This window comes from Vitis vinifera, chromosome 10 (genome assembly GCF_030704535.1).
Source record: "Vitis vinifera cultivar Pinot Noir 40024 chromosome 10, ASM3070453v1".
Taxonomy (NCBI): domain Eukaryota; kingdom Viridiplantae; phylum Streptophyta; class Magnoliopsida; order Vitales; family Vitaceae; genus Vitis; species Vitis vinifera.
The window spans coordinates 8199028-8422509 of record NC_081814.1 but is presented as its reverse complement, the minus strand read 5'-3'; the positions used below and the strand labels follow the sequence as shown (position 1 = coordinate 8422509).

General features: G+C 34.1%; 19 protein-coding genes and 1 long non-coding RNA gene across 26 annotated transcripts; 10 read left to right on the top strand and 10 right to left on the bottom strand.

The window, feature by feature from the left end:
- Positions 1 to 14732: 14732 nt before the first annotated feature.
- On the top strand, positions 14733 to 15404 carry LOC100251549 (agamous-like MADS-box protein AGL62). Its single transcript, XM_002264794.5, has one exon. It carries the CDS (start codon positions 14733 to 14735, stop codon positions 15402 to 15404), a length of 672 nt encoding a protein of 223 aa, XP_002264830.2.
- A 745-nt stretch (positions 15405 to 16149) lies between these two features.
- On the bottom strand, positions 16150 to 32932 carry LOC100246406 (probable LRR receptor-like serine/threonine-protein kinase RFK1). Of its 2 annotated transcripts, XM_010657254.3 has the most exons (24): positions 32651 to 32932; positions 32355 to 32541; positions 32010 to 32081; positions 31673 to 31741; positions 31512 to 31583; positions 30610 to 30681; positions 30421 to 30489; positions 30265 to 30336; positions 30075 to 30146; positions 29896 to 29967; positions 29732 to 29803; positions 27849 to 27917; positions 27680 to 27745; positions 25240 to 25302; positions 25084 to 25131; positions 24844 to 24887; positions 23817 to 24208; positions 23296 to 23491; positions 19242 to 19382; positions 18227 to 18345; positions 17918 to 18128; positions 17550 to 17787; positions 17297 to 17447; positions 16150 to 16926 (listed from the first exon to the last, which is right to left on the bottom strand). In XM_010657254.3, the coding sequence occupies exons 1-24, from the start codon at positions 32751 to 32753 to the stop codon at positions 16393 to 16395; spliced, it is 3204 nt and encodes a 1067-aa protein (XP_010655556.1). In that variant the 5' UTR covers positions 32754 to 32932; the 3' UTR covers positions 16150 to 16392. The 2 variants fall into 2 exon arrangements, with proteins under 2 accessions (XP_010655556.1, XP_019078073.1); XM_019222528.2 differs by lacking the exon at positions 30610 to 30681.
- Positions 32933 to 39749: 6817 nt separating this feature from the next.
- Positions 39750 to 42194, bottom strand: LOC132254506 (uncharacterized). Its single transcript, XR_009466807.1, has 3 exons — positions 41954 to 42194; positions 41057 to 41121; positions 39750 to 40370 (listed from the first exon to the last, which is right to left on the bottom strand). It is a non-coding gene; the product is annotated as an uncharacterized LOC132254506 (long non-coding RNA).
- Positions 42195 to 51387: 9193 nt separating this feature from the next.
- LOC100241279 (seipin-2) lies at positions 51388 to 54637 on the top strand. The gene is made up of 2 exons (XM_002264885.4): positions 51388 to 52533; positions 53815 to 54637. The coding sequence occupies exons 1-2, from the start codon at positions 51493 to 51495 to the stop codon at positions 54298 to 54300; spliced, it is 1527 nt and encodes a 508-aa protein (XP_002264921.1). The 5' UTR covers positions 51388 to 51492; the 3' UTR covers positions 54301 to 54637.
- Positions 54638 to 59445: 4808 nt separating this feature from the next.
- On the bottom strand, positions 59446 to 61619 carry LOC100263543 (aquaporin NIP1-1). The gene is made up of 5 exons (XM_002264921.5): positions 61247 to 61619; positions 60861 to 61085; positions 60322 to 60519; positions 59977 to 60038; positions 59446 to 59888 (listed from the first exon to the last, which is right to left on the bottom strand). Exons 1-5 carry the CDS (start codon positions 61388 to 61390, stop codon positions 59669 to 59671), a joined length of 849 nt encoding a protein of 282 aa, XP_002264957.2. The 5' UTR covers positions 61391 to 61619; the 3' UTR covers positions 59446 to 59668.
- Positions 61620 to 70531: 8912 nt separating this feature from the next.
- Positions 70532 to 71864, top strand: LOC100258404 (uncharacterized). Its single transcript, XM_002264960.5, has one exon. The coding sequence runs from the start codon at positions 70770 to 70772 to the stop codon at positions 71625 to 71627; it is 858 nt and encodes a 285-aa protein (XP_002264996.1). The 5' UTR covers positions 70532 to 70769; the 3' UTR covers positions 71628 to 71864.
- Positions 71865 to 72477: 613 nt separating this feature from the next.
- On the top strand, positions 72478 to 79266 carry LOC100241291 (uncharacterized). The gene is made up of 6 exons (XM_002266822.5): positions 72478 to 73578; positions 73700 to 73968; positions 75112 to 76026; positions 76382 to 76582; positions 76755 to 76950; positions 78886 to 79266. Exons 2-6 carry the CDS (start codon positions 73888 to 73890, stop codon positions 79068 to 79070), a joined length of 1578 nt encoding a protein of 525 aa, XP_002266858.1. The 5' UTR covers positions 72478 to 73578; positions 73700 to 73887; the 3' UTR covers positions 79071 to 79266.
- Positions 79267 to 80942: 1676 nt separating this feature from the next.
- LOC100263555 (BES1/BZR1 homolog protein 4) lies at positions 80943 to 85239 on the bottom strand. 2 transcript variants are annotated; one of them, XR_009466711.1, is made up of 4 exons: positions 84700 to 85215; positions 81556 to 82364; positions 81315 to 81460; positions 80943 to 81133 (listed from the first exon to the last, which is right to left on the bottom strand). XR_009466711.1 is itself a non-coding variant. In XM_002267046.5 (3 exons), exons 1-3 carry the CDS (start codon positions 84910 to 84912, stop codon positions 81457 to 81459), a joined length of 1026 nt encoding a protein of 341 aa, XP_002267082.1. In that variant the 5' UTR covers positions 84913 to 85239; the 3' UTR covers positions 81069 to 81456. The 2 variants fall into 2 exon arrangements, 1 of the variants encoding a protein (XP_002267082.1); XM_002267046.5 differs by having other exon boundaries at positions 81069 to 81460; positions 84700 to 85239.
- Positions 85240 to 98953: 13714 nt separating this feature from the next.
- Positions 98954 to 102186, top strand: LOC100258413 (heat stress transcription factor A-4a). Of its 4 annotated transcripts, none has more exons than XM_059740056.1 (4): positions 98986 to 99203; positions 99431 to 99546; positions 99989 to 100445; positions 100840 to 102186. In XM_059740056.1, exons 3-4 carry the CDS (start codon positions 100230 to 100232, stop codon positions 101968 to 101970), a joined length of 1347 nt encoding a protein of 448 aa, XP_059596039.1. In that variant the 5' UTR covers positions 98986 to 99203; positions 99431 to 99546; positions 99989 to 100229; the 3' UTR covers positions 101971 to 102186. The 4 variants fall into 4 exon arrangements, with proteins under 4 accessions (XP_010655551.1, XP_059596039.1, XP_059596038.1 ...); XM_059740055.1 differs by having other exon boundaries at positions 99789 to 100445; XM_010657249.3 differs by having other exon boundaries at positions 98954 to 99203; positions 99431 to 100445.
- Positions 102187 to 110419: 8233 nt separating this feature from the next.
- Positions 110420 to 112577, top strand: LOC100248143 (pentatricopeptide repeat-containing protein At4g18840). Its single transcript, XM_002265043.4, has one exon. It carries the CDS (start codon positions 110641 to 110643, stop codon positions 112249 to 112251), a length of 1611 nt encoding a protein of 536 aa, XP_002265079.1. The 5' UTR covers positions 110420 to 110640; the 3' UTR covers positions 112252 to 112577.
- Positions 112578 to 112909: 332 nt separating this feature from the next.
- On the bottom strand, positions 112910 to 115113 carry LOC100243022 (transcription repressor OFP5). Its single transcript, XM_002265080.4, has one exon. The coding sequence runs from the start codon at positions 114454 to 114456 to the stop codon at positions 113122 to 113124; it is 1335 nt and encodes a 444-aa protein (XP_002265116.1). The 5' UTR covers positions 114457 to 115113; the 3' UTR covers positions 112910 to 113121.
- A 4679-nt stretch (positions 115114 to 119792) lies between these two features.
- On the top strand, positions 119793 to 122134 carry LOC100265127 (uncharacterized). Its single transcript, XM_010657246.3, has 4 exons — positions 119793 to 120141; positions 120450 to 121066; positions 121223 to 121738; positions 121863 to 122134. Exons 1-4 carry the CDS (start codon positions 119883 to 119885, stop codon positions 121995 to 121997), a joined length of 1527 nt encoding a protein of 508 aa, XP_010655548.1. The 5' UTR covers positions 119793 to 119882; the 3' UTR covers positions 121998 to 122134.
- A 5702-nt stretch (positions 122135 to 127836) lies between these two features.
- On the bottom strand, positions 127837 to 128634 carry LOC104880544 (uncharacterized). The gene has a single exon (XM_010657491.1). The coding sequence runs from the start codon at positions 128632 to 128634 to the stop codon at positions 127837 to 127839; it is 798 nt and encodes a 265-aa protein (XP_010655793.1).
- A 4601-nt stretch (positions 128635 to 133235) lies between these two features.
- On the bottom strand, positions 133236 to 135996 carry LOC100253280 (U-box domain-containing protein 17). The gene has a single exon (XM_019222704.2). The coding sequence runs from the start codon at positions 135522 to 135524 to the stop codon at positions 133380 to 133382; it is 2145 nt and encodes a 714-aa protein (XP_019078249.1). The 5' UTR covers positions 135525 to 135996; the 3' UTR covers positions 133236 to 133379.
- A 6668-nt stretch (positions 135997 to 142664) lies between these two features.
- On the bottom strand, positions 142665 to 164098 carry LOC100249702 (protein STICHEL-like 3). 2 transcript variants are annotated; one of them, XM_010657244.3, is made up of 8 exons: positions 163781 to 164098; positions 160962 to 163336; positions 159075 to 159294; positions 158320 to 158886; positions 155358 to 155672; positions 155006 to 155234; positions 144270 to 144333; positions 142665 to 143184 (listed from the first exon to the last, which is right to left on the bottom strand). In XM_010657244.3, the coding sequence occupies exons 2-8, from the start codon at positions 163032 to 163034 to the stop codon at positions 143092 to 143094; spliced, it is 3561 nt and encodes a 1186-aa protein (XP_010655546.1). In that variant the 5' UTR covers positions 163035 to 163336; positions 163781 to 164098; the 3' UTR covers positions 142665 to 143091. The 2 variants fall into 2 exon arrangements, with proteins under 2 accessions (XP_010655546.1, XP_010655545.1); XM_010657243.3 differs by having other exon boundaries at positions 155006 to 155672; positions 163781 to 164097.
- Positions 164099 to 168105: 4007 nt separating this feature from the next.
- LOC132254553 (uncharacterized) lies at positions 168106 to 168966 on the top strand. Its single transcript, XM_059740430.1, has 2 exons — positions 168106 to 168627; positions 168724 to 168966. The coding sequence occupies exons 1-2, from the start codon at positions 168106 to 168108 to the stop codon at positions 168964 to 168966; spliced, it is 765 nt and encodes a 254-aa protein (XP_059596413.1).
- A 9994-nt stretch (positions 168967 to 178960) lies between these two features.
- Positions 178961 to 189747, bottom strand: LOC100247989 (uncharacterized). Its single transcript, XM_002267822.5, has 4 exons — positions 189315 to 189747; positions 187379 to 187501; positions 179415 to 179534; positions 178961 to 179330 (listed from the first exon to the last, which is right to left on the bottom strand). Exons 1-4 carry the CDS (start codon positions 189349 to 189351, stop codon positions 179266 to 179268), a joined length of 345 nt encoding a protein of 114 aa, XP_002267858.1. The 5' UTR covers positions 189352 to 189747; the 3' UTR covers positions 178961 to 179265.
- A 5193-nt stretch (positions 189748 to 194940) lies between these two features.
- On the top strand, positions 194941 to 200779 carry LOC100242851 (ER lumen protein-retaining receptor A). Its single transcript, XM_002267954.4, has 6 exons — positions 194941 to 195232; positions 195523 to 195788; positions 198501 to 198616; positions 200168 to 200241; positions 200333 to 200396; positions 200479 to 200779. Exons 1-6 carry the CDS (start codon positions 195142 to 195144, stop codon positions 200513 to 200515), a joined length of 648 nt encoding a protein of 215 aa, XP_002267990.1. The 5' UTR covers positions 194941 to 195141; the 3' UTR covers positions 200516 to 200779.
- A 9949-nt stretch (positions 200780 to 210728) lies between these two features.
- On the top strand, positions 210729 to 212641 carry LOC100259946 (protein GRAVITROPIC IN THE LIGHT 1). The gene has a single exon (XM_002268045.4). The coding sequence runs from the start codon at positions 210940 to 210942 to the stop codon at positions 212386 to 212388; it is 1449 nt and encodes a 482-aa protein (XP_002268081.1). The 5' UTR covers positions 210729 to 210939; the 3' UTR covers positions 212389 to 212641.
- A 2436-nt stretch (positions 212642 to 215077) lies between these two features.
- On the bottom strand, positions 215078 to 223254 carry LOC100265140 (probable alpha,alpha-trehalose-phosphate synthase [UDP-forming] 7). Its single transcript, XM_002268138.4, has 4 exons — positions 223058 to 223254; positions 220692 to 222773; positions 220339 to 220612; positions 215078 to 216123 (listed from the first exon to the last, which is right to left on the bottom strand). Exons 2-4 carry the CDS (start codon positions 222668 to 222670, stop codon positions 215815 to 215817), a joined length of 2562 nt encoding a protein of 853 aa, XP_002268174.1. The 5' UTR covers positions 222671 to 222773; positions 223058 to 223254; the 3' UTR covers positions 215078 to 215814.
- Between the last annotated feature and the right edge of the window lie 228 nt (positions 223255 to 223482).

Here is a 223482-nt window from a genome sequence, read left to right as displayed (position 1 = left end):
CCATGCAGTCGTGGAGCTACAGGTGTGATTAGTTTTTCAAGGAAGCCGGATAAAACCTTGGTTGTAACTTAGAGGCAATCATTCTTGATACCACGTGCTCAAATTAATATGACCCATTCAACTTTTGTACATGCAGTGAATTTGCCTATGGTCTTGAAAGATGGCCGTCAAACACTCCTAGTCCAGTCAGGTCTCCAACATTGAGTCACAAAGAAGATAAGATTAGTCTAGTAGTATCGGAGAATCTTTGGCAATCCATGATTTGTGATTGGGTTCTTCCATTCCAGGTTCGATCCGAAAGCGGGAAAAAGCCTATCACTTAGGTTCTCAAGCTGTAATGATGTTGAAAATTCAATGTTCATAAACACATGTTTTGTGAGGACTCCCACCACGTGTCCCTCTTTTCCAGCCCGGGCATGGCGACCATCTAGATCATTCAATCCGGACCACTGCCAATTCCACTCGGTATCTGGCATAAAGAAGCTCTTGTCTTACAAGGTTGGGTAAAATAAGGAGATCAGACTCCCCAAACTAACAGCATCATCTGATCAAGATTTCAAGATTCATTGGCATATGTAATCATTAATGTCTGACATGAGAATGATTGATGGGATTTATTTTAGCCTTCGAGTTCATGTCAATTAATTACTATATACAATCTCATACCATCAGTAGGTTGAAGGGACAGATGATTGCACAGTCAAACACCATGACACATCATCTAACGGCACATGTTAGTCACCCAAAACTGATTGCCCTCTACAAGACAATCATCATTATAGGAAAGGTCAAAGTAGTCAACACTACAGTGACATTCTCTCCATAAAAACCCTCTTGAAGTACAAATAAGGTACGGGGACGCATAAACTAATATATTCGCTCTCCCGATTGAGGAGTTGGAACTTTTTTTGTCTAACTTAAGTTTTAAAGGGCATGTTTGGACCACTTGTCTGAACATCTTTTTATGTAGATAAAAAACTCACCCAATCTTATCACTGTTGGACATATTTGGACAGAAGCTCTTAAAGGGACAACATAAGGAGGAAGACTACCTAACCTCTATTAACTTAGACGTATCTCACTCCAATTGGCTCCTGCACCAACAAGTTTGACCGTTGACATCGACATTTTCTTGAGCCAAAAGAGGAGGCAAAAGAACGACATGTGGGGACTTAGATGATTGATAATTGATAGTGACATGGCAGGGGTTAAGGTAGAGAAACGAGGGTTAAGTGAAAATTTTGGTAAAAACAACCTGGGTAGGACGGGGATGGAGCGTTTAAAATTAAACGAGGCGGGCAGTGTCGGTGGCATGGAAAATACCCACCCCGTCTGGACTCCGGCCCCATTTATTATTATTATTTTAATTATATTAAAAATAATATAATTTATGAATCTTATAATTTATTTAATAACAAATAATTTTATTTATCATACGTGTTAAAAAGGAAAAAAAATTAATATATATGCATACACACATGTATATTTGTTTTCTAGGTTCAGTTTATTTTGGGTATTTATGGAGATCTTGTGTTTTGGATCCATGGTGCTTGTACAGTTGTACTTTGGTTTCGCTTTCTGGGTTTCTGTGGAGTTCTTGTGCTTCGAATGTGTAAGTCATGGTTTACTGCTTATAGATTTCATATTCACCAATATAAATATAGCCATCATGATTACAAATAAGGTTCTGAATTACTTTGAAGGTTTGGTCCAAATTACCAACAGTCAAATCCAATTTCTCCATATTCCCTTCTCTCTCCATGGCACTTCTTTGACCTACTAGAGCAATAATGGAAGATAAAGGCCTCTTATGGTTGGTATTTTTAAAAACTATTTTCAATTCTTTAGAATAAAAAATACTAAAAAATACGTTGAACAATGAAGTATTTTTTATTCTCTGTGTTTTTAAAGGCTTTGTTTTAAGAGGACAAAAAAAAGATGTTCTTTTTGTTTTTGCCACTATTTCGAGAACAAAAAAATGGGATGTTCTCGGTATTTTCAACATAGAGTGTTCTTTGCATTCTCACCTCTTCTTTGCGGTTTTCACTATGAGTATCTCCGCTAGCTCCATGGTTAGCTGTCTCTTCATTAACACATTTCCAAAAGAACTTTGTTGACAGACCTTGGTATGTATTTTCGTTATTTCTAAATGTTTTGAAGTTTTTTTTAATTAGATATGGTAAAATGAGGATGTTTTGCCATATCAAGTGGATTTTTTTATGAAAAAAAGATCCAGGCAAAGTGTGTGGAAAGAATCATGTTGGCTACATGTCAGTTTTGTGATTTTTTTTTTTTAATAATTTGAAGTAACAAATTTGCTAGTGGTATGTGTTTTATGTAGATCTAGGCTCATTAATTATATATTAGAATTTATATATATTTGTTAACCGGTTGTCATGAGTATTATTTGATGTATGTTGTAATTGATAATGATTAAATATTACTTATAAATTGGATTTATAATTGTAAAAGTAGGATGAACAAAAGACTCATATACTATGGGTTTGGACATATGCGTCTTTTCATATCGAAAAACATAGAAGAACAATGATTGCTAGTTTTATCATTGCCTATTATATTATATAAGCATATCTAATAAATTGATACTAATAATATACACACAATATGTTTCATTATTTTTAACAATTTTTGTATTATAGAAAGATTCGTACTACTTTCCATAGGTTGATGAGTATGATCCTCAACAACTAGTTACCAAATTACAACGTCCAATGCTTATAACAAATCCTTAAAGTCGTTTTTTACTTATTGGTTATTATGGATGTAGTATCATTATTTGTTTTTTTTATTATTTATCATATTTTTTTCTTCTTATTTTAATTATTGCTAAATGAATGTATATATTATCTAAAAAATTATCAACTATAAACTCTGGAACTTGTATATATTATATTAAAATATGATATTGATGTCATAATGTTTATAGTATTTATTTGTATTAATATTAATTGTGTTATATATTTTCTAATGAAAATAAGTATTAGTATATGATGCATTCATGATTAAAAAAAAAGTTTTCAAAAATGATTGAAGAGTTTGCTATATGTTCAAATAAGAATATTAAAATCAAATATAGTTAGACATGTTTACAAAATAATCATTTGTTTAAAAAAATTAAAACTTATGCAAATAATTTTCAAAATAGATACAATTTTTTTAATTTTTTTTTATTGAAGTATAAATCTAAAAATTATTTATATATTTAAAATATCAAGTTAATCGAAGAAAATACTCAATTTTAAAACACCAACAACCAACTTCCAAACAAGTTTTTTTATTTTACTTGTTTTAAAAACTATTTTTATTAACTTAACCAAAAAAAAATTCTAAAAATAAAAACTGTTTTTTAAAATTCAATTCCTAAATGAAATTTTGTTTCTAAAAACACTAAAAATTATTTTCCAGAATTATTTTCAAAAACACTTCCAAGATATGACTAAAGTTTTTTATGTCTTAATTATTTAGTTTTTGTTTTCTAAAATACATCAACATTGGTTGCCAATAAAAATGAGTTATAATTAACAAGGTTTGAAAAGTTTGTGTAAACCCTCCATTTTGTCATCCTAGTACATGTCCTATTAAGTATTTGTCCGGTACTGTACAACAATTCCTTAGTGGCCCATTACTACTCGTGTAGCATATTTGTTTTTTTAAGTTACCTTGGGAACTTTGGTTGAGAAATTTATTTAACCCCGTTGTGACTCTTGGCAGCCCTAATTTAGACTTAGGCTCACTTAGGCACCCTAGACCCACTTAGGCACCCTAAGCCCACTTAGACACTCTAGGCCCATTTAGGCATCCTACACCCATTTAGGCACCCTAAGTCCATTTAGGCACCTTAGGCTCACTTAAGCACCTTAGCCCATTAGGCACCTTGGCTCACTTAGGCACTTTAAGCCCACTTATGCACCTTTGGGCCTACTTAGGCACCATAGACCCATTTATGCACCTTAGGCCTACTTAGGCACCTTAAACTCACTTAGACACCTTAGGCTCACTTAGGCACCATAGGCCCACTTAGGCACCATAGAGCCACTTAGACACTTTAGGCCCACTTAGACACCTTAAGTCCATTTAGATACACTTGGCCCATTAGGTACCACCTTAGGCCCACTTAGGTCACTTTTCAAGTAATTTTTGCATGTTTGCATGGTTGATATGGATTGCATTTTTTTGTATGGTTTACATGATTTGCATGGCTCGTTTATTAAAAAGTTGTATGACTTGACTTTTCATTATTATATTTTTATTTTATTTATTATCTTGTCTATTTCCTCATTTATTTTATTATTTCTATTACCTTGCCACTTTTCCGTAATACATGACTTATCTATTTTAATTTAATAATTTTGTTTAAATGTTTTATTTTTATTTTTATTTTATTACTATTATTATTTATTTCTTTATTATTATTATTATTATTATTATTATTATTATTATTATTATTATTACTACTTTTACTCATATTTATCATTATTATTATTATTTTATTTTATTTAATCTATTAATTTTGAAATTTTGTAGGGAAAGTATGGAAGGTGTGCACGGTCACATTGAGCTTGATGTTGGGAAGATGGGATTTCTCGGGAGGTAGAGATTGCATGGGAGGAAGTCTTCCAAGATGACTGGAGCAAAGACATATTTGAGATAGAGTTAGAAGACATAGAGGAGCCTATAGATGATGTTGAAAATGATGGTGCGAGTGGTCGTTTGATTGAGTACTTTTCCACAGCTTAACAGAATGAGTGTTGTTGCTTACCTTGCAAGTTATTTATCCCGTGGGAAGTTTCTGACATCCTCCTTTGTTGCTAATAGATTGGAAAGACTGGTGGTTTGGTGTTTGTAAGATTGCAAAATCCATGATGGTGACATAAATCCAAAAGCTCATCGAGTTTTTTTTATTCTGGATGTCAGGCCATCATGTAAGTGTTTTGCTTCCGAATGAGGTCAATGATGAATGTTCCTCATCTCAGATCACAACTTCTCATTTTGCCTCTAGAGACAATCTTGAAGCATCCATTAAGTCCATTGAAGGTATGCCTACCATCCATAGTGGATGCATTCCTTCTCCAGGCAAAAGCAGCTCAGTTATTCAGTGTCAGAGACCTTTATTTTTAGTGACTTGTTGGAGTCCGAACTTTTCCAAGGTTTGTTCCTACCATGTTGGGATTGTATAAGAAAGACTTAGATACTTCTTTTCTGGCAACAGAGGTTTGCATTAATAGTGATAGCAAAGAGTAGTTAGATTTCCTGTGGGATTGAAGGAAGCTTACCAAAGCAATTTGGCATAGAAAAAGGGAAAGTATAGCATGTATGAGGACGAGAAGGAGGGTTGTATTCAGAATGAAAAAGAAAATTTTGAGCGTAATGGAGAGGACGATTATGGGAAGGTGGGCAGTAAAAGAAATGAGCGTGTAGGAAAATGAGAGAAGGAGGGGTGGTGTTCATGGGCATTAAAGATGGTGTAAGAAGAGGGAGGAAACTCGAGTTTGCTGCATTACGCCGCAAAGTGAGGGACATAGAAAAGAATGGGGGGTCCTTGTCGTTGGTGCTTTTTCTTCTGACTAACGCCTACGCTGTGGGGGCTTGAGATTCACATCTCCATAATGATAACATATTTATCCTGGCCAGACACAACAACACGGCGGGAACGCGGTAGCGTTATTAACGAAACCTGGGATGGAATTGTCCCTTCAGAATGCCAACCCAACCCATCCATCCTCTGACTCACTACCGGACTCACATGAATGGAAGCTTGAGTTCTTCTATTCTAGACTCTGGTTACCATTTCTTTCGTGTAGGTTAATTCAGCCACGTTCGCTTTCAAAAAAATCAGTGCCCGTACACAATCTGGCCAGGAATTTTAACCGGTGTTGGCATGTCGCAGTTATCATCGATGGGATTCGAGTTAGCACCGGGAGCTTCATCTTCTCTTGACGTTCCTGCTCCATGGTCTGGTCAATTCTGGGCTAGAACCCTTTTGCTCCACGGACCCTACCAGAAAATTTGTTTGCGCCACCGCAGATTGTGCCTCTAACAACGTGACATGCATGGACGGCAAGGGACTACCCCTAGAACCTGATGGACTACACCTCACTGTAGGGACCCCTCCCCCTGATGACACGTGGTGGGCATCGCTGTCCGGAGAAGCTCCATCCGGATCCCCTTAGAGGACATGTGGCACGCTCCCTTATCCGGACTCCCCAGGGAAGGCACACGACACTCGCAAGCATAATGCCCGGACGATAACATATCCTATCCGGATATAGGCACACGGCACCAACAAGCATAATGCCCGGATGATAACATATCCTTATCCGGATATAGGCACATGACACCCACAAGCATAATGTCTGGACGATAATATATCCTATCCGGATATATTGTCTGGATCATTGATCGAAGTAAGCAAGCCTTGTTGAGTCATCCCCGACAGCCTGACATAGCCCACGTTCCGCCACCTGCAGAGCGAAAGGATAGGAGCGATGACAAGTCGCCACCACGATCTCTGACAGTCGTTTGTAGGGTGATAATGACCCTGTCACCACCTAGAGCCATCATGATGAGCCAAAAGGTCTTCCCACCATTAAAGAGGGAGGCCGAGCTTCTGATACTATATAAAAGGACTTTCGCACAAGGAGGAAGGTAAGCTTGCTATCCCTGAAAAAAGCAGACGGATTAATCTCTGGAGCCATGGCTAACAAAACCATCGGAGGGTGTGTCCGGACATCCTGTCCGAACATCTTTTGCAAGGTCGACTGAGCCAGAACTCGATCTTGGTTGAAGGCGCGCGTCCACTTGGCAACTACGTGGATCCCTGGGACGCGAGGCATCAACACTCACCACTTCGCCCCAGGTTCAACTTGGAGAAAGGTTGGCCAGTGCTTTCCTTCAGACCGTGCCCACGCCCATTAGCAATAATACTCCAAAAGAAAGCATGGGGCTGCCAGAGCAGATGTTCGTACAGTTGCTACATCGATCTTCGAGACTTGATGCAATTAGGAAGAGAATTTTTGTTAGTTGTTCTGCTGGGAATAGCGGGCCAACCCATTTTACACTCTCGAATAAGGCACCATGGAGTCTCACCGTAGCTGCAAGCACCTTGGATAGAAGCATAACTGCTACAACAAAGCTTGGAAACACGGAGGAATTTGATGGGGAATCGCTTTACCACCAAGAAGAATCTCCATTTGCTACCATAGAAAGTCATCCATTGGTGTCAAAGTGAGGAATACATGCACCAAGGTGACTCCTTTATGGCTTGTACGTATAGTCTGGAGGAGGTAAGCTAATTTTGACCCATTGAATGGCTTTGATTTTTATATCTAGTTTTAGTTTTGTTTTGTTATATCATATTGTGTGGAAGTATGAATTTCATTTAGATTTAACTTTGACCCATTGTATAAAGGTTCAAATTTTGCTCAATTTTAGTTTTGACTCATCATATTAAATTAAGAAAATTCGATTTTGTTTAGTTTTAGCTTTGATTTATTATATTAGATAAAAAAAAATGGTTTGATTTATGTTTAATTTTAGTTTTGGTTCATTGCATCATATTGAGAACATCTGAGTTTTATTTTGTTTAATCATTGATTGGTTGTTTATTTAATTACTTGTTATCTATTTATTTATTCATTTATTAACAAGATTAATTCTATAGGTTAGAGATTTAGTTTCAAAATCTGCTTTGGTTAGTTTTGATCAGACTTTAGGTTTAACTAAAATTTTAGTTTGTTAAAATAATTAATCTTATGTGTTAAATATTTGATTTTAGATTTGCCTTGATTAGTGTTAAAAACATTTTTTGAGCTTAGATTTCAATTTAATAATGTAAAATTATTTAGGAAGTTGATTCCATGAACTCATATTTTATTTTAGTTTGCTTTCATTTCATTCGATTCATTTTAATTGTTTTAGATGTTTTTTTTATAATTCTAAGTTATTAATAAAATCCACATTTAGAAGGTGTCTGTGTTTAGTTTACTCTGATTTAATTTCACTCATCTATTCAGTTTAGGTATTTTTTGTAATATTAGCTCACTAATAAAATTAATTTTATGATTGACAATTCATATTTGCCCTGATTTAATTTGGTCCATTTTAATCAGTCTAGATGCATTTATGTGTTTAATCGATCACGTGCTAATTCGTTATTATTACTCTTAATTGATATGTTTCTTGAATATTAGTCATTACTTCAATTGATTTAAGTTTGAAAAGTTTATTGCTTAGGTAGTTTCCGGTAAAATTTACTTTTCAGAGGTCATCAGAAAATAGTGAAGATTGACCTCCATTCTTACCACTTTGGTTTACTTGGATTGTCAAAAATTTCACTTTATAAATTCATTTTCTTCTGTTTTTCTCGATATTTCATTTATTATGTTTTGTTGTTTTCATACTAATTCCCTTTATTTTAAAGTCAAATTCTTTTCTCAAAGGATACCTTTGAAATTTTGGTGCTAAAAATAATTCATTTAGAGTCTTTAGAATCAAAATCTCATTTTCTTTAAAAATATGCAACCATGTTTTGATCAATTTGCATCTTTTTCAGTTTTCAAATAAAATCTTGGTTTTGAATGGAATACGAATTCAAGTTTGTGGTCCCAAACAAATGGGATGATTCTACGCTGGATTTGTGTATATCAATTAGGGAATTGATGAAACCCCTACATAAGAAAAAATTTCAAAACTCTTCTTTGCTACCAATTTTCACTCAGCCACTGACCCTTTAGATTTAAAATTCGTTTTAGCAACTTTAGAATATTTTTAAAAGTTTTCCAAAACTTGTATGACTTTCCTCACTTCTTGAACTTGAATTTAAAGTTTCGTTTGCATTAGAAAGCCATTCTGGAATAGAAGATATGAACAAGTCTTTAGGGGGGCTCCGTTTTCACCTAGTTTTGGATACCCAAGAACTTTTTGAAAAAAATAAAATACCAGGCGACTTTTTAAATTTGATTCAATATTTTTTCTCAATTCTAGGCTTTTTGAAATTGATTTTAGACACATAAAATATTAAAAAATATGCCTCATTGAGGGAGATATGATTTTTCAAAGTTGTACCTACTGTGCATGATGGAATCTGGATATTTGATTAGCTTGAGTGTTTTACAAATATTTTTTGAGTACTACCCGACCTTGAATTTATTTTCTTTGTGATATAGACACCTTGAATGATGTATGTGATTTTCTGTACAAATTTATGTGATGTCTTATAATTCTTTAAAAAATTCGTTTATGCATGTCACTATTTTCTTTTTACCTAATCTCAACCTTCTAGAACTTTTCAGTGTCTTTGCTGCAATTTGTTATTTGAATGAGTGTTTGAATTTTGGTATCTTGTTCTAAATATGTAGGAGTTGCTTCATGAAATTTTTTGTGATTAAATTCCACTCCAAAACATTTTTTTAGCAATTGTTTTGTGATGTTCCTTTTACTATATGCATGTTGACAACTTAGTACTTGCTTGAATTTGTTATCTGCTTTTGGAGTCATTTGACTTACTTTGGTTCACTTTTGGATTTGGAACTGTATATTAGATATAATAGAGATGTTATATAATTTATACTTGTCCTAACCATTCTAACATTTTTTGAGGAATCTTATAAATTATGCATGCTATCCATGTATGCTTTCTATCTTTACTTTTCGGGATTTTATGAACATGCATGTTGTTGTGAGCCTTATTTATGCTTGATATGATCCTTAGGTGCTTAGATGTATGCTTAATTTGCTATGATTAAATACATGTCGTGTGTTATATTTCTATACTAACTATGATGTTTTATGATAACGCTTGAGAAGTGGTTCGGGTACGCATCCTAACTCTTCCTTATTGTGATTTGATCTTGTTTGGCATGCTATTTTTTTGAAATCACATTAGTCTACCTAGGTATCCTCAATTAATCCATTAATTGTTGCATTTCCTTTAACTTAGTCAGTAGAGACCTTTGTAGGGTTTAGAGGGGTGCTACCTTTTGAAGGTACCTTCCCAATATGTAACTTGATCCCCGGACCTAGACTCGGGTTTTTTGAGACATGTTTTTCCAAAAATGTGGAGTCATTTTTTTTAGGGTTTCATTTATTGTTTTATTTTCCCTTTAAAATAAAATAAAATAAGTGGGGACTCCAACTTTTCCAGACTAAATTTTTCACAAATAAAAGCAAGTCTCGCCGATCGAGTGGGGTTGCATGTGAAAAATGTGGGTCCACAATTTGATTTTTTTTTTTTTTCCCGTGCAGATATTGTTAATAAAATGATGGAACCTTGACTATTTTTCCTCTTTTGGTCTTGAGCAATGGTGGGAAAACTTTCAAGAAGTTCAAAATCTTGGGTCTTGAGACAACACAAAAAGGAAAGAAATAATGGATGTTTCATTGACCGATTTTACTCTCCTTAATTGCTTAGAAAATGTGAGAAAAGGGAATACATTGATATTTGGACTCAAAATAAACAATTTTACTTTAAATTTCAATTAGGCCTAAGACCAAATTGAGCTTTGTTTTTGGGCTAATACCAAACCAAACCAAACGAACCTTAAATGGTACAATTTGACTCACTTTTCTATTGAATTTATGGTTGATTTAGTTTTTGCTATATATAAATCAGCTTTATCAATATAATTGATTTTTTTTCAAAAAAAAACCAGTCAAATGGACTTGACTTTATTTATACCCTAAAACAAACATGTGGACATTACATTAACCCAATACAATTATATTTTTATTAATAGTCATGACACTCTTCTATCTTGTCAATAGTGGTTTAATAGTAAATTAATTATAGTCATATTAATAGAGGAGTAATTCAATGGATGTTCTTATTTCCTAAATTTGAATTGAAAGAAGGAAAAACATCCCCTATTGAACAAACAATAAAAAAAGAATCTTATAAATGTTCAAGCATCAATTTAACATCATTAAAAAACTGTGTAAAGAGGCTTCCTCTAGCATGGACCATGCCTCGTAGTTTTATTAGAATAGTAGGTTATTTTAATTTTGTAATAATATTAAGAGTTTGTTATAGAATGTGTTATTCTCCTTTTTTGTTGTTTTGCTATTTTGGTAAGCTAGAAGGTTCTTACAACATATTGTTTCTAGTCACTATAAGACGTTTTTGTCATTTCCATTTGCAAATTAATAAATATAATATTTTCTACAAAGCTTTGTTTTTCCTCTACTCCTCTTTTTATAATAGGTTGTGGTATTTGACACAGACATCAATGGAGTGTGCACCTAAGGATTGATCACATGATGTCTAGTTTTCAATTTCAAATTGTACCTATATGATCAATCATGATGTGTCTTATTTCATCTTAAACCATATCTATACGATCGATCACATCATGTCTAGTCTTGAGTTTAGACCATACTAGATCGGTCATGTCTTATTTCAGTTTTAAACCACACCTATATGATTGATTACATCATGCCTTATTTCAATTTCAAATCATACCTATACAATTGGTCACATCATATCTTGTTTCATCTCAGACCACACCTATATGATGAGTCACATCATGTTTAGTCTTGAGTTTAAATCACACTTATATGACTAATCATGTTGTGTCTTATCTTCAGTTTAAATCGCACCCATATGATTTGTCACTCCATGTCTAGTCCTTAATTTCAAATCGCACTTATACAATGAGTCACATCATGTCTATTCTTCAATATTAAACCACACCTATATGATCAGTCACATTACATCTAGTTTTTAGTTTAGACCACACCTATATCATCAATCACATCATGTCTCATTTTTAGTCCATACCACACCTATACAATCATGTCATGTCTTATTTTTTCTTCAAATCACACTTATACGATCGATCATATCTTGTCCTTAGTTTAGACCGCACCTATACAATCTGTTATTTTATGTCTTATTTTGTCTTGTTTCATTTTAGACCGTACTTATATGATCAATCATGTCATATCTTGTCTTATTATTTTTTTCTTTGAATTACACCTATATTATTGATCATGTTGTATCTTATTTTTAGTTTTGAGTTTGTTCGACTTCAAGCCATGTCTTTATCTTTTTAAGTATGTTCAGCTTCGAGTCACATTTTTATGTTCCTAAGTTTGTTCGACCTTTTTTTATGTTTCTATTAGTGCCACACCCTAACTGACTAGCCTTTTTACAATTTTTCATGTTGCGCCTAATTGTTCAACCATTTTTATGTTTCCTTTAGTGCCATGCCCTGACTATGTTACTTCTTTTATGTTTCTTTAGAGCCATGTCCTAGCTATTCGACCTTCCTTCTATGTTTCTTTTAGAGTAACATCCTAAATGTTTGACCTTTTTATGCTTTTATTTTAATGGCCTTTAGTTGTTTTCTCAACCACTAGTTTCCTTTCTTTCCTTATTCATTTTCTTATGTACCCATTCACCCCTTTAGATAACATGATAGTGTTTCACATAGACATTGTCATTATTCTCTTTATTAGCACCTAGTGGAGTATGCAAATATTTCATCTTTCTTTTTGGTGACCCTTGAGCATATTTCATAATCCAAAAGAGTTTGTGCTATACTAGGGCAATTTTGGTGGTTTTTTTTTCCTTAATGAGTCTATTTCACCTCACTCATTACTCACACTTCTATCTTATTTTAGCATTTACATTCTTTTTATTCATGGACTATATCGAAGAAAAACATATTTATAGACTCTAAAATTAATCTTAAGGCCAATTTTTTGTTAAAATTTCAAGTCCACTTTTATTTATTCTTATTTTTCAAGCTCATTCCATTTAAACCTTGACTCAATTTTTTTAAGCCCCATCTTCATACTCATTAAGAAGACTACATCCTAAATCTTCAAACAAAAGTCTTAAAGACCTTATTTTTCCCTTCCTTTATCTCTCTCTCTCTCTCTCTCTCTCTCTCTCTCTCACACACACACACACACACACACACACACACACACACTTAATGACCTCTCTCTTACCCTTCGTTTTTTTTTTCTCCATTTTCTTTTCTCGACTACTAGGCACTTTTTTCCCCCTCTCATTATTCTTTTATTTTTTTTCTTTCTTTCTTCTTTTCTATTTTCTTCTTCTTTATCGCCAATCTGCTTACCTACATTATTGTCCCCGTTGTGACACCGATTGCCACCACTCTTACTGGTTGTCATTCACAACTACCCATACACCATGCTATCATTATTCCTCTTTCCTTCATTCTCTATCTTTTCTCTCTCTTTCCATCTCTCTCACTCTCTCTCTCTCTCTCTTTCTCTTTCTCTTCTTTTCAACCATTTCCATGACATGACTATTGTTGCCAACCCAATTTCCTTGCTACACTCCATCACCACCATCAAATCACCATGTTGTTGTTCTTCCCCATCCTTAGATATTCAAAGCCTAGGTAATAATTTACTTAATCTATATAGTGCATGTTTATGAGTTTGTCTTTTTTTTAACTTAGTTTGATTTATAAATGGACTTAAATATTGAAGTTTATTTGTTATTTATTTATTTATTGGGCCTGTAGTTTAGCTTCGGGCTTTTATTTGTTTTTTTTTTTCGTGTTTACGTTTTGGGTTGTTGATTTGTGTGATTTCAGCCTTATAGACTATTGATTTGGGCTTCTTTGGATGTTGCTTTGGGCTTAGTCATTTTATTAACTACATGGCTTGTAGAACTTTATTTTGTATGAGTATGATTGCTGAGAGGAGCACACGTGGAGGGCTAGATTTGTTTGCTTGAAGGCCCTCTACCTATAAGAGCAGAAGCTTTTCGTGGGAGAAATGAGAACCCGAAACCCTTTTTTCTCTAAAATAAAGTTGAAACCTTTTTTTTTTCTTTAAAATAAATTTGAAACCTTTTTTTGGAAAAAAATTAATAAAACCATGAAACCCTTTTAAAAATAAAACTGGAAAACATTTTTTTAATAAATTTGAAAAATCCTTTTTAATAATAAAAAAAATATTTTTAAATAAGATTGAATTTTTTTTAATAAATATGAGGAATCATATCTTTTATAAATTTGAAAACCTTCTTTAAACTAAACAAAGATTTTTTTTTTTCTAATAGTTTTAAATAAGTTTGAAATCATTTTTTATAAAATTAAAATAACTTGAAAAGTACTTTTTAATAATAATAATAAAAAAAAACCTTTTGTTGAATAATAAGATAAAAATATTTTTAAAAAATTTTATTTTTTTCATAAAATTAAATAAAAATAATTTTTTTGGTAAACAAACAAAAGAAAATTTGAAATAACTTTATGCAAATGAATTATTTATTTTTAATTCATCTGTAAATGCAAAGCTATTTTTTTTAATAAAATTTAAATTAAATTTGTTTGATTATTAATATAAATTAAATGCACACTTTTTTTTTTTTTAAAAAAAAAGAAAAATAAAAATCATTTTTAAAAACAATTGAAATTATTTATCTAAATATGTTTTTTCTTTTTAAACTTTTGCTAAAATTAACTTATTAGTGTTGGTTTAGATACATATTTTATTTTTTATTTTTAAAAATAAAAAATAATTTTGACTTCTATATTGGATAAAAAAATATAGTAACTTTTATTTAAAAATTATGAACCTAATTATTTTAAAATTCTAAAATTTTAAAATTAGATTTTGACAGCTTTCTAAATTTAGAAATAGTAACTAGTTTTTACAAAATCTTTTTTGGAAGATATGGTAACAAATGCCAGCTATAAATTCATCATCAAGGACGGAAGTAGAGTTCAATAATGGAAGTTGCAAACGTAAACTCTCGGAAGAACATGGGGAGACAGAAGATCGAAATAAGAAAAATTGAGAAGAAAAACTCCTTGTTGGTCACCTTCTCCAAGCGTCGAACTGGTCTCTTCAAGAAGGCCGGCGAGCTCTGCGTTCTGTGCGGTGTTGAGGCCGCCGTCATCGTCTTCTCTCCGGCCGGGAGGGCCTTCGTCTTCGGTCACCCCACCGCGGACGCTGTCATCGATCGCTTCCTCGGGCGCGACACCGGCACCATCTCACGTGCGGTTGTTCCAGCGGAACAAGTGGTGCATGGCCAGGTTCAGAGGCAATACTTGGAGCCTGTGGGGAGGGCGGAAGCGAAGAAGGAGGAGGGTGGGTTTTGGTGGGACGCGCCCATTGAGAACATGGGGTTGAATGAACTGGAGCAGTTCAAGGGTTCCCTTGAGAAGCTGCGGAAGAAGGTGGCGGATCGAGTGGAGGAGATGACCTCGATGATGGTGATGGAAAGCGAGAGTGGTGCTGGTCCTTCGTCCACTACCATGGTTGAATATGCAGTGCCACCCCAGGCGTATAATTCTTCTGCTGTTCTCCATGCCCGTGATTTGGCTGCTCATAGTCATAGCCAAGCTGTTCCTCAGGGTTTCGATTTTGGGTTCGGTTTCGATGAACCCCGTTTCTGGTGATCACACGTCACTACGATACTACTACATTCCTTTGATTTTTTTCTTCCCAAGATTTAGGGCATATAGAAGTATAGAAGCTGGTCCTTACTACATTTTTAATGACACTTTTCTCTGTAATTAGATGATATGTACGTTGCCATTTGTGGTTGCTGGGTCTTTGGCTAAACAAGCTATGGACAAATTATCAATAAAACATTACCTCCCCTTCAATCTCTATCCGTGTTTTGTGTTTTTTTATCTTTAAAAATAAAAAATAATATTTTTCCAAATTTTTTTCCTAGGCAAATTGATTACAAATTAAGTGAGAAAATAGAATATCAACCAAGATCCATGTCAGTTGAACTAAAAATGTAAACTCTTCTTTGCCATTGATATATGTCATATGATGGCCTTGCTTTGGGAGGGATAGGGTAGAATCTTATGATTTTTCCAAAACATATACCAAAAATGTAAATAGAGAAAAATGGCCCAGTATTCACTAGAATGGAATGTATGTTGAACACTGATGTTAATATTATCCTTTTCTCTGTCAACTCTGAAGCCATCATGGGGGTGATTTGATGACAATAGATTCCCAACCGCTACTCATTTGGAGCAGCCTTTGAGATCTGCACCTTAAAGATGGAAAACTACAAAGAGTATTTTATGTGGTGGGACTAAGTATGAACTATTCAAGTGTATATAAATACAATGTGAGACATAGATGGTAAAGAATAGAAGAACTATAAGAGCGCCTTTGCCATGATGGAGCATAAAGAATAAGAAATTCATTCAATCTTTCATCCATTATTGTGTTTGGATTACTTATAAGAAATATGGATATGAATAAGAAACCATTATTATGGAAATCGAAACTCAATCTTCTGGGAATTTTGAAGTATCCCTGTGTACTATATGCATCCTTAAAGGTATAAAAGCAAAAGAAAGAAGTAATGGTTTTGAAAGGTTTTTCGAGGGACTGGAGAGAATTCTCATATACCTGTGAACACTAGTGGGATTCCAGGTTAAAACTGTAAAGATCCTGGCCAGATGTAGAGGAAGAGCTAATCCATGGATGTTTTGATGTTATCTCAGTCTGGGTTCCTTCTGAAAGATGGCTTTCTATCTCTGTATTATGTTGCCTTGTGGATCTAGACCTCAAATACGACTCCATGTTAATATCATAGAGATCATGGGCAGACGCAGAGGTAGATTGAATCCAAGCCTGTCTGCCTGATGTTGAGTCAGCTTGGACCTCACTTATTTCCAAAACCTTAGATCTTGTATGCTTGTGATATTCTCTTATAGCCTTAAACCTCAAATCTTCACTGTAGCTACCTGCTTCTGGTATTGCATCTGGGATGGTAGTTATTCCTTCCAGCATGCTAACCGCTTCAGACATGTTTGGCCTTAGTGATGGGGAAGCATTAGTGCATAAGAGAGCTACTTTGATCATCCTTTCTGCCTCTTTCTTGTTGAATTCAGATCCCAGCTTTTGATCCACTAGCTCCATTATGTCTCCACTTTGCTGCAAAGAACAGGCCTGGATAAAAAGAAAGAAGAGATTTTAATTTGATCATACAATAGTTCTAGCCAGTGCCAGAACTGGTTATCAATTATCACCTTAAAATTAAACAAGTATGTGAGCAATTTGCTTCTGTACTTTCAATCAACTTAAATTGGTATGATTCTCATCACCTGCACCTTCACCCAGGTACTTCGTTATTGCTCTTATCTAACTATCCTAGTGCTAAGAAAATTAAAGACCAAGAACCCTAATAAAAATGTACTTATGGAAAAGATTGATCTTGGGCAGGGGCACAGTTGAAGAGAATCAGATTAATAAGTGTTGCCTGGAATCAGTAAAAGAACCTTGGGTAGCATGAAACAAAAGATATAAATGAGTGAACTACCCAGTCTAGAAGACAAGCACAATCATTCTTGGGCTGATAACTCATATTGTGCTTCCCACTAACAATTTCCAAAGCCACAACTCCGAAACTGTAAACATCTGCTTTATAGGTTAGGTAACCCCAAAGTGCATATTCTGGAGCCATGTACCCTCTGCACATCAAAATCATGATATATTTTAGATTAAAGCATGAAAAAATAGAATATCAACCAAGATCCATGTCAGTTGAACTAAAAAAAAACATAGTGACTCACATTGTTCCAGCAACTCGGGTGCTGATGTGGGTTTTCTCCTCTTCATGAAGTTTAGCCAGCCCAAAGTCGGAAATTTTGGGATTTAGGTCCCCATCAAGCAGTACATTTGTACCTTTGATATCTCTGTGAACAATCTTGAGTCTTGATTCTTCATGGAGAAAAGCTAAACCTCTGGCTATCCCAACACAAATCTTCTGCCTTGTTGGCCAATCCAGTTTCAGTTGACAGTTTTCTGGGCCTGCAAATTGTCATTGGAGGAAAAACTGCTAAGGCACAATAGCTTACAAACTACTTGTATGCAAATTCTAGGCTTCATTTCCAATTTTTGTAGTCAATACACCATGATCAAGTAATGACCAAGTACTTGCCTAACAAGGCACGGGCAAGGCTATTATTTTCCATGTATTCATATACGAGCAAGAGTTGGTTCCCTTCGATACAACATCCATGAAGTTTCACAAGATTTGGGTGCTGCAAACAAGAAATCATGCCTATCTCATTCAAAAATTCACGATTCCCCTGAGTTGATTTAGATGAAAGCTGCTTCACGGCAATCGCAGTACCATCAGGTAATAGCCCCTGCATCACAGTAGTGAAAATTTTTAAGATGAATTCTGGAAAGGAAAATCCATCTTCCGATGGGAAGAACTAAAGTAACAAAGATTTATCTTAAATACCTTGTACACAGGACCAAATCCACCTTCCCCAATCTGGTTTAGAGAATCAAAATTGTTGGTGGCAGCTTTTATTTGTTTTAAGGTAAAGGATCCTATGTGGACATCTAATCCTCCAAAATCTGTTCAAGAAGAAAGGGAAGTACCTTGAGATTTTGGAACTTTGCTACATAACGAGTAATTTTCATTATGGGAAACCTGAGATCTTAGACTCATGAAAAGTCCTCAACCTTGAATCTGCAATGATCTATATCCCCCACTTATCACAATTCTTCAAATATGCTTTAGAAAACCAGAAAAATCACATTTTACATATAAACATGTGAATGAGAATAAATTAAACATGCACTCTCAGGGTTGTGGTGCAAAATGCCAAAACATCTGAACTAATCATGTATTTTCAATGCATTATCTTTCATACTTGGAAGTCGTAACAATTTCTCAGGCATACTCTAGAAAAACTGAGAAAATAAATTTTTATTTCATAATTGGCTGAAACAAAACTACCAATAAAAGCCTGAAACCAATTTTTAAAAGGGTTTTACCTATTTATTTTTTGGTGAGTGAGCAAGAAATTTTATGGATAAAACAACAAAAAAACTATACACTAAGGTACACAGGATATATACTATGGATATCAAAAAGGCTATTCCATAGAGAGAGAACACAAAAGAACCGCTCCCTCCCTTAACCCCTACCCAATCTACAAAACCAATTAAGGGTGTTGGACCTTTTTCTATATACAAGCTGACCCAAAACTCTACTTTGAATCATTGTAATTTGAATAGTTAAAGAATAACTACAATGATTTAAACAATCTCCGATGTGGATATATATCCTTTCTCACTATAAGTCTGTCTTAAATTGAATATCTGTATTCTGTTGGCAAAAGGTTGAGTATAAATGCAAGTTGCAACAGGTGGTGTCAATAAATAATGAGTGCATTATATCAATATTAACCAATAGACGACAACTTTTTTGGGAAGTAACGATAGTAGATGACTGAGATATCCCAAACCTTTTTCTCTCCCATTTTTGGTTCTCAAGTTGACTCTCCACCAAAAAATTCCCAGTGCCAAGCAAATAAGACATGCCGCTACAACTCCAATAATGATAGGTGCAGTCTTTGTCTTTCCACCTTCAGATGGGGGTGTGAAATCTGTCCGGGAATTCAACCAAGAAGTAACAAAAAACAGAAGTTCTTTTGGTGAATGAAGCTAGACATTTTAACCACATATGGATTCATTAAACAGTCTAGCCTTAAAACCAAAAACTCAGTGCTGAAATAATAGAAGTTGATAAATTAATGAGAGAAACAAAGAGGCATCAAATTACAGTGCTGAAAAAATTTTCCCCACTCAATGTAGATTAGTAAAGACATGTTATACAACTGAAACAGAAAGATAATATCAGTTGAGCAAGGAAATAAAGAAGTTGCTAAAAGCATAGAGACTTGCAGACTCAAAATTTCACCATTACCATCACCCAGTTTATATTCAGATTTTATACCCTAGACTAGCACTTTCCTTTACAGCATATGCACCATCTAAATAAAATCTACCAAATAAAATTCAGTACTCTGACACCATGTAACATAAAAATAGAAAATGTACCAACAGCTCTTTGCACTTTGCACCAGTAAGGTTTCTCATCCCTAAGCTTTTATATCTGGAGAGGACATGCCTGTAGATACTATCATACACTTAGTGGTCATAGTATCAAGTACAAATTATTCTGATCAAGTTTTATCAGGAATGAACCAGTACCAGTATTTAAATGATGAAGGGTGCTATACCACTACAAAATTTGGTCCTCTAGCAACTTAGCGATGGGCAAAACCTGGTAGAAGTACAATTCGATATCCAAGTTCAAAAATTAACATTTTTGTTGTTTGCAGGAAGGATGTCACGTCATCAATATGGTTAAACTAACATTTTAGGTAAGCTCATATGTTTACTGTCAAAAGAAAGCTAGTAGATATTGCAGAGTAAGCTGAAGGTGTGTATGATGTTTTAGCAAGCTTAATATACTACATGAGGCCAGTAAAGATACCTTCATAAATATTCAAAAGGGCCTATCTAGTTTACCCTTTACCCTAATTTTATGTGACCAAAAAATTACCCTTATTTGATTTTATCCTAATTTTTTGGGTTGGGGGTGAGCTAGTTTGTCTAAACCAAGCGTATGATCCCAAAAATTTTGAGAACTTGTTTTGTTTGTCCATTTGTGTATGCATTTACTAGATGATCTTAAGGGGAAAAAATAAGGTAAAGAAATTAAAAAAAGAAAAAAAAAAGAAAAAAGAAACAACACATTGTGTCTCTTGTACAAATATCTAATATGGGCTGCTGCTTCTCAATCAGGTTCGTAGTGGGTTGGTGCGAGATGACGGCCCTGGCGATTGGAGGGCAAGGGCAAAAGAGGGAAACATAGAGGATTTGCATCCATTGGCATGATATCAGCAATTCTTTCATAACTGAACCTCAAGTGGATCGCTAGATTTTGCAGTTTCCTAAGTAGCATCCTAGAAAAACTAAATGGCTCAGATGATTTTAACTTGATTAGGCAGAGTTCCTAGGTAATTAGAGGATAACAAATAAAATTATAAGCTAATTTTAAATTTACGATAGTTTACTAACTCATTGTCAAGACAAATTTTGAAAAAAGTTGGCCTACAATAAAGTACATAAAGGGTCCCATCAATGTGAATAAATGGCCTCAAAACGGGTTCTCTTTTGAAGCCAGATTTTATTTTCCTTGATGTCTACCATAATACAGGAAAAGATCCTTTAGTTTTCTAATTTAAAATGGTGAATCTATTATTCTATTCTATCCACCAAAAAGAAAAAAATAAAAATAAAAGAAGCTTTAGTAGGTATGTTATATTGATTGCAATGATTTATAAAAATTGTCATGCTATTGGTAGAAGTGGAGGAAAGTTAGTGCAGGTTGAAGGGTGTACAAGGGGTTCGTCAGGGCCAAATGGGAAAGGGAGAGAATTTCCCACAAAATGTTAAAAAGGCACATGGTTCATAGAGATAGAAAGGGAGAGCTTTTGAGATAAGCACATGAGTTTTGAAAGCAGGAGCAATTAAAGAGTTTTAAGCTTGTAAACTCAGAATTCGGACTAAGCACAACATATGTATATATGTATGCATATGGACATTGTTACTGCTCTCAGGAAATTAATACTTCACCATATTAGCAATACTATCTATCAAGGATTTGGCAGGGCAACACAAATCCTGTTCTACCCTTTAAACATAAACTGACTGTATCCATGTCCTCTTTGTCCTCCTTGCACTATAAGACTTTAAGTGGCCAAAATTTCTCCATCTTGAAGCCTTTACTCTCAAGTTACCTGTTTAATTCATTCAACTAGACAATTAACTGAATCCTTTGTTATGATCACTCTTGACATTCTAAATTGCAATCATTCTCATTGTTTATTACGATAATTATTGTAGCTTACAGGTTCTTACCACCTATTTGGGTCTCCCCCTTGGAGCCCCTACAAATCCACCAGGGTATGGGACACAATGGAAGAAAGATTAAGGAAAAGGTTGTCTCTCTGGAAAAGGCAATACCTCTCCAAAGGCGGCTGTCTCACTTTGTTAAAAAGCACCCTCTCTAGCCTCCCAACCTACTTCCTTTCCATTTTTGTGATCCCTAAGAAGGTGTGTACAAGGCTTGAAAAGATCCTAAGGGATTTCTTATGGGGCAGTGGTGCCTTAGAGAACAAGCCTCACTTAGTAAGTTGGAAGGTTATCTGTACTGCTAAAAAGGATGGAGGCTTGGGCATTCGCAATCTAGCTATTTTTAACAAGGCCCTTCTTGGGAAGTGGTTGTGGAGATTTGCTAATGAGAATGAGTCCCTATGGAAGCAAATTATCTCTAGTAAGTATGACCTTCAAGATGGGGGATGGTGCTCCAAAGGCGTAAGAGATCATTATGGGGTGGGGGTTTAGAAGGCCATCAGAAATGGTTGGGAGAGCTTCCGTTCTCACTCCCGCTTCCTTGTAGGGGATGACACTAGAGTGAAGTTCTGGAAAGACTTGTGGTGTGATAACCAATCCTTGGAAGAAGCTTTCCCCACCTTATTTAATCTCTCTGTCAACAAAGACAGCTGGGTTGCTAAGGCTTGGGAGGAAAACGAAGTTGGGGGAAGCTGGGCGCCTCGTTTTAATAGACACCTTAATGATTGGCAGGTGGGAGAAGTTGAAAGCTTGTTAGGCAAGCTCCTCCCTATGACCATTAGAAGAGGTGTGAACTATTCGCTCCGGTGGAAAGAAAACAAGAATGGAACCTTTTCAGTTAAATCATTTTATAGCTCTCTCTCAAGGGGTATCAAAACCCCCTTCCCAGCTAGAACTATTTGGACGCCTTGGGTCCCAATTAGAGCTAGCTTCTTTGGTTGGGAGGCGGCTTGGAGTAGGCTGCTCACCACTGACCGTCTGAAGAGATTCGGTTGGAGCATCCCCAACAGGTGCTTTTTGTGTAAAAATGAGGAGGAAACCATAGATCACCTTCTTTTGTTTTGTGAAGAGACCAGAATGTTATGGCTTTTGATTCTCTCACTCTTTGGGGTGCAATGGGTGATGCACTCCTCTGTGAAAAAGAACCTCCTGGGTTAGCATGGTTCTTTTGTGGGCAAGAAAAGAGAGAAAGCTTGGAGAGCGGCCCCCCTCTGCCTGATGTGGACCATTTGGAAATAAAGGAATAGGAGGGCCTTCGACGATATTGAGAGGAACGACCAAGATATTAAGTCCATTTTTTTGTACACTTTTGTGAATTGGGCTAGGGTATATATAAAGGAACACACTTTCTCTTTGATAGATTTTGTAGATCGGCTAGCCACCACTTAAGGGTGAGGTTTGTTTGCCCTTTGGTGTTTTGCTTCTTTGTATCTTGGTATACTCCGTGTATACTCTTTCCTTTGCCTTTTGGCCTTTAATGAAAATACTTTACTTATCAAAAAATTATTGTAGCTTACAGGTAGTCATAATAATAGCCACTGCATTAGTAACAGTAATAGAGCAGTGAGAAGAGGAAGGTTCAAAAAAATAACTCACTGGGATCCACAGAGATAGCTGATATGAGGGGGCCATAGACTCCTCTTTGAGGAATTCTAGTTGTTCCTCTGCCAGCAAAATAGAAGCGGATCTCTAGCACATTATTTGTCACAGTTGCATTAAATGGTAAAGTATATGGCTTAAGAGCCCCTTTGGCATGATCTTCAATATTGAAATCCTTCTTTACCAATTCATCCTGCAGCATAGTAATTGAATGTTAATGTAAGCTGATAGAAAGATTACCTGGATATGAGCCTCAGACCCAAAATATGGCCTCTCAGGCACCCAAACTGGACAGGTAGCAAATGTTTAGCCATACATGCTACATTCTAGGAATTCCCCAACTAGGCGACTGTTAATACCAAGAGCTATACTATGAAATATGAATGATTACTGTTTTTTTCATTGTTTTCTTTTATTTTTTTGAAGATGTTAACCAACTCAATCCAAGTGCATTGTGAATAGGTAGATATCTGATTACTGAGGAAAATTTTTTCATAATAGAACCATGATCAATTTACCTGGGCATAAATATCAAACATGCGTTTCCCAAGGCTTCCGTATGTACTATCATTTGTGAATTCTATCTCGGCAAAGTGGAGACGCACACTATAACTCCCATTTTGTAGACAATATCTGAAATAAGTGAGAGAGAGAGGAGAAATTCGTGCTGTGTTGTATAATGTCTCAGAGATTTGTGATTTTGAAGTTATAATATAATCTTTATTTAGTTCATTATTGTCATCCATGAAGTCTCCAGAGCTACTAAATCCCCAGTTGTTGTTATCAGCACTTAAATAGTATTTTGCATCACTGTTGTCCCTTGCTGTATCTCCTTCATAGGTGATGCTTCTTTTGTCTTCATTAACTTTCACCTTTTCTCCACCACAATTAACATATAAAGAATGCCCATCTGCCAAAAAATAAATTTGTTATCAGGAAATTTAAGACTAAGTTGATAAGACCTCTCTCCAAGGCTTCTGACCCATCACTGACCTCCCCTCAACTTCACTAACAAGCACCACAACGACAAACAAAGCGGCCATGCAAGGCAGGTCAGTGATAAGTCAGAAATAAAGGTTTGCTGATGTCAGAAACCATAACAGAGATTTTCAATTTACCCATGATACAAAGACAATATAGAAATTAAAAATGCTAGCTATTTGTAAAGTAAAATTATTAAAAAAGAAGATGCATTTTTCATATTAGAGAGTAGATATGCAATTGGCATGAATAGCTCACTTTAAATCATTTAAGATAGAGGAAACAAATTCTTGAGCCAATTTCTGTAGTATTCACTACAACAAAAGGAGTCTTGGTAAAAGTCATTTCTCTATAATCAGCAAGATTTTACTATTTCAATGACATGTCCACCAGTCAATTAGACTCCAAAAATTGCCTTTTGATTGAATTAATAGGATAATTAATAATATGATCACAAATGTTTTATGATTCCAAGAGTTTCCATATGCTAAAGAAGAAAAATTAAAAGCCAAAGTATGAATGTCAATGTAATGGATCATATTCACAGGAAAATAACATACTTACAATTTTTACATTTGAGATCTGTTCTGCATGGAAGAACTCCTTTTCTAATTGAGGTCAAGGACATGGACAAGTTAGTTTCACATATACATGATTGATAAAAGAGTTAAGTTCTCAGCCATCACTGGTCTTTTATTTTTCATTTCAATGATTAAGGTCAATATTAATCAAAGCAAAAAAGATTATCTCTAGGGTAAAGATTGCCCAATAACTACACTAAAGAAAGCAATAAAAACAACTTACAAGCTGTTATCCTTTGAGAAGGCTTGAAACAAATTTAACTTTGCACCACTAGTGAAATAGCAAAAACGTTAAATTATCATTACAAAAAAATCACAATCTGAAGCTATAAAACAGGAAAGTAAACAGAAGTTATATCCAAGAAAGAAATACACATACTTGTAATTGTCACAAGCAGGTTGCTCAGGGCTTTGCCATGTAAAGTTATTGTAAGAAAGATCACTGCATGCAGAAATTGAAAGTGGTAACTTCTCAATAATGATGGTGGTTTCATTTATATTGATGAACTACATGTTAATGAATGAGACCACATGATAGACACCATCCCATCAACCACACTGTCATACTACTGCTACTACATTGAAGAACTTATCCTAAGGAGTATGATGACAAGTTTGCATCTGAAAAATACACACCATCTTTCTTGATTCTTCCTCCTTACTTATGTCCCAAAATAGTCCATTAGAATGATAGAATGTGACACTTAAATTCCTTATGAAGTAATTCAATTGATAACAAGAGAAACAGTAAGAAACGGTATGTGACATACATTGATGGGAACAGGGACAAATAAAAAGAATGCATGGCAGCATTTCCTGACATGGAGGTCAAAGAATGATTGCACATGTCTTTCCTAAACACATGAAAGGAACATAAAGGAAAGAGGACATATTCACCTTATTATGAACTCTTGAATCTTGATTCAAGGGGAGAAGCAAACTTGCACTATAAACCGTGACAACAGTAATAGACTTTCTAGTCATTTTATAAAAACCAAAGATAATTACCTAATGTTCTTAGAAAAGGTCAGTTTGTGTGTATATGAGAAACATAATTTACTGAACCATTACAAGGAAAAATAAGAGGCCCTTCAAAATGAAAGGAAAACTAAAAAAGAAACAGAAAAATATGAACTAAAGCCACAATTTAAACCAAAACCCAGCATTCTGGTGGCTAAAATTCTCCTATAGAACTCTGTAAGGATTTCAGCCCCCTCTTAGCTTTGATTTCTTGATTGGACAACCTGTTGATGCATCTATAGCACACCCCTGAAGCCTAAACCAGTAAAGACAGATCAATTTCGCATATAAGGTAAGCATAGCACCATGATCCCACAGAACCAGAATAAACACATAACTTCGCCATCAAATTTCATCCTGATCAATAAAATTTGATAATACCACATATCAAGGCTTCTTCCAAAACCCTCAAGCAACTGCTGGTTCACAGACTCAATAACTCAACCATTTTCACTTAGTTATGACTCTTATGACATAGTACTGCCTCAGTATGATTCCTAAGAATGCATCCAATCTCCGATTTACCCATATGCCCAAAGTGCATCATTCAAAGTTCAGCTGAAAACTGGGAAAGGAATCAATCCAAGAATATGGTCTCTCTCCTGCTACTACCCTACAAGCTGTAGCCTAGTTACCCATAACAGCACCTAAAGGAAACCCCAGGAAAACCACTCCACCTCAAAATTGGCTTATAACAAAAGTTATACCTCTGTTTAAAGACCCTAACAATTCTTTCCACCTAAATCAGCCACAAAAGAGCCCATGAGAGAATTTCTCAAAACTTCCTTTTCCTCCTACCAAAATCCCCCCCCCCCCCCCTGCCACACCCTATTTCCTTGGGACCACCTACCAAATTTAAGCCAAAGAGAAGAAACTCTTCTGCAAATATACACAACAGGGCAATGCATGGAGAGGTAACCATAGCCCTGCACATTGCACACATATTTACAGAGAAAATACTTCTTAGAGCCTCCCAAACTGATATCATTAGTGTTTAATCTTCTTTTGCAGAACTAGCCAAGCTGAAGCTTTGATCTTGGAAGAAGTTCTAGGTTTCCAAATGGTCTTAGCCAGAGGCAAGTGATACAGCTGTCTCCTCTGGAGAGTATTTTGAAAAATAAAAAATAAAAAAAATAAAAAGAAAAAAGAAAAAAAGAAAGACTTAGTAGAAAAGGTACTACTCATGACCAGGGAACACCACTGTTCTTCTTCGGAAGAAAGAGACACAAAAACCAAATTCAAAAAGGGAATAATTTCCATATCTACTAATTAGGAGCAGCTTGTATTTGCTCTAGCTTATTAAGAAACTATTACAATGTAATGTTCATTCCATATGGATGAGATGATTTACAAGGGAGGAGAGCAAGCACCAAGGCTTCCCCCAAAACTAGCATTTTTATTCATCCAACATGAACCAAGTGAAACTCCTACAATTGTCCATCTTATCTATCCTTTATTTCACTCTGTATTCTTTGATAATCTTGTGTATGACTTTGCTGTCCTGATAGTATGGCAAATTTTCTTTTGAAATTTTAGAAACCTGACAGAATTTACATCTTTGCCAATTCAAGCAATGGTTCAACTAAAACCTTAACCCTATTTTTACAACATCACTATTTATACCAAAAGTAGTGAGAATTTGTACACTTTAAAATCTAATTAAATAAACCATTAAAGTCAATTGACACATTCAGGTATTCTTAGAGATCATGATAACCAAGGACTGAATAATACAAGGGAAAGTACTCTATTTCCAAATAACTGGAAGAAAAACTAAGTATCCAAGATGAGAAACATACATGGTAACTCCATCCTTCAAGAATGACCCCGATATATTTCCACTGAGCAAGTTGCCAGTTAAAAAGCTAATGAAAGCCATATCAGCAACAAGCTTGTCCATTAGTTCCAGGATAATGTAACATTATGAAAGTTGCATTGTACATCTAGAACATTAATTTAATTGCTTACATGAATTTCAAACTGTCTGAGCTTATGGCAGTGGGAAGTTCTCCAGTTAACTTGTTGAAACTGAGATCCCTGTCCAAAATCACAAGGTAAACAGGCATGCCCATATTTCAAGCCTTAGATCTGTCTACTATTTGAGTTTAAGAGACTGAATCTTTGTTCAGCTATAGAGGAGTTAATCTTGCCATCTATTGCTTATAAAATAGTTGTGAACCAAACAGTACTCAAAAAATGAAGTGAAGAAAAGAATATTATCAATAAATCAGGGACATCAATTAGACGAGCCAATAAAACTTAACCAAATATGTTGGAAAACAATTGTTCAACTTCTCTACCAATGAATTTTAACATAATCTGTAAATGGAAAAATCATATCCTGGCAATTTCATGACAACAATCAGTAATGTTCATTTCTGGTGTAAGATTTTAGCATAGGACTTCACCATGATGAGTCGTCAAGATCAACCATGTTCATATCATCACATGGAGACCAAGCTCAGTGAAGATCAGTTGAAGTCAAGCTCATTAATTGATACCTAAGGTAAATGCGAGATGATTTTGTCTCAAGACTTAGTATCGCGTTGCTATAGTTTGACCTTTAGAGACCTTAGAGAGTGTGTTTAAAGTGTCCCAAGGTAGCTCAAGCACTGTCATTCATGTTTGTGTCCATGTTATAGGTCAAATGTGTTGGAAAATTCTCAAAAGATAGGTTCTTTATGTCATGTTTCCTACTAGCCACGGCATGGTTTGCTATCAGCAAACTTAAAGCTGGTATATTGTAGGTTCTGGAGCAAAGCACATAACAAGCAAACTTAAGGGCAGAAAGGGTGTTGTCCAATGCATATTTACCAATGTCAACTCCAGTTTCCTACTAGCAAACTTATGTTTAGTATGGTGTTTCTGAGTTGTCTTTCTCATTCTCAGTTTGCTACTATTGAATTTGGCAGTTCACTAACAGCAAATCTAAAAGAGCAGTTTAAGCTCTATTTTGGTGTCCTAATTTTAAAAAGATTGAAGGTGGTGTTTTTTTCCCACTATTGAATCCCTTTGAGTCAGTTTTGACTAGGTAACCTATCTCATTTATGAATAAAGAGGCAAATTTAGAGAAAGGATTAGAGAGAGCGCTTGCTTTGAGGGATGTCTAGAGTTCTGTTATCTGTGTTGAGGTTCATCAATTTCAAATCTTGTGAATTTGTGAGAATTCAATCTGAAAGTGGTCCTAGAGTTTTGCTGAAGCAATTCATGGTTATTGTTGATTGAGAGGACTTCCCCCCTGAAGATACTTGAACTCCATCAAAACTTAGTATAAGGACTGCAAGCATATGAAGGCTTTAGACATATAAGGTGTATGCAGTAGTCATGAATATATAAGTTCTTATAAACTTTGTGTTGAAGGTAAAGGTTACTTTGAAACATAAATTTTAAAAGACAATGCTAAGCTATGTCAAGAAGAAGATTGGTTAGCAATGTTCCTAAATTCCAGGAGGAGGTTAAAACTGTTAGCTCAGGTTTGGAACACTAGATTCCATTCCCATTCATTAATGTGTTTGGATTGTTTTTTAGAATGGGAATGGGAATAAAAAATTCGTTATTATGGAAGCCAAATCCCACTCTAACTAGGATTTTGATTCCTCTCTTCTACAAGTACAGCATATATTTGGCTACATGTTTGTACGTATAGCAGTTCAACTCTGTGACTTTACCAGCATTTTAACTGTTTGCATCAGGGCTACAAGCTTGCAGTAAACTAAGTTTTAACATTAACAGATGGGACAGTTAAAAATTTTAGTTGTTTCTTTCTCAAGTATGCAATATTCCAAAGGGAAAAAGGAAATTGAGAAGCAAATGTAGTATTCATTTACCACAATCTCATGCCATTTACTTACAGAACTCGCAAATTAGTCATTCTCCAGATGATTGAAGGGATTTCTCCAGAAATATTACAGTTCCTCAGAACTCTGATAATCCAAAAATGATCAAGTCAAATGCCAATCAAAAAGGTAAATGTTTTTATGCCTTCATAAACAGAACAGATAAGCATCCCACATACAATCGTCTAAGGCTTTTTATATTATCCAGCACTGGAAAAGGCTGATTTGTCCCATTTATGTCACTAATCCTCCTGCATATAAAGTTTCCATTATGAACATCTCCCTTTGAGACCAATTAATATAATGTATAAACAAGATAAAAAATTCCCTAGATTATTCAGAAAAGCTTTTTACTTACAACTGATTTAAATTTTTCAAAACAGAAATGTTAGACGGAATGGGACCCTGCAATCCACTTGCATGCATTTCTCTGCATAGTTCAATGGAAAGAAAAGTATCATGAAAAATCAAGAAACCTGTAGCTAGAGTGTCATCTGGGTCTCAAAATCAAGAAGACATTTAAAATTTCAGAAAGATGAAGTTCTTACAGTCTGGTGAGTTGTATCCAATTCTGAATAAAATCCGGTATTGTTCCGTTGAAGTTGTTGTCATTGATCCTACTGCATTTTGCCATAAAAAAATGTCACCTTTCTGTATGATTGAAATGTGAGTATCAAGCATAAATAATATTGTGAAAAGCTTACAAATCTCTCAAGTCAAGCCCACCAAGTTCTTTAGGCAAAGTTTCACTCAACTGATTCGAGGACAGAATCCTGCAACCAAGAATAAGTTAGCAAGAAAAAAACTACTTCATCTTTTACAAAATTCCAAATTAAAAGGAAAAATGAAGAAGTCGAAAAACCCAAATAGAGAAAAGCTACACTAGATCATACAATGTGTGCAGGTTAACTAACTTCCCAATCTCTGAAGGGACTGGTCCTGAAAATTGATTTGCTTCAAGACTCCTAATAAAAATTGCCCATTGAAATTGTTGTTAGGCAGATCATAATCACTATAATACAATCTCCCACAAATTCATGTAAAGAATTCTTATTTAGGTGCATGCATGTATGCATCATATATAGTCATGTTGTTTTAATGAACAATGTAAGCATAAGAATTTTAATCTTCTCGAGTCCAATAAGGCATTGCAATGGGAAAAATTGACAACTTGTGAGTTCAATTTCAGATAGCTACAAACAATTAGATTGAAAAAAAATTAAGTGTGCCTCTATTCTGTTGTGAGAAAACATTTTACTGTTTCCAGGAAGTGGAAAAATTTAGTTGACAACACATTTGGAAAAGCACTTTTAGGTCTTGTTTGGGATAGCTTCCTGCTTTTTGCTTAAGTTGGAAGTTGAAGCTGAATCCAAAGTCACAATTTTTAAAGGGCAATGTTGGTATCATAAAAGTTTTGTTAAACATGAAAGGATTTTTTACATAATCGAAAACAGAGCTTCTACAGGAAGTAACATTTTCTTGACTTCCATATTAAGTTCTTTTTTAGCCATAAGCTCTTTGAACAAAATTAGCCAAATAGGTATGGAACCTTTTGAAAGAAAAACAGAAAGGAACAAAACCACCATGCTTGCAAAAATCCATGCCATTTTTAAGGATGCTTTTTCAAACCCCAAATATTGAATTGAAAATGCCTAAAGGTGTCGCGGGGCCGGTTGTTCATTCCTCATGTTACATGCATCATACAATCTGATATACTAACCTCAATTTCTTGGAATATTAATCAACATACTAGTGATCAAAAGCAAAATTAGGCAAACCAAAGGTCAAAACCTACAAGTATGAAAGATTGGCAAAGTTTCCTATTTCCTTAGGAATTTCCCCTGATAGGCGGTTTGCAAGAAGAGAGCTGCATCAAATATTTTGTTTAGTTAATTCAATAAGAAATTTAACTTTCTATTTGCCAAACTTGATCATAAAGCGAGTAACAAAGCTTACATATTTATCAATGGCATTGAAGCCCATTGGGTTGGTATTGAACCATTCAAGTAGTTGTAGGCAAAATCACTGCAAATTAGAGCAACATGGGTAAAAGATTATTATGTTCTGCTTTACAAACCTGGACCTTCTATTTGGCTACTGATAAAAACCGGGGACAAAGAAAAACATAGATTTCTAATGCTTATGCTTCCAATTGTTCTTTTATCTTGTTTCCTTGGTTACCAAATGATTTCCCTTCTTACATTTTCTCACAAACTAAAAGAATGTTAGAGCAGTGAGTCTGAAAATGCCAATACCTAACAACAAATTATGATAAGTATGAAGGAAGACTCACATGTTTTGGAGATAAGTAAGGTTGGCCAGTTCAGGAGGAAGTGTTCCTGGAAGATTCAATCGTTTCAAGATTCTGCAATATAATACAACCCCATAAGTAGTTGCTTTTCCAAAACTTTACAAGACAGAAATTAAGGCCCACTTTGATGGTACCAAACAAGGAACTCAAAATCTAAAAGTAATTTTTTTCCATTCTCTCCCAAATCCCAAAATCCCCAAACAATGTTTCGAAATATAAATTGTTTTCAAGACATAAAGGCACCTATTTTCCTTTCCTTTTTTGCTTACTCATTTCATATAGATAAGATATCATTCCGAAAAATAGAGGGAAAAGTGAAATACATACATGCTCACAATATGGCAGGTAGCATCGCTAAAACTGCAATCACAAGTAACCGTGCTTTCAGCTTCCTGATCAGGCTGAGCTGGTGGTGCTATTTCAACAGTTCCCACAACACAATCACTAGCATTAAACAATTTAAACTCCCAGGCAGTAATCCCCATGGTTTTAGCTATTTGCTTGAGGGCATCCACTGCGTCACGGTCATCAACATAAGCCAAAAACAAGGATATTGCAGAGAGGCATTTGACCAAACCGTAGAAGAAAATTCAACATAAACCCACAACTGACCCTCTTCTTACCTTCTTCTTGAGGCACCCCAGAGCTTTCCACAACACATGTCCATATCCCAGAGCAAACCAACACTAAGGCTGATAGGAGGAGTACATGTTTGAGGACAATCATCTTCAAGACCTGAAGCCTCTACTTGAGGAACCAAACAGAGTTTCAACACCCAACCCTTCTCTCTAAAACTGTTCCAATAATCAGAACTCAGAATCTCTGCTCTTTGGTCTTGGTTTTTATATTTCAAACCCGGATAAATATTTAACAGGAAGTGCAAACATTCAGCCAACGTACTTGAAAATGACGGACTTTTCTCAATAGTACAGCAATTTAAAAAAGTTATGCTTAAATTACTGTACTGGCAGAAGTTATTACAAATATAGGGTAGTTTTTGCCACATAGGAGAGAGGAAAGAGGAGAGAGGAGAGAGGAGAGAGGGTGAGAGAGAGGAGATAGGAGAGAGGAGAGAGGAGAGAGGGTGACTGTAAAAAAAAAGCAAACTCGTCTCTTGAAGAGACGAGTTCCATGAAAGAAGAGAGGAGAGAGGAGAGAGGAGAGAGGGTGAGAGAGAGGAGACAGGAGAGAGGAGAGAGGGTGTCACGCCCCAAGACCCACTCCAAGGGCGTGACGGTCATTTCACACCTCAAACCCGAAGGCTTAAAGTATAATCTGACCCAAACAGTCATGTTGTAACTGGATGTTACCAATTACCAAATACCTGCTCAGAGTAGCGGAAACAAAATCTAAAATCCTCAAAGTTCAATTTCCAAATAACTTCCAAATACCAAATGATCCAAAATAACATAACTAATAGTTAAACAAAATCCAACATAAAATCCTAAGTCAAATCCTAATGATGACCATTCCTCAGCCTAGCCATCACTCCTCACCCGAACTAAGAGTACCTGAAAAAATTTTCAACAATTGGGAATGAGCTCACAGCCCAATAAGGAATATTAATGCAATTCATGGATCAAATATTTTCATTTCAAATAGGAGATATCAAATTTTTTTTTTCTCATCAAATATCAGAGTTTCAAAAAAATACCAATATATTCAAAATTCAACCAACCAATTTCATATCAATTTCAAACACTTTCACATCAGACTCAATCAAATCCAATCAATTTTTTCATTACTCTGGTTATCAAATATCAAATGCCCAGTTAGGTGGGACTTTTCAAATGGGTGGCTAGCCTCAAATTGTTCCTGGTGGACGGAACCAAACACTACTAGTACTAGTAACCTCTAACCAAACCCCTAGAGGCTGGGGTCCAAATCAATTACATTCCCACCATGAAATGTAAAGGTCAACTATTATATCCCGTTGACAGGGCCGAATAGTCAACTATTATATCCCGTTGACAAGGGCCAAATAAACCAGAGTGATGTTTTTTGTTCAAGTATTCAAATTTACACAACATAATATCTCCATATTTTATGTCATAAATAAAACAAAATATTCCAACATAACATTTAGTGCAAAACAATTTGATCCATGCATGGTAACAAAATATCATTTTATTTTCCACAATTCAAAATAACATATGAAATAATTTAATTTTATAAATATTACATTAACTTCCCTTACCTCAAAAGAAGTCCTTGAAAGCTTGGAAGAAGAATAATTCTGAAAAAATATAATCTACTCTTCACCTAATATAACATAAGAGAAACAATTATTACTATTTATCTATAATTTAACTAATCTATTCCTTATTTAAATAAAACTAATAAATTCCTAATTTATTTCTAATAACACACTACTAATTTAATTAAATTACAATTTTATTTCATTATAAAACTCTATATATATATATATATTTTGCTAAATCTATTATTACTATTATCTTAATTATAAATCTAAAATTAAATATTATTATTTTAATTAATCAATTCAAAAGCCACCTAACCATCCCTCGGGTACACACCAAAAAGTAAGGTTTTTCCACCCAACCATTCCTCGGGTACACACCAAAAAGCAAAGTTTGTTTTTTTTTTTTTTTTTTTTTTTTTTTTTTTTTTGTCTAATGATGATTCATTATATATATATATACATATACATGCAGGCTGGCACACGCACACACTTTTTCTTTTTTCTTTTTTGTTTTTTGTTTTTTTTTTTTTTTTTTTTTTAATGCTTCCAATAGCACAGTACGCATGCCCCCCATTCTTATTATTATTATTATTTTTCCTTCCTTCCTTCAGTGCTCACGCGTTCTTCTTCTTTTTTTTTTTTTTTTTTTTTTTTTTTTTTATAACCCTAACCTAAAATCAAAATATTCCAAGCAATTTTTTTTTTCTAATAAAACTTAAGATCTCCCAAATTCCAATACTAAAATCAAAATATTAAATTTTCACTATTTGATATTAAAACGAATTAAAAAAAATAATCTAACCCTAATCTAGATTTGGGGTTTTCCAAAAATATATCTAATGTATTTGAAATAGATCAATGAATCTAAAATATTAAACTAGAGGTTAGAATCTTACCTATAGAGATCTGTTCTTCAACCCTGAAATCTGACACCAACCTTACGTTCTCTGGAATTCTGCGAACAGGAACTCTATTCAGAAAAGAAGGGAAAGAATAAAATTTCTAATTTATACCTAGGGTATTTATTCGTAAAATTACACTTTTACCCCTCTTCCACTTTATTAAATTAATTAATTAATTAATTTAATTAGTAATAACAATTTCCTAAATTACCCTTAAAAGAAAAGCCCGGGTGTTACATCCTCCCCTCCTTAACAAAAGTTTAGTCCTCTAAACTTGACATACCTGAGTCTTGAAATAATTGAGGATGTTTTCCTCTCATCTCTTCTTCTAACTCCCAAGTAGCTTCACGAACACTATGGTTGCTCCATTGAACCTTTACCAATTTGACAACAGCATGTCGCAGTACCTTATCCATCACATCCACAATTTGAACGGGTACCTCTTCATAGGTCAAGTCCTCAAAAATTTGAATAGGCTCCAACTCCACAACATGAGAAGGATCATAAATATACTTCCTTAGAGTCGAAACATGAAACACATTATGAACCTTAGACAGGCTTGGGGGCAAGGCTACTTTATATGCCAAAGTGCCTACTCTTTCTAATATTTCAAACGGACCCACAAAACGAGGACTAAGTTTTCCTTTTCTCCCAAATCTCATCACAGACTTCATAGGTGAAACTTTCAAGAACACATGATCACCCACCTCAAACTCCAAATCTCGCCTACGCTGATCAGCATAACTCTTATGTCTACTTTGAGCTGCTTTTAATCTTTCTTTAATCAAAGCAACTTTTTCAACAGTCAACTGCACAAGTTCAGGTCCCAAAAGTTTCCTTTCTCCAACATCATTCCAACAGATAGGAGATCGACATTTCCTACCATACAATGCCTCAAAAGGTGCCATCCCAATGCTAGCTTGAAAACTATTGTTATAGGCAAACTCTACTAAAGGTAAATGATCATCCCAATTACCTTGCAGGTCCAAAATACAAGCTCTCAACAAGTCTTCCAAAACCTGAATTACCCTTTCTGATTGGCCATCAGTTTGAGGATGGAAAGCAGTACTAAAACTCAACTTAGTGCCCAAAGCTTTTTGTAGACTATGCCAGAATCTAGAAGTGAAACGAGGATCTCTGTCAGACACTATAGAAACTGGTACTCCATGCATTCTCACAATCTCCTTCACATAAAGAGAAGCTAAACGATCTAAAGAAAAGTTGACTTTCATAGGCAAAAAGTGAGCAGACTTTGTCAACCGATCAACAATTACCCAAATAGCATTATTACCCCCTAAGGTTCTTGGCAATCCTATCACAAAATCCATGGTAATATGCTCCCACTTCCACTCAGGAATAGCAAGTGGCTGTAAAGACCCTGCTGGTCGCTGATGTTCAGCCTTCACCTGTTGACACACTAAACACTGAGCCACAAATTGTGCAATATCACGCTTCATACCTGACCACCAATAGTTTTGCCTCAAATCCTTGTACATCTTTGTCCCTCCTGGGTGGATTGCAAACTTGGAACAATGAGCTTCCTCTAAAAGCTCCCTCCTTAAGTCTTCATCATTTGGGACACAAAGTCTAGTCCCAAATCTCAAGATCTCATCATCTGACAAAACAAAATCAAGTTTACTGCCCCTCTTAACTTCCTCCATAACTTGCACTAATTGGGAATCATTCTTTTGTAGGGTCTTAATTCTCCCAACTAAGTCTGGTTGTACTCTGAAATTTGCTACAAGTGCTCCTAAGCCCATAACTCGAAAATGGACTTGTAAACTCCTCAACTCTTCAAGTAACTGCCTTTGACAACCTCTGATAGCTGCTAGAGAACCAATTGACTTCCTACTCAAGGCATCAGCTACAACATTCGCCTTCCCAGGATGATACTGAATAATACAATCATAGTCCTTAAGTAGTTCAATCCACCTCCTCTGTCTCATGTTCAATTCCTTTTGGGAAAATAGATACTTCAAACTCTTGTGATCTGTGAATATCTCACAAGTTTCACCAAAAAGAAAATGTCTCCAAATCTTAAGTGCAAAAACCACAGCAGCTAACTCCAAATCATGAGTAGGGTAATTCCTTTCATAAGGCTTCAACTGTCTAGAAGCATAAGCTACAACTCTTCCATGCTGCATAAGAACACAACCCAAACCCTGATGAGAGGCATCACTATACACCACAAATCCTCCCGAACCTGAAGGGATAGTCAAAATAGGAGCTGACACTAATCTATTCTTCAACTCTCGGAAGCTACATTCACAATCATCAGACCACTCAAACTTAACTCCCTTCTGTGTCAACTTAGTTAAAGGTAGGGCAATCTTAGAGAACCCTTCTATAAACCGCCTATAGTAACCAGCAAGTCCCAAGAAACTTCGAATCTCAGTCACAGTACTAGGTCTTCTCCAATTAGCTACAGCATCTACCTTGCCAGGGTCAACTGAGATGCCATCATTGCTTACCACATGCCCAAGGAAAGAAATTCGGTCTAACCAAAACTCACACTTTTTCAGTTTAGCATACAACTGCTTATCTCTGAGGGTCTGTAATACAATACTCAAATGGCCCTCATGCTCCTCTCTACTTCTTGAGTATACCAAGATGTCATCTATAAAAACCACCACAAACTGATCTAAATAGGGTTTGAATACCCTATTCATCAAGTCCATAAAAGCAGCAGGTGCATTAGTCAAACCAAAAGGCATAACAAGAAACTCATAGTGCCCATACCTAGTTCGAAAAGCAGTCTTGGGTACATCTTCCCCTCTAACCCTCAACTGGTGATAACCCGATCGAAGATCTATCTTAGAGAACACACAAGCACCTTGTAGCTGATCAAACAAATCATCAATCCGAGGAAGGGGATACTTATTCCTCACTGTCACCTTATTTAACTCCCTATAGTCAATGCAAAGTCTCATTGAGCCATCCTTCTTTTTCACAAATAGAACAGGAGCTCCCCAAGGTGAAACACTAGGCCTGATAAAACCCTTGTCTAATAACTCCTGAAGCTGAACTTTCAACTCCTTAAGCTCCACAGGTGCCATCCTGTATGGGGCCTTAGACATAGGACCTGTTCCTGGTACCAGATCGATGGTGAACTCCACCTCTCTCTCTGGTGGCAAGCCAGGCAAATCCTCTGGAAAGACATCAGGATACTCCTTTACTATGGGTATGTCTTCCAACTTCAAATCACTTTCATTACTCACCACACTAGCCAAAAATCCTTGGCAACCCTTCTTGAGCAAGCTACTAGCACGCAAGGCTGAGATCATACGCAGTGGTTTGTCCACATGCTTCCCTTCAAAGCTAAACTTAGGCTGACCAGGAATACTAAATGTCACTCTTTTCTCAAAACAGTCAACAGAGGCATGGTAGGAAGCTAACCAATCCATCCCCAAAATCACATCAAAATCCTGAAGGTCAAGGAGTACTAAATCAACTGGCATTTCCCTATAACCAATCATCACAATACAATTTCTAAGCATTCTACTAGCCACAACAGAATCTCCCACAGGAGTAGCAACAATCAAATCAAAGTCCATGCTAGCAACAGGCAAACCCAACAAACCAGCAAAAGATACTGAAACAAAAGAATGTGTTGATCCAGGATCAATCAAGACTCTAGCAAATAAGGTGTGGATTCGGAGAGTACCTGTCACCACATCAGAAGTGGCCTGAGCATCTCGATGAGTCATAGCAAACACCCGTCCTTGGGCTTTGGGTTTCTGTTTATCCTCCTTATTTTCCTCCTTAGGCTTCCCAATGATGAACTTCCTATTCTCTGGACAATCTCTGATCAAATGTCCTTGCTTCCCACAACCAAAGCAAGCTCCAGTCTCTCTATAGCATGGCCTACCCCCATGCTTCTTACCACAAGTAGGACAAGCCCCATCTAGATTCTGCGCTGCCTTCCCTTTATTCTGATTTCTTCCTGATGTAGACCTTCGCTGTGCTTGATTACCATGAGCACCATCACTCCTATTTCGCTTCCTTTGCTGTTCCCTATACTGATGAAGCTCTTCATTATCTTTCTCTGCTATAAGGGCTCTGTCAACAACCTCTGAATAGACACCAAGCTTCAGAATAGATATCTTGTTCTTCAAATAAGGCTTCAATCCATCCTGAAACTTTAATGCCTTTTCCTCCTCTGTAGCAATCAACTGTGGGGAAAAACGTGATAACTCTGTAAATTTGGCCTCATACTGAGCCACAGTCATATCCCCCTGTTCCAAACGAATAAACTCTCCCACCTTCTGCCGCCTAACACTGTCAGGGAAATACTTCTTGTAGAAAGCCTCCCTAAATTGTCTCCATGTTATGGGTCCCTGATCCTCCAAAAGTCTCCTAGTCATACGCCACCAATGATCTGCCTCTTTATCTAACATAAAAGCTGCATAAGAGGCTTTTTGCTCCTCAGAGCAATCTATGACACCAAAGAATTTCTCCATCTTAAGGATCCAAGCCTCTGCCTCTGTGGGATCTGTAGCACCAGAAAAGTAAGGAGGACCCAATTTCTTGAAGTCATCAAAAGAGCTGCCCCTAGAAGATGAAGACTGTCCCTGAACATTAGTCCCAACAGCTCGAGCTTGGCGTTCAATTAAACCAGCTAGTGTCCCAAGATACCTATAGATCCCTTCTGCACTCACGGGAGGCAAACCCTCAACTGGAGGTACATCATCATTAGCCTGACTGTTTTGGGAAGATGCAGGTCTCCTTGGTGGCATGGTGTCCTATAAAGCAATAGGTGTAACTAAATTAGTCACTAAGAAGTCAAATAAGCAAATCAGAATTGTAAGGAATAAAAGGAATCAGACTAGATGAAGTTGAAACTTAAACTAATACGTCACTCATCTATTCCCAAAGGTACACCAAACAAGTTCCCATCAAGATCACAACCTAGTGCTCTGATACCACTCTGTCACGCCCCAAGACCCACTCCAAGGGCGTGACGGTCATTTCACACCTCAAACCCGAAGGCTTAAAGTATAATCTGACCCAAACAGTCATGTTGTAACTGGATGTTACCAATTACCAAATACCTGCTCAGAGTAGCGGAAACAAAATCTAAAATCCTCAAAGTTCAATTTCCAAATAACTTCCAAATACCAAATGATCCAAAATAACATAACTAATAGTTAAACAAAATCCAACATAAAATCCTAAGTCAAATCCTAATGATGACCATTCCTCAGCCTAGCCATCACTCCTCACCCGAACTAAGAGTACCTGAAAAAATTTTCAACAATTGGGAATGAGCTCACAGCCCAATAAGGAATATTAATGCAATTCATGGATCAAATATTTTCATTTCAAATAGGAGATATCAAATTTTTTTTTTCTCATCAAATATCAGAGTTTCAAAAAAATACCAATATATTCAAAATTCAACCAACCAATTTCATATCAATTTCAAACACTTTCACATCAGACTCAATCAAATCCAATCAATTTTTTCATTACTCTGGTTATCAAATATCAAATGCCCAGTTAGGTGGGACTTTTCAAATGGGTGGCTAGCCTCAAATTGTTCCTGGTGGACGGAACCAAACACTACTAGTACTAGTAACCTCTAACCAAACCCCTAGAGGCTGGGGTCCAAATCAATTACATTCCCACCATGAAATGTAAAGGTCAACTATTATATCCCGTTGACAGGGCCGAATAGTCAACTATTATATCCCGTTGACAAGGGCCAAATAAACCAGAGTGATGTTTTTTGTTCAAGTATTCAAATTTACACAACATAATATCTCCATATTTTATGTCATAAATAAAACAAAATATTCCAACATAACATTTAGTGCAAAACAATTTGATCCATGCATGGTAACAAAATATCATTTTATTTTCCACAATTCAAAATAACATATGAAATAATTTAATTTTATAAATATTACATTAACTTCCCTTACCTCAAAAGAAGTCCTTGAAAGCTTGGAAGAAGAATAATTCTGAAAAAATATAATCTACTCTTCACCTAATATAACATAAGAGAAACAATTATTACTATTTATCTATAATTTAACTAATCTATTCCTTATTTAAATAAAACTAATAAATTCCTAATTTATTTCTAATAACACACTACTAATTTAATTAAATTACAATTTTATTTCATTATAAAACTCTATATATATATATATATTTTGCTAAATCTATTATTACTATTATCTTAATTATAAATCTAAAATTAAATATTATTATTTTAATTAATCAATTCAAAAGCCACCTAACCATCCCTCGGGTACACACCAAAAAGTAAGGTTTTTCCACCCAACCATTCCTCGGGTACACACCAAAAAGCAAAGTTTGTTTTTTTTTTTTTTTTTTTTTTTTTTTTTTTTTTTTGTCTAATGATGATTCATTATATATATATATACATATACATGCAGGCTGGCACACGCACACACTTTTTCTTTTTTCTTTTTTGTTTTTTTTTTTTTTTTTTTTTTTAATGCTTCCAATAGCACAGTACGCATGCCCCCCATTCTTATTATTATTATTATTTTTCCTTCCTTCCTTCAGTGCTCACGCGTTCTTCTTCTTTTTTTTTTTTTTTTTTTTTTTTTTTTTATAACCCTAACCTAAAATCAAAATATTCCAAGCAATTTTTTTTTTCTAATAAAACTTAAGATCTCCCAAATTCCAATACTAAAATCAAAATATTAAATTTTCACTATTTGATATTAAAACGAATTAAAAAAAATAATCTAACCCTAATCTAGATTTGGGGTTTTCCAAAAATATATCTAATGTATTTGAAATAGATCAATGAATCTAAAATATTAAACTAGAGGTTAGAATCTTACCTATAGAGATCTGTTCTTCAACCCTGAAATCTGACACCAACCTTACGTTCTCTGGAATTCTGCGAACAGGAACTCTATTCAGAAAAGAAGGGAAAGAATAAAATTTCTAATTTATACCTAGGGTATTTATTCGTAAAATTACACTTTTACCCCTCTTCCACTTTATTAAATTAATTAATTAATTAATTTAATTAGTAATAACAATTTCCTAAATTACCCTTAAAAGAAAAGCCCGGGTGTTACAGAGGGTGTGTAAAAAAAAGCAAACTCGTCTCTTGAAGAGACGAGTTCCATGAAAAAAAAATATATATATAATTTTAAAAAAATTCTAAACAATTATTCAAGGGAACTCGTCTCTTCAAGAGACGAGTTCCATGAAAAAAAAATATATATATAATTTTAAAAAAATTCTAAACAATTATTCAAGGGAACTCGTCTCTTCAAGAGACGAGTTCCATGTAAAAAAAAAATTTTTTTTTTAAAAATATATTTTTTATTTTAAAAAATCCCAAATTAAAAAAAAAAAAAAAATCCAAAGGGAACTCGTCTCTTCAAGAGACGAGTTCCATGTAAAAAAAAATATATTTTTTATTTTAAAAAATATATTTTTTATTTTAAAAAATCCCAAATTTAAAAAAAACAAAAATAAATTCCAAAGGGAACTCGTCTCTTGAAGAGACGAGTTTCATGAAAAAAAAAATATATTTTTTTAAAAATATATATATTAAAAAAAAATCCCAAATTAAAAAAAAAAAAAAAATTCCAAAGGGAACTCGTCTCTTGAAGAGACGAGTTCCATGTAAAAAAAAATATATTTTTTAAAAAATATATTTTTTATTTTAAAAAATATATTTTTTATTTTAAAAAATCCCGAATTAAAAAAAAAAAAAATTCCAAAGGGAACTCGTCTCTTCAAGAGACGAGTTCCATGTTAAAAAAAAATTATTTTTTTAAAAATATATATATATTAAAAAAAAATCCCAAATTAAAAAAAAAAAAATTAATTAATTCCAAAGGGAACTCGTCTCTTCAAGAGACGAGTTCCCATGTAAAAAAAAAATATTTTTTTAAATATATATATATTTAAAAAAAAAAAAAAACAATTCCTCAAAATTCCTAACAGACGAGTTCTCATCTAAAAAAAAATATATTTTTTTTAAATATAAAATTTCAAGAGACGAGTTCCTTTAGGAAAAAAAAAATATTTTTTAAAAAATATATTTTTTATTTTAAAAAATCCCAAATTTAAAAAAAAAATATAAATTCCAAAGGGAACTCGTCTCTTGAAGAGACGAGTTCCATGTAAAAAAAATATATTTTTTATTTTAAAAAATCCCAAATTTAAAAAAAATAAAAAAATAAAATTCCAAAGGGAACTCGTCTCTTTAAAAAATATTTTTTTTTTTTTTACAAAATCCCAAATTAAAAAAAAAAAAAATTCCAAAGGGAACTCGTCTCTTCAAGAGACGAGTTGCATGTAAAAAAAAAAAATATTTTTTTAAAAATATATATATATTAAAAAAAAAATCCCAAATTAAAAAAAAAAAAAAAAAAAAAAAACACAATTCCAAAGGGAACTCGTCTCTTGAAGAGACGAGTTCCATGTAAAAAAAAAAATATTTTTTTAAAAATATATTTTTTATTTTAAAAAATCCCAAATTTAAAAAAAAAAAAAAAATTGCAAAGGGAACTCGTCTCTTGAAGAGACGAGTTCCATGTAAAAAAAAATATATTTTTTTAAAAATATTTTTTTTATTTTAAAAAATCCAAATTAAAAAAAAAAAATAATTCCAAAGGGAACTCGTCTCTTCAAGAGACGAGTTCCATGTAAAAAAAAATATTTTTTTTAAAAAATATATTTTTTATTTTAAAAAATCCCAAATTTAAAAAAAAAAAAAATTGCAAAGGGAACTCGTCTCTTGAAGAGACGAGTTCCATGTAAAAAAAAATATATTTTTTTAAAAATATTTTTTTTATTTTAAAAAATCCAAATTAAAAAAAAAAAATAATTCCAAAGGGAACTCGTCTCTTGAAGAGACGAGTTCCATGTAAAAAAAAATATTTTTTTAAAAAAATATATTTTTTATTTTAAAAAATCCCAAATTAAAAAAAAAAAAAAAATCCAAAGGGAACTCGTCTCTTGAAGAGACGAGTTCCATGTAAAAAAAAAATATTTTTTTAAAAATATATATATTAAAAAAAATCCCAAATTAAAAAAAAAAAAAAAAAAAACACACAATTCCAAAGGGAACTCGTCTCTTGAAGAGACGAGTTCCATGTAAAAAAAAAATATTTTTTAAAAAATATTTTTTAAAAAATATATTTTTTATTTTAAAAAATCCCAAATTTAAAAAAAAAAAAAAAATCCCAAAGGAAACTCGTCTCTTGAAGAGACGAGTTCCATGTAAAAAAAAATATATTTTTTTAAAAATATATATATTAAAAAAAAAATTCCCAAATTAAATAAATAAAAAAAAACACACAATTCCAAAGTGAAGAGACGAGTTCCATGTAAAAAAAATATATTTTTTAAAAAATATATTTTTTATTTAAAAAAATCCCAAATTAAAAAAAAAAAAATTCCAAAGGGAACTCGTCTCTTGAAGAGACGAGTTCCATGTAAAAAAAAATATATTTTTTAAAATATATATATTAAAAAAAAAAAAAAATCCCAAATTAAAAAAAAAAAACCACAAGGAACTCGTCTCTTGAAGAGACGAGTTCCATGTAAAAAAAATATATATTTTTTAAAATATATATATTAAAAAAAAAAAAAAAAAGAACTCGTCTCTTCAAGATTAAAAAATCCCAAATATTAAAAAAAAAATTTCAAAAGGAAAATAGTCTCTTTAAAAAAATTAATATTTTTAAATTTGTTTTTTAAAATCCCAAATTATAAAAAAAAAAAAAATTCAAAAGGGAAATCGTCTCTTCATTAAAAAAAATCCCAAATTAAAAAAAAAAAAAAATCCAAAAAGGAAATCGTCTCTTCATAGGTAACGTTTGCTATCAACAATACCGTTTGCTATTTTGAACAACACTGTTTGTTATAATAGGTAAGTCGTTTGCAATCATAGCTAACCCGTTTGCTATCATAGCTAGCCCGTTTGCTATCATAGCTAGCCCGTTTGCTATTTCGGGCTAGCTATTTCGAAGAAGAACGTTGGTATCATACCGTTATACTCTACCAATTCCATTTTAAACTCAAAATTTAACCACTCATGGTACCTTTTTACAACTTCTCAAACACTATAAATTACCTTCTTCATTCTCATTTTCTTTTTTTTTTATTTGGGAATTTTTAAAAAAAATATATATATGAAGAGAAAAGTTGACTTGAGGAATTGTTTTTTTTTTTTTTTTAATTTGTGATTTTTTTTAAATAAAAAATATATTTAAAAAAAAATATTTTTTTTAAATAAAAAATATATTTAAAAAAAAATATTTTTTTTCCATAGGAACTCGTCTCTTGAATAGAGTTCGCTTGATGAATTGTTTTTTTAAATATTTTTTTTTAAAAAAAATTTGTTTTTACATGGGAACTCATCTTAAAGAGACGAGTTCCCTTTAGGAATTATGAGGAATTGTTTTTTTTTTTTTTTTTTTTAATATATATATTTAAAATTTTTTTTTTTACATGGGAACTCGTCTCTTCAAGAGACGAGTTCCCTTTGCAATTTTTTTTTTTTTTTAAATTTGGGATTTTTAAAAATAAAAAATATATTTTTTAAAAAATATTTTTTTTTTTACATGGAACTCGTCTCTTCAAGAGACGAGTTCCCTTTGGAATTGTGTGTTTTTTTTTTTTTTTTTTTTTTTAATTTGGGATTTTTTTTTTAATATATATATATATTTTTTTAAAAATATATTTTTTTTACATGGAACTCGTCTCTTGAAGAGACGAGTTCCCTTTGGAATTTTTTTTTTTTTTTTTAATTTGAGATTTTTTAAAATAAAAAATATATTTTTAAAAAAATATATTTTTTTTTTACATGGAACTCGTCTCTTCAAGAGACGAGTTCCCTTTGGAATTGTGTGTTTTTTTTTTTTTTTTTTTAATTTGGGATTTTTTTTTTAATATATATATATATTTTTTTAAAAATATATTTTTTTTACATGGAACTCGTCTCTTGAAGAGACGAGTTCCCTTTGGAATTTTTTTTTTTTTTTTTAATTTGAGATTTTTTAAAATAAAAAATATATTTTTAAAAAAATATATTTTTTTTTTACATGGAACTCGTCTCTTCAAGAGACGAGTTCCCTTTGGAATTGTGTGTTTTTTTTTTTTTTTTTTTTTTAATTTGGGATTTTTTTTTTAATATATATATATATTTTTTTTAAAAAATATATTTTTTTTTACATGGAACTCGTCTCTTGAAGAGACGAGTTCCCTTTGGAATTTTTTTTTTTTTTTTTTTAATTTGAGATTTTTTAAAATAAAAAATATATTTTTAAAAAAATATATTTTTTTTTACATGGAACTCGTCTCTTCAAGAGACGAGTTCCCTTTGGATTTTTTTTTTTTTTTTTTAATTTGGGATTTTTTAAAATAAAAAATATATTTTTTAAAAAATATATTTTTTTTTACATGGAACTCGTCTCTTCAAGAGACGAGTTCCCTTTGGAATTGTGTTTTTTTTTTTTTTTTTTTTTTTTAATTTGGGATTTTTTTTTAATATATATATTTTTAAAAAAATATATTTTTTTTTACATGGAACTCGTCTCTTGAATTTTTTTTTTTACATGAAGAGACGAGTTCCCTTTTTGGAAATTTTTTTTTTTTTTTAAATTTGGGATTTTTTAAATTAAAAAATATATTTTTTAAAAAATATATATTTTTTTACATGGAACTCGTCTCTTCAAAAGACGAGTTCCCTTGAATAATTGTTTAGAATTTTTTTAAAATTATATATATATTTTTTTTCATGGAACTCATCTCTTCAAGAGACGAGTTTGCTTTTTTTTTACACACCCTCTCTCCTCTCTCCTCTTTCCTGTCTCCTCTCTCTCACCCTCTCTCCTCTCTCCTCTCTCCTCTTTCCTCTCTTCTTTCATGGAACTCATCTCTTCAAGAGACGAGTTTGCTTTTTTTTTTTTACAGTCACCCTCTCTCCTCTCTCCTCTCTCCTATCTCCTCTCTCTCACCCTCTCTCCTCTCTCCTCTCTCCTCTTTCCTCTCTTCTCTCACCCTCTCTCCTCTCTCCTCTCTCCTCTTTCCTCTCTCCTCTCTCCTATGTGGCAAAAACTACCCTATATTTGTAATAACTTCTGCCAGTACAGTAATTTAAGCATAACTTTTTTAAATTGCTGTACTATTGAGAAAAGTCCTGTACGCTAATGGAAATCTTACCAACAAATGAAACAACACATGGAAATGAGATCTCAACACCGAGAAATGGCAGGTGGGTACAAAGAAAAAATATTGCCTAAGGTAGAAAGAAATCCAAGTTGCAACTTTATTATTATTATTATCATTATTTTGTCTTTTTGTTGATGAAAAATCTTTCAAGCCAAAGAAGAATTTTCAAGACCAGAGCCCTCAGTGATTTGTAAGTTATAATATTAATGAGAGATATTTTATTTGACTTGAAATAGTATTTTTGATAGTAACCTTTTGTTTGAAATGTCGTATACAACAGTTATAATATTAATGAGAAAGAATTTTTATTTGATTTGAAATAGTATTTTCGATAGGATGTTCTCAGCTCGTCTTGACGAGATATTATTTTCAAATGTTTTTAAAACATATTGAGGAATGAGGAATGAGGAATAAGAGAGATATATTATTTTTAATTTTTTTTTAAATTTAAAAAATGTTTTCATATATATATATATAATATAGGTTTCATTTGTAAGTTAAAACTTAGTAGTTGAGGTTACAAGCACTATGAGCATCTTCCCTTGACAGGGATTTTCAAGAGTGGGTCCCACCCAATGTATATGTAATAATAAATATAAGGTTAAACACTGCAAAGGGGACCCTTGTAAGTAATTTGATTCAAGTATGCAACACCAAAGCTTTATGGGATGACATCTTAACTTCATGAGTGGCCTATGGCTAAGGCAAGTTGAACAATTGATGCAAAAAAAAAGGCTTTGTGTAAATCTTTTGGTGGCTTGAAGATGATCACATACTACTAACGCACATGAGCAACACAAACTCACATTGCTAGCATACATCAGTAGTATGTGGCATGAGCCATGCCCAACTAAGGGCACATGCGAGAGCTTCAAACATGGGCAAGAGGTGGTGACGACCCTTGCCAAGTACACGCCCATGGGCATTTGGGCCAGATATGTGGTGCAACCCGTGGATACAACGACATGGATATGGATATAAAATAGACATGAGGTTGTTGTTGTAGCTTGGACTTGATCTAGATGTGAGAATGCAAATAAGCATGGTTGGCACGCCTGAATGCCAACATGGAGCAACATAGGCCATGAGCCAAAAAAAGGTTAGGCACCAAGGCATGTTGCTAGGTGTATAGGCTAAGAAGGGGTTGATATTAAAAATTGGATACAATGGAGAAAAGAAACACTTTCAAACACTCTCTTGATACAATAAAACTTTCAAAGTTACAAAATAAGAACAAGAAGAAGAAGAACACAAGAAAGACTCAAACAAGTTCTTGGAACTTTGTCCAAAGACTCTATTTCCTCCCACCACTAGAAATCTTTAGGGAACTAATGGAAATAGTCTTGGGATTGATCAAGCCTTTTCACTTTTTTGCATAAGATTTCAAAAAGAAGAAAAGTCATATATAGCACTCTTAGGGTTGAAAAATGGTTACAAGGATGAGAAAAAACTCATTGTCTTCTTCAATCTCTTCATCTTTGTAACATTCAAAAATTAAATCATATGTTTAATTCACACATTAAACATGATTTAATCTCAAATGTGTAACTCTCTTACACTTAACCTCTTAAGTTTTATAAAGTTACAAAGATGAGAAGACTCATTGTCTTCCTTAACCTTTCAAGTTTTGTAACATTTCAAAACTTAATCATGTGTTTAATTCACACATTAAAAGTGTAACCCTTCTTACACTTTATTTTCAAAAGTTATTTTTCAAAAGTGTAACTCTTCTTACACTTTATTTTTAACCAACAATATATATATATATATATATATATATATATATTTATATAAATATAACAGGGGCGAGGTACACACACAGTCTGCCTAGAGACGTATGCGACAAGCTGATCAAATGCATGACTTGAATGGATCAAATGCATAGGCTAACTTGAAGCACATGAGTAGGCTGATTCAGGATAAATTAGTAAGGTAATTCAAGAATATGAGTAGTCTAACTCGAGGCATATGAGAGAACTGACTTGAGGTAGAACATAAGAGGAACATCTTAGCATTAAGGCAAGCCCAAGCAAGGCATGTTGCACCATAAGCCTAGTGCTTATTGGGCTGAAATGTGAACTGAGGCATATGGTAAGACACTTAGCTTGAGCTTAGCATTCTTCTCAACCAGATGGGTGTGTGGAGCAACTAAGTACCTAAATGCATGGTGGTACTATTAAACTTGGACATGTGGCAACAACATGAGTAAGGAGGCAATTTCAAATGGATGAGGTAATTGGTTGAAGACATTTCCTCCATCCTAAGTTTTTTATACATCTCATAGTTAATGTGTTTTACTGATAGCTTCCTAGATTATTTTCCTTGGTATGAAATCCATTTGTTAAAGTGAAGTCTTTATATCAAGTGAAACACAAACCACACCTCTCGTATGTCAAAATAAGCTACACATGTGATTATTAGCATTTTCACATGAAAAGAATCTCATGATGAAAACATTTTTAATCAATGATGCCCTAGGGATGAGATAATCCATCATTTGATTAATTTTGAAGTCATATCCAACAAAATCTCAATAGACATCACCTCTTGAAAAATTTAAAAGGTCTTGCCATAAGAAACTCTTGCATTAGACCATGAACTGAGGACATTTTTTGTAAGCATCACCTTTTTTAGGTGCCAAATCATGTTATAAAATTAGTAGTGCAACTTGGATGAGTTTAATTGAACCCACCTCAACTCAATTTGATTTGTGACAAACTTGGTAGCCCTTTTTACAATTGGGGTTTAATTAGATTTGTGTTGGACTTGGGTAACCCTTTTTGCAATTTGGGTTAGGTTTAAGTCTAAATGTTAGACAATTTGAGTCCAACTTGAATTTGAAATGGGTATTAAATCATTTGAATTAGATAATTATATTATATTTTATGTATCATAAATGATTAAATTTTAATTAACTTTAAGAATTTAATTAATACTCAAATCATTATCTTACATGAAAATAGATATATTCACTTCCTATCTATTAATAATAAAGGCTTCATCTTGTACTAAGTTGTTGCATTAGATTAATGGATTTGATATTGATGAGGCTAACAAATATGATTTATTATTAGACATAATGAAATATAAACTTTCATGAACAGGTTTTCTTTTGACTTGCTAAGATATCATACAATTTTTTTTATTTGTTTTTTCCCTCAGTGCATGCAACCTAACCCGAGTTTTAACTTGACTAACCCAGATAACCTGTCAAATCAAAATTTAAATCATATATTTTTCTGTAATTCAAGCCTAACCCAATTTCAACTCAAGGTTGAGAAAAAAGAAGGTTTGGATTAAGCATTCTCAAGTTACAAATCAGGTTGGATTAGGTATTAGGTAGATATGACTTATTTTTAGGTTGACATTTGTGACCGACTTAATCCGTCCCAATTGCACCTTTACATGAAACATTCCTTGTGTCACTTGTTACAATAGAAGAATATTGAATTTTAAATTCAAGATTTATCCAATTATCCATAATTTTCTACTAATGGAGAAATTCTTCTTTAAAAAAAATAAAAAGAAAATAAAAGAAAAGATTTGTCAGATTCTACAAATGTCTTTTAGTAATCTTTAAATTTTTTTCACCTTCATGTATTTTCAAAAATCCAAAAAGACTTTGAATCAAGATGAACTTGCGAGATTACATATTCCACTTATGTATAATGGCCATGTTATTTGTTTTTTCCCTTTCAAATTCATCAAATTGCAAAAGTAATGTATCAAAGAAGATTGTTTAGTCCCCTATGGTGAAATACTAGAACACTTTATCATACTCACATAGACTTCTTCATAAATTTTGGTTTTTCAAAGTAAAGATTGATAAACTAATTTCTGAAATGGAAATGTTAAATCATGACTGCAACTTGAATGACTTAATCCATTCAAAGGGGTAAAAAAAAAGTTTAAATTTAGGGTTATTTGATTAAAAGAAATGTTGACATTTAAATCTTCCAACCCAAAATTGGGTTGAGACCCCAGTAGATTTGGGCTGGATCATCCTGGCCTTTGGAAACTGGACTGGCCCGTTGAGGGAATAGGCCCACGTTGTCCATTTTCAAAGAAAACTAACGAACTGTGTGGAGACAACTGTCCGCAGACACTCTTCCTTCCTCCTTCCCCACGGTTTCAGCTTCCTTGCCCTAACCCTAGATTGAATTCTCTGTCACAGTCGTCAATGGAAGACCCAGGCCCAAACGAAGATGACCACGACCATTTCTTTGACGCTTTCGATGAATTCCTCTTCTACGATTCCTCAGACGCCTTCGAACCTGAACCATCCGTTTCACAGTCAACGATCTCTCAGCTGGAATCCAACATTTCTCAAACTACCCCCTATCTCCGGCGCATATCTTCGGCTCACCACCGCCGCAGAATGTCCGGGATCGATTCCAAGGCTACCTTGTCGACTTCCGAAATCACCCAGATTCAGGATGGGAAGACGACGATTTCTCGGGAGAGAAAGTACAAGCTTCACCGTAATTTTGAGGAAAATGAAAAAGATTGCGAGAAGACCGAGTCAAGTCGGGTTCGAGCAAGCCCAGTGCAGAATACTGAGGATAGCCATGCCGCGAGTAGTACTGGGAAGAATGTACAAGTCGATGACTCGAGTTCGTCGAATCCGCTTGTGTTTTTGGCTGAATTGGTGATTAAGGCGATTGGGTTTCAGATAAATTTGTTTATCAGCGTGTTCACATTTCCTGCATGGTTACTGTATAAGTTTTGTGTGTTCGCTATCGATCCTTTTCAAGGAATGAGGCATGGTAGAGATTATTTGATGGGGAAGGTGTTAAGATTATGGAATATTGCTTACGGGAGTGTGAATCCATTCATTTCTGAATGGTTGAAGGAACATAAATCAATGTGGAAGTTGTTGAGCAGATTCGGATGGAGTTTGTTGTTGTCAGTTTATGTTGCTTCCATTTTGTGTGGGCTTTTGGTTGCAGCATTTGTAGTTAGTGGTTTTGTGATGAGATATTTGGTTGAGGAGCCAATTCGGATGGAAGAGGCCTTGAATTTTGATTACACCAAAAATAGTCCGGTTGCATTTGTGCCAATTAAGTCCTGTCCTAGCTCTGCCTGTGTGAATTGTTATGAAAAGATTGAAGTTGGGAAAAAAAGGGGTTTGCATGTTATTCCGCCTAATCACAAATTGCAGGTTACCGTTATGTTGACATTGCCTGAGTCAGAGTACAATAGAAATCTTGGAGTTTTCCAGGTATGTCTTTGATTTATTAAAGATTAATATCAGAATTGTATTGTGAAATCGGTTACACGTAAGCTGGTGTTTTCAGTTTGGTTCCAATGTCTTGTCTTTGTATGGAAAATATAGAACTTGTTCTTGAAATTACCTTGGTTTTGTGCTATATTTTTATCGGTTTTAATGCATGCAATGTTCTTATCATTAAAATTCAAGCATAGACAAATTAAGAACTAATAGAAAGATATTTCTGTATGCTAATTAAGACTGATTTTGTGATTGAAATCTTTCCATGTTTGAAATCCAATTGCTTGCTTTGTTCATGAAGAATAATTGGCTTCTGGTTCTTAAACTTCCTTCAGACACACATAAGGTATCTGCTGCACTGTGTGCCAAAGTACGACATGAAACAACTTTACATCCTTCTTGGAATATTCTGTCTTTCCTAGTAAGAATGGCACATTGTGTCCATTAAGAGAAACAATTTGCCTAAAACAAGGATGTTCACATGAATAGGGAGTTAGTTCCAAGTCCTTAAATATGAGATGCAGTCATGTGTTATTATGAAAAGTTTTGCAACAATATCAGGTTGCACATAATTATGTTGTAACCAGCCTAAAAAGAGTTAAGTGGTCGCAATTGATAATTATTATTACTAGAGCTAGCACCCCAGCATAGATAGAATCATTCTTAATTCAGCAGAAACAGTTCTGCAATTAATCAGATCACCTGGAACTTGTGAAGAGAAGAGAGTTAGCGTCCTGCAAATATCTAAAGAAGCTTGAAGAAGATCATACTAGAAAGTCTATCAGGCCCGTATTGTGGCATTTGCAGTTGAAAGATTTGAACTTAAAACTTTGTGTCATTGTTATAAAAAATGGTAAAAATGGACCAAACTAATAACAATGACAACATGATTTAGGGCTAGGACTGTCAGTCTCAGAACCACTGGACTGAAGACCTTGAAATAACAAGGTTCCACAAATTTGATATGAAGAGGGAACGATACAATTTCTACACACGCCATTCTTCCCTATTGCATAGGTTTCTTTTTGAGCCATTCTTCCCCATTGCATAGGATCAATTTCTTTCTGGGCCAAGCCTTCCCAATTGTGTGGGTATATATATATATATTTCTTGATTCTACTTTGGTTACTAAAGACCTGCAGAGCAACTAGAATGAAATGATTTGAATTTCCTTTTTTCTTTTATATGTATAGTTTTTATTTTCAATTTGTTTATTTTCATGTACTGAAAACTTGTATGACTCATCAGTCTCTTTCTTTTACATGTTGGAAGGTCAGGGTGGACTTCTTGAGTGCTGAATACAGACGCCTTGCCAGTGCAAGTCGGACATGCATGTTGCAGTTCAAAAGCATGCCTATCCGCCTTCTGTTGACTTTCTTTAAGATGGCTCCTCTTGTTGCTGGCTATTTATCAGAATCCCAAACTTTGAATGTACATTTTAGCGGTTTTACTGAAGGAGATGAGCCTACTGCCTGCTTAAAGGTGACAATTGAGCAAAGAGCAGAATACCGACCTGGTGCTGGCATCCCTGAAATTTATGCTTCATCTCTAATCCTTGAGTCAGAACTTCCTCTGGTTAAAAGGATTTTATGGTATTGGAAGAAAACAGTGTTTATATGGATCAGCATGACAGTGTTCCTGATGGAATTGGTGTTTACATTGATCTGCTGTAGACCTATTATTTTGCCAAGAGTGAGGCCAAGGGACGGCTCTGCTAGTGGTTCTGCTACTCAAGACAATGTGCTAATTCAAAGCTAGCTGAGATCCTATCTTCTACAGATTTCGTGATGATGGAATTAAGGATGAATCTCAGAGCTTTACTCAACAATTTCTAACACTTTCAGTCATATTCTGTGTGGCACCCCATCTGCCAACAAAGAGGTATGGCTTACTAACTTCAATTTTTTGTGAATTTTTTTAGTTCTTTGGCTGCTATGTAAATTTAGTCAATGTTATATTATTGGGAAAAGAACATATCATTTGTATACATGTTCATATAACCGTTCGATTTTCAATTTACATGCAATTGAATCAATTTTAGTTTGTAATGCCACATAATGAATGAAATTAAGTACAAAATGTTGTACTTTGTTCATATATTACTTCATTATCCTTATATTTTTTAATATCTTATTGAATTATAAAAAATATAAAAAAAAAAATCAAATATAATTAGAATTAGTTAAAAACATTTTAAAAATAGTATATAAAAATAATTTAATAATTTTATATTTTATATTTTAAACTACATAAGTGTTGAAAACATTTTTGGTTGCTTCAAAACTGTTGTGTGGGATTTCGAAGTTAACTTATGAATATCTTTTATAGCAGTGATATTTTCATGGTTCGACTTCATTGAATTGGTTTTGTTGTACTGCTGCAAGTGTGAGATGTTGCATGGGTTAGAATCGGCAGGTAACAAATTGGTAAAATGTACAAATCATCCCAAAAATGGAAAAGAAAAGAAAATATAATTAAAATTTATATATATTTAAATTATTTAATTTTATATAAAAAATAATTAAATTAAATTTTAAAATAACAAATAAATATAATTTATTATTTTCTTTTCTCTCTTCAACTTTTTCCTTTTTATCAGTCCTCCACCCATTTCATAAGTAATGATTATCTCATCTGACATTACACTACATTCTCTTTAATGGGCTTTCTTTCTACCTTTCTGGCATTGAACTCTACTCCTACTGATCATATCTGCTGCCATCATAACTTGATATTTAAAATGGAATACCTAAAATACTTTCGAGCTTCATCTCCACTTACCTTCATTTGTTTAATTTGATTAAAAAATTTAATTGCAAAATTTAATTAATCCTAATTAATTTTTTATTAAATATATTATCATCAAGTAATATTAAATAATAACAAATAATATATGAAAAAAAAATACTTTTTAATTAATCTTAATATACTTTATTAAATAGACTAAACATAATTAATCTCAAAATTTACCAATAAAAAATAAATATCAATTTTGGGATTTTGGAAAATACTAAAATTATGTTTATTAAATCAATTTAATTATTTAATAATTTAATTTAAGTTATTAAATAGATTAATCATATTTAGTAAAATAACTTAATATGTTAAAAGTAAAAAAAAACTTTAAATATTAGGTTAAAATAATTTATTTGGTAGAACTTAATACTTATTATTTAATCATTTAAATTGATTTTAAATTAAATTATTTTTAAATTATTAATTTAAAACTTACTAATTTTAACTTTAAGTATTAAGGGTGTTTTATACAATTAACTTAAAATTTATTTTAAATAATCAAATTAGCAGATTTATCCATGTTAATTTTAATTAATATTTATCTTCATTATTTATTTTTATTAATTTTAAGTAATAAATTAATTTATAAAACATCTATATTTAAAGTATTATAGATATATAAAATAACCATAAAATATTTATTATAAAAAATGTATCATGGAACTGCAATCATAATTCTAAAATATATTCTTACTATGTGGGCAAATAATGTAAAAAAAGATTTTATGAAACATATATATTTAAAATATTGTAAATATATAAGATAATCGTAAAATATTTATTATAAAAAATGCGTTATGGAGGTGAAATCATAATTTTAAAATATATTTTCATTAGTGTAGACAAATAAGTTAAAAATAATTTTAAATTAAAAATAAGTTAACTATTTTGAATTAATACTTATATATACTAAATCATTAAATTAAGTTATTAAGTCATTATATTGACTTATGAAAGATTCTCTTATTTTCAATCTCAAATCTTTTTTACCTCATTTGTATATTAATAATGGTAAATATATTAATTTGATTATTTGGAATGAATTTTAGATTAACTTTATCAAATAATCTTAATAATTGAAATAAAAATTAAGAAATAAATTTTAAGTTAACAACATGGTTTAATTTCAAACTAACTTAAATAATATATATACTTAATACATTTTACTTAGTAAGTTAAGTTCACTCCGAGTTAAAATTATTTTTAAGTTGTTGACTTAAAAACTTATTATTTATTTTTTATTTTAAGTATTAAGATTGTTTGATAAAATAAACTTAAATTTTATTCTAAATCATGAAATTGATATATTTACCTTCATTAATTTAAAGTAATAAATTTATGTGTTAAGAATTTATATTTGAAGTATTATGGAAACAAGAGATAACTACAATAATATTTATTATGAAAAAAAAAAAAAGATTTGAGTTTAAGTTAGGACTTAATACTTAAAGTTATTTTTTACTTAAGTTATAATATTAAGTTATTTTATCAAATATACTTAATTTACTTAATGACTGAAATTAAGTCATAAAATTAATTTACTAAACACTCACTAAATTTTCGTTTGATTGGTAATATAAAATATGATAAGATATTAATATCTTAAGATATCATTTCCCAATTGCATAAAATATACACACATATCATTTTAAGTGAAATATAACATTTTTGGATATTATATATAATGAACATAATATTTTGAGGTATTATATCCAATGGGAAATAGTATACCATGATTATATTAAGTTATTTACATTCAAGTTTTAAAATTAATAAAAAAATGAAATAAAATAAAACATATATTATTTTTTAATATTTAATAATTGTTTAAAATAAAAATATTTTAACTTAAAGATTGACATATATCAAATACGAGAGAGAAAAAATAAAAGGGTAGTATCTTACAATTTATCATATTTCATATTTGATTCAACATTAAAATATGATAAATGATAAGATCACTTATTTTATTTCATTACCCATCAAACATAAAAATATATATATATATATATATATATATATATATATATATATATATATATATATTTTCTTATTTTTTATCTTATTGTATCCCTTATTATATCTACCTAATCAAACATGTGTCTATGCACATATTTAATTGGTTAGATATGATAAAGGGTATGATGGGATAAAAATTAATATAACATATTTTATACTATATATGGTTGATAGTAAGATAAGTTATCTTATCACTTATTATATTCTATGTTAAATCAAATATGAAATAGGATGAATAATATATATATATGTTTTTTCTTGGATATTATATCATGTTTATATATATATAAACATGATATTCTAAGACACTATATGTTATGAAATACGCTATGTTATGTTTATAATTAGTTTGCAAAATGAATAAAAAAATAAATGAAATATATATTATTTTTCTTAGTATTTAAAAAAAAATCTTTTTCATTTAGTATTATTGAGTTAATTTCGTTTATATTTCATAAAGTTTTGACTAAATATAATTAACCCTCATTAATTTTATTTTATCTCACTACCACTCAAATATGATATCCTGAGATACTATATTTAAGGAGATATGTTATATATTGTTTATATTTAATATCTAAAATGAATAAAAAATGAAATAAAATATATATTATTTTTTAATGTTCAATATTTTCTAAAAATGAAAAGTATATTGTATTAAATATTTGCTATTTAAAAAAATTTATCTTCTATTTAATAGTATCGGGTTAATTTGGTTTACATTTTCTAATGTTATGACTAAATACACATAACCCTCGTTGATTTGAAATATCTCTCTTACCATTTTACCATTTTTATTTATTATTTATCAGTTACCCTTCTAATTCAAAATATGAGAGTTATTTTGGGAAATTTCAAATTAATGGAATTAGGTGTATTTAATCAAAACCATAGGAAAGGTAAATGAAATTAATCGTAGTTAAAAATATTTTTTTTTAGTTTTTTATTAAAAATAAATTTGATGCTTAATTAAAATATTTTATTTTACAAAATAAGTGATATAAAATAAGAATTGATGAAAAAAAACATTATAATGGATAAAATAATAGATATTCTAGAAGAAATATATAAATAAATAAATAATATATTCTACCCATTATTCTACTCATGTTTAGTTGAATATACAATTCATAAGTAACAAAATAATTTAACCCATCAACCGGACATAGATATATCCTACCAATAAACATGGCCTTAGAATTTTAAGACCAATCCATTTTAGTCTAGTGATCATCACCATGATTTGAATTTGGGAGGTTGATCGGGGCTTAAAAAATGTTCATGGGATTCCCCAAAAATAATTTATGCACATCCTTTAAAATAAATACTAATTTGATGGATTTTTGTGTTTGGTCTGATGTTTGACCTTTTGCATTCAAATAAACTGCCTAAAAATAATACTTCAAAACAAACACGGCTAAAAGCATACGTACTAAACCAAGTTTTCGGATGGAAAAAACAAATACCCATGCTTACATTTTAAGGTAATATTCTGTTTAAAAAATTGAAGGAATTCATGGAATCGTGGAGCATACTTAGGTTGAAGAGTAAAACTGCCTAGGGAAGTTCAATTTCCCTTTCATTTCTACACGAATATCTTGATAACTCCGGCGTAGTCAGATTCTTAGTTTCGTCCCTAACTTCTTCTCCTTTTCATAATGGGTCGTGTTTCATGCCCATTGGATCATTGTCCACCCTTGTTCTTATCCAATTTCTTCACTTTATACGCTAATCTTTTATGACATAAGGCATCCTCTTGTGAATGATGGCAGCAGACCATCTACAAACAGCATGTGATCTCTTATCTTCCTCAAATACTGATGATCCACCATCAATTCCACAACCCCTTTTCCTGAGATGAGCCTATATCAGTGACGTATGGTATTCAAGAGACTCAATCTCATTTTGGCTATGGTTTTTACTCATTGCAAATACCGATTTGTATTTGAAGAGAATGCATTCCGGTTCAAACTTCTATTGCTAAAAGTAATTTTTTATTTTTTTTTCGGAACAAACAGGACACAAGGAAGATGTTGTATAGTATAGCCATTTATGATAGAACAAGATTCATGTGAAATTACAACCAAATTCAGCAAATTTGAAATCTTTATATTGCTATCTTTCATGCAAAGGCATACATTCTTATCCATACAACAGAAAATCTGGTGTTGGGCAAACATGTGACTTCCTCTCTCTACCTTTCACTTGGTACATGACTACACATTCCAATTGCGAAAAAAGGGTGTGGAAGCTAAGAAATCCTCTGTAATTCTACTACAACTCTAGTCCCCTTGGATTAGTAGATTATCAATTAAGACCCATTACGGGACGATTTGCTTTTCAGGAAGGAGCCACTCTTGGTGATCTCACGAAGGGGCTTGTCGGTGAACCTGATGATGTTGTAGACCCAAGCTCCTGATATGGCGCCACAAGTCGGTGCCAGTAAATATATCCATATCCCCCTGTAAGTGTTCGATACAATTGCAGGCCCCAAACTCCTTGCTGGATTCATCGAAGCACCCGAAATTGGCCTGTCAGACAAGATCCAAAACCTTCAGTATACACATCTCAAAACCATACTATAATCCGTAAAGAAATATCCAAAAGGTAGATCAATACCCTGCAAACATCACATTAAGTAACACAGTAGCTCCGACGGCAAGCCCAGCAAGTTCCCCAATCTGCATTACAAACAAAACAAAACCATGGCATCAAGTCCATATCATAGTCAATTGCAGACAAAGACTAAAAGGCTTAGAGTTTGGAGATATTAGGCATACTATAGGATATAATAACAATAATTCTAATGGCACTAAAGGCCAACAAGAACGGGAGGTGGCTAAGCAAGTAATGAATGAAGAGGTTAAGTAGGATAAAACTTTTGGAATTAATGAATGAAAGAGGAGAAGTAGGATAAAAACTTTTGGAATTCATGAATGAAGAGGTTAAGTACTACAATCATACAGCTCTATTGTCGGTGGCAACGCCGGAGATGACAAACATGAGGTAGAATGTGATTATGAACTCGATGACAAAGGACTGCAAGTCCGAGCCTGCCGGAAGAGTTCCAGGAAAGTGGTCTTGCTTCCCGTTGAAAATCAGTCGAAGGGTTCCACTTGCTAGCGTTGATCCAATCACTTGAGCCACTACATAGGCCGGAACCTGCAAGGGAAAGAGAGAATTTATTTAAACAAAAGAGGGGATTGAAAGAAATTTCTTATAATTTTATGAATGTATGACTTTTGCAGTAGCCCGGAACATCCATGGTTGAGACCCATTACCCAAAACCTCATCTCTGAAGCCGGGTATTAATTAATACTTGCAGGGACCACAGGGAGGGAGGTATAAAGGGTTTTCATTGTTCTTTTTCTGAGGATTTTTATATTGCGTATTGACCAACAAAACCCTTTTCATTAGAAGGTTAAGGACCAAACCTTACGGGACTGGGTTGGTTGGTGTAGTTTACCAGTTTTGATGGTTGGTTAAACTGCAGTGGGACTTACCTGTTTCCATGGGAATCTCTTGCAAGTAGCGAAAGCAATGGTGACAGCTGGGTTGAAGTGGGCACCGGAGATGTGGCCGACGGAGTAGACCATTACCATCACAACCAGTCCCCACACTATGGATATTCCGGGCAAAGTCACTACGCTATCCTTGTCAGAATTCACCACCACCGCAGCACAGCCAGCGAATATCAAGAAGTACGTGCCCAACACCTCTGCGATTAACTATATCAAACAACACACGATTTAATATCACATTAGACTCAAAATTTGAGTTCTCTTTCATATACAGTTCCTTGATTCAGAACCCTATGAATATTCCTGGTGGCAGGACAAATGAAATAACTGATCAAGAAGAAACGAATAGGATAGGGAAAATCAATCACCTTTTGTACGAAAGGAAAAGAGAAAGAGGAGGTGGATCCTTGTTTTGTTGCGGTGGAGGGGGGTGGAGGATTATGATTGGCATCACTGTCTTTTATGTTCAGGGAAACCTCATGGTTTCCATTGGCTCCTGATATCTCGCCCATCAGTTCTAGCTATACAACAAAGAAGATGAGAACCACCCAGAAGAGCGAAGGACAGAGAGCTTTGGGTTATGGGGATGGAGTGAGCAAATACCCGGGGCACGTCCCTATTTATGGAACCCAGAAGCACAAAAAGTGAAAACGGTGGAGAGATATAGAAAGAGAAGAGGAGAGGAGGGTTTGGACTTATTCAGAAAGATGGAAGGGTTGACCCATACATGATAACATCCTCAATTTTTTCCAAGCATCAAACGTTTTTTAGTTTCTTATATTAGAATTTATTTTCTTTGGAGATATCGTCGAGAGGCGTGACTTTGCCAATGCGAGCAGAAAGCATTGAAGACTGCTTCAACTACCCACCGGAAATACAGAAAGACATGAATGCCTTTTCAATATTTCTCAATTCTCATTGACATCACACTTCATTAATCCCATCTATGTGGGTACCTCCCTTGGAAAATTAACCCTCTTATTATCACTCATCCCCTTAAGCCCAAAAGATATTTTAATTGAAATTGTTAGCAAAATATTATAAAAATAGTGACTTCAAGTATGGCAATAAACCAAGTGTGAAAATTTTAAGTTCGCTTTTAGAGAAATTTTGCTTTGAATGGCTTTGGAATTCCCTAGAAAAAAGTAGTGTTCAGTGGATTCCATGTTTAGCTCATGGAACCCCTTAATTACTTAATCATTTAAAGCCAATTTTGTAAAGGCATTTTGAACACCCGCAGCCAACCTCGTGTGTCTTTTGTAAAGACACTGTCCTACTTTTCTTAATTCATGAATCATGACATGAACTCGGTGGGTGTGAAAGGAAAGCGAAGGAGCTGCTCCTTTGCATGAGGGACTTGAAAGTTCAAACCCACCACAATGCCCACACGGGGTTCGAAATTTTGTTGATACTCTTCCTACACCCTTTTCCTTGGAAAATTCCTCGGCAAAGGATGTTGAATAGGAATCATAATGGGACTAGTTTTTTTAAATATTTGGCACAACCCTATTTTTAGTATAATGTGTTTCAAATAGCAAGCCTGTAAATTTTGAAGATTTTATTCTTTTTTTTTTCTTTTAAAAATGGATTTTAGAAGATTATTTAAATATTTTCTTGTTGGAATAACTAAGAGGTCACATGTCTGACATCCATCCCATTGTCATCCTCGTCACCGTCGATGACGATGATGGATTGGCTACTGTTGATTTTAGCCCCATTTTAAGTTATTAATAAAAAAAAAAAATCCGGTGGGTCAACTTGAATGAAGGACAATGTGAAAACAATTGATGAAAGGAATGAAGATCCGGGATTTGTTTTCCAGAAAGGAACCCTTCTCTTTTAAAAAGCTGTATACCTTTCAAATTTGGACTGCTACCAGAAGGGAAGATGTGAAATTCATTAATAGTGGACTGAAAACGTAACCTTGATTCAGTTTGACCGTCCAATCTGATGGGAGCCATCAACGCCATTCCCTTTGGGAGGTTGGATAAAATTTGAAATAATTTATGATTATCAAGGATTAATGACTCACCCCTTTACCTGCTCTAATCATTACTTTCCTTATTTTATACAAATTTGCATAATTTTTTATTCACTCCTCACCAACTTTAAAAAAAATATATATATGCAAAAAGTAAATTTGTGTTTCATATATGATTTTTAAAATAGTTTTAAAAAATTATTATTTAATTTTTGTAAAATAAAAGTCTATTTAAAAACCTAATTTTTTTAAATACTTTTAAAAATAAAATTTATATCTAATATTTTATTTTTAATTATTTTATATATTTATATAATTATTTTTTTAAACAATTTTAATAAAACAAATAAAAATAATAAGAAAACATATAAAAAAATATTATCTAAAAACACATTATTTTCTATTTTTAATGACAAAAAAAATAAAAAAATATTTTTAAATTGTCAAACGTGTTTCCTATTTTGTTCCGAAGAACATAATATTATACCAAACAAACCTTAAATTTTCTAAATTATTATTGAGATAAAATTATCTTAGAAATGAATATTATATTAAAATCTAAAAATAATTAGAAAATGTTGTAAAATAAAGTGAGCAAAGAAAAAAACAAGAAAAGGAGAATAGAATACACGAAAAAAGAGAGTTACATAAGGGACGATCATCCAGAATACCATAATGGTATAGAATCTCATATTTTATAACCGAAAAATATTTTTATTCTCAAATGCAATTACTTGTTAAATGATTGGGTAATAAATAGTGACCTCATTCCTTTTGCGTACAAACATCCAATTTGGTCTCCTAATTTCTTTATCATATAATTTATATTTACCATATACATTATCAAAACATCACTTCCATATAGGACGTCACAATATACCATTAATCATAGGCATCACATATAGAATATTTCTATGTGTAATTAAAATAATTTAATAATTGCGAATTGACTACTTGTTTTGGCCTCGACGGTATACGTTCCGGTCATAATCCAAAGACGGTGGTTATAAAATTTAGTGCAGGATTAAAATGGCAAAATAAATTAAAATTTTGGAAAGTTGAAAACAAGAAAAAATAATATTTTAAAGGAAGTTTGGATGACTTCAATTATAAATAAGAAAAAAAATAAGGAAACTTATAAAAATTTTAATTTAATTTAATTACATACTATCCTATCTAGTCAAGTCATTCCTTCCTATGATATATGATATCAGACTAAATATTCAATTTCGATCTATTTAAGGAAAAATAACTATGTCTTATTAAAATGTCCATAAATGTTTTTTTTTATATTATTTAATCAATTTTTTAAATTCTATGTTATTACCATTTTATACTTTTTAACATTTCCTTACCTTTCAAGGAAATTAATGTCTTTTTTTTTTTCCTATTTTTCCTATTTTTTTTTTCTTTTAACAATTTTTGAATGAAACATAAGAAAAAAAAAATACTATTTTTGGGCTTTTTTTTTCCTTTCCTCGGATCCTCTAGAAACCAAACACGATCAAAAGATTTTTCTTGAATGGTTTTATTATGTAACACAATGTCAAAGTCAAACAAACGTTTAAGAGATTTTATTATTATTTTTATTAATAATTATTCACTATTTATTAACCCTGACCATCTCTTTACGGTAGGCCATCAACCGTCGTTACTTGGAAAATGAGATAAAATCAGGTGTTTCGCTTCTCCCACTATCCAAATTACCTAGTCAACGCCCAAAACCTGATTCAATTCCTCATCAGATTAATGGTAATATCAAGATTAAATCAGTGTATGGTATTAAAGTTTTTAAAAAGTCCATAATCTAGTAATTAATTTCATAAATATGACTTTTTTTAAAGTTGTCCAATCAGAATGTGACAAGTGTATTAAGACTGGGTCAAATTTGAAAAACCGTTGTGGGCAGTTGAGTCATATTTCCACACAAGTACACCAACGGTCAAAGGCCAGTTTTCCCTGAGGCCCAACGGACATTAGGTGGCCCACGGTTGAAGAAAGGGTTCAGTGGGCCAAGCTTATGGGTTAGAATATAATGAATGATGTGTAGACTTTGAATCCGAGGCTTTTTCTTGTCTGAATTTTCTCATTCTCTAATGGGGTCCATGGCAAATTAGAAATTTCAAAATGTCTCAGTAGAGTGGAAGAGGGTGAGATCCAACTCTCCACTATAGTTCTGGACAGGCCCACCAAGGGCCCACAAAGGTGATCTCATGTTTGGTCATTGATTGCATAGGATATGGCATTCATCCATGGAGCTCAATCATTGGTCTACTAGAAGTGGTGATCCCAAAATGATTCTATAGTTGTCTTTATTTGTTGATTTTTATTAGTAAAATTTTTTGTTAACATTTTCCTTTTGCTAAATTAATACATTTGTTAGGGGAAGCTAATCCAGACATAAGATTATTATCTTTGAATGCACATGACTTATTGTTCCTTTTATTATGATCGTAGAGAAAGTATTTTTAATCATTTTAGCACTTGAAAAAGATTAAAAACTCTTTGAAGTTATTGTCAAATGCATTCTTAAAATTTTTTAATCTTATTAAATATGAAATCCCTTCACATTAAGGATGACAATGAGATAAGTTTTTTCGAATACCCGTCCTATTTCACACCTAATGTAATGAGTTTGAAAATTAAATAATTAGGTTTGGAACAAGTTTGAATTTTTTTTTAAAACTCAGGACGGGTTCAAGATAAGTTTGAGACAAGTTTTGAGTATTGTCTTATTCTGCCCCATCCAATTCAAATCTTTTTTAATGGGCCGAAGATGAAAATTATTTTAAATAAACAGAACGAGTAGGGATGAGGATGACTCGTCCCGAACCAACTCCATTCCCATCCCTAATTCAAATGCAACAAAACCTTATGAACTTGATATTCCTTTATTTCATGCCAAAATATTTATCAAATTAATGTGTACTTTTTCATATCCGTATTCATATGTTATTATTTAATTTTTTCCTATTAAAACCCATGAGTGCAGTTCTAATTTAAAAGTTAATTATAATTTTAATATGATTTTTTATATAAAAAATATTAATAAAGTGGATGTTGATGGGACTGAAAACTCCTTTAAAAAATATTTTTGAAAGTAATCTTGAATTATAATTTTTTATTTTTAAAAAAAGGTATGAGTTTTGTAACAGACATGAAAAATTAAACCAAAAGGTATGTTAAAAGCAACTAATGTACTGTCAAGTAATTTTTAGGAAATTTCACTTTTCCCATCAGTCAAATCTTTTTGAGATTGCAGTAGACCCTTCAGAACTCAGAACCTGCCATAGCTTTAATTGCAACTTGTTCTTATAAAAAAAAACAAAGGAAGAAAACTTTAACAAAAGCATCGATTACCCCACAATCGACAAAAAAAGAAGTGTGAAAGAGAGTTCAAATCCAGACCAAATCAACTACAAAGTCCAAGCAAGCAAAGTGGGCAAAGCCAATTTCAACCAACCTCCCACTATTCACCATTTCAATAGCAGAAACTGGAGTCAAACTCTCTACCATTTTTTTCTTCTGTCTTTGCTCATTTACCGCCCCAATATCGCATGCCATGCTTCCACCATGTTAATATATATATAGATGCCTATCGTTTTTCATGCAATCCTACGTTATTCAGACGTCTTTTGTGCGCCAAGGAATGGGGATTAATATAGTTAAGCAACGACTTTCTTGCACCTGTTCCATGGATGATTCTTAGATACTCAAAAGCAAAGCTTTATCTGTTTTTCCTTTTTTTCCTCCTTTTTTGGGAAGTGGCAAGCAAAAAGACCCACAACGGTGGCCGCCTTTTTCTTTTGTGAAGAAAATGTGTGTTTTTGTCCGTGGTCAAAGTCTTCAGCTACTTGAGTATCGCTGCACTTCTCTCTCTTTTGGTACTTGGATTAATGCCTCCGTGTTAGCTAGTTTGATTGGTTTAAATTATTGGGAAGTTGCTTTGATGTTGCTCTTGCGTTTGGATGTTTGTGGAGGAGGAGAAAAGAAAAGGTAAAAAGATTTGTCTTGGATTTGCTTAGTTCTGAATGGAATCATTCTTTTATAGATATTATTTGTTTCGGCTGAATGAGTTCTCACGACAACAACGACCGCGCCTAACTGTGTAGATAATATCCGTTTTAGATCAAAGAGACTCTCATTACTTTAAAACATATTTACATAATTAAGAGGAGTTCATATATAACGTTAACAACTTTTTTGCTCATTCAATGTGGGACATTACAATTATCTCCTCTCAAAACACATCTTTATTGTGTATTAATTTATTACAAGATCACTAATTCAAAGTCCACGTTAGCATCAATGATCAACTCTAATACCATTTTGTAACAATCAAAACTTATTTTTTTAACATTTGGATAGTTTCATTCTATATTGAAAAGAGGGGTTATTCTAAACTTCTATCATTTTAAATTTGAATTTCTTTTTTATTTTTCCCTTTACTTTATTTTCTTTCATTTTCCCATCAACCAAACATGCTTTTTATGTGGAGAGATCTTCTAAGAAGTGTGGTTAATTTTTTGTTTTTTCTAGAGAAATGAGCGAGAAGAAGATGTCACTAGAGGTGGCTTAGATTGATGGTATTACTTACCTTTGATTTCAAGTTTTATTTTGTTTGATTAGGTTTATCTTGAGTAGTTCTCTCTTAATTAAGGGATAATCAATGTTTACTTAATTTCTCCGATGGTTGATATTCTCTTGATCGATGGATAACTCATTTAATTGATTGCACACAAGATTAATAAAGAATCTTAAAAGATGAAGCAATACATAAATGATTGAATTAAGAAATGGAGCACTAGAATAATTTGATAAGACTTGTAGATTTGAATTTGAATGTTAAATCTTATAGCCAAATTGAAACTTGATCAAATTAGTCACAAATAGACTATGATCTAATAAAAGTTGAAATGTGAAATCTAGCCCTTTTTTGGGATTCTTTTTTATCTAACTTGTGATCTTCTCTATAGTTTTATATTACTGGTTTAGTTTTTGTAAATAATTTCAATCAATTAATTTATTATTTTTGCATCGTAACCTTTTATTGCTATATTAAAATTTATTTTCAATCAACAAGAAGTAATCACATAAACAATGAAACCATCAAAACTACGTTCACACCATTTCCCTATGATAATAACCTAGGTGGTGTTTGTCTTTTAACTTAATTCTAAATAGAACCTTAATGCTTAATAATGTTAAATATTAGGTTGTTTGTTTTTGTAGTATTTTATTTCTATTAAGTATTAAAAAGTAAAAAAAATCAATATGTTAGTTTTTCTATTTAGAAAAAGCTACATATTTTGACTTTTTCTATTTAGTAAAAAGTTTATAATAAGTCATGAAAAAGTAGAAAAACAAACAACCTAAATTCTAAAACTAAATTATTTTAAGCAAAAAGCAAAAAAAAAAACAAACACCACCTTAGCTTACTATTGACTTTTTGCTTGTTTTGACAAATGTTGAGAGAGATATAGACGACTTAATGAAAAATCACCTCTAATATGAAAATTTAGGAGATTACTGCATATTTTTACAATAGGAAAATCGGAAGTCCTCCTAGATTGAAACACATTCATTTGATGACATTAAATTGGTTCCTAAGAATCAACATAAAAATAAAGGATGTTTTTAAGGAATTTATGTTCCAACAAAAAGACATCCAAGCTAATCTAATTGAAAACAATGACCAAATTTCTCAAGTTTTAAATGAAATGAGAGTTTCAATAAATAATTTTGCAAAAGCTAATTTCTTTATGTTGGACCCGTTAGTCAATTAAACTGTTACAGGTAAAGTTTGAAAATGGTTGAGTGAATGAAAGTTAGTTTTTTTTAATCAGGTAAGGTTGGATTAAAAGTTTTAATTGAGTTAAAATATTTTAGTTAGTTTAAAAAGAATTTTACATTGAAAATTTTAAAAGTTTTTTTTTAAATAATAAAAATAATTTGAAATTGAATTTTAAATTGAGGATTTAAAATTAAGAAATTTAAAAAGAGTTTTTTTTTTTTGAAATCTTTTTTAATTTAAAATATGAAATCTTTCCATTTTTTTTAAAAACAAGTTTCTAATTTTTTTTAATAAATATAATTTCTAAATTGATTACTATTCCACTAGTTTTTCCCTACTCTACCTAAATATGTTTTTTTTGGGCATATTTTGAGATAATCAACCAATTTGCCCAACATTTTTAATCTCTCTTAAGAAATAATTTTTTTGAGGACATAGAAAATCTATTGGAATATTGAAGGTGTTGTAGCCATGTAAATTTGTGTGCTTTGATGTGTATTTTGATATCAGGTAATGGATTATAGATTAGAGGTCTTAAATTATGTAATTTTTTATCTCTACAGTTTTCCACATAATTTTATTTTATTTTTTTATGTCATTTGCTTATTTATTTGAATTTGATTATTTTGCTTATCTCTAATATCTCTTGAAATTAAATTGAATTAAAATAACTTAACTTTTTATCATAATCTTTTTAAACATATTCATTTACTCTCTCTGGGTGTTATCATACTTTGTCTAAATAAACTATTTGTTTAAATGACTCTGAGAGAGAGAGAGAGAGAGAGAGAGAGAGAGAGAGAGATAAGAACTTGCAGGATCTGTGGGTAATCTCTTGGGCAATGGGCTGGAACTTGGGTTTTGATGCGTATGTTGGAAAGCCCATGTAGGCCCAATCCAGTATAGCCCGCCATTGCTGGTTGTGAGATAATCCTATTCTAATTGGGGTTATAAGTCTTTTCCTTTTTCATTTTTATTATAAATACAGGAATTTTATTAGCAGCCCAAAAAATAAAATATCTTTATGCTTGAAACATGTTAGATAAAATGTGAATGGACAAGCCTAATTTCATATTTATATTTAATTTAAAACATAAAATTAAATTAAATTTATTTAATAGTTGTTATATTTTATATAAAAATATATTATTATTTTTTATTATAGAAATAGAAAATAGAAAATAGAAAATGTATCTAATTGAACTCTAACTAAAAAGAAAAAAATTTGCAATCATAATGAAGTCCTATTATGGGGGACACAATTAATTTAAGAGTTTTTCATTATATTCTTATCATATTTGGGAAGGCAATGTATAGGACTTTCTTACTAATTTTAATAAAAGACGAAAAATTAACTATGTTTGATTTTGAAAATTTTGGGAAAACACGAGAGAGAAAAAAAAAAGAAAAGAATAAAATAGAAAATAAGTTAAAATCAATAAATTATTTTTATATACTACCAAACTTATTTCATTTATTTAACTTTACTATTAAAAATTAAATAATTTAAAAATATATAAATATTTTAGATTTTTTTTCTATTTTTCACGATAAAATCAAATATTAAAAAAATTATTTTCTTTAATATTTTTATTTTCGAGGGATCTAACCTAGCCTTAATATTTTTAGTTGAGCTAGAATTAGCCCAATCAAATTATATTTCATTTTTTTTTATCCACAATTTAGTTTTTGTAATCTAATGGCCAATCCCAACCATATTTACAGTATAGTCTATAATTTTATTTATTTATTTATTTTTGGTTTTTGTAGAATAGAAAATTGAAATCAATTGTAACCAAACACAGCCTTAGTTTATCCAAAGGGTGCCAGTCTGTTGCCTTTCACTATCCATTTCCACTCTATTTTAAGCCAAAATCCAACCGTACAATAACAAAACTAACCACTACCCACCTTTCCCTTTTAAATAAGTACTCCCTCTAGCTTCGTCTCCGAACCTCACTTCTTACCGTTGCTCCGAACCATATTTCAAATTCCCAAACCTCTTCTTACCGTTCAAACCCCCTTCCCACCCATCTCCGCCCTCCATTCTAACCCATTCTCTTTAGACATTCCTCTCCCCCCTCTGTCGTCTGAAGGGAGAAGAAGAAACACAAAAATGGTGTCCAGAATCATCAAGAAAACCCCAACAAAATCTATCAAAGACTGCCGGAGCCGTCGCCGGAAGAGGTCGCCCCTCAAGAACAATGTCGCCGCCGCCTCTTCTCTTGTCATTGCGTCCATAAACAAATCGATCTTCACCTGCCATCGACGCCTTATCAAAATCTTCTCCAAACTAACCCGAATCAGCAACACCCCCAACCGGAGAAAGGGATACCAAATCTTGAAGAACAAGGCAGAAGAAGACGCCAGCGACGGCCCCCGGAAGACCCTCGTCTTCGGCAACCACCTCCCGCCGCTGGAGTTGCCAGAGAAGCGGACGATCTTTCTCGATCTGGATGAGACCCTGGTGCACTCCCAGTCGGGTTTGCCCCCCAAGAAGTACGACTTCATTGTACGGCCGACCATCGACGGGGAAGTAATGAACTTTTACGTTTTGAAGCGGCCGGGGGTCGACGAGTTGTTGGAAAAACTGGGAGAGAAGTTCGAGATCGTGGTGTTCACCGCAGGATTGAGAGAGTATGCTTCGCTTGTGCTGGATAGGCTTGATAAGAAGGGGATGATTTCTCACCGATTGTACCGTGATTCATGCAAGGAAATTGATGGGAAGTTTGTGAAGGACTTGTCTGATTTGGGTAGGGATTTGAAGCGGGTGGTGATTGTGGATGATAACCCCAATGCCTACTTTCTTCAACCCGAAAACGCCATTCCTATGCCTCCCTTTATCGATGATCTTGCTGATGGAGAGCTGGAAAATTTGATCGAGTTTTTTGAAGGATGTGATTCCTTTAAAGATATGAGGGATGCAGTCAAGCACTATCAAGCAAAGGGATCATACAAGCAGTCGGATATTTGATGAGATGAAGAAGTTGTTTTCCTTTTTTTAAAATTTATTTCCTTGTCCTGGCAATTAATTGAATTGAACATCAGTGTTCAATTCTAAAGGGGAAAGAACAGGTTAGGAAATAATGTACGATTTGCTTATTTCCAATCTGATTCAAGTGTACCAATGATTAAACAATTACATGGAATCTAAGATTGGAATTTATAAATTCATGGTATCCTGAATCTAGCAAAAGAAAATAATGATTGTGTTTTGCAAGTTTACTGTTATTTGGAAGAAATGGGCCTAAGCTCTTGGTAGGGCACCTAGAATGAGACTTTGTTAGGATAAATTTCTGGGTCCTTTACTTTTTAAAGTGGAGTTTGGTGTATTTGGGTTGGGTGTAAACTGTAAAAGCAGCAGGGGAAATCTTTGCTGACAAAGCTTTTAGCTAGAGCAGATCATTACAGCATACAGTTTGTGAAAAGGGATCAGTTGCAGAGAAGTGTTTAGTCAGCCCAAAAATAGAAAAGCATCCTAAAGATGGTACAGTTATTCTTAACCTCTCTGGTGGCCATTGCCAAACTTGCCTGGCTTTGCCATTAGATGAATGGGGAGGGAATGGAGTTCTGTTATTATACTGCATTAACCATCTCTGATCACAGTCTCTGCCACTAATGTGATTTTTCATTTTGGGCTTCATTAAAGTGAACGGAGCCTTCCTCTTTTGGATTGGAAACGCAAGTAGAAAAGATGGCACTGCTTATTCCTGAGGTTTCCTGTGCAAGGGATACTATCTGTCTCCAAAGATGCCATTGACCAAGCAAAAGAATGGAAATCAAAACATTCCATTTCTGAAAGACTGGGAAAGTGAATAGTGTGTGGTGGATTATGGCTTCTCTGTTGTGGTTAAAAGAGAAAAGACAGACCAGAAAAATGTATAAAGCAGATCAATGCTAAATGACGAACAAAGTGAATGGATACACCCAATAAGATTTTACACAACATCTGATGCAAATAGATTTGTTCCTGAAATTAATCTTTCTTCATCATCACACATCAACCCAAAACATTAACTTCAAAGATCTGTTAGGTGGGGAGAATTGGATTTGATTTGAAACTCTTAATTCTGTGGAATTCAAAATCATTGCAATTCATCACAACCCATACATTTGGAACTTTCCAATTTGCAACACATAAATTCAAATCATGAATATGGTTCAGAAACACCAAAATAAAAAAATCCTCATCTTGTTCATTATGAATCGCAAGAGAAGACCTGTTGGGGAAGCCGCCACGCTTCGGCCTTGCTAAAACACATATCGTCAAGGGCATCGCTTCTGCACCACCGGCACTTGGAGTTCTGCGAGCACTGCGAATTCGAAGCCATTTCGTTGCAATCTGGGATCTGGCTGTTTTTCCGCGCGCCTGACAGACTGCGAATCGCACCAACGCTGTGGGAGATTACTTGATCGTCCCCATGGGACGATTCGTAGAGAGCTGCGAGGAGGAGGACGATAAAAACTGGGACGAAGATCGAAACCCTAACCCTAGTCGCCATAGATGAAGGTTTCTGTTCGTTATCCCCTGAACGGCGCCGTTTTTGGTCCAGTTCTCATGGTGTCGCTTTACAGGCTCAAAACGTGGTCCTACAGGTGGAACCATTATTACAGGTTTGAATATTTTTGGCTGCAGCATAAAACGACACCGTTTGAGTTCCTCCCTATCTTCCCCTCTTCCTTTCTCCGTTGGAGTTGGACGACGCCTACATCCTCCGTTTCTCCTAACCGCCGCACAACACCTCTCATCCCTCTCCGTTTCATCTTCTCTGCTCCCAAAACGACACCGTTTATTCGTCCTCGACATCCACTATTGCATTTTCTCCCCCCTTCCATCACTTCATGGAAAATTTCTCTTGAGAAAGTAACCGAATGTCAAAGGGAATTCTTTACCACGAAGACTGAAGTCTTGAGTCAGATGAGAGGTGATATCATTAAAATCCAAATATTTGTTTTTGTTTTTTTTTTTTTTTTTTTTTTCTGTAATTATGTTTACTTTATTCCAAAATTAATAAATCTCTGTTTGGTTGCTGAGAAAACTAATAGAACGACAGCCGTGAGGAGGACGTAATCTTCCGTTCGTTTCTCTTAATTCTCCTCAATGTCCGCATATATACTCCAACATTGCCTTTCCTCATACCCAGCCTTTGCTCTCTTCTCTATCATTTCCTCGACGATTGACCCACCTATTTCTCTGCAAATATTTGAAGATCAAAGCACAAACTTGGTCCTTAATGGAGGGGGAAAGGGTCTTTTCTGAAATCCAAGATCCAGAAGTTGAGCCTTTGAAGTCTAGGGTTTCTAGTTCGCATTTGGTAATTTTCGCACTTTCTCTTTCTTTTTTTCTTTTTGGTTTAATTCTTTTTGTAAGTAATTGCCGTGAATTTTTGAAATAGAGTTGCGTTAACAGCATGAATTGTCATAAAACTCAGAAGACCTGCCTTTTAGAGAACCTTCAATTTCTTGGATTCTGCTCCAAGAACAGCACCCCAAATTCTTAGAGAAACTAATTTTTTTTTCTAATATTCTGGATAAAAGCAAATATATCCCACTTTAATCCTTCGGCTCTTATACCAATTTTCGTGGAATTTCATAATTTGGAGGCATTGTTCTGGGTTTTGGTACATGCAAATCAAGTAATGCAAAATAATGCAGTCTGAGACAGGAATTTTAGATGGTTCAGTCAGCAACTGGAAGCGAAAACAATCAAGACCGTAATTTCACTGAATCAATGTAAATACGAAAAAATGGACGAAGTAAAACCCAATAGGAGCCACTCCTGATTTCTCAGGTTCCCACTAAAACAAGACTTGCATCAAGATTCACTCCCGTATTCTCAAGATCACACTCACTGGAGATACTTCCAACTCTCTCTAAAACTTGCTGCCTAGAAGGGAGAGAAACTCCAGCCCTCACTTTGAGCATAGCTTAAAAAGGAGGAAACAAACTCATGCATACCTTCTTATGGAGTTTTAAACCAAAGAGTAGTTGAAAAGGGTATGGAAAGTAATATCAGGAGTGACTTAAAACTCATGCTTACCTTCTTATGGAGTTTTAAACCAAAGAGTAGTATAAAAATGAATAGAAAGTAATATCAGGTGTTGCTTTCTTTCTTTTCTTTTTGTTTTTGGTGCTTCTTTGTTCTTCATGTTTCACTTGTAATCCCCTGTAATTCTTTTATGAAGCATTATAGGTTCTTTGTTTTCTTCACTCTTTCTTTTTAATAAATTCCCATGTTCTATCATAGAAACAAAAGAAGCTAAGTGAAGTTTTGCTCTAAAAGAGTAACTCCAAAAAAATGAATGTTGGCAGGAGTAGGAATATGAAGCAAATTCTGAGCAATAACAACTATTAGTCATGTTTTTCTTGTTCTTTTAGTTGTCCATTGTTCTCTAGTATCATGTATTTAATTTATTATTTGGAGAATGTCAAAATTTGTTGTTGGATACTCATGACAGGATTGTGAAGAACTCAATAAACAAAGAGAACAGAGTAATTCTCCACTCATTGTTGATTCAGTTTTTCAGAACATGTCTAAACCTGGAGATTATGATACAGAATTTCCCCGAGGATCCAGGCTGGTGAATGCTGAGCAGCTTGAATCCAATGCTGACCATAGCATGCAAGGTAAATACTTCTATTATGGATCACCGCACTATGAAGAATCTGGGGTTTGGATACCCGTTTCAGTCCCACCAATGTCAGAGAGCGAGCATGAAGAGTGGACCAAAGGTTTTTGTTCAAATGGGGGCCACTTAACTGAAGGAGACATGGGGTGGAGTCAGTTCATCAGGGAGGATAAGGAGTTGACCATGTGGGATGTAGTAGTTGAAATGCTAGTTTTGGCTCAAGGAAAAGTGAGTGCTTTTGCTTCTGGGGGTACTAATGGTTGTATAATTCCGTGGGTATCAAGCCATTTACTTGAGCAAGCTTGGAACGAGATGGCTCAAACTCTCACAGCAGCCAATTTTGGTAAAACAAGGGAAATTCTAGAAGCAGAGCCACCAAGATGGTTGGCGGACAGCTCTGCTGCTGCTTGCATGCTCTGCAGCGTGCGGTTTCACCCAATAATGTGCTCAAGGCATCATTGCAGGTTTTGTGGAGGAATATTCTGCAATGAGTGTTCTAAAGGAAGGAGCTTGTTGCCTGCAAAGTTCCGCACTGGGGATCCTCAAAGAGTCTGTGATGTATGTTTCGTGCGGCTTGATTCTGTTCAATCATACTTGATGGACCAAGTAAGTCATGCTGCTCAGTTGCCAACCCACGATCTGACAGACCTCAGTACTTTGAGATCCTGGGTAAATTTTCCATGGGGACAATCCATGGAGTATGAGATTTATAAGGCAACAAACACTATTCAGGGTTATAATAAGGTAATAATATGGTTATATTATTGATGATTATGTTGATGCTTAACCCTTTCCATGAAAGTGAGAAATCCAAATAGGCAAAGGAATTGAGGTTTAGAATTGGAATTCAGTCATGGATAACTGCTTTCCTGGTAACTATGTTAGTGGACTTGAAAATTCTTCTCTCCCCATTTGAAAAAGGGTGCATGGAATGTGTCCTGCTCAGATTTTAACCAATACAAGGGAGGAAAATTTGTAGATTCTTTTATCATAAAACCAATTCAGTCTTTTATATCAAGAAATATTCTAGTAAAAATGTTTTGCTAAAGTTTCCTGAAATTTCATCTTATGCATTACTGAACAGAATGTCATTGGCCAGGTAGGTTCTCTGAAACCAGAGAAGTTAATTCCAGATGCCATTCTACGGCAAGCGAAAGGCCTTGCAATACTTACCATAGTAAAAGTAGGCATGATGGTTACCTACAGAATTGGAACAGGACTAGTAGTTGCTCGCAAAGAAGATGGTTCATGGTCCCCTCCTTCTGCCATTTCCTCTTTTGGCGTTGGTTGGGGAGCTCAGGTGAAGTAATTTCTTCTATTTGTTTGTTCTGTCTGAAGTTTGTCTCCGATGGCATTAAGATAATTATTCATAGAATTTTTGGTCTAATGTATTTGTAAAAGGTTTCTAAAAGCTAATCATGCATTTCCAAATCGAGCTGTTGTTTCCCTTATCTGGGTTTACTTGTTTATAGGTTGGAGGAGAATTGACAGACTTCATAATTGTCTTGAGAACAAATGATGCTGTCAAGACATTTAGTGGTAATGCACATCTGTCAGTTGGAGGAGGCTTGAGTGCAGCTGTTGGCATTGTGGGACGAGCAGTCGAAGCGGATGTACGAGCTGGTGATGGCGGGTTTGCTGCTTGTTATACATATAGCTGTAGTAAAGGTACTTCTTCCTCAGTTAATTCTGTATCATGTTATTCAAACTCTGCATGTTCTAGAAACCTATCAAATTTGGGGGAGGGGGAAGTGTATCTGTGTGGCCTTGAAAGGGCTGCATTTGACTCCCAAGTTCATCTTATGAAAGATTCTTCGATCTACACCAGTCAAAAGAGGTAATGTGTAACTGAAGTGATAATTTGATATGTCAAGTTAGGTGGTGCAGTTCCTAGATCATTGTTGATCTTTCACCAATCACTTCAAGGGAAGTGTATCTGTGTGGCCTTGAAAGGGCTGCATTTGACTCCCAAGTTCATCTTATGTCAGATTCTTCGATTTACACCAGTCAAAAGAGGTAATGTGTAACAAAAGTGATAATTTGATATGTCAAGTTAGGTGGTGCAGTTCCTAGATCATTGTTGACCTTTCACCAATCACATCAAGCCACATCATGATATTGAAGGATCCTACCGTCATTTCAGGAGAAAGTGAGCCACCTCAGGAATTCATTTGTTTAATCATTCTTTAATTAAATGATAACAGTTCCTCCTTTTTTCTTTTTCTTTTTTAAATATATCACCTTGGTTGTGAGAAGGCTGAAAATCCCAATGACTGTATAAATAAATCATATAGAGTCTAGCCTTCAAATCCAGCAACTAGGGAAAGATTCAATTTGGGGCAGGTCTCCTCCACCTCTCCCTTTTATAGTTTGCTGTACAAATTTTCTCTTTCATATGTTTGGTGTGAACTGCATGCCTTTTTAGTGAAATAACCATTAACAGGTACACCCCTTTAGGAATGGTGCAAAGAAACAACTGCATTAGGAAGAAGATGGAGATTATTTCAGTTAGTATATAGCACTATATCAATTACCGAGCATCAACTAAGCAAAAAATTTTGCTAACAAGGAATACCCGATAGGCCAAAAAATTTGTATTCCATACTATAAACTAAAAGCTTCTGTTTAGTGGTAATCCCACAAACAACGAGTGTAGGTAACAATTGATGGTGGAAAACATAGCTAATCATCTTTTGACATGAATAACCTATTGCCATCTACATCAGAAGCTATTCCATTTTATTTCTGGTTGGTGTCTATAATGCTGGTTGAAATTTTTAAGGATATTGAAAAACATGGAGGAATCCATGGACCTTCAGTGGGAGGTGGAGTATTGGGTAGGGCTGGTGGTGGGTAGGTTGGTGTTTGGTGTGACCCACCAGCATAACTAGAAGTTTATCAACCTGTCTTCCCTTGTTAATTCTAAAATCCTTGTATTGGGTCTGATACCAAGCCCTAAGCTAATATCCAATTCGAGGATGTTCAGTGGAATGGCTTGACCTTTGAAGATCCCCTTCCATTTTCATTTGCATTTCATGAGTGTGAATGCCACTTTTGCAAGTGTGTACAACCCAAACCATGATCTTCTCCCCCCCATCCCACCCTACTAAAGGTTTATATGATGGTTCTATTATAATTGTCTCTAAAGTCATTGAAGCCACTCAGATTGGGCTTTTGGTGCCCCAAATTGAACTGATGGTATTGGTATGTGCAGATGGAAAGTTTTGCCTAAATATTTATTGCCCAAGATGGAAATTTTTTGCCTAAATATTGATTACCCAAATTGAACTTTTGGTAGTATCATAATTATTTGCATTTGAATTTTGAAAAAAAAGAAAATCATTTTTTTTCCATGCATCCTTATCCATTGAATTTTACTCGTTCTTGTAAGTGATTTTGTTGTTTTTGCCAATAGCTTTGTTGAAATGTTTTTGCAGAAATCCCTTGAAGCTAATCAGGGGCCTCTGATCTGCCTTCAAAAACCGCGTCGAAACCTCTAAATCCATTAGTTCCATGTTTATTTATTTTGCATGCATTCCCAAATTCCAAAACTGTACATTTCTGCCTTCATACCATGTAATGTGATGACTGTTGACCATGCAGGCGCATTCTTGGGATGTTCGATTGTGGGAAGCATCTTCACCACCCGCAAACAAGAGAATTCTCGATTTTATGGTAGCCAGTCAATCAGTGCATCTGACATTCTTCTGGGCTCATTGCCTCAGCCACCAGCGGCCGCCATTCTCTATCGTGCGTTGACTGATCTATATCAAAAGCTTGATGGATGATCCATATGATTCGGGCGGGCATTCACATGCAGCATCTCTTTGGTAAGGATGCTCAAATGATGTACAGCATGTCACCACTTAGACCATCTGCCCAAGCCTGGTGGTTTGTGTATAAATTCAATGAACACACGGGTTAAACTCATATTCCTCTCATTTGTATTCATTGCCAAGGAATAAAAGAAATAAGTTGTTTTAATGTTTTTGTCAATTAAGAACACTAAGTTTTTTTCCCCTCAAATCTTTGGAGTTCTCTCTTATCGTTGAGTTAGATTTTTTGTAGACCTAATGATGATTTTTAGGATAAACTGAATGGGGTTATTATTGCAATTTCTAATGATGATTTTTAGAATAAAAAGAATGGGCCTATTATTGTAATTTCATTTTCTGGAAGTGGGCTATTTTATAGAAGAGTGGTGGCGTGAAGACTTTACTTTTGAGACTCTTTCCTCATCTTACTTGTCATATCCAGTTCGAAAGATAATTGGGGAGTGGATGTTTGGAGCAGTTTGGTGAAAGGGGATACTAGAGTCCATGCTTTTGTATACCGTTTCATAATTGGGAGTTGGGGACAGTGGAGGTCTCGTTGTGCAAAATTCTGAAGCAAGTAGTCAGGTGGACGTAGTGTAGGGAATTAAACCGAATTCCCAACCCGTGAGAAACAAAAATAGAGAAAACACACGCCCAAAGAAAAGATAATCACACGTACAAGACAGTATTTACGTGGTTCGGCAATTTGCCTACGTCCACGGAGTTGCAGGGATATCACTATTATCAGGGAAGAATACAGAGTACAACCTAGCAGCTATAATATTCTCTATATATATATAGCACGACAACCCTATTATACTAAAAAACCCTAATTACAAAAGGTGGTTCCACAATGGGCTAAACGGGCCCAACAGGCCTCAATAAATATCCCATTAAAAAAAGCCATGCAATATTATTCGGGTCGGGTCGTCAAACCGGATCAAACAAAACTAGGCTCCACAAAGCCCAACACGTAGAGAATGGGATGGTATGATGGAAAGTTCCCTGTTCAAGCTTTCTGTTCCTTTTTGGTGTTAGGAGGAATAAAACCCATTTCCAATTGTTGCCATTTGGAGACTATGGATTCTGATGGAACTCGTTTTTATTTTTATTTTATTGTATGGGAAGCTACATGAGGAAAGATTTTGATTTTGGACTAGTTGTGAAAGGTGGTTGTCTTTAGGGAATGGATTTTACAGGTATAAAAGAGAAGAAAGTCTCTTGATCACATTTTCTTATATTGTAGCTTTGCAAGATTGTTGTGGCAATTGATCTTATTCGTGCTTGTTATGGAGTGAGTTGTTTGAGGTATCATCCACTCGATCTTGAACTCTAAAGTAGCTGAGGAACGCCTTACTGCAGCAGCAACATCACTTAGAACTTGTTTGATTGGATTTTAGGAAGTAATTTTAATCTTGCTAACACTTCAAAACAATTCTTTCAATAAAAATTTTCAAATGCTAAAAGGATCAAAAACATTTATTGAAATCACGGATTCTTAATTTTGCCAAGCCCCTACATGGAAGGTTCTCGCAACCCATTTCATGTTATGCAACTCTTCCATGGATAATGCTATTACGATCGCTTGCGGCCTCATCCAACAGTATGATGCTAGTTCTTCATCATCCTTTTAATAAGACAAAACACAACTGTGTGTCGCTGGTCTACGCAGAATCCACTGCAGCAAGTTTGTCCCATATTCCCTGAATTCTTAAGATGCCCTAAAATATGATGAAATGAAAACCTCCATCACAACTTTTTGACCACTCCAATATCCATTCCATAATTCATAGTAATGATTGGATCCCACTCTAATGCTGAACATACTTGAACTTTTTCCTCATTGCCCTTCTTTAACTTCAATTAATAATATGCATTAATGGTGATTGTAATGAGACAAATGAAGATGTCCATCCCAAGCAAATAATTCAGTTGGAGAAAATGCAACACATCACCAGATCTAGAGAACAATAATAGAGATGTGCCAGTATGGTCAGAACTCCATAATCAATCGGTTGATCTTCACATCCAAAATCCTTTTCAATCACAAACCCCAAGTCACACAAACAATCAATATTGGTGTAGGATGCTGTAAAGAAAACTACTAGGTTGGAAAAAGTAATGACCTTAAGAGAAGGGGCAAAATCACCACCATTGACTATTTATAATTTAATTTCAGTAAAAAATTTTCTTTAAAGAACAGCTGATCCTACTCACTGTATTTCAAACTCGATCTGCCTTCCCAACTGAAACATTGCAAATTTGAAATCATCAACATGGTAAGAACTAGTTGCATTTTGCACAACGAGAAGCTTAAAGCCAAACCATGAGACCCAAGGTCAATTTTCCTTCTGTCCTCTTATCTGCATATTATCAAGAACATGTAATTAATGAACAAAAACATAAAGGGAATTCATTACAGATGCATCCCTGCAGCCAATAGTTCCTCTTAATTTACCTGGTTCTAGAGCTCCCAAGGGTGAGCTCAAGTTCATCGGATCCACATTCCTCATGGATCCTCTCTCCTTCCCATGGCTTCACCAACCCTGTTGTATTGCTGCCAAATGCAAACTCAGCTGCAATCCCATCTGCCATTGGAACATCAGCTGTATGATCAGATCCCGCAGCAACTGCAGGAGAGCATGTCCCACTTTGCCCAGGAGTCCACATTCGAGATCCTCCACCTGCTAAAACCTCCTCTTTAAAACCAAATGGGTTTGCTGAGACAAGGCTGAATGTGGGAGATGCTGGCCCACCTTGGGGAATTTGCATACCGGCAAACCATCCTGAATCAGGATGAACCTGACGGCCAGGGCTTGGAGGGGTGGAAGAAGGCAGAAAGTAGCGCTGCCCGGCCCAGCCTGGCCCACCAGTTGTATCATCCCAGTCATTCTTGAGTCGTGGAGTTCGGGCAGTTGGAGAGCTCAATGGAGGGGTAACTGGAGCACTTATAGAACCTCCATGGATGTAGAGATGGTGGGGGAACTTGGATGAGGTTGATGATGAGCCAGATGAGAGGTTTTTGAGCCATGGAATGAGGGCATTGGCATCAGCACTAGCATTCGCATTTGCAGCGTAACGGGATGAGACAGGGCTTGGGAAAGATGAAGAGGCAGGGCTTGGATTGTAGGAGGCACATGGGCTTGGATTATAGGAGGCACATGGGCTTGGATTGTAGGAGGCACATGGGCTTGGCTGGTATGATGAGCATGGACTTGCTGATGCTGAGCCACCCATAATATCCATGCGTTCCACAGGTTTGCATCCCTAAAAAAAGTCAAAATGCTAAACAGTAAATGAAACAGAAGATTTGATCAGCTGCACACACATTTGATTGGGGTGCAAGCCTAAACTAAACAATAACTAATCCCCATGTCCTATAGAGCTAAGTCCGAAGTGAGAAGTAAATATACTGTGAGTGGGTTAAATTTCATGCAACTGCTTGCCAATTAGCTAAATGGCATATAAGGATATTTGTACCTTGCTTATATCAAAAGAGTGAGGTAAAATATGTATAAAATCTAATGAGATAATTTTGAGTCGACAACAAAGTTATTGTCATATAATCAAAATAAATAACAATGAAACAGACATAGATAACAAATTTTGTAGTATGTTTCAGGAAACCCGGTTTGCCAAATAGACAGAGGTGGTCCATTTTCTACAAACAGCAAGAAGATACTTTAATTGTTTCCATTTCCATTACCATGTCAAAGCATGAAAAAACAAAGAGCAAGATATCCCTAAGAGTAACTCACTGTTTATACTTTTTTTGAAACAAAAGACATTTTTCAAGAACATTGATTTGGAACCCAGTCAAACAAGAAAGGCAAAATTCAGCAATAATCAATAATGACCTCTTTTGTTTTTCTCCCCCATTGGCACAGAATGGTCAGCAATGTGGCAACAGGAAGCCTGTGAGTGAAATCATGAGTGACCAACCTACTGGCAACTTTTGAGGTGTCCCCACCAATATCCAAGTAGTGGAAAAACTCATTAGACCAAACATATGTTTCCTACTTTCCCCATCAAAATGTCCAACTATAGCCAGTCCACATAAAAGCCGCCAAAGGCCCCCAACCAAATGAGTCAAAAGCCATTCTTAGTCCGCCTCAAGCTCATGCTTGCCCTATTCCCAGTTCTACATCCCCTTAAATCACTTTCTGTCAAAACAAAAGAGCATGATGCTGTTCTTGAACTAGTTACTCCAAACCCAAACTATTCATGCTGCCAAGAAAAGTTTATCTACGGAAATTTCCCCCGTCAAATAAACCAATCAAAGTCATGGTGGCAAAATTGGAACTGTACCCAGACCAGAACTTTTAAAAGGGATAGTAATTAATGTCAACTATGCTTATGCTTTATATCATGGCCCCACGACACGCTATCTCCCAACATGTTCCTGAATCAAAATCGCCTCATGCTCCACTGCCTTAAAAATATTCAATTAACCAAGGAATCCAAGGATATGAAACCCCTTTTTCCTCCCTATTCTAATGATTTAATCTAATCTTTCTCTCTCCAATTATAGTAATAACAAACACCCCCAGCTCACTCCTTTAAAGCAATCCTCGGTGATCCTTTAATTTCAGTCATGTTATCATTAAAGAAAACCAAATTTATCAACTAAGCAAATCTATTTCTACAACGCTAAATCAGCTAAATTAAATAAACTTACAATTGCTTCGGTCATCTTCACAATATGAAGATTAATTAAAATTCCTAGAAACACCCAATCACAATGAGAGTACCTATTAGCTATAAATTTCAAAAAGTATGAGCGGTCATGCTTCAAAGATGATTAACAGGGGAAAATGCAGCGATGCAGAACCCAAAAGTGTTATTATCATCCCGAGATTCTCGGAAAAAGAAATCCCATCTCATTGGTCCGCGAGACAATTTGCACAGTAAATTTACCAAAATGACCTCATGCGCGAAGCATTGTGATTTATCAGCAGCAGTTTGGGGAAAGGAATTCAACGAAGGAAAAGGTTTTCACAATAAATTCAAGTGCTCGAAAATGGGAATCTCCATAAGAGGAACAAAACACAGTTTTTTCTGTACTAAAAGGAAGACATAAAGAGAACATCAGTTGCGATAAAGCGCAAAGTGAAGCTTCGATCAAGGAGATGGATAGTTACTGAAATGACAAAAATACCCCCGATTTTATGACTCTACAGAAGGGCATTTCAGTCTTTTTATCAACCTTATGTGCTCTGTGAAAGCAGAGAATCTTTGAAACCTTGTGTTTCGTGCGTCGGAGAGAAAGAAGAAGAAAATAAAAAAAATAAAAAAACAGTCGAGGTGTGATCTATGGTGCCGCGGTACAAAAAGCAAGCAATCAAAACAATCTGAGCCGTCCATCAGCGAAAGGAGAACAATCAGTGAATGGCCTTTTGATAGAATGCATCCGGCGCAAGTTAGCAAGAACAAGAACCAAAAATTCTTTTAATCAATAAAAAAATATATCGAAAATTGAAAAATGAAGCAGAGTTTTGGATCTGAAAATCGGTGTTAAAATTACGGGCGCATTGGATATCCAATGGCGGGGCACATTGCTAACACAGACAGGGGAACGGAACAGAGAAAAAACGACCGTTACCTTTCTGTAAGTGGTGCCGTCTTCTTCAACCGTCCAACCGGCCTCGTTGCAGAGAGCTTTCAAGACCTCGTTGTTGTCGCAGTGCTTAGGCAGTTTATAGTTACCGTACATACGCAAACCGGAGTAGATCTTCGCGGCGATCGCTCGCCGTCTCCTCTCTCTCCGCTTGTTGTTCTCCCTCTCCTTCCATGTTGGGAGCCTCGTTCCTGTCATGCTTCGCAGCCAATCCACCGCCCAAAAAAATTGAACCAGTACGACGTCGTTCGATTCGAAAAACGCTTTTCACAAGCCCTGGAATAAAAAATTCTCTCGGATGATAAGATCTGACAGCGATTCCGGGAGCAGAAAACTGAGCTTGGCTAGGGAGTCGAGATTTTGTGGTATGAACCGGTCGGAGAAAGAATCAAGGCCGAAGAAGACCGGCCAGTGAACCGGATTGGCCGGGTTTTAAAAAAAATAAACCAGCGATCAAATAAATGGAGCGAGGGTCTGTGGGGAGGGAAGCTAAATACAGTGAAGAGTGATAATTGCCCGTGTTGGAGGACAAAAATTACGACAAGGCCACTTCATCTTTATTCCCGAATTTTTGGGCTTTACACGTGTTCAGTTATTTATTAAGAAAAAGGCGGGAGAAGGGAAAGGTGGGCGTTGCAGACTCAGTCAACAAAAACGACGTCGTATGGTTTTCCATTCCGGGTAGCACGGTGTTTGGGGGTAGAATGGGAAACTAACTCAACAACCAACAGGTATGCAGCTATGATGAGCTCCAAAATGTGGAAATACAAAAGCGAAAATTCTTTATTGTAAAATTATAAAAATAACCATTCATTGCCTTGTCAAATTCTGGAATCAATTATCATGCCTTTGCTAAAGCTAAATCGTGCTTTTCACTACCCTAATTTTTACACTTTTCTTTCCTTTAACCTTTTATCATTATTGCAGATACGTTGGATCCTCCAGAAAAAAAAAAAAAAAATTCCAGTAACAGCTTGGATTAAAGCTGTAAGTCCAGTTTTGGACCTAGACTCACCCACACCTGGCCTCAGAATTGCATGGGTTGCCTGAATCCAGGAGTCATAAGTTTCAGGTGAAGTGCATCCAATCATATATTCTTAATTTCTGCAATCCGAGAAAATACTTGGAAATAAATTTAAACAAGCGAGAATCGAATCACTTGAATCATAAAGCAAACACGAGCCTCCATTTCATGGGCGCAAAGGATATATATCTTTTGATCTTTAGGAAAGAAGAAGAGGATGAGGGGGCAGGGGGGTGGGGGGTGGGGCACGGATGCGGCGGGGGCCTGTGGGTGTGGGGTGGTTGGTGCGCAAGCACCCTTTGTCGCAGGGGCTCTTCACGTGACGGCACTCTCTGCCCCACGCTTTGCGTGACTCTTACGAGACTGCATCGTACTAACACCTCCCAGGTATGTTTTCTCTGGTGGGCCCATCGCCCACCACCTTCTCTGCCTCATCCCTCTTCTCGCTTTTGTTTTGTCTTTTTAGTTTTTGTTGTACACATGGATTCGGAAGGAGGGAGGACCAAGCTTGATTGCTTGTCATGGACCTGGCTTGTCGATTAGTCAATGTTTTTTTATTTAATTTTTAATAATATTATGTAGGCTTTTTAGGTCCCTCTCGTAGCATATATAGATGATAACGAACCAAAAGTGAAGGTAGATCGATGATAGGGGCTAAATACAATGAATAGGCTTGAACTACGAATTTGGCCCCTAAATTTGTTTTTATCCCACTTGACCCCCTCCTCCTCCCCCCTCCCCCCTGTAATGATAATGTCGTTAGCCAGTCATTCATGGCAAAATCATTTCAACTCATGTGGTATCAATAGTTAGAGAGTAAAATAGACATTTTAATTACTCTACTCATGTGTAAGCCGATGTTCCTCCATGTTAGGTGACATTTGCCGACTTTGGAGGTTTTGGTTTCTTCTCTTCTCTTCTCCTTTGCATCGATATCCACACGCCCCATCTTCTATTTTCCGAGAAAATATTAAGGTTGTTTTGTTTTTGTTTCCTTTGTTGTGGGTGGGGTATTCAATATTTTCCATGATTTGTACTTTGAACTTTTTCATTGTTGGACTTATAATGAAGACTTTCTCGGAAAAAAAAAATCATTTTGTGTGTATTTTTACAGTTATTTTGGGCAATTTTCTTGTCAAATTTTGAGAAAAATGTAAGAGCATGTTTGTTTAATGTTTTCAAGAACTATTTTCTGTTCTTGAAAACAAAAAACACCAAAAACTCGTTTGGTTGAGAGAGTCATTTTTGTTTTTGTTGTTCCCCGTGTTCTCAAAATGACACTGTTTAGAGAACAACAAAATGTTGTTTTCCCCGTTTTTTTACTGTTCAAAGAACAAAATTAAACAAAAAAAAACAATCTGTTTCCCGTGTTTTTTTTTCTTCCCGTTTTCATCTCCAGCACAGTCGCTCGCCTCTTTTTGATTTTTCCCATTTCTCAGTTTTGATTCAAGGTTCGTGAAATTTAAATCCAATGGCACAATAGCAAAGAGACCCTAAAACGGATCCAGAAAACGCAGGGAGCAAAAGAAAATCCATTTTTTTTGTTTTCCTTGGGGTTTTTGCTTGGATTTTCTCGGAAATCAAACGAGGATGAATTTTCCCGGAAATCAAATGGGGGATGGATTTTCTTGGGAATCAAACGGGTTGCAGGGTTTTTGCTTGGATTTTCTCGAAAATCAAACGAGGATGAATTTTCCCGGAAATCAAATGGGGGATGGATTTTCTTGGGAATCAAACGGGGGTTGCAAAAAAAAAAATAATAATAATAACATGATTAGATTAGTACCTGCGAGGATTGAGAGTGGCAGAGGAAAATAGGGCCTTTTAGGGATTCTCTCGGCTGGAGGGCAACTTCAGAAAAGGGCTTCTTGATGCCCGATGAGAGAAGTGGGTGGAGAAAGAAAGGGTTGGCATTTTGAATTTTAGAATTAGAAGAGATAAAAAAAAAAAAATTAACAAATCATGAGAATAATTTTATCTCAACTTAATAAAATATGCTATAATTTTTAATAAAGTTAAAAATTAAATAAAAATATATTTTTATTTTTAAATTAATAAAATAAATAATTTTTTTAATTTAAATGAACTATATATCTAAAAATTATTTATAAATTTATAATATAAAATTACTTGAAGAAAATATTTTATTAATTAGAAAAGAAAAAAAAAATCTTTCAAACGTATTTTTTGTTATATTTGTTTTAAATTATTTTTTTATTAATTCAACCAAACATGTTTTTTTGTTTTTGAGAACAAAAACTGTTTTTCAAAATTCAGTTCCCAAACACAATTTTTTTTTAAAAACCACCAAAAACTGTTCTTAAAAATTGTTCTCAAAAACTGTTTTCCAGAACAGTTTTCAAAAACAGCAACCAAACAGGCCCTAAGTTTCTATTCTCTGATCTTGTTTTATTTATACGATTTTTTTTTTTTTTTTTGAAGTGTCTGAAATAGCTCTTATTTAATTCATTTGACTTAGACTAATTCTTCATTTGGTTCCAGAGAAATTGAGGAAAAAAATTTGAATCTTTAATGTGGTGTTAACATGTGCTTCATATCCAATAAATAAAGGCCTTTTCGTATTATAGTTTGATTGCCTCAAAAATTTGAGGAAAAATATAAAGATTATAAAATAAAAAGGAAAGTAAAAATAAATTTAAATTCAATAGATTTTTTATTATATTTTCCTTCCATTTTTTCTTTTCTTTTCTATTTCTTTTTCCTACATTTTTCCTCAAACTTTTCGTAATCAAACATAGCCTAAGTGAATATGTAAGTTTCAAAATATTTTGGTAAAATATCATCTAGCATTTTGCATAGTGGATGGTGTCAATACGAAATTTGATATGGAAATTAGGCACACCGATTTTCCATAGTTTTTGGACAATTTTTGGGGTATTTTGCAAAAATTCAGCTTTGCATGGATTTTTGGACATTTTCTAAAAGAAAATGACAATATACTTTGTAAAGACTACTTTACATAAAAGAAAAAGAAAAACATACTTAATTGTTTTTTTAGCATTAAATGCAACTTAATGTGTTTAAAAATATTAAAATTCAATGATACAATATTTTGTCTCTATATAATATTCAATATTCACTTTATTTATTATCAACTCATATTCTATTACTGATTAATATTATTGATTTTATAATACATGTATTATTTTTCTTAAAAGATTATAACAAAGATGTTTGTACTTACAATCAATATTATGTGAATTTCATTTCATGGTATCAATATTATATAAACTATTAACATTTAGTAAAATAAAATATGTGCTTTATATTAATATTGAATGTGTACTTTCAAAATTAACATTTTTTTATCAACACATGTTTTACTATTATCTAATGTCATAAATTTTATCATATATATTGTTTTCTTCAAAAAAAATGATTTTAATATGTATATTATTATTTATTTTATGATTTTTTTGAGATTTTTTTCAACATTTAAAAAAAAAAATTGATCAATTTTTATCTTATTGATATATTTTTTTAAATTTTTGTATGATATTTTCAATGTTCCATGATACTTTCGTAAAATCCAACTACCAATATTTTCACACTTTACGATATTTTGATCCTTGATAAACAAAAGAAATGTGAAGGGGTCGCTCTCTAAACACTAACAATTGGGCTAAAAGAAGCCACTAACATAGTAAGTCACATTGCATCTAAAATGTTAAGATTGGCTAAATTTTTTAATGTGTAGATCCTAAGCATCTTTGGCACGATGGTCTCAAAATTCGGTGGATTAGGATCCACTATGCCCCAATCCAACAAGGATAAAATCTGAATTTGAAAGGAAAAATCTTTTTGCAAAGATGTAGAGGAATTGATAATATGGCTAAAGAGAAGTACTCTAAGTTGAATGAGAAACTGAAATAGGAGTTAGCGGATTTATCCATTGAGTATGAAAAATAAAAAGAAGAAGAAATCCTAAAGATAATGGATTAGTCATCCAACAACTTCAAAAATAAGTTTCTAAATCTAACGAATTAGATTATGATATAGTCTATGAAGAATGTAGATTGAGATGTTTCACCATCCACAGACTTTGAGTAAAAAAGAAGTGAGGAACCAATTGTTGGTGTCGAGGAGAGCACTAAAACTAGCTGTGGGATATAGGGTTATCCATGAAATTAAGAACCTATTGATAGGCAAAGATATGAAAACTTGTCTTCCCTAAGTGGAATTAACCTTTTTCTATTAATGTAACTATAGTAGTCAAAACATCTTTCTCATAAGCATGCTGCTTGTGTGCTTTAATTTTGTCATTATGTAGTCCCAAGTTTTTTTGAAAAGTTATATGATACAATTAAAGTTGCACATGTTATCAATAATTTGATTACTATTTTGAAAAACTTTTCAATGCCATGAGCTGCTATGCTAGGCAACTTTATTTGTTGATTATAAACTTGTCCATTAACTATGCTACAAAGTTCAAAATTTTTTACTTGTAGCTTATTGGTAGCATGCCCATCAAACCTATACTTTCAGACCATTAGGAGGTTGATGGCCTTTACTATCATACCATACCCCTTTTTTATTCTTTTTAGCCTATGTTTGATTCCATCAAGTGGGCATACCTAAATGGTGTAAGCAAACTTGTCATCACATCCATAAAGTGTCTTTCTTAGCCACACTGAGAATAAAAAATCAAGATACTCTCTCAAATAAAATAGTTTGAACATGTTTTAATAAAGGATAAAGTTAATAAAAATAAACCATCAAAAATTATATTTCTTTAAATTCATGATATTCTATTGCCTCTTTAAGCCAACCAAAGTTTGCAAGTTATATAAACTTGATATGGTTCTTCCCAATTTGGGTCTAATTTACCATCATTGAGCTTTGGGTTCAAAACTAGATCCCCAACTGGTAAACCCTCTATTCAATTTTTTTGTCATATTTCCTTATTATCATCTATCAGTAAGCTATCATTGTAAGATAAGCATTCTTCCTCCTTTCTTCTATCTCATTCAAATTTGGATCCCATGAGGGTATTGAATAGATTTAATTTGCCAACTATGTTCTCAAAGTAAGGAAGTAGGCATTTATTGGTATGGTAGCTTCCATCCCATAAGACAAAGTCAATGATGTTTTTGCTATTGATTTCCTAACTAGAGTATGATATGCCTATAAAATTCTTAGGGGTGACAATTTTGACACAACCCAACAACACAATTTGAGGACATGAGCATTGGCAAATGTGGGTTAGACATAATCATGCTCATGTCATAAACATGTCTATCCATATAACTCTTTTAATAAATGAGTTACATTCAAATTTAATTGCTCAACTCTTCAAACCCATTTAAATGACCTACTTATGACCAAAGTTTAACTTATACAAATATATTAATTCTATATATTTATAATTTTAAAAATAAAAATATTTTTAAATTATAAATATGATATAGTTAAAAAATAAATTATCAAATAAAATAAAATTCTATAATTTCAAAAACTTTAAAAATTAACTAATATTTTAAACAACGGTAAAATTAAAAGTTTAATTTATCTTATCTCTTATAAATATATTAGAATTAAATAAATTAAAAAATAATATTTAGAAAAAAATCAAATTAAACTTTAAAACAAATAAAAAAAGTACTTGTAAGTTTACAACCATAAAGGGGTTAATAATGTTATAATCAAATTAACGCGTTTAATGGGTTAAAATCATGTTAACAAGTTGTCCATATCAATTGGTACATAATTCGATTAATGTATTTATTAAATGGGTTAAACTTATACATGTAATAAACATGTGGTATTTGTGTTAAGTTATGCTAACAGGATTATTAAATGGATCATATTTTGATTGAATAAATATGAAGACCCTATTTGGTAATTATTTTTTAAAATAATTTTTGAAATATGTTATCTAATATTTCGTAGAATAAAAATTTACTTGGGAACCTGCAATATTTTTAACTTGTTTTTTTTTTTTTTAATATGTTATAAAAATAATTTTTATAGTTAGTGTTTTATTTTTAATTATTCTACATGTTTGTATAATTATTTTTTTTAAAAATTCTCAAAAAATGAGTAAAAACAACTAAAAGATATTTTCCGAAAATACTATGTTTTCTATTTTTAAGAACAAAAAACATAAAACGGTTGTTTAGTAAATGTGTTTCCTTTTTTTTTTTTTTTTTTTTGTTTTGAAGAACATAAAGTTGTTCTTGAAAATAGTTGTCAACTATGCCCTAAATATTTCTTACCTTGACATAACATGACATGACTCATTGTCACTCTTGCATCTACTTATCTTCCTTACACAACATGGATATCACGTAATCAATTTTAGTATGTTCTAAAGTGATTCCTTCTAGGTTCATCAAAACCATGTTTACTCCAACTTCCCTCTTTATAGATGATACATCAACTAATAATTACCAAAATTTGTCATCTTTGTTCACATTGTTCGCCTTACCAATCTCGAGTGCAAAATCTACAAAGCGCACTTATGTTTTAAACCTCAATATCAAAATTTATCAATTCAACAAATCATCATACGGTCTTCTTAGATAGATCCAAGTTCTAAAGCACCAAACAAATTGGTTATTCCATTAACATTACAATAACATTGACCAAAAAGTGAGTCCTCAACTTCCTAACTACCATAATCAATGTTGCAATTAGTTGCTTCGATGGCAACTTACTAGATTCAAACTTTGTGAACACCCTACTTACATAATGAAACTAAACTATGAATCGAGCCTTGCTCACAAGTTGAAATCATGGAAAATCATGATACTAACATAGACAAATGTAGTTTTGAGACAATTATGTTTATGAGGTAGTTCAATCTCATAAGGACTTGAAGGTATATATTTTGCATATATGATTGTGTTAAAAGAGTAAGGTTTTAAAATTACTATCAAGGATATGTGGACAATTTGTCAACAAAAAATGTGCAACATACCCTTAATATGGTTTTTTTAAAAATAAAATGTAGAGACTTTAGTGTCATGTGTGAATGGTTGAGATGACAATATTAAAAATGAGAAGACGTCCAAAACATGTCAAATTCTCAAATATGATCTATAATTTTAAAACTCAAAATCCCTAAAATCTCCAAATGTCTAAAATTACCTACAAATTTAAAATATTTTTTTTACTGCTATATATTTGAAATTTTTTTAATCTATGGTTTCTTTTAAATACATTTTCTTGTTAATTATTTTAAAAAATAGAAAATAATAAATTTTATAACTTAAAAAATAAAAATTCTTATATAAAAAAATATAGACATGTTGCATATGCTTAAAATTTACTTTCAAAATTTTTAAAATTTGAGATAACAAAATTTTTTTTACACCTCAATGCTTTTAAATAGTTTTTTTAAGACCATTACCTTTTTAATGTAAGTCTTTAAAAGTTTTTGTACTATATATGAAAGTTATTATTTTCAGTTTTCAAGTTTGATCTTAAAATTCAATAAAAATATTAAAATTTTTCTATTTAATTTTTTTATATTTAATAATCACATTAAAGGTAAAAAAAATCAAATTTATTTCAAAGGATCATTTTTTTTTTCATTTTTAACTTTATGTTAAAAACAAAACCAATCTACTATTTTTATATTTATTTAATTTTAAAAAAAATTGAAAACAAAATTAACAATTTCATTTTTTATTGTCATTTATTAAAATGTTTCAAGTTCTCTGGTGAGGAAAATAAGTAAGTTGTAGAAAAACATTCAATTCCTTCACAATGAGTTGTCTGTGTACACCTCTTATATAGTTAGTTCATTGGCTTTGTACCATTAATGTAATTGCCTTGAACAATTGTTTAAAATTCACATTTGTGTTCTTGGAAATCAAGATAAGTATTTAATCATGTTTCTAGTGGTTTAGTAGAAGGAATCCATAAAATGGTTGCTTCTGAAAAGGAAACCTTGTACATTTAATGGGGGTAGGGATTCAATACTCTAATGTGCAGGTAGACAAACATGCATGAGAATCTAAGAGGAGTGTGTGAGGTGTTTGTGTTTCTTAGAAGTGAGCAACCATTGGGCGAGGGAAAGTAGGGAAGTTGATAGAAATTACTAAAATACTTTCAAAATAGGTTGTCTCATGGACCTCTTATAGTATTAGCTCAATGGCCTTGTACAATTAGTGCAATTGTCTTATACACAATTGCTCAAAATTCAAGTTCCTATTGGGTTGATGACAAAGATGAGATTGCAACGGTGACTAGTATCATCAGGATGATAAATCATACAATTGGGAGAAAAATCTAATGCTATGGATTGTTGTGATTTTAAAATTCCTTTCCTTTGTTTATCAACAACCAAACAAAACAAAAAACAATGAACGGAACAAATAAGAAAATTCCTTCTTTTGCTATTGCGGTAATGTAGTCCAAATTTAAAGACTAGTCAAAATCAAAAACCATTAGGTGGGTTGAGATAATTTGCAGTAATTCTAATCAAGCTTGAGGGGACAGAGATGGTGGAGGCTTGAATTTTGTAAGGATTGAAGTAGAAGATAGTGGAAGTCATTGAGAAAGATGAGAGAAAGGGTTTAAAAAAGGAAAGTATAGAGAGTATGGGTTGAATAAGTAAGAGATAGTGTCATCCACGTGGTATCAAATAAGGATATTTTTGTTCCTCATATTTCATATTCTTACCAACAATTATTAGATTCATATGCCACTCTAACATAATTTCCTCTATAATTTTTTCCCTTACTTTTGAAAATAATAGTATAGATGGAGAGGATAAGTAACTTTTTAGTTGTTAGAAGGAATCGCATTTTTTCGTCCACTCCACTTGTCTCCCCCACCAAAAACTCGCAAATAAGCATACAACAATTTGAACTCTTAAAGATGAACCTTCCCAAAGCTACAATTTGTCTAGTAAGCCTTTGGACCTTTTTCAAACTCACCTGAATTTGGTTTACTACTACTATCTCTCATTGGCTCACAATAAGCTCAAGGAGCTTTCCATTTTCAACTCCAAACGCGCTTATCGGGATTCAACTTCATCCCATACCTCAACGTTACATCAAAACTTTCCCCAAAGTCCACACAGCGAGAGCCTTCTTTAGTTCTTTTAACGTGTCATCTATATATGTTTCCATGATCTTTTCAAGTAGTTTTGAGCGATGCAAGATATAAGACACTAGCACCATACTTCCATGGTTTTTTAATCCAAAAGGTATGAACAAATAATAGTGACTCACTTTCTCGGTGATGAAAGTCGTCTTTCTATACGTCATCAAGGACCACCTTGATTCCTCATTTCCTATTTGCCACCTGTAATTTTTATAAGCCCTTAGAACTAATATAGAATTACTTAAAAGCCCCTCTTAAAGCTGCCCAATAACATTTCCTCCTGCTCGCCTAGTTGCCCAGCATATCTCTACAATCCCTTGTCCAATAGGAAAGAAATTTTTTTATGACAAGTGGATGAAAATGTCTTCATATATGGCTATGTTTGGTTCCCGGAAAGTACAAAGGAAAGAAAAAAAATGCTAAGGAAAATGATTTTCTCATGTTTGGTTGTCCTATGAAAAATATCAAAGAAAATCAATTATAATTAAAACTAATTAAAAACTTATGTATTTATAAATTATTTAATCTTTATATTGATGAGTTAAAATAAATAAAATGAGTTTGAAGTAATAAAAAAAATAATTTATCAACTTTTAATCTATTTTTTTATTTTCCTTCACTTTTTCTTTCCTTCTACTTTTCCTTTGTATTTTCTTTCCCTCGCATTTTCTCTCAAATTTTCCGGGAACCAAACATAGCCATAGTGTTCTAACATTTTCCAAAGACTGCTCAAAATACAGTAGGTTATGGGTATCCCTGTTTTATATATATATATATATATATATATATATATATATATATATATATATATATATAATTTTTTTATTATATTTGAAATATAAATTTTTATATGGTTTTTTTGGATATTCATCCACCCATATTTAATGAATGAGTTTAAAATTTAAATAAACTGGTCAAGGATGAATTTGACAAATTTAAAAATGGTTTAAGTATCACCTTGTTTCGTTCCTCCTTTATTATATAAAAAATTAATATTATTTATTTTTTTATTTTAAATATGTATATATAATAAAGTAATTTTTAATAAAATTAAATGAATAAAAATAAGAATTATTTTGATCAAATAGAACGAGGAAGAGAGTTCGATCCTGATCCACCTGTTGCCATCCGAGGAGATAAGAGTGGGGCAGGTTCCCGTGATCGTCCACGCCCGAAGAAGTGGAAGCGAAACGAATGGACCGTGCGACGCGGACGCCAGGCTGGAAATGAATGAAATTAGAAAACGCAAGATTGGCGTCCGATTTTGGGTTGCATGAAAATATAAAGTAATTAATTTATTCTTGCAAGACAATGTGGATTCTGGAGTTTGATGGGGTGGCTTCCATCTTGGAGTTGGGCACTAATTGCGGTGACTTTTGACTTCTACTCGGTTGTGGACCCCATCCTCCTCAAACCTCCCCATGGAAATCCAATATCCGTTCAAACCTTGGTGGGGTCACGTGATGCCCGATATGCCGGCCACCCACGCTTCGCTTAAATTGATTTTTAGGAACTTATCATTCCTCTTTTTTTTTTTTTTTTTTAATTCTTAACAGCGCTAATATTTCCAAAACCATGAAAATGGGCCTTTGTCTGGGCTTATTGTCCCGAAGGCCCAAATTCCTTTGTTCCGTACATTTTGGCTTAGACTACTTTACTAATCCTAAATTTAATTTAATCCTTGAATCCATCTTTAATAATTTTATTAATTAACAATTATTTGTTATCTACTTTCTTGGAAAAATAAAATATCAACATTTACTATAAATGTGTTGTGGAGGAGGTGGCAGAGGAGGATGAGAACACGTGTAGGGCGTAGGTTGTGCGGATGCGATGCAACGTATTTAAGGCGGGGAGCCGTCCCCTCCGTGAATAAAGACATGCAATGTAAAGTCAAGCATGCGTAGAGACCAAATTTTAGACACACCAGATACCACCGAAGCACAAACCAGATGCCACCGAAGCGCACACGTCACCCACCACCACTTCTACATTTCTTCCTCTAATTTTATTTGTCTCTTTTATTTTATTTTTATTATTATTTTTATTTTTATTCGCACACAATGAACAAGTAAAGTGATAGTTATTATTATTTAATATGGCGGATTAGGATTCTTGATGTTTTCCCTCTTCTTTTATTAATATTATATTATCATATCAATTCCCCCTTTTTAATCAATTAAAAATTCATCGTCTTGTGACAACTAATCGTACTATTATTTACTACATTTAGTTATAAAAAATTCGAAAATTAAATATAAGAAAATTATTTTATTCAAACGTTGTTTCTATTTTTAATGTTTTTCTGAAATGAAATATAATTTAAAGATATTATGATAATCTATTGTTTATTATGTTTGGTGAAATTTTAGAATTAGATATTATAGTTTTTCAAATCGTTCCAACTTTTTCTTAATAAAACATAAGTTTTACACTCGTTTTTAATATTATATTTATTTTCTAGTAAGACCAAATATGATTAAAAAAAAATTAGTAGTTTTTTTCTTTCCATAAAGATGATGATATGAAAAAAAAATAGTGAATTTTCTAGGGTTTAAAACTTATGGTTTATTTAAATATTATTTTTGAAAATATTTATCTATTATTTAAAATGAAAAATAATTTTCTAGCTTTAAAAACATTTTGATAATTTTTTCTCAAAATTGTTTTATAAAATTTTGTTTAAAAATAAGTTTAAGGTATGTTTGTAACTTGGGTAGATTGAATCCACAAAACGGGTGTTTGTGTTGGTATGATCAATGTTTGAAAGTAGGATCAACTTGAGTTAAAAGAATATTAGGGTTTGTCAAAAATGGCTAACTAGATTAGGTAAATCAAGGGTGTTGAATCTTAAAACCTTTTTAAAAACAATAAACGGAAAAAAAAAACAGAAAATAATAAGTCAAATAACAATTAAGGAAAGAATAAAGAGAGGAAATATGCAAACTCTTTTATTGTGGTTGGGCAATTCACCTTGGGATGATATTAGAGGGGATATTTTTGAGAACTTACCATCTCTTATCCCTAATAGAATGAGTTTAGGAAAAATATAACAAGATTGATAATTTCTTTTTAAACCTGGAATTAATTTGGGTTTGAATTTATCCCATCCCATTTTTTATTATATATGATATTAAATATAAAAAAAAGTTTAGTTGATTTTTTTTTTCATTTTCAACTTTTTTTAACATATATAAAATATTACCTTTTATAAAAAGAAATTATAAATATTTATAATATTTATTAATTTATATTATATTCATTTTAAATATAATTTAAAAGTGGGGCGAGTATGAGAATTTTCTATACTCAACCCTATTTAATTTGTTGTTTGAGTTGGGTATCAAACCTATTTTGTTGTCATCTTTAAATCTGTTTATGTTCACTTTCTTTAAGTTTCCATATAGAGTTTTACTATCACCAAGACTTTAAAGATCAAAGTCTTCAACCATTTTACACTTGAATCATCAAGTTCTAGTAGACATTTACAATCTTTTAGGTATATAATTGACTTTAAGTTTATTCCTTCATAATGAGTAGATGATAAATGAATTTAGTACTTTCGATTTTAGGATGAATTTTAGTGTGTACACTTTAAGTTTATTCATTCATAATGAGTAGGTGATAAATGAATTTAGTACTTTCGATTTTAAAATGGATTTTAGTGTGTACTAAAAAACATGTAAGTGCGGAATCAACGTACTTAAAAAGAAAAGTTGTGAATGCAAGAAAAAAGAAGAATTGTGAAATCAAGAAAAAAGAAGAGTTGTGAATGCCAGAAAAAATGAGTTTTTCAATTGGATGTTATTATTATCGCATCAATAAATGCAAAGATTCGATGTCAAATCAATAAATTGTGTCTTAATATGACAATTTTTTATAGTATGTTAAATTATTATTTTGTTTCATAACTCATAACAATTTATTATAATTTATAAGAATCAAATTATTTACAAGTTTGATGCATAGTTAAGAATCTCCAACTCAGGTTTATGTTAGATTTAACCTAGAAGGAACACAATGATGCGTAGAAATTAAAAATAATTTATTTTTAAAATTTCTAATTAAATGACGGTTATTATTATATTTAAAAAAATTTGGAGAAATTTGAATAATTAAATTCATGAAATTAGTGGACAAGGGGAGTTGCTTGGCCAAAAATTCAGACAGAGTCAGCAAAACGGTGCCGTTGCGGTCAAGGGAGGGAGCTAAATCATTGAGTCGATGATAAACATATGGGATGACGATGCAGGGTCATAGAATATTATACTGATTTCTCTCAGCATAAAACCCAAGAAAACCCTTCACACGATCCAAGAATTAACTGCCGAAAATTGAAAAACCAGACAAACCAATACGCGCTTGTCTGAAACTTCACTGTCTCTCTGAGGTAAAAGCTCAACTTCTCTTACCACATCGTTCCTTGTGCTGCAAGTATTACACCATTTCACCGTATCTTTTATGCCGACTTTTCCGAGATGTTGTCTTTAAAAAAATGATTGGAAATTTCAACTGATCGAATAGAAAAATTGAAGTGTTTGTGTTAGAAATTAGAATAAATGCAAGAATTGTTGCGGAGCAGAGCTGACTCATTGGGTTTGGGACTGCCTTTTTCAGGTGGGTTCTGTTTGTTTAGAGTGAAATTTGGAGGGGTTCCTGAGGTTCTGGAGTTTGAATGCAAGAATTGTTGAGGGGCAGAGCTGACTGATTGGGTCTGGGACTGCCTTTTTCAGGTGGGTTCTGTTTGTTTAGAGTGAAATTGGAGGTGCCTGAGGTTCTGGATTTTGATTTGGAATGGTTTCTGAGAAATTTGGTTATGTTAACAAGTTAATAGAATAAGGTAAGGTGATTGGTTATGATCCGATGGTAAAAGTGTTTGCTTTTATTTGGATTTGGAAGAATTGAGGGTGAGAATTTGCGGGTATCTAATAGGATTTTTTTTTTTGTTTTTTTGTGGTTTATTTTGAACTTGTAGGGAGTTTGGAATTTGGGTTTTCTGGGATCGTATGAGGGGTTGAGTTCTATCGGGTTTAGACATTTTTTATTATCGGATCCCTGTATATATTTTGATTTTTGATGCTAGACGGAGTTCGAGGAGTTGAAATTTTGATTCCTGGTGGGTTATAGTCTTGCACTTTGAAATATAAGGAACTAGAGTGTTCAATTATGTTTCAGGCCTGGAATTTGGAACTTCACGAGAAATCTTGTGGTGCAATCTGATAGTCAATGTGTTAATTGGATTTGAAGGACGGATGCGCAGATTGAAGGGTTTGCTAATTAATCAGTGTACTCTAAATATATAGGGAGCTTGGAGATTTTGGTGCTCTGGGAAGGCTTCAGATTTCATTGTTGTGGTTGATGGTTAAGTTCTGGGTTTTGAATTTTGGGGGCTTTGTTTTACGGGTTTAAATTAAAGATGGATGAATCTCCAGGCAGTTCAAATTCACCACCTCCATTTCTTACTAAAACATATGAAATGGTGGATGATCCTACTACAGACTCAATTGTCTCTTGGAGTCAGACTAATAAAAGCTTCATCGTGTGGAATCCAGAAGATTTTTCAAGGGATTTGCTGCCGAGGTTCTTCAAGCACAATAACTTCTCCAGCTTTATCAGGCAGCTCAATACATATGTAAGGCCACCGATTATTTTTTATTGGGAATTTTACGTTATTGTTTATTTTGTGGCTCTGTATTGCATTTCGGAAGAGTAGATTCTGAAATTATATTGGGAAATCCCCATTTCCTGTTCTTGGTGGTGATAGAAAATTGCTTCCTTTTCAATTTTGGGATGTGATTTTCCAGGAAATGGGGGTAAAACATCCAGCTTGATTGAGCTCATGTAGTGAAAATTGTTCAATAATATAGCTTACTAATCTTACTATCTCAATGATGAGCCATCATCTATAGTGCATAGAGACATTTCTTTCCCAATTTTGTCTTCCACTGATTCAAATGAACCCCACTGTATGTCTTTGCTGCTTAATTCTAACATTTGTATATATTTGTTTCTGCTTCCTTAACCAGGGCTTTAGAAAAATTGATTCAGAGCAGTGGGCATTTGCAAATGAGGATTTTATCAGAGGTCAGCCACACCTTCTGAGGAACATCCATAGACGCAAGCCAGTTCATAGCCATTCCATACAGAATCAAAAAGGACAAGGGACTTCTTGTCCATTATCTGAATCTGACAGAGAGGGTTATCGGGCTGACATTGAAAGGCTGAAACATGATAAGGGGGCACTTCTTTTGGAGTTACAGAGGCATAAAGAAGACAGGCAAGGACTTGAGTTGCAAATGCAGCATCTAAAGGATCGCTTACAACATATGGAACAACGTCAGCAAACTGTGATATCTTACTTGGCTCGAATGTTGCAGAAACCAGGGCTTGCCTTATCTTTCCTACCGTCAATGGAAACCCATAACAGAAAGAGAAGGTTGCTGACAAGTAATTGTTTCTATGATGAGTCTGATGTTGAAGAGAATCGCATAGCAACTTCCCATACAGTGAACACAGAAAAGCTTGATGCTACTTCTGTTTTGGAGCTGGTGGAGTTTTTGGAGTCATCCCTAAGTTCTTGGGAGGATATTCTTGATGAATTTCGTCCAACTTCTGGTGAAGAGGTAATATATGGTGTTGGGGTGCCTGCACAGCCTTTTGCAGTTGTTCTTACTGAAATTGATGCATCATCAGGGGATGCAGACATAAATTTGCAACAGCAATCACCTAGGTTAAATCTATCTTCTAATTGTTCAAGGGACGTTAATTCATCCGTGGAGTTGGATGAATCTATGAGTTGTGCAGAAAGTCCAGGTATATCTTACATTCAACTTAATATTGATACTAGGTCTAAATCTACTGGGATTGACATGAATTGCAAGCCCGCTGCTACTGCTCCTGAGGTTACTACCTTAAAAGAACAAGTAGTTGGAGCTGCATCTCCTGTTCCAACTGGGGTCAACGACGTATTCTGGGAACAGTTCTTCACTGAGAATCCTGATTCATCAGCAGAGGAAGTTCAGTTAGAAAGAAAGGATGATGAAAGCAGGAAGAATGAAGGGAAGCATGGTGATCATGGCAGGTTTTGGTGGAATGCAAGGAGTGCAAATAAGCTTGCAGATCAAATGGGACAGCTTACTCCAGCAGAGAGAACTTGATGTTAGTCAATTCTTTTTCAAGTTTTGATGCATCAATAGTTTGGTGTAATAAATTTAGGCACATTTGATTTTTGATCTGGCAGTGAATAGACATGTTATTTGAGTTATCTTTTCTGTACACATGATCTTATGTAGGATGGTGTCTCCATCATTTATCAACTTTTTGGCTCTTTCATGATTTCAACTATCTTATATGGCTTTTTCAGGCTCCTTCAATTGAATTCTTGATCAGATATCATAACAGTAGCATTTTACTGTAACATTGATATATGCTCAAATTCTTTTCATGACTTCTTTCCTATTTCCATAGCATGTTCACACTATAATATAGCACATGCAGGCCTACACAAAACATTGGCATTGTGAAACTAGAAGCATCAACTAATTCTCACACTATACAGAGTTCTAACCTTAATTTCACCCACCTGTTCCCTTCCTGTAATGTGTTCAATCCAAAATTCCACTCTTATATTTTACAGTTACTCCCTTATCTGGCATTGCTCTTGCAAAAATGTCACCTCATCACCCCACTCAATCCCTAAATAAATCTATGTATGTCCCCTTCCTCAACATAATTAAAAAAAAAAAAAAAAGGAAAAAAAGAAAAGAAAAAAAGACTGATACGGTTGAACTGAAACTGTAGAAGTTACTAAATGAACTTACCCAGACATCCCTTCATTACTGACAGGTTCCTTGCAATTACTAATGCATCAAGCTAGCTGTCTTAAGTTTCTTGATTACATTTTCCTATTTTATGCACCATATGTAGTTTGGGCTTTAATTATGGCATCAGTTGTACATTGACATCAGCTTTTGCTCAGGAGTGTGAGGCTTTTTAGATACTGGGAGGGAAATGTTAGTTTTAAGGTATCTTGAGACTGGTAAAGGTATTCATTGAGTTTTAAGTTTTTAACCCTGTGATAAATTAATTATGGTACTTTAAAGTGTCTATTTTTCTCTTCATTTGTTGAGTTAAATGATTACTGGAATTTTATTCTATTTTATTTTTGTATTTTTTACTGAAAAGATTTTGGGTATTGTTGGCTTATGTCTTGTCTCTGAATTGTGCTCAAACCTGGATGCAATAATGAAAACTGGTTTCCAAGAGGCAATTGTGGAAAACTTTCATGCTGTTTGCTTTTGGTATGTTAGGATATTGTGCAGGCAGTGCCTTACTGAAACCAATGCTTTTGGGGCTCAGCTGCTCTTTGCTATTAGAGTCTGGAGGGTCCTGCTCCCGTTTTTTGAGAGAAGAAATGGTGGCAATATCATGAGGTTTGTTTTTTATTTTGAGAAGTTTGGACTATTTTTCTTTTTTTCTTTGAAAATTGATAATTAGTAGATACAAATAGAATTGATGGAGAAATTGGATTAACTTTCAGCGAAGAGGGTTCTGAGGTTTAAACATATCTATTATAAGAGTTGCATTGTGTAAGTACGCTATTTTTGGGGAAGTTCTCATCGATTAGTTTCTTTTGAAAAGATATTCATAATTGTTTTTCTCCTTGAAGCCCCATGATGAATTATGCAATATATTTTAACATGGTTTGGATGCTTACAAATTAAACCTATGACATCCCACTGGGGAATAACTGAGCATTAGAAGAGTTCAGCTGCTTGATTATTCTATTTTTCTCTTCCCATATTGCCCTTTTTTTTTCTTTTTTGTTACTCTACATTTTTATGTGTAGCAAGTGTTTGAACTTCTTTTCCCTATGTCTATATTGAGCCCTCTCTTTTTTCATTAAAGTTGAAATCAGTCCTAATCCTAGTGTATGCTCTGGATGGATGATTTATTTATTTATTATTATTATTATTATTTTGTGTGTCTATTTTTATTGATAAGTTAATCTTTGAGCTTTGTTTCCTTTGTTCCTTCTTTGTTTCTTGTTGGACAACCTATTTTATTAAAAGCTTAAGTTGTTAGGATTTGAGCTCACAATGCATGTTGTGTTCTAACATCCTCATGTGTGGCAAATAAATCACTTTTTTTTTTTTTTTTGTAAGGAACCTAGATTACTCTGTTCCCTTGCCCTCAATCTTGTAAGGTGCATGCTATCTATTCCTAGACTCTTTAGATCTAACATAGCAAAAAACAATGACTATAAAACCATATTAGAACTTAGATCTAGAGATATATTTGAGATCTAGATGTTCTCATATCGATTCCTTATGGTGAAGAGCATAATCGAATGTTGTGATAGTCGCTAGAGATCTTGCAAACCACTAATCTTCCTTTTGATGACTCCTCCACGGGTTTAGGAATTGAGATGTTGGAAATTTCTAAAGTGGAGGTTAGGGTTCCGCCTCTTTGGACTTAAAGGGGAGAGTAACAAAAGTATGAAGTCCTAACCCCTAAAGGGTTATTTATAGGCTTCCCATTGAACTTAAATGACTTGAGTCCACCTTAGGCATCAGTCACTTAATCTAGCCCAATAAAGGTCATAATTGATTAATTAATGCTACAAGGCTCCAATTAATCAATTAGCCTAGTTCGGAGATATCATTCACTAACTCTTGGGCAATCTTATGTGTTTACCAAAATGGCCTTATGCACATAAGTGAGCCAAGAACCAATTCAATTCTCATAAACCATGTCATCAAGGTATATGAGCTCAAGTGAGGACCATTGGGACTCATAGTACAATATTGGCTCCTTCATAATCCAATTCTAAAATCGATTTAACATCCCACTATAGAGAATCAACTACATTCCAATATCCTATGTATGTTGTAATGAGATACTAAGCGTCCAGATTTGTGACATGTTATCCACTATATATAGTCTTCTCATAAATTGGTGTCCAAAAGCTATCAACCTCTCAAAATTACCTCTACTATTATTGAGTTACAGATCCCTCTATTATGTGATCAAATGGTATATTTTAACTCACTAAGAGCATATGTTGAATTCCACTAAATGAGTTACTACAACGCCACAAATTTCATGATTATATATTCTTAGGATCATCTAAAGGAACACATTGTCTCAAAGTCCATGAGATATCATAATGCTTCTATTAAGAATACTCGTTGCTACCAACTTCCATCAATAGTGACCTAATCCATAGAAAATATAAGATCATTTTAGGATCTAATTCGTAAGTTAAAGCCACTACAAACTTAGGTATAAGTTCAATATTTTCTCAAGGTTAAGAAACAATACAGTATTAGAACTTGGTGAAGTCATGACTACCTGATAGTCTCACATCATGACTCATCGTAGGTTTGTTCGATGTGTAATTGTACGTACTAGTGCACTCAATATTGGAACCTCATTTTAATAGCCTAGTTCAGTCATTCCTCAAATTAGGAGGTGGTACATTACGACCTCAAATGGATTGCTTAAGTTCACGAACCAACTATGAGCAAATCATCTAATTGTAAGAAGTCTATAACTTGGATCTTTCGTGTAACTCTTAATCCATTCAAGTCATATACAATGTAAGAGATGTTAGGTAAGAATGTCCATAAAGTATAATGCATGGAATAATGATAGATAAAAGTGAAACTAGAATATCATTAAATTAATAACAAATTTCAAATCCATTACAACGTATCATGTTTTTAAAAGTTTAATCCTAACATTTTTTTGTGATCATAGATAGTTAGAAAAATAATGGGAGGAGGACTTGAACTTAGGGTCCTCCAGTTAACCAAAGCTCTTATATTATGTTAAACAACAAATTTTCTATGATTGATGTCCAACATTAGAACCTCGTTGAGAAGGAGGTCATGAGTTCAAACCTCAGCACATATACAAGCCTAAAGGAGGATATCATGATTTACTTCTCCAAGTGAGGGAGGGTGTTAGAAAGCATGATATACCTTGTGGGCCTAAATCCTAATAGCTTAAGCTTTTATACAAATTTGTTGCTCAGCATTTCTTGTTACTTTTTTCATTGTAGGCTTTGTGAATGCTTGTCCCTAACAGTTATTCTCTCAAGGAGTTCTATTTACTTATCCTATTTCCGTTAATTGCTTTGCTTCCACTAGTGAACCTCAGTTGCCAACGTTGGCTTGTTGACTCCAAGCTATTAATTATTGCTATTTATTCTTCAGATGCCCAATCAGAACAAATTTAAAGTATTGTGTTTCGCATGGAACTTCTACTCATTTTTGAAGTATAATATGGAGCTAGTACAATAATCATGATAAATAAGAACATGAGCTTGTCTTTGAAATCTTAGGAGATGAGCATTGGAAAGCTCATTTAATTGCCTAATGTGTAGGGATCCATCCAATTTTCGTGGTTCATTTTGGCACCCCAAAAAGGTACTAGGACATGCAAAGACAATCCAAATAGCTCAAATGAAAACCGTAATTTAAATAATCTGGATAAGATTACGTGCTTTTCTTTGTCTCTTAAAAGAGGACAAAATATAGAGATGACATTCTGATCTTGTTATGACTGGTGCATCTAAATCCTGGTCACATGACTCACATCTACCATTCCAGACCAGCACCTATATGATCATGGCCCTTTCAAAGCTGCCTCCTTCCGAGGTGCATGTAATACTATCTTCTCTTTCATTCCATGCAATAATATCCGTTTCTTCTTTGCTAATGTTTCTTTTCAAGCCTAAGAAAATGCTCTACCTAATACAACAAATGGATGAAGGTTCTCAGGTGTAGTATCTGTTTGTTCAATGTGTTGTTAGTTCATGGTGATCTCTTCAAGCCATAAAAATTTTTCACTTTTCTAGAACTGTTGCTTAAGCTTCCCTGATGTATGAAACTAGCTAAGCAAATGCAATTTCAGACTAGTAGAAGCAGCACAAAGAAGAGAGAATTGTTTTGGTTTGGGTTTCTTGTTGTTCTTCGTCTTCTTCTTTCCAATAGAGCCTTGGCTACAGCTCAGAGAGTCTTTCATCTTCAATCCTTTTGATTGATGAAAAATTGCATGCATATGTTTTGTCAGATGTAGATCTTAAATGAGCTTGAGTTATCAGGGGACCCTACTGGTTATTTTATATATACATATGCCTTCACTGTGACTGCAAAGTCTTGTGTTCAGATTGGGAAATAAGCATACTTTACCTTACACCATCCTGATAAAGAATCTAGTCAATTTCCTTTCATCAGAAGCATATGCATAATCATGTTGTTTGCCATTGTGTTATGGTTACGGATTATACAAGTATTCATCAAAATGTGAAATGCAAAAGCAGGGCTTGAGCCTAGTTCAACATCTAACAAAGAAACCGCTTGGAAGAAATGGGAGGCTTTAAATTTTTTGATATCTCAGAAAATTGAGTGGAATTATATAGAGAAGTGTTCATTTCACTGCTTGTGTTCTCCTTGTTCTGGCATAGGGCATCATTTGTACCCCTATAACACCTTTATTCTATATCACTGCGGCCTGCAGGAAGGAGGTTGAAGAAGGCTGGATTCCATTTATAATGTTAGCAATGTTGAGACCACTTTTTTGGCTGTGCTTTGCTTCCAAACTCTGAAAGTATTTTTTATTGTCAAATGTTTTAAATGTCCCTCTCTATAATTTTTAAAAATTAGTTTGGGTTATTCATTATGTTTATTTTGTTAATTGTTTCATTCTAAATGTTAAGCCTTTCTCCTCACAACTATATGAGAACCATTTGAAGAAATAAATTTGTAAATGACTCACCAATGGTTTTCTATAAATATCCCTTTATTATATTTCTTTCCCACGCAATTCTACATCACTGGCAGAACCGGTATATCCCCAGAGGGGGCAAGTTCCTTCCCTGAAAAATTAAATTCCCACCAAACTAAAGAGTAAAAAAAGGCTTTACAAGTAAACCAACTTTACTTCTTTATGTGATATTGCCCCTCCTCAAAACCGGCTTTTTCTATTTTGCCCCCGTCTCACATTTTTGGCTATGCCAATGTTCTATATTATATCCTTTTATACAATTCTTTGTTATTTTAATTCCAATTCTCTACAACTTCTCATTTTTAAACTATTTATACATGTGTTCATTATTTACAAGTTCTTTATGTTCAAGATATTTATTCTCTCTCTCTCTTGATGAGTGTTCATTATTCATTATTCATTATCAGAAGGTTGAAATATTTATGTTTAGCTCTTTTATTTGCTTTTAAAATTTTAAATTTTTATTTAATTATGTTTTTTCTTTTCATGAAGACTCTAAAATGGATCATGTCACCTTAAATGTTGAGAACCTTGAGTATAGTTTTAATGAATTAAGGGATAAGTAGAACCCTACTCCCACTATTATCTTTGCCCCCAACCACTCCTCTAACCTTCCTCCATTCTTAGAGGAAAAAGACATAGGGTAGCAAGCACACATCCAAAATATGGGATCATTTAACTATAATAAATACGCTTAACGGGAGAATGAATACGCATAATAGGAGAGGAGAAATAGAAATTTTAGCAAAATGTAAATACAATAATAATAATTAAAAAAAAAAGAACATTGTAGTTGCAAAGCTAGTGGTAGCATAGGTCACAAAGACATGCCAAAAAAACATGATGTATTAGATTTAGGCAATCCTAAATAAGTCAAACTAGAGTCTAATATATCAATGTCTGACTTTCTATTCAAATGAGGAAGAATAGGAGAAGGGCTAGCTACTACAAACCAATCATTCACATAGAAGATCCTAGATTTATAAACTTGAAGCAAGAGCATGTTTAACTAACGTTTTAAAAAGCACCTACGAATGCTAGTCATAATGATATAGTTAAAACCTAAGGATTATAAAAAAAAATTAATAATAAAATAATTTAATGGTCATAATAATGTAATTTTTGTTACCTCATATATATATGGACTTCTAAAAATAGTAAAGCTTTCATACTTTAAATAAAAAAATAATAGGGTCATTTTTTTGGAGTTTCCTCGAAGCTGCCATATATGGTGTTCTTATATTCATTTTCAATGAGTTTGACAAACAAAACAAAATTTTTATTAATACATTTGATAATGTTTTAAACTAAAGTTATGTCATAAACATATTTTGTAAGAATAGTCCGAGAAGGTGAACTAGGTAAGATTTTCCATATGACATGTGTTTATCATATAGTAAATTTAATAGTACAAAATGGTTTAAAATTAATATTGGATGATTAGAGACCATATGATTTATTGTACATTATATTGCTTGCCCATTCAAATTATAAGAAATCCATGTGTTTATGTGATATAATTGTTTTGAAGAAGAGAAAAATTAATCTTAATGTAGATTTTCGTTAAAATTCTGCTTAGCTACTAATTCTAGCATCTTGTGTAGGATATGATTAAGTTGCAATAAGTCTAAACAATTAGGAGAAAGCTTTTAGGATTTTAGACTTTTTGAAGTTTTTTTACAAGACTACTATTATATGTGGTGTTATATATACACATTATTTAACACCTATGTGTATTTACAATATTAGTGTTGTGTCTGAGCAAGAGAGGGAGTGTCCTCTTGAATTTGTTCTATAAAGGTTGGTAACTCAGTTATGATTTTAGTAAAAGATAGTCTAGCAATCAATTTGCTTAATAAGCAAACAATGTGGTGGAAATCAATGTCATAAGAGTAAAAGAATCTTTTGATTCTTGAATGGATGGCCATGTGAGTAGTTTATTATTTGACACATTTTGAAGACTTGGGTGACGTAGTTGGTCATGCTAAAACATAAAAATCTTTGAATTGGTGAACTTATGGTTTATGACAACATATGATTCAATGAGCTTTATGGTTGCAAGGTACGACCTAAAGGAGAAAGCTATGAGCTTTTTCAATATATGTTTTCTTATAATTAACAATAAAAATAATGTAAAGATATTTTATATTACCTTCATGTATAAGTTCAATGTCATACATATTTCTATGATATTTTTAAAACTTTGATAACTTTCTTTTAAAATTACTAAAAATATAAAACATTATTTATATGGAATATGGTTTCATTTGTGACATAATATTTGCTCTTTCAGAGTCTTCAATCAAGTTTTTAATACCTAATATGATATATTAAAATTATATGTATCATATGGTTTATTTCAAAGAATTGTGTGTACAATTACATAATCTATGGAGCATGCATCTTCTTTGTTTATTTTAAAACCTAATAACACATATTTTATATATAAATAATATTTGAGTGAAGGAACATAAAAGATAAAGTAAATAATAATATAGTAAATGTCATAACAATATATAAAGTAACATTAATCAATGCAAGTACTTTCTTTATTTCCATCATTTATTAGGACAATTTTCTTGTTCTTTTTTTTTTCGACCATCCAAAGAATTCAATGTTATCTATTTAAAAAAATATTAAAAGCAAGTTAAAAATATTTCAGGTTTTAAACAAACTTTTGTTTTCAATTTTGTTTTCGATAACACAAAACTTTTTTTAGTTACTATTTCTCCCTTTAACCAAGAGTTATATAATTTTTTAGGAAGGACATTAATGACATTTGGTTGGCCAAAGGCAAAAAACACAAAGGGATGGCATGGCAGACCATCCCCCAGGCCCAACACGACCCAAACGACCAGGCCATGCAGGCACGTCCAGCAACGATAACTAGGGTGAGTCAGCACGTCCCGTCATTGATGTGCCGGGCCACGGGCCAGACCTTGCCGCGCAGCCCGTTTGACACCCTGAGCCGATGGAAATAAGTTAAATAACTAATAATAGCAGATGCTGTATTGAGACCGTTCACTTTAGTTGTAATGTCTAGTAGCTTCCCTCCCCCTCCGATACTGTCATTCGCAGAGATGGCCACTTCCATCTCTGAACTCCACCAAGCCCATGCCCACATTCTCAAGTCCGGCCTCATCCACAGCACCTTCGCCGCAAGTCGACTCATTGCCTCCGTCTCCACCAACTCCCACGCTCAAGCCATTCCTTACGCTCATTCCATTTTCTCTCGCATTCCCAATCCCAACTCCTACATGTGGAATACCATTATCCGAGCTTATGCCAATAGCCCCACTCCAGAAGCTGCTCTCACGATCTTTCATCAAATGCTCCATGCTTCTGTTCTTCCTGATAAGTACACCTTTACGTTTGCGTTGAAGTCGTGTGGAAGTTTTTCTGGGGTTGAGGAAGGGCGACAGATTCACGGTCATGTTCTCAAGACTGGGCTTGGGGATGATTTATTTATTCAAAATACTTTAATTCATTTGTATGCAAGTTGTGGGTGTATTGAAGATGCGCGCCATTTGCTTGATAGAATGCTGGAAAGGGATGTTGTTTCTTGGAACGCTTTGTTGAGTGCTTATGCAGAAAGGGGTTTGATGGAGTTGGCGTGTCATTTATTTGATGAAATGACTGAAAGAAATGTGGAGTCTTGGAATTTTATGATTTCTGGGTATGTGGGTGTTGGATTGCTTGAAGAAGCGCGGAGGGTTTTTGGTGAGACGCCGGTGAAGAATGTGGTTTCTTGGAATGCCATGATTACTGGTTATTCTCATGCCGGTCGTTTCAGTGAAGTTTTGGTGCTTTTTGAAGACATGCAACACGCAGGGGTGAAGCCTGATAATTGTACGCTTGTAAGTGTGTTATCTGCTTGTGCCCATGTTGGTGCTTTGAGCCAAGGGGAATGGGTTCATGCATATATTGACAAGAATGGGATCAGTATTGATGGTTTTGTTGCTACTGCTCTTGTGGATATGTATTCCAAATGTGGGAGCATTGAGAAGGCTTTGGAAGTTTTTAATAGTTGTTTGAGGAAGGATATTAGTACATGGAATTCAATAATTTCAGGATTAAGCACCCATGGATCTGGACAACATGCTTTACAGATTTTCTCTGAGATGCTTGTGGAGGGTTTTAAACCCAATGAGGTTACCTTTGTATGTGTTCTATCTGCTTGCAGTCGTGCAGGCCTGCTGGATGAGGGACGTGAGATGTTTAACCTCATGGTTCATGTTCATGGAATTCAACCAACCATTGAGCACTATGGCTGTATGGTGGATTTACTTGGCCGGGTTGGACTGTTAGAAGAGGCTGAAGAACTTGTACAAAAAATGCCACAAAAAGAAGCTTCTGTAGTATGGGAATCTCTTCTGGGAGCTTGCAGAAACCATGGTAATGTGGAATTGGCAGAGCGAGTTGCACAGAAGCTCTTAGAGTTGAGTCCTCAAGAAAGTTCTAGTTTTGTTCAGTTGTCAAATATGTATGCGTCTATGGGAAGATGGAAAGATGTTATGGAGGTGAGGCAGAAGATGAGGGCACAAGGAGTAAGAAAGGATCCAGGTTGTAGCATGATTGAAGTGGATGGAACTGTCTATGAGTTCTTAGCTGGTGAAGGATTGGTTTCTGGAAAGGACTTTACGTGAAGGATTCATTGTGGTAAAATCAAGGAGATGATCAAGACTTTAGAGGGTCACGCGTACTAACTGTTTTGCTTAGGAGAAGCAAGAAAAAAGTTACTTCTGCTGCATGATATCAGTTACACTAAGAGCTACACTTTCCAAGTAGAAAATGATCGTCATAACCAGAGACTGTAGGTGGTAGCCCTTTACTGTTGTTTATGTTCCTTGGAGAGTTGCAGTTTGGAAGAAGGCTTGTTAAAAAAGCGTGGTATTTAAAACACCAGTTGTTTGGAAAGTAAAACAATGGGAATCCGGTGCTTCAATTAACCATAAATATAATTTCTGCAGAAGTTAGGAGTCTTTAAAACATAAAACAGGAAAAGAATAAACAATTTTGTGACTTTTCCTTTTGCATTTTTTACTAACCTTTAAAGGCATTGTGAAAAGGAATCCTTCTACAGGTGAGAGGAAAATTAAAGGGAGAAGAGAGTTTGTGGGCCTCATCCCAAACTACCTTGAAAATTCTCCCTCCACAAAGGTAAACCAAATAAAATCCTCCTCATTGCCTCTCTCAAATACAATACATAAGCCCTCAACTTGACCTGGATTACTCATATTTCAATTTCCAAAATGATCAATTTAACTGCCCTTGTGAAATAGGTTTTATGACTTCATTGTTTTAGGAATCGCTTAATCGGTACATTGGTAGAACATCATCATCTAAGCATACACTCTATTTTGCATGAAATTAGAACAACAGAAATTCTTCTCTTAAGTTGCATAAGAGAACCTATTTTGATTCTTCTTTGGCAATAAATCCTTCAGATTAATGAAAATTAGTGGCATAATATAAGAAAATTGAGAGTTAGGATTTGCAATATGTTTACAAGTTGGTCATTCATAGCAATGTTCATTCTGTAATTCAGGATCAAAATAAGCTCGGTTCAAGCCAAACCATACCTGCCGGAAGACCTTGATTATGAGGTCATGGTATTCATCTGAGTTCAATGTCAGATAACAAGCCAAGAGTTCCTCGAGTTCTTCTGGCTGGCTAATCCCTTTCTCCATGATCATTTCAATCATCGAATCTCTGAAGTCCTTCTGTGGGTCAAGGGAGCTTTTTACAACAGCAAAGCTTTCTATTTGTGTTCTTCCTTCAAGAATTCTCTCCTCAATCTTCTTCTTCATCTTCATTTTGGCCTTCATGTCTTCCAGGGCTTTTATTTTGCAAATTTCCACCTTGGAAGGTGTTCTTGGTGAGTGAACTCTGATTTTGCTCCTCTGTTTTGTTCTGCTCTGCAATTCCCTGCTTAGATGAATGGATTTTCTCTGGTTCTCACTCTTTGACATTAGTTCCTTGATGTCCATTTCTTTCAATTTTCTTTTTTCTTCTTTACTAGGTGCATCAGGTTCTTCCAAATTAAGAGAAGCAAATGTACAATCTTCTTCAATTGTTCCTAGAATCGAACTTCTTAAATTCATGGAAGCGGCATGGCGATGTTTCCTTGGATGAGAGGTTGTTAACTTGCTATGCTCTCCTTTAGTTTGAATTCTACTTACTGGTTCTGGTTTCAAGCTATGCTTTTCTACTGATTTTGTTGATTTCTTTGCTGCATCTAATTCATTCTCAAATTCTGACCACTTCTCTTTCAAAACCCTTCCGTTAGCTTTTCGTGATCTCCGCTCTTTCACAGTTTCCTGCCTGGGTATCTTGAATTTTGTTTCCTGCCTTCCTTTTTCTCCTTTATGTGCACCATTCCCCAGGGAAATCTCTACGTCTCCATGCAATTTTCTCATCTTTCTTTCATCGGACACCATGTCACTGAACTTCTGGGACTCCCCTCTTTCCCCCACTTTTGTAGAACTGGATCTGCAGCTTCTGCAACTTGACAATGGAAGTTCAACCTCATCATCCGAATCATACAGAACAGACCTCAAAATACATCTATCTCTCCTTTTCATGACATCATCCTCCTCTCCAAACGATAATCTCCAAAAGCCATCATCTCCTCCGCCATAGAATCTACCGTCTCCACAACTAGCATGCTGCCATGAACTCCTAGAAGGCGAATTCTTCCTCCCTTTTGGCTTCACTCTTTCGGGTTGAGGCCTAGAACTGCCCCCCATTTGCTTAAACTTAGAAAACCAGGAAACAGGAAAGACACGAGACATGGAAGAAGCCCGGGACGAGGAGGAAGGAGAAGAAGGTTTCTTTCTTCCCCACTTCATCGTTTGATAATTCTCTGGGTAAGAATTATCTGGTTTAAGGTTTGAAGAAAGCAGAGATAGGAGATAAAAAGGGAAGAGGTGATAAGAAGAGAATTGAATAGTAGAGGGGAAGTAGCAGTTAGAGGGACGGTTAGGCTGTTAATAGGAACGTGGGTTTCATATTGGGCTTGTGGCATTGTTTTCAAAAGAAAGGCCCGCCCTTAGATCCTGTGACCACTTTACCCACTTTTCGTTTTTCCTTGCTTTGCAGTGTGTTGAAGAGGTGCTGCAAGTGGGGCACCTACAGCCCCTTTAGGCACAGTAACAACCTAGTTTATGAGACTCCCAAGCAAAGTGGTCCCCTTTGCCGCTGTCCCACTTCACTTTTCTTTCTTTCTTTTTTCTTTTTTGTGGAAATTTGACTCATTCAGTCATTTCACATAGCTTCGAGGCTTGAAATTGGAATGGGGTAATGGGTCTGTAGGCCTCTAGGGAGGACCTTTGGCCTTGTACTCCCTTTTCGGGTCTTTTTTTCCTTTTGTAAATAAAATGAGATAAGTCCCTTCTTTTGCTTTTGCTTTATTTATTTGGGTGTTAGAATGTGACCCTCTCTTTTAGTCCAAGTCTAGTTAGTGTCGAACACGGCTGCTAATTTGGTTGAATTTGAGGGCCTTGTTCCAACTCGCATGCCCTCTAACAATTGGGTAGGCTTAGAATCAAGGTGTGGTCCTTGGACTCATAATAAATGTATCTCAACGACAAATAGTTAAGAGTTTTGCTTGGAGATTGTTTGTGAAAATACCCAAGAAAGCTTCTAAGTTGGGTCAAGTGTTTCTTCGTACAAGTGATAGGGAAAAAGGCCTTGATGGTCCTCAAAAGGAGTAAGTTTTTAAATATCTTTGTATATTTTTTCTTTTTCTCATTTTTTTAGGAATGGGGGCTTCTGATACATTAATTCCTCTATTAATGTTATTCCCTCCCCTCACCAACTTTCACAATTGATCATCTGATAAGATAGAAAGCTCTCTTGAGATGAATACAATAATTTTGATTGCGTGATCACCTATTTTGAAATTGTATATAGTGGAAGCAAATTTATGAGCTCCAATGGTGAAGGCAGAATTTTTAATATTAAAAACTGAAGGAGGGTTATAAGTAAGAAAACAACAAGAAAGTGCTGAAAACAAATTCCAGAAAGGGAAGTGGCTAAGAAGAGGCCCTCCTAGCCCAGTGATGGTGACTTTGTGGGCGTTATGGCAAAGACTGCGACGAGTCTCCTTCAACTCAGCATGACCCAAAGATAGATATGGCAGCAAACAAATGCTGGTGGGAAGTATTCAAGATTGGTTTACCTAGAGCTATGGTGTGGGTGGGATGCTCACAATTCGGCTGCCAAGAAGAGAAGAGACAAGGAGGAGGTTATTATTTGGGATTTCATGCCAACAGTGATATTCTGAGCATGTTCGCATTCCCATTAACCTTGGCCATAAGTTGACTAATTTTGTTGCATATAATTCTATTTGCTTCTATAAATGACCTATTTCTATTTTTGCATATGTAAATAGGTGGGGGAGAGGGGGATTTTAAGGCGTCTAGTTAATGCCCATCACCTATGACCTAATCTCACATTCGAGAGAGAGACCTAATCTCAAATGAAAGAGAGAGAGAGTGAGAGAAAGAGAGGGAGGGGGGCGGCAATTTTAAGGCGTCTAGTTAGTGCCCATCACCTATGACCTAATCTCAAATTCGAGAGAGAGAGGGAGGGAGGGAGGGGAGTTTTAAGGCATCTCGTTAATGCCCATCGCCTATGACTTAATCTCAAAGAGGGGAATTTTAAGGCGTCTAGTTAATGCCCATCACCTGTGACCTTATCTCAAATTCTCAACCCATGTTGTGCCATTGCTACGGTGCTACCTACCTCACACGCTCTCAGCCTTTCTCTCCTTCACCTAAAGACACCCTTTCCCTTGGAAGAAGCCTGAAGGCGTTGGCCATTAGGCTCATCGCCTTTTTCAGCCGCCACAACATTTTATGGTGCAGTGTAGGGATCATACCTCCACTTTTTTATTACTACACTCTAACAATTTACTACTGTAAATTATTGATTGGGATCCATCTTCATTCAGATGTGTCACACACATTAATTACCTCCTTCAGTCACCCTTACATTTAATGGTGCAGTGGCCATCTTTTCTTCCGTAAGAAAGAAAAGAAAAGAAAATGTTGAATAAGAAAGAAAATAATAAAATATTGAAATTACTTTCTTATATTTTGGACCAAATATATGTTATACATCCTCACCTATTCCAAATTTTAACAAATTAACCGGTTGCTTATAGAAAATGAAGGAGATAGAGAAAAATATGACATAACTTTCAGTAATGAGACTGGATATTTATATGCATTTATATTTGAATTTTACTATAATTCAAACTCTATCTCTTACTTTAATTCAAATTAATAATAAATTTTTCCATTTTCAAATTTTTATTCTATTTTAATTTAAACTAATATATAATAAATCCATAGATGCTAATATTTAAATTAAGGATAACATTAACGTTCTTTGATATTGCTCTTATTCATTCAACATATGATTAAAGAAAATTGAATAAAAATATCAAAAAATTTAATTTTCAAAAATAAATTCAATTCATCCATTTCTCTCATCCACATTTTGCTTTCTATTTTCTACTCCCTACTAAAAGCAAACAAGAATAATAAATAGACGATGAAATTTGTAAACTAGTATTGTATTTATGTTTACAATTTATTAAATTTGGTCATTAAGTTGGTAGTTATATTTCATTTATCCCGGTTTAGGACTATTTTACCGTGTTTTATATATATATTTTTTAAAAGATTACAAATTCAATCAAGGATTAAACATGTAAGAATGATTGAGTTCATTAAGAATAATGATGTAGAAGGCATAGAATGGGCTTATATAAAAATCAATAATAAAAGAAATTTAAAAACAGATTTAAATTTTAAAAAAATTTTAAAAAAATCTTATCAATTTTTTTCAAAGTTCTTAAAGTTTTCAAAATTATTATTTTGGTAAAAATATGATGTTTAAACTTAGTCTAAGTCAACTAAGGTTTTTCTAATATAAATATGCATTTTGAGAAAATTCTCTTTAAAAGTCATGCCTCTAACCTTTAAATCATTATTTTCTATACTTAATTTGAAACTCTTAAATTATTTCAACTTTGGTTATTGAGTTTGTGGTAGAGAATCATGTCTCCTCGATGTATAGAGGGGTCTATTAAGGAGCATATTAATGTTGTGCCGTAAATATAAGATTAAGTGTAAGTATTGATATGTAAGTATCATGGAGTAGGAATCATTTAAGTAAACCATAAACCTGTGTACCTAATTCTTAGATTTATTAGTGAATTATATTTCTATAGTTTTTATCCTTTGATTTTTGCATTAATAAATTTTCTCCGTGACTTTGAGGATAATTTTCTCCATAAATAATATGTCTGTTTATGTGATTAAAATTCTCAATATATTTTTAATTAATAAAAATGTTCGAAAGATAAAAAATTAAAAACTTTTGAATTGACAAGAGAAAAGATTATCTATTTACCCCTTTAGATAATTTTGTAAAACAATATCATAAACTTTCAATCAAAAAGAATATTTACAAGTCATTTCTATTATATCTTTATACCTTATTCTAAATACCATAAAAAAAAATTTATCCATCTTATAACAATTGAAGAAATTAAACAAAAATCATGTCACTCTCAATTTGATATAACAAAATTTTCACGAAGATAATGTTATTTCAAAATTGGTTTCATATTCTCCCAAAAAGCATGGGGCTCCTTAGGGGCCTTGCTCTTTTATGATATAGCTTGAAAAGAACAACCAACATAAGGGTAGGTAGCATCGGATAGATTCAACCTTTGTTTTTCATCATAGTTTTGGTCAGGTAATAGAAAATTTGATAATATCTCCAATAAGACAAAATAATAATAATAATAATAATAATAGTAGTAGTGAGGGCTTCTAGATAAAGGCCTGTGTGGCAGTCGTGCATCACACCTTATTCAATCTTGTTGAATGCTATGATCGCATTGACCAGAAGAGATTAAGATTACTGGAATCTGGATGAGCTGAGTCATGTATCTAAGAAAATTTAATGGACTCTTGCTTATAATTTTCTTTGCCTTTTTCTTTCAAAACCCACTCTCTTTGTTATTTTCGTTGTTTTTTCTGTGACGTAATTTTATGGGAAGGGATGATTGACTCTAGAAGAAAAAGAGGACTTTTTATCTTAAATTATTATAGTGAAAAAATAATTTCAAATTTATCGTAATTTTTGTCACTTAAAAAAAAGAAAAAGTAAAATTATCCCTTCAAAAAATGATTTTTTTTTAAAAGAAAATTATTAAAAAGACAATTTCTATTTTTAAAAAATTATAAACTACATGAAAAAAAGGTAAAATTATCACTTGAAGACAAGATTTATGAGATATAATTATTATAAATAATATGTATTATAAAATTAATTAATTTTATTTACTAAATTTAATTTATAAAAATACAAATTAGATATTGATTTTAAAAAATATTTTGGTATTTATCTCTATTTTTATCTTTAATAATTTTTTTTTATAAACTCAATTTTCATATAAAATTGATAATAACTTTTTTTAATCCGAAAGTAAAAGAAATAAAAAATAAAAAATAATATAAAACTAAATTAATTTATATTTATAGTTATAATTAATTGAATTAATTTAAAGATAAAATTAGAGATAAACATCGAAATATTTTTTAAATCAATATAATTTATATTTTTATAAATATTATTATTATGAATTATAATTATTTTTATATATTGAATTCAGTAAATAAAATTAATTAATTAATTTTATAATACATGTATTTATAATAATTATGTCTAATAATAATATTATTAAAAAATAAGAAAATGAAAAATGAAAACCGCCTCATCCTTCTTTTTATTTATAAATTTTTACTTTTCTCTTTCCTCTTTGATAAAAACTTTAGTAAATTTGGAATTATTTTTTTCATTACCATACTTTTAAGAATTATTTTTTTAAATTACTGTAATCTTATCAATACTTTTTTCTATTAGCGACTTGTTACATAGGATAATTCTTTCGTCAATAAGAAAACTTCTATGGCATCCTTCTAGTTAATTATTAGGATATGCTTTGCTTTCTTGAGTACTAAAGTCGTTGTTTTTAACTTTTCGGTCACAAAGGGAAGTATCAAAAAATATCATAGAAGGGGTAAATACTGCCAGAAAGGAGGAATAGTCCATTACAAAACAATTTTCATACACTAGAAAATGATGGTTACCATAAAGCATTCTATGTTTTGATTTTACCTATATCCTCTTTTCCATGCGTGTATATAGGTAGATTCGTAAGTGGTTTGTCTCAAGCTTTCTTTGGCTTTCATCAATGGAGAAAAGAAAGAATCCTTGTTGCATAGCTGCTGTTCTCCTTCTGGTAGTGGGTTATGTTTCTGGGGTGTTGGATTCATGGGAAGAAGCAGGTTATGTGTCTGGGGTAGGAGATCCGGGGATGAAAAGAGATGGGCTGAGGTTGGCGATAGAGTCCTGGAATCAGTGTAATGAAGTTGGTGATGAGACTCCTAACATGGGCAGCCCTAGAGCTGCTGATTGCTTCGATGTATATAAATCTGCGCAACTGCTAAATAGTGAGCCTCATCATCCATGCATTCTTCTTGATTTCTCTTTCTATGCTCATTCCTTGTGTTTTTCTTTTCTTGAAGTATTTTGGTTTATTTTGTGGTATTTTTTTGTGAAATTTTCTTCAGAGTGAGTTCATATAAAGTCCTTAGTTTTAATAGAATATCAGGTTATATTATAGACTGTAGTTAATGCATTGATAATATTCCATGCACAAATGCTCTGGATTTAAAGCACTCTAGATGTTATATATATGAGACTGTTGTAGTCCCATGAACACATATTCATATATTCATCCTCTTTTTAACACCTACAGCACAGAAGAAGTGCTCAGTCTGCAATGCCATACCATACTTGTTAGTCCACAGAGTCACAGAGGAAGACAACAAGCTAGGAGTGGGACAACCTTTTCTTGGAGTGCAACCACAGGCTGGTACCAATGCAGACCTTTACGCAGCAAAAAAAGAAATTTATTTGGGTTCTAAATGCCAAGTTGAAGACACCCCAAAACCATGGCAGTTCTGGATGATCATGCTTAAGAGTGGGAACATGGACACTTATGCTGCCAAGTGCCCTAAAAATGGCCATAAAGTAGGACCCTATGGCCCAGATGATCAGTTCCCTTGTTTTGGCGAAGGATGCATGAACCATCCACTGATTTACCACAATTACACCACCCTGAGAGGGTCTACCATGAAGGGAAGATTTTACGGGTCATGGGACTTGGATGCTGATTTGAGTAAAGGAATGGTGGGCAACATCTCTTACCACTCTGTGACTTGGGAGAAGCAACTTGGGGAGGGAAGTTGGGTTTTCCACCATGTCTTGAGAACTTCAACAAAGTATCCATGGCTAATGCTTTACTTGAGATCCGATGCCACCACTGGATTCTCTGGTGGTTACCATTACCCTACGAGAGGCATGTCAAAAATTGTAAGTAAATATTTCCTTCTTTTTTTTTTTTGGAGTTGGTATGTGGGCTTTTACAGAAGTTTTCTGTATCATGCCTTTCTCTTAAAATTTCTTTAAAAGATTGACGCATTTATTGGTGAATATTAATTAAGGGCAATCACCATATCCATTGTGCAGATTCCAGAATCACCATATTTTAAAGTGACGTTCACCTTGAATGTGATTCAAGGTGGTGGCCCAAGCAGCCAATTCTACTTAATGGACATAGGAAGCTGCTGGAAGAACAATGGCCAGCCTTGCGATGGCAATGTAACATCAGATGTAACTCGATACAGTGAAATGATAATAAATCCTAACACAAGTGCATTGTGCCGTCCAGACAACCTAAATGTATGCCCACCCTACCACACATTCCCTAATGGGACGCGGGTCCATCGCAATGACACTGCTCGCTACCCTTACGCAGCCTATTATTTCTATTGCTCTCCTGGGAACGGACAGCACCTTGAAGAGCCTTATCATCTGTGTGACCCATTCAGCAACCCTCAGCCTCAAGAGTTATTGCAAATTCTGCCACACCCCGTTTGGGGTGACTATGGCTACCCTACCAAACAAGGGGAGGGCTGGATTGGAGATTCCAGGACATGGGAACTTGATGTGGGAAGGTTGTCCCAGTCACTTTACTTTTACCAGGTATAGCAATTTTAGTTCGTGAAATTTGATTTTCTTACCTGTGGATAGTAAGACCAGTTATATATATATATATATATATATATATATATATATATATATATATTTATATATATATTTCTTGCAGGATCCAGGGACCCCACCAGCTCGAAGGCTATGGATGTCTGTTGATCTGGGGACTGAAATTTACAAAGATGCTGATCAGATTGCTGAATGGACAGTCAGCGACTTTGACATCTTGGTGCCAGCCAACCCGAAGTGAATGAATGTTTGGATTAAGTCTGAAATTAGCATTTAAGTCAGTAGATTTCTTTTAGCTTGCTATATGTAAGATTATAATTTGGATTCTGTTTTCACGACTGATAGTAACATTTTTTGTGACATGAAAATTATAGTACAAGTTGGTGCCTTCAAGATTTTAAGTCCACAGAAACACCACTAATTTCTAGAATTCAGCAATCCACTTATGAAGTTTCATCAAAACAACAACAAAAACATAACAAAACAAAACAAAATGTGGTGGACAAAGGTAGAGGTGTAGAGTATCGAATTGGTTTCTCCGACATCAAAACGACAATGGCGTCGCCATCAGTCATGCGCCAATCTCCAGCAGCCGTCGCTGGGGGTCATGGTTGGTGGTCGGATGTCCTATGACTCCAATCAGAGCGTTGGGCTGGTAGCTATAGTGGAGATGTTGGAGATTTGGGGATCGAACTGAGCAGAAGGGGATGTAATGTGTATATATATATATATGTTTGGGGGTGATGATGGAACAAACCTGCAGTAAGTCAAAAGAGGAAACAAGAAAAATTCGAATGGAAGTAAAAAGAGATTCATTTGTTTAGAGGCTTGCCAATTGCAATGTCCTAAAAACATCCTAAAAACAGAATTTTGACACCATGTTCTTAATTGCAACAGTAAAAGGTGTTTGTCTTTCAGGATACAATTCTTAACCGATATAAAGAGGGCAATCTCCTATTTATATCCTTGCAAACCAAGTGTTGTGTCCCCTCCAAAGGTTGTGTCTCCTTCATTAGACATGTTCTTTTCATTCACCAATTTTCCAACAATCCCCCACATGAATGAAAGGACTTAGAACATTATTGGAGAGACAGATGAGAATGGATCAGGTAAGGTGGCTTTTGGACTTGAACCTACCTTAGTGAATATCCATCAGATTTGCTCGACGACAAAGTGAACTTAAGTCTTGAACTTGTCCGCCTTAGTAGCAGTCAAGACAATGGATATCACACATAACTCATCTAAACACATTTTGGTTTATACGGTTGTGTTCATTTTGGTCCCGAACAAATCCTAACTTTATGAGAGCTTCAGAGAATGAAGCCTTCACATTCTCATAGAAGCGACCCCACTTCTACCCTCATATAGGTGACATTAGTTAAAAGTATTCTGCTATACTTTTCTTAGTATAAGATACCGATGTCATTAAATGTATAACATACCCTAACCTTCCGTAGACAACACACTTATTTACATATATAGGAATGAGAATAGTGTGTTTTTCTAGCATGATCAACTCTTGCTGGTTGGCCTATTGAACCTAGATCTTGGGATCTCCAGTCAACTAGGTTAGGTTTCCGCCCGAGTCAATCATTTTATAGCCTTTAAACCCATTGCTCTTGTAGTAACTACAACTTGCTCTCTAGACAGTCCCTTGGTAAGTGGATCTGTTATATTATCTTTTAACTTTACAAAGTCTGTAGTGATCACTCCATTCGAGAGCATTCGAGAGCAACTGTTTGATTGTATTATACCTGCATCTTATATGCCTTGATTTACCATTATAAACGGCATTTTTAGCTCTTGCTAATGCTGCTTGGCTATCACAATGAATACATATGGCCATTACAGGCTTTGGCCACATTGGAATGTCTTCCATAAAATTTTGAAGCCATTCAGCTTCCTCTCCTGCCTTATCTAAGGCTAGCTATGAACTTTGATTCCATGGTCGATCATGCTATGCACGTTTGTTTGAAAGACTTCCATGATATTGTTGTTCCACCTAAAGTGAATATATATCCACTTGTTGATTTAGATTCCAAACTATCATAAATCCAATTGACATCACTAAATCCTTCAATAACAAATGGATACCTTATGTAATGCAATCCATACTCAATAGTATGCTTAAGGTATCTTAGTACCCTAACAAGAGCAAACCAATGCTCTTTGGCTGGGTTATTAGTGTATCTTGCTAGTCTATTTACAGAATAGGCAATATTAAGTCTAGTACAATTTGTAATGTACATCAGACTTCCAATCACCCTAGAATACTCTAGTTGTGATACACTATCACCCATATTCTTTTTCAATTTACAGTTTGGATCAAAAGGTGTAGCACATGGTTTGCTATCATAATGACCAAACCTTTTGAGCACACTTTCTACATAATGGGATTGGGTAAGAACATATCCTTCATGATTTTTCTTATCTTTAATACCAAGAATCACATCAATAAGATCTAAGTCTTTCATGTCAATTTTTTATCTTAACATTTTCTTAGTAGAATTTATAATGTTCTTGTTTGTTCCCATTATGAGCATGTCATCTACATATAGACATACTATGACATGTGAGTCATTAGTGCTCTTGACATACACACATTTGTCACACTCATTTATCTTGAAACCATTTGATAACATGGTGTGATCAAATTTTTCATGCCAATGTTTGGGTGCTTGCTTTAACCCATAAAGGGACTTGATAAGTCTACAAACTTTCTTTTCTTGTCCCTTTACCATAAACCCTTCAAGTTGTTTCATATAAATTTCTTCATCTAAATCTCCATTTAGAAAGGTTGTCTTGACATCCATTTGATGAATTTCAAAATTATGGATGGCAGCTATAGCAATTAACATCCTAATGGATGTAATTCTTGTTACAGGAGAGTAAGTGTCAAATAAATCTAAACTCTCATTTTGTTGATATCCTTTAGCTACTAAACGTGTTTTGTACTTGTCAATAGTACCATCAATTCGTAGCTTTCTTTTAAATATCCATTTTCAACCAATTGGTTTATTTCCTAGAGGAAGATTAACCAATTCCCAAGTACGATTTTGCATAATGGAATTTATTACATCATTTACTGCTTCTTGCTAATAAGGAGTTGTGAAACCAAGGTTTGGTTAATCTCAGTTTTGATAATAACAAAATAAGGTTTAAAACTAATGATTATATTTCAAGTGTGATTAGGCAAAATGATTTCCAAAGTGGCAAACACAAAGACAAATCAAGCCAAAAAGAAATCATGAAGAAGAAGATCACCTCAAAGAGAAGTGTTTTTCAAGACCCAAGCTTCAAAAAATCTCTTTGTAAGGTTGTTGGTGCACTAGGATTTTCATGCATTACATTCTTTACTTATGCACCAAAATCATTCAAGAGTTATTTTGTTTTAAAAATTTTAAAAATTGGATGATTTCATGTTTTCAACTAAAACCTTGTGTTAAATGTCTTTCCAACTTGTTTAAAAGGTTTTAAGTTGAAAAAACTAGTTTTTTTTAACCAAAAACGGCTCAACCGGTTGAACCGGATGAGGTTTGGGTCGACCCCCAACTCAACCGGTCAAGGGTATAAACAATAACCGGTCAACCCCCAACTCAATCGGTCAAGGGTATGAACAATAACTGGTTAACCCCCCAGCTCAACCGGTCGAGGGTGCAAAAAAAACTTTCTCTTTCTTCCAAAACGGTTGTTCAACAGTTGAGGTCCAATCGAGGTCCAACGGTCACTTGTCAAGCATTAAATGCTAACGGCTAGTCAATCGGTCGAACCCCCAACAGCTAGTTTGGTTTTTTTTCTTCTATAAAAATGCTTCAATCTTCATTGTTTCATAAGCTTAACCTTCCCAAACCTTTCTTGAATATATTTGAGCCTTGAAAGAGTGTTTTTTAGTGCACCATTGTTTTAAAACTTGTATATCCTTAGTGCACATTTCAATCCTAGTTTTCTTGTATCATTTGAGTTTAAAGTTTTTATACTAGGATTTTATGAGATCATTTATTTGTAAATCTTTGAAAGGAAGTTTCTCAAGTGTGGGGTATCACTTGAGGGGTTGTTCAAGAATGAGATATCTCTTGAGAAGTGTAAAGGGTGCTTGGAGCCAAAAGTCCGAGATGATGAATTGGAACCATAATCCAATTGTATTGCTTGAAGGCTTAGTTTGGAAGCCTTGAATTAGTGGAACCTCAAGCTTGGGATTGAAGCTAGATGAGAGTGGATGTAGGTCGGGTTGCGTCGAACCACTATAAAATCTTGTGTTTGCATTCTCTCTTCCCTACTCTTTTAATTTATATGCAATTGTCTTTATATTGTTTATTATATACTTGCATATAATTATTTCTTACATTCACATAGTTTAAATTTGCAAAAAAAATACCATCACCCTATTCACACCCTCTCTATGGTGATTACCATAAGTTGGATTATCCTAATTTTTCTAACAAGGGCTTCTAGTGTTGACATATTTGAGGTTCTGCTTCTGTCAAGAAGGTGATAAAATTAGGTCCAAAAGACATGCTAGTTCTAGTTCTTTTTCTTCTCCTAGGATCAACATCATCCATTTGTTCATGTTGAGTTCTAGGCAAGCTATCATCAATTTTCCTTTTGATGATTTCATTGTGTCTTTCTTCGAAAGGAAATTTCTTTTCAAAGAATTCAACATCTATAGATTCCATAATGATATTATTATTAATATTAGGAACTTTAGATTTTATCACTAGAAATCGATATGTTGAACTATTTGAAGCATATCCAATGAAGACACAATCAATTGTCTTTGGCCCAAGTTTTGTCCGTTTAGGTAACAGAACTTGCACCTTTGCAAAACACCCCACACTTTCAGCTTTTTATAGGAAGGTAGTTTTCCTTTCCACAAATCATAAGGAGACTTTGATGTTTTCTTATGAGGTATTCTATTTAAAATGGTATTAGCTGTAGCAATGCTTCTCCCCACATGTAGTGCGGTAACCCCGAACTATTTAACATAGAATTAACCATGTCCTTAAGTGTTCGGTTCTTTCTTTAGCAATACCGTTTTGTTTTGGTGTATATGGTGTTATAGTTTGATGCACTATACCATGCAATGCACAAAATTCAGAGAGAGTTGGAGACTCATACTCTCGTCCTCTATAGGACCGTAGCATTTTCAAAGTCTTATTCTTCTTATTTTCAACCTCATTCTTATATGTCTTAAAGACATCAATGGTTTCATATTTGCTATGTAACAAATAAACATAGCAAAATCTACTATAGTTATCAATAAAAGTTATAAAATATTTTCTGCCACTTCTAGTTGGAGTCATTTTCAAATCACAAATATCACTATGAACTAATTCAAGTAGTTCACTAGATCTTTCAATTGATTTAAATGACTTTCTTGCAAACTTTGATTCAACACATATTTCACACTTATGTGTTTTATTAATATCAAATTTAGGTAATAAACCTAAGTTTGCCATCTTATACATGGAACGATAATTAGCATGTCCCAACCGAGAATGCCATAATTCACAAGACTCAACAATGTAAGCAGAAGACATAAAGCTTTTATTGATAGTTGAAGCAATTACATTGTCATTGAATATATTGAGTTTGAACAAGCCCTCACTCATGTATCCCTTTTCCACAAAGGTTCCACCCTTAGTCAACACAAGTTTGTCACTCTCAAATACAAGTTTAAATCCCTTCTTATTAAGAAGAGAAGCAGATACAAGGTTCTTCCTAATTTCAGGTACAAAAAGGACATCCATCAAGGTGGGTTTCTTCCCTAAAGTGAGATTCAGAACCACATCACCCTTGCCTTCCACCATAGATGAAGAAACATTTCCCATGTAGAGTTTTTCTCCACTTTCAATCTTCTGGAAATTCAAAAAGGAATTTCTATCACCGCAAATGTGTCTAGTGGCTCTAGAATCAATCCACCAATCTTTAGAGTCCATCACAACATTTGACTCTAGGATTACAGCAACAAAATTTTCAGATTCTGCCATGTTTGCTTGACTGGCTTTTCCTTTTATTTTAGGTTTTTTCTCATCATTTTTGTGTCAGCAATCCTTGGCATAATGGTCGGATTTTCCACAAACCTAACAAGCCCCTTTGATCTTCTTATTATCAGGCTTGTTGTTGGGAAGTTTCTTCCTCTTTCCATTGTTGAAGGGAAGTTTCCTCTTCTTGGAGCACTCTCCTTCCATAATATGGGCCTTGGCTTCCATGAATGACTTGCCAACAGATTTGTCATTCTTTCTGTTGTCTTCTTCAATCCTAAGCCTTACTATCAAATCCTCCATCGACAATTCTTTGCGTTTATGGTTCAGATAATTCTTAAAGTCCTTCCATGAAGGAGACAACTTTTCAATGAAGGAAGCAACTTGAAATGCTTCATTGATCATCATTCCCTCAACATGGATTTTATTGATGAGGATTTGAAGTTCTTCAACTTGATTAATAATAGTAATAGAATCAATCATTTTGAAATCTAAAAATTTACCAACAATGAATTTCTTTGTTCCAGCATCTTTAGTCTTGTACTTCTTCTCAAGTGCCTCCCACAAACCTCTTGTTGTAGTGAATGAAGAGTAGACATTGTAGAGTGAGTCAATCAGGCCATTGAGAATGTAGTTTCTGCATAAGAAGTTCGAATGCTTCCAAGCCTCTATAGCATTGAATGTCTTCTTTGTTGGTTGTTCTGGTGCTTTAGGGCATTCCTCCTTCAGAACATGAACAAGGTTGAGGGTGGCGAGATAAAAGAGTATCTTTTGTTGCCACCTTTTAAAGTCATCTCTATTGAATTTCTTTGGTTTTTCATGGTGTGTTCCTGCCTTAATAGGAACATGAACTTCAATGTTTGGTAAGGTAGAGTTTGACTTGAATGTTTGTTCCATGATCACTAAACAAAATTCTGTCTTTAGATTGTTGGGGTGATGATGGAACAAACCTGCAGTAATTCAAAAGAGGAAACAAGAAAAATTCGAATGGAAGTAAAAATATATTCGTTTGTTTAGAGGCTTGCAAATTGCAATGTCCTAAAGACAGAATTTTGGCACCCTATTCTTGATTGCAACAGTAAAAGGTGTCTATCTTTCAGGATACAACTCTTAACCAATATAAAGAGGGCAATCTCCTATTTATCCTTGCAAACTAAGTGTTGTGTCCCCTCCAAAGGTTGTGTCTCCTTCATTAGACATGTTCTTTTCATTCACCAATTTTCCAACAATATATATATATGTAAGAGTGTTGTGCCTGAGACACCACAACCATCTTCTTGTAGGAGAATTAATGTTATTGATGAAGAAATCAGTTCTAAAACTGAAATGGATGAACTAATTAAGATGTTTAAGGAATCTCAAAACCAAAAATTTCAAGAATTTTTCATACCCAAGAAACCCTTAAAGCTAACCATTTTTACCCTAGGTCAACCTTTCTTAATATGCAATATGAAGAAAGAAATCAATATACTCAAACCTCTAATACCAACGGTATCATTTATAAATGGAATATAGATGGTATGACTATATATATATATACATAAATCCATTGAACTGTCCATCATCGATTTGAGTGATTCAAGATTGATCCAACCTTTAACCAACTCAATTGAGCAAACTATATCGATTAGGCCATCCGTTGATGGTTGAACTAGTCAGTCCACTCTGATTTTTAAGTCTGAGATTTTTATTGACACCTATTTTAATGTTGGTACCTATCAAAATCCTAAATTTTGACCAAATTTTAAGTAATTTTCATGCTTTTTCAAACCTTGCTTCCTACATAATTATTTCCATAAAGTGAAGTTCTCCGATAAAATATCACTAGGTGAAATTGAACATTTTTGTTATGTTAGTATTCCAATTAGTCTTAGTTCATTACTGTAATTTTGGGTCAAAATGTTTAAAAAAAATATCAAATTCAGGTTATCTTTGAAATTATTGTTTATTTTTAACCCTTCATCGTCACATAAGCCTCATGTTTGTTATTCTTTTTTCATATTATTTCGACCAAATTTTCACTCTCCTCTTAATTCAATCCTAACCTTAAAGTTTCACACCATAACAAAACTTTCAAATTAAGCCTTTAAGATTTATACTTGGATTCACAAACTCCAATAAGCCTTGCAATTTTCCTCAAAAAATGTTCCACTCTTAACACAAAAACTTTGAGTGATAACTCAAATGTGATTTTCCCGACTAATGCCTCACATTTAATAATCTCTCAAAATATACAAAAAGGAAAAAAAAATCCTAATTACAATTTGGCTCTCATAATCATGAAGGAAACCAAGATTGATAAGATGCACTACATGATATGCAAGTTGAAGAATAAAAACATTTTTAAATATTTTGACATCTCACAATAAATGATATCTAATACTAAGTAATTGAAAACTCATAGTGTGAATTAAGAGACCTTCATATAAAGAATAGAAGCAAACCAGTCATTAGAGACAACTACACGTTATTTCAATCGACAGATTAACCAGCGATTAGAGATTTAATACAATTACAATTGATCTTTACAAGCTTAGAAGCTCTATCCATCGACTATACAATTGAGATAGGAAAGTCATCACAGCCGACTGCCATTGAAATCAACTTTATTGATTAGGCGTTCAATTTTTTTTATCTCCTAATCAATAAAAACCGAATCAAACAGACGTTCTAAAAATTTTTAACACTTAGAAATTAACAAGAAATATCTCTGGTAACAAATATCAACTACCAAGCCGATTTGATAGCCTAAAACATGTCTAATTTTCTTTTGATAAATAGTAAGTGGGTTTCGTTATTAGAAAGTCTAAAAATAGAAAAAGAAATGGAGACCTTTGGAAAGCCGTCTAGGATTTTCAAGAACCACCCCTGTCAATTTCATTCAAAACTACTCTCTAGTCCCAACGCGTAGACCATGTAGTGAATGTCGGCTAATCGGATTTATACGAGTAATCCAACTCGTTTTCTTCTTTTCTTACACCCATCAAAAGAAGTTGATTAAAATCAAATGGCCGCCCGATGAATTATTATGTTGACTAATGGTGGCAGCACCTTTGTCTGGTAGTCATGCCTACTGGGGGTGGATCAAGTCTTTTGTTGTACATGGAAAGTAGTTTCTGTTGTTCATGGATTCGTTTGGATAGCTCCGTAAATGAAAATGACCCTAGTGATGCCATTTCTGATTTCTCCGTGTCTAACTTTCGCAATTCTACAGTACATGCGTGTAAAGATATTCACTTTGATGGCTATTCAACACGCAGTGAGAAAACAAATTCCAGGAAAATCCGTGACGGAAGCTACTTCCAGGAAAATTCCTTGCAAGGTATGTTATTTTATTAAGGTTGGGAAGAGAATAAGGAGACATTGAGGAGATGTATCAAGACCATTTCCGGAAATGGTGTCTTTAGGCCGAGTGAAAGTGAGGCTCATCAAGAGGTGGCCATATGGTACGGCCAGGTGAGTTGGGGTTGGGGATTGGGGGTTGCTTTAGCATCGGATCCTTTCTTGGTTTCTTCCCTCAACCAAGCTGGTCTCCTTTGTTAATTAATATTATCCCAGGTCTAAATGATTAAGAGAACGCAATAGGGCAATAGAAAGAAAGTACCTCATGGAAATGATGCTGTCTTCAGTCTTTTAATGGAGCTCTGGGTCAACATGGGAACCAGCATGAACAGGGTTGGACACAACTGGCTCTGCATATTCAGGTGGGGGTTAGCATATCTTCTGACCTCTGCGTGTTCAATATTGAAAGCATGATGAAAAAGCTCAGGGGCGGTTCATTGGCATCGTGAAAATGAAGTGATTGCTAAAAAAATTTCAGCCCTACACATAAATATGGCATCTTAGAGAAATATTTTTGTCCTGACAGGCTAAAGTTGGAGCCATCATTGAGTTTGAAACTTGAGAGCAACCTTGTGTTGGATATAGTGGAATGTCTACAACTAAAGTCTTCAATTCCATCAGTTACTTGTGTACAATGTAATGCCCTCAATGACCAGACGCCAGAACAAACAAACTGACACATACCCTTTTTTTTTTTTTTCTTCCAGTTTTATTCCTTTTTTTAACTTTTCTGCAAAAAATCAACGAACAGAACTACTACTCCAATGGAAGAAAAGAAAAGAGAGGACAAAGAGATGAGATAAGATAAGGTATTAAATATCAGAATGGGCAATGTCTTCACCTCTTACTATTTTCATTATTAGACATTATAGTTCCAGCTGAAAGATTTCCACTACAAACAAGGACTACGACCAGCAGAACTCTAATCCCAAGTTTCCAACAGACATACCCCTAATTATTTCCCCCAGTAAATGGCCTGTTTGGCAATCCACTTTGGGAGTCTTACATTGGATGCAATCCACTATAATATCTGGCAAATGGTGCAAGCCATGACCCACTAGGCCACCACCACTTGACAGCTACCAAACTCTCAATTTCAAGAAGATTCTGCTTTTAGTGGATTTTTACCCAGAACATAAGATTCCAAGGCTACCCTAACATCACAAATGCACTATATGTGATTTAACAGAAAGGACTGCATCAACTTTATCGATACAAAATGGCTGACATGTGTTGAGGTCCAGACTCCCAGCATCATATATTAATATGATCACTTGTTTGATCTCCCTAAATCTCTCCTTAATGGAATATCTTTTGTGCCTACCCTTTTTCCAAGCATACCTTTCCGTGTAACCTTAGGCACCAGAGACTAGTCAAAACTTAAGAAAACAGTTTGCTCTGGAAATCCCAAAAGCTGTATTGCATACCCAAGTGGGTTTGACCATTTGCCCCACAAGCGTGGCAACCAGCCATTTAGCCGGATAAGACATTTTTCAGACCCTAGTAAAATAGGACTGCTCCATGCTCCCTGTATCACATGTTGACTTTCATAATTCTAAGGCACACTATCACATATTCAAGAGATGACATACATTCTAAAGGAACAAGAAGAAAATTGCAAGAAAAGGGATTAAATGGTTACAAGAAAAGAAAAAGGAACACTGCTAAAATTTGAACAACACTTTGTTGGGTAAGCGGACTCGCAATTCCAGCAACGTGTATCAATCACAAACACAAACAGGGATTAAATGTAAAGCGTTGTGTAGTACAAGTAGAGTACAACATACAAATTACTGAACAGATTTGTGGTTCTTCATAAGGAACACCTACTAACCAGTATGATGGCATCCGAGGTGTAATATGATGATGTTCAAGGTGTTCACGGCACCTTCAACATTATCATATTGCACTTTGAAACATCAATTGATAGAGTAGGACAAGTTACAAGATTTGTATTACAATACTAATAGACCTAATAGACCTATTCAAACTCTGCATATTCCTTAATTAAAACAACACCTAAAAGCAGCTTTTCCACATTATACTATTACCAACTTGACCATTTTTAGAGAATTCCTCATTCTGATTTGTCAAGTAATTGGGCATTACAAAATATAGCAGAAAATGAAACTAAATGATAAACACATTCATCAATCTTTCTAAAACATCAAATATGGTATTCCTATAACTTTCTTTTCCCACCTCCTCTTAACATTTCAATGAAAGAATTTGTGAACATTACCAACAAAAATGGTGCATAAATAACCAGGGAACACAGTAACACAAGGCAGATGTTAACACTACAAAACAGGCACTGAAATGGGCATTTGCATGGAAACCTCACTAGAAAAGCTTGCATCGGTATTTGCAGATGAGTTTCTGGCAAATGCATACCCTACACCAAGTCCACCAAAATGCAAGGCTGCATTCTCACACCTCTGGAAAACTCTGGCAAGGGATGCAGCCTTTCTCCTAGCGCGCTTTGTACCTGTAAACAACAGAGTCTGAAGCAAACCAGCCAGCGCTGGAGCCTTAAGGACCCTTTCTGTTGCAGCTGTCCCGCCACTTCTGCACAGTTCAAGCAATGCTGCAACTGCATTCTCTTTCCCCCTTGGAGTCCCACACCGCATCATTCCTAATAACCCAGCCACTGCCATTTCCTCCCTCCCTACTGCTTCAGCCCCAATTGGCCGCCTAACAATCAAGGCCAATGCTCCCGCTGCTTCCTCTGCAACCCCCTCAGTTCCCAAGGCCGCTACTAATGCAGTTACAGCCCCTGACGCTACCATTCTGGCACAATTATCTGTGTGGGTTGATAGATTAAATAGAGCCGTTACAGCATCTTTCCTTCCTCTTGGGGTTCCCTCTCTCAACAGCCCTGCCAGGGCTTCAACTGCCCCACCCTCGTCCGCTATTCTCTTCTTATAATCATGAACAGCAGAAAGGCTGAACAATGTCGCAGCTGCATTTTCCCTTGCTTCCGTTGTGTGCCCAAATATCAGAACTTCAACAATCAAACCTAAACACCCATCCTCATCCATAATTCGGCTTTTGTTCTTGTCATATATTGATAGGTTAAGCATTGCCGTTACAGAATTCTCTTGTGCGACAGAATTTGGAGATGAGAGTAGCTTGAGAAGATGGGGGATTGCCCCAGCTTCTGCTATATACGCACGGTTTTCCTTCCCTGTTTTTGCTAATAAACGTATCTCACGGGCAGCTACAGTCTTTGCACCCTGTGAACCACTTGCAAGCTGTTGGACGAGAAGCGCTGCTGTGGCTTTGTTGGCTTCAATAGCAGCTTTGGTTGGCAAAGCTGCTGCAAAAGTTTCTACAACACTATCTGGGCTGTCTGGTGGATCCAAGGTGATTCCATAAGCAGTGCACCATTGTGTGATCAAATTCCTGAGAGCTCGATTGGGAACAAGGCGAGGGTGAGCAAGCATCTGCCCTGTCTTTGGGCAACTACAATGCCCTTCTTCCATCCACCTTGATATTGAAGTTCGATCATATGTCTGTCCTGTTGAAATTATTACTGGGTCTCGCATCACATCCAAAGATATGGGGCAACAAAAGTCCTTGGGGACTGTTATGAAGGTATCCCCAATTTCTTGAGTAATCAACCCTTTCCTCGGCTTCTTAATCCCAAAACTCATTTCTACCTCGCTCTCCTCAAATCCAAATAGCAAGAATCTGCAATATCGAGTAAGCGCAACGAACCCATTAAGCACAGCAACATTCGGCTCAACATCTCCCTCGTGACTATAAATCTGCTCCTCCAAAAACTCAATTTCAGCCCTACAACTCTTCGCATCCCGAATCCCTAATCTATCCACAAAAAACAACCGCAGCTCCACTGGATCAGGAATCCGCCCACTCCCAAAGTCATCAAGAAAAGAATACAACCTCAGCCTCAACCCCTCATCATTCTTATCAAGAAACAACTTCGCCCTCCTCACCTGTTTCTGCAAAAGCTCAAGCTGCTCCCTTATATCTTCAGTCAATTCAAGTTCCTCCATCGGAAATACATCCAACAGCGTCGAAATTTCCTGATTAAGATCATGAAAATGCCCCGAAATCGACTGGTTCTGCAACAGAAGCCACAATTTACTTGATTGCAAGCAATAATCGAGAAGTATCTTCGACCGATACAGAAGCAGGTAAAGCTCCTTGAAGCAAAGCACCGCCGCCGAAGGCAGACTCAAATTGCAATCCCTCAGGAACTCTAACAGCACCAGAAAGACCTCAATTTTCCGAATCAAGGACCTCGAATTCTTGCGCTGAAACGGCCAAGGCCTATCGGAAAACGCAAATATAAGCTCCATGGAGATGGTGGCCAGTGTCCGTACAAGAGCCACCTCGTTTAGATCCACCGGCGCCAAGAAAGCCTCCAAAGACGGCGATCTCCGCCGCCGCAGAGACGATACTATCGCAGCGGAGGCCATGGAATTCGAACGTTATCTAGGGTTACTAAAAAAAACACTGCGAAATATTTCCCCTCAATTTACCTGCAAACAAATTTTGAAGATGCACAAATCTCTTGGAAAATCAAGACCTCTGCAGCACCAAAATCTCTCTCTCTCTCTAATAAACAAACCCAGAAACAAAAAACAAAACAATAAAAACAAAAACAAGGAAAACAGTGCAACTCTCTTACACTTATTGTTTATTTTTGTGTGTGATTCTACTACTTGTCTGAATCTCGTTTCTCAGACTCTGAAGATTTGGTCATCAAATTGTGAGGGTTTATAAAACCATGGAAATTGGATTCAAAGCATTGCCGAATCCGCGTTTTTAGAAAAAGAGAAGAGCATAGAAAATACACTTTGGTGTGTGGATTGGGGCTTCTCTCGGAGTTTTCAACGACTTTGACGAAACATTTGATTATTAATATTTTATTTTCTTTCTTTTTTTTCCCTCTCTCTCAGTGTTTCTTCGTCTGTCAGAGTTTCAGGTCAGGGTCCGCCACCAAAACGAACAGACTTTTGGGGGTTTATTACGAAATATGCCATGGGATGATGTCAGTGCTTGGGATCTTTGCTGTAAATTTTCACCCTCTTTGCATTAGATTTGTTTCCCTTTTCCCTTCGAATAAAGTAAAGGCGATTGGATTTATTTCAATGGAGTTGACCAAAACGGCCCGATGCTCCCACGCGACTCTGCCTCGCGTGTCCCACACTTGGACGTTTTGGTGCCTTGGACCTTGGACCTTGGGTTAGCCTGGCGCTGGGGACAATCCTCGTACAAGGACTCCAAGTGCCACCACCAAAGCATGATTTGAAATTGGAAGATTTGGATGGAGGATGATTGCACCCTTTTGATCAGGGTGTCGATCCGCTATAGCCTATACCTAGGTGGGATAGGAGAATTGATGCCCATCAATTTTATAATTAGTCCTTAATATTTTAGGTTATTCATCTCGATTATTGCACTCACGTCCTCAATCTTTTGTCTTTTTACGTTATACATCGATTTCATGTACGCCTACGATATCCTTTTCACACCAAATGCATAACTGTGCCACAAATGATGCACATTTTTTCATAAGTCAATTGAAACAAACTTGTTGAAAGGTTTGAATAATTCTAAAATTAAAATCAAAATAGAAAATTTTAATTTTAAAAACACTTATTTTTACAAAAATACTAAAAATTATTTTTTAAAACTTATAAATGATTTTTAAAAACAAGTATCTTGCAATATTCTCAAATGAACCCTAAATATTCCGAGGCATTCCACACCAATTTTGAGGGTTTAAACACACCCATAACTTACAAATGACTTGCTTTTTTGAGTCATCATTTCTTGAACTAGCGATATTACTAGGAAGTTAAGTAAGGATTTTGATAAGCGAAAATATGGTTAAGCAAGCAGGGTGGGCAGGTCAAATCACCTTCCATTAATGTCTACATCAATGCGTTGGATTTGACCATTCTTCGTTTACCTAATGAAGTGGACACATATAGCCTTGAAAGTGTCAACCACTTAAGAGGGAGATATGTGTGATCGTGATCATGCCCTCAAAAAACTCATGTGGACATGGCAAAATACATAACCCCCCTCTACCAATCACATTATTGATTTTTGCATGTCATCATCGACACATGGAAATTTGCTTTAGGTTCACATCTTAGCATCAAACTAGACACTACTTTACGTCCATTTTATTCAAATTTACAATTTCAAAAAACAAAAAACAAAACCTTCATGATTTAATTATTTTATCTAAAAACCAATTTATTATTTATCAAATCTAATTAATTTATAATATCTCACATCAAATAAATAAAAAAGTTTCTAACAAATATAAATTTGTCTTAACCTTATAAACACGTTTTAAAGTCGTAAAAAACCCTTTAAACCTAAAACATACAATATTTATACAGTTAAGTGTGAATCGTTATAAATGATATCAAAATCAATTCTCGACCTCAACATGAGAGTTTGTTTAGCACCAAGATCATAATTATGTTAAACATAATGAAAATATGAAAAGTATTTATGATGTCTCATATGGTGGAGAAAATTTATAACTTTATAAGTATGAAGTTCTTATAACCTTGTAAATGTATTTTAAAATCGTAAAAATCTCGTTAAATCAAAAAATCATTAAGAGTTATAGTAAGATCTAACTATCTTTGATTTTACATGCCCATGATACGAGTTATAGTAGGATGGTAACAATCTTTGATTTCACACACGCATTGACCCAATATCAACCTTAATTTGGAACCGCAAATAGTGCCATATATAGAGGCATGTGCGTAAGTATGAACATGGCCATAGTCCGGGGAGTTTCAGTTGTAACTCTATATTTGTTATTTTTTTAATTTATTGCCCCTTTAATTGGGTTTTTATTCCCTAATCTTGAATTCCAAAGTTGGCTGCGGACCACACGTAGAAGCTCACAGATTGACAAAGTATAGACCATGGTATGGATGTAACCAAAGAAAAAATGATGTTTCATACCTCAAGTCCAACCACCCAACCAATTAGACCAGTGCCCACCTTACATAGTTGGACTTTCATACATCTCAAACTCTGTAACCGACTAACTCACCTTTCCCTCTTTTATATATATATATATATATATATATATATATATATATATATATATATATAAATTCGGAGCTGGACTTGGGTAGGAGCTCTCATTTTTTGTCACTATTGATTTCAAAATTATTATTTAAAAATAAATAAATACAAAATATTTTCAAATTTTTTTAAAAAAATGATGTGTTTTTTAACAACATTTTTTAATTATTTTTAAGATTAATTTAAAAAATAATTATGCAAATGAGATTAGAAATGAAAATTATTTCTAAATAATATTTAGGATCAGAGAAAAAAAAATTGTGACCGTTCCAAAAGATAATTTTAAATCATTTCAATCTTTTTAAAATTTTATTAATAAATATGTCCTATTTAAAAAAATATAAAAAGGATTAACAGTTTCGCCTTTTGTGGACCCCGCATCACTGCTGTACTACGTGTCGATCCAGGCTAGGTCCAGTACAGCCTCATCCGTCATTTCCTGGCCGTTGCCTGTAGTAGCACGTTGCGGGCACACGGCGTATCCGGCCCGATACGGTTACGCCACGTAGAAAACGATCAACTGTATGACGTGTACATGAAGAAAAGTCAAATAAAAAGCCGGACAACGTTTAGAAGGAAAGTGGTAGGAAAGAGAAGCAAGGAAGAAGGGTTTGGTATTATTATTAATTGGCAAAGGTAATAATGATACCGTGGACTACTCGTGAATCCTCGATTTTTTTCGCTGACGTGGCTTTCTCCACTTTCAGGCTTTGTCTGAGGATCATGCTACCACGTAAGCAATAGTGTACGGGTAGTGCCGACGATTATTCCAGACTACTCTATAAGGACACGTGTCCCATGACTTAGGTTATTAAACAAATGTTGTATGACAATTTTAATCTTTAAAATTATTAATAGAAGTTTAATTTTGACATGTTATTGGCATATAAATAACTTGTTTGAGATTGATTTTGAGAAAATTGGAAAAAAATTTAATATTTGATTTTTTTTCTTTTGTAAAATTAAATGTATTGTAAGTTTTAGAAAGTAATTTTTTAATAAGCTTCGTGTTTCTTCCAAAATTACTTTTTTGGTATATAACATATTATAAAAATATTTTTAAATTTACATTTAAATACTAATTGATCATTAAGTATATATATTAATAATTAATTCATTGATATATATACATATAATCAACTATTAATTTATATTTCTTTGGACACATAATAATTTTTAAAATATTATTTTTTTATGCATTTAGAGTTGGAACTACAAGATTTTAGTATTTAAGTGAGGTTATTAATTATTAATATTATTTTCAATTCATTTACTTGTTTTTTTAAAGAGATTTTAGATTTTTTTTTAAAAAAGATTTTTAGATAGATGTGTTTAATCATTCTCTAAAGAAATTATTTTAAAAAAAATAAATTTAAGTCCTTAAAAATAATTTTTATATGTTAAATTCATTTATGGATGTAATTGATGTATTTACACTTAAAACAGTTAAAATATTTTTTAAAGGCACCCTAATTTTTATTTTTAAGAACAAAAAATTATTTTATATATTCTAAGGACTTGTGTGGTAACTATTTTGAAAATAGTTCTAAAAAATAGTTTTTAAAAATTATTATTTGATGTTTTATAAAACAAAAATTTGTTTGAGAATCTAAAATATTTTTAATATGTTTTTAAATATTTTTAAATATATTTTAAAATTAATTTTTATATCAATTTTATTTTTAATTATTCTATGTGTTTATATAATTATTTTCAAAAAAAAACTCTCAAAAAACAAGCAAAAACAATATAAAACAACTAAAACATATTACCTGAAAATATTATGTTTTCTATTCTTAAAAACAAAAAACAAAAAACTGATTACCAATTTTTTTTTTCCTTATTTTAAAGAACAAAAAACTGTTTGTGAAAACAGTTGTTAAACAAACCTTTTCTTAATTTTTCTAGTAAACTGATTTTGAAAACAATTTGCAAACATGGTCTAACTTTTCTCTTGATTTATCTCCTATTTTCTATTAATCAACCACTCATTTTAGATGTTAAAATCTCGTGATTTATATTAAAAATTAGATATCCTTTCCTGAATTAAAATTTTGATATGTTAATATTTAATGATTCATACTAAAAATTCGGTACAATATCAAAGAGGCACCACACAATTTTCCAACATTATGACATAACTCCTAAAATAGTTTAAGTTAGTCTACCCACAACAACGACTTGCAATGAGCATAATATTCTTTTAGTATAAGTTTTTTTTTTAAAAATGCACATTATTGGATTCAAGTCAAAAGGACATATAATAACGGAATGACACAGATCTATCCATGAAAAAATATTTTTAATTTTAAAAAAAAAAAATGTAATTAGAAAAACATGAGCATGAGAAGAAGAGGGCGATAAAAACTAATGCATGGTTTGAATCTTTAAACCGACCCTAATCTCTGTGTGTGCTTAAGATATGGTCCAAATCTCAACATGAAGCCATGTGTCGACAAATCTAATGGTCCAAGTCAAGATGTGCGACCCCATCACCCAATTGGCTATGGCCGTCTCTCCCTAAAACATTTTGACACATTATTCTAAAATTTCTTCAACCGTGAAATGTAAGTCTCAATCATTTATTTAACGCAGAACCTGACAATTCCACCATATTATAATACTAGACATTTCCATGGTCCGAAATAGAAGCCATCTAGAGAATTTTTTCCATTTGAATTTTCCGGTCTCTGCAGGTTACGGTTCACCTACTTGGTTGACTCTGAATCAACAAAAATTATTAATGGTAATTTAATTGTGACACCGATTCACGAGCAATGCATGTGCCAAGTACTAACCATACGAGAAAAGAAAAAAGATGATGGTGATGGTTGAGGAGAAACTAGCCAACAGGAGACTGAAATGGGTATTTAGAAAAATCTGGAGCCAGTGCTTTGCAGACTCTGGAGAGGCCACAGATTGGTTTTGACCGCTCAAAGGCCTCACATGTTGAAGAAAGAGGAAAGGTCAATTGTCATTTTCTCTCCATATAGGCCTCAAATTTTCTTCCTTCTTGAGTTTGGGGTGATCAATCACCAGATTGGTCTCAGTTGGGGGATGGGTTCGTCTAGTTTTAAGAGCAAGTGGCAACGGAAGATTTTAGAATTAGTAAACTGTCACCAGAGATTGATGAAAATTAGAACAAAAAAAAAACACATTTTGATACCCCAGAAGTGAAGAAAAGATAAGAAGACTAAAAATGTCAATTTCTACCATTTCTTTTTCTTTCATGATCCTTCCTCTTACAGATTATAAAGACCACATGTGATCACAAAATGGGCGGAGCGGAATGAGGGACAAAGCTTAAAAAGAGGCCTCACATAACAGCTTGGATGAAAGAGATAAAAGGGGAAAAGAAATGAAAGAGTAAGGTCCACTTGTTCTCACATTATATTCTCAAACAGCTGTGGAAGAGGATTATTGCACAATCACGAAATGTGGCATGTGGTGGGGCGAAGACTCGAAAGCAGTCTCTCCCCACCACACCTTCCTTTGTCTTTCAATAATCCCTCACATTTCTAAAAAAGCATTTAAGATTTGGCCTTCTCATGGAAGGACTCCATGAACCAAGAAAAAGGCTTCTAGTCTTTTGTGCAAGGTAGAAAAAGCTTCACCTCCCACCCATCGCTTTACAGATTCTAAACGGCCGACCACGGAGCATCTTAACCGTATTCTCGACTAATTAGAGTTGGTCAGTCTTACTTTTTGACGACCAAAAAACCAAGTCAGCATATTTTGTATGAATAGGACTGCAATTTCTAGGAGTTCATACAAGGAACTTTGACGGTGGTTATTGGAATTCGGCTGAAGTAAAGGAGGGGCTAACAAGGAACCCTATGATTGATTTTGGAACCAAGTCACTACAACAAACCTCCCAAGTTCATATTGTTAAAAACCCAGCAGACGCGATAACTAAAAACCAATAAGAATGGAACCAAAATTCACATTGACGCCTAATTCTTGATCCTTTTATCTAATTACGAGTTTTGAGTCCAGTAGATTAGAGACTGGGAGTTTGTTTGGAAGGGGAAGAAGAAGGGTTTCTACTGATTACAAGTGTGTTTGATATCATGCAATCAGTCCGTAGACAATTTGTTTGGACATCACTGCTTAAGATATTGCCTTGAAAAGCAGTCATCACCACTTAAACTTTCATGTTAGAAAGGTCCATCTGAGGGGCACCTGCAAGGGAATTGTTTCCTAGATATTGCATGGGACAATCTGTTCTCCAAGAGTTCCCAACGGAAAAGGATTATCATCCTTAGCAAATAACATTTTTTTTTTTTAACTTCTATCATACCTGGACTTTTGTTGTTCCAGAAGGTCTGATGAAGGTATATTTGTATCAAAGGAAATGTATAAACTAAGAACAGTAGGAGTGAATAAGAAAACAACTTTTAAGGGAATACAATTTTGAATTCCTTAGTGTGAACGACAAAGTGTGCATCAAGGATCAATATAAAATGGTTCCAACAAGTGGATACCACTGGTTTTCTGGAATCGTTAAGAGAGGTTATCCCTCATGCAACCAGACTTTATAACAAAGTAACCTTCACCAGTAGCTATATCATTGTAATATACAGCTCTATTCGACGACATTAAATTAATGGTAACTCTAATTGCCATGCATATACACCGAGGCAAAATGGCCTTACCAAAAGACTGCAATTATTTGAAATGAAGGAGGCCAAACAACATGAATGGCTGCAGAAATAAATGAAAATTCATTGAAAGAGGCTGTACTATATATCATTTCTTTCCTACCTATTTTGGTCTGTGATAATCTATACCTTATTAAAAGAAAAGGATTTGACTAATGGAATGGACCTTGTAACAACAGAAACATGGATAAATACAAGGAATACAAATGAACTAGTGCACCAAACCCTTAGGAGCCTTCCAAATTTATTTCTTGTATTACCTTGGGGATTTAGAAGAAAGGCATTTCCCACAGGAGACAAGCTTGAGCAATGAATGTGGTCTCCGTGTCCTGATTTTAAAACGTGAAAGCTGCAAAAACACAACTTCTTAGTGAACAACATAAAATGGATTGATGATACGAATTCCAGGTCGAACTAATTTTAGAAACAAGTTCCAGATACAACAGGACCTAGTCTTGATAGATCTAAGTTTTATTCCTCAATACATTACATAAGTGGGCATAAAGAGTGAAGCAGAACAGCAGACCAGGGCTTGCCTGGAGAAGTTCAAGAATTCAGAAAAGCAGATGGAAGTTATGGCAAATCATTAAAGAAATAACTGTCCTCAAAAAGGAAATTAGTGGTTAAAGTTGCTGCTATTTTCCAGATGTTGAAGTTAAAACAGAAACAAGTAAAGAGAAGCTAAAGCAGAAACAAGTAAACTATAGTCCCTACCCAAAATTAAAAAAAACAAATGGACAAACACATCTTGGCAGTGCCAAAGGGATCAAACAGGATACTTACCCTGCTCAGGCCCATTGGGGGATTCTAAATAGATATTTACCAGCCCAGCCCAGCCCAACCAACCAAATTAAAAATTTGTCAATATAGCTTGATATGCACATCCATGCAATCAAGAAGATTCCTAGAGGCTGAGCATAAATACATTTTCAATGATTAATTGACTTCGGTGCCTGGCTTTGTCATTTTATCATGTATATTTTAAGTTTACTGCTTTATGTCAAGACATTTAATGCTATGTATAATCCACACAAGAATCAAGTATGGCAAGTTCCAGATGAGGCATTGACGATGCACAGCAGGTTACACAGGCAACAAGCTTATTAGGTAATTACCTCATCCCTGCCCCACACTAATTCACCAACCTAACATAAAACAAATCTGAAGTGATGAGATGTCTTTCCATGGGATGATAACAGAGTGACCTCACCCATTGCCATTGCTATGGCAGAAATTAGAGTTAATACTCTTCTTTATATATATATATATATAGTGTTCCTATTGTAATGCAAAGTGGATTATAGTCATCACAGAAAAACTCATCAATACATAGTCACATGGGAACAAGCAATCAGTCTTTAAATTCTACAGTGAGAAAGAAGTAGAGTCAGGAAGGTCATCATAAGAGCACCATTGAAATCTATCATGCATTACCTTGCGACGAGTCACTTTAGATGCCTTCCAACACAGCAAACTTCTTGATCTAGGTTCCAATCTCCTGTAAAATAGATAAAGATCAGAGCTTATTCAAAGTTCATGAACCTATTTCACAGGAATCCTTTAAAATTGCAATGTATACAAGAAACATTTTTGGAAGGATGCTTCAATAAACACTAATCAATCAAGATTATAGGAGACACATTCGAAGGTTCATGCCAAGACCAAAAGAAGAGGATTTTATCATGAACATTCCCAGAACCAACTTATACTCCACTGTAACTCCTTAGTGAATTAGGAGAAACTAACACCCTTATTGATTTCACAGGCTTAGCCACTTCACAGCATAAATAAATTGATACTTGGTTGATGATAAAATTTATAATCATGCAAAATAAAGGAAAACATTCTCCTTTTCTTAGTTTTGTGAGGAAGCCTTTCATGAATGAAACTGGTTGCTCAATTTTATTGATTCTTACTACTAGTATTTTTGGCTCAATTTTATTGATTCTCCCCCATAGATGCTGACTGAAACCACTCGACTGCAATACCAAAAACAGGGCACAAACCCCTGTCCTCTTGCTAAGGTACCTAGCCCCTAAACCAAACATAGTCTGAGGTTGTCAGTTCCAATTGTTCATTCCTTATTCACCTATGTTGTATGAAAACTTCAAAGAAAAAGAATAAACAACTTGTACTGGTGCAACAGGCTTGTTAATCCAGATTAGTCAACAGGTTAAAAAGTAACAGAAAAGAATCAAAAACAGTTCCAAGCATTTTGGGTAACTCACCAACAAAGAGGCTTTCTCCATATGTGAAGACAATCACCAAGTTTTACTAGTAATGAAGCTTGCTAAAAACATCGACTTATCCAAAAGGCAAAGTCTAACAAGAGCAGATCTCAAGTTTGTAAGACCTCACTCAGACGAGCCACATAAAGATCTTAACAGCTCACTCTCAAAAGTGCAGCACAAATCCTATAACCATTTCCTTCAATATAGGGTTCCATAAGCAACTTCTGTACTCATAAGAAAATCCCAATAGAACTTTTTCTAAAAAAAAGAATAGTAACAAAATTAAGAATTTGACCAAATTCACAACAATGTCCACGTTGGTTCAAATTCTACCAAGCCTTGAGCCATCTTCTCCACCACAGCCAATTAATGTCAAAATCTGACAAAATTGACTCCATCATTCTTGTAACACCTTAGAGCACCAGCTTAAATAGGGGCGGAAAAACCATAACCTGCTATGAGTTGATTATCTTTCTATTGAATTATGCTATCTCAACACTTAACAACAGAGTTTTCACCACTATTGCAGTTAACCTCCACATCAAGCTCTAACACCATAATTGTAATAGATTTTTGAGTTCCTCTAACACCAGATCATTGACATCTAGGAGGGATTAATCGGGATTAAATTGGCAGGTGGAAAATCAGTTAAGAATCTAACATGAGTTTACTTGGTTCACCGAAAAACATGACTACATCCATGGGAATTAGATGAGCAACAAGTTTCACTAGTACAGAAGATTAAATTATGTATATTTCCAAAACTGGGAAAAAAAAAAACCAGAAGAACTAAAAAACTGAAAATTTCATTAAAAAACACACAAACATGCACAACTATAAGCATGCAAAGAAACCCCCAACAGGCGTTTAATATAACTACGGCCCCTTCAGCATGGCTATAGTTTCTAATAGTCTTTTTTTTTTAAAAGATCTGTGAGTAAAAGAGCTTATTAGAAAGAGTTTTATGAAGTATTTGGTTGCTACATTTTTAAAAGTAGTTTTTTAAACAAATAAATGAACTTTGTCATTGATAAAACTGATAATTTTAAATGTCTTTTATCAAAGTTTCAAGGTTATAAAGGTCCTCATAAAATAATTTCTTCAAACAAAGTCTACCTCATTGAAGATCTTTTCGAAAGAGCTACTGGGTTGTAACTTTTTCTGAAAAAGCTTTTACTTTCTAATTTGTGTAGCTCAAAGAACTTCTTAAATGCAATAAAACACCCTGTAAAAGAGTTTTTACTGTCAAAAAGACCTTTTAAATCTTCCAAGCAGTGCACCAACAGAGCCTAAGCAATGTGAATCATATCATCTTTCTAATCATGGACCAAGTCCAGTGGGTGCTAGCTCTTAAGTACCTCCTCACAAGACCTGGACAACCTGATCTGTTGCAAGTAGATGAATCACATTCCTCCAATCAAATCTGAGTAATTCAGATGAATATGCACCAGAAAAGTTTGAGGAATGGCTTATGCAAGCTCTAGAGAATTTTAGTGATTTAGGATTGAGGAGCAATGCTCCTGACTTCAATGGAAACTTAAAATGTGAGTAATTTCGGGACTCGTTGTATAGGCTTAAGAAATAATTTAAGTTCAAAGAAATTGATGGTCAAAAGAGAGTTAAAATTTATTTGGCAAAATTTAACATGGTGGACCAAGTAAAATGCTCAGATAAGGTAAATCCAAATTGGTAGTTGAGAGAAGATCTGCAACATGATCAATCTTGTGTGTCTTTTTGGCAAGAGCAATATGCCAACTATGCAACACATCTCCAATGACTCAAGAAAGCACCTAAAACACTTCAAATAGAGAGAACACCAAAGCCCGTAAGTGGGATAAAACACCATGTTTAGTTTCTTTCCCTATAGGAAGCTTCTTGTGACATGTGGTATCATGATCACAATAAATACATGTCATGTGTTCCTTAGGCCTATATGGGTAACAATCTCTGCACAATTCATAGCAGATATCAAAAACATTTACTCATGCCATAAAGATGGACAATAGATTATAGTCATGCCAGCTAATAAAGATTATGATCAAGCTTTGCTTTGATTACAATAGAATTATCTACAAACTTTGCTTTGATTACAGACAAGAAAGATTATGATCAAGCAGGTGAAAATATTTAAAAAAGGGTAAGAAACAAAGAAAAAACATCAACCTCATGGAAGTGTGAGGAATAAAATTACCAATGGAATTCTCAAGAATGCGATAACAATCAACCAAAACATGAGTTCTTTTTCAACAAGGGGAACTTGACACAATTAACCAACATGAAACCATATGACTGTTCTAATCATAAGTCAAGTCAAATGAGGACTTAACCTTGGCATGCAAAAAGTATACAACAATCACACGCAGGCCTGACAAATGAGGGCACAATCTACTGTGTCAGCTAATCAGCATGTCCATAATTGAGTGAGTCAAAACCCAAGCTACTCCAAAGATGGCAAATAATACACAACAAAAGTATGTATAATCACAATGAATAGGAACATGGTTAACTTGACTGCTTTTGCTTACACAAGCAACATCAGTTAACAATGATCTTCCCTCTTCTCCTAAGTTGGTTGATAATAAGAACCTTCTCCCCTGCAGAATCCCAAATAAAGAAACCAACCTTCGAAGAAGCATTTGAACCATACACCTCCCAAACCAAAAATGGGGGAAAAAACTTTTGAAAAATAAAAGGCAATATACAAAAGGATTTCACTGAAAAGCATCCTTTCTTAGGGACATTTCATACTAAATTATTTTTACTCCCCACCAACTGCCACATAGTGGATAAGCTGCTAAAATGACTCCAAAATCAAGATAGTCCCACCAGACAAGAACAAATGAGTCATTCCTGAACACAAGACTAGCACCACTTTCTCCAAAATGCACTTCCCAAGAAAAACGTAAACAAAAGATTTTTAAGAAAAGGAATATCAACAAAAATTAGAGATTCTCTTCTCTTTTTTTTTCTTTTTCTTTTTTTAATGGGTAAAAAGAAGAATATTATAAAATAAAAGAGGAACACTAAAAGAGCATCCTAAAGCATACAGGAAGTATAAAAAGAATGCCTAAAGGCACCACAAAAAATGAGGAATAACAAAAAACAACCGCCTCAACCCAAACCCAACCAGTCAACAAAGTCTACAGTGGAAAAAGGACTAGGAACCATAAACAACTTACACCATGCCCAAAAATTACAAAGGAAAGAAAATTTAAGCCATTGAACCTCCTCATTTTCAAACACTCTACTGTTTATTTCCTTTCAAATTGTTCAAAATAGGCATAAGGAAGCAATTTGCTACACCTTTTCCCTTTTTTACCCATGAAAGAACCTTGTCATCTTAAAAGTGTCTCTCTAACCAAAGAGGGGAGCACCCACAACACGCCAAACAGAGAGAACAAAAGATGTCATAAAACCCTTGCTTATAGTGGATGAAGATGTAATCAACGGATTCTTCCTCTATAAAGCAAAGGAAGCATCTGTTCACCAAATACCAAACCTCTCATTTGAATGTGATCCAAAGTTAAAACATTATCCCAAGTAATCTCCTAAGCAAAGAAACCCACCTTTGGCACCTAAGGGTTCCAAATCACAACTGTTGGAAAAACGCCCTGTTTTCCTAGCTCCAATGCCTTGTAAAGGGTCTTAACAGAAAAAGTGTCATCCTTCAACATCATTAGAAATTTGAGACATATTCCCAACTAAAAAGAGCAAATGGTCTCCCATAGTTTCACTTTTTGAAGATGTTCCGCTTGTGAGAATAATTTGAGGGAAAAAGAACTCCTTTTGCAAAGTATTATTTCATTTTGAGTAAAAGGCAAACATTTACATAGGATCTTAGGGGTTTCTCTTGAAAAGGTATGAGTTGAGTTGTTATCATGCTAGATTGGAAAAGTTAAAGGTTACACACCCCAATTTGCAACCTAATTTATTCAAGGAAAAGAAGTCAAAGTACAAATGAAGAATAAACTTCCATAAAAAATGAAGGGCAGTAACTTATGAAAAAAAAATGGAAGTAAACAGAGAATTAGAATGGTGTTTTCCCCTTCTTTCTCAATCAAACCTACTTTAATTGAGTATTAAATGGAGAAAAAAAAAACAATACAAATCAAACTTTTCCCATAAAAGAACCTGTTATGAATAACATTGTATAAAATAGGTTCATATCGTCACCAATTATTGTAATTTTTTTTTAGCAAAGGAGATTCAATCCCCCCTGGACCTTCTGAAGTCAGTTTTGCGCTTGGGAGATGGTCTAGGAGAAAATCCTAACAGACCAGCTTAGGAAGAGGTATTGGCTTTAGCTAGTAGATGTTATCTCGACAAGAAGGAAGAAGGGAATCATTTGCTTATCCATTCAGAGTTGGTGTGCAGTTTGTGGGCCCTTAGTTTTTGCTTTGTTTGGAATTACTTGGGTGCTACCCCACTCTTTAAAGCAATTGTTGCTAAGATGACAAGCAAGTTTCATTAGGAGTCAAAAGAGGTTTTGGAGGCTTATCCCCCTTGTGCTTTATCTATTGATTAAGGAAAGACCCAAAGAAAAGATGTCTGTCAACTCATAACGGTTGTCTTGCCTTGATGAGCCTTAAAGACTGACATTTTAGCCTCGTAACGGCTGTGTCAATCAAGACTAACTGCCTAGTGCAATTAATGCTTGGATGCATCTCAGGTGCTATTTTCATTGCCCGGTTGTTTGAGAGTCCATCTACTACGCTTGGTTTAGACGGACAAGCCACTCGACCTTGTGTCTCATGATCCACGGCTATCTCATGGATTCAAACAGCAATAGGGTACAGAACAACAGTGAGGGGCCCACAATGAGGACAATAAAAAGTAGTGTTTGGTGTTGAAGAACACATTTTTGAAACTTGGTTCACTTGGTCTAGGGTCTTGCCAAATCTTGATCGATTTTTTTTATTTTTTTTTTATCAGTAAGTAATATGTGTATTGCAAAAGAGGCACTAAAGAAGCGACTCAAAAAGATACAATGTAGAACAACTCACCCCCTTACAAAAGAACCCAAGCCACTAAGAAAGCACAAAAAACCCTCTCCCTTAATGCATACACACCCAATCAATAAACTCTATTAAGGTCAAAGGACCATCTTTTATCCACAATTTGGTTTCCGACCAAAGTAAATATACAAAAGAAATTTTCAGCTTTTGGATGGACAGCACACCGTCCTCAAAAGCAATTGAATTCCTAGCCTTCCAAATAACCCAAAACAAGCATAACGGCCCCAAAAGCCACGCCACCTTCCTCTTCTTGCCCACAAAGGAGCCTCTTCACCCTGATTGATTTTATATATTTTCTTACGAAGGGCTTAATCTGTGTTTATTTTCTCATTATTGTTCCTTGCCTCTAGCGCACTTCGTATAATTCCTATGCCCTTGGTTTGTGCGCAGTTTTTATTACATCTTATTGTAGCTATCAATAAATAAATGTATAAACAAGTAAATCAGCTTTCCTATTTGGATATTGGAAGATGCAGAGATTCATCACTATCTTGGAACTTATTAGGCATTATTTGACCTTGTTCTTTTCTCATATAGGTAAATAGATAGCATAAATAATAAGTGCAAAAAGAAGTGAGCAAACCCTATACACACTTGATCAAACAAAAGAATAAAAAAGGCAAGGGAGTCTAATAAAGTCACAAACAAGGCCCCAGGACAGCAGCAACCTATCAACAAAATAAAATAATAATAACTAATTAAAAACACACAATTCAAATTAAACTTTTGACAAATAGGATTTGGACCCCATCCTACTACTGAAAAAACTAATAGTCTTGTTGTAAAGAGAAAAAACAATCATAAGATCCTTGATTTGATACAATGAAGAAGAATGCGATCAATCGATTCCCCTTCAACTTTACAAAGAAAACATCTATTCACCAAGGACCACCCTCTTCTTTGGAGTTGATGTATCATCAAAACTTTTCCCCAACTAGCCTCCCAAGTAGAAAAAATAAAAAAAGACTAATTTTTGGCAACACCCAAGAGTTCCACATGATGCTCGAAGGAAAAGGAATTGACCTTCCTAACTCCAAGACAAAGAAACAAAAAAAAGCATTGTTCTACAACCCCTTCCAAATTTTTTTGTCAATGACTTCCCTCTTCATTGACTTATCATGCAATCTTGAGAAAAAAGACCCAAATACCCAACTCCTAATCATTAAAGATTTTGGAGAAGCACGGTCTCGAATTCCAATGGAACACCTCCCCACCCCCTTTACCGTCGCAGCATCGCTTCCTATACAATCCACTCCACCACCCAAGCGACTTTGGTAAATAGTTTACAATAGTATTCTTTGTATTAAACATATTTTTACACATTATGAAATACAAGAAATTATTTTTGTGGATATAATAATTTGTATACACATGTACATATATTGCATATCGATGTTCATCAAATTATTAAAAATTCTCACTCATACCTTACTTTTTGTCAAATATTCTATCACCATACCCTTTTTTACACCTCAATTTTTTTGAAGCTTACAACAATTTTTTTTTTTTTTAAGTTGCCTAAAGTTGTTCTTTTAGCAAGGCTAGAGAAGATGGGTTTTATTAAAGGCTTTAATATGGATCAAAGGTAGAGTGGGGTTGAGATTTCTTAACTCCTCCCCCCCCACCCCCATCTTTTTGCAAATGACTCCCCATTGTTCTATGTAGATTGAAATCAATTGTTATTCATAAGGTGGACTTTGTTTTGCATTGAGGCAGTCCCTAGCCTTAATTTCTATTAGACCAAGCTCATCCTAATAAGGGAGGTGGCAAATGTGGAGCTACTTATGGCAATTCTTGATTGTAAAGTAGGTAAATTGCCTTCCATTTATTTAGGATTGTTGTTGAATGCTCCTTTCATACGGAGTCTATTTGGGGTTCAGCAGAGGAAAGGTTTAACTGAATGCTAACTTGTTGGAAAAGGCAACTTTGTCCCAGGGTAGAAGGCTTGCTTTAATCAAAAGCACTTTTCCTAACCTCCTAATTTACTATATGCCAAATATTTTTCACCCCCCAAGTAGTGAGGAATGGATTGGAGAAAATTCAAAGGGATTTCCTATAGAAGGTGGTAATTATGAAAAAATGTATCATTCGGTTAAATAAACTATGTGCTGAGAGAAAATGAGGGAGGATTGGGAATCAATAAACTTTCAAGCTCAACAAAACTTTATAGGGAAATGGATTTGGAGGTATGCAAAATAACAAGGTTTTTGTGTAGAATGGTCATCCAAAGCAGATATGGAAGGGGGTTACATATCAATGCTAGGTAGAGAAGGGTAAGCCTCTAAAATTATTTCAATAGTGGACCTCGAACATATAATAGTTTTGAATTAAATCTCTTTAGAAAGAAGATTTTTTGTCATTTAGTAACCCTAATCCACTCCCTTTATGAAACTTCCATTATTGGGTTAGCCATGGGTTGGGTCTCTGGAAGACTACTTGAAAAGGTTGGGAAACATTTCAAGCTTTTACAAGCATTATTGTTGGTGATGGACCTCAAATTAGGCTTGGGTTTCACTCTTGGTGTGAGGATTGCTTGTTGAAGGATTTTTTCTCAATTTTGTTCGGTATTTCTCCACTTGCCATGATGGATGGTAGCAACACCTTGAGAGAGGGAGGGTGAGTATAACACTTGGTTCCTCATTTTAGGAGAAATTTTCTTGACAAGGAGTAAGGATTGTGCAAGCTAATAGAAATGAAATTGTTTGGTGAAATCTTAAACTTCATAAGTTTGAGTGCAAGACTATTTTCCCGCCAAGGAAGTTTAGGTTCCTTTGGCGCCCCCTAATGTCAATTTTTTCATGCAAGAGGCTACTTAAGAGAAAATCCTTACTTTGAATTAGCTTAATGGGTAGGGTTGGTCATTAGTGGGTCAGTGTTTTCCATGCAAGCAAGATGAGGAATTGGGCCAATCATATTCTCATTTATTGCAGGGCGGAGCAAAGTTTATAGTCCATGGTGTTCTCTTTTTGGTTTGGTGTGGGTGTTACCTCGATCAATCAACAATGTTGTTAGGTTTGCATGGAAACTTTGTGGGAAAGAGTAAGAAGAGGTTTTGGAGGATTATCCCTATGTGTTTGTTTTAGTCCATTTGGAGAGAGGATAACAATAGACGTTTTGAGGGCAAAAAGAGCTTCAAATTGAAATTGAAAAATCTATTCACTCTTACTTTACTATCATGGTCCAATACGATGTCAAATTGTAACTTTGAATCCTTTCTAGATTAAGTCCATCGTTTAGACAAGTTTAAGGCATTGCTAATACCTTAGCCACTCATCGTATACCTCTTGTGTACATAGAATGCAACCCTTTTTTAGGCACTTTTCAATAAAATCATTATTGCCCATCAAAAAACATAATATTATTATTTTTGTTTCCTAATGGAATGACTTTTACAGTCATTTCATTTTAAAAACTTTGAGCATGCTAGTTTCTTCAAATGTGTCAACATGAAATGCTATCCTCTTAGTCTTTTTCTATATCTTCAAGGGGCGGGAGCTCTTTTAGGTTTCAATATAAGTTTTTTATTCCTTTTTTGTAAGTATGAGTCCATAAACTATATTTATGAAGGAACATATTCCGCTTAATTGCCTCTCATAAAATAAAAAAATTTAAAAAAAAAAAATTAACAAAAAAAACAAAAACTTGTTCATTTTTAACTTTCATACAAACAAGAATTTTTACATATAATTCACAATTTTTAATCATTTTTTCTTATAAAAAAAATATATTATCCAACAAATTTGTTCTTTCATATGAATACATTTCAAGTGGATTGAGTGGTCAACACAGGTTGTTCCTGTGGGCAGCCACTTCATGCAAAAGAGCTCGAGGTTAGGTCCATTATGACTCAATCCCTCTTAAATTGGAAATTTGACCTGTAACTAGTAACTACTTAATTGGCTTTTTGGCGTCCTTTGCTCACATTTCTAACCGTCAGCCCCATCCCTCCACTATACTTTCATTGTCATTGTTAAAGAACAAGATATACATTGTAAAATCAAATCCTACAAGCTAATCATGGTTGTTTGCCCACAAGCCTTTGTGTCTCTTCATATGCAAGTATGAGGCCGCAAGTGAGGGAAGGTGTTAAAAGAACATGATATACTAACATAGTATCAAAGTCCCGTTTGATGGGAGATCATACGTTCAAGCCTCATCTCAGAGTATTTATTTCCCAATTTATTAAGCTTAATGTTGGTTGAAACACTAATTGTGGTTGTTTGCCTACAGCCTTTGTGTTTCTCCATGTGTGGGTATGGAACACACATTAGGGAGGGTGTTAAAGAGCATGATAGACACTATGGACCTAAATTCTATCAGCTTAAGCTCTTAGGAAATTTGGTTATCCAACAACCATTATTGCCTAGTGCCATCCGAACAAAAGAAAGGTTGATATTTAGGTTTATCTTAATGTGTTTTAGTGTTTTTAGTTTTTTTCTAAATAGGAAATGATTGTGACTAAAGAACACATTTATTTTTCTCAAATATGAGAAACAAAATGGAAACCATTAATTTATTTCCTGTTTCCAAAAAAAAAAAAAACTAAACTAAAAATGGCATCTCAACCAAACATTAACATAGTCTTTTCCTTTTTCAACAATCTAGCTCAAAGCTCCTAAAATTTAAATAAGCTATCACTAACCCCTAAAGGAATCTAGATTTTGTGAACATGGTCAATCCCTTTTAATTATGCAATTTGTGGATGGAGAAGTTATCAAGCTTTGACACACACACACACACAACAGAAAAAAGTTATAGCATACATTAATATCAATGGTAGTCCTGTCATTAAAGGTTTTAGTATTTAAGTTAGATAAGAGGTTCTGCTCGTTAAGAATTAGATCCATTTAAACTCTGCAATGAAGGAAAAAATTAGAAATGACAGAAAAAATTAGGGATAATAAAATAGCATGGTGGTACATACAGGTTCTCTTGTTCAAGCTTTTCAGCGATAGAAACTGCTTTGCGTTTTGTCCATCCGCTTCGCTGGGAACATCCTTCTGCCTGTTGAATTACATGTGCAAGGGATACCTTGCTTCGTACTAGACTCTGACTATGACTTTGTTCACCAAATTTTCTTCTTTCCGGGACAGAAGCCATGGTAGATTTCCTATGTGAAGATGATGCTTCCCCTGCCCAAGAACTTTCTAAACCTGTTTTATCAGATTGAACATTGTTATCAACATGGTCATTAGACTTCAGCTCCCTGGGAGAAGGTAATATTTCAACAATTTCACTTCTTCCCATTTCGAGGGAGTTAGCATTCAACAGCTGACCTTGAGCTGAACCACCCCCATGAAAATCTCTATCTTTTGGAACCCTTTGGTTAATATCATCATATCCTGCCTGATGCCGCCTGTTATCAGTGATATTTCCTCGGTTTGTAACCATCTGAGACGGAAGATCCTTAGCAGCAGAAAAGATAAGAGGCACATGAGCCCCTGCCTTTGCATCTTTCCTTGATTCAGATCTGATTTCAATTGTCACTGGGGACCCAAGAATAGATTCAAAAGCTCGTAAGATGTGCCCCCTATACTTCTCTGCTTTGGATTTGGTTAGATGTGAACTGAACATCAACTGCACAGTTGGAGCTGTATGAAAGAACAAAAAATTAGGTCAGACAATCAGGTGCCCCACCTTACAAGTAAAGCAATACTACAGTAAAGGCATGTCAAGTAAAAGGAAAGAGACCATCAGATAAGGCATTAGTATAACAGCTGGAGGCATTGACAATATCAGGAAAGAATCAAAAGAAGAAAAAATACAATTCAAGTATTCCAAATACAGAGCTAAAGACACAAAATTGAGGTATATCTTCATTAAAGATATAAAGAAAAATGTGAAAGAGAAACATTCAGGAATACAGAACCCTATGATCAGCAAAACAAGAACAGTTAAGGGAGATTCTAGCCTTGTTGGAAGACTTGAAGCTGGCCAAAGCTGATGGCCAGTTAAGGGAGATTCAGCAGTGGTCGTATCTAGGGTGAATAAGAGAGAATGAAGAAATTTATGGAAATTTGATGGGTCGCTTTGCCAAGTTTTTTATTTTGCTTCAGAGATTGAGTGCTCTGTTTGTTGGATATCTTGTTCAGCTAATCACATGGCGGATATATTAGCAAATCGGGGAGCTAAACATATAACATCTTTCGTAGCAGTTTTTCTACCTCCTTGAATATTGGCTTTTGTATTTGGAACCACCCTTAGATATCCAAAGACTGGTGCTTCCTAGATGAGACAGTTTTTTCCTACTTTTGATCAAAGTTTTGTAAGCATTATGGAGGAATGATTTCTCATCCTTCTTTGTGCTTATTTCATGGTAATAAAATAATCCTTATTTATTTAAAAAGAAAAAAGAAAACAGCAACTCTAGAATCTGATTCTTATGCTAAGTTCGGATGAAAAGGATTTCAATAATAATATTTGCATGACAAGGAGCATGAGAAATTGGATCTTGGGGAATAGAAAGAAGGGTTGGAGTATTTAGGGAATGTGAAAATGTAAAGCCGTTTAAATTCTTTAGAGTACTAAAGAAAGATATAGTTATTAATGTCAGCCCTTATTTTGAAATATCCGACTTGGAGAGTGGATTGATTTCCATGAAATGCAAATGAAAGATGTTATACTACCAACTCTCCTAACAACTTAAATTGTTAAAATATGGACCCACAATTTATATCAGGCTAACACCCTTCTTCATGTGCAACCTCATACACACATGGAAAGATAAATCAGAGCAATTACAGGTTAAAGTTAAATTGATGAGAAATAAATGGGAGAGACTTGAAGTCAAGACCTCTAGTTGAATCTGCTACCATGTTATAGAACAAAGATAAGGAGAAGAGAATGCATTTGCTCTTTTTTTTATATCAATTAGAAAATAATAAAACCACAAAGAAAACTGTATACACTGCACCTCTATGATAACTCTAATACTCAAAATTACAATAATACTCGCACTAATAATCTCTAGCAAAAGAGATTCTAGTCATTTTGAGAAGGAATGAAAGAGAAATGTATTTTGAACTTTTCATTTGTCGGAAGGAACATTTAGAGTGAAGCAATTTGGTCTTTTCAACTTCAACATTTGCCGATAATTTTTGTAAAGGAGGCTTACAAAAAGCAAGATAAATTTTGTAATTGAAGGATAAATGGTTACTGCATAAAAGAATTATTTTTTTTATAGGCTATTGTGTAAAAGAAATACGAATATTTGGATCATTATCAAACTCGAGAATATTTTTGTTCTTCACAACTTTAAAGTGGATGGAAGAATATGATAAAATGAGAGGATTAGGAATTGTTTTTTGGTGAAAAAAAGAGACCAAGATTTTCTTGAAAGTTATGGGTAAATAAGGAATTCTGTCCTTTTTATTAGAGAGAAGTTGGAATATTTTGAGGAAAGTTAACATGCAAAGGTATTCCATTCTTAAGTCACTCTTTATTAGACTTAAGCTCCTTCGATAAGGCCAGCAGCTCAACAGACAAGAAGCATTTGCATACAGAAAATTGACAACAAAACTGATTAGGTGAGAACAGATTGGTAGTGGACCACAGTTCAATGCTTCCCTGTAGATAACACAAATCTGTATCAGCATGTGGGGTTGAATACAAAATCCTGTTTGAAAGAAGTCAAAGTCAATGAACAACAGCACAACATGGGTTAACTGTAATGACTTATTTGCCTCCAATTTCTAGTCAGACAACATTTATCATAAGAAATTTAGTATTTCACCATGTGAATCCATAAGGGGGGTTGGCCTCCTATAGTAACATCGGATAAGGAATAAAAATTGAATGGCCTCCCAAACCACCTTCCCCATGAGAAAAGAAAGAATGAAACCAAAGAACAAATAAAGTGGATTGGACCACCCTAGTTCATAACTAAAACTGAACTCTTGTATTTGGTGCACTGGGTCTTACATCAATCCTAATGAATCCCCAAGCAGAGGAAAAAATATTGAAAGCCTTATTTCAGTTTGTACTCTTAACCAACATGAAAGAACCTGACCTCTAAGAATCTTTTGAGGCTTGCACATGCTAAAAATTTCAAGCATAAGGCTGAAAGGAAAAGTAATGAAAGAAATTAATAGTATTCTACAGGGGCCAAGAATCATGGCATTTAGTAAATAAGGTAAATAAAAACCTGACACCATGAAGAAAAAACAAAAATCACACTGCAAAATACTGAGGCATAAATCATGGCATGAATAAATGAATATATTGCACATTAGGAAGTACCTGCACCAATACTGACCGAAATCAGCTTTCCTTCTTTGTACAAAAACTCTTTTAAAGTATCAACTTGAATCTTCTCAAGCACCTCCAACCAAATTTCTTCAATTTCTTTACGAACTTTACCTGGAATCTGCTTGCCACTTAACCTATTTGTATCAGCAGAATGTGCAGATGACTGTTGACGAGCCATCCCAGATCCAGCATGTTTTTTTCTATCTATACTACTAGATTTCATCATACCATTATCAAAGATGTCACCAGAACTTCCAGCCTGGAGTTTCTCTATCCTAACATTTGTTGACAAGCTTCTCTCAGTATTAGGCATCTCGTTGTGTGAATCATTGCCTTTCCTGACCATATCTCTTCCACTAGCATTATTTGGAACCAAAGGACTGTGATTAAAACTAGTGTCTGCAGAAGAACTAGGCAACATATACTGCTGATCAGGAGCAAGTTGAAGTAATGCAGCTGTCAGCCATGTTAGTTTGTCATTTGACATCCTCAGTTGTTTTTCAGCTTCAGATAGAGTCTTCAGAGCTTGACGCAGTTTTTCCATATCTTCTTTGGATACTGAAACAAATAAACTTGTTTTGTTAGTTGGGAAGAAAAGCTAAGGTGAAGAAAAACCAATGTAACCATAATTGAGCTCTTTTAGTATAAATTTTCAGTTTCAAACATTGAGAAAAGGTTATCAAGCAGATGAATTAGTTAATTATTTATAATGAAAAGAAGAGGAATCCAATAATTGTTGGACTCACATGCTTGTCGTCGAAAGAACTTCCTTCTAAGCCTTTCTTTAGTGAAATCATAGCTACCAGCAAGAATATCAGTTATTACTGTAGCAAGTTGTGACATCAAAGCTAACGGCTCCACACCAGTTTCCATGATTTCTCTCAAATTCTTCACAGTGTTAACCGTGTCAGCAGATAATGCTAAGTCAAGTAGATCTACCAATTTCTCATCAGAGATAAGCCCAACCTGTAAAAAGGTGTAGCAAGTAGATTCATAAATTTGGATAAGTAGCAAAACTAGCAGTAAATTACACTGAATAAGCAATCGGTGGTATGTTGTGAAGGTATAGCAGCATTTTCTGTATATTCAACAAACAAGGCATCTACCGCTAAACAGAAACCACTTAAAAAGATGACATTCACAAGATTTTCTTTTTCTCATTACAGATAAGACCAACCAGTAAAAAGGATCTGTAAATTTTGATAAGCAGCAAAATAGCAGTAAATCACACTTCATAAAGCAACTTGTAACAAGGTATGCAGTTATAGCAGCATTTTCTGTATATTCCACAACCAAGATATTTAACGCTAAACATCAAACACATAGAAGGTTAACCCTTCACAAGATTCTCCCTTTGAGCAAACTGAAGAGTCTACTTAGAGAACTAGCAAAATACCCATCCACATAGGAAGCAGCTACTTATTAAAATGAGACTAACAAGGAACCTTATCAAAATATCCACGCCAGGGCGAACTTCAGCAGAAGTAACAAAAACAAAATCGCATTAAATAGACTCAATGATGAAAATAACCAAATCAAAACAGTTAATACGCGTAATCATGGATGTAAATAAAATGCAAATTATTTCCACAAAAAAAAAAAAATTCACTTTTTCTGCAGTAAACATCTCTCCATGTCCCATAGTTCTTTAATAAGCTTTTTCAGTTTTTATAGAACTTCTAAAATTACAAACCACAAATATCATATGTAACTCCAACTTTCAGTGCTCAGCATCTTACCTTTCAGATAGCCTCTCTCGGACCTAGAGAAAGGGGAAGGGTTAAGGTAAATATTCAAGTACTTGAAAACAATCAACCTATAGAGTCTACTAATAAAGAAAAGAAAAATATTTATATTCCAAAATCTAACTATATAAAGTTATATAAATACAAAAAATAAACCAAATCAAAAGTCCCTTCTTGCACTTAATTTTCTGATTTTCTAATAAAGAATTTTTAAACTTCAATATCAAAACATACATTAAGATTTCAAATGCCGCATGTTTAATCAAGAAATATATCAGGAATAAATCAACTCATAATAGGCCTGGAAATTAAACTGTAATCATTAACTAGTCTTAAAAGACATGCAGCATGAACTGCATTATGCAAAATCAATCCTAGATTGGTGTATCTATAGTAGATGTCTCAAAAGCAATGGCAACCCAGGTTACACGACCTTTGGTATGATTAATGAACTTTCATCTGTTTAAAAAGGAAAAACAGAAAAAAAAAAAAAAAAAAAAAAAAAAAAGCATGGAGCAATGCTTGTTCAAAAGCAATGGTAACTAGGTTACACCATCTTTGTCATGATCAATGGACTTTCATCTATTTAAAAAAGACAAACAGAAGAAAACAAAAGCATTAGCAATGCTTGCAAGCTTATGCATATTATTTGAAGAAACATGCAAGATAAGAAATATATAAATAAAAACACACTACTTCAGGTAGCAAGAACGGTAAAGAAGTTACCACCTATAGGAACAAAAGAACAGGAATCCTCAGCATTAGGAAATGCAATTGATCAAGAAAGCTTTTTAAGTTAGCAAATTAATAAATACCAATAGATGTAACATGAAAGAAAAAAAAAATATACCATTCTTATTTATGTAGAAAGAGTGATAAAGAATATACCAGCTCCTGAACAAGAGGAACGGAGATTCTCTGGCCAAGCAAACTCAGTTGCTCAAGAGTCATCTCAGCATCCCTCAAAGATCCATCTGATCTTGATGCAATAAGTTTTAGCGCATCCTTATCAATTTCGAGATCTTCTTTAGTCGCAATCCACTGCAAAGTATAGATGATATCTGCATCCTTCAACTTTGGGAAAAAGAATTTCTGGCACCTGGATATGATGATATGAGGCAAAACATCAAGAGTTGAACTGACCAGAACAAAAACCATGCGTCTAGGTGCTCGATCAATGAGCTTTGATATAGCACTCCAGCAATCAGGGGACAGAGTATCACAGTCATCAAAAATAAACACTCTGTACTGTGTTGGCAGCTGGGAAGCAATCACATTGTCGAGTAGATTCATAATACCCTCAAAGTCCAAATTACTGACAGGGCCAACTTCCCTTATATTTCTACTTTTACCCATATCATGTGCAATGCAAGAATTGCAAAAGCCACAAGGCTTGGGATGTTCCATAGACGGGCAATTTAAAGCTCTGGCAAAAATACGTGCACAGGAGGTCTTCCCAGTGCCATGAGGTCCATAGAACACATATAGAAACCCAACCTTCCTTTTTACCACAGCATTTGAAAGAGCTTGTGCTACCAAATTCTGGCCCACTAGACCTCCAAACGTTCTTGGCATGTATTTCTGGGTCAGATTCTGGTGCCTATCCTGGCGGTACCCTCTAAACTTGCGTTGGTCACCAGATCTAGCTTCAGAAGCAAGGTCAGAATCAATATCATGCCTCAATAGATTATCAGCAAAAATTCCCAGCTCCCCAGAATAGTCATGCACCCAAGCAGCATTTTCAGTGCTTTCCTGAGATCCAGATGCCTCAACTAGTAGAGGCAGTGCCTCTGCATCAGATTTAGTAGATGCACTTGAGTGATCTGATGCCATAGGCATATCAGAAACATCTCTTCCTTGGGGAACTGACCCCCCTCTCCTTAGTCTTGAATCAGACAAACCACAAGACAAACTCCTCCCAGCCATGTCAAGGAATGTTTTACCTCTATGATGAATTCTTGACCAATTCCAAGGAATTCCACACCCATTTCTAGGAGCCCTTGTGACATTTCGCTCACCATACTCTTCTCTTTCCTCCTCCATCTCATTCTTCAGGCACACTGATCCTTGAGCGAATGAATTGGAGGCCACAGACAATTCATTTTGAGCTCCAATATCTCTCAAGCCTATAGCAGCCCGATTTCTTCTTGCACCTCGAAACTTGCGCTTTTTTATCCTATTCAATCCACTGCAGTAGCCTCGGATGCTGGCTTCTGGTTCCTCTCCGGTTCTCTCTTTCCGGGTACGTCTTCCTTGGAGATGGATATGAGAAGATGCTGCATCACTATCCACTGGGAACTCCTTCAACTGCTCAGATAGAGTCTTGAGGAGAACTTCTTGGCGAAGCTTGCCCTTCTGTTTAACTCTTTTATCTTTTGATTCGGAGTTTCCAGAAACAAGTTCATTAACTGAATCATTACCATCCTGATCTTGTGAAGGCTCTTCATAGCCGCCCAAAAGATCAGTCCTCATGCTCCTCCGGCTAGATTCTTCTCTCTTAATTCTTCTACCATCCCGAAGCCCACTCTTGCCACTACGCTCACTCATTGCTGCTATTCCATTATTGCCCCCAACAACCTCCCCAGGAGCAACTTTTGATGTTGCTAAACTTGCCACAGTTGGTGAGCTTCCTGACAATCTTCTACCCTCCCTCCGGCGCTCAATTCCAACCGACCTCCTCCCCTCTCGACTCACAGCATCATTTTCAACTTTCTTAGAAAGCAAATCAATAACAGAAGGCGAATGCCATGAAGGAGGACTTGTTGAAGGGTCCCTAAGAGACCGTGACCTCTGAAGGACAATAAGGTCCCTCATAATCGACCTGTCAGCCAATATGGGGCTATGCTTGTGCATATGGTTTTTCAGGTGAATACAATTCGTCAAATGAATATGGTTGCGCAGATGATCACTAATATCACCATTTGCATCCTTGAGAATCCTATCACGGACAGCCCTGGTCATGATCAGAACATAAATGTGTCCGAAACTGGAATTTTTTGTGGATTAAGGAAAGAAATCAAAAGATATTGCATTTTTATGCTCTCCAACAGTTTCAAATCTTCTCAATTATGGCATTGAAACCATGACACTCAAATGACATTCGGCTCAATATGTGGGAAAGCCCACGCCAATGCCAAATCCAAGCAATCAAACATCCTCCATCATAGACAAAGCTTTTATTTTTAATTACAATAAACCCTTTTCCATTGATAGCTGAACAAACTTGCAAAATTCTCCCGAAGCACTTTTCCCACTCAAAGCCACTGAACCACCACCAACAGATTTAGAAAAACATAAAAATTCAATGAACCCAAGAAATCAAATACCCAAAGAATAACAAAACAAAATAAAATAAAATAAAACTCAAGCTCTGAAGCTCCAACCACAAATGCCAGTTCAAATAAGCAACATTGGAGACAAAGACAACTCGTTCTGTACTTGATGCATGAGATTATAACCATACACTCTGAACTTCAAACCACCGAGCATAGACAAACAGACAAGAGGCTAAACAGAACCATTTTTCAAATCTTTGATTCTCTGAAACCCTAGAAGATCACGGTTCCCGAAAAACCGAAGTTCGAGTTTCAAAGAAGATGATCAAATGTTGAAGACTTAAAAGAAAACAAAGAGAGAGGAAAGAAGAAGAGGAAGAAGAAGAAGAATGAGAAGAAGAAGAAAGGGAAAGAAGAAAGCACTACATTCACCTGAATTGAAAAGCAGAGCGAGCCGTTTCAATTATTAAATCTCAGATCTCTCTGCAAGCTCCACATGCACTTCACGAGGGTTTCTGTCATCGAAAACGATAGGCGAAGCCACACAGAGAGATAGGGAGAAAAACAGAGCTGCGCAGGGAGAAAAGGAGAGTAGCGACTGTCTGCGTGCGTCGATGAGAGAGAAAGGGCTCCATATGTTAGAGAAACAGATGTCCCTGCCTGTGTCCAAGAGAGAGAGAAAGCCACCCAGAGTGTTTTTAGAGTGAGAAAGCGCGACTGTATTTTTAGAGAGAGAAACCGAGGAGGGGGTTTCGCACTTTCACTTCAGAAAACTTTTTCCCAACACCGGGCCCCACCCTGTCAGAGGCCCTACAAAAAATAAATTTTTTCTCCAAATAAATACAATTTTCTACAAAATTAAAGCATACATTATCCAAAAATACATTTAAAATGATTTCATTTGGTATAAAATCCTAAAACAAATACAACTTCTCCTCCTTGAAGCCCATAGAAAAAAAAAAGCGGCATGCCACGTGGCTAAAAGTTGGGAAGAGTAGAGAGGAACGCACACCAAAACACTACAGTGCAACCGTTCCTGCAGCCACACAGAGACCGACAGGGGTGGTGCTGAGTCTGCTGACACAACACCTCTCTCTTTTCCATCAGACACATTAAGTGGTGTGTCCGTTTGTGCCAAAATTATAAAATCATTTTTAAAAACAAAAAATAAAATTGAAATTATTTTGGGCGGGGGACATAAAGGCCCGTTCAGTTGAAATTACCGTTTTTTTAGTACGGAGATGATGAGTTGGATTATTGGAGGAGTAATTGGGGCCAGCTTGGTGATGATGTCATCACCTGCCATGCCATGTGTCCGCATTTTTTTGACCGCCCAAATTTTTGGGTAAATTTTTCAAATTAGTATTTGAATTTTCCAATCTGTGTGACTGTGAGAATATTATTTATTTAAGCAAAGATGAAATTTATTGTCAAGCATTGAAAGACGCACGTGATTTTTTTATTTATCACTAAATCAACAAAATTATAATAACTAAGTATTGTATTGGCGGCTGCTATTTATGGAAAGGGTGTTTAAATGTGACGGTCGAAATTATTATTAATTTGTTGATTATTTTGTTAGGTCTAAATCAGAAGGTTGAAGAGGTGATTTAGATTAGACTGATGAGTTTAGACCATGTTGACATGAATGGGTCAAATAAGTACGATTATTTTCAAATAATTTTATAATATATTTAATCCCTTTATCAAGTTACTTTTTTATTTGTTATTTTCATTCGTATTGAATTTTTAAATTTAGTTGAAACCATAAGAAAAATGAGTGAAATTGATATTTTTATACACTCATTTTATAAAATAAATTTTTTATTATAAATTAAATTTATAGTTAAAAAATAAAAATTTTAAAATATTTATAAAATAATACTAAGTTATGATATATAAAATATTTTTATATATTGAATAATATAACATAAAAAATTATTTATATAAATATTTTAATTATGATATTGTTAAATATAAAAAATATTAAAATATGATATAATTTTTATTTTAAACTTTAAAAATAATTTATATTATTTTTTATTTATTTTATAAATTAAATATAAACATAATATAATATAATATATCATATCATATCTCATTAGATATGTTATCTTATAATATTATGTTCAAATAATATGTATATTTTAAGATATTATATCTCATTGGATATGAAAATATAATAAAATATAATATCAACGATAAATATGTTTTAGAATATTCATTATTGATTAAGGAACAAAATTTAATTATCATTTATATTATGATTAAAATATTAATGTAATCTAAAATCAATTTAAATTATTAAATTTTATCAAATACCTACTTTATATAACATATTTTTTGTTTTTGTTTCCTTAAATTTCAAACATAAAAAACAATCTTAATTTTGGAACCGGTTTATGTCTTCCTTATTAATTTTCAGAGTCAAATGGAAAATTAATTAAAACTATCATAGTCCTTATTTAATTTTCTATAATAAAAATATAATTACAACCAATAACATGGGTTTAAGAAACCCATTGGAAGAGAATAATAGTAAAAATTGACATTATTTTTTCCGAAAAAAAATAAGTGGTCCACTGAGATTATAAGGACCGTTTATGAAAGGGAAGGGTGTCTCGCATTTGGGAGTCAATTCCCCTAACTATCAACGTCACTGTCACGTGCCCATATTCCGTATTTAAAATCATGGCTTATATTAAATTCCATTCTACGATTATTATTATATATGGGTTTGATGCTCTACTTCCACCCGTGTCCCACATTCCACTCTGGTAAAATCCTGACCCTTGGATTTAAGCAGTTATTAGGAAAATAATTGAAAGTAGTTGGATCCGATGGAATCATCGAATTGCCAAGGTACTTCGCATTGCAATTGATTAAACGGTTGTTTGATTAAAAGGTTTATTAAAAATCTAATTTTAAAAATCTAATCATTTATCATCTTAATAAAAATGTCTTCATTTAGTAAATAAAAAACAATAATTTATTTTAAAACATATATATAAATACTTCAAATAATTAAGAATATTTACGTTAAAAATAAATTATTTTTTAAGTAAAAACATGAAAAATATTAAATTCATAAATATGAAGATTATTTTATCTCTTTCAATATTAGGAATTGTCCAACCAACTAGTTTGAGTTATTTTATTTTCTTTTTCTGAAACATCCAATAAATAAATAATGTGTTAAAACCGTTATAATTCAGTTAAAATTTATCAAAATATTAGATTTATAAAATTTTTAAAAATTACTTTAAAATCCGGTAATTTATTAATTTTTTTCCATTTGTGAAATATAAAATTATTTAAGAAATTAGACATAATTAATTTAATTAAGATAACTAAAAGTATCCACTAGGCATTCAATATTTAAAAATAAAATAAAATAAAATGGTTCACATGGGAAGAATTTAAGTAACATTGAATAAGAATTGGATTAGACATGTGGATGACTAAAAAATGGGAGACAATAATTTTGGGGACTCGTTATTGAGACTTTCAAGAGTCAAATATGGAATTTATTTCTACTATATAACGTGGATGATATTATAAAAAAAAAAAAAAAAAAAAACAAAACAAAAAGAAAAATGAATTGTATAAATGATATTGAAAACATTTAGTAACGAAATAATTACACTAATTAGATGCTAAGTACTCTAATCTTGATAAACTAAAATAGAAGTTAAGCTAAACAACAATTCAAAATGCTTTTTATTCAATTAATATCCTGCAAAAGATATACTAAATAGAAACTTAGAGAATATTTAGTAAACCAATTTAATGACTTAACAACTTAATTTTAATTATTAAATAAATTAAGTATATTTAATAAAATAATTTAATATTATAACTTAAAATTGAAAATAACTTTAATTGTTAAATCAAAATAGTTAATTTAATATTACTTTTAAATCCTTTTTACCATATTTCTCTATATTATTATTGAGAATAATTTAAATTAAATTAAACTTAAATAGTTAAATAATAAATATTAAATTTTACCCAACACCTTTTTAAACAAAAATCAATCTATATTCAAGTGGATGGAAATCCCCCAAGACTCAAAATACCAAAACTAAAAAACACAGCAAATAATCAATTTTCAATTAACTTTCGCATAAATTAGGAAATTTGGTGTGCCAAAACCCTCTCTTTCTAAAAATATTGAGACTAAATAATATCTTTCAAAATTAGAAATAAAGGAGAGGAGAAAGAGATTTACAAATAAATAAATCAACCAAAACCTAAAACTAAGGATTACTATCCTAGGTCAACTCTTCTAAACATATTGTATGAAGAAATGAGACCATTCATACAATCAAAATACAATAGAAAATAAATATGTTATTAAAATATAGATGAAATTAATAATCATCAAATATTTATTATCCTTTTAAGAAATGGTGATGGTATTAGGATTGATTGTATTAGTTATTTTTTACTAGAAGGGTAGTTTTGTCATTATTGTAAGCTGAGCTATTTTTGAGTTGTTTTGTTCAGTTTGTTGTTAAGTTTTGTTTCTGTTTTTCTGGTTCAGTTTTTGTTGAGCCATTTTACTCTGTTATATAACAGAGCAGCCTTGTATTTTGTGACAAGAGGAATGAAGAGAATTCTTTTCATCTTTTCTCTCAATTCTTTCTTTAGATTTCTTTTTCTAACATGGTATCAGAGCCATCCATTTAGGGTTTCAAATCCCTAATTTCTATTTTTTTCTTCTCTTTCTCTGTTCTTTGTTCTCGATCGTGTTCATGGCGAAAGGTGGATCTGGTAATGGTAATCGCGGTGGCCAGGTGAATTCTGAGATTGTTGTTGTTGAAGATTCGAGTAGTCCCTATTTTCTTCATAATGGAGATCATCCAGGGCTCAATCTTGTTTTAAATCTTTTGACTGGACCGAATTATCATACCTGGCGTAGAGCGATGCTGATGGCTCTCACAGCGAAGAACAAAGTTGGTTTTGTGGATGGTACGATTTCTAGACCTATGTCTCATGATTTGATTTACGGTGCTTGGAATAGATGTAACAGTATGATTTCTTCATGGATCATAAATGCTGTTTCAAGAGAAATTGCAGATAGTCTTTTATATTTGGATTCTGCTTGTGATATCTGGAAAGATTTGAATGATAGATTTAATCAGGGTAATGGACCTCGAATTTTTCAAATTAAGAAGCAATTATCTGCTCTTAATCAAGGTTCATTGGATGTCAATTCATATTTCACTAAATTGAAGATTCTTTGGGATGAATTGAGGGAGTTTCAACCTGTTCCAGTATGTCATTGTGGTGGATTGAGAGTCTGGACAGATTATCAACATAGGGAGTATGTTTTACAATTTCTTATGGGTTTAAATGACTCTTATGCTCAGATTAGAGGACAAATTTTGATGATGGATCCCTTACCTGCTATTAATAAAGTGTTTTCTTTGGTTATTCAAGAAGAACGTCACAGGACTGTTGGTTATTCTTATTCTGGTTCTCACAATTCTGATCCTATGACATTTGGCTCTAATTCTAATGCACCAGCAGGAAGTTCAGGTGGCTCTAAAACTAGAAGGGATAGAATTACTTGTTCTCATTGTGGTTTCCAAGGTCATACCAAAGATAAATGATATAAACTTGTTGGGTATCCACCGGGATGGAAATTCAAAAATAAAGGCCCTAATTCAAGCTCAATGGCTAACAATTCAGAAGTCCTCGAGTCTTTGAATGCAGGTTCTTCTGAATCCACTGTTTCTTCCCTCACTACCATGCAGTGTCAACAATTGATTCAACTCTTAACCAACCAATTAAGCTCTACTTCTTCAGCTTCCACAGAGAATTCTTCAACAGGACCATCAGTGTCTAATTTTGCTGGTAATAAAGTTAAAATCCAAAATAAAGGTTGGATTATTGATAGTGGGGCCACCCATCATGTTTGCAATGACATTTCTCTATTTGATTCTTCTATTGATGTTCAAAATGTCCGAGTTACTTTACCTACTGGTATTACTGTCCCTATTGATAGAGTTGGTTCGGTCATTCTTTCGAAGGATGTCAAGCTTCTAAATGTGTTGTTTGTGCCTACTTTCAGATATAATCTACTTTCTGTGAGTGCATTTACAGACACTTTATCTCTTTCAATGGTTTTTACTCCTGATGCTTGCATTATTCAGGAACCATCTCGGGGCAAGATGATTGGGAAGGGTAGCAGGAAAGGTCAGTTATATCAGCTGGATTTTGACAGTTTTGTTGCTGATAAAGCTTTTGTTGCAGCTTCTCGGATTCCTACTTCTAATATTCTTTCTTTGTGGCATTCTAGACTTGGACATCCTTCTTTTAGTCGTTTAAAAGGTCTACAATCTATATTGGATTTTGATTCATCCTTTGATCTTACTCCCTGCAATGTATGTCCTTTAGCTAAGCAGCGTTGTCTGCCTTACATTTCTCTTAATAAAAGATGTTCTTCCACTTTTAATCTTTTGCATCTAGATATATGGGGACCTTTTTCTGTTGGCAGTGTTGAAGGCTACAAATTTTTCTTGACTATAGTTGATGATTATAGTCGAGTAACTTGGGTTTATATGTTGAAGAATAAATCTGAAGTTCAAAAATATATTCCAGATTTCTTTGCTTTTGTAAAGAAGCAGTTTGGTAAGGAAGTTAAGGCCATAAGATCAGATAATGCTCCAGAATTATTTCTTTCCAATTTCTATCATTCTCTTGGTGTCATACACTATCGTTCTTGTGTTGAAACTCCTCAACAGAATTCTGTGGTAGAAATGAAACACCAGCACATTCTAAATGTGGCCCGTGCTCTTCTTTTTCAGTCCAGCCTTCCTGTCTGCTACTGGAGTGACTGTATACTCACTGCAGTATACTTAATCAATAGAACACCAAGTCCTTTTCTAAACAATAAGACTCCTTTTGAAATCCTACATGATAAGCTGCCTGATTATAGTCATTTGCGGGTCTTTGGTTGCTTGTGTTATGTTTCTACTTTGAAAGCTAACAGGACAAAATTCTCACCTCGAGCCAAAGCAGCCGTTTTTCTTGGTTATCCCTTTGGTTTTAAAGGGTACAAATTACTGGATATAGAGACACGTTCCATATCTATCTCTAGAAATGTTATTTTTCATGAAGAGATCTTTCCTTTTTCAAAGACAAATCCCTGTTCTTCTCCTGATATTTCTTCTGATTTGTTTCATGATCGAGTTCTTCCTTGTATTGCTGCTGATAATGATCAATCTTCCTCAGTTCTTCCTCGTGTTATTTCACAGCCACCTCTTCAAGTTGCTCCTTCTTCACGACCAACAAGAGTCTCCAAACAACCTTCATATTTGAAAGATTATCACTGCTCTTTAATCAACTCTGTTGCTCATGTTGAAACTCACTCCACTTCTCATCCCATACAACATTTTTTGAGTTATGATAAGCTCTCTCCTTCTTACAAACTTTTTTCTCTCTCAGTTTCCATTATTTCAGAACCCAGCTCTTTTGCAAAGGCTGCTGAAATACCAGAATGGAGGGCTGCCATGGATTGTGAATTAGAGGCTCTTGAGGAAAATAAGACCTGGTCCATTGTTAGTTTACCTGTTGGTAAGCACCCTGTTGGCTGTAAATGGGTGTACAAAGTTAAACATAAGGCTGATGGTACCATAGAACGGTATAAAGCTCGTTTAGTGGCAAAAGGGTATACTCAACGTGAAGGCATTGATTATGTTGATACTTTTTCACCAGTGGCAAAACTAGTGACTGTTAAATTGCTTTTGGCTATTGCTGCTGTTAAAGGTTGGCATTTGTCACAATTGGATGTGAACAATGCTTTCCTTCATGGAGACTTGAATGAGGAAGTGTATATGAAGTTACCTCCTGGTTATAATAGAAAGGGGGAGTCTTTGCCTTCGAATGCTGTTTGTTTGCTTCATAAATCCTTATATGGTCTCAAACAAGCCTCAAGACAGTGGTTTTCTAAGTTTTCTACTGCCATTATGGGCTTGGGATTCAGTCAATCTCCTTCCGATCATTCTCTTTTCATCAAAAATGTTGATGGCTTGTTCATTGCTCTTCTTGTTTATGTTGATGATGTGATTATAGCTAGTAATAATCAAGGGGCCATTGCTGATTTGAAATCTGAGTTGAATAAACTCTTCAAACTGAAGGATTTGGGTGATGTCAAGTATTTCCTTGGTCTTGAAATTGCTAAATCCTCTACTGGAATCTGTGTTTCTCAGCGAAAATATGTTCTTGATTTGCTTTCTGATTTCGGGTATTTAGGTTGCAAAGCTGCTAGTACACCTATGGAAGCTAATGTCAAGTTATCCATGGATGAGGGGGTTGATCTTCCTGATGTTAGCTTGTATCGTAGGCTACTTGGGAAGCTGTTATATTTGACATTAACACGACCTGACATTTCTTATGCTGTAGGTCGACTTAGTCAGTTCATTTCTCGTCCTAAATTGCCCCATTTACATGCTGCTCAAAGAATCCTTCGTTACCTTAAAGGTAATCCTGGCATGGGTTTGTTCTTTCCTAGTAATTCAGAGCTTCGTTTGATGGCTTATACTGATTCAGATTGGGCTCGTTGTCCCGATTCGAGAAGATCTGTTACTGGTTTTTGTGTTTTCTTGGGGAATTCTTTGGTGTCATGGAAATCCAAGAAACAACACATTGTTTCTCGCTCTTCTGCTGAAGCTGAGTATCGTGCTATGGCCAATACTTCTTGTGAGATTACTTGGCTTCTTGCTCCTCTCAAGGACTTTGGTATAGATCATTCTGCTCCTGCTCTTCTTTTTTGTGACAATCAGTCTGCTTTACATATGGCTGAAAATCCCGTGTTTCATAAACGCACAAAACACATTGAGATTGATTGTCATCTTGTTCGAGACAAGGTTCAAAGTGGGGTTCTCAAGCCTATGTTTGTTTCTACAGAACACCAGTTAGCAGATGTTTTGACAAAAGCCCTTCATCCTTCTTCTTTTAAGCTTCTTATTGGCAAGATGGGTCTAAAGAACATCTTTAGTCCATCTTGAGGGGGAGTATTAGGATTGATTGTATTAGTTATTTTTTACTAGAAGGGTAGTTTTGTCATTATTGTAAGCTGAGCTATTTTTGAGTTGTTTTGTTCAGTTTGTTGTTAAGTTTTGTTTCTGTTTTTCTGGTTCAGTTTTTGTTGAGCCATTTTACTCTGTTATATAACAGAGCAGCCTTGTATTTTGTGACAAGAGGAATGAAGAGAATTCTTTTCATCTTTTCTCTCAATTCTTTCTTCAGATTTCTTTTTCTAACAGTCTCGACTACCTATAAAGCAAAATAATCAACTTCATATCATACTTGAATATATGTTATAACCAAATATTTTTTTAAGAGAATTGTTGTTATTTTAAGAAAGAACATCTAAAATTTAAGTTATTTCAAATTTGAATGAATAAAAAACAATCCTATAAGAAAGATAGATTTATTGATGGATTCTTAAAGAGACTTTGCAAATAGAGAGCAAAGGTAAGAATCAAAGGGAAGTTTGATAGCTTTTCATTAAAAATTAATCCTAGGTTCAATGTTAACCGAAGTCGAGTAAAAAAGAATTAGAGTTATTTTATGCCTAACAAATAACCCCCAGCCACCCTCCCCTTGAAAAAAGGAATACAAGAAAAGTTTCCTATCATTTTATTTAAGTTTCAATATCGAGTAAGGCAATAAATTTAAGAATTAAACATAGGCGAAAAATTAGAAGCATGTATGCTTAATCTAGTCATGTTATGGTTCCTTTGGACACTACAAATAGAATGTAATGCTTTTTGAATTAAGAAAAAAATGCACTTTTAGAATTTCAAAAGATAATGATTATAAAAATTTAAAACATATATCAAATTCTCAATTGTATATATTGATGATGTTTTAGATAATACATTTTTGTCACAAAAGATATCTTTTAGAGATGAAATGATGCGATGAAGTGACAAAGTTTTGTTATTTTATATAATGAGTTTTTTTGCATAAAATGTAATTATTCAATGATAATTTGATTTTGTCATAACACTTAATTTTTCATGATGAAATAGAAGATTTGTTTATCATAATTTAGTGACACGCTTATGTCTGCGAATCTCATGAAGAAAACTTTTTATCACAGTTTACTAAGAGTGACGACGAATATTTCATGGAAAAAAATTGACATTTGTTGTAGTGAATGAAACGTTTAATACATATACAAAATTCTCAATTGTATGTATTGATGGTGTTTTAATATTCTCTAAACCAGTATATCAACATTTTAAACACTTTCAAACTTTTTATTACATTGTCAGAGCCAAATGGCTTAGCGACAAAAATGAAAATGTTTCAAATAAAAGGTTAGATTTTTAGGAAATAAAAACATGTCAAGGTAATATTAGACCAATTCAAAGATAAAATTTACAAATAAATTTCCATATGCAATTAAAGTTAAAAATCAACTTCAACATTTTTTAAGATGTCTTAATTGTGTATTTGATTTTTATCTTAATTTAAGAAAAAATAGGTGATATTTGTTTTTCTAACTTATTATTGAAAGTAACTTGTTTTCAAAGTTTAGGTGATTTGTTTTTAGCTTTTTGTCTAACTTGTTACTTATTCTTAAATATTATTTTCTAAATATAAAAATTCAAAATATTTGACTTCTTTAAGTGCCAAAAACAACTTATTGGTATCTCATTCTCAGCCTAGTAAAACATAATGTCAACAATAGTCATCCTCATCTTATCCCATCCTTCTTGCTTTGTTCTATTCAACATCATGCCCTTAGTGCCATTGCCACCACAACTGCCCCTTAACATCCCATTTGCCACCACTCTCATTTCACTCACACAATAATGACTTGACCATGATTAATTTTAAAATATTTGATCTTATTTATATAAAATATATATTTTTTAAAGGATGATAATGATAAATTATTTATTATAATAATTTTTATTATTTTAAGATTTTTAGAAATATGTTAAATTACTTTTTAATCAAATAAAAATTATTTTTCTTAATATATTTAGATATAGATTTTTAGCATATTAAAGGCAAACAACTTAACACTTAATAAAAATAAAATATTAAAAAATAAATATTCGAATACTTAACCCTTAACACTGTTAAATTAAGTTTTACTTACAATTAAGTAAAAAATAACAAATACCAACTTAATCTAGCCACTAGTTCAAAGATTTAAGAAATTTTTTTTTTATTGGAAAACAATCGAAATTCTCATAATTCTTAAAACGGATACGAAAAAAAGGATTTTGAAAATCAAAGATTCAAAATGAAAACAAAAAAACCAAGAATGATCAAAATTTTTATAATAAAAGATAGACCAAGCTTCAATATAACCTTGGTAATTGAAAGAGTTTGGAGAAAATTCTTGAGAAAATATTTTTGCTATAAAAACATCTTTGGTTCAAATTTTTTTTAGATATAAAATAAATTATATTACTGTTTATATAATTAATTTTTTAAAAAACAATAAAAAATTTTAAGTGGACAAGATGGAAATGAAAAATTCTTCAGCATGTGCTTGTCCTAATATGAATTTTGGAAGAGAATAAAAATGTACTTACATAATCAATGTAGGGATGGATGAATACCATCCACCTCATTTACATTCCTAGTTGTGGGGCTGATGAGGGGCACTTAATATCTGGTAGTTTCCTCCACCCATGGTGACTTTCCAACCCAAATATTAAAATGAATAAATGTTGAATCTCTGGCACCACATGTAATCCAATCTTATTTAAGTAAATTTAAAATATGATCAAAATATAAAAATATCATAAAAACAAGGACATGGGTAGGATTTAGAAATAATTTTTTGCTTTTAAAAATAAAAAAACTATTTTAAAATTTTTCTAATATGTTTACATTATTTTACATGTTAGAAAATGGAAACAAGTATTTGTACTTTAATGGAATTTCTTTGAATAATTTTCTAAAATGAAAAACATAAATTTTATTTATAAATATTGATATTTAAAATTTTCAAATAGAAAATGAAGAACTAGTTTTAGAGTGAAAAACCCATGTTACCATTTTTTCAAAGAAAAAAAAACTTGAAAATTAGGGCTATATTTGTATTTACCACTCATGTGAGCAAAGCTGTTAAATTGGTGGCAGAAAAAGTAAGAAAGATTCAAATGATTTTGAATTTAATTCATTCTAAATTCTCTTCACAAAGAATTAGACAAATGAGATGATTCTCAAGTCAAAGAGACCAACTGTTGGATGAGCTGTACTCTCTGCAAAAGGCATTCACAAAATCAAAAAAAATGTGACAACCAAATCAAATTTACGGCAAAGGGGACTTTCCTCACAGTCTTGGAAGGGGAATTTGGATAATTGGGGGATGGGAGAAAGGAGCCAATTTAATGAATGGCCCACGAGATAGGGTGGGGTTAGAAATGGGCAGAGAACCCAGTGCCCCCTATACTAAAAAACAGTCATAGCTTCATGTGGGTCACTGCCAATGTCCATGTGGATTGGGGGGGCATCCTAGGCTCCATTCTACATATTTTGGGCATGGGTATAATTGTATTTATTTATATTGGATAAGGGAGTTTGTCTCAGCTTGGTTGTCTGGGGGGTGGGAAAAAAATAGTCCAAAACTTTGATTGGCTATTTGTCTTCTAGAGATTGTTGTTTTAAATAAATATATATATATAAATATAGAGAATGTATTTCACAACTAAAATGAAACAAGTTTTTTTTTTAATATTTTAAAATATTGTTAGTTTTGTATATGCAAAGGTATAAAGCCCTTTTATTAGGATTTATTCATAATTTGTAGTTATGAAATAAGATTTACTTTTCACTTCTTGGAGGGTATTAAGTAAAAGAAAAACATATTTTTTTTAAATATTTGCCTCATATTTAATTTATTATAAAAAATAATCACAAATACTAAAAAACTTATATATTTTCATATTATTTATCAACTTTCTAGGAGAAATATATGAAATGATTTTTTTTTAAAATAAAAAAATTTATTAACTTTAAATCTATTTATTATTATTATTATTTTTATAATCTCCCTTATTTATTTATTTATTTATTTTTTATGATCTTTCAAAATTTTCGAGAATCAACGAGAAAACAATTATCATTTCTAGAATAAATTTAGACAAAAGAAAATAGAGAAAAAAAAGTAAGAAGAAATTATAAAGATTTTTTTTTTCTTTTTGGTTGTTTGTTGAAAATTGAAAGAATAAAATAAAATTCTTAAAATTAGGCAAAAAAAAAATATTTTAGAAATGTTTTCACATATTTGACTTGTTTTCCATTTCATATGCTGTTCTTAGAAATGCTTAAAAAAAAAAACAAACACCAAAAGACCCACATAGAAAACAGTGATTTGTTGTTTTGTGTTTGTAATTTAGAAACAAAAAAAATCAAGCAAGTGCATTGTATATGGAAAATGGATTTAGAGAGCAAGTCAAAACAACTTGAACAGCAACAGCTGCTTTAGTTGTAGCATTAGTGAAAACCCTAGTTGTTTTTATATCATTGTCCACACACATAATGTTGTGAAAACATCATGGGTGGCTCCATAAGTGAGGTTGAGGAAGAAATCAATGAATGTGGATTGAAGATTGGAGAAGAACAAAGGGTAGATTAATGACCCAACAATCAATTGGGTGGTGAACATCTCTGTCAGACAGTTCACAAATGTCTTCATGTGATTGGATCATTTTTGGACTCACATATTGATTATTGGCGGTCCTCATGCACTGCTTTTTGGAGATAACAAGTGTATTCATAAATGTTGGGGCAAAAAGAAAACAAGGGAAGGTGCGGTGGTCTCATCTCATAAGAAAAATGAAATGGAGAATTTTGTGATAGCTGATACTTTTTTTTTTTTTTTGGGTCACATTAACATGTCTCTCTTTTGGTGGGTATGGGAAAATTCATGTGAAATCAAAGTCCTTTACACTCTGGTGAGTAGTTGAACAACTTCTTGGTCATGTATGAGAAGAAAATTTTTGAATTTTGAATTTTTATTTTATTTTATTTTTCTTTTTTGGTGCTTCATATTCCCTCACTTTATCTTGATGAAAAGAATGAAACAAAGTGTGAAAGTTGGATGAATAAGGGTCAAACCAAAGTCTCAACTGTCAGAAATGTTTAATAATTTCACTCTTTTCTAAGCAACATTTGACCAGTGCTTCCGTTGAGAATCCAAAAAAGTTCATTATCACTAAGCTGTCATAATTAAGTAAACCAGTTTGATGTTGACCCAAGAAAAAGTGATTAACTTGGATGACAAAATCTACACACCCAACAGTTTTCAATGCTAATGACTAGGGCACCCTCCCTCTAGATTAAGGGCATTTGATTTGAAGGGCAAGGAAGAAATGGAATAACAAGTGCATAATTGTCTTTCCATAGGACACTATAAAGGGGTACCCCGAATAGGGATGGTGGCCAAATCATTGATTGGCGATGTCCAGACTGAATGAAATATATGGAATGCTGGTGGGTTTGCTGAAGATTCCTACCTTTCCTTGCTCTTCTTTTTGGGGGTGGAGGGCATCATTTTTAAGATTTGGAAAAGCCCTCTCATGTCTAGTTCCTGAGGGACAAGAGTTTAGTTATGTGTTCCAAAAACTTCATTAGCTTTTTTTCTTTTCTTTTTTTTCCTTTTCTTTTGGGGTAATACAATCTTTAATCTTGAGAATACCAACTCATAGCCTTTTAAATAAAGTGATTAGCAGTCGCATGCAATACACCTTTACGGCGGTCCGCACTCTTTTCCTATTATATAGGTGACTAATGACTAGGGATGGCAAGGCGGCAGGTACCAAGGACCTACCTCATATGGCACTTGGGTTCTAAAATTTTATTGCAGTTGCATGATCCAATTATGTATCCCAAAGTCCCAATTTCCCAACTCCCAACCACATCCCACAGCAGGGGTTGAGGAGATGAAGGGAGGTTACATTCCTATTATACCCTGCTTTTCACATTTCTTGATGCAACCTGATGGGTTGTGGTCATGAGTGCAACTTGGGGGAATTGTAATGACAAACAGAGCCCAAAAATGGACAATCTTGGGCTAGGCTTACGAGTAGTTGGACTGGGATTGGGTTTTGAAAGCCACTGGATTTATCAAACTAAGGTCAGGTTGGAATTTGTCAGTCAATTTTTGCCATTTTTACATAACAAAATGGCAACAAAGAAAGCCACACCCTCACCGATTGCTCCTCCATAGCAGTTTGATAAGAGGGCACTCTGATCTCAGAAAATTACTAGACTTGATAGTTCTTTGACGACTGTGGTGAAGAGAGAGTGAGATGGAGAGACCGGTGAAATCACCAGTTAGAAGAGAAAGGAGTGGTGGTGATTGACATGAAGGACTTAAGAGACCAACATCCAACCCAGTATCTTCAAATTATCTTCATGACAAGAAAAGAAATGAACATAGTACTGAAACTATTTTCATGACAGAAGATAAGTGTTGATGTGCAGTGGGTTCACCACAGCATCCAAGAGAAAGTATAGAAAGGCATTTTACACTCCAGGCCACTTCTGTATGGAGAGTTTACTTACTAGGTTCGAGCGAATCCTTCTACATTTGAGGGGAAACATGCTTGTTAGATCAACTAGATGTATGGTAAAAATGAAAATTGCTCTATTGAGAAATTTGAAACATAAATTTCGGTAACCAAAATGTTTTGTTACATTTTCTTTAGTCCTTCAGGAAAATCCCCAGAAAATACAAAAGTGGCTGCTATTCTCTCTTTTGTTAAGATGCAGAAAACTTTAGCATAAGCCTTCAGAAGTGGATATAAACAAAGATGAGTATCAAGCAGAACTTCAACAGGACTGTATTTCAGAAACCAAACGATAATGTGATTCATCATATACACAATTTACAGTCTTACTCGACCACTGTACTTTTCTTTTCTCCATTTTCAATTATCGCGAATCAGATTGGTTGGTTCACTCAAAACATACTTGGGTAGTTCATACTTTGCACCTGCAATAAAAGTTTTATAAGCTGGATAAAATTCATGAGCACACAAAAAAAACAAAAATACAGGGTTCAGAATGGATTAGGCACCTCTCTCATCGTAACAGGTTGTCAAGTCAGCGCTTTGAACAATCACACCAGCACTGTCCACAATTGCCTGTGCAAGGGTTAAATCAGCTTCAGTAGCAGCTCGGAGTGCATCCCAAATCTCTGATAAGAATGCCACTCACCCATCAGTTATTTTCATTTTATCTAACTTATTTCATCTAAACTTGTCTGGTGTTCGGTAGAATTTGTATGCATAATAAGCATCACTAGAATCACCACACATCCCCACCAAGTTCAAGCCCAACTACAACTAATTTTTTTTTTGATAGATAAACACAGCATGTAATAACAAGAGGCAAAAAAGCCACAGCATACAGAAAATATACAAGGCGGCTAATGCCTCGCAACCAAAAAAAGATAAACAAAAACTCACCAACCCTTAACTAGAAGCTAACCATTCCAAAAAGCCTATAAGGGAGAGCGGTCCCTCTCCAATATACAGTTTAGCCCAACCCATAAATTACAAATAAAAAAATTTTTAAGTTTCTGAATTGCTAACACCACCCCCCCGCCCCCCCCCCCCCCCCCCCCCCCCCCCCTTAAAAGCTAGTATATTCCTCTATTTTCAAACCGTCCAAAAAAATGTACAACGGAATGGATTTCCAAATCTTTTTCATTTTTTTCTCCACAAAAGAACCCCTCCAACTAAATAAAACCTCCTTTACAGTTTCTGGAAAAACCTACTGAACACCAACCAAACCAAGAACAATATCCCACAACACTTTGGCCACTGTACAATGTATTAGAATATGATTTACTGTTTCCTTTTCGCACCCACATAAAAAACAACAATTAGAAAGCTGTCACCCTCTTTTCTGAAGCCTATCAAGAGTAAGCACCTTCCCCCAAGCGGCTTCTCACGCAAAAAACGCAATTTTGGTTGGAATTCTATCCACCCAAACATTACTTTTTGGGAAAACGGCAGCAATGGGGCTTGCCAACAGGCTGTACACTTTCTTGACACTAAACTGCCCGTTTCTTCCTTCCTTCCAAAAAACCGAGTCTTCCTCCATAGTAATCCTGTGACCCCTCAAATCAAGAAGCAAATTGCCAACCATGTCCAATTCCCAATCATTAAAGTCCCCAAGGAACCTTAAATTCCAGCCACTTTGGCCGAAATTCTGGTCCCACATCTCTTCCACTGTGGCATTCTTGTGCACAGCCATAGCATAAAGATGCGGGAATCTTTGGGACAGCACCGTACACCCACACCAACTACAACTAATATGATGGTACTATAAAACAAAAATCAAATCACACAAAGGGTGCTAGACAATACTAACGATACATTTTTTTTTCTGGACTAACAGGGAAAGAACCAAAACATTGCCATGTAATATTAAGATTTCATCAAGTTATGAATTTCTGCTAGGAGTCCACTAAAGCTAAGTGAACAGAAAACAAGAAATATTCCACCAATGAGTTCCCTCTGACACTCCATGAGATAATACTATGGTATAAGTGGGTGCACCAGTGAACCTTTTATATATTTTGAGAGATCTATAATAAAAATGTGCCCTCACTATTCAATAACATACGTTTAAATCAATTTAATAAAAGGCACAGTTATATAGTGAAAACCCACATGATAATAAATGAATCTCTAACATGATAACCTCACAAGACTCCAAGTTTTAGAAGACTATTTAAAACACATCACCAGAATGACAAAACAAACTTCTGCGGACCCTAGAACGTAACACAACAAAAGCACCACTATAATGACTTTGAAGAACCAAACTTCCAGGAAAATACTGGACCTTATATGTTAGCCACAAGATACTTAGGTACAAAATCATAAAATTATTAAGGGACTTATTAATTGAAGTAACAAAATATTTTAAATGCCTATCAAAAAACATCATGGTGACATGGTAGTTTGGGGTATTCCCACAAGATATGCCAAAGAAATGTGAAATTCATGGAAAACTACACATCATGTGTGCAAACAAGTAAAATTTAGCAGGATGTGTACCAAAGGTACAAACAGTTTGACATATGAAGAGGGAGAATTTGTAATTGGATTCCAACAAGGAGATAACTTTTGAAACATTGCAGACATATAGTTCAAGGACAATAGTGGATAACATATCCAGGCAATAAGGCAGCATAGTGGCACAATTTCTAATCAGACCACATACCAATGCAACTAGTAACTAATGCACCCTAATAAATAAATGTCCTACCAAGCAATAAATGAAGGCAACAAAGCAATCTAAGATCTTGCTAGAAAACAAGTGAGCTGAGCTTAAAATTTAAGAGCATGTCGCACCAAATATCAAAACAAAGCAACATTGAAGTAAATGTGATGGCATTTTATGTTGGAACTTACAACAAGAGTGCATATTGACAGGGTAAGTGATATTTGAATCCAACAGGGTCATGAATTTTAAAACTAACACAGATCATAAGGTAGTGTAGTAATCCAAACCTACGAAGACAAGATTATAATCTAAGGCCCTAGAAAACCATGTTACTGGGGGAAAACATCAATTAAAGCAACATCACATTGCAAAGTCCTATCATAACATATACCAGAGTGATATGACAATTTTAAGAACTTTCTAAAAATTAATTCCTGATAGCATGACAATTTATAAGGTGATTATACCATGTATAATACGAAATGGAATTCAAAACAAGGTCATATGAAAACCATTTCTGAAGAAAAGGAAGTTCCAAGTTTGCACAAGATAGTAAACCAAGAGAGACAGATGTAACAAGGCTCCAAGTGAATGAAATTTAACACTCACACTTGATTGTAAACCACAGGGTACACTTTGAGAAAACGTTCAACAAACAATAAATTTTGATAACAACGCAAGCAACAATGTAACTTAAGGATGGAGGACTCTGCTCCAAGTGAATGAAATTCAATGTTCATTACCACAGGGTAAACTTTGAGAAAAAAGTTTAATGAACAATATATTTTGAGATCAATGCAAGTGACAATATAACTTAAGGATGGAGGACCCTGTATTGCAGTGAGATTTTTGTTTAAGGTCCTAAAGATCATATTTTGAGTGATATTTTTCCTCTCTATCCATTATTTTTTTATGAAAAATTTGAAAGAAACAACTCCCACGAGCCTTCCTGGAACGAAGGGGGAATGCTATAGTTTAATGGATTTAATTAAGGATGCAAGCCTTACCTGTTGATGTGAAAGGATGCCTAAATAAATAATGTATCTCTTCATTTCCAAATTCAAAGGGAGATATAACCATCAGCTAGTAGAAAACAAATGGTTAGACACTTTAGTTCACCAGACAAGACTTATTATTGAGAAACGTATTCTCGCAGCTTGAAAAGCAGAATGTACATTACTGTACTAGTTGCATTGCTTAGTGTGTGCACTCATGTATCCTCCAAGGAGACATTAACTTTCTAGCCCACTTTCCTCCCCAGTTTGTCTTTGACTTTGCATCCATATAGCCACATTTTATGTGTGTGTTTTTTAACTTTTTTTTTTATCTTCTTTATAAGAAACTTGTTTATTAAACAAGCAGAGTTCAAGAACTCAAATTTTGAACACAATAAACAACTAGTCTGGTCCAGCATTGACATAAATGTGAGAGAGGCATGCTAGCACAATAAAATTACTGCAGGAATAATGACTTTGAGCCAAGTGCAAGCAAAAACCATAGTATAGCCAAACCAGATATTGAAGCCGTCAGGGATTGAATGAATCTAGGAACTTGGCATCATAACTGTCATATCGGTCATCTACTATTCCTTAATACCTGCTTGTGGTGTTGCAAAATTGGTGCAGAGTCCTATTTCATCCTATATAAAAAAAAATGAAGCATGGTACTTTTGTTTTATAAGTAACAAGATAACTATATCATAAGCATTATTTGAAGGGCACCAAAGTACACGGACCATATAAAAAGGAAGCCAAGAAAACATAATGAAAAAGAAAGGACAACAGAAAACAACTGCTCCTTCAAGAAGATCTTAACCAGTCTATAAAATCTAACCAGGTTAGGAAGTCTCCATCTATGTACATCCTATCCCACAACAAAATATTACTAAGAAAAGAGAATTTTATTGCATGATTAGACGCTTTGCTTTGCTTTCAAAAGATCTCTGGTGCCTCTCCTTCCATAATTTCCAAAATATAAATGACAAGATAACCCTCCAAATTTTCTTCCATTTTTTATTTACAAGGGAACCGCATCACCCTAATAGTCTCTGTTACTGAACATGACATCACCCAAGCAACTCCAATCAAGGAGAAAATCAAATTCCATAAGCCTCGAGCTCAGGCATGATGTAGAAGAATATATCTACCAACTCTTCCTCTTCCGTACAAAGGAAATATTGGTTCACTAGAAACCATCCTTTTCTTTGCAGTTGGTCCAAAATCAAAACCTTTCCCCAAGAAGCTTCCCATGCAAAGAAACCTTCGGTTGAGACCATCGGATTTCAAACAACTTTCATAGGGAAAGCAATTACTCTCTCCTACCCAAAAAAAGAGTAAAAGAAATTTTGCCTTCTTAGCACCCATCCTTTCCAACCTATCACCTTCATTCCTTCTCATTGCCTTTCCTTAGAGCCTTAAGAGAAACTCCTTACTCCTTTCCAACTCCCAATCATTCAAATTCCTTGAAAAAAGAGGATTTCAAAGCCCTCCCTTGCCCTGTTGGTCCCAAATATTTGTCACCCAAGCATCCTTTGTCAAGGATATGGAATATAAAGAGCGGAAAGACTCCCATAGAATTGATTCACCACGCTGAACATCTTTCCAAAATTTCACATCCTTCTACCATTGCCCACACTAAAAGAAGTCCTTTTATTGATGATATTCCAACCTCTCCTGATGGCCTTGCACAACCTAGCCCCAAAAGCATTCCTACTTTTCCTAGAACACTAACCCCCCTCCTCCTCCCTAAGCTTCCTAATGATAATCCTTTTCCAAAGAGGCTCATTCTCCAAGGCAAACCTCCATAACCACTTTCCCAGAAGCAACTTATTGAAGGTCTTCGTTACATTTCTTCCTATAATCAATTTCCCATCTTACTAGGTAGGTTTTTTCTCCAAAGAACCCTCACCTCACCTTTAGAGAGGTATCCTCTTTTCCACATATCCAACCTCTTTTTTTTTTTGATAAGTTTCCACATATCCAACATCTTGTGGACTCTCTTCTCCATTGAATGCCAATAAGTCATCAATTTATAGGAAGCTCCTAAAGGAAAGCCTAAATACACAACAACTCAACCTTGATATGGCTTCACACCACTAAGATATCCTATTTGATCTTGGTTCACTTCACAAATCACGAGAGTGTTATCTACAAATAAAAGATAAGACACCTCCTCACCTTTGCCTCCCCTACCACTCAACTTAAAACCCAAAATGTAACCTCCCTGCATCGCCCTCTTCTGCTAAACAACCAAGCCCCTCCATGGCTAAAACAAAAAGATAAGGGGAAAGAGGATCCTTTAGCCTTAAACCTTTAAAACAGTTGAAGTTCCATTCACCAACACCAAAAACTCACAGTAGAAATACATCATTTGATTTCATAAATCCACTTCCACAATGTAAATTTCAACTAAATTCTACAAAATTTTTGCAAATCTTGAGCCGAAATTTTGTGTATTGATTGTTGGCAATATAAAAAATGACATGGAATATCTAATGGATGGAATATCATCAGTTATCAACAAAGAAATCATGAAAATAACTAATACATTGGCATGTAATTTGAACTAGCTGTTGTGAGCGAATACCATTGATTTCTTGGTTTTTTTTAAAGAGTTGTTAGTAATTCTCTTCTTATTTTTATTTCAAGCTTTTATTTTTAATTTATATTATCATTTTATTTCATATTATCTTTTTATTTTAATATTCTTCATATTTGTCATTTTAAGTTTTTATTTTAAAAAATTATCAAGCACTTTTTGGTTTTTTATTTTATTTTATTTTTTATCATATTTATCAATTTTTTTAAGTTAAAATGAGAAAGTTATTGGCAAGCAACTAAAACATAAAAAATAATAAAAAATTAATTTGATAAAATAAATTATAAATACAGCTTTCAATAATTTCAATAATTTAAATAGACTAATAATAAAAATTGCCAAACAAATTTTTTAAAGAGACTTTTAAAATGAACTTTCAAATAATATATTTTATATAAAATTTTATTTAAAAATTTTAAATGATTTAATTTTTATTCAAAATATAACACAAATGTTTTAATAAAATTAATAATTTCAATAACGGGATTTTTTTTTTTTCCAAATATATGAATATAAATGGATTAAGAGAATTTAAGACAATTTATTAAAAATTTAGGTAAATATAAATTAATTAACAAGAACTTGAGTAATTTTAATTAACTTCTAGTTATTTACTCTCAAGATATTATACATATTTTAAATTATTAATCACAATAATTTTAAGTTATTTTTTTAAATATACACATTTTTTGGGTAAAAATCTAAACTACTTCATAAATCTAATGTTTACTAAATTTTGAAATATAATATGTTTTCAAATAATGCAATTCAATGAAACAAAATTTGTATGTCCACATAATATTCATTATTCACTTTTTAAACTCAAATATGTTATTAGTGCATATTATATTCTTGACCACTAATATTAATTTAATCATATATATATATATATATTATTTTATTTTAAAACTTTTTACCTTCACATCAGTATTGAGTATACATAGTCCAAATTCATATTTCTTATTAAAACACATTATTACTCAACTTCACAAATTTAATCATACATATATGATATATTGTTTTCCTAAAAAGAACAATTTTATTGTGTATTGTTGCTTTTTTTATTATTTCTTAGATTTTTTTTTCCAACATCTCCATTAGTTTTGATCACTTTTCATCCCATTGAATTTTTTTTTATTTTTTTTTTAGAATTTCCATTTGATATTTCTGTAAAATCCAACTATTGATATTCCATGAATCTCCGATATTTTCTTTCATGCTTAAACATGTTCAATACTATATTATTAATTCATGGCATGAATGACACGAATTAATTAAATGGCATGAATGACAAAATCAAACTAGAAAGTCCCATAAATCCAATCATGAACCATGGCATTTCCTCCCCTTTTAGTCATTCCTTTTGGTTCACTTGATTTACTAATCTTTCCCCTTATCTCCTCTTGCCATATAACAGTAACAAATCAATGCTTTCAGTATCATTGTAAGTCTATGGCAAATTCTCACTATAAAAACTAACATGATCCTAGCAATACTGCAACAGAACCAAATGTGATACTTGAAAAGTAGCAGAATTGCTAACTCTGTTCCTTTCTTTCCCTTATTTTTTGCATTTTTTCCTCTATCCTTTTGCATTCCCTTGTTGACCCTAACATTGCTTCTGTTATACATCTTTGTAACTCTTTTCTACACATCCATTGTGTCCTCCATCCCACTTTTTACCAACTCTACTTTTTCGAAACTTGATAACAAGCCTATATTCCATTTAAAGCAGTTAATGCTCACAAGCACGAGAAAATAGATCTCACAGTCATATGGCATGGGAAGAGTACACATATAGAATCTTAAAAACTTTTAGAGTACAGTTTCTTGTTTTAAAAAATGGGAAAACAATAACAAGATTTTAATCCAATGGACAAGCAAATGAAATAATTTAAATACAGTCCCAGCACAAGGATCAAGGATTTTACCTCCATCTAACTGCACAAAATAAAAAAGCAAGTGAAAAGACGTGTCTCTCACATGCATAATACCAAATCAATAGACCGTCTTTCTTTTCTTTTCTATTTTCATTTTTTGTCCCTATTATCTATAATCTTGCCCATTTTTCCATCACAAAACCTTACTAAAATCAATATTAACTGTTTTTTTTTTTTTTGATAGATAATCAATATCAACTGTTTTATGGCATAAAGAGTGATTAATAGCAAGGAAGGTTGCTACAGGTCCACAAGGAAAGAATACCTTTCTGTCCACCATAATGGGGAGCAGTGTCCCAGAACTCATCACGCATCTGCTTCAGTTGTGTCCTTGTTAATGCTTGAGAATGCTTCCAAGGCTTTGGCCTTCGTATTTTCTTAGAACTTTCTGGGGGCACATATACAGCCAAATGATTCCATTAGGGTTGATTTCAGCCAGGATTTGAGCTGTTTATCTCACAAGTTATAAGCCCCAAGAACAAATCAAATATTGAACAAATGCAGATAGATTCTAAGATATCTCACCAGAACACCATACCTATAAAAAAAAAAACATATCTCACCAGAACACTATAATAAATAAAATGGGGAGAAACAGCTGCACACACAAACAACCCTCTCCTGCAATCATTCTCCTCTTCGACTCTTTCATCATCTTTTCTTTCTTCATCATTCAAGTTTTAATTTCTAGTATTAAATTCTCATATATTAATTAAACCACCACTATGTAGATAGAGTGAGGACAATAAAAGGAGGGGAAGGATAGTTTGGTTCATAGATATGCATTGGTGGTTTTATCGGAAAGTGTCATTGTTAGTTTCTTAAATTCACTTCATTCTTGTCATATCAGCATCTATAATTTTTCCATATACTTTATGACATGATGAATAATTCCTGAGGGTTATGGATTACGTCTTCCAATTATGTAAACCAAAATACAATCTGGCGAATTGGAAGATCACTCAAAAATTGGATCAGCTTGTTGTGTTCTTATATACAAGTTTTATAAGCAAGAATAAGGGTGTTTTTATTGTTAAACTATCAATTACCCCAAAAACTTAAGTTTTTACCTCATGGGTCAAAATGTATATCAAGCTAAAGATCTAACACCTGCCATATGAGTGGCCTCCCCCATGGGTTTCACAAATGAGGTTCACACATGGGAAGGTTTGAACTCAATATCTTCAGAAATCAAAGCTCAAATACCATGTTAAATCACAACTAGCTCCAAATTTGTGTACCATGCATACAAATGCATACATAAATCCATCATTGAGAATGGTGCCACAGTAGAAAATGGCAGCATTTCAAGAAATACCTAAACTGATCTAATTAGATCAGTTGGGGTGATAGATCCAATTTCCTCCATCAGCCTCATTTCACTCGACAGACCTGAAACTTCAAATACTAAGAAAAGATTAATGGAACCATTCAATTTCCATCAGATGTGTGGGCGTAAATTAAAGGGGTCTGCAACACTAATACAATAAAAAATCTAGAATTAAAAACTTGGTACTGCTACTGAAGCCAAATGATCTGAGATGAATAGATATGATGGAAAGACAACAAGTGCAGGTTAATTCTTCCCCTTGTTTCCCTTTCTGTAACTCGTTTTTTTTATTTTTTTGTCAAAATAAACATTTACAATCATAGATGAATTAAATGTCATGAATGACACGCTATTAGGCCGAATTCCACCCAAAATTGACTATCAAAATCTTGAGTTTGAATTCAAAATTATCAAACGACATGAACAGGCAGAGAACAGAATAAACCAAATGCCAGTAAAAGAATGAAAAGCAATTGTTCAAACGAAATTAAAATCCATTATTGAGCATTTTGTTCCTCCCTCTCAATTTTCTCATGAAACAAACAGAGCTTTAGTTTGTCCCTCTGTCTGATTCAAACCAAAAGAAGAGAACAAACACTTTGAAATGGCTCCTTCTCTCAACCATTTCCAACTACTTTTCCACCATTCTTTCCAATAACCAATCAGAACCTTAATTTCCACGAAATAGTCAACACCCAGGTCATATTTTCATTTTAGTCGCAAAACCCGAATAAGAAACCAATACTTAATTACAACATATGCCATAGTCTTGAAATTCTGATATTTCATAAACCCTAAAATCAACCCACAACAATCATTAACAAAGTCACAGCAGTAAAACCACAGCATTGTCCAAAGAAAGAATCTGTACCGTCTCCTTTTGCGCGCGACGATCCAGTACACCCCATCGTTTCAGGCCTCGACAATCAGAACAATCGGAAGAAAGAACCGAAGAGTCAAAATTCCGAAGAAAGAGGACCCCCTTGGGAATTATGTTGCGGCAACAACTCCGGTGAACTTTCCAGAAATCAGAGAGAAAACAAAGAGACTTTTTTCGACCAGAAAGACCCCTAAATAGTTCGAGATTAGACTCGGAGTCTGCTTCCAGTCTCCATCAACTCCTCGTGTGGAGCTCTCGACTGAGGTCTACACTGCTCCCGTGACAGACATCGTCATGGAAATTTATGAGATCCGTTTCCTTCGGCGACACGTGGACCGTTGTAATCTCACCTACCCCACGCACCAACTTGTATCGAGGGGCCAACAAGATCAGTTAATTTCAAATGGAAACAATTAATATTAATACTATAACGATTCCCCGAATTAGGTTTTAATTTTTTCAAAGTTCAAATCATTCGAATTCAAACTCAACCTAATTTACTATTTTTATAATATTTATTTTTTATATTTTTAATAAAAATATATAAATCATAATTATATGGTATACTTTTTATTTATTTTTTAAATATTTATATATATTTTTTATTATTTTTTAATTTGGAATAAAATTGAGTTCATTGTCCAACCAATCCACCGTCAATTTGAATGAGTCATGAAAGAAAAAGAAATGTGTAAAGAGGAAATAGATTTATAAAAGAGATGGATGTGGAAGCTGCAACTTATCGAAAGGATTCCCGAATATATAAAAAATAATATTAAGGTACTTGTGATTCATGTCAATTGTATGAAAAAGCATGATGGATCATTTGAAACACGTTGAGGGCCACTGGTAGTGATAGTACGTGCCCTCTCTTCTCCAATCATTTAATATGACATTTTTTGGAAAATCCACTAGTGCTTTCACATTGTGAGGTTTGGCAAGCTTCCATTTTTTGAATATCCTTGGTGCCTCATTAGCATCATGGTGTAAATAAATAATTAAATATTAAATATTAATTTTATATATTTTAAAAAAATTACATAAATAAACCAATATATTATTTTTATATACTATTTCAAATTCATTATACTTAGTTTGAATATTAGACATAAATATTAAATAATTTAAAAGTATATAAAATTTTAATTAATTTTAATTATATATATTTTTATTTTTCATATTATAATTAGATATGAAAAAATAATTTTTCTTAACTGCCTTTTTCTTTTCTTAATAGTTTCCGAAAACCAAAATAACCTAAGGAATGTTGGATTGTTATTACTAAGAATTAGGGACCTTCTTTGTGTATATTATAACTTTATTGTAATAGTAAAGGTAATTATATTATTTTCTACTATATAACAAAAAAATTCACTTCTACAATAATGATAGTAATAATAAGGTCTGAGATTAATTTCACTGAATAGATGAAGAAACACTGATGGAGGACTTGGCCGGTCCAATTGTAGTGGGGATGACCCACCAAAAGGATTTGGCAGTAGATGGGGAAAGGCAGCTTGAATAGATTGACCCATTAAATTGAGCCAGGGCCCAGGGAATGTAAATGTGGTCCATTGGTCCGGAGTACAGCTTAACCCACCCAAAACCTTTGGATCACGGGCCCATTAAATTGTGCCAGGGGGTGTCAATGTGTGGTCAATGGGTCCGAAGTCCAGCTTGAACACACCCCAAACCTTGAGATCATGGGCCACAGTCTAGTCCGATCCCTCTGGGGCTGGGCTTTGGCTGGTTTTTTGGTCACAGTCTTATCAACCCCCTCACCACACAATATTATGCATGAGAAAACATTTGAACTTTACCAAAAAAATTGAAAATGTGACATATCTAACCATCAACCTAATCTTATATTATTTTTATTTGTAGACATGATTATATTTATCAAATATCTAAGCTTGGGGTTGGGTTTGTGCTTTGAGTTAAATTTTCAACCCAATTCGAAGGTTCATCTGAGGCTCTAAGATTGGTTAGGGGCAACATGAGCTCGACTAAACACAACATCCTTACTAAGCCTAGAACTCGATATGGAATTGTTACCATGTCGAGGTTACCACCATCATTAGAAGATTAACCATAATTCTAATTGTTAAATATGGTTAGCCCAAGGTCTAAAATTAAGACCTCTTAGAATATGCATGTACTTTAGCCTATGCATTGGATTCTTCTCTTGATCTTCTTCTAAAATTAGTCACTAACTTCATCATCAAAGAGGGTGTACCAAGATTATCCCTTGTTATAGGAAAACATTGTTCCAACCATCCCCTGTTAGAAGCAATTGCAATGGTAACAATGGTAATAGGGTCATCGAGGGACCATTTTGAAAATTGAATTCTGATGTGAAATATTTTATTTATTATATGTATAATTATCGGGGGAAATGCATAAATAATGATTTGTCTTGAACATAGAACAATAACAATAGAATATAATAAATATTTTTTCTTTTTTGTTCAATTAAGTAGGTATTTGATAATTTAGAAACATGCGGCAAATTAGTTAGATAGAATAAATAAGCAAAATAGAAAAATCAATACAACGAATTTTTGCATAGAAAGCACTTTAATGCGAAAAAACATATGAAGATAAAAAAATTTTCCACTATGAAAATATTGGGTACACTAATTCTTCACTAAAAAAATAGTAGAGTTTTATAATTATCAATGAGAGAAAGAACTGCTATCGAATTATGTGCACAGAAAACCAAATAACTCACTCCTTTTCTTTTCTTTCTCTTCTTAGTTTTGCCATGGTGCCTATGTAGTAACCCTTGTATAGTCGTTTATCTAAGTCCCACTTCCACGTGGAAGTGACAAATGCTCCTCGATTACTAAGAGTTCATATGAGAATATAATTGTCCTATTGAATCTGAATGTTTATTCATGAATCTCATTATAGGAATCAATTAATGATAAACTAAATTTTAGTTTACTAAAATACATTAGGATCACAAAACTTGGAAAGAGATTTAAGTGCCTTTAACAATATTTTTACTCGAAGTATGTTTTTAATAGAACTGTTTTTAGGAGAATCGTCTATCAAATATTTTTTCATAAAATATTATAAGTTTTCAAGTTTTTGAAGTATTTCCTAAATTCTGGCATAGATTTTTTTTTTTTTTTTCAAAAACACTTTTTAGGTTAAAAGTTGTTAGCCCAAGGGTTCTTTTAATTATGTTTTGATGATAACAAATCATTGTTAACTTGCTAATTAGTTTGAATTATAAAGAATTTTTTGTATTAATTTTGAAATTCATTAAATGACCTAATGGATGCACGATCAAGACAATTGAAAGATCTTTAATAATAGAAAACATATGTAAGATGAATGTATGGGTGCACTTATAATTTTTATATATTTTCATGCATCTTTAAAAATTCGGTTTATGCATTAAAATAACATTTCTATTTAAACCTAAGTTTTATCAAATGAACCTTAGGCAAATCGCTTCAAAATTGACATATTAATTGACTTAAAGGCCTTACCTAAATGTTAGAAGCAAAAAGACCATAAAAATATAGGTTTTCGGACAAAAAATGGTGAACTAATCGAGACGCTAGTGAACTGGCTCAACTGGTTAAGGCATCAGTCAAGGTCCGGTCGAGAAATGCAAAAGTATTCTCTCTCTTCTAGTAGTCTTTGTTTCCTAGTCGATGTCCGATCGAGGACCAGTCGATAATCGGTTGAGGCCTAACACTCACCTGCCATGCATATAATGCCCAACGGTTAGTGAACCGGTTAACCCCAAGCTCGATTGGTCGAGGCTGTATTTTTTGCATTTTTACTCGCGATGCTAGAAACTTTTAAATTGAGAGCTATACTTCATTTATGAGGGAGATAACATCTGCATATATTTGTTTACCTACTTGTTTTTTGCCTTAAAAACTCTCATTCTTTTCTTGGTGCATTAAATTTCCATTTGCATATTCTTTAGTGCACCCTTATGATTATTTCTAACATTTAAATTGTATTTAAGTCCTTGTTGAGTTAGGTTGAGAGTTTCAAATTTGTTATTTGAGTGTTAAAACCTTCAAGTGATTAGGGATTTGAAGAGAATTATGTAAGAGTTCATCGAAGTCAGAATTAAAGTGTAAAGGTGATTAAAAGCTTGGTTGAAACTTCAAGTATAGTGGAACTCTCACTCGGTTAGGAGCTTGAGGATAGTGGACGTAAGCAAGGAAGTGTCGAACCACTATAAAATTCGAGTTTGCTTTCTCTAACCTTATTTTTTTATATTTGTGATTCTTGTGCTTAAATTTACTATCTTTGAAAAAAAAAATATTTAACCCCAATTCAACCCTCGTTTGGGGTGTTTTTCTCTAATAAGATTAACCTTTATTTTTTCAAAAGTGTTTCTTAAAATCACTAATCAAACGAGTTCTTAGAATGTGTTTGGTAATGTTTATGCTCGATGTGCATTCAGTAAGAGTGTTTTTTTTTTTTTTTTAAATATTTTTTGTAAGTATTTTTAGAAGAATCACCTATAGACAATATATTACAAATGATTTTTTAACGCTATAAGTAATTTTTCAGATTTTTAAGAATGTTTCCCAAATTTTACCAAACAACTAACTTTTTTTCAAAAACATTTTTTAGGATAAAAATGTTTTATAAAATTATTGTCAAATGAACTCTTAAATCTTATTTGAGAAGTGTTTTTAAAAAACAATTATGAAAAATAATTTTTGAAAATAGTTCTATGATGTTTTGTATAACAAAAGTCTAATTGAGGATCTAAAATGTAATTAACTTGTTTTTTTTTTTTTTTTATTTATGTTTTTAAATGTTTGAAGAATATTTAAAGCCTATTTTAGTAGTAATTCTAATAAACACTTTTAATATTTCTAATACTTAAAATTTTTTATTATTCAAGTATTAAAAATATTATAAACCATTTTTAGAATTACTCTCAAACGGGCTTTTAATAATTCCTCATATTTACATAATTATTTTTTAAAATAACCTTAAGAAAAATAAGTGACAATAATTAAAATATATAATTTGAATACTCCATATTTTCTATTTTTAAAAATAAAAAATATGTTTTATTTTTTTATTAAACTTGTCTTTTGTGCTTTTAGTTTTTAGAAATACAATACTGTTTTTTAATCACGGTATTTTTCTTACAACTTATACCATATTATTTTATTATTTGCTTGTATTATAAGCGTGATTAATTGTATTATTAGAAATTACTTTTAAAATTTTTGACAAAAGCATTTAGAATTAAATTAATGGATTAAAAGAGATGAAATAATCCCTCATATTTATGAATTTATTTTATTTTAATGTTTTTATTTGAAAAATAATCGATTTTTGACATAAATACCCTTAATTATTTTAAATATTTGTAATATATTTTAAAAGAAATTTTTATTTTTACAAGAATAGAATTAAGACATTTTTGTCCAAAAATAAAAACAAAAATGAAGAATTAAAATTTCAAAATTAGACTTCCCGGCAACCTTCAAATAACCATTTAGAATTTGACAAGGAAAAATCATCGGTTCTTTGTCACCCAAGAATATTTAACATTTAAAAAAATATTAATTATAATAGTTCCGCTAACGAATATATTTTGTGAATTTAATTTTTCTAAAATAAATTATTTTCATTTCCGACATGGCGACACATTGAAGACGGTGGTGGAGGCGAGAGCCGTTTCAAGCTGCCACGTCATCCAGGCTTCCCTCTCACATTACATCAATTCCATGCGTTTATTCACATTTCACCCTCCTCCCCCCTCTCTCTCTCTCTCTGTGAAATATAGGGCTCCAAACGGCATCGTTTCATCTCTGCAATCATGAACATCTTCCGATTAGCAGGCGACATGACCCATTTGATGAGTATTCTGGTTCTTCTTCTCAAAATTTACGCCACCAAATCTTGTTCAGGTAACACTCCCTCCCTTCTCTTTCCTGTTTGGTTGCCGAGAAAAATTTAAGAAAATCAAATTTACAATTTCATGTTTTTCTTTATTTTCGTTTTCTTTTTCGGCTATTCTAACTCAACCAAGTGGAGCAGTTGTTTTAGTCTAAGTCGAGATTCCAAATTGTAATGTCTTTCATTTCCCTCCATTTTTCTCAGCAACCAAAGGGAGCATTAGGGTTTCCCGTCGAGTCATTTCTAGGGTTTCTTTGAAGTGAAAAACTGAGTTCGTTTGACATTTTCTCCTCCGAGTTAGGGATTTCGCTCAAGACTCAGGAGCTCTACGCGCTTGTGTTTCTGACTCGGTATTTGGATCTGTTCACGGACTTCATCTCAGTCTATAACACTGTGATGAAGCTGGTGTTCATTGGGAGCTCTCTGGCGATTGTGTGGTGCATGAGGATGCACAGAACCGTTAAGAGGTCATATGACGGACAACTCGACACCTTTCGCCATTATTTTCTAGTAGCTGCGTGCTTTTTGTCGGCGCTTATCGTTCACGAGAAGTTCACATTTCAAGAGGTGACTCATTATTGTGCATTCCTGGTTTTACCTGATCGTATCCGGCATTGCTTTCTTTCCTTTTCCTACGTTTTCTCTGTGACCAGACAGGCTATAAAGCTTATTCTAGTGCATTCATTACTTTTAAGTCACTTGAGTCTGAGAGCCGTGCAATAGAGGGCTGTTCTGCTCCAGGTTTCCCCATTTCATATTGAATCTCGCATACATAATGACACGTTTACAGTCTGCTGTGGCTTTGCTTATATGCTTAATTATTGGATTTTCCATTCTTTTATATTAATTTACATGTGTCCAGTCTGCTTTCATAGTATTGATGATAGTTACCCATTTATTGTATTCGAGAAGTTTGTCCTCATGTCAATGATTATTAGAGAAGTTTGCACCCTATGTTTTTTGCTCTTGAGGTAAGTTTTTAGGAAACCAAGCCCCACATTGCTACTTGATGGTTGGAGTATGGAGGTAGAGTCTATTCCAAGGATAGGTTTGAGTCTTAAAATCATCAAATAATTTTTTATTGATAATATAGGACTTGGAGCTTAAATTTGAAGGGGTAAGAGTTATTTTCTAGCTCTTTACAATAGGTCAATCATTATAGTGATGATAACTTGCTGAAGATGTCCTATAGTTTAGTCAAGCTGTTTATGCTATTCCACAATTTGGTTAACCTTGTATCTTCCATGCCCTTGATCACGATGGAGTTAAAGAATGATGAAGAGGTTAGATATTTTAGTTGCTGCTTTTTGTAGTTAATTCAATTTGGCTCATTTGAATCTGTTTCACCTCCCAGTTCTGAAGCCAGCTAAGAAGAGGATATCCAGGTAACAACCTAGTTCTTTCTGAAAACTAACATGGAAGTCGAGGATCCATAGGCAAATAGATATTGACAACCTTATTTGAAATTGATCATTCAAGGCTGTTGAAGTTGTCATTGTCAATTCACATATCTTCTCATTTTAGAAGGGGAATGGTACGGAAGCATGTCTGTATTCATATGAATTGAATAAGCTTTTCCAATGAGGAGGTGCAAATCCTGTAAGAAGTGCAGGTGGGAAATACTTTGGCATCTATTGTTAGCTTTGGATATGCCAGATCCTAGATTATGCCAGAATATTGAGTCAGATTGGATTTTCCAGGGTTATTTATTTTAACAGATGGTTATATTAACCTTCTAAGTTTTTGAAGTTTGAGCATAAGATTTGAATGGAATTATTGTGAATAGGATCCAACAGTTGCGAGATTCCTTGGACCATGCTGGGTTTGGTGTCTTTTTAGTTCTATCAAGCATGATAAGTTTGGTTGGAGGGATGCTTATTTTAACCTTCTAAGTTTTTTTAAGTTTGAGTATAAGATTTGAACGGCATTGTTGTGAATTGCAGCCAATAGTTTGGGAGATTGCTAGGTCCATGTGAGGTTGGGAGTCTTTTTAGTACTGTCAAGCATGATAAGTTTGGTTGTAGGGGTGAGCAAATGGTATGGAGAATGATTCAATGGGATGGAACTTGAATTTGCATCAAGGAATGGCATGGGCTTGCAGGTTTGAGCAGACAGGCAGTAAATTAATTCATTTAGATTGTTGTTTTTAGATGTTGTAATCCCTTCGAACACTTAGATGAACAGGTCTTATGCTGGGTTGCCAAGGAATTATAGGGATTTTGCATTCTTGATTGCATGGATGTTCCTGATTTTAGTGGATAATAATTATGTGAATACGTTGGTGACTGCAAAAATGGAAGTCATGGTAGGAGTTTTTGTTTTCTGCTTTAGTAAAACTTCAGAATGCTGCAGATCAGAGGGAATTGTAGGGGTTAGTTTATGGAGGGAATAAAGGAAGCAAATCTTTTAAGGAAGATCATGGAAGTAAGAAGATGGGATATTTCAGTTTTTAGGCCTTTAATTTACTTAGATTTTTTAAATAAAAGATTGGGAGAAAAAAATCATCTGTTTTTTGTGCGTCTTCTCAAGTAGCATTCTAACTGCCATTTCTAGAGGCTGCTTTTGAGTCTTATCATTATGGCATTCACAGGCTTCGTCGTATTGATAATTTCATATTCTGTTCATCTTTATCTTTAACCAAAGATGTGAGAAGTGTAATAGTCTTTCTGCCTTTGATTGTTCTGATGATTGGTAAGATTCGTTGTCTATATGTATATGTCAATGTATAGTTGATGCTTATTTAGGAGAGAGTGGATGAATACTCTTGAAATTTACATCTAAACAAATAATGGTTAACATTCTTTGATTTTGTGAGATTCTTTCAATCTCGTGAGTGGGGTTGGGTTATGCTTTGTCAGGTACCTTGTTTAACCTTTTGTTGCTGTTCATGCTTATTATTTCCCATGATGTTTGGTTAACCAGATGAGCTATGAAACAACTATAATTTACAAACTTCTGTTGCAATTTGATAGGGTGGTTTTAATTACTTGACATCTTTATTTACCTTTTTCTCCCTTTTTTTTTGTGGGGTCAAGAGCCATTTAACATTTTGCTCAAGTTAATATAGTAATACTTGATGAAAATTTGCTATTCTGCTATTTTTGTACTATTCTATTAGTTCTAGTTGTCTAAGTAAAGAGTATCTGTGTTTTGTCACACTTTCTTGGTTCTCAAATCCCAATATCTTGTTTGCTAGTATTATAGTTGTTTTTTTGCTTAATTCTTAATCTTATAGTTGCTATTTGGCCTACTGCTATTGTTAATGTATATCTATTGCAGATCTTCTGGGCATTTTCAATATATTTGGAGGCTGTTGCCATTCTTCCCCAGTTAGTTTTGCTCCAACGCAGTGGAAATGTGGACAATTTGACGGGGCAATATGTTTTCTTTCTTGGGTATGTATTTTTCCTTTACTTAGGATGAGGTAACTGTCTAGGAAAAATGAATCTAGCTGTATATGCATGCATGCACGACTAAGCATATAAAGGGGAATGTAAGTGATAAAAAAATGAGAATTTGTGAAAATAACATGTTTGTGTGGATGGAACATATATAATAACAACATCTTTGAATGGCCAAGACTCCAAGAATACTGGCAAGAATAACATTTGTGGCATTAACTAAAAAAATATATGGAAATTTACAAATAAATGCAGTACATGATTTCAGATGTGCTTGCCTGTGCATAGTGATTTGACCTTTTGTCTAAGGTTAAAGTTTGGTTAGTCAGAAAATGGAATTAATTCCTGGGAGTTCATGTTGGTTCACCCTTGCTCAAACTGACATCAATATACAAGGTTTGAACTTTGACCTCCAGATAGAAACTTCCACTGTGCAATCAGAATGAATTCATGGACTTTTGGGAATTATGAAGCTTGAAATTACGGTTTACTGGAGTCTTATGTTACTAGTTTATTGTTATTGCACAATACATAATTTAGGATTTGAGTAGTGCATTTTCTAAAACCTCCCTTCTTACTAGTCCAATGGTACATGGTCATAATTATATGGAAGCCATGGTCAATTCAAATGCATATGGCACTCACTAGCTTATACTTCAGTTCTTACACTACATTGGTTTAAGTTGAATGGTCAATTCATACATATATGATGTATTAGTAGTCTACATTTCAGTTTTTACACTCTTTATAACTTGAAAGGCCCATCTCTTGTGTTTTTTACTTATAACTCACCAAATGTTCACATTAAAATGTTATTCCTTCCACTAAGAACAAGACATTTATTTTTTTGTAAAATCTATCTTGAACATATAAGACCAATAGTGAACTCTCTTTCCAGTATCTGGATTTGATTTTCTGTTAAATAGGAAAAAAATAAAAAATAAAAATTTTGTAGAGAGTCTTCCATTGGTGTTTGTGAAGAGTGGATTGTGGAAATACGAGAAGAAATCCCTGTTAGTCATTCATATAGAGTAACCCTCAATTAGTCATGCTGCAGCAACATGAGTGTAGGTATTCTTTTAGTAACGCCCAGGCTGGTCTTGTGTTTTTTTGTCTTGTTTCTTTTGTTCTCTTTCCTTCTCCCCCCACCATGGCCTTCTTTTAATACATCCTGTGTGCTTGGATTCCCATGTTTCTCCCCTTTCTGTAGTGCTGTTTTTCCTATTATTTATTTATGTACAAGGAGAAAAAATGGTCTATCAAACTATCAAAGGATGGCCTTTTAATAATTCTTGAATTGTCACTTTTGTGGAAAGGCTAAGCCTGGCGTTTTCATTCTATTTGTGGTGTCCAGAAATGTTGCTTGCCAATATTATAATCATTGTGATAAACAGCCTTACTTAACAGTATTGATTTCTTTTTTTGATCTTGTCTCTGTAAAAAGCAACACATGTTTGCACCATATATCACATAAGCAAAAAGAGACATAAACTTGTATTTAATATACTTTGGGATAAACTTCCAACTAATATATTCAATCTGCAGGGCCTATCGTGCATTATACATCCTCAACTGGATTTACCGTTATTTCACGGAGCAACATTTTAGCCGATGGATAGGTAAGTTGTGTCAATAATTAAAAAGAGCAACATTTTTTTGTGGCCATTGATGCATGTATTCTGACCGCATCTTTTTTTCTTTGTTTATCAGCCTGCATTTCTGGTCTGGTCCAAACAGCACTTTATGCAGATTTCTTCTACTACTACTTTATTAGGTATGCCACCCTACCATCTACCATTCTTTCAGAATCATGCCTTTTCTCATATTGGTAACACAAGAAATTATCCGTTTTGCAGCTGGAAGAACAATTCCAAGCTGCAGTTGCCTGCTTGAACCAAAGAGAGATGGTATGCGGGGTTTATGTGGCATGGAAAGGATGCATTTTCGTAGTTTTGAGAAGGGATGGATTCCCATATCTGTATGGATGGGGAAAAGGTTGTTGGACTTGGTTGGTATTCCCCTGTTCATAATTACATTTAGATTAGATGAAACCCTGATGTTCATATGAGATGAGAGTATTGAAGGTTTCAGCACTTTCCCAAATGCCTTTATATGTAAACGTGGTTTTGAAAGTAATACATGCTGATTCGGTCAAAATCATGCCATGGATGATTATTGCAGATTCTGGTAATTAGGCCACAGGTGTTTTTAGAGAATTATGATATTTTTTTCCCTTTATTCTGGGAGAAATGATTTTGTGCTGGAATTTATGTCCTTTAGGAGGGAAGTAATTTATGGAGTTTACCAGTCTGGTAGGATCGGGATATGGTATAGGACATTGAAATCTTGTCATGAAATTATATGATTGACGGCACTACTTCTTTAGAGTCGTAATATTCCTCTGGCTTCACTGCATCAGGTATAATAATTCCATTGAAAAGAAAAAAAGAAAAAAAAAAGGGGTGAGATGCCCTATTTGTTACCCATCTTCAGAAACAGTTCTTGACAACAATTTTTGAAAGTTAAATTTTTGAAGCTATTTTACGATGTTTTATAGAAAAAAATTCCGCTTGAAATTGTTTTTAATTTATTTTTAATATTTTATAAATATAATTTTTATATTTAATCTTTTATTTTAATTATTTTTTAAAATAATTTTTAGAAAATAATTAAAAGATATAATTTAAAAATATCATATTTTTTAGTTTTTAAAAATAAAAAATAAAAAAAGTTTTCTAATTGCTATTTTTTGTTTTGAAGAATAAAAAAAAAATTGTACTCACATATAGTGTGTTACCAAACACATCTTTATATATCTTGTGCCATTAATTCTCCATGTTTTCATATGTTCTCTTTCCAATCTTTACCATATGTTGCGATAAAAAAAGCTTTTCATCTCAAAACTTGAATTTTTGTTGAAAAAAGAAGCAATTTTTTGGAAAAAAATATTTGTAAGTATAGTTTCAATTATAATAATATTATTGTATGTAATATCATAAAATCAATATTAATTTATAAAGTTTTAAGTATATTAACTATTAATCTTTTTTAAGAGTGTTAAGAGTAAATTTGCATAGCCTATGGGTATTCAAGAATCCTCAACTATTTGATTTTTAAATGTCTTGATTGTTATTTTATTTTTTTTGGTTAATTCTCATACAATCATTATTTTAATTTAACTCTTATTCTTTGAAAAATTGTAAATAATTTTTATAAGTAAATTTATTTTCTTAGTTTCAATATTTTTGGAATATTTTGCTTTTATGAAATAGTAATTATGTGCCCTATTAATACTTCCTACTTCTAAAGAATTTAAGAAAAATTAATGGGTTATTTGATTAAAAGTGCCAAAATAAGCTAGTATTTGGAAAAATGAACTCTGCCTTTTTAAAACCTGAAGAATGACCCATTTTGGACTAAATTACCCATGAAAAAAAAGAGAAACCTTTGAAATTCAAAAAAGCAGAAAGGAAGAGAAAGAGAACGAACCAAGGGTTCTTTCTTGAATGGTAAACTACAACGCACTGCACTCTATGGTCTTTTGAATTTTTTTTTTGTTTTCTTTTTTTTTTTTGCAAATTTGTGTATTGTTGTTGATTATCTATGTAAAAGGATTCTAAAAGGTTATTCATTTGATTGAAGTGTGAATTTTTTTTCTCCAGATTCTGAAAAAAAAAAAAAGTGGGAAAGGAAGAGAACGAAACAAAATGGAAGAGAACCGAAAAAGATCTTGAAAAGTATGTTTATTATTTTGAAATAATTTATTTTTTTAGATTCTTTTCTTTGTTGAATTCATACATTTGCTTGAGGTGTGTGTTTTCTTTCTACATGGTTTCAGAAAAAATGATGCTGGAGAAAGTAATGGGTTTATACATTCACTTTTTGTTAATCATAAATATAAGAGTTTTCCTTAAAATTAATTAAGAAAAACCAAAGTCATATGAGAAAAAATTGCTATTTGAAAAGAATTAAAATAAGGATTCTTATAGAATTTTGAGTCCAACTTTGAACCTTGCCTTTCTTAACAAAACAAATTCATAAAAGAATCTAATAGAAAACAACAATTGTACGTAAAGAAGAAAAGAAAAAAAAAAAGAGAAGGTTGATATCCGTAAAAATGATAGGTTTTTATTTTTTATTTTCTATTGTATTTTAGTTTGACAATGATATATATATATATATATATATTTATTTATTTATATTGTTGGGAATCTTAGATTTGCAGTTGAGAACTTCAAATCTCTTCATTTTTTGAACTTGAATCTAGTAGAGTGTATGTAACTATTCTTATGACTCTCTAAATATAACGTAATGGAACAACATAACACCAAAATAAAAATATAGTTGATATGGAGAATATAGAAACTATACATGTGATCCGAATGCTCTTAAATCGATTCCAAGCTGATGAAGATGTTGAAAATGTCGTAGAACTTGTCTACTCAGTGTTCTTCCACTTGATCTCTCTTCACATGGATCTAGACACGAAAAAAGTGTAGGTTTTTCTCTTCTTCCTTGAGGGTGGCTAAGGTTTTTCTTTTACTGACTCTCTAGAAGACAAAATAACAAAAGGTCTAAACCTTAAATTCCTAAGGGGAGGTTTTAAGGCTCCTCGTAAGCATAAGTGGTTTGATTCTAAATTGGATTTAGGTTACCTAATGCAACTCATTTGGGTTTTAATTAATTAATTAGTCATATTAGGCTCCGATTAATTAACTAGAGTAATCAAGAAAGTTAATTAATAACATTTAGGTCTTAATTAATTAATTATCGGACTCCAATTAATTAATTAGTCTAATATAAAAAGATCATTTATAAGTTTTAGTGCAATCTTATGTGTTTTACCAAAATGCTCTTATGCATACTTATGAATTATATATTCAAAATATCCTCAAAGTATGACCACCATGAACTAGGAGTTTGAGTGAGACTCATAGGAAAATATTGACTCTTTCAAATCTAATTTTAAAGTTGACTAGACACTTTATTAAAGAGAGTCAATTGTGTTTTAGTATCATGTGAATTACAATGAGACAAAGTTCAGGCTCGTGACCTACTATACATTGCATGTAGATTCCTTATGAATTGATATCCGTAATTTAATAAGGTAGTGTTATCAATCCATCAAGTTTGTCTCTCCAATTCTTGAATTACAAATCTTCTTATTATGTAATCAATTAACGTACTTTAACTTATAAAAAAACATATGTTAAATTCCACTTAAGAAATTATTACGATAACAGGTTTCATGATCATATGTCTTTTAAATTATATAAGGGAACACACTATTTCAATTTCATGATATATCATAGTGTCTCCATTGAGAATACTTATTGTCACCTTTCATTAATACTATGACCCAATCTGTATGGAATATATGACCACTTTAGGGTCTCACCCATTGGTCAAAGCTACTTATTGATTTTTGCACAAACTTAATATCATCTCAAAGTTGAGAGTTTATACAACATAGTAGCTTAATGAAACATGACAACTTAATAACCTTATATTATGAATTATTATATGTCATGTTCAACGTGTAACCATATTCACTAGTGTACTTACTATGGAAAACTCATCTCAATCACTAAGACGGATCATTTCTCCAATTAGGGGGTAACACAATATAATTTCTATTGAATTACCTAAATCCATGAATCCATTGTGAATAAGTTATCATATTGAAATGAACTATGACTTATACCCTTTGTGTAATTCCTAATGTACCTAACTCATATATAATGTAAGTAATATAAGTGTGATCAATTAATGCAAACAAGTAAAAAAGAGAATTTGATATATAAATATACAATTTTATTAATTAATCACTCATTTGATACATCATGTCATGCTTTTCTAATGCTCTATTTTATATATATATATATATAAAAGAGACATATCCAACAATTTTTGGGAAAAATGTATATGCCAAATGTTACAAAAAAAGCTAAGATACCATATGTTGGGAAAATCACAAAAATTAAACAAATTAAAAAAATAAAAAATAAAAATTAATAAATTAGAGATGACCTTAAACTTTACAAATAAACTTTATTAATAAACTTTATCTCTTTTCATTGATTTTTTCTTTTTCTTTTTCTGTAAAATCATATATGGACTAACCCTAAACCAACAATTTCCTCCTACTCCTACTCAAATTTAAGATACGTAATTTATCCAAACACATTGGACTCTTTCAAAAAAGAAAATAAATAATTTAAGTGAAATAAGAGATTATTTGGTTACCATTTGTTGAGTAATAAGAGGTTATTGAAGCTTCGGGCGCCAGAGGGTTCTTGCAGACAAAATCACAAACACCCGAAAGAACAATTGAAAAAGAAAAAAAAAAAAAAAAGGAGGAAGAAAAATATGGTGGGTGTCATTTATAAAGGAGACTACTAGGGGTATTCTATATAAGTTGAGATTTTTAGGAGAGCGGTGGGCTCCCAATTAATCTCAAGGTGTATCTGTGGCAGATCACTCGTACATGCATTTCAGAGTACTTCAGCCACTAGAGGAACATTACAATTTATAACCCGCAATGGGCCCTAATCTCTTGGCTGACCCACTCCTTCATCATGCCGTTGGATCTCCATATCTGTGATTAGACGTTGGTGCTTTTCATGGCAGAAAAATGTGAGGAAAAAGCTGAGCAGATGCCAGGATGGGATGAATTATTTAAGAATTAATGTTGAATGCAACTCCCGTCATTTCAGTCATTTCAGAGAATAGGAGAGAGCCCTTCCTTTCGGGCTAGTGGAATATCAGTACGCGGTTGATCCATTCTAAGATGGCCATTGGGATCAGTTGAAAGGTGGTGTAGAACAGTAGAAGGCCCTACAGTAAACCCCACTTGGGCTCATTTAAGCCCTTATTCATATCACAGTTGAAAGTTGCGAGTTCCAACTTAAAAATGCCAACAATCATCTTGTCTTTCCTACTAGTTTTATTCTATTTCTTATTCAATTTTCTTTCACTCTTTGAATACATTTTAGCTCGAATCATTTCACTAAGCACGTCCATTAATCTTGTTTAACAATCCACATAAAATGATTCTCCTCATTTTCCCCTAAAAAGGTCGTGCTTCTGACCAGTAACGAGGACCTACAGTTCCACATCGTTTTTTCTTCGTTGAATCCATGGATGCATATGCATGTCTGTTTCCTGTCTAAGTCATCAAGTGTTTTTGTCTTTGTTATTGCTTTAAGCTAAGCTAGCTGGGTCCCGTTTAATATGGGGGTCCCCATACCAATCAATCTAAATGCCAACATAAGAACAAAAAAACAGTAGTCAGTAGGTATTGACGCAAAAATTTCCCAATCATTGTTCGAAAATAAGCAAATGTTGACAGCTCCTTTCCCCTCCAATCTTCCATGCAAAGATCGACCCATGTGGGGGACTTGGAGGAGATGTGATTGTGGTGGCAAGTGGGATGGGAATTGGGATAAGTCGGGGCAATGCCCTTATCCAATGAAGGGCACTGTGTCTCTGCCTTCAATGCCGGGCATGACCACAGGCTCCATGCCCCAACCACCCAATAAGGTGCCCGCAAGCGCAGGAGATAGTAATGTGAAAATGGGGAGATTTAACGCCAGTTCATCGGGGACTTAGCTCATCTCCCCGAGTGCAGTTATGGCCTTCTGTTTTTAGTTTGAGAACGAGGTATTATATATGGGGAAAACACATTTTAAGGCTTTGGAGTTTGAGAATTGAGGAAACGGTTTACTCCAAGAGTGTGAAAACATTGCAGTGGACTTCGTTTGGTTGGAAGAGTAGATAGATAGACACACGGTGCGTTAGGTACCTGGGCCAATATGTGCTGTTTGGAGGTCATGTCTAGTGGGGACACGGTACACTCAGATCCCAATCCTCAACATGGCTTCAGCTGTTTCTACTTTGAACCGAGTCCTTCGATTCCCTTCTAGGGTCTCACATAAACTTATTTATTTATGCTCTTATTTAATTATCTAAATATTATTATATGTAGGGACCCCTCCCCTGATGACACGTGACGTGCATTGCTATCCAGAGCAACTCCATTCGGACTCCCAAAGAGGGGCACGTGGCGCGCTCCCCTATCCGGACTTCCTCATGGAGAAGCACACGACACTCGAAAACATCACATCCGGACGATAACATATCCTATTCGGATATGTTGTCCGGATCGTTGACTAAAGTGAGCAAGTCTTACTACGTCATTCCGACAGTTTGCCACAGCCCACGTTCCACCACCTGCAAAGCGAAAGGACATGAATGATGACAAGTCATCTCTCACGATCTCTGACAACCGCCCGTAGGGTGATAATGACCCTGCCACCACCTAGAGGCATTATAACGAGCCAAAAAATCTCTCCATCATTAAAGAGGGAGGTAGAGCTTCTGACACTATATATATATATATATATATAAGGACCTTCACATAAGGAAGAGGGTAAGTTTGCTATACCTAAAAAAAGACTAACTGCTTAATATCTCTAAATATGACTAACAAAACCATCGGAGGGTATGTTCGGACATCCTGTCTGGACATCTTTTGCAGGGAAGACTGAACCAGAACTCGATTTTGGTTGAAAGTGTGCGTCCACTTGGCAGCTACGTGGATCATCGGGATGCAAGGCTTCAACATTATACATATATATTCAATAATTTATATCTTTTCTTCTATGAATACCATTACCATTCCTTAACATTTTCCTCCTAATTATTATCTAAAGTTAGTAGAAGGCCAAAAGCTTTTATTAATGATCATGGTCTACTTCCTTTCTAAGAATGATTTTGTAGTATATATCCCTGTTTGTGTGGAAAGAAACACCACGATCAAGTTGCTAACATGCTGTGTTTTCCTTTCTTTCTTTTTTTCCCCACAAAAAGGAGCTCTTTTCCTTCTCTTGATGGAATATGTCGTGGAAGTTGAAGGGTTGCAATATGATTGAAGAAAAATGTGAAATTAGGAGTGGTGAGAAGCATTACTTAAAATGGGAGGCAGCATGCTGCAGGGTGCCTGAATAAGAAGATAGCTCCAATGGAAACAATACAAACAACTTTATCATTTGACTCATTGATTGTGGGTTACGGGTCACATCTTGTGATTTTCAATAATCAACCCACTTTTTTCCATGGTGGACCGTCCCTTACTCTGAATTAACTTTTGATCATCCGGGTTCATTGTCCTCTAATGTCGTCCAATCCCCCTAAATACTTTTTCCAATACCCATCAAACTCGAAACCCGTTTTTCTTTGTAGAAACAAAAAAAGGGTCTGAATTTTAGGTGAAGTGAAAAAGGCTATGGCTTAGAGGAGAGGAGTAGGCATATAAAGGAATTATTATCATATTTTTGTCAACATCTTCTTTCGGCCGAGTATTTTTTTGTACTTTCATCTTCCCCCCACATGCCACACAACAGCGGGTCTTTACTCCTGACTTTTAATCACACACAGATGTCTGATCATAAGTCTTGCCTTTGTCGAGACTCAAGAGTGATATTAGAATGCATTTATTTTTCTGGTTGTGATAGCCAATACAAGAAAATTCAAAGAGAGGACTAGCTATATTGAGATATTTTCAAATGTGAGCTCTGCCATATTTATTTTCACCTATCTTTGCTAGGTTGAGCCTCCTGTCAGCCTCCTGCCCTCGGGTTCGGGTAGTCTCAGCCTTTTCATCATTGATTGTAATTTTAAAAAGTATTAATTATGTTAAAATATTTCATAAAATTATTATTAAATATATTTTAAAACTATTTTTAAATATATCTTAAAAAATTGGGACAATGGGTATAAATTTTTATTTTATTTTATTTACAATAATTCTTAATTTTTAATTAAAAATATAGAAACCAATAAATCACACATAATAAAGAGTTAACTTTTGGGCGAGGTTCTCAAAATAATATTAATAGTGAATATGAAAAAAATTTAAAATTTTTAAAAATAACAAGCAAGAAATAAATATAATATCTGAAAAAAACTATTTGAAATTGAAGTTGTCAAGTCATAATTTTTAGATGCAATTTTTTTGCTTTTATGGAATTATCATATTCAAAATTTGATTTCAATTTGAATTTTAAAAAATAATAAAATAATTATACGAGCCCTTGCAATTAGAAAAATAAAGTAATCTTTTGATTTTAAAAGTAAAAGTGAGAAAAGGTTGAACACGTATTGGACAAGCTTTGAAACTTAGATCTTACGAATGATAATGTGGTGTTATGCCATGTAATCATATGTATACACTACTCCCATTTTTTACTTGAGAAAAAGGTTGTGATATTGCCTTTCCACATTTTATATTTTTCTTAAATCTTATTACCTTAAAAAATTGTTTTTAAAAAACATTTCTTTATATTTTTTTACAACAAATTTGTGTTTGAAAATTTTCAAAATGTTTATTTTATTTTTCATATTTATTAAAAAATATTTTATAAACTCAAATATGATAAAACAGTTTCGATGCATCGAAAATTACATCTTTTGTAACGACTTATTTCATATATATATATTGTCTGTTTTGCACCATTTCTGATTTTAAAATACGTCTACATATTTAAGAGAAACTTATATTTATATAATATCAAAAACTTTCTTTCTTATCGCAAATATTATAAATACTCTTAATATATATATAAAGAGACAAACACTTTTTATTGAGTTAAATAAACCCCTACATTGGGATTGAGAATTGATTTTAATACTATTTATAACGACTTGCATTCAACTATATAGATATTATCCGCTCTTGATCCAAAAAGGCCTTCCAACTTAAAGTATTAAGATAGGATAGGACCCATGTTTATATAGTATTAAGATTTTTTTTTCCTTTATTTGATGTGAAATATCACCTTTTTTTTAATCAAATAACCCGAAAAAAGCTTTAAAAAAACGAGTGTTGGGTGAGGAGGGTATTGACCATTAGGTATTATTTTCTTTCTAAAGATAAGGCTTCCAAACATCAGCACATCTACTTTCTTTCCGGTTTCTTTGAAGAAATCTCCCCAAAAGCAAAAAGCTTATACCAGTGCCCATCACAAAATCTTACTCTACAATCATTCTCATTTCTAGGATTTCTACAAACTATTTTGACAGATTTTTCTGAACCAAAGGAGTGGATAAAAATCTTATACTTTTTCCAAAAATTTAATATTTGATTTTTATTTTTATTCTCAAGAATTGGGAAAGTGTAGATTTTAAATATCCAAGAGTGAAGCATTAAGTACAATTGAAAAATGAGAGAAGATGATGATGGTGCGGGGCAGTCCTGTCCAGAATGGGTATAGAATGATAGATGGCTAATGCATGCATCACGCTGCTTCTGTCTTGAATCTTGATCATCAAGTCAAATAAAGTCAATAATGCAAATTTATAATAATTTATATGATTGTATGTTGGAATTTTGGTCAACCTTACTCCTATTTTATCATCTGCTTTCCCATCTATTGTCTTCTCCTCTATACACTATTACAAAGCTACCTGTCATTTTCGATTGAGTCATTCCTTAATTTCTTTTCGTATCTTTCATATGTAACTGCTGTAAAATTTAAAATATTTTAAATTTTTTATATTCAATTAACAATAATTTATTATTTTAATATAATAAAAACAAATTCGACTATTAATTGATATTAATAAGTTATTTTAGTTGAATAAAAAAATTAATTATTTTGATTTTTTTTCATTAAACCAAAATATAAACACTATCAAGATATATTTGATAAATTTTTTTAATCAAATTTCTTTTTTTTGAGAACTTATTTTAAAAATCTGTTGTATTTTTGAGAGTATGTTTTTTTTTAAAAATAATTATAAAATGATTAAAAATGGAATTATTTTTTAAAAAATATTTAAAAACATAGAAAATAAGTTATACTCTTATTATAAATTTTTATTTTAGATAATATTAAAGAAGATTTTTTAAAAATTATTGTAAAAAAACTTTATCTTTATTTTATTTCATTTTTGAGTGGGATCCAAAAGAGGGAGAAGAAAAAAAGAAAGATGGTAGGTGCAGAAGGGGAAAAAACATAGAATAGACAAAGATTGATAGGAATTAATCATCCTTTTTCTTTTTTTTCCCGCGCTTTAAATTCTACTTTTGTTTGGGAGGTGTTCTTTACTAATATTTTTAGGCACCTCCATCCCCGCCTTCAATCCTAATCCTCAGAGTCAAAGGTGTGATTGCAGATTGCCTTCTTTATCTTTCAAAAACGCTTAGCCTGAGGGGATCATTTCATTTCTTTTTCCTTTTCTTTTCTTTTCCATTTCCCAGCATATTTATTTACCTTATTTTCTTCCTCAAAAGAAGTACAATTCCGCAAATTTTCATGACCCCAGACTCCCACCTTTCACATCTCCCCCCTCCGCCTCTGTCTCCGAGTCTCCAACTTCACTTGTATAGTGGTAGTAGTAGTATTCATATGGATTCACTCAACCCCAACAGGAGCAAGTTCGCTCGCACCATCCACAAGGTCATCCACCTCCGAACCCCTGCTAAGCTCGTCACCCACTGTGGTAAAGATTCCATCACGCCTCACAAATCCAAGAAATTTCATCAAGATGATGACGCGGATGATGATGATTCCAAGCTCCGCAGCAGAGCCGTCTTGGAAGCTCTGGTAGCCAAGCTTTTTGCCTCTGTTTCTACCATCAAGGCTGGTTATGCTGAGATGCAAGCTGCTCAGTCTCCTTATGACGTCGACGCCATCCAGGTGGCGGACAAGGCCGTGGTGAGGGAGCTCAGGCTCATTTCCGAGCTGAAGCAGAGCTTCTTGAAGAAGCAGCTCGATCTGTCGCTGGCTGTGCCCCAAGTCACTGTGCTGTTGGCCGAGATTCAGGAGCAGCAGAGCCTTATGAAGACTTACGAGATCACCATGAAGAAGCTGGAGTCGGAGATGGACCTCAAGGACTCCCACATTGATGAGCTCAAGAAGCGGCTTCAGGAGTGTAATCAAGGAAACAAGGTGATGGAGAAGAGGTTGAATTCAAGCGGCCCTTTGCCTTTTCTCGACAACCTCAAACTCTCACTCATGAATCCCAACCACTTCTGTCAAGTTCTTCATTACGCCGTGAGATCTATCCGGAGATTCGTGAAATTCATGAGCTCCGAAATGGAGTCTGCGCATTGGGATATGGATGCGGCCGCAAAGTCCATAGTCCCAGACACTGTGTTGGCGAAGCCAACCCATAGATGCTTCGCGTTCGAATCTTTCGTGTGCAGAGCAATGTTCGAAGGATTCAATTCCCCAAACTTTTCGTTGAGCGAATCATCGTCAGCCCCAGAAGGGAAAGGGAAACAACGGAGACAGCTCTTCTTCGAGAGGTTCAAGAAGCTCAAATCGGTAAACCCCATTCACTTCCTCTCCCAGAACCCACGATCAACGTTCGGCAAATTCGTGCGAGCCAAGTACCTGAGCCTGGTGCACGCCAAAATGGAGTGTTCCTTCTTCGGAAACTTGAACCAGCGCAAGCTTCTGAACGCTGGGTCGTACCCAGAAACCGCTTTCTTCGCCGCCTTTGCAGAGATGGCGAAGCGTGTGTGGGTGCTCCATGGATTGGCATTCTCGTTCGATGTAGAGATTGGAGTCTTCCAAGTCAGCCACAACAGCAGATTCTCGGAAGTGTACATGGAATGCGTGACGGAAGACGCGTTCGACACCGTCGACGGCGACTTACGGGTGGGTTTCACGGTGGTGCCGGGGTTCAAGATTGGAAGCACTGTGGTACAGTGTCAAGTGTACTTGTCTCCGGCGGCGACTGCTCCGGCTGACTGTTGAGTAATGCCGTTTTGGAATGTGAATGATTGTACATTGGGTTCTGAAATGATGAATCTCACGCGCTTTAAAGGCACGCTCCACTCATGGAGGGACCCTTGGCTCCCACTTCTGTGTGGGGTCAAGCTCCTTCCGTTTTAAATCTGGTGGGCTAGGAAATATCTATATATATATTTTATCAATCAAAGGGGAAAAAGGTATGAAAATAAAAAGCATATGTTTATGTTAATAAATTTTGTAATTAATTTTTCCATTCTATTTGTTCTTTAAGAGTCATGATACAATGACGTTCCATACATACAAAGAAAAATTAAAAATTTTGGTTATATCCGGGGAAGCTTCCTCTTAAATTTTGTCACAATGATCTAAAATTGAAGGAATATGGTCATGATTGAGACATAGGTTAAACTCGAGTATTGGACGGGACAAAATAATACCCGAACCGCCTTTTAAGTTTCGACACCACTCAACGATTCTTAAAGATGACGGGTCATACTTTGGAACAATACTATTTCTCCTATTCCCTCTCCAGAACAATCATAAAAAATAATTGTAATCAAGAGCATTTTTGTAACAACATCAATGTCGTCCCATGGCAAACTGCTTGTTCCCTCAAATTTTAGGAAAGGTGCAGGGGTACTTGAGCAGTTGAGCACCCACATGGTTGGAAGATTGGGGAGGCGCGTGGAGCACCGGTGAAGTCTCACACTTTGTTTGATCATGGGGGCTGAGTACACTGAACACGTCAGAAGGGATGTGGGCCCACACGTGAAAGTGTCCCAGAAGGGATATGACCTGGATTTTGTAGGCGTCCAGTGAGCCAAGAGAAAAAGCTAGAAAGAGTGCCAAGGGCGGTGATTATGGGACCAGCCTCCTGTCCTTTTTTTTCATGCCGTAAGAAAAAGACTTAAAAAAATAAAAAGGATATGACCCAAATTATAAAATCCACTCGGCTGGTGTTCTCCATTTTGTTTGTTTTTCTTCACATGACAGGCCGGGTTTCCACTCTGCATGTATGATAATAATAAAAAATAAAAACGGCAAGGCATCTTTGCCTCTTCATCAAGGCCATTTTCTTTTCCGACCATGCATTTACTCTTTAGTCTTTAGATAGCATAGAAAAGTGAGGAGGGGTATGGATGTAGACAGATTGGGTGAAGGGTGTGTGGGGGAGTTTCACAGAGTCCAACATGGTCACAGGCTCACAGCATATGTGATATACCATTCAGCCCTTGCATCTTGTGAAAATTTCATGGTGCATGAAGGTGACTCCCAACAATCGAAAAACAAATGCAACGCCTAATCAACGCCAAACATACGAGAGTATGAACAAAACTTTCTCGATATGGAAAACAATCATCCACTTCGTAAGAAATATAAATAAGGTAGGTGGAACTTGGATTGAAGACAATGAAGAGAGGGGATGTGACATTAAACCATTCAAGTAACTGGACCAATGTGGATGGCTACTGTCGGTTGTATGTATTATTCTCATTAGATTAAAAACATACACATGGGAAACACAAATAGATATCGGTACTTGAAGGTGTCCTCCAAGCATCTGCCCCTGCCATATCCGATGTGGATTTCTGCCTCCATTAGGTAACTGGGCCACACACACCTCTCCCTTTTTCCTTTTGATACCTTACATTCTTGTTACTACAGAAATTAAATATTTCTTTAAGGTTGGATCTTCCTTGTAATTTGATTATCATATGAAAAATATTAAAAAAAATCAAATGTGATTAAAATTAATTAAAATTTATATATATTTTAATTATTTAATCTTTACATTAAACAGTTAAAATAAATTAAATGAATTTAAAATAAACATGTAATTTTTTTTTTCTTGCATTTTCTCCAAACCAAACATAGCATTAGGGTTCATGGAGATGGGAAAAAAGGCCTTCTGATGTGCCAAGAGACTGTAGTTTCAACTCAGACTTCTGTTTTCTTTACAACTCAGACATGGTTGGGTAGCCATGTCTCTCAAATCGCTGATCACTATCCCAAGGGAGGAGAAGGATCAGATCGCACACCCTAGAAAGATTGGCATTGTCTCTGGGAAAACTTGGCGAAAAGCAAATTCCCAGAGAATCCAATATGGCCCATCCGTGAGCCAAGTTGAGTCGATGAGAGAAAAAATTTGCAGGCATCAAGGACGAGCATCTCCGACAGAGAAATGGGCCTACTGAAAGATCCAGCAACAAAGAAACACCTCCATCCGCCCAACAGAATTCTCTGTTGAAAAATTTGTAGTACCAGTGACGCCGCCTATACCAATACTCTTCCCAAACGACACTCTCTACAGCCCGTGACATCATTTCCAATTATCATCACCTTGAAAAGAAAATACCAAAAACATGGTTCCAGGTATTATTTTACAATCCGAACTGCAAATTTGAAATCTGATTTCTTGGTCCACACCCAACTTTCAAACAGGACTACCGACTACCTATGTAGTTTTGCAGCCAACAAATAGTTTGCTGGGATCTGTAGAAAATCAGTGCTTTTCTATCACCTGGTTCTCTGATGAGCTCTTCATTTAGGATTAATCTTTTAAAAATTCTCTTGTATTAGTCACGCTAACACATTATTTCAGGCTTGTGTTGCAGCAACACTTCGATCATGCGATAACCATGCCAAAACAACAGCACAAATTTCAGCGTCCTAGTCACAAGGGATGCAATGGTGCGAGGAATTGAGAGGAAAATTTCTATAAAATTTACACATTCCATATGCCAACAAATTGAGCTAAGTAACAAAGGCAAATTAAAATGAAGAAGAAGAGAAATCACACAAAAAAGAATAAAAAAAAAAAAGGGCACCTGTATAGTGTTAATTCAACAGGGCATCTATATCAACCAGCTGATGTCCACTTATGTTACTGCCAGAGCTTCAGCTTTGCACTTTAGAAATCAACTCGCAAGAGCAAGAATGTAAGTGAGGATGCACACTTCCTATATGATGTGTGAGAATCTTCATTGGGCAAGCTTGGTGGTTGTTATCATCTGCTGCAACAAAGGTTTGGGCATTTCTTTCAGCCCCAAGTCTGTTCACCATGAACAAATCTGGTTGATTCTGCAAACCCTTCAAATGTCTGAGTTGATGGCAAAAATTTTCTACTTGCTTCCCTTTTTTTTTTTTTTTCTTTTGGGGGTTGTGGTGTGGGGTGCGGGGGGTACTGTTTTCTGAGTCTGATTCTTCATTCTGTCTTTCACTACTTGTGTCACAGGAAAATCCAAGATTCTGATATTTCCAAATTGGCCATGAAACAATCAAATAGAAGGCCATCTTCAACAACTTACTTCCAAACAGAGCCAAAATTGATGACTACCTGCAATCACAGGCTGGCACAGCATTCTTCCAGATTGGCTCAATGGTGAAGAGAAGTGAGGCTTAATCAGATAAGAAAGCCACATGAAGATTTCAAGGAGAGCTTGCTTCAAGTTCGGGAGATGGGGAAGGGTCTGAAGCATCAGCAAGAGCATCAAGCATGTTTATGACCTCAGTTGTGTCATCCAAATAGTACTTGGCTTTACTTGGTTTCTGTCCAACCGTGCAGGCAAAAACTGATGTATTAGAGGAGAGGATCCCACTCGATACTGCATTACCAATGATTTCAAACATATGCTCATCAGATCTGTCATCACCTACACACAACACAAAATCAGCCTGCCTTCCCCTCTCTGCCATTGAAGTGAAGATCTTTTCCGCAACCACACCTTTACTGATGCCCTATAAGCCAAAGTTAAAACCAAAACAAAAACTTAGATATGCACATCTCAATATTAAAGCTATAATCACAACCAATAAATACATTGATAACATCACATTTAAAACCAAAGCACAGTATATAGCTGCAAATATTAGGCAATACACTGACTGTCAACTGACATAACCTAATCAAATTCTTGTCCCCAAGTCATTCTGATATATGTCAGCCATGCTTGGCAAGGGCCTAGGATAGGAGGACATAAGAGGAAAACAGTAGCAAGTCTTCCTAAGAGGAGATATATAAGCCATGAAAGCTCTTGGTGCAAATCAATAATGCATGTGCAACACCATATTGTTCACAAAGGGATGGTCAATGGTCAAGCGGGGAACATCGAAGGCATACTCAGGGAATATGTGTCCATTCAAAGAAGAGCCAAATCCTGCAAGGTAACTAACACCTCTTTCTATATTTATGCCATGATTCTAAAATGGACGAACTGTAAGGAATACTTGATTGAACTAAGATTCTAATTATGCTTCTTTCTATTTTACATTGTTTTTATGCTGATTGAAACCCATGATGTTTGTCTAAACACTCCAATTGTCAAATTTAGATTCTTTTCATTTTTATTTACAGTATCTGGGTGGGTCAATTAAGAGCTATTTGACTTGCTGATCTTGGATTGCAGGCATATGGCATTGCCACTCAGCCTTCTCTGATTCTAACATGTCACTCAAATCTCTCTCCTTTGGAACGTTTGAGATAGATGAGAAGCGTTCTACAATAAAATGGTTTTATATTAGCATTGGGCTTGATATCTCAATATGACAATTGCAGAACTGTTAGGCTTTCAGAATTTTTCCTTCTTTGCTATTTTCAAGAAGAAAACCTAATTATAAAAGAGAAACTCATCACTGCAAGGTAAGCTATTGGCTTTTATTACAGTGTTAGGGCTCTAGAAGCCTATTTGTGTTTTCCCCAATGATAGGCTCAACCCATTTGTGTTGCCTTCTCCAAAAGGATTGTAGATGGCTAATCCTCTAAGATTGGGAAAGGTGAGGTCTTGTGCCCAATTGTATTCCATTCTTTCTTACAAGTGGAATTCTATTTCATTGGAAAATAGACATGAAATGACAAACTAAAGAGTTAAGAATTTTTTTTTTTGTTTTGATAGACAAAGGAAAGGTATGTATGATATAATAACAAAAAAAGTACACAGAAGTACACAAGACGTCTACATGAGGCAGCTAAAAGAAAGGTCTCATAAGAGGACAAAAAACCACCCTCACAATCATGAAGACCCTACCCAATCTTAAAAATCAATCAAAGGCAATGAACATTCTCTTATGCACATGCCAACCCAAGCTCAAAGATTGCATAGAATGTTTTAAGTTTTGGTAAGGCTTTTCCTTATTTTCAAATGCTCTTTGATTTTGTTCCCACCAAATAGTCCAAGAAATACAAAGAGCGGCTCTCCACACCTTCCTTCTTTTCCAAATTGACCTAACATAGGCATTGCCAAGATGCATTGCATCAACCTATTGAAATGATTGTCCCAATCTTTTAAAACTAAAAATCAGTCTAGCCTTGTCAAAGACTAATTGTTCAAATGGGCCTCATCAAAGGCATATCAACGCCATAGCATTTGTAGGTAGTAAAAAGGGACAAGTTTGAGGCAGATAAACAGTCTCACAAAGGATGTCTTGTTTGTTTAACTCTACAATCCCGTGGGACACAACAATGATGTTGTATTTGCATGGGGGATGATTATTCCATATCATGTAAGGGAAAAAAGTTCCTGACATCATATATGTAATAACCTCCTTTATATAGATGCATTTTAAAGCTTTGAAGGCTCATTAGATTGGAACAAACAATAATTCCAAAGGAGGGAGCAAGCCATTGAGTAGCTAATCATGGTACCTAGTGATTAGATAAATTTTGACATAAAGAAAGGCAACCCAACAAAGGTCACTAATTCTTTCATACACCTTTTAAGCCATGGTTTCAAATTGGGAGGATTGATCGGAGATTTGAATAGAAATCTAATTGTATTATTCTTGTATTTTACATTACTGTTATGCATTAATAAACTCTTAATTGGGTTAGATGGTATAGATTGGGTTGGCCCTCAAGTGTCTCAGCGACAGAAACAAAGAAAAGACAATTTCAATCACATCTCCTATCACTTAAAGCCAATCCTTACCAGAGGAGGAAATATGATTAAATAATCTATCCTCCTTTTTTCCTTCCTGTTGATTTGGTTCCCCCCTGAATAGATCAGAATTATGATGATTTTCTTATATTTTACACATCACTCTTATGTTCACACAAATTCTGATCTGAATCAGTAAAATCTATCCCATTTCCCTACGGGCTACGGTTCATTCCAATATAGTTGTGTGTGCTGTCATGCAGACGTTATTACCATGGTTTCTAATTTCAATTCGTTCCTTAAACAAAATCGCAAAACAAAATGTACAGGCAGGCAAAGACATTGCCCTGTAACATCATATGTCAACCTTCCAACAAAAAAAGATATGGGGCTTGCACTAGCCCTCCAACAGTGATGTGATCACTATTCTGTTAAAAAAACAGTAAGCGTATTTTTTGCTATTTATTTTTCATTAAGTAAGAAGAAAAAATCAATCCATGATATGTTACAATACAGAATTTTTTTTATTTTTTATTTTTAAATGACACATGATGCAATTTATGAATTAACAACTATGATCACATTGCTTAAACAACCTTTTTTTAGGGTTAAGGGTGTTTCTTGATCAACTTGTCCATTTTGTAAGCCATAGAAAAGGAAATTGATTGTAATCCATAGCAAACTTCTACTACTAAGGGGAAAAAAAAAACCTAATATATTAAGAGAAAGTTTATATTCAACAATTATCGTCATTTTCAATTTCAACATTTAAATAACTCAAATGACAATTCCCTAATATTCATTTACTACAAGAATAAATTTACTTAACTTTCAACATTTTAAGCATGTGTTTAACAATAAGTATGTAGCATTTTCATGAAGGATTATTTTACCTCTCCCCCCACTTTTATGATTAATTTCTAACATTAAAATACACTTTAAACAATTAATATAAATTTATTTTAAGAATTTTTTTGAATTTGATTTTTCCCTTTTTTTTTATAGGTGTTGAATTTGATTTTTTTAGAAAATATGAAAAATTGTTGTCTTAATTAATTATTTATTTTTGATAGATTGTGTCACATATTGTCTTGTGTATCATATATGTATCATAAGATACACTTAAGATAAGATATAGACTATTGATACATATTGATTTCCATAAAAATGTACTGAATTAGTGTATCATAAATTTTGTACAACTATAGACGTGATAAGTATTAGGAAATTGGGAGATGGAAGAGGTGGAAACTTTTTTCAGTAGGTTACATGGTCATGCGCTTAGAAGGGGGAATGAGGATGTCATGTCTTGGAGGGTTTCAAAGAAAGATTTCTTTACAGTTAAGTCTTTCTTCTCATCCCTAGCTCCTTGCATCGGTAGAGAGTTCCCTTCAAGCTTAGTTTGGAATCCTTGGGTTCCAAAGAGAGTCAGCTTTTTTGCTTGGGAGGCTATCGGGGGAAGAATTCTAACTATGGATCAACTAAAAAGGAGGGGTTGGGCCTTACCAAGTAGGTGCTATTTGTGTAAAGCGGATGAAGAATCAACAAATCATGTGCTTATTCATTGTCCCAAGGCAGCTATGATTTGGCACCTTATTTTTGCTCTTTTTGGTGTTCATTGGGTTGTGCCCAATTCTATCAAGGAAACCATTCTTGGTTGGAACAACACCTTTGTTGGAAAGAAAAGAAAAAAGGCATGGAATGCAGCCCCTTTATGCTTATTTTCGACTTTATGGAAGGAAAGAAATAGAAGAATTTTTTAAGATACTGAATTAACGGATCAAGCTATTTTACGGTCTTTTTTGTACATGTTTTCGGATTGGGTTAGGGTGCATGTAGATTGTGCTTCATGGTCCATTTTCGATTTCATTGATTGGTTGGGTTGTAAGTAAGGGTTTTTTTGTTTTTTTCTTCCCCTTTGGCCTTGATGCCTTGTATACTTCGTGTATACTTTCAGGTGTACTTCAGGCTTTCTTTATACAATTGCTATTACTTATCAAAAAAAAAAAAGTATCAGGAAATTGCATTCATGTAGAATATAAGTATGAAAACAAAAATGTAGTTGACATATAAGGGGTACCTGTGGCTTCACTTCTACAATGAATTGACCACTTTTCACAGCAACAGGTTCATTTGCTAGCACACTTTCTAGATGGTCTAACATCTCCTTGGCCTGGCTAGAGCCAAAACCTGGGTCTGCATCCTGATGGTGCCAAACCAAGGCACTCTCCTTGGTTTCAATATAAGAACCATCAGTAGCTTCTGTGTACAATTTCATTACAGGCTCAGCCATCTGTATCCACCCAAAATCATTACTCTGACCACAGATTTCCCATTCTTCATTCACAGACCACCTGACAAATCACATAATTAAGATGTGACTATAATCTATATGCATAAAAAATGGAAGAATATTATAGGAAATTAGCATACCTTAAGAAGTATCCATGTTCTGCTGCAATTCCAAGCCTGTTGCAAGGAGAAAACCACTTGCCTAAGCTATCCCTTCCCCTTCCACTAACAACAAACACTGTATTTCTAGGGTCACTACAAAGCGTGTTCAAGATTAAGATAACATCTTCACTTGGAGTCTTATTGATGGATGTCTGAGGCATTACAGTCCCATCATAATCCAAAAGGATGGCCCTATTTTTGGCCCTTGAATATGCAGATACAATAGAATCAATAGACAACTTTCTGAAGTTAGGATCGAGGGCTACAACTCTGAAACCGAAGCTCAACCCAATTCCCCAACACCATCTCCTAAAATGGTCTTTACAAGACCGCTCCATATCCTGGAAAAAACTTTTCGACCAATATGCCACATCATGTGTACTAACATACCTGTAATGCTTCTCGTGACGCAATTGCTTCTCAGCATCAGCCATAGAAATTGCCTCATTCATTGCCTCAGCAGTTGCTTCAACATTCCATGGATTGACTCTAATGGCACCACTCAGCGAAGGAGAGCATCCTATGAACTCTGATACCACTAGCATGCTCTTCTTGGGGCCACTTGATTCAGAACCAGATTCAGATCCAGAGACTCCCTGCCTGGACACGATATACTCATATGGGATAAGGTTCATTCCATCCCTGACAGCTGTCACTACGACACACTCGGCAATGGTGTAAAATGCAGCTTTCTCACTAAGAGAAACTGGCCTATCAATAAATACAATCGGTTCATAACCTGGCTGCCCAAAATTTTCATTAATTCTCTTACAGCTTGCCTGTATTTCAGCCTGTATCACCTCGAGATCTCTCCCACTCCCCCTAGCAGGGTTTGCAATCTGTACCAACACTGCCCTTCCTTGCCACTTTGGATGCTGTGTGAGCATCTGCTCCATTGCCAACAACTTCAAATTGACACCTTTAAAGATGTCCATGTCATCAACACCCAGTAGCACAGTCTTTCCCTCAAACTGCTGTTTAAGCTCTCCCACCCGCCATTCCTTATCTGCAAATCTCAACACAGATTCAATCTGCCCCATGTGAACCCCAACTGGCATAATCTTTATTCCAACAGTCCTTCCATAATATTCCAAACCAATATAACCCCTCTTTGACTGATACTCCAAACCCAACATCCGACTACAACAAGAAAGGAAATGCCGGGCATAATCAAAAGTGTGGAAACCAATAAGGTCTGAATTCAAGAGTGCCTTAAGTATCTCTTCTCTCACTGGTAGGGTCCTATATATCTCAGATGAAGGAAATGGACTATGAAGGAAAAAACCCATTCTCAATCTGTTAAACCGTCTTCGCAAAAAGGTCGGCAACACCATCAAATGGTAATCATGAATCCAAACATAGTCATCTTCAGGGTTTAACACCTCAATCACCCTCTGCGAAAAGATCTTATTAGCAGACACATAGGCCTCCCACAAAGACCTATCAAATCTACCCCCATGATTTGCCGAGAAGGGAAGCATGTAATGAAAAAGTGGCCACAACTGTTGCTTACAAAACCCATGATAAAATTTGGACAAAATATCCTGTGGTAAAAATGCAGGCACACACTTGAACCTATCCAACAAAACTTGCGACACATCATCCTGCTCATTTGAATCAACATCAACCCTCAACGACCCCACGTACAAAACCTCCATATCATCGGGCAAGCCATCTTTAAGTTGCAATAACAGGGAGTCCTCATCCCAACTAAAACTCCACCCTTTATTATCCGGCCTGCGCTTAGCTTTTACTGGAAGCTGATTAGCTACAATTATTACACGATCTTGGACGATAGAGGATGGAACATCTGAGGTCACACTATTAGCTTGATCATCATCAAGCTCTGATATAACACCAGGAACGGTCATTACTCGAGGCAGCCGCTTTCTTTGCCCCATCAGCGGAAAGTTCCCGGAAGCTAGATCTAAAAGATTGGTATACGATCTTGACATCATATTTTCAGACCTTTTGTTATCCTCAAAAGCTTGAACAAGATCTTCGAATTATAAACCAAACCCAAGATTGCTTTCCTGGTGAAATGAATAAATTGGGCAGGATCTGAAATGGGTATCAAGCAAACAAAATCATCACATAGATAACAACAACCAAGGATTATGAATAAAAATTGAATAAAAAACAAAATTTGAACAGATCCATGTAATCAAACAGGGACATATGCGGGTTAAAGAGATCCAAACACACCAAAAATGTTTCATGAATATAAAATGGATCAAATATTAAATCCTTTTGATGAATTTGAAGCAGAAATGAAATGATAATTACGATTCCATGCAATTTAATTGTTACAAGAAGCAAGAAAAAAAAAATCTAACAAAACTTACCTCTGTTTTCTGATCTGCAAATCAAATCCAAAAGAAAAAAAAGAAATAAAATTTTATTTTCAGTTGAAGGAAACCTAGGGTTTGGCTCTCCCTCAAGAGTCACATTAAAATGTTCCTTCTCTATATACAATGGTTCCTCCTTTTGAAAAATACGAAATTCAGAAAAAGTAAAAGAAATATTAAAAAAGAAAATGCAAAAAATAAGTTTAAAATAAAAAAGAGAGAAGAGGATAAGGTTGGCCAGTAGACTCCGAGTAATGCCAGCTGGCATCCATTGGCTTCCCAGGGTCACGCGCCCTTACTCCCTTCTAGGATGGCAGTTGCCAGCGTGTCGCTAAGAGAACACCACCACGTGGCACCAGAATGGTCCGTTGAATGTAATCCGGACTCGTCGCCGCCATGGAGCTGGCCCACTTATCATAGCA

Coding starts and splice junctions, on each gene's coding strand:
- LOC100251549 (XM_002264794.5), top strand. CDS start 14,733: ATGGAAGTTGCAAACGTAAACTCTCGGAAGAACATGGGGAGACAGAAG.
- LOC100246406 (XM_010657254.3), bottom strand. CDS start 32,753: ATGATTGTCCTCAAACATGTACTCCTCCTATCAGCCTTAGTGTTGGTT. Junction 25,303..27,679: donor TTGAAGGATGGAGTTACCAT/GTATGTTTCTCA, acceptor TTCTGCATGCAG/TGATCTTTCTTACAATAACT. Junction 18,129..18,226: donor GATTTGGTCCTGTGTACAAG/GTATTTAAGATA, acceptor ACTGTGATGCAG/GGGCTATTACCTGATGGTAC.
- LOC100241279 (XM_002264885.4), top strand. CDS start 51,493: ATGGAAGACCCAGGCCCAAACGAAGATGACCACGACCATTTCTTTGAC. Junction 52,534..53,814: donor GAAATCTTGGAGTTTTCCAG/GTATGTCTTTGA, acceptor ACATGTTGGAAG/GTCAGGGTGGACTTCTTGAG.
- LOC100263543 (XM_002264921.5), bottom strand. CDS start 61,390: ATGGGCGAGATATCAGGAGCCAATGGAAACCATGAGGTTTCCCTGAAC. Junction 60,520..60,860: donor AGAGATTCCCATGGAAACAG/GTAAGTCCCACT, acceptor TTTCCCTTGCAG/GTTCCGGCCTATGTAGTGGC. Junction 59,889..59,976: donor CTTAATGTGATGTTTGCAGG/GTATTGATCTAC, acceptor CTTGTCTGACAG/GCCAATTTCGGGTGCTTCGA.
- LOC100258404 (XM_002264960.5), top strand. CDS start 70,770: ATGGTGTCCAGAATCATCAAGAAAACCCCAACAAAATCTATCAAAGAC.
- LOC100241291 (XM_002266822.5), top strand. CDS start 73,888: ATGGAGGGGGAAAGGGTCTTTTCTGAAATCCAAGATCCAGAAGTTGAG. Junction 76,027..76,381: donor CTATTCAGGGTTATAATAAG/GTAATAATATGG, acceptor GTCATTGGCCAG/GTAGGTTCTCTGAAACCAGA. Junction 76,583..76,754: donor GCGTTGGTTGGGGAGCTCAG/GTGAAGTAATTT, acceptor ACTTGTTTATAG/GTTGGAGGAGAATTGACAGA.
- LOC100263555 (XM_002267046.5), bottom strand. CDS start 84,912: ATGACAGGAACGAGGCTCCCAACATGGAAGGAGAGGGAGAACAACAAG. Junction 82,365..84,699: donor ACGGCACCACTTACAGAAAG/GTAACGGTCGTT, acceptor GACTTTTTTTAG/GGATGCAAACCTGTGGAACG.
- LOC100258413 (XM_010657249.3), top strand. CDS start 100,230: ATGGATGAATCTCCAGGCAGTTCAAATTCACCACCTCCATTTCTTACT. Junction 100,446..100,839: donor TCAGGCAGCTCAATACATAT/GTAAGGCCACCG, acceptor TTCCTTAACCAG/GGCTTTAGAAAAATTGATTC.
- LOC100248143 (XM_002265043.4), top strand. CDS start 110,641: ATGTCTAGTAGCTTCCCTCCCCCTCCGATACTGTCATTCGCAGAGATG.
- LOC100243022 (XM_002265080.4), bottom strand. CDS start 114,456: ATGAAGTGGGGAAGAAAGAAACCTTCTTCTCCTTCCTCCTCGTCCCGG.
- LOC100265127 (XM_010657246.3), top strand. CDS start 119,883: ATGGAGAAAAGAAAGAATCCTTGTTGCATAGCTGCTGTTCTCCTTCTG. Junction 120,142..120,449: donor ATCTGCGCAACTGCTAAATA/GTGAGCCTCATC, acceptor TAACACCTACAG/CACAGAAGAAGTGCTCAGTC. Junction 121,067..121,222: donor CGAGAGGCATGTCAAAAATT/GTAAGTAAATAT, acceptor TCCATTGTGCAG/ATTCCAGAATCACCATATTT.
- LOC104880544 (XM_010657491.1), bottom strand. CDS start 128,634: ATGGAACAAACATTCAAGTCAAACTCTACCTTACCAAACATTGAAGTT.
- LOC100253280 (XM_019222704.2), bottom strand. CDS start 135,524: ATGGCCTCCGCTGCGATAGTATCGTCTCTGCGGCGGCGGAGATCGCCG.
- LOC100249702 (XM_010657243.3), bottom strand. CDS start 163,034: ATGACCAGGGCTGTCCGTGATAGGATTCTCAAGGATGCAAATGGTGAT. Junction 159,295..160,961: donor TTCCTCTTGTTCAGGAGCTG/GTATATTCTTTA, acceptor ACCTTTTTACAG/GTTGGGCTTATCTCTGATGA. Junction 155,673..158,319: donor TTCGGTCAGTATTGGTGCAG/GTACTTCCTAAT, acceptor TCTTTCATACAG/CTCCAACTGTGCAGTTGATG.
- LOC132254553 (XM_059740430.1), top strand. CDS start 168,106: ATGGCGAAAGGTGGATCTGGTAATGGTAATCGCGGTGGCCAGGTGAAT. Junction 168,628..168,723: donor GGGAGTTTCAACCTGTTCCA/GTATGTCATTGT, acceptor TCTTATGCTCAG/ATTAGAGGACAAATTTTGAT.
- LOC100247989 (XM_002267822.5), bottom strand. CDS start 189,351: ATGGGGTGTACTGGATCGTCGCGCGCAAAAGGAGACG. Junction 187,502..189,314: donor GTCGCGCGCAAAAGGAGACG/GTACAGATTCTT, acceptor ATGTGCCCCCAG/AAAGTTCTAAGAAAATACGA. Junction 179,535..187,378: donor CCATTATGGTGGACAGAAAG/GTATTCTTTCCT, acceptor CATTCTTATCAG/AGATTTGGGATGCACTCCGA.
- LOC100242851 (XM_002267954.4), top strand. CDS start 195,142: ATGAACATCTTCCGATTAGCAGGCGACATGACCCATTTGATGAGTATT. Junction 195,233..195,522: donor CGCCACCAAATCTTGTTCAG/GTAACACTCCCT, acceptor CCTCCGAGTTAG/GGATTTCGCTCAAGACTCAG. Junction 200,242..200,332: donor ACATTTTAGCCGATGGATAG/GTAAGTTGTGTC, acceptor TTTGTTTATCAG/CCTGCATTTCTGGTCTGGTC.
- LOC100259946 (XM_002268045.4), top strand. CDS start 210,940: ATGACCCCAGACTCCCACCTTTCACATCTCCCCCCTCCGCCTCTGTCT.
- LOC100265140 (XM_002268138.4), bottom strand. CDS start 222,670: ATGATGTCAAGATCGTATACCAATCTTTTAGATCTAGCTTCCGGGAAC. Junction 220,613..220,691: donor GAACATGGATACTTCTTAAG/GTATGCTAATTT, acceptor GTGATTTGTCAG/GTGGTCTGTGAATGAAGAAT. Junction 216,124..220,338: donor TTGTAGAAGTGAAGCCACAG/GTACCCCTTATA, acceptor TTTGGCTTATAG/GGCATCAGTAAAGGTGTGGT.